At 40.5% G+C, this 288,358-nt stretch overlaps 1 protein-coding gene across 2 annotated transcripts; it reads right to left on the bottom strand.

Annotated features, from left to right (window-relative positions):
• Positions 1–92,066: 92,066 nt before the first annotated feature.
• On the bottom strand, positions 92,067–218,995 carry ACVR1 (activin A receptor type 1). 2 transcript variants are annotated; one of them, XM_060152848.1, is made up of 11 exons: positions 218,893–218,995; positions 167,159–167,341; positions 148,438–148,511; positions 129,230–129,493; positions 126,831–127,042; positions 123,212–123,311; positions 119,220–119,366; positions 108,727–109,002; positions 103,950–104,147; positions 94,018–94,148; positions 92,067–93,276 (listed from the first exon to the last, which is right to left on the bottom strand). In XM_060152848.1, exons 3-11 carry the CDS (start codon positions 148,502–148,504, stop codon positions 93,142–93,144), a joined length of 1,530 nt encoding a protein of 509 aa, XP_060008831.1. In that variant the 5' UTR covers positions 148,505–148,511; positions 167,159–167,341; positions 218,893–218,995; the 3' UTR covers positions 92,067–93,141. The 2 variants fall into 2 exon arrangements, with proteins under 2 accessions (XP_060008831.1, XP_060008832.1); XM_060152849.1 differs by lacking the exons at positions 167,159–167,341; positions 218,893–218,995 and adding an exon at positions 159,494–159,512.
• Between the last annotated feature and the right edge of the window lie 69,363 nt (positions 218,996–288,358).

The raw sequence follows: 288,358 nt of genomic DNA, 5'->3' as shown, positions 1-288,358 counted from the left end.
TCACGTGATCTTCAATCCTCTCTTATATTTTCCTTTGCTGTTGTGTTTTTCTCTTTCCTATAGATTCTTGCCTCTTTTCCATTTAGAGAAGACCCTTCAATATTTCTTTTAGGGTAGGTGTAGTGTTGCTGAATTCTTTCAGTTTTTGCTTGTATGAGAAGTTCTTTCTCTCCTAAGTGATAATCTTGCTGGGTAGAGTATGCTAGGTTGCAGGTTTTCTTTTTCAGAACTGTGCATATATCATGCCACTCCCTTCTGACCTGCAAGGTTTCTGCAGAGAAATCAGCTGATAATCTTATGGAAGTTCCCTTGTAACTGACTCTGTTTATCTCCTGCTGCCATTAGAATCCTTTGTCTTAAAATTTTTCCATTACAATTATGATATGACTTGGTATTGGTCTGTTTGGGTCCATCATGTTTGGGACCCTCTGTGCTTCCTGTATCTGGATATCTGTTTCCTTCTTTAGGTTTGGGAAGTTTTCAGCCATAATTTCTTGAAATACATTTTTTGATCCCCCTCCTCCTCCCTTCAGAAACCCTGTTATGGGCAGGTTGGTGCTTTTTATGTTATCCCATAGATCTTGTATGTTGCTTTCATTATTTTAATTTGTTCTTCTGTCTGCTGTTCTGATTAGATGATTTCCATTATCCTGTCTTCCAGATCACTTATTCTTCTGTGTCATTTATTCTGTTATAATTGAATTATCTATTTTTGAGTTCATCTTTATGGTTTCTAGTTCCTTGTTACAGTGATCTGCATTTATATTGATAATCATAATTCAGTTAGTGTTTTTAATACCTCCTTTTTGAACTCATGGTCTAATAGACTGGTGAGCTATGTTTCATTATTTTTTCTTTTAGGAGATTTCTCTTGTTCTCTTAATTGGGAGTAGGTCCTCTGCCTTTTCATTTCACTTAAGTTTCTCTGTCTCTGTAAACTTTAGGAGAAACAGTTATCTATTGTGGTTTTGAAGGGGTGTTTTTTATGTGGGAGTATACCTGTGTAGACTGTGCATGTCCAATGTTTTTGGTGCGAGGGCTGGTTTTGGCATGAATGCCAGCCACTGCTTTCCTCAGGGTGTGCTGGCTGTTATCCCCTTGATAGGGAGTGTAGTTTGTGTTGTACTATCTAGAGCCTGTGCAGGATGTGAGGTGGGGCTTCCTCTCCTCTGTTGCTATCACTGTCCTGTCATGGGTGGGATGTGCTCCCCAATTATTGGATTAGAAGCCCTCATGGTCAGATTCAATCATGCTCCATTGCCCTTGAGTGTGTGCCCTGGCCCAAAGGAGGTGATTGCTGAAGCAAGTGAGGCCCATGTGTTCACAGAGGACCTGTGTGCCACCTGTGTATACATGTGTGGTTCTGCTCAGAAGCAGCCCAAGGTCATGTCCTTTTCTCTGTGTGTGACCCATATCTAGGGCAAGGCTGCTGTGAAGTAGGCTGTGACTGGGGGTTAGGGCGTTGTGGGTGGAGGTATTGTTATAGCTGTGCTGCCACCTGAGTCTTCTCCCAGGATCTGCCTGCACCAGATCTAGCACTAAGCTGCTGTGTGTAATGGGCAGGGCCAGGGTGCTCTTGCTGGGAGAGTAACTGCTGTATACTTTTTGTTGTTGTTGTTGAATGTCTTTTTTTATTGAAGTGTAGTTGCTGTACAATATTATATAAGTTACAGGTATATAATATAGTGATCCATAATTTTTAAAGGTTGTATGCCATTTAGTTATTATAAAATATTGGCTATATTCCCTGTGTTGTACAATATATACTTGTAGCTTATAACTAGTAGTTTGTACCTCTCACTTTCCTACCCCTATATTTCCCCTCCCCCTATATTTCCCCTCCCCCTATATTTCCCCTCCCCCTATATTTCCCCTCCCCCTATATTTCCCCTCCCCCTTCCCTCTTCCCACTGGCAACCACTAGTTTGTTCTCTGTATCTGTGAGTCTGCTTCTTTTTTGTTATATTCACTAGTTTGTTGTATGTTTTAGATTCCACATATAAGTGATATTATATAGTATCCTGAATGGGAGAAAATATTTGTAAATGATTAGACAGGTAAGGGATTAATAGCCAACATATATGAACAGCTCATAAAACTCAAAAAATCAAACAACCAATTAAAAATGGTCAGAAGAACTGAATAGACAATTCCCCAGAAAGAAAATGCAGATAGCCAACAGGCACATGAGAAGATACTCAACATCACTAATCATCAGGGAAATGCAAATCAAAACCACAATGAGATATTACCTCACACGTGTCAGAATGGCTATCATCAAAAAACACAAATAACAAATGTTGGTGAGGTTGTGGAAAAAGGAAAAAAATCCTTGTACACTGCTGCTGAGAATGTAAACTGGTGCACAGCCACGGTAGAAAACAGTATGGAGATTGCTCAAAAAACTAAAAATAGAAGTACTGTGTGACCCAGCAATTCCACCCCTGGGTACATATCAAAAAAACACAAAAACACTATTCAAAAAGATACATGCACCCCAATGTTTATAGCAGCATAATTTACAGTTGCCAAGATATGGAAGCAACCTAAGTGTCTATCAACAGATGAGTAGATAAAGAAGATGTGGTATGTGTATATATACACAATGGAATGCTGGTCAGCTTTAAAGTGAAATTTTGCCATTTGCAGCAGCATGGATGGACTTGGAAGCGTTAAGTGAAATAAGTCTGACAGAGAAAGACCGCTGTGTACTTCTGAGTGCACTGACAATGGCCCCACCCAGACCACACCCCAGTCCCTCCCGGCTATCTCTGAATAGTTAGATGAGTCCTCCTCCAGGACCTGTCTGCTTGAGATTCGGTGCTTAGCTGCTGTGCACATTTTTGGTGCTGCCCATGCATGCGTTGACAGTGGTTGCTGTGGCCCCATCCATCACGTGGTTTGTGCTGACAGTGGCCTCAATGGCTCCACCTGGTTCACGTCCCAGGTGCCCCAGTCTGTCTCTGTGTTGCTAAACCAAGTCTTTGCCCATATATTACATTTCGCTCTGGTGTGGAGCGAGCAGGGCCAGGGTGTTTGCCCCTCTGGATTGGGAAGTGTGGCAAGGTGGCAGTTGCCAGTGCAAGGTGCTCTCTGCCCTGATTGTCAGGAAGCCAGCATGCATACACTCTTTGTGAGTAGAGTCCTGGCTTTTCCTGCCCTTCTTTCTGTCTCAGTGGGTTTCCCAGTAGGCAAGGGGGCTTGGCTCCTCCACACAGGACCTCAGGACTGGGATGCCCAGATTGTGGCTCAGTCTGCTCACTCCCCAGGGAAAGGGTCCACCAGTGAGGACCTTCTCTTCCTACAGATCACTCCCTGGAGTATAGGTTCTGACCTGATGCCCTTTTTTTCTGTCCTACTTGCAGAACTTTCTTGCAGCTTTAGTTGTATAGGATCTCTTCGGCCAATTTCCAATTTTCCATGAGAATTGTTCCATATGTAGATGTATTTCTGATGCTTTTTTTGGGGGAGGTGGGCTCCATGTCCTCCTACTCTGCCATCTTGATTATTGCCTTGCATCCCCAGAGCTTATTAATCTTATAACTGGAAGTTTGTACCTTTTGACCACCTTCATCCAATTTCCCCACCTCTGGCAACCACAAATCTGATACCTGTTCGTATGACTTTGGTTTTTTTAAGACTCAATATATCAGATCATACTATATTTGTTTTTCTTTCTCTGACTTATTTCACTTATCATAATGCCCTTGAGAACCATTCATGTTGTTGAAAATGGCAGGATTCCTTTCTTTTATGGCTGAATAGTACTCCATTGTCTATACATGCCGCATTTTCTGTACCTTTTCATCTGTTGATAGCCATTTATGTTGTTGCTGTATCTTGGCTATTGTAAGTAATGCTGCACTGAACATGGGGATGCAGATATCTCTCTGGGACGGTGATTTTGTTTCCTTCATATGTTTACCCAGAAGGGGAATTTCTGGATCATATGGTACCTCTATTTTTAATTTTTTGGGGAAATCTCTATACAGATTTTTATAGTGGCTGTACCAATTTACATTTCCACAAAGAGTGCACAAGTGTTCCCTTTTCACATCCTCACCAACACTTGTTGTTTCTTGTCTCTTTGATAATACCCATCCTAATAAGTGTGATGATTTCTCATTGTTTTGATTAGCATTTCTCTGATTAGTGATGTTGAACACCTTTTCAAGTACCAGTTAGCCATTCATATATCTTTGGGAAAATGTCTATTCAGATCCTCTGCCCTTTCTTTTTTTACTCAGATTGTTTCTTTGCTATTAAGTTGTGAGTTCTTTATATATTTGGGATATTAACCCCTCTTCAGCTTTCAAAATATTTTCTCCCATTTCATAGATCTTATTTTCATTTTGTTGATGATTTCCTTTGCTGTGCAGAAGATTTTAGTTTGATGTAGTCCCACTCACTTTTGCTTTTGTTGCCTTTGTTTTGGGTGTCAAACCAGATCATTACCAAGACTGATGTCAAAGAGCTGACTCCTGTTTTATCTTCTAGGAGTTTTATGGTTTCATTTGTTACATTCAGGTCTTTAATCTATTTAATGATTTTGTGTGTATGGTGTAAGATAAGGGTCCAGCTTTATTTATTTTTTGCATGTAGCTGTCCAGTGTTCCAAGAATCATTTATTGAAAAGATGATCCTGTCCTCATTGTATATTCTTGGCTCCTTTGTACATTAATTGACCATATATATATGTTTGGTTTTGAGCTCTCTGTTCCATTGCTGTGTCTGTTTTTGTACCAATACCATACTACTTTGATTATTATAGTTTGGTAATATACTTTGAGATCGGGAATTGTGATGCTTCCAGCTTTGGTATTCTTTCTGAATATTGATTTGTCTATTCGGGGTCTCTTGTGGTTCCATACAAATCTTAGAATTGTGTGTTCTGTTTCTGTGAGAAATACTATTGGAATTTTGATAGTGACTGATTAAATCTCTAGATGGTGTCAGGTAGTATGCACATTGGAAGAGTTATTATTGTTAAAATCTATGAGCACAGAATAAATATTCCATTTATTTCTATCTTCAATTTTATTCATCAGTGTCTTATAGTTATCAGTGTTCAGGTCTCGCACCTCCTTGGTTAAATTTATTCCTAGATATTTGCTTCCTTTTGATGCAACTGTAAATAGGTTTATTTCAGTTTCTTGCAGCTTATTGTTAGCATATAGAAAATCAGCTGACATTTGTACATCTTTTCTTGAACCCTCCAACTTTAGTGAATTCATTGATTAGCTATAGCAGTTTCTTTGTTTTTGTTTTTGCTTTTGGAATCTTTAGGGTTTTCTAAATATATCTTCTGCAAATAAAGATTATCTTTTTTTCAGTTTGGATGCCAATGATAAACCAAACCTGCATTCTTGGAATGTACCCCACTTTTTATATATAGCTTGATTCAAAATACGTTTTTCAAACCCATTTCTGTTATCACAAGTATTTTTATCTCCACAAAACATTTTGGTTTATAGTTTATTTGTAATGTCTTTGGTTATGGTAACAGGATAATGTTGGCATCACAAAATAGATGGACAATCTTCCTTTATTTTGAAACAGTTTGTGTAGGCATGGTATTTCTTCCTTAAATACCTGATAAAATTTACCAGTGATAACATCTGTGCCCAGATTTTCTTCACAGCAAGCTTTTTAAATGTACTTTCAACTTATTTAATTGATATAAGGTTGTTTAGGTTTTATGTCTTCTTGAGGCAGTTTTCATAATTAGTTTTTCAAATAATTTGTTCATTTCACCCACCCTGATCATCAATTTTATTGGCATAACTTTGTCCATAATATTTTCTTATTATCTTTTGAATGTATGTAGGGTATCTTGTGATATTTCCTTTTATGGTTTTTATACTGATAATTTGTTCCTTTCCCCTTTTTTCTTGACAAGTTGTTTTATACAATTTATTGACCTTTTCAAAGAACTCAAGAAGAGTGAATGAACACAGAAGTTTAACAAAGAATTAGAAAATATAGGGCTTCCCTGGTGGCGCAGTGGTTGGGGGTCCGCCTGCCGATGCAGGGGGCACGGGTTCGTGCCCCTGTCCAGGAGGGTCCCGCGTGCCGCGGAGCGGCTGGGGCCGTGGCCGCTGGGCCTGCGCGTCCGGAGCCTTTGCTCCGCGGCGGGAGAGGCCACAACGGTGAGAGGCCCGTGTACCGCAAAACAAAACAAAACAAAAGAATTAGAAAATATAAACAACTAAATAGAGCTGAAAAATATAATAACTGAAATAATACACTACAAGGAATCAGTAGTAGAATAGATGATACAGAGGAGCAAATCAATGAACTGAAAGACAGAGTAGTGGAAATCACTGAACAGAAAAAAGAAATAATGAGGACAGTTTGAGAGCTCTGGGAAAACATATAGCATATTAACTTTCACATTACAGGGATACAGGAATGAGAAGGTTGAGAGGAAGGGACAGTAAACTTACTGGAAGAAATAATAGCTGAAAACTTCCCTAACCTAGGAAAGAAAACAGACATCCAGGTCCAGGAAGCACAGAAAAACCCAAACAAGATCAACCCAAAGAGGTCTACAACAAAATACATTGTAATTAAAATGGCAAAAATTAAAGATAAAGAGAATCTTGAAAGCAGCAAGGGAAAAGCAACTAGTTATATATAAGGGAATGCCCATAAGAGTGTAAGCTAACTTTTCAGCAGAAACTGCAGGCCAGAGGTTAGTGACATTATATATTCTGAGTTACTAAAGGAAAAATACTTATAACAAAGAACACTCTACCTGACAAGTCTTTCATTCAGATTTGAGGGAGAGATAAAGAGTTCTACAGACAGGCAAAAGCTAAAAGAGTTAAGCAGCATTAAACATGCTCTACAAGTAATGTTAAAAGAACTTCTAAGTGTAAAAGAACAGACCGCAAGTAGAAATATGAAAATTATGAAAGAATATCATTGGTAAAGGCAAATATACATAAAAGGCAGTAGATCAACCATGTATAATGCTAGTAGGAAGGTTAAAAAACAAAAGTATATCAATAACGAGTAGTTAATGGATACACAAAACAAAAAGATGTAAAATATAATGTCAAAACCAGTAAATGTGGAGGAAGGAGTAAAACACAAGGTTTCTAGAATGCATTAGAATTTAAGAGATTATCAGCTTAAAATAATCATATATATGTTGCTGTGTATGAACCTGGTAAGCTCAAACCAAAAATCCATAATAGATACACAAAAAAGAGCAAGGAATCAAACATAACACTAAAGATTGTCATCAAATCATGACAGAAGAGAGCAAAGAAAGAAAGGGGGAAAAACTATTTAAAACAATGATAAAAAACAACCCCCTAAACATTTATCAAAATGGCAGTGTGTACTTACCTACCAATAACTATTCTAAATGTAATCATTTAGAATTAATTGTGTAATTTATCAGAATAAATGCTCCAATCAGAAGACAGTGGCTGACTGAATACAAAAACAAGACTCATACACTGCCTGCAACAAATAGATACACTTCAGATCTAAAGACACACACAAACTGAACTTGGGGAGATGGAAAAGGGTATTCCATGTAACTGGAAATGATAAGACACCTGGAGAAGTAATATTTTATTGGACAAAATTGACTCTAAAGCAAAGACTTAAAAAAAGACAAAGGACATTACATAATGATAAAGGGAATAATCCAAAGAGAAATAACAATTGTAAATGTACCCAACATAGGAGAACCTAAATACATAAAATAAACAAACATAAGAGGAGAAATTGATAGTAACATGATAATACTAGGGGACTTTGACACCCCACTTACATCAATGGACAGATCATCCAAACAGAAGATCAATAAGGAAACACTGGCTTTAAATGACATATTAGACTGCATGAATTTCTTAAAATTTTATATTAGAGTATATTTGATTTACAATGTTGTGTTAGTTTCAGGTGTACAGCAGAGTGATTTAGTTATGTAATACATATACATATATCTTTTTTTCAGATTCTTTTCCCACATAGGTTATTACAGAGTATTGAATAGAGTTCCTTGTGCTATACAGTAGGTTCTTATTGATTATCTGTTTTATATATAGTAGTGTGTATATGTTAATCCCAACCTTCTAATTTATCCCTCCCCAATCACCTTTCCCCTTTGGTAACCATAAGTTTGTTTTTTAAGTCTGTGAGTCTGTTTCTGTTTTGTAAATAAGTTCCTTTGTATCAGTTTTTTTAGAATCCACATATAAATGATATTTGTCTTTCTCTGTCTGGCTTACTTCACTTAGTATGATAATCTATAGATCTATTCATGTTGCTGCAAATGGCATGATTTCATTCTTTTTTATGGCTGAGTAATATTCCATTGAATATATATACCACTTCTTTTTTATCCATTCCCCTGTCGATGGACATTTAGGTTGCTTCCATATCTTGGCTATTGTAAATAGTGCTGCAGTGAACATTGTGGTGCATGTATCTTTTTGAAGTATGGTTTTCTCTGGATATATGCCCAGGAGGGGGATTGCTGGATCATATGGTAAAATAGTTCTATTTTTAGTTTTTTAGGGAACCGCCATACTGTTCTCCATAGTGGCTGTATCAATTTACATTCCCACCAACAGTGCAAGAGGGTTCCCTTTTCTCCACACCCTCTCCAGCATTTGTTGTTTGTAGATTTTCTGATGATGCCCATTCTAACTGGTGTGAGGTGATACCTCATTGTAGTTTTGATTTGCATTTCTCTAATAATTAGTGATGTTGAGCAGCTTTTCAATTGCTTCTTGGCCATCTGTATGTCGTCTTTGGAGAAATGTCAATTTAAGTCTTGTGCCCATTTTTTGATTGGGTTATAGTTTTTGATATTGAGCTGCATGAGCTGTTTGTATATTTTGGAGATTAATCCCTCATCGGTTGCCTCATTTCCCATTCTGTGTGTTGTCTTTTCATTTTGTTTATGGTTTCCTTTGGTGTGCAAAAGCTTTTAAGTTTAATCAGGTTCCTTTTTTTTTTTTTTTTAATTTTCACAACTCTTTGAGTTGAATCCAAAAAGATATTGCTGCAATTTTTGTCACAGTTCTGCTTATGTTTTCCTCTAAGAGTTTTATAGTATCCAGTCTTACATTTAGGTCTGTAATCCATTTTGAGTTTATTTTTGTGTATGGTGTTAATGCTCTAATTTCATTCTTTTACATGTATCTGTCCAGTTTTCCCAAAACCACTTATTGAAGAGACTGTCTTTTCTTCATTGTATATTCTTGCCTCCTTTGTCATAGATTAATTGACCATAGGTGCATGGGTGTATTTCTGGGCTTTCTATCCTGTTCCATTGACCCATAATTCTGTCTTTGTACCATACTGTTTTGATTACTGTGGCTTTTAGTATAGTCTGAAGTCAGGGAGCCTGATTCCTCCAGCTTTGTTTTAATTTCTCAAGATTGCTTTGGGCATTTTGTGTTTGGGGTCTTTTGTGTTTATATACAAATTTTAAGATTTTTTTGTCTTAGATCTGAAAAGAATGCCATTGGTAATTTGATAGGGATTGCATTGACTCTGTAGATTACCTTGGGTAGTATAGTCATTTTGACAATATTGATTCTTCCAATCCAAGAACATGGTATACCTTTCCATCTGTTTGTCATCTTCAATTTCTTTCATCAGCTAGACCACATGAACTTGATATATATATAAAACAATCCATCCAAAAGCAGCAAAACACTCATTCTTTTCAAGTGTGCATAGAACATTCTCCAGGATAGATCACATGATAGGCCACAAAAAGAATCTCATTACATTTTAAAAGATTGAAATCATATCAAGCATCATTTCTGACACCTTCCTTTCCATGAGACTGGAAACCAATAACAGGAAAAAAATGCAAAAAAATACAAACAAGGGGGTACTTAAAACTATGCTACTAAACAAGCAACAGACCACTAAGGACATTTTTAAAATACATCAGAAATAATGTAGAAAGAAAAGAAAGTGGAACACAACAATTCAAAATCTAAGGCACATAGCAAAAGCACTTCTAAGAGGGAAGTTTATAACCATCTAAGCCTACTGCAAGAAAAAAGAAAAATTCTCAAAAAACCTAACGTTATACCAAAAAGGAACTAGAAGAGAAACAAAAAAATCCCAAAGTTAGTAGAAGGAAAGAAATGATAAAAATCAGAGCAGAAACAAATGAAATAGAGAATTTAAAAAATAGACAAGATCAATTAAACTAAATATAAACAAAATAAATAAACCTATAACCAGACTTCTCAAGAAAAAGACCCAAATCAATAAAATCAGAAATTAAAAAGTAACCACACAAATACAGTAACCACATAAATACAAAGGATCTTAAGACATGACAACAAACAATTATATACCAATAAAATTGAAATCCTAGAAGAAATCCTCAAATTCCTAGAAATGTATTATCACCCAGGACTGGATCAGGAAGAAATACAAAATATGAACAGACCAATTACCAGTAATGAAATTGAATCAGTAATTTAAAAATTATCAAACAAAAATCCAAGACCAGATCCTTTCACAGGTGAATTCTACCAACATGTACAGAATAGGTAGTGCCTATTCTTCTCAAACTATTCCAAAAAAGTGAAGAGGAATGAATGAAAACTTCAAAACTTATTCAGCAAGGCATGATATCAAAACCAGACAAAGACAGCACAAAGAAAATTACCAAAATCACTGATTATAAATGCAAAAATCCATAACAAAGTAATAGCAAACCAAATTCAACAGTACAATAAAAGGATCTAATGCCATGATCAAGTAGGATTATCCTGGGGATGCGAGAATGGTTCAATTTCTGTAAATCAACATGATACACCCTACTAATAAACTGAAGAATAAAAATCATGATTATCTCAGCAGATGCATAGAAAGATTTTGACAAAATTCAACATCCATTTATGATAAACTGTCAACAAAAGAGATGTAGAGGAAATGTACCATGGAGGTCAACATGATAAAGGCCATATATGTCAAACCTACAGCCAACAGAATACTTGATGGTGAAAAGTTAAGCATTTTCTCTAAGATCAGGAAAGAGACAAGGATGCACAGCAGCGACACCCTTACTGTGCTCAAAAGCCACTGCAGGGCTTCCCTGGTGGCGCAGTGGTTGAGAGCCCGCCTGCCGATGAGGGGACACGGGTTCGTGCCCCGGTCCGGGAAGATCCCACATGCCGTGGAGCGGCTGGGCGCGTGAGCCATGGCCGCTGAGCCTGTGCGTCTGGAGCCTGTGCTCCGCAGCGGGAGAGGCCGCAGCAGTGAGAGGCCCATGTACTGCAAAAACAAAACAAAAAACAAAAAACAAAACAAAACAAACAAAAAAAAGCCACTGCAAACATAGCAATAAAAACATGTCATTTTCAAAAAAAAAACACACTTTTATTCAACATTATTTGAAGTCCTAGCCACAGCAATCACACAAGTAAAAGAAATAAAAGGAATCCAAATTGGAAAAGAAGAAGTAAAACCATCTGTGTTTGCAGATAAGATGCTATATATAGAAGATCCTAAAGACATCACCAAAACCTATTAGAGCTAATAATTCATTAAGTTGCAGGATATAAAATCAATATAGAAATTTGTATTTCTATACATAAATAACAAGTGTCCAAAAGGGAAATTAAGAAAACAATCCCATTTACAATTGAGTCAAAAATGAAACAACTAGAAATAAATATCTGAAGAGTGAAAGACCTCAACTAAGAAAACCATAAGACACTGATGAAAGAAAAGGTGATAGAAATAGATGGAAAGATGGTATTCATGGATTGGAATAATTAATGTTGTTAAAATGACCATACTACACATGGCAATCTACAGATTCACTGCAATCCCCATCAAAATGCCAATGGCAAATACCAGTGTTTTAGTCCTGTTTTTTCACAGGACTAAAATAATTCTAAAATTCGTATGGAAACAAAAACCCGAATATCCAAAACATTCTTGAGGAAGAACAAAGTTGGCAGTATGATGCTCCCTAACTTCAACCTATACTACAAAGCTATAGTCGTCAATTCAGTATGGTGCAGACACAGAAAACAGACACATAAGTGAATGGAACAGGATAGAGAGCCCAGAAATTAACCACTCATAAGCTCATAAGTGATCAGTCTTAAGCAAGGGATGAAAAAATATACAGTGGGAGAAAAGACAGCCTCTTCAAAAAGTGGTGTTGGGAAAACTGGACAGCTACATGCAAAAGAATCAAACTAGACTACTTTCTCCACCAGACACAAAAATAAACTCAAAATGAATTAAAGACTTAAATGTAAAAATTGAAACCTTAAAACTTCTATAAGAAAATACATGCAGTATGTCCTTTGACATCTGCCTTGGAAATATTTTTTCGATATGTCTCCTCAGTGAAGAGAAACAAAAGCAAAAATAAACAAATGGGTGTACATCAAACTAAATCTTTTTGCTTAGCAAAAGAAACTATCTAAAAAAACTAGAAGGCTGCCTACTGAATGGAAGAAGATATTTGCTAAAGATATATCTGATTGGGGGTCAATATTCAAAATATACGAAGAACTCATACAACTCAATGTCAAAAAACACACAACCAGATTAAAAAATGAGCAGAGGATCTGAATAGATGTTTGTCTGAAGAAGACATATAGATGGCCAACAGGCACATGGAAATATGCTCAACATCACTATCAGGGAAATGCAAATCAAAACCACAATGAGATATCACCTCACACCTCTCAGAATGGCTTTATCAAAAATACAACAAATAAGTGTAGGCAAGGATGTGGAGAATAAGGAACACTTGAGCACTGCTGGTGGAAATGTAAATTGGTGTAGCCACTATGGAAAACACGACAGAAGTTCCTTAAAAAATTAAAACTAACATATAATCCAGCAATTCCATTTCTGGGTATTTTTCTGAGGTAAACAAAAACTAATTAGAAAAGGTATCTGCACCTCCATGTTCACTGCAGCATTATTTACAATAGCCATTGCATAGAGGCAACCTAACTGTCCATTGATAGAATACTGGACAAAAAAGATACGGTATGTGTACACACACATTTATATACATACACAATGGAATATCACTCAGCCTTAAAAAATAATGAAATCTTGACATTGGCAACAACATGGTATTATCCTAAATGAAATAATTTTGACAGAGAAAGACAAATACCTTATGACTTCATGGGGAATCTAAAAAACAAATGCATAGAAAGAGATTGGGTTTCCAGTTGCCATATCTGGGGGTCAGGGCCGGGGTAATTGGATGAAGGTAGTCAAAAGGTATGAACTTCCAATTGTAAAATAAATAAGTACTAGGGATGTAATATACACATGATAAATATAATTAACACTTTTCTATGTTATATATCTGAAAAGAAGAGAGTAAATCCTGAGAGTTCTCATCACAAGAAAAAGTGTTTTTATTTTATTTTGTGTCTGTATGAGATGATGGATGTTCACTAAACTTACTGTGGTAATCACACCATGATGTAAGTCAAGTCATTATGCATATATATGCAATGTACACATTACATACATATATATATGTATAGAGTGCTGTATGTCAATCATCTCTCAATAAAACTAGAAAAATGTTTCTTGTAGTCAGTTTAGTTTGGTGTGTTATTTAATTGGGATATTTAGGTCATTTGTTTTAAAGTAGCTATTGATATGATTTGATTTAAATCTACTATATTACTACTTCCTATTTTTCTCCTCTATTTTGCATCTCCTTTTCGGACTGATATTTTTGTAGAGGGAATATTTTTTAAATTTCATGTTAGCTTTACAATTGACTTATAAGCTATATGTGTGTGTGTGTTCAGTGGTTACTCTAGAGTTTAGAGGCAAACGTTCAAACAATACTAATCTCTTCATGTATAGCAAGAACACCTGTAAAAGTTTACTTTTACTTCTCTCCTGGTGTTTGCATACATTTTATCTCTACATATTATAAGTTATGATGTACATTGGTTTAAATGGTCAATTGCTTTTATGTGTGTATTTCTACAAAACTTTATGGACCTGAAACTAACACAACATTGCTAACCAACTATACTCCAATATAAAATAAAAATTAAAAAAAAAAATCATGGGGGAATCTTCAAGATGGCAGAGGAGGAAGACGTGGAAAATCACCTTCCTCCCCACAAACACATCAAAAATACATCTACATGTGGAACAACTCCTACAGAACACCTACTGAACACTGGCAGAAGACCTCAGACTTCGCAAAAGGCAGAAAACACCCATGAACCTAGGTAGGGCAAAAGAAAAAACAGAGACAAAAGAGTAGGGACAAGACCTGCACCTCTCGGAGGGAGCCGTGAAGGAGGAAAAGTTTCTACACACTAGGAAGCCCCTTTGCTGGCAGAGACGGGGATTAGGCAGGGAGGAAGCTTCAGAGCCACAGAGGAGACCACAGCAACAGGGATTCATAAGGCAAAGCGGAGAGATTCCTGCACAGAGGATCAGTGCCAACCAGACTCACCAGCCTGAGAGGCTTGTGTGCCCAACCTCCAGGGCGGGTAGGGGTTGGGAGCTGAGGCTTGGGCTTTGGAGGTTAGATCCCAGAGAGAGGACTGGGGTTGGCTGCATGAGGACAACCTGAAGCGGGCTAGTGTGCCACAGTTAGCTGGGAGGGAGTCAGAGAAAAAGTCTGGAACTGCCTAAGAGGCAAGAGGCCATTGTTTTGGGGTGTGCGAGGAGAGGGGATTCCTTCCTGTCTGCCCACAGAAGGCAGAGCACTGCCTAAATGAACTTCAGAGACGAGCACAAGCCATGGCTTTCAGCTCAGACCACAGAGACAGGCATGAAATGCTAACGCTCCTATTGCAGCCACCAAGAATCCTGTGTGCAAGCACAGGTCACTCTCCACACCCCACTCACCTGGGAGCCTGTGCAGCCCGCCACTGCCAGGGTCCCATGATCCAGGGACAACTTCCCCAGGACAACACATGGTGCAACTCAGGCTATTGCAATGTCACATCAGCCCACTGCCGCAGGCTCGCCCCACATTCTAACCATGACTACTGTACCACTTCGTACCCCCGGCCTGAATGACCAAGAGCCCCCTAATCAGCCTCTGCTTTAACCCCCACCTGTCTGGGTGGGAAACAGATGCCTGAGGGCGACCTACACGAAGAAGTGGGGCCAAAACAAAAGCTGAACCCCAGGAGCTGTGTGAACAAAGAAGAAAAAGGGAAATTTTTCCCAGCAGCCTCAGGAGCAGTGGATTAAATCCCCACAATCAACTTAAGGTACCCTGCATCTGTAGAATACCTGAATACACAATGAGTTGTCCCAAAACTGAGGCAGTGGATTTGGGGATCAACTGTAGGCTTGGGGTTTGCTGTCTGTGACTGATTTATTTCTGATTTTTTTGTTTACCTTAGTTTAGTTTTTAGCATGTGTTATCATTAGTGGATTTGTTTATTGGTTTGGTTGCTCTCTTCTTTTTTTATTATTTTTCTTATCTTTTATTTTAATAATTGTTTTTTTCCTTTTCTTCTGAGCTGTGTGGCTGACAGGGTCTCAGTGCTCTGGCCTAGTGGCAGGCCTGAGTCTCTGAGGTGGGAGGGGCAAATTCAGGACACTGGACCACCAGAGAACTCCCAGCCCCAGGTAATATCAGTCAGCAAGAGCTCTCCCAGAGATCCCCATCTCAATGCTAAGACCCAGCTCCATCCAAAGGCCAGCAAACTCCAGTGCTGGATGCCCCATGACAAACAATTAGCAAGACAGGAACACAAACCCACCCATTAGCAGAGAGGCTGCCTAAAATCATAATAAGTTCAGACACCCCAAAACACACCACTGGACATGGTCCTGCCCACCAGAAAGAAATGCCCCATGCAGCAGAACATAGGCACCAGTCCCCTCCACCAGGAAGCCTACACAGCCACTAAACCAACCTTAGCCACTGGGAGCAGACACCAAAAACAATGGGAACTAAGAACCTGCAGCCTGCAAAAAAGGAGCCCCAAACACAGTAAGTTAAACAAAATGAGAAGACAGAAAAATATGCAGCTGATGAAAGAGCCAGGTAAAAACCCACCAGACCAAACAAAGGAAGAGGAAGTAGGCAGTCGACCTGAAAAAGATTCAGAGTAGTGATAGTTAAGATGATCCAAAATCTTGGAAATAGAATGGAGAAAAAACAAGAAATGTTTAACAAGAACCTAGAAAAATGAAAGAGTAAACAAACAATGATGAACAACACAAATGAAATTAAAAATTCTCTAGAAGAAATCAATAGCAGAATAACTGAGGCAGAAGAACGGATAAATGACCTGGAAGATAAAATAGTGGAAATAACTACTGCAGAGCAGAATAAAGAAAAAATAATGAAAAGAATTGAGGACACTCTCAGAGACCTCTGGGACAACATTAAATGCACCAACATTCGAATTATAGGGGTCTCAGAAGAAGAGAAAAAGAAAGTCTCTGAGAAAATATTTGAACAGATTATAGTTGAATACTTCCTTAACATGGGAAAGGAAATGGTCAATCAAGTCCAGGAAGCGCAGGGATTCCCACACAGGATAAATCTAAGGAGAAACACACCGAGACACATATTAATTAAACTATCAAAAATTAAATACAAAGAAAAAATATTAAAAGCAGCAGGGGAAAAACAACAAATAACATACAAGGGAACCCCCCTATAAGGTTAACAGCTGATCTTTCAGCAGAAACTCTGCAAGCCAGAAGGGAGTGGCAGGACATATTTAAAGTGATGAAAGGGAAAAACCTACAACCAAGATTACTCTACCCAGAAAGAATCTCATTCAGATTTGACGGAGAAATTAAAACCTTTACAGATAAGCAAAAGTTAAGGGAATTCAGCACCACCAAACCAGCTTCGACAAAAATGCTAAAGGAACTTCTCTAGGCAAAAAACACAAGAGAAGGAAAAGCCCTACAAAAACAAACCCAAACAATTAAGAAAATGGGAATAGGAACATACATATCGATAATTACCTTAAATGTAAATGGATTAACTGCTCCAACCAAAAGACATAGACTAGCTGAACGGATACAAAAACAAGACCCATATATATGCTGTCTACAAGAGATGCACTTCAGACCTAGGGACACATACAGACTGAAAGTGAGGGGATGGAAAAAGATATTCCATGCAAATGGAAATCAAAAGAAAACTGGAGTAGCAATTCTCATATCAGACAAAATAGACTTTAAACTAAAGATTATTAGAAGAGACAAAGAAGGACACTACATAATGATCAAGGGATCAATCCAAGAGCAAGATATAACAATTGTAAATATTTATGCACCCACAAAGGAGCACCTCAATGCATAAGGCAAATGCTAACAGCCATAAAAGTGGAAATCAACAGTAACACAGTCATAGTAGAGGACTTTAACACCCCACTTTCACCAATGGACAGATCATCAAAATTGAAAGTAAATAAGGAAACAAAACCTTTAAATGATACACTAAACAAGATGGACTTAATTGATATATATAGGACATTCTGTCCAAAAACAGCAGAATACACTTTCTTTTCAAGTGCTCATGGAACATTCTCCAGGATACATCATATCCTGGGACACAAATCAAGCCTTGGTAAAATTAAGAAAATTGAAATTGTATCAAGCATCTTTTTCCAACAGTAACGCCTATGAGACTAGATATCAATTACAGTAAGAAATCTGTATAAAATAGAAACACATGGAGGCTAATCAATACACTACTAAATAACCAAGAGATCGCTGAATAAATCAAAGAGGAAATCAAAAAAATACCTAGAAACAAATGACAATGAAAACACAACCCAAACAAAACCTACGCAGCGCAGCAAAAGCATTTCTAAGAGGGAAGTTTATAGCAATACAGTCCTACATCAAGAAACAAGAAACATCTCAAGTAAACATCCTAACCTTACACCTAAAGCAATTAGAGAAAGAAGAAGAAGAAAAAAAAAACCAAAATTACAGAAGGAAAGAAATCATAAAGATCAGATCAGAAATAAATGAACAAGAAATGAAGGAAACAATAGCAAAGATCAATAAAACTACAAGCTCGTTCTTTGTGAAGATAAACAAAATTGATAAACCATTAGCCAGACCATCAAGAAAAAAAGGGAGAAGACTCAAATCAATAGAATTAGAACTGAAAAAGGAGAAGTAACAGCTAGCACTGCAGAAATCCAAAGGATCATGAGAGATTACTATAAGCAAGTATATGTCAATAAAGTGGACAACCTGGAAGAAATGGACAAATTCTTAGAAATGCACAACCTTCCAAGACTGAACCAGGAAGAAATAGAAAATATGAACAGACCAATCACAAACACTGAAATTGAGACTGTGATTAAAAGTCTTCCAACAAACAGAAGCCCAGGACCAGATGGCTTCACAGACGAATTCTATCAAACATTTAGAGAAGAGCTAACACCTACTTTCTCAAACTCTTCCAAACTATAGCAGAGGGAAGAACACTCCCAAACTCATTTTACGAGACCACCGTCACCCTGATACCAAAACCAGACACAGATGTCACAAAGAAAGGAAACTACAGGCCAGTATCACTGATGAACATAGATGCAAAAATTCTCAACAAAATAATAGCAAACAGAATCCAACAGCACCTGAAAAGTATCATATAACATCATCACGTAGGGTTTATCCCAGAAATGCAAGCATTTTTCAATATATGCAAATCAGTCAATGTGATACACCATATTACCAAATTGAAGAATTGAAACCATATGATCATCTCAATAGATGCAGAAAAACTTTGGACAGAATTCAACACCCATTTAGGATAAAAACCCTCCAGAAAGTAGGCATAGACGGAACTTACCTCAACATAATAAAAGCCATATATGACAAACCCACAGCCCACATAGTTCTCAATGGTGAAAAACTGAAACCATTTTCACTAAGATCAGGAACAAGACAAGCTTGCCCACTCTCACCACTTTTATTCGATTTAGTTTTGGAAGTTTTAGCCATGCCAATCAGGGAAGAAAAAGAAATAAAAGGAATCCGAATTGGAAAAGAAAAAGTAAGGCTGTCACTGTTTGCAGATGACATGATACTATACATAGAGATTCCTACAGATGCTACCAGAAAACTACAAGAGTTAATCAATGAATTTGGTAAAGTAGCAGGATACAAAATTAATGCACAGAAATCTCTTGCATTCTTATACACTAATGAAAAACCTGAAAGGGAAATTAAGGAAACACTCCCATTTACCATTGCAACAAAAAGATAAAATACATAGGAATAAACGTACCTAAGGAGACAAAAGACCTGTAGACAAAATACTGTAAGACACTGATGAAAGAAATTAAAGACAATACAAGCAAATGGAGAGAGAAACCATGTTCTTGGATTGGAGGATTCAACATTGTGAAAATGACTATACTACCCAAAGCAATCTACAGATTCAGTGCAATCCCTATCAAACTACCAATGGCATTTTTCACAGAACTAGAACAGAAAATTTCACAATTTGTATTGAAATACAAAAGACCCCGAATAGCCAAAGCAATCTTGAGAAAGAAAAACACAGCTGGAGGAATCAGGCTCCCTGACTTCAGACTATACTACAGAGCTGCAGTAATCAAGACACTATGATACTGGCACAAAAACAGAAATATAGATCAATGGAGCAGGATAGAAAGCCCAGAGATAAACCCATGCGCATTTCATCACCTTATTTTTGATAAAGGAGGAAAGAATATACAATGGAGAAAAGACGGCTTCTTCAATAAGTGGAAAACTGGACAGCTACATATAAAAGAATGAAATTAGAACACTCCCTAACACCGAACGCAAAAATAAAATGGGTTAAAGACCTAAATGTAAGGCCAGACACTATAAAACTCTTAGAGGAAAACATAGGCAGAACACTCTGTGACATAAATCTTAGCAAGAACCTCTTCGACCCACCTCCTAGAGAAATGGAAATAAAAACAAAAATAAACAAATGGGACCTATTGAAACTTAAAAGCCTTTGCACAGCAAGGAAACCATAAACAGGATGAAAAGACAACACTCAGAATGAGAGAAAATGTTTACAAATGAAACAACTGACAAAGGATTAATCTCCAAAATTTACAAGTAGCTCAATATCAAAAAAACAAACAACCCAATCCAAAAATGGGCAGAAGACCTAAATAGACATTTCTCCAAAGAAGATATACAGACTGCCAACAAACACATGAAAGAATGCTCAACATCATAATCATTAGAGAAATGCAAATCAAAACTACAATGAAATATCACCTCACACCAGTCAGAATGGCCATCATCAAAAAATCTTCAAACAATAGATGCTGGAAAGGGTGTGGAGGAAAAGGAACCCTCTTGCACTGTTGGTGGGAATGTAAATTGATACAGCCACTATGGAGAACAGTATGGCCGTTCCTTAAAAAACTAAAAAAGAACTACCATACGACCCAGCAATCCCACTACTGGGCATATACCCTGAGAAAACCATAATTCCAAAAGAGTCATGTACCACAATGTTCATTGCAGCTCTATTTACAATAGCCAGGACATGGAAGCAACCTAAGTGTCCATTGACCGATGAATGGATAAAGAAGATGTGGCACATATATACAATGGAATATTACTCAGCCATAAATAGAAATGAAATTGAGTTATTTGTAGAGAGGTGGATGGACCTAGAGTCTGTCATGCAGAGTGAAGTAAGTCAGAAAGAGAAAAACAAATAGCGTATGCTAACATATATATATGGAATCTAGAAAAGAAAAAGGTTCTGATGAACCTAGGGGCAGGATGGGAATAAAGACAGCATTATAAACACACCATTGTAAAGCAATTATACTCCAAAAAAGATGTTAAAAAAAAAAAAGACACACACACAGATTGGGAGCACCATTGTAAAGACGGAAGTGGAGACTGTATGGTATAAATGCCAGTTAAGGGATGTCCAGAATTGCCAGCAACCACCAGAAGGCAGGAGAGAAGCATAGAACAGACCCTTCCTCAAAGCTCCCCAGAAGAAACCAACCTTACCGACATCTTGATTTCAGACTTCTGGCTTCCAGGTTTGTGAGAGAATAAATTTCTATTGTTTTGAGCCACCCCAAAAAAATAAAAAATAAATAAATTTAGCTGAATAGTAACCTTAATTCAATATGTGCCCTTTATTCCCCTTTGCCAGGTGTCCTAACGTATTCACAGTTTTGGAGACTAGGATGAGGACATAGTTAGGGGGCTATTAGTCAGCTTACCTCAAAGGACAAATAAACAATCTACAGTAACATCTTCCACTTTTGACAATGGATTTGGCTTAAAACCTAAATCAAAAACCTAAATCAAAAGTTGCATAACTTCTCATGCAACTTCAAAACCCTCTACCATTTACAGTCTTAAAAATGCCATTGACAGTAGACTTTAAAAAGTATTAATTTCCATTTATATTTTTGTGAACCAGAGTATAGATGTGAAAACAAAGAAAATTTTGATTTATAGATTTCTATATTTACTATATTATTTTTCTTATAGTCACACTATATTAACTACATAAATAGATGTAGAAATAATGTCACTATAGTACACCTCATATATAGCACTTGCAAATCTTATATAAAGCCCTGGGCTTATATCAAAGCACAGTTCCTTTTCCTAAGAATGGAATCTTTCTCTGTGTTTATTTCCTGTTTTTATTAATATATAATTTACATACAGCATTGTGTAAGTTTAAGGTGTACAACATAATGATTTGACTTACATACATTGTGAAAGGATTACAACAATAATTTTAGTGAACATCCATCATCTTATATAGATACAAAAAAAGAAAAAGTTGTTTTTCCTGTGATGAGAACTCTTGGGATCTACTCTCTTACCAACTTTCTAATATACCTATAGCAGTGTTAACTATAATCACTAAGGTTGTACAGTACTTAGAGTATCTTATAACTGGAAGTTTCTACCATTTGATCACCTTCATTCAGTTACCCCTCCCTCCACCCTCTGCCTCTTGTAACCATAAATCTGATCTCCTTTTCATGGATAGTGGTTGTGGTAGTGGTGGTGATGGTGCGGTTTTTTAGATTCCACACTGAAGTGAGATCATACTGTATTTGCCTTTCTCTGTCTGGCTAATTTCACTTAGCATAATGCTCTCAAGGTCCATTCATGTCACAAATGTCAACGTTTCATTCATTTTATGGGTGAATAGTAATTCGGTTTGTGTCTGTGTATCATATTTATTCATTCATTGTTCAATGGACACTTATACTGTTTCCATATTTTGGCTATTACAAATAATGCTGCAGTGAAAATGCAGGTACAGATATCTCTTCAATTTAGTGTTTTCATTTTCTTCAGATAAATGCACAGAAATAAAATTGCTGGATTCTATGGTAGTTCCTTTTTGAATTTTTTAAGGAAACTTCATACTCTTTTCCATAATTATTTTTCCAGTTGACATTCCTACCAACAGTATGCAAGGATCCCCTTTCTCCACATGCTCGCCAACACTTCTTTTTTTTTAAACATCTTTATTGGAGGATAATTGCTTTACAATGGTGTGTTTCTGCTTTATAACAAAGCGAATCAGTTATACATGTACATATGTCCTTCTATCTCTTCCCTCTTGCGTCTCCCTCCCTCCCACCCTCCCTATCCCACCCCTCTAGGTGGTCACAAAGTGCCGAGCTGATCTCCCTGTGCTATGCGGCTGCTTCCCACTAGCTATCGGTTTTACATTTGTTAGTGTATATATGTCCATGCCACTCTTTCTTTGTCCCAGGTTACCCTTCCCCCTCCCCGTATCCTCAAGTCCATTCTCTAGTAGGTCTGAGTCTTTATTCCTGTCTTGCCCCTAGGTTCTTCATGACCTTTTTTTTTTAATATTCCATATATATGTGTTAGCATACAGTATTTGTTTTTCTCTTCCTGACTTGCTTCACTTTGTATGCCAGACTCTAGGTCCATCCACCTCACTACAAATAACTCAATTTCGTTTCTTATTATGGCTGAGTAATATTCCATTGTATATATGTGCCATATCTTCTTTATCCATTCATCTGTTGACACTTAGGTTGCTTCCATGTCCTGGCTATTGTACATAGTGCTGCAATGAACATTGTGGCACATGACTCGTTTGGAATTATGGTTTTCTCAGGGTATATGCCCAGTAGTGGGATTGCTGAGTCGTATGGTAGATCTATTTTTTGTTTTTTAAGGAACCTCCACACTGTTCTCCATAGTGGCTGGATAAGTTTACATTCCCACCAACAGTGCAAGAGGGTTCCCTTTTCTCCACACCCTCTCCAGCATTTATTGTTTGTAGATTTTTTGATGATGGCCATTCTGACTGGTGTGAGGTGATATTTCATTGTAGTTTTGATTTGCATTTCTCTAATGATTAATGATGTTGAGCATTCTTTCATGTGTTTGTTGGCAGTCTGTATATCTTCTTTGGAGAAATGTCTATTTAGGTCTTCTGCCCATTTTTGGATTGGGTTGTTTGTTTTCCTGATATTGAGCTGCATGAGCTGCTTGTAAAGTTTGGAGATAAATCCTTTGTCAGTTGTTTCATTTGCAAATATTTTCTCCCATTCTGAGGGTTGTCTTTTGGTCTTGTTTATGGTTTCCTTTGCTGTGCAAAAGCTTTTAAGTTTCATTACGTCCCATTTGTTTATTTTTGTTTTTATTTCCATTACTCTAGAAGGTGGATCAAAAAAGATCTTGCTGTGATTTATATCAAAGAGTGTTCTTCCTATGTTTTCCTCTAAGAGTTTTATAGTGTCTGGTCTTACATTTAGATCTCTAATCCATTTCGAGTTTATTTTTGAGTATGGTGTTAGGGAGTGTTCTAATTTCATTCTTTTATGTGTAGCTGTCCAGTTTTCCCAGCACCACTTATTGAAGAAGCCGTCTTTTTTCCATTGTATATTCTTGCCTCCTTTATCAAAAATAAGGTGATGATATGCGCATTGGTTATCTCTGGGCTTTCTATCCTGTTCCATTGATCTATCTTTCTGTTTTTGTGCCAGTACCATACTGTCTTGATTACTGTAGCTTTGTAGTATAGTCTGAAGTCAGGGAGTCTGATTCCTCCAGCTCCATTTTTTTCCCTCAAGAATGCTTTGGCTATTTGGGGTCTTTTGTGTCTCCATACAAATTTTAAGATTTTTTTGTTCTAGTTCCATAAAAAATGGCATTGGTAATTTGATAGGGATTGCATTGAATGTGTAGATTGCTTTGGGTAATATAGTCATTTTCAGAATATTAATCCTTCCATTCCAAGAACATGGTATATCTGTCCATCTGTTGGTATCATCTTTAATTTTTTTCATCAGTGTCTTATATTTTTCTGCACACAGGTCTTTTTTCTCCCTTGGTAGCTTTATTCCTAGGTATTTTATTCTTTTTGTTGCAGTGGTAAATGGGAGTGTTTCCTTAATTTCTCTTTCAGATTTTTCATCATTAATATACAGGAATGCTGGAGATTTCTGTGCATTAATTTTGTATCCCGCAACTTTACCAAATTCATTGATTAGCTCTAGTAGTTTTCTGGTGGCATCTTTAGGATTCTCTATGTATAGTACCTTGTCATCTGCAAAGAGTGACAGTTTTACTTCTTCATTTCCAATTTGGATTCCTTTTATTTCCTTTTCTTCTCTGATTGCTGTGGCTAGGACTTCCAAAACTATGTTGAATAATGGTGGTGAGAGTGGACATCCTTGTCTTGTTCCTGATCTTAGAGGAGATGCTTTCAGTTTTTCACCATTGAGAATGATGTTTGCTGTGCGTTTGTCGTATATGGCCTTTATTATGTTGAGGTAGGTTCCCTCTATACCCACTTTCTGGAGAGTTTTTATCATAAATAGTGTTGAATTTTGTCAAAAGCTTTTTCTGCATCTATTGAGGTGATCAAATGGTTTTTATTCTTCGGTTTGTTAATATGGTGTATCACATTGATTGATTTGCGTATGTTGAAGAATCCTTGCATCCCTGGGATAAATCCCACTTGATCATGGTGTATGATCCTTTTAATGTGTTGTTGGATTCTGTTTGCTAGTATTTTGTTGACGATTTTTGCATCTATATTCATCAGTGGTATTGGTCTGTAATTTTCTTTTTTTGAGATATCTTTTTCTGGTTTTGGTATCAGGGTGATGGTGGCCTCGTAGAATGAGTTTGGGAGTGTTCCTTCCTCTGCAATTTTTTGGAAGTGTTTGAGGAGGATGGGTGTTAGCTCTTTTCTAAATGTTTGATAGAATTCACCTGTGAAGCCATCTGGTCCTGGACTTTTGTTGGAAGATTTTTAATGGCAGTTTCAATTTCATTACTTGTGATTGGTCTGTTCATATTTTCTATTTCTTCCTGGTTCAGTCTTGGAAGGTTATACCTGCCTAAGAATTTGTCCATTTCTTCCAGGTTGTCCATTTTATTGGCATTGAGTTGCTTGTAGTAGTCTCTTAGGATGCTTTGTATTTCTGCAGTGTATGTTGTAATTTCTCCTTTTTCATTTCTAATTTTATTGATTTGAGTACTCTTTCTCTTTTTCTTGATTAGTCTTGCTAATGGTTTTTCAACTTTGTTTATCTTCTCAAAGAACCAGCTTTTAGTTTTGTTGATCCTTGCTATTGTTTTCTTTCTTTCTATTTCACTTATTTCTGCTCTGATCTTTATGATTTCTTTCCTTCTGCTAGGTTTCGGTTTTGTTTGTTTGTCTTTCTCTAGTTCCTTTAGGTGTATGGTTAGATCGTTTGTTTGAAATTTTTCTAGTTTCTTGAGCTAGGGTTGTATGGCTATAAACTTCACTCTTAGAACTGCTTTTGCTGCATCCCATAAGTTTTGGATCATTATATTTTCATTTTCATCTGTCTGTAAGTAGTTTTTGATTTCTTCAGTGATCTCTTGGTTATTTAGTAATGTATTGTTTAGCCTCCATATGTTTGTGTTTTTCACGTTTTTCTTCCCTGTAATTGATTTCTAATCTCATAGCATTGTGGTCAGAATAGATGCTTGATATGATTTCAATTTTCTTAAATTTACTGAGGCTTGATTTGTGACCCAAGATGTGATCTATCCTGGAGAATGTTCTGTGCACACTTGAGAAGAAAGTGTAATCTGCTGTTTTCCAGTGGAATGTCCTGTAAATATCAATTAAAGCTATCTGGTCTATTGTGTCATTTAAAGCTTGTGTTTCCTTATCAGTTTTCTGTTTGGATGATCTGTCCATTGGTGTAAGTGAGGTGTTAATGTCCCCCACTATTGTGTTACTATTTTCTCTTTTATAGCTGTTAGCAGTTGCCTTATGTATTGAGGTGCTCCTGTGTTCGGTGCATATATAGTTATAATTGTTGTATCTTCTTCTTGGATTGATCCCTTGATCGTTATGTAGTGTCCATCCTTGTCTCTTGTAACATTCTTTATTTTAAAGTGTATTTTTTCTGATATGAGTATTGCTAGTCCAGCTTTCTTTTAATTTCCATTTTCATGGAATATCTTTTTTCCATCCCCTCACTTTCAGTCTGTATGTGTCCCTAGGTCTGAAGTGCATCTCTTGTCGACAGCATATATATGAGTCTTGTTTTTGTATCCATTTAGCAAGCCTGTGTCTGTTGGTTGGAGCATTTAATCCATTCACGTTTAAGGTAATTGTTGATATGTATGTTCCTATTACCATTTTCTTAATTGTTTTGGGTTTGTTTTTGTAGGACCGTCTCTTCTCTTGTGTTTCCCACTTAGAGAAGTTACTTTAGGGTTTGTTGTAAAGCTGGTTTGGTGGTGCTGAATTCTCTTAGCTTTTGCTTGTCTGTAAAACTTTTGATTTCTCCATCAAATCTGAATGAGATCCTTGCTGCGTAGAGTAGTCTTGGTTGTAGATTCTTTCCTTTCATCACTTTAAGTATATCATGCCACTCCGTTGTGCCTTCTAGAGTTTCTGGTGAGAAATCACCTGTTAACTTTATGGGAGTTCCCTTGTATGTTATTTGTCCTTTTTCCCTTGCTGCTTTCAATAATTTTTCTTTGCCTTTAATTTTTGCCAATTTGATTACTGTGTGCCTCAGCGTGTTTCTCCTTGGGTTTATTCTGTATGGGACACTGCACTTCCTCGACTTGGGTGGCTATTTTGTTTCCCATGTTAGGGAAGTTTTTGACTATAATCTCTTCAAATATTTTCTCAGGTCCTTTCTCTCGGTCTTCTCTTTCTGGGACCCCTATAAAGCTAATGTTGTTGTGTTCAGTGTTCCCAGAGTTCTCTTAGGCTGTCTTCATTTCTTTTCATTCTTTTTTCCTTATTCTGTTCTGCAACAGTGAATTCCACCATTCTGTCTTCCAGGTAACTTATCCGTTCTTCTGCCTCAGTTATTCTGCTATTGATTCCTTCTAGTGTATTTTTCATTTCAGTTATTGTATTGTTCATCTCTGTTTGTTTGTTCTTTAACTCTTCTAGGTCTCTGTTAAACATTTCTTGCATCTTCTTGATCTTTGCCTCTATTCTCTTTCCGAGGTCCTGGATCATCTTCGCTATCATTTTTCTGAATTCTTCTGGAAGGTTGCGTATCTCCACTTCATTTAGTTGTTTTTCTGGGGTTTTATCTTGTTCCTTCATCTGGTACACAGCCCTCTGCCTTTCGTCTTTTCTCTTTCTGTGAATGTGGTTTTTCTTCCACAGGTTGCAGGATTCTAGTTCTTCTTGCAAAAGATTTCTGTGCATTAATTTTGTATCCTGCTACTTTACCAAATTCATTGATTAGCTCTAGTAGTTTTCTGGTAAGAGTCTTTAGGATTCTCTATGTATAGTATCATGTCATCTGCAAACAGTGACAGCTTTACTTCTTCTTTTCCAATTTGGATTCCTTTTATTTCTTTTTCTTGTCTGATTGCTGTCGCTAAAACTTCCAAAACTATGTTGAATAATAGTGGTGAGAGTGGGTAGCCTTGTCTTGTTCCTGATCTTAGTGGAAATGGTTTCAGTTTTTCACCATTGAGAATGATGTTGGCTATGGGTTTGTCATATATGGCTTTTATTATGTTGAGGTAAGTTCCCTCTATGCCTACTTTCTGGAGGGTTTTTTTCGTAAATGGGTGTCGAATTTTGTTGAATGCTTTTTCTGCATCTATGGAGATGATCATATGGTTTGTTTCCTTCAATTTGTTAATATGGTGTATCACATTGATTGATTTGCATATATTGAAGAATCTTTGCATTCCTGGGATAAACCCCACTTGATCATGGTGTATGATTCTTTTAAAGTGCTGTTGGCTTCTGTTTGCTAGTATTTTGTTGAGGATTTTTGCATCTATGTTCATCGATGATATTGGCCTGTAGTTTTCTTTCTTTGCGACATCTCTGTCTGGTTTTGGTATCAGGGTGATGGTGACCTTGTAGAATGAGTTTGGGAATGTTCTTCCCTCTGCTATAGTTTGGAAGAGAGAAGGATAGATGTTAGCTCTTCTCTAAATGTTTGATAGAATTCGCCTGTGAAGACATCTGGTTCTGGGCTTTTGTTTGTTGGAAGACTTTTAATTATTGTCTCAATTTCAGTGTTTGTGATTGGTCTGTTTATATTTTCTATTTCTTCCTGGTTCAGTCTCAGAACGTTGTGGTTTTCTAAGAATTTGTCCGTTTCTTGTAGCTTGTCCATTTTATTGGCATATAGGTGCCTGTAGTAATGTCTCATGATTGTTTGTATTTCTGCAGTATCAGTTGTTACTTCTTTTTCATTTCTAATTCTATTGATTTGAGTCTTCTCCCTTTTCTTCTTGATGAGTCTGGCTAGTCGTTTATCAATTTTGTTTGTCTTCTCAAAGAAGCAGCTTTTAGTTTTATTGAGTTTTGCTATTGTTTCCTTCATTTCTTTTTCATTTATTACTGATGTGATCTTTATGATTTCTTTCCTTGTGCTAACTTTGGGTTTTTTTTTTCTTCTTTCTGTAATTACTTTAGTTGTAACGTTAGGTTTTTTATTTGAGATGTTTCTTGTTTCTTGAGGTAGGATTGTATTGCTATAAACTTCCCTCTTAGAACTGCTTTTGCTGCTTCCCATAGGTTTTGTGTCATCATGTTTTCATTGTCATTTGTTTCCAGGTATTTTTTTATTTTCTCTTTGATTTCTTCAGTGATCTCTTGGTTATTTAGTAGTGTACTGTTTAGCCTCCATGTGTTTGTGTTTTTTATAGATTTTTTCATGTAATTGGTATCAGTCTCATAGTGTTATGTTCGGAAAAGATACTTGATACAATTTCAATTTTCTTGAATTTACTAAGGTTTGATTTGTGACCCAAGATATGATCTATCCTGGAGAATGTTCCATGAGCACTTGAGAAGAATGTGTATTCTGTTGTTTTTGGATGGAATGTCCTATAAATATCAATTAAGTCCATCTTGTTTAATGTATCATTTAAAGCTTGTGTTTCCTTATTTATTTTCATTTTGGATGATCTGTCCATTGGTGAAAGTGGGGTGTTAAAGTCCCCTACTATGATTGTGTTACTGTCGATTTCCTATTTTATGGCTGTTAGCATTTGCCTTATGTATTGAGGTGCTCTTATGTTGGGTGCATAAATATTTACAATTGTTATATCTTCTTCTTGGATTGATACCTTGATCATTAGGTAGTGTCCTTCTTCGTCTCTTGTAATAGTCTTTATTTTAAAGTCTATTTTGTCTGATATGAGAATTGCTACTCCAGCTTGTTTTGATTTCAATTTGCATGGAATATATTTTTCCATCCCCTCACTTTCAGTCTGTATGTGTCCCTAGGTCTGAATATGTATATCGTTGCTCCTAATGTCCACCTCCTCAATTTTGGGATGATTCGTTGTGTATTCCGGTATTCCACAGATGCTGGGTACATCAAGGTGATTGTGCAGATTTAATCCGCTGCTCCTGAGGCTCCTGGGAGAGATTTCTCTTTCTCTTCTTTGTTCACACAGCTCCTGGGGTTCAACTTTGGATTTGGCCCTGCCTCTGCATGTAGGTTGCCTGAGGGCGTCTGTTCTTTGCCCAGACAAAGGACTGGCTGATTAGGGGGCCCTGGCTCACTCAGACCAGGGGGGAGGGAGGGGTATGGAATGCGGGGAGAGCCTGCGGTGCCTGAGGCTGGCATGGTGTTTCAACAGCCTGAGGCGTGCCATGTGTTCTCCCGGGCAAGTTGTCCCTGGATCGAGGGAGCCTGGCAGTGGCGGGCTGCACAGGCTCCCGGGAGTGGAGGCGTGGATAGTGACCTGTGCCCGCACACAGGCTTCTTGGTGGCGGCAGCAGCAGCCTTAGCGTCTCATGCCCGTCTCTGGGGTCTGCACTGATAGCCGCGGCTGGCACCCATCTCTGGAGCTCGTTTAAGCGGCGCTCTGAATCTCCTCTCCTCATGTACCCCAAAACAATGGTCTCTTGCCTCTTTGGAAGCTCCAGACCTTTTTCCCGACTCCCTCCCAGCTAGCTGTGGCGCACTAGCCCCTTCAGGCTTTCACGCAGCCAACCCCAGTCCTCTACCTGGGGTCTGACCTCCGAAGCCCGAGCCTCAGCTCCCAGCCCCGCCCGCCCCAGCGGGTGAGCAGACAAGCCTCTCGGGCTGGTGAGTGCTGGTGGGCACCGATCCTCTGTGCGAGAGTCTCTCTGCTCTGCCCTCTGCTCCCCTGTTGCTGTGCTCTCCTCTGTGGCTCCAAAGCTTCTCCTCCAGCCACCCCCCGTCTCCACCAGTGAAGGGGCTCCTAGTGTGTGCAAACTTTTCCTCCTTCACAGCTCCCTCACAGTGGTGCCGGTTCTGTCCCTATTCTTTTGTCTCTGTTTTTTCTTTTTTCTTTTGTCCTACCCAGGCACGTGCGGAGTTTCTTGCCTTTGGGGAAGTCTGAGGTCTTCTATCAGCATTCAGTAGGTGTTCTGTAGGAGCTGTTCCACATGTAGATGTATTTCTGATGTATTTGTTGGGAGGAAGGTGATCTCCACGTCTTAATCCTCTGCCCTCTTGAAGGTCTCTCCTAGTAATTGGCCTTCTTTCCAGTTTTCTATTTCTTCCTAATTAATCTTGGTTGGTTGTATGTTTATAAGAATTTTTCCATTTTTTTGTAGGTTGTCTAGTTTGTTTCCATATAGTTGTTCATAGTAGCTTCTTATCCTTTGTATTTTTGTGGTGGTGTAATATCCCCTAATTGACTTATAATTTGTTGGGTTTTGTCCTTTTCTTTATTCTTTCATTAGTATAGTTTGCCAATTTTATCTTTTCATAGAAGCAGCCCTTAGCTTTATTAATCTTTTCTATTTTCCTATTCTCTATTTCATTTATATCTGCTGTAATCTTTATTTCCTTTTTCCTGCTAACTTTGGGCTCAGTTTATTGTTCTTTTTCTGGGTCCTTGAGACAAGGTTATTTGAGATTTTGTTTTGTTTCTTACTGTAGGAGTGTATTGCTTCGTGTGTAAGGACAAATTGGCAAAGAGATTCTCAGTCAAAAGTCAGAATGCATGTTTCCTTCTCTGATTTTTCTCCTTTCCTCATTCTTATTTTGCAACTTCCTTGAACGTACTCCTCTACAGATGGCTCCATTTTCTTCCCACCCAAGCCAATTTGTACATTTCTGAAAAGATAGACATCACAGTTTTTATTTCTTGTTACCCACCATTGCTCAGTGAAAGTTGCTCACAACCATACGTGGTGCATAATAGGTGTTGAAGAAATATTCACAAAAATTAGCAAATGCTTCTCCATTTCCTGAAGATGGTACCATCTTTCAAGAAATTCTCAACACGTTCCATATGAATCTATGGTATTCTAAAATCATCTTTTTGTGAAAAAGTTATCCTCTCAAGCCCTGTTTCCCATGAGCAGGGCCCAAACACACACATTAATGAAGATTGTGGGTATGGTTGCAGGCAAAAGGAGTTTCTGGAAAACACTTCCATAAAGCAGGGGGTTCCCAAGTAAGCAACCCAGCAAAACATCCCCCCAAACTCCAAAACAGGTGAAGTTGCCACCCTGTCATTTTAACACCACAATAGCAAGGCATTACAACTCCTTAGCTATAGTCTATGAGCTATCACATTATTGAGAGAAGAGATTTAATAAATGCCCTATTAGAGCTAGCAGTTAGATTTTCTTCCCTTTCCCCTTTATCCCAGATCTGTTCTCATTGGTCTTTCCCCAACTTTATTCTCTCTCCTTTTGAAATCTTTGCTTCTATATACTAGCCTCATGATTGATTCATTTGCCCTGGCTCTGTTAGTTCATATTATCATAAACACTATTTTTTGAGTGTTCGTATGTGTGTCTATGTCTCTACGTCTAAACAAATCATCTAAAAAACAACTATTAGCTCTTTAAAAATATGTAGAATGCATATAGAAAATTTGGACTTTAGATTTCCTTGGTTTGGCAATGTTTTTAAGTTTGGAAGATTTTATGTAACAATCCATAGTTCTGAATTATCTTGAAAATTTGGCAGCATGGAGTCATCATTTTTGTAGGGCAGTAATCAGCTGGAAATGAGTAACAGCTGCCTCCTTAAATTGGACACTCTTCAGTATGCCTCATTCCCCACTACTGCCTCTTACACTACCCTCAGCCTAGCTGATTTATTTAAGTGTAAGAGCCCTAGATTAGATAAAGCTGCCAAGTAAGGCAGGTACTACAAGAAGGTCCAGCAGCATTTAAGATACATCCATTCAGCATCTACTACAAAGGGGGGAAAAAATATTTATTAGATATCAAGTATGTGCCAAGTGATCCCTGCTACCGAATAGTTCACAGTCTAGAAGGAGAGACAGCCAAGGAAACAAATAAGCCAAAATACAATAAGATGCACACTAAGACCCAGGTAAGAAACAGGTTCTTGTTTGCAACCAGAATTCCTCTAGGCAGGCACTGGCAGAGTGATTCCAGAATCAGATATAAACTCAGGCATGGGACTCTGTATTCAGGACAGAGCTCCAAAAACTAGATAAGATTGTCATTGCAAGGCAGGAATGAGGATTATTACCTCATTCCTCCATATCTCAATTTTTTCATCTGTAAGTGGGGATAATAGCCTAACAGCCTCTCATTAAGTTGCTCTAAAAATTAAATGAGGTGATGTATTAGATAATGTTAAGCCTTTAGAGAATGTTTGCATGTATTAAATGGCTTATAAATGCTAGTTATTATAACTAAATAAAGGCTCTAAAGTAGGAACTTGATTATGATGGCAGTGGTGAGGTGAGAGAGTGTGGGTATAGGAGACCAACATTTAGTTACAGGGAACATGCGCAGAGCTCAGTGACTGTATCCAGACAAAAGAGACTATATAAACCTTGCAGCAATAAAGAGCTCCTGGCCCAGGACTCCTATTACCCTGAGAGTACCCTTTGCAATTTTGTATGGCTCTATTCTGTAAAAGCAGGATGGCACTTCCTTTTTGATGTTTTCTAGCACCTGGTACAAGCTTGGCTTTTAGTAAATCACTAGTAAATGGTTATTGAGGAAAGTAATGAACATGTGAGGAAACTTGAAACTAGATTAAGATCAGAATTTTGGGAATGGCAGAGCTGAGCATAGAGATGGGGTTAAAGGGCCCCAGCTGGGTGACCTAACAGTTCTGTGGGCAAAGAATATGTAATACAATTCCTGAGTACTCAAAATTTGGGGGCACTTGTATCACCTGTGTGTATTGTCCAGCAATTAGCAAAGTCAACCCTGTCTTTCATACTGTCTAAGATGTTCCTCAGACTACCAATCTTTCCTTTTCAAATTAGGGTCTATTTAGGAAGAACCTGGTTATTTAAATATGAATAAATTTACTGTTTGGCAAGGAAGAAGCAAACCACTAAAATAAATAGAGCAGCAGCTTCTGTCTCTTCTCTGCCCTTCTTGCCCCATTTTTGACTGGCAGAGAGGAGAGGCAGGGCCATCATGTGGCCAAGAGAGACAGAGTAAGACCTTTTGGACAAACAAACCTTGCCTGCCTGGGAAATTGGCCCACTGCTCTTGAAAGGCCAATTTTTTCATGATAAGTGCTTTTACCCAACATTGTTGCAACCCTTGTCCAATGTACATTGCCCTATGGCATGAACTCCTGTCCCGTTTTTTGCTGCTGCCAGCTTCCCCTCTGGAGTCAACAGCCTGTTTACCAGACATGGGATTAGGGACTGAGAAATTCCAAAAGCTGGAGACATGGTCCCTGAGCACAGTCCCTTAGCTCATTTCCCTTGAAAGCCTTGGGTACATAATAAGATTAGTTGCTGCAGTGCCCAACTCTCTACAACCCTCTCATCTCCCAAACTCCCTATGCTATAAGAGAAGAGGAAATTTGGAAAGAATTGTTTTAACCAAGAAACTTTCCAAGAAGAAAAACTTTTCTGCTTCTTATATTCTCTTTATCTTGAGTAACTCCTGTCATCTTTAACTCTTTACCTGATTAAGGCCAAATTGTTTGCAAGTGAGACTGGCAGCTGCACAATTATGAGGATTCAGTGGCACTTGAAATATTACCTAAGACTCCTTCCCTCTTTTTTTTTTTTTTTTTTTTGCGGTACACGGGCCTCTCACTGTTGTGGCCTCTCCCGTTGCGGAGCACAGGCTCCGGACGCGCAGGCTCAGCGGCCATGGCTCACGGGCCCAGCCGCTCTGCGCATGTGGGATCTTCCCGAACCGGGGCACGAACCCGTGTCCCCTGCATCGGCAGGCGGACTCCCAACCACTGCACCACCAGGGAAGCCCACTCCTTCCCTCTTTACTCAAACTCTGGGTTCTAAGGCATTGGTTCTCAAATTTAGCACCAATCAGAATTGTATGGAGGGCTTGTTAAAACCCAGGTTGCTGGCTCCACAAAATACCTCCCCATCCAGAATTTCCAATTCTATATGTCTGAGATGCAACCTAATAATCTTCATTTTTGATAAGTTGCCAGGTGATACTGATTATCATTGATCTAGGGGCCACATGTTGAGAACCACTGCCCCAAGGTATGACTCAGTCTAAAAATTTAATCACTAAGCACCAGAGAAAATTCATGCTGTGTAAAAGAGTATAAAGATTCCAGATGAAATCTTCTGGAAGCAAAGACCTATGTTATATGAAGAGTATTCAGCTGGATACTGATCAGTGCATGTATGTGAGGAAACTACCCAAAGCTGGAGAAAGAACAACCTGAAAGGATGAGAGGCAGCTGCTCTTGGTCTTCATACAGGGCCAGAAATAATGCCTATTTCTAAGGTTGAAAACTGGTAATTCATGGGGCATTGGGTAAAGTACATAGAAGAGTCTTGCCTCAGTATTGGGGAATAATGATCCCCAGGCAGAGCATAGCTCCAGGCCCACCTAACAAATTTTAGCAAGAACCAAAAGGACTAAAGTGTTTCCATGTAACAACTGCAACCTAGAACCAAGTTTAGAAATATTTTAAAGAATACAACAATATCTGGCATTCACTAAGGTAAAATTCAGTGTGTGACATCCAATAAAAAAATTACCAGAATTATAAAGAAGCAAGAAAATATGACCTATAATGAGAAGAAAAATCAGTGAATTGAAACTATCCCAGAATTGACACATATATTTGAATTAGCAGACAATGACATTGAAGCAGTTATTTTAACTGTATTCCATATGGCCAAAACCTTGAGACATGGAAGATTTTTGTGAAAAAATATATATGTATACTGGTTTTGAACTAAAATTCTGGAGGTAAAGAAATCTACATGTGAGATGAAAAATACGTTAAATGGGGATAATGGCAGATTGGACATTGCAGAAGAAAAGATTAGTGAACATGAAATAGAAACCCTTGAAAATGTAGGATGAAAAGAGAATTATAAAAAAAAAATACACAGAGCATCAAGGAACTGTGGAACATCAGGTGGCCTAATATATGTGTAATTGAAATCTCCAAAGGAAAGGAGAAGAGCATAGAAAACTAAAAAATTGAAGAAGTAATAAAAAATATCCAAATTTGATGAAAATATTATATTCACAGATTCAAGAGCTCAGCAAATCCCAAGAAAAACAACAACAAAATACATCAAGGTGCATCATAATCAAATGCTTAAAAGCAGTGATAAAAACACAATCTTAAAACCAACCAGAAGGGTAAAAAAAAAGAATCATTCTAGACAGAACAAAGGTAAGGATGGCATCAGATTACTCACAGGAAAAATGCAAACAAGATAGTGGAGCAAGAAAAATGTCAACTTAGAATTCTATACTTGGTGAAAACATCTTTCAAAACTGAAGACAAAATACTTTTTCAGACATCGAAAAGCTGAGAGAATTTATCACCAGCAGACCCACAGTAAAAGAATTGTTAAAGAAAGGAAAAAATGTTAAAAGACAGAAGGAAAATAATATCAGATGAAAGTTTGGCTCTACATGATGGAAAGAAAAGCACTGGAAATGGTAACTGCATAGGTAAGTATATAATAGTTTTCAACTATTATTTTCAAATTATAAACTTACCAGCTAGGTTTCTTTGGGTAGCCAGGAATTACCTAGATCAGTTCTTTTTCCTCAATTTCTCACACCAACACGGAAGAAAATAAAGGAGAGGAAGAGGCTGGGGAAGACTCATATGGAACATGAAGCCAACTAGCCCTTATATTTTTACTGAGATATAATTGATATAAAATATTAATTTCAGGTATACAACAAAATGATTCCATATCTGTATAACTGGGAAATGATCACCACAGTAAGTCTAGTCAGCATCTATCATTGTACATATTTACAATTTTTTTCTTGAGATGAAAATTTTTAAGATCTACTTGCTTAGCAACTTTCAATTATACGACACAGTATTATTAACTATAGTCACCGTATTGTACCTACATCCCCAGGACTTGTTTGTCTTATAACTGGAATTTTGTACCTTTTGACCACTTTCACTGATTTTGCCCACCCACTGCCCCTTGCGACAACCAGTCTCTCTGTACATATGAATCTGAGCTTTTTTTGTTTGTTTGTTTTTTAGATTCCACATGTGAGGTCATATGGTATTTGTCTTTCTCTGACTTATGTCACCTAGCATCAATTCCCTCATCCATGTTGTCACAAATGGCAAAATTTCACTCTTTTTTATGGCTGAATAGAATTCCTGTGTGTTGGGTGCATGTGCCTATGTGTGTGTGTATAATCACATCTTCTATATATTACATTCATTGGTCAATGGATGCATTACATTATAAGTATATTAGTATAAGTAATGCTGCAATGAACGTGGAGTTGCAGAATGAACCTTTTTCAAATTAGTGTTTTCATTTTCTTCAGATAAATACCCAGAAGTGGATAAATACCAAGATAAGTACCAGAAGTGGAATAAATACCCCGAAGTGGAATTGCTGAATCCTATGGTAGTTCTATTTTTCATTTTTTGAGGAACCTCCATACTGTTCTCCATAGAGGCTGCACCAGTTTACATTCCCACCAACAGTCAACAAAGGCTCCCTTTTCTCCACATCCTCACCAACACTTATCTCTTGGCTTTTAATAATAGCCATTCTTAAAAGTGTAAGATGATTTCATTGTGGTTTTGATTTCATTTCCCTAATGATTAGTGATATTAAGCACCTGTGCCTGTTGGTCATCTGTATGACTTTTTTGGAAAAATGTCTATTCAGGTTCTCTGCCCATTTTTTACTCAGATTGCTTTTTTGCTATTGAGTTGTATGAGTTCTTTACACATTTTAGATTCCAACCTCTTATCAGATATACGATTTGCAAATATTTTCTCCCATTCATTTGGTTGCCTTTTCAGTTTGTTAATGGTTTCCTTTACTATGCAGAAGCTGTTTAGGTTGATATAGTCCCACTTGTTTATTTTTCTTTTATTGCCTTTTGCTTTTGGAGTCAGATCCAAAAAATCATTACCAAGACCTATGTCAGGTAGCTTACTGCCTATGTTTTCTTCTAGAGTTTTACAGTTTCTGGTCTTACATTCACAACTTTAATCCATTTTGAGTTTATTTTTGTGTATAGTGTAAGATAGGGGTCTAGACCCATTCTCATGCATGTAGCTGTCCAGTTTTCCCAGCCACATTTGTTGATGAGACTGTACTTTTTGTATATTCTGTCCCCATTATATATTCTTGACTCCTTTGTCATAGATTAATTCCCCATGAATGCATGGGTTTATTTCTGGGCTCTCTATTCTGTTGCATTGATCTATGTACCTGTGTTTATGCTAATACCATAATGTTTTGATTACTAAAGCTTTGTGATATACTTTGAAATTGAGAAGCATGATGTCTTTGTTCTTTTCCAAGATTTCATTGGCTATGCAGGGTTTTTGTGGTTTCATACAAATTTTAGGTTTGTATATTTATGTGAAAAATGCCATTGCAATTTTGATATGGATTGCATGGATTGAATTTGTAGATTGCTTTTGGTAGTATGGACATTTTTAAAAATAAGTCTTTCAACATATGAACACGATACCTTTCCATTTATTTGTGTTTTCAATTATTTTCATCAATGAATTATAGTTTTCAGTATAGGTCATTCACTTTCTTGTTAGATTTATTCCTAGGTACTTAATTCTTTTTGATTGTAAATGGGATTGTTTTCTTAATTTTTCCTTCTGATAGTTTGTTAATGTATATAAATGCAAATGAATTCAGTATTTTGGTGGAGTTCTTAGAGTTTTCTGTATATAATATGTTATCTGCAAATAGTGACAGTTTTGTTTCTTCCTCTCCAATTCAAATGCCTTTTTTAAAAATTGAAATATAGTTGATGTACAATATTATATGTTAGTGTACAGTAGTGATTCACAATTTTTAAAAGTTATACTCTATTTATAGTTATTATAAAATATTGGCTATATTCCTTGTACAATACATCCTTGTAGCTTATTTTATACTTAATAGTTTATACCTCATTATCCCCTAACCTATATTGCCCCTCACTTCTTCCCTCTCTCCACAGATAACCACTAGTTTGTTCTCTATATCTTTTGGTCTGTTACTTTTTTGTTATATCCACTAGTTGGTTGTATTTTTTAGATTCCGCGTATAAGTGATACCATAGAGTATTTGTCTTTCTCTGATTTATTTCACTTAGCATAATACCCTCCAAGTCCATCCTGTTGTTGCAAATGGCAATATTTCATTCTTTTCTATGGCTGAGTAGTATTCCATTGTATACATATACCACATCTTCTTTATCCATTCATCTGTTGACGGGAACTTAGGTTGCATCCATATATTGGCTATTGTAAATAATGCTGCTATGACATTGGGGCACATGTATTTTTTCAAATTAGTGTTTCTGTATTTTTGGACATATACCCAGGATTTGGATTGCTGGGTCGTATGGTAGTTCTATTTTTAGCTTTTTGAGAAACCTCCATACAGTTTTCCACAGTGGCTGCACCAATTTACATTCCCACCAACAGTGTACAAGGGTAATAGTTTCTCCCCAGGCTTACCAACATTTGTTATTTGTGTTCTTTTTGATGATATCCATTCTGACAGGTGTGAGATGATCTGTCATTGTGGTTTTTATTTCATTTCTCTGATTAGCGATGAGCATCTTTTCATGTGCCTGTTGGCCATCTGCATGTTCTCTTTGGAAAAAATGTCTCTTCAGATCTTCTGCCCATTTTTTAATCAAGTTTGTTTTTTACTGTTGAGCTCTATGAGCTGTTTATATATCTTGGATATTAACTCCTTATCAGCCATATCACTTGAGAACATTTTCTCCCATTAAGTAGGTTATCTTTTCATTTGGTCAATGATTTCCTTTGCTGTGTAAAAGTTTTTAAGTTTGATTAAGTCCCGTTTGTTTGTTTTCACTTTTATTTCCTTTGCTTTAGGAGACAGATCCAGAAAATATTGCTATGATTTATATCAAAGAGTGTTCTGTCTACATTTTCCTCTGGGAATTTTATGGTTTCTGGTCTTACAGTTAGGTCTTTATTTAATCAATGTTTAGTTTATTTCTGTAAATGGTGTTACAGAATGTTCTAATTTCATTTTTTTACATGTAGCTGTCCAGTTTTCCCAGCACCACTTATTGAAGAGACTGTCTTTTCTCCATTGTATATTCTTGCCTCCTTTGTCATAGATTAATTGACCATAAGTGTGTGAGTTTATTTCTGGGCTCTCTATTCTGTTCCATTGATCTATGTGTCTGTTTTTGTCCCAGTACCACACTATTTTGATTACTGTAGCTTTGTAGTGTAGTCTGAAGTCAGGGATCATGATTTCTCCAGCTCTGTTGTTTCTCAAGATTGTTTTTGCTATTTGGGGTCTCTTGTATTTCCATACAAACTTTAAAACTATTTTTTTCTAGTTCTGTGAAAAGTGCCATTGGTATGTTGATAGCGGTTGCACTAAACCTGTAGATTGTCTTGGGTAGCATGGTCATATTAACAATATTAATTTTTCCAATCAAAGAACACAGTATACTTTTCCATCTTTTTTTTACCATCTTCAATTTCTTTCGTCTTAGTTTTTCCAAGTACAGGTCATTTACCTCCTTAGGTGGGCTTATTCCAAGGTATATTATTGTTTTTGATGCAATGGTAAGTGGGATTGTTTCCTTAATTTCCCTTTCTCATATTTCATTGTTAGATTATAGAACTGAAACAGATTTCTATATATTTTGTATCCTGCAACTTTAACAAATTCATTGAGTTTTAGTAGTCTTTTGGTAACATCTTTAGGATTTTCAATGTATAGTATCATGTCATCTGCAAACAGTGACAGTTTTACTTATTCCTTCCTTTTATTTTTTTTTCTTCTATGATTGCTGTGGCTAGGACTTCCAGAACTACTTTGAATAAAAGTGGCAAGAGTGGGCATCCTTGTCTTGTTCCTGATCTGAGAGGACATGCTTTCAGCTTTTCACCATTGAGAATGATATTAGCTCTGGGTTTGTCATATATGGACTTCATCATGTTGAGGTATGTTCCCTCTATGCTGACTTTCTGGAGAGTTTTCATCATAAATGGATGTGGAATTTTGTCAAAAGTTTTTCTGCATACATTGAGATGATTGTATGGTTTTTGTTCTTCAATTTGTTAATGTGGTGTATCACACTGATCTGTGGATATTGAAAAATCCTTGCATCCCTGGGATAAATCCCACTTGATCCCTTTAATGTACTGTTGGATTTGATTTGTTAATATTTTGTTGAGGATTTTTGAATATATGTTTATCAGTGATGTTGGACTATAATTTTCTTTTTTGCATGATATCTTTGTCTGGTTTTGATATTAAGTTGATGCTGGCCTCATAGAATGAGTAGGGAAGCGTTCCTTCCTCTGCAGTGTTTTGTAATAGTTGGAGGACGATAGGTGTTAACTCTCCTCTAAATATTTGGTAAAATTCACCTGTGAAGCCATCTGGTCCTGGACTTTTGTTTGTTGGGAGTTTAATTACTGATTCAATTTCATTACTGGTAATTGGTCCAGTTATATTTTCTGTTTCTTCCTGGTTCACCCTTGGGAGATTGTATATTTATAGATATTTGTCTATTTCTTCTAGGTTGTCCATTTTATCGGCATATAGTTGTTCATAATAGTCTCTTATGAGTTTTTGTGTTTCTGTGGTGTTGGTTGTAACTTCTCTTTTTTTCATTTCTGATTTTATTGATTTGGGCCCTCTCTTTTTTTTCTCTTGATGAGTCTGGCTAAAGGTTTATTAATTTTATTTAATTTTTCCAAGAACCAGCTTTTAGTTTCATTCATTTTTTCTGGTTTGTTTTTAGTCTCTATTTCATTTATTTTGGCTCTGACATTTATGATTTCTTTCGTTCTACTATCTTTAGGATTTGAGTGTTCTTTTCCTAGCTCCTTTAGACATAAGATTAGATTGTTTATTTGAGATATTCCTTGTTTCCTGAGGCAAGCTTGTATCATTATAAACTTCCCTCATAGAAGTATTTTTGCTGCAGCCTATAGATTTTGGATCATTGTGTTCTCATTTTCATTTACATCTTGGTTTTTTTTAATATCTTTGGTTTCTTCAGTGGTCCATTGATTGTTTAGTAGCATATTGTTTAGCCTCCAGGTGTTTGTGTGTTTTTGCAATTTTTTCCAAGAGTTTATTTCTAGTCTCACAACATTATTGTCAGAAAATATGCTTGATATGATTTCAGTTTTCTTAAATTTACCAAGGCTTGTTTTGTGGCCTAGCATGTTATTTATCCTAGAGAATGTTCCATGTGCACTTGAAGAGAATGTGTATTCTTCTGCTTTCAGATGGCAATTAAGTCCATCTGGTCTAATGTGTTATTTAAGGCCAGTGTTTCCTTGTTGATTTTCTTTCTGGGTGATCTGTACATTGATGCAAGTGGGGTGTTAAATTCCCCTACTATTATTGTGTTACTATCAGTTTCTCCCTTTATGTCCATTAATATTTGCTTTATGTATTGAGGTGCTTCAATGTTGGATGCATATATATTTACAATTGAAATCTTTTTCTTGGATTGATCCCTTGATCATTATGTAATATCTTTTTGGCTCTTGTAACAGTATTTTAAAGTCTATTTTATCTAACATAGGTATTCATATCCTGGATTACTTGCGATTTCCTTTTGCATGGAATACTTTTTTCCATCCCCTCACTTTCAGTCTGTGTGTCTTTAGATCTGAAGTGAGTCTCTTATAGGCAGCACATATACGTGTCTTGTTTTTGTATGCATTCAGCCACTCTATGTCTTTTGATTGGGATATTTAGTCCATTTAAATTTAAGATAATTACTGATAGTATGTTTTTATTGCCATTTTGTTCATTGTTTGGGGGTTGTTTTGTAGGTCTGGTTTTTTTTTGCCTTCTTTTGTTCTCTTGTGATTTGATGACTATCTTTAGTGATATGTTTGGATTCCTTTTTCTTTTTTGTGTGTATATCTATCATAGATTTCTGGTTTGTGGTTATAATGAGGTTTTTATATAGCAATCTATATACATATGTGATAATTCTAAGTTGCTAATATCTTAATTTCAAATGCATTTTAACAGCACTGTATGTGTACTCTTCTCCCCTCATGATTACTGTTTTTGATGTTATATCTTACATCTAATTGTTTTATGTATCCCTTAACTGCTTATGTGGATATAGATGATTTTACTATTTGTCTTTTAACCTCCGTAATAGCTTTGTGTGAGGATGATTTCCTACCTTTACGGTATGTTTGCCTTTACTATTGGGTGTTTTCATTTTGTAATATTCATGTTACCTGTTGTGGAGTTTTCTTTTTCGCTTAGAGAAGATCCTTTAACATTTCTTGTTAAGCTGGTTTAGTGTTGCTAAACTGTTTAACTTTTGCTTGTCTGTAAACCTTTTTATCTCTCCATCAGGTCTAATTAGGACCCTTACTGGATAAAGTATCCTTGGTTGTAGACTTTTTCCTTTTATTACTTTAAATACATCATGCCACTCTCATCTGGCCTGCAGATTTTCTGCTGAAAAGTCAGCTGATAACCTTATGGGAGTGCCTTTGTATGTTATTTGTTGTGTTTCCCTTGCTGCTTTTAGTATCCTCTCTTTATCTTTAATTTTTGCCATGTTAATTAAAATCTGTCTTGGTGTGTTCTTCTTTGGGTTAATCTTGTATGGGACTATCTACACTTTCTGGGCTTGGATCACTGTTTCCTTTACTAGGTTAGGGGAGTTTTCAGCTATTATGTCTTCAAATATGTTCTCAGCCCCTTTCTTTCTCTCTCTTCTTCTGGGACCCCTATAATGCAAATACCAGTGTGCTTGATGTTGTCACAAAGGTCCCTTAAACTGTCCTCATTTCTTTTCATTCTTTTTTCTTTTCTCTGTTCAGCATCAGCGATTTCCACTACTCTGTCTTCTAGCTCACTGATCCATTCCTCCGTATCATTTAGTCTACTATTGATTCCTTCTAGTGTATTTTTCATTTCAGTTATTGTATGCTTCATTGCTGTTTGGTTTTTCTTTATATTTTTAACTCTTTGTTAAAAACTTCAAACTTTTCATTCTGTGCATCCAGTCTTCTCCTGAGTAGAATATGTATGCTAAATTGCTGTACTATGTGTATGAGAGGTTGGGTTCTTTTTTTTCCCCCCAACAAATGATCTTACATAGTTTCGACATTTTTAGATATGAATATAGGACACAAATGTACTTGCCAGATATGAACTCGCTTGTTGAAAAAATGCCTAAAAAAACTCAGATTATACTAAAATATTTAACTATTATCTTTGAGTGGTGCTACTCCAGGTTATTTCTTCATATTTGCTCTATTTTCCATCTTTCTATAATGAAAAATGTATTATAGAATGTTGGAATGGCAGTTTTCTGCTGGTTTGGGAAGTCAGGTCAGTCTGCTAATTACCAAGAGACTTAGTGGGCGACTAATAATTCTTTTAGTGAATTCATAATTTCATTTTTTCTAAATTACACATATCATTGTTTAAAAAGATTAATATAATAGTTCTACAAGGTTTATAGTAAAAAGTAGCAGTCCAGAGTACATCACCAAGATGGTGATATAAAACATTCCTGACTTTGCTCCCCTCCCCAGCCAAGAACAATAACTAACAGCTCTTCATGGACAAAACACCACTGAGAAAATCCTAGAACATGGGGTGAGGCTGACACACCCCTGCAACACAGAGACTGAGACAGATTGCATTAGAAGGGTAAGAGGAGTGGCTTATCCTGACTGCATTACCCATCCCCCAGGCTGATGCAGGATCACACAGAGAGGTCTCTCCTGAGCCTACAGTTGCAGCAGGGGGAAAAGAAAGCCCAAGATGGTTATCCAGTGCCCCCAGTGTTGTGGGTTCCTTTTTGGGAGCCCCCACTCTGGTCTCACCCCATGGGAACTGCAGGAGAATCTGAGGGATCTGAACACTGGGAATCTGATTATGATGGAGAAAGGGAAGGAGCTTGCAACAACCAGCAACTGGACCTTGGCAGACTGAATTCCTACCTGCAGCACCCAAGTAGTAGTCCCAACCAGAGGCTTTTTGCTCCTCTTCAGAACCAAGTCATTGGCACAGTCTGACCAGGGTACTTGATGAGGTGCAAGTCTGTTAGATTTGGGTCCTCAAACAAAGACTTGCCAGCCCTCAAGCCTGGTCTGCCTCCACTCAGGCAGGGAGGCTGAGTCATAGCCTGGCCCACTGCTGAATGTATCTCCTGACACTGTATCAACGGAAAGGCGGCCAGGAGCACCTGGAAGCTGTGTAGCTCAGCAATGTTTGAGCAGAGAGTACAGCAGACAGAGCTGATAGGCTGTAGAGCCAAGGCAGTGACCCTATTTGGCCAAGGAGCTTGGGGCATGGGTCAGCTTGAGTCAAGACCACAAAGAGCCTTACCAACCTTGGAGTTGGTTCTCTCACTCTGCCCAGGCAGGTAAATGATTCAGAGCCCTGTCCACTGTTGAATGCATCCTGCAGTCTGCCCAACCAGGAAACCTAACCAGATCACACAGAAAGCTGCATAGCTCATCTAACAGCCTTGCTTATAGGGGTACTTGTACAGGGAGCAAAGCCTGTGGCTTTTCCCATCAGCAAAGAAAAACCAGTGGTCCTATGTGGCCAGGATTCAGTGCATAGTCTTGCCTGATTTAGGTCCCCCAAACAAGCTGCGTAGGCCCTGGGACACATCTTGATGCTCTGTCAAGGCAGGGAAGTTAATACATAGCTCCAGTTACTGCTGAGGATAATCTAGGAAGTCTGATCAATGAACCCAGGCAATGATGGAGCCCACCCTAAAGCCTTTGCTTGGGCAGGGAACAAAGCCAGCAGTCCTATCCAACTGTTCTTAGTCAGTGGCAGTCCCCCAACCCCTGACCTCAGAGCCTAAGCAGTGGCCTCGCCCATAACAAAACCCTGATAGTGAGCCCTAGGACATTACCAGCAGTAATGTCCAGAAACCCATGTTGAGCTGTAGTGAATAACTGTCTCTGCCAAAGTGAACCTGTAAAGTCTGGAAGCAGAAATTGCTTACTCAAATGCACAGATACCAACATAAGGAATCAAGGATCATGGAAAATCAGGTAAACATGACACCAAAGAAATTAATAAAGCTCTAATAGCTGACCCTAAAGAAATGGAGATTTATGAACTGTCAGACAAAAAGTTCAGAATAATCATTTTAAAGTAGTGAAGTACAAGAACACACAGACAACTAAACAAAATAAGGAACACAATGCGTTAGCAAAACAAGAAGTTCAAAGAATAGAAACCATCAAAACAAATCTTAGAGCTGAAATACGCAATGACTAAACTGAAGAACTCAATAGAGAGCTTCAAGAGCAGACTCAACCATGCAGAAGAAAAAACTAGTGACCTAGAACATAGGACATCTGAAATTATATTGTAATAGAAGAAAAAAGTATGAAAAAGAATGAAGAAGGCTACAGGACTTATAAGACACAATCAAAAAATGTCCACATTATGAAAGTTCTAGAAAGAGAAAAGAGAAAGGACTAGAAAGCATATTTAAGATAATAATGGCTGAAAATTTCCCAAGCCTGAGGAGAGAAATAGACATCCAGATCCATAAAGCTGAAAGAATCCCAAATAGGTTAAACCTGAATAGAGCCCACCAAAACACATAATAGTTACATTGTCAAAAGTCAAAGACCAAAAAATTTAAGAACAGCAAGAGAAAAAATAGGAATTATACAAGAACCCCCATAAGACTGTCATCAGACTTTCTCAACATAAAGTTTTCAGGCCAGCAGAGAATGTTATGATTTATTTAAAAATATTGAAAGAATGAAAAAAATCAACCACAATTTACCAGTATTAAAATTCAATCAGTAACTTAAAAACTCCCAACAAACAAAAAGTCCAGGGCCAGAACATTTAGTGAAGAGTTTTGACACCTATCCTTTTCAACCTATGACAAAAAAAATTGCAGAGGAAGGAATGCATTTGAACTCATTCTATGAGCCCAGCATCACCCTCATAACAAAACCAAAGATATCACAATAAAATTACAGGCCAATATCACTGATGAACATAGATGCAAAAAATCCTCAATAAGATATTAGCAAATCAAGTCCAATAATACATCAAAAGATTTATAAACCATGATCAAGTGGCCTTTATCCGAGGGATGCAAAGATTTTTTTGTTAATATTTGCAGATCAATCAATGTGACACACCACATTTACAAATTGAAGAATAAAAACTGTATGATCATCTCAATAGATGCAGAAAAAGCTTTTGACAAAATTCAACATGAATTTATGATAAAAAAAAAAAATTCTCCAGAAAACGGGCAAAGAGGGAATATACTGGGTGGGCCAAAAAGTGCCTTCAGTTTTTTAAGTAAACATAAAAGATACATTTTTCATTTTCACCAAGAACTTTACTGAACAACATACCGCCCTTTTGTTCCACTAACTTCTGCCATTTTTCAGGCAACTTCATAATTCCATCTTCCCAAAACTTTTATCTTTTTGAGCAAAGAATTGTTCCAGGTGCCTTTTACAGTCTTCCAGAGAATTGAAAATTTTTCCATTAAGAGAATTTTGTAAAGACTGAAATAAATGGAAATCCGAAGGTGCAATATTTGATGGATACGGTGGATGAGTCAGAACTTCCCAGCCAAGATGTAACAGTTTTTGCCTGGTCATCAAAGAAACATTCTGTCTTGCGTTATCCTGATGGAAGGTTGTGCGTTTTCTGTTTACTAATTCTGGATGGTTTTTGTCGAGTGCTGCTTTCAATTGGTCTAATTGGGAGCAGTACTTGTTGGAATTAATTGTTTGGTTTTCCAGAAGGAGCTCATAATAGAGGACTCCCTTCCAATCACACCATATACACATCACCCTCTTTGGTTGAAGACCGGCGTTTGGTGTTGTTGGTGGTGTTTCATCTCACTTCCCCCATGATCTCTTCCATTCCACATTGTTGTACAGTATCTGCTTTTCATTACCATCAAAATTTGGTTTAAAAATAGAACATTTTCATTACATTTCAGTAGAGAATTACACGTGGAAACATGGTCAAGAAGAGTTTTTTCACTTAACTTATGTGGAACCCAAACATCAAAGCGATTCACATAACCAAGCTGGTGTAAATGATTTTCAGCACTTGATTTGGATATTTTGAGTATGTCAGCTACCTTCTGCATGTTATAACATTGATTGTTCTCAATTATTATTTTGATTTGATCGCTATCAACTTCAACTAGTCTACCCTACAGTGGAGCATTGTCCAGTGAGAAATCTCCAGCATGAAACTTTGCAAACCACTTTTGACACATTCGATCAGTGACAGCACCTTCTCCATACACTGTACAAAACTTTTTTTTTTTTTGCATTTCAGTTGCGTTTTAACCTTTCTTGAAATAATAAAGCATAATATGCTGAAAATGTTGCTTTTTCTCTTCCATCTTCAATATTAAAATGGCTACACAAAAACTCACCAATTTTGATGTCTTTTTTTAAATGCATGCTGATATGACAGCTGTCAAATACAAACTAACAAAATTGTTTCAAATGAAGTTAAAGACAACTAAGTGCTACTAGAGCCATCTTATGGAAAAAACCAAACTAACCTTTTGGCCTACCTAATACCTCAACATAATGAAAGTCATATATGACAGAACTACAGCTAACATCATAATTGTGAAAAGCTGAAAGCATTTCCTCTAAGATCAGGAACAAGACAAGGATACCCACTTTTGCCACTTTTATTCAAAGTAGTTTTGGAAGTCCTAGCCACAGCAATCAGAGAAGAAAAAGAAATAAAAGGAATCCAAATTGGGAGAGAAGAAGTAAAGCTGTCACTGTTTGCATATGATAATATACATTGAAAATCCTAAAGATGCCACCAGAAAACTGCTAGAGTTCATCCATGAATTTGATAAAACTTCAGGATACAAATTTAATGCACAGAAATCTGTTGCATTTCTATACACTAACAACAAAAGATCAGAAAGAGAAATTAAGGAAATAATCCCATTTACCACTGCATCAAAAAGAATAAAATACTCAGGAAAAAACCTACCTAAGGAGGCAAAAGATCTATACTCCAAAAACTATAAGACACTGATGAAAAAAATTCAAGACATCACAAATAGATGGAAAGATATAGACTGTGTTCTTGGATTGGAAGAATCAATATTGTTTAAAGGATCATACTACCCAAGGCAATCTACAGATTCAATGCCATCCCTATCAAAATACCAATGGCCTTTTCTCACAGAGCTAGACCAAATAATCTTAAAATTTGTATGGAAACACAAAAGACACCAAATAGCTAAAACACTTTTGAGAAAGAAGAATGAGGAATGATAGAGGAATGATGCTCCCTGACTTCAGACTATACGACAGACCTACAGTAATCAAAACAGTATGATACTGGGACAAAAACAGTCACATAGATCAATGGAACAGGATAGAGAGCCCAGCAATAAACCTATGCACTTATTGGCAATTAATCTACAACAAAGGAGGCAAGAATGTACACTGGAGAAAAGACAGTCTCTTCAACAAGTGGTGCTGGGAAAACTGGACAGCTACATGTAAAAGAATGAAGTAATGACATTCTGTAACACAATTTACAGAAACAAACTCAAAATAGATTAAAGACCTAAATGTAAGATGAGATACTATAAAACTCCTAGAGAAAAGCACAAGCATAACACTCTTTGATATAAATCACAGCAATATTTTTTGGATCCATCTCCTGAAGTAAAGGAAATAAAAACAAAAATAAACAAATAGACCTAATTAAAATTAAAAGCTTCTGCACAGTAAAGAAAGCCACTGACGATAAAAAGACAACCTACTGGATGGGAGAATACACTTTTAAATGATATGACTGATAAGGAATTAAAACCCAACATACATAAACAGCTCATACAACTCAACATCAAAAAAACAACCCAATCAAAAAAATGGACAGAAGACCTAATAGACATTTTTCCAAAGAAGACATACTGTACAAATGGCAAACAGACACAAGAAAAAATGTTCAACGTCATCAGTCATCAGGGAAATGCAAATAAAAACCACAGTGAGATATCACCTCACACCTGTCAGAATGGCTATCAAAAAGAACACAACAGATGTTGGCAAGGATGTGGAGAAAAGGGATCCTGTCTACACTCTTGGCTGGAATGTAAATTGGTGTAGCCACTGTGGAAAACAGTATGGAGATTCCTCAGAAAACTAGACGTAGAACTTCCATATGTTACAGCAATTCCATTCTTGGGTATATATCTGAAAAAATAAGAAGACACTAATTTGAAAAGATACATGTACCTCAATGTTCATAGCAGCATTATTTATAATTGCCAAGATATAGAAGCAACTTAAGTGTCCTTCGACAGATGAATGGATAAAGGTGTGGTATGTATATATATATATTATATATATATATATGCAATGGAATATTACTTAACCATGAAAAATGAAATCCTGCCATTTGTAACAACATGGATGGACTTGGAGGGTTTTATGTAAGTGAAATAAATCAGAGAGAGACAAATACAGTATGATATCACTTATATTTATGTGGAATCTAAGAAATACAACAAACTAGTGAATATAACAAAAAAGAAACAGACTCACAGTTATAGAGAATGACTTAGTGGTTACCAGTGGGGAAAGGGAAGTGGGGAGGGGCATGATAGGGGGAAGGTATTAAGAGGCACAAACTACCATGTATAAAATCAACAAGGACTCATTGTACAGCACAAAAAACATAGCCAATATTTTATAATAACTGTATGTGGAATATAGCCTTTAAAAATTGTGAACCATTATGTTGTATACATGAAACTAATATAATATTGTACATCAACTATACCTCAATTAAAAACATGGAAAAAAAATCAAGTTGGTTGCTCATTGACCCCCACACCCGCAAAAGAATAGGAAAAGTGTGATCTTTGCCATGTTTTTGTTCAGTTTTGCTTGCATTATTAGTATTACATTTTACCTGAAAGTTTCTTGTATGAATCCTTTCAAGTCAATTGTTATTTTATAACAGTTAATTTGCATAGAAGTAGATACATAATCAATAAATCCACTTAACTGAATAAACTTTAAGAACAAGTCATTTCGATACATTGAAAACAAGCAAATGCTTGAGGGAAGGGGTGCTCTGTCAGCCCTTCTACATGGGGGATCTTCCAGGCTTCTCTGTATTATTTGTAACACAAGTAATGCTGTCAGTGTCCACTCCTCGGTTAGTATTAGTAATGCTTAAAATCGATTTCTAGGTGTAAAATAAATATATATACATAGAAATTTCTTCCTACATTTCAGTGGATCATCTTATGCATCTCTGCAATATATGGACCCCATAGTCCGCTCTTTGGAAACCTCCTTTTCTCACCATCACTGGGCTAACTAACTCAGATCCCAAGCAGCAGGAGGCAGTAATTAGAAATCTAGCTGCATATCAGGCAGTAATTAGAAATCTAGCTGTATATCAGGCATCTTGGGTGCTAAAAATTAAAAACATGGAGTCTCTGATTATAACACCAGATATGTCATCCTGGCTAGACTCCAGGAGTTTGCATTTTTAACATCACCTTAGTGATTCAAAGACAGTTATTGTCATCCCCATTCACTATGGAACCACTGGTAGGGGAAACACGCTAGACAGGAAATCAGGAGTTCTAAGTTCAGGTATCTCCCTGCCAGGCTACTTATCTGGGTAAGGCACTTGACTTTTCCCCATGCCTATTCAGTAAAACTGAAAGATTGGATGAGAGATGACCTACTTTAAGGTCTTCCTTAGTGCTAACATTCTAATGTTAATCACCTGCAGGGCAGAAGTTTTTTCTTTTTCCCTCAAGCGTGGGTTGAAAATTCTTTCAGAATTAGCATTAACATTTCCATCGCCCAAGATGTTTGTAGGAGCAGCTTATCTCAATTCTTATAGAAACTTAAAAATTGAGGTCCAGAGAAAATAATCCTTAAGAGTTAACCATTGTATCAATCCATAGTCAGAAATTGAACCTAAATTAAGTGACATCAAACTTTTATCACCCCATGGTAGACTTAAAAAAAATTTTTTTTTAAATTTCAAACATATTTTACTGACTTTTGAACGGGGCGCTAAATGAGCCACCTATATAGCAGAACCCAAAAAGGGGAAAGCGCAAATAAATGTAGAGACTCAGAGTAACAGAAATGAGGGTGGTGGCTTTGGTGAGTTTGAAATGCATATGAGGTGGAGTTAGGAAGAGCCCAGTCTGCAATGGCAGGGAGTTTATGCCTAATGACTGGAAATAAGCTAATTCCTTCTGGGAGGAGGAACTGGGTATGCCCAACTGGGTATTGATATAGTTTTCTGAAGTTCATTTCCGGGCCTATCCTGCAGAAAAGGCTATTTGAGTCTTCATGTGTAGGAAGGGGTCTAAAAAATATAGACATCTAACACACAATCTTTGAGTCCAAAGGATTCTTAACTGCCATGCTTCCCAATGGTAGATTTTTAAATCAAACAGCCATGCAGCAAGATATAATGTCTCTGTAACTAATCCATCTGGTGACTACTGTGGTTGGCAAGAGCATCTAAAGAGAAGAACTGTACTCTTTGAGGACCATCACGACTCTCAAAATCCTATTCTTTCTACTCTCTACCTTGTATTTTTCTTATAGTGTGGCAGTTTTATGAATTTTTGGTTTGGTTCTTAGAAGAACAATGATTGCCCATGGATCTAGGACTCAGTGGTACTTGTTTGGGTCATCAGGGTCAGAGACACTCGGGGGCTATCTCTGCAGGCAACTGCCTTCAGGAAAGCGGCTCCCTTCTTGGGGTTTGCTGATCATTTTGACCATCTTTTAAATTTTTCTCAGGCTTTGACTTTTCAGCTGTTGCATCTACAGGGGATGAGATCTACTTAATTAACAGGAAAGAAGAGGTTCCATTTCAAGATGGCAGTATAGGAAGATCCTAAATTCACCTCCTCCCACAAGACAACAAATAGACAGCTACATATGGAACAAGTTCCTCTGAAAAAAAAACCTAAAAACTGGCCCAGCAACCCCTTCACATCAGGCAAGGAGAGAAAAACCACACTGAAGCAGGCAGGAAAACCTGAAACACAATCTTGCCATAAACTCCACGTCTTGCATGGTAACCCAGAATTGGGAGGAAACTCAAAACCCAGAGCTTCTCCCTGAGGAATGAATGTTTTGTAAGCCACATTGGGCACCCCAACTTTGAAGACCTCCACCTGAGAGATGAACTCCCAAAACATCTGGCTTTGAAGACCAAGTAGGCTCCCATTCATGAGACCCATGGGGCTGTGGAAAACTCTGAAACAGCTCTAAAATAGTTCATGGGCAAACTCACCCATCCCAGGGCCCAGACAGAAGCAGCTCTCTGAAAAATGCCCAGATTTTGTGAAAAAGACTCATTTACTCCTTTTAAAGTGTTGGTCTGAGGGGCCAGAACCTACTGGGATACTCTCTGGGGACAGAGGCTGGTGGGTGCCGTCTTCCTGCTCTCCCTCTACCTTCTAAAGCTGGCGGGTGCCATCCTTTTATTCCCCCTCTTATTTCTCTTTTGAAATTTCTTCCTGTTTTTTCCTTTTCTCCTATTCCATTTTTCTTTCTCAGTGGATGCCGTCTTTGTACTCCCCCTCTGCCTTGCTTCAGTTAATGCGTACCATCTTTGCACTCTCCCTCTGCTGTGCTCTAGAGTGCCAATATCTCCTAGGAGGAGCCCCATCTGGTGCCCTGGTTTTTATGTCTAAGGACCCTGTCTTTATGGCTGCCACCCAGGGGATCCCTCTTGGGGTCCCCCTTGTTGCCTGGAGGTCAGGGGGACTTGCATTCCTGGGTCTCAAGGGACTGTAGCAGTTGGAAAGACAGTTTTTGGTGGACTATTACTCCCAGGCACTGCACAGACAGTAGACTTAAACTTACCTTCAGTCTTTCTGAGAAAGAGGCCTATTTGCTTGTCCAGCAGCTTTGGGCAGAGGGACAGGCTTCTGGTTTGACTCACTTATAGAGGCCTACAGATGCTCTCAGGGAATAAAGGTAATTACAAATTTTGTACTCTACCTCTTCCTTGCTCGAGATCATTGATATATTCAAGAAAGGAGGTTATATCTTGCCTGGTGCCATGAATTTTTGTAGCTGCTTCCAAGAGGCACCTCTACATTGCCTGGCTCTGGTGACCAGTGAAGTGAGGCTTACGCTCATGAATCTCACAGGACTGTAACCAATGGAAAAAGTGTAATTTTTTAATTGAAGTACAGTTGATTTACAATACTATGTTAGTTTCAAGTCTACAGCATGGTGATTGAGTATTTTTGCAGATTATACTCCGTGATACATTATTACAAAATACTGAGTGTAATTCCCTGTGCTATACAGTATATCCTTGTTACTTATTTTATATGTAGATACATGTGCCTGTTAGCCAGCTGCTTATATCTTCTTCGAAAAAATGTCTTTTCAGGTCCTCTGCTCATTTTTTGATTGGGTTGTTTTTTTTGATATCGAGTTGTATGAGCTGTGTGTATATTTTGGATATTAACACCTTGTCAGCTGCATCCTTTGCAAATGTTGTCTCCCATTCAATAGGTTTTCTTTTCATTTTGTTGATGGTTTCCTTTGTTGTGCAAGAGCTTTTAAGTTTAGTTAGGTCCCATTTGCTTACTTTTGCTTTTATTTCTTTTGCATTAGAGTCTGATTTATGAAAATATTGTTACAATTTGTGTCAGAGTGTTTGCTTTGTGTTCTCTTCTAGGAGTTTCATGGTTTCAGGTCTTACATTTAGGCCTTTAAACTATTTTGAGTTTTTTTGTATATGGTGTGAAGGAATGTTCTAATCTCATTGTTTTACATGTGGCTGTTTCATTTATCCCAGCACCACTTGTTGAAGAGACTGTCTTTTCTCCACTGTATATTTTTGCTTCCTTTGTTGTAGATTGACCATAGGTGCGTGAGTTTATTTCTGGGCTCTTTATTATGTTCCATTGATCTATGTGTCTGTTTTTGTGCCAATACCTCACTGTTTTTTGATTACTGTAGTTTTGTAGTATAGTCTGAAGTTTGGGAGGGTTATACTTCCAGCTTTATTCTTTTTTCTCAGGATTGCTTTAGCAATTTGCAGTCTTTTGTGGTTCCATATGAATTTTAGGATTATTTGTTCTAGTTCTGTGAAAAATGGCATGGGTATTTTGACAGTGATTGCATTAAAATTGTAGATTGCTTTGAGTAGTGTGGCCATTTTAACTATTAATTCTTCCAAACCAAAACACAGGATATATTTCCATTTCTTTGAATCAATTTCCTTTATTAATGTTTTATAGTTTTTAGTGTACAGGTCTTTCACCTTCTTAGTTAAACTTATTCCTAGGTTTTTTTGGTTTTTTTTTTTTAAACTTTTCTCATTCTGATATTTCATTAGTGTATAGAAATGCAATAAATTTCTGTGTATTAATCTTGTATCCTGAAACCTTGATGAATTCATTTATTAGTTTTAATAGTTTTGGGGTGGTAACTTTAGGGTTCTCTATATAAAGTAACATGTCATCTGAAAATAGTAATAATTTTACCTCTTCCTTTCCAATTTGAATACATTTTATTTATTTTTTTCTGTTTGACTGCTGTGGCTAGGACTGCCAATACTATGTCAAATAGAAGTGGCAAAAGTGAGCCTCCTTGGGCTATTCCTGAATTTAGTGGGAACACTTTCAGCTTTTCACCATTGAGTGTTATGTTGGCTGTAAGTTTGTCATAAATTGCTTTTATTATGGTGAGATATGTTCCCTCAACACCCACTTTGGTGAGAGTTTTTGTTTTTTTAATCATGAATGGATGGTGAATTTTGTCAAATATTTTTTCTGTGTCAATTGATATTATCATGTGTTTTTTTTCATTACTTTTATGTGGCGGATAACATTGCTTGATTTGCGAATGTTGAACCATTCTTGTGACCCTGGAATGAATCCAAGTAGATCATGGTGTATGATCCTTTATATATACTGTTGGATTCAGTTTGCTAATATTTTGTTGAGGATTTTTGCATCTGTATTCAAAGATATTGGCCTGTAATTTTCTCATTTTTTGTGGTGTCCTTGGCTGGTTTTGGTATCAGGGTGAGGGTGGCCTCAGAGAATCAGTTTGGGAGTGTTCCCTCCTCTTCAATTTTTGGAATAGTTTGCAAAGTATAGGTATTAGTTCTTCTTCATATGTTTGGTAGAAATCCCCTGTGAAGCTGTCTGGTTTTGGACTTTTGTTTGCTAGGCATTTATGTTACTACAAATTCAATTTCACTTCTAGTGATCATTCTGTTCAAATTGTCTGTGTCTTCATCTTGACTCAGTCTTGGCAGGCTCTGTGTTTCTAGAAATTTGTCCATTTCTCCTGAGTTGTTGAATTTGTTGGCATGTAACTCCAGTATTCTCTGTTTATAGTGTGATTTTTTTGTATCTCTGTTGTATCAGTTTTTCTTTCTCCTCTTTCATTTCCTATTTTATTTGGGTCCTCTGTCTTTAATTCTTGGTGAGCATGGTTAAATGTTTATCAATTTTGTTATCTTTTCAAAAAACCAACTCAAGGCTTCATTGATCTTTTCTATTGATTTTTAAATCTCTATTTCATTTATTTCCTTTCCTATCTTTATTATTTCATTCCTTCTCACTTTGGGCTTTGTTTTTCTTTTTCTAATTCTTTTAGGTGATAGGTTAGTTTGAGGTTTTTCTTATTTTTTGAGGAAGGACTGTATCACTGTGAACTTCCACTCAGAACTGCTTTTGTTGAATCCCATAGATTTTGGAGAGTTGTGTTTATTTTCATTTGTCTAGAGATAATTTCTCATTTCCCCTTTGATTTCATTGTTGACCCATTTTTGTTTTTCTCTTTTTTAGTTTTTTATTTGGTAACATGTTATTTAGTCTCCATGTGTTTGTTCTTATTTTTCTTTCTGTGGTTGATTTCTAGTTTCTTATCATTGTGGGCAGAGAAAATGCTTGATGTAATTTCTGTTCTCTTAAATTTGTTAAGGCTTGATTTGTGATCTAGTATGTGATGGAGAAAATTCACGTGCACTTGAAATGAATGTGTATTCTGATGCTGTTTATAATGTCCTGTAGATATCAATTAAATCCACTGGTCTATTGTGTCATTTAAGACCACAGTTGCCTTACTGCCTATCTGGATGATCTGTCCATTGATGTCGGTGGAGTGTTAAAGTCTCCTACTGTTAATGTATATTGTCAATTTCTCCATTTATGTCTGTTAGTATTTGCTTTATATATTTAGCTGCTCCTGCACTGGATGCATGTATGTTAAGGAGTGTAATATTCTCTTCTTGTATTGATCCCTTTACCATTACATAATGCCCTTCTTTGTCATTTTGTTATAGCCTTTGTTTTAAAAATAAATTTTGTCTGATATTAATATTGCTATCCCTGCTTTCTTGTTGTTTCCACTTGCACAAAATATCTTTTTCCATTTTGTCACTTTAAGTCTGTGTGTGTTTTTGCTCCAAAGTGCATCTCTTGTAGGCAGCATTTTGAAGGGTCTTGTTTTTCAATCCAATCAGCCACTCTATCTTTTGACTGGAGCATTTAGTCCACTGACATTTAAAATAATTTCTAGTTATGTACTTAAGGCCATTTTTATTGTTTCCTGGTTGTTTTTGAAGTTTTCTGTTCATTTCTTCTTTTTATTTCTCTCATTGTGGTTTGATGATTTTCTTTTGTAGTATGTTTGGGTTCCTTTCTTTTTGGTTTTGGTGTATCTTTTGTAGGTTTTTGATTTGTGGTTACCATGGGGTTCATATGTTGACCCATAATTATATCTACTTGATTTAAACTGATACTCATTTAAGTTCTAAAAGATATACGCTTTTACACTCCTCCCCCACATTTTGTGTTTTTGATGTCATATTTTATATCTTCTTATGTCTTTACTGTTTATTGTAGTTATAGTTGCTTTTACAAATTTTTGTCTCTTAATCTATATACTCACTTATTTAAGTGATCTTCAATCCTTACTATATGTTTGCCTTTCCTACTGGAATCCCCTTTCCTACAGATTCTTACCTCTTTTCCATTTAGAGAAAGCTTTAACATTTCTTTTAGGGTAAGTGTAGTATTGCTAAATTCTTTTAATTTTTGCTTGTCTGAGTTCTTTATCTCTATTCTAAATGATAATCTTGCTGGGTAGAATATTCTAGGTTGCAGGTTTTTCCCTTTCATTACTTTGAATAAATTATGCCACTCCCTTCTGGCCTGCAGAATTTCTGCTGAGAAATTAGCTGATGGCCTTATGTGGGTTCCCTTGTATATGACTTTTTTCTCTTCCTGCCTTTAGAATTTTCTATTTAACTTTCACGTTGGCCATTTTAATTATGATATGTCTTGGTGTGCAAGTCTGTTTGGGTTCATCTCATTTGGAACCCTCTGTGCTTCCTGTATCTTGATATCTGTTTCCTTATTCAGGTTTGTGAAATTTTCAGCCATAATTTCTTCAGATACATTTTTGAGAGCCTGGAGAAGAGTTCTTAAACAGGTACCACCACCAGGATACAGCAAGAAGCTACAGACCCAGGAGTTCAGTCTCTGTAAAAAAAAAAAAAGGCCTATTAACTAGTAATCATAACTGCAGCCTGACAGTAGGCTTCTAATTAAAACACATATAAGGGATGACTATAAACCTTTCAAAACTTCAGAGGGCAGGCACTGTCTTCACACTCACTCCGCCATGCTTTAGAGTGCCAAATCTCCTGGAGGTGATTTTCTATATGTGTCCAGTGACCCAGTTTTACATCTGATGTCGTTTTTTGCGGCTGCCACTCAGGGATACTCCTTAATTGCCTGGCTCTGGTGGCCAGGGTAGGTTTGCATTCCAGGGTCCCACAGGATTATAACAATCAGAGAAACAGTTCTTGGCAGGTACTGCACAGACAGCAGACTGAAACACACAACCAGTCTTTCTGTGAAAGAGGCCTACTAGCTTGTCCTGGAACTTCAGCCTTGTGTGCCAAACTGAAGGCTGCCCCTAACTAGAGGCTATGGAAATTCTCTTAGGGAATATAGGCCAGGAGGCACCATCATTGCATTCTCCTTCTACCTTGCTACAGCTCACCAGAATCTCCCAGAAAGGAGCTTGTACACTCACTTGGACTCCAATTATTCTGACAGCTACTCAGGAGACATCTCCAGATCACCTGGCTCTGGTGGCCAGTGGGGCTTACACTTGGGTCCCACAAAACTGTATATATTTGCACACTTTATGAACCTCTGCCTGAGGACCTGAGTTCTAATCAGTCTGAATCTAGTGGCTGACTGAGATCCTCTCCTTTAAGACACTGACGGTTCTAAACATACCTGCAACTACTGGGAGCTATTGAAAGTAAAATAGGCTGCTTAAAGAATCACAAAGGTTTGAGAGATAGTCATGAGCTAGGGCAAGGTTGAACAATAAGTTTTATGTCATACACAGGACCAACCATTTAAGACTAGGAAAGGTGGCATTTTCATCTAATGCATAGAAAACAACACAGGGAGTCAAGCAAAATGAAGAAACAGAGGACTATGTTTCAAACAAAAGAACAAAACGAAACCTCAGAAAAAACAACTCAATGAGATGGAGATAAGTAACTTACCTAATAAAAGAGTTCTAAGTAATGGTCATAAAGATGCTCACTGGGTACTTCCTTGGTGGTCCGTGGTAAAGTATCCACCTTCCAATGCAGGGGACGCAGTTCAATTTTGGGTCAGGGGAACTAAGATCCCACATGCCACAGGGCAACTAAGCCTGCATGCCACAACTACTGAGCTCGCGCGCCTCAACGAGAGAGCCCACATGCCACAAAATACATAGCCCGCACACCCTGGAGCCCACATGCCAAAACTAGAGAGAGAAAACCAGCATGCCACAACTAGAGAGAAGCCTGCATGCCACAACTAGAAGCCCAAGCAGACTGTGCGCTGTAACAAAAAGATCTCACATGCCTCAAAGATCCCATGTGCCACAACTAAGACCCGAGGCAGCCAAAAAAAAAAGATAAGGAAAATAAATAAATATTTTTTAAAAAGATGTTCACTGAACTTGGGAGAAGAATGGATGAACACAGTGAGAACTTCAGAAAACAGAAAATATAAGGAAGGACCAAAGGGAAGTAACAGAGCTGAAGAATCATAACTGAACTAAAAGATACACAAAAGGGATTCAATAGCTCTTCCTAAAGAGATCCACACCAAGACATATTACAATTAAAATGTCAAAAGTTGAAGGATTAAATCCTAAAAGTGGCAAGAGGAAGCAACTTGTTACATGCAAGGGAGCTCCCAAAAGACTATCAGCTGATTTTTCATCAGAAACATTGCATACCAGAATGCAGTGGCACGATATATTCAAAATGCTGAAAGAAAAAAAATCTCCAACCAAAATTCTATGCCCAGCAAAATTATCATTCAGAAATGAAGGAGAAATAAAGAGATAAAGAGTTTTCTAGACAAGCAAAAGCTAAAGGGCTCATTACCATTAAACTGGTTTTGTAAGAAATGTTAAAAAGACATCTTTAAGTTGACAAAAAAGGGTGCTAATTAGTAACAAAAAATGAAAGCATACATCTCACTGGTAAAGGTAAATACACAGTAAAGGTAGTAGATTAATTACTTTTAAAGCTAGTATGAAGGTTAAAAGACAAAATAAAATAACTGAAACTGCAATAATTAGTTAAGTGATGCCCAAGATAAAAAGATGTAAAATGTGACATCAAAACCTGAATGTGGGTGGAAAAAGTTAAAATGCAGAGCTTTAGAATTCCTTCAAACTTAAGTTATCAACTTAAAATAGACAATTATACATGTAAGTTGCTATATGTAAGCCTCATGGTAACCACAAAGCAAAAACCTACAGGAGATATATTCCTTTCTAATTATCTTTTGTCTAAGTATGTCACTAAAGAAAGTAAAAAATCAGGGAGAAAAAGAGCAGCAGCAGAAGAAAGAACAGAGGAACTATAAAACAGCCAGAAAACAATTAACAAAATGGCAATAAATACATACCTATCAAAATTTACTGTAATGTAAATGGATTAAATTCTCCAATCAAAAGACAGAGTGGCTGAGTGGATTAAAAACAAAAAGACCCATCTATATGCTACCTACAAGAGATTCACTTCAGATGTAAGGACACACACACTGAAAATGAAGTGATGGAAAAAGATATTCTAGGCAAATGGAAACCAAAAGTAAGCTGTGGTAGCTATATTTAATCCCACAAAATACACTTTATTTTTTAAAAAATTTTAAATTATTTACTTATTTTTGGCTGCATTGGGTCTTCATTGCTGCCCGTGGGCTTTCTCTAGTTGCAGCAAGTGGGGGCTACTCTTCATTGTGGTGCACAGGCTTCTCATTGCAGTAGCTTCTTTTGTTGTGGAGCATGGGCTCTAGGCATGTGGGCTTCAGTAGTTGTGGCATGCAGGCTCAGTAGTTGTGGCTCGTGGGCTCTAGAGCACAGGCTCAGTAGTTGTGGCGCATGGGCTTAATTGCTCCTTGGCATGTGGGATCTTCCTGGACCAGGGCTCGAACCCGTGTCCCCTGCATTGGCAGGCGGATTCTTAACCACTGCACCACCAGGGAAGCCCCCAAAATACACTTTAAAACAAAGACTATAATAAGAGACAAGGAAGGATATTACATAATAAAAAAGGAGTCAATCAACCAGAGGATATAACATTTGTAAATACTTTATGCATCCCAACATAGGAGCACTTAAATATACAAAGAAACTATTAACAGACCTAAAGGGAGAAGTAGATAGCAGTTCAATAATAGTAGAGAACTTTAACACCCCACTTACATCAATGGATAGATCATCCAATCAGAAAATCAGTAAGGAAATATCAGCCTTAAAAGACATGTTAGGCCAAATGGCTTTAAAGATACAGACAGAATATTTCATCCAAAAGCAAGAAAATACACATTCTTCTCAAGTACGCATAGAACATTCTCCAGGATTGCATCACATGTTAAGCCACAAAACAAGTCTTAACAAATTTAAGAAGACTGAAATTATATCAAGCATCTTTTCTGATCAAAATGCTACAAAACTAGAAAAACAGAAAATTCACAAATATGTAAAGATTAAACAACATACTACTGAACAACCAATGGATCAAAGACACCAAAAAGAAATTTTAAAAAAGACCTAGAGACAAATGAAAATAGAAATACAACATATCAAAACTTATGGGATGCAGTAAAAATAATTTTAAGAGGGAAGGTTTTAGTCTTAAATGCTTACCTCAAGAAACAAGGAAAATATCAGATGAACAATCTAAAATTACACCTCAAGGAACTAGAAAAAGAACAAATAAAGCCCAGAGCAAAAGGAGGGAAAAAAAGATCAGAGCAGAAACAAATGAAATAGAGAATAAAAACATAATTGAAAAGATCATTGAAACAAAGAGGTGGTTCTTTGACCAAGATGAAATTGACAAACCTTTAGCTAGACTCACTAAGAAAAACAGAGAATTCAAATTAGTAAAATCATAAATGAAAGAGGAGACATACCACAGAAATATGAAGGATCATAGGAGACTACTACAAACAATTGTATGCAAACAAATTGGACAAATTAGAAGAAATGGATAAACTCCTAGAAACATACAACCTTCTAAGACTGAATCATGAAGAAATAAAAAATCTGAATAGACCAATTACATGTAAGGAAATTGAATCAGTAATCAAAAACTTCCCAATGAAATAAAGTCCAGGACCAGATGGCTTCACTGATGAATTCTACCAACATACAAAGAAGTAATACCAATCCTTCTCAAACTGTTCCAAGAAATATAAGGGAGGGAAAACTTCCAAACTCATTTTAGGAGGCCAGCATTACCCTGATACCAAAATTAGATAAACACCACAAGGAAAGAAAATTACAGACCAATATACCTGATGAACGTAGTTGCAGAAATACTCATGAAACATTGACAAACCAAACTTAACAATACATTAAAGAGATCATACACCATGATCAAGTGGGATTTATTCCAGGGATGCAAGGATGATTCAACATCCTCTCCTCTCACAAGCACATCAAAATCTCAACTACTTGCAGAACAACCATTGATGAAAAAGACAGGAACCAATCAGAAAACATCTTCTATAACTAAAGATATAAAGAAGGAACCACAATGTGACAGGTAGGAGAGGTGGACTCATGACTTACTCAAGTTCCATACCCAAGGGTAGGTGACCCACAAACTAGAGAATAATTATATTGCAGAGGTTCTCCCACAGGAGTGATTTTTCGGAGCTCCATGTCTGTCTCCCCAGCCTGGGGGTCCTGCACTGGGGAAGTTGAGCCCCCAGAACATTTAGCTTCAAAGGCCAGCAGGGCTTACTTTTAGGAGTCCCAGAGGGATGGGGGAAATAGAGACTTCACTCTTAAAGGGTACACACAAAATCTCACACACTCCAGGACCTAGGGCAAAAGCAGTAATTTTATAGGAGCCTGGGCCAGACCTACCTGCTGGTCTTGGTGACTCTCCTGGGGAGGTGCAGGTGCAGCTATGGCTTACCATAGGGATGTGGACAATGGCAGCAGCTGTGTTGGGGTCTCCTTCTACTGTGTGGATGCTGGTGCTGGTGCTGGTGCTGGTGAGTGCCGTTGTGGAGTCGTCCCTTTAGCTGCTTAGTGCCAAGACCTGGCTCTACCCAACAGCCTGTAAGCACCAGTGCTGAGACACCTCAGGCCAAGGTACTAACTAGACAGGAACATAGCCCTGCCTATCAGCAGACAGGGTGCCTAAAGACCACCTGAGCCCACAGCCACCTCTAGAAATGGCCCTGCCTACCAAAGGGCCCAGGCAGGACCCAACTCTACCCCCCAGTGGGCATGCACTAGCCCCCAAATCCCCTGGGCCCCAGCCCTGCCCTGTAGGAAGTCCGCTCTAGTCCCTGGACCAACCTCATCCACCAGGGGGCAGACCAGATGCAAGAAAACTGCAGTCCCCAGCCTGCAGGCCAGCCTGCCCACAGTAGGCCAAACCCTGCCTGTGGACCAGCTGGGCCCCAGCCTTGCCCACTAGTAGGCCAACACAAGCTTTAGGACACCTCAAACTCCATACCCAACTGTGTCAGGGACTCTCCACCCCCCCCCCAGCCAGTGATCTGATGCCAGCTCTGTGATCCCTGGGCCCTGCAACCAGACTCCAGGAGAGGGCTCTGCCTCCCAGTAGTCCGGCACTAACCCCAGAACCTGGCTTCTCCCTCCAGGGGGCAGGCAACAGCCTTGGACTCTTCTGGATCCTGACTCTACCCACCAGTGACCAGCACTAGCCCTAGGGCCCCATGGGGTTCTGCAGTCAGCTGCCTCTTGACCCATTCCCACCAACCAGTGGCTGGTAGCCTCTGCACAAGGCAGGGCCTGGCAACTAATCACATCGGGGTCCAACCAAGCCTGCAAGATCACCCACATAGTCCACCACGACAGATGGATCCATGCAGCCCTCAGAGGGAGAATCCCTGAAGCATATAACTTGGATGATGAGAGGGGAGTACACTGTTGGTATGCATAGGACATCTGCTACAAAAGGCTAGTTCTCCCAGGTTGGGAAACATAATTAACCTACCAGATACATGAAAATACAAACAGCAACTTAGGCAAAATGAGGCAACAGAGGAACATGTTTCAGATGAAGGGAAAAGAATGCCAAAAGAAGAACTAAGTCAAGTGAAGATAGGCAGTCTACCTGAGAAAGAGTTCATTCAGGGTAGTGATTGTAAAGCTGATCAAAGTTGAGTATTATGTTGTCTGTGGGTTTGCTATAAATGGCTTTTATTATGTTGAGATATGTTCCCTCCAGACCCATTTTGGTGAGAGTTTTTATCATGAGTGAATGTTGAATTTTGTCAAATACTGTTTCTGTGTCGATTGAGATGATCATGTGGTTTTTGTCTTTCCTTTTGTTAATGTGGTGTATCATGCTGATTATGTTGAATCACCCTTCCAACCCTGGAATGAATCCGACGTGATCCTGATGTATGATTCTTTTTATGTATTGCTGGATTTGGTTTGCTAATATTTTATTGACGATTTTGCATCTATATTCATCATAGATATTGGCCTTTATTTTTTGTAGTGATTTTATCTGGTTTTGTTATCAGGGTGATGAATGCTCCATAGAATGACTTTGGGACTGTTCCCTCTTCTTCAGTCTTTTGGAATAGTTTGAGAAGATTAGGTATAAGTTCTTCTTGCATGTCTGTTAAAATCCCCCAGTGAAGCCATCAGTTCTGTACTGTTTATTTGCAGGGAACTTTATTATTACAAATTCTATTTCACTTCTAGTGATCAGTCTGTTCAAATTATCTGTTTCTTCTTGATTCTGTCTTGGCCGGCTGTATGTTTCTAGAAACTTGTCCATTGCTTCTAGGTTGTCCAATTCGTTGGCATATAACTGTTCATAGTATTCTCTTATGATTTTTTTGTATTTCTGTGTATCAGTTGTTATTTTTCCTCTTTCATTTCTTATTTTATTTGGGTCCTCTCTCTTTTCTTCTTGGTGAGCCTGGCTAGAGGTTTGTTGATATTGTTTTGCTTTTGAAAAAGCCAACTCTTGATTTTATTGATCTTTTCTATTTTTTTAATCTCTATTTTTTTTGTTTCCTCTGATAGTTATTATTTCTTTTTTTAACATCTTTATTGGAGTATAATTGCTTTACAATGTTGTGTTAGTTTCTGCTGTACAACAAAGTGAATCAGCTATATGTAGACATATATCCCCATATCCCTTCCCTCTTGCGTCTCCCTCCCACCCTCCCTATCCCACCCCTCTTGATCATCACAAAGCATCAAGCGGATCTCCCTGTGCTATGCAGCAGCTTCCCATTAGCCATCCATTTTACATTTGTTATGTATATATATCAATGCTATGCTCTCACTTCATCCCAGGTTCCCCTTCCCCCACCGTGTCCTCAAGTCAGATCTCTACATCTGCGTCTTTATTCCTGCCCTGCCACTAGGTTCATTAATACCATTTTTCTATATTCCATATATGTGCGTTAGCATACAGTATTTCTTTTTCTCTTTCTGACATACTTCACACTGTATGACAGACTCTAGTTCCACCTACCTCATTACAAATAACTCAGTTTTGTTCCTTTTATGACTGAGTAATATTCCATTGTATATGTGTGCCACATCTTCTTTATCCATTCATCTGCCAATAGACATTTAGGTTGCTTCCATGTCCTGGCTTTAGTAAATAGTGCTGCAATGAACATTGTGGTACATCTGTCCTTTTGAATTCATGGTTTTCTCTGGGTATATGCCCAGTAGTGGGATTGCTGGGTTATATGGTAGTTCTGTTTTTCGTTTTTTAAGTAATCTCCATACTGTTCTCCGTCGTGGCTGTATCAAGTTACATCCCACCAACAGTGCAGGAGGGTTCCCTTTTCTCTACACCCTCTCCAGCATTTATTATTTGTAGATTTTTTGATGATGGCCATGCTGACCGGTGAGAGGTGTTACCTCATTGTAGTTTTGATTTGTATTTCTCTAATGATTAGTGATGTTGAGCATCTTCTCATGTGTTTGTTGGCAATCTGTATGTCTACTTTGGAGAAACGTCTATTTAGGTGTTCCACCCATTTTTAGATTGGGTTGTTTGTTTTCTTGATGTTGAGCTGCATGACCTGCTTGTATGTTTTGGAGATCATCCCTTTGTCAGTTGCTTCATTTGCAAATATTTTCTCCCTTTCTGAGAGTTGTCTTTTCGTCTTCTTTATGGTTTCCTTTGCCGTGCAAAAGCTTGTTTCATTAGGTCCCATTTGTTTCTTTTTGTTTTTATTTCCATTTCTCTAGGGAGGTGGGTCAAAAAGGATCTTGCTGTGGTTTATGTCATAGAGTGATCTGCCTATGTTTTCCTCTAAGAGTTTTATAGTGTCTGGCCTTACATTTAGGTCTTTAATCCATTTTTGAGTTTATTTTTGTGTATGGTGTTAGGAAGTGTTCTAATTTCATTCTTTCATGTGTAGCTGTCCAGTTTTCCCAGCACCACTTATTGAAGAGGCTGTCTTTTCTGCATTGTATATTCTTGCCTCCTTTATCAAAAACAAGGTGACCATAAGTGCGTGGCTTTATCTCTGGGCTTTCTCTCCTGTTCCATTGATCTATCTTTCTGTTTTTGTGCCAGTACCATTGTCTTGACTACTGTAGCTTTGTAGTAGAGTCTGAAGTCAGGCAGCCTGATTCCCCAGCTCTGTTTTTCTTTCTCAAGATTGCTTTGGCTATTTGGGGTCTTTTGTGTTTCCATACAAATTGTAAAATCTTTTGTTCTAGTTCTGTGAAAAATGCCGTTGATAACTTGATAGGGATTGCATTGAATCAGTAGATTGCTTTGGGTAGTATAGTCATTTTCACAATGTTGATTCTTCCAATCCAAGAACATGGTATATCTCTCCATCAGTTTGTATCGTCTTTGATTTCTCTCATCAGTGTCTTATAGTTTTCTGCATATAGGTCTTTTGCCTCCTTAGGTAGGTTTATTCCTAGGTATTTTATTCTTTTTGTTGCATTGGGAAATGGAACTGTTTCCTTAATTTCTCTTTCTGATTTTTCATTGTTAGTGTATGAGAATGTAAGAGATTTCTGTGCATTAATTTTGTATCTTGCAACTTTACCAAATTCATTGATTAGCTCTAGTAGTTTTCTGGTGTCATCTTTAGGATTTTCTATGTATAGTATCATGTCGTCTGCAAACAATGACAGTTTTACTTCTTCTTCTCCAATTTGGATTCCTTTCATTTCTTTTTCTTCCCTGATTGGCGTGGCTAGGACTTCCAAAACTATGTTGAATAATAGTGATGAGAGTGGGTACCCTTGTCTTCTTCCTAATCTTAGATGAAATGATTACAGTTTTTCACCATTGAGAATGATGTTTGCTGTGGGTTTGTCATATATGGCTTTTATTATATTGAAGTAAGTTCCCTCTATGCCCACTTTCTGGAGAGTTTTTATCATAAATGGGTGTTGAATTTTGTCAAAAGCTTTTTCTGCGTCTATTTAAACAATCATATGGTTTTTATCCTTCAGTTTGTTAATGTGGTGTATCACATTGATTGATTTGTGTATAGGGAAGAATCCTTGCATTCCTGAGATAAACCCCACTTGATTGTGGTGTATTATTCTTTTAATGTGCTGTTGGATTCTGTTTGCTAGTATTTTGTTGAGGATTTTTACATCTATGTTCATCAGTGATATTGGCCTGTAATTTTCTTTTTTTGTGACATCTTTTGTCTATTTTTGATATCAGGGTGATGGTGGCCTCGTAGAATGAGTTTGGGAGTTTTCCTCCCTCTGCTATCTTTTGGAAGAATTTGAGAAGGATAGGTGTTAACTCTTCTCTACGTGTTTGATAGAATTCACCTGTGAAGCCATCTAGCCCTGGGCTTTTGTTTTTTGGAAGTTTTTTAATCACAGTTTCAATTCCAGTGCTTGTGATTGGTGTTTATATTTTCTGTTTCTTCCTGGTTCCGTTTTGGAAGGTTGTACTTTTCTAAGAATTGGTCCATTTCTTCCAGGTTGTCCATTTTATTGGCATATAGTTGCTGGTAGTAATCTCTCATGATCCTTTGTATTTCTGTAGCATCAGTTGTTACTTCTCCTTTTTCATTTCTAATTCTATTGATTTGAGTCTTCTCCCTTTTTCTCTGCTGGGTCTGGCTAATGGTTTATCAGTTTTGTTTATCTTCTCAAAGAATTAGCTTTTAGTTTTATTGATCTGTGCTATTGTTTTGTTCATTTCTTTTTCATTTATTTCTGGTCTGATCTTTATGGTTTCTTTCCTTCTGCTAACTTTGGGTTTTATTGTTCTTCTTTCTCTAATTGCTTTAGATATAAGGTTAGGTTGTTTATTTGAGATTTTTCTTGTTTCTTGAGGTAGGTTTGTATTGCTATAAACTTCCCTCTTAGAACTGCTTTTGCTGCTTCCCATAGGTTTTGGGTCGTTGTGTTTTCATTGTCATTTTTTTCTAGGTATTTTTTTTATTTCCTCTTTGATTTCTTCAGTGGTCTGTTGGATGTTTAGTCGTGCATTGTTTAGTCTCCACGTATTTGTATATTTACAGTTTTTTTCTCCAGTAATTGATATCTAGTCTCATAGCACTGTGGTTGGAAAAGATGCTTGATACGATTTCAGTTTTTTAAAATTTACCAAGTCTTGATTTGTGACACAAGATGTGATCTATCCTGGAGAATGTTCCATGTGCACTTGAGAAGAAAGTGTGTTCCGTTGGTTTTGGATGGAATGTCCTCTAAATATCAATTAAGTCAATCTTGTTTAATGTGTCATTTAAAGCTTGTGTTTCCTTATTTATTTTCTGTTTGGATGATCTGTCCATTTATGTAAGTGGGGTGTTAAAGTTGCCTAGTATTATTGTGTTACTGTCGATTTTCCCTTTTGTGGCTGTTAGCATTTCCCTTATATATTGAGGGGCTCCTATGTTGGGTACATAGATATTTATAATTGTTATATCTTCTTCTTGGATTGATCCCTTGATCCTTATATAGTGTCCTTCCTTGTCTTGTAATAGTCTTTATTTTATTTTATTTTTAATTAATTAATTTATTTTTTTGGCTGTGTCAAGTCTTCGTTGCTGTGCACAGGCTCCCTCCAGCCGCGGTGAGTGTTGCGGTGCACACGGGCTTCTCACTGCGGCGGCCCCTCCCGTTGCGGAACACGGGCTCCAGGCATGCAGGCCTCAGTAGTTGAGGCACGCAGGCTTCAGTAGTTGTGGAGCACGGGCTCAGTTTCTCCGTGGCATGTGAGATCCTCCTGGACCAGGGCCCAAACCCGTGTCTCCTGCATCAGCAGGTGGACCCTCAACCACCGTGCCACCAGGGAAGTCACTAGTCTTTATTTTAAAGTCTATTTTGTCTGATATGAGTATTGTTACTCCAGCTTTCTTTTGATTTCCATTTGCATGGAATATCTTTTTCCATTCCCTCACTTTCATTCTGTATGAGTCCCTAGGTCTGAAGTGGGTCTCTTGTAGACAGCATATATATGGGTCTTATTTTTGTATCCATTCAGCCAGTCTGTGTCTTTTGGTTGGGGCATTCAATCCATTTACATTTAAGGTGATTATTGATACGTATGTGCCTATTACCATTTTCTTAATTGTTTTGTGTTTGTTTTTGTAAGTCTCTTGTGTTCCTGCCTAGAGAAGTTTCTTTAGCATTTGTTGTAAAGCTGGTTTGATTTGCTGAGTTCTCTTAGCTTTTGCTTGTCTGTAAAGCTTTTGATTTCTCTGGCGAATCTGAATGAGAGCCTTCTGGGTAGAGTAATCTTGGTTGTAGGTTTTTCCGTTTCATCACTTTAAATATATTTTGCCACTCTCTTCTGGCTTGCAGAGTTTCTGCTGAAAGATGAGCTGTTAACCTTATGGGTATTCCCTTGTATATTATTTGTTGCTTTTCCCATGCTGCTTTTAATATTTTTTCTTTTTGTTAATTTGATTAATATGTGGTTCAGCGTGTTTTTCCTTGGGTTTATCCTGTATGGGACTCTCTGGGAATCCTGGACTTGATTGACTCTTTCCCATGTTGGGAAATTTTTGACTATAATCTCTTCAAATATTTTCTCAGACTCTTTCTTTTTTTCTTCTTCTGGGACGCCTATAATTTGAATGTTGGTGCACTTAATGTTGTCCCAGAGGTCTCTGAGACTGTCCTCCATTCTTTACCTTGTTTTTTCTTTATTCTGCTCCTCAGCAGTTTTTTCCACCATTTTATCTTCCAGCTCACTTATCCATTCTTCTGCCTCAGTTATTCTGCTATTGATTCCTTCTAGAGTATTTTTAATTCCAGTTATTGTGTTGTTCATTACTGTTTGTTTGCTCTTTAGTTCTTCTAGGTCCTTGTTAAACATTTCTTATATTTTCTCTAGTCTATTTCTAAGATTTTGGTTCATCTTTACTATCATTACTCTGAATTCTTTTTCAGGTCATTTGCCTATTTCCTCTTCATTTATTTGGTCCTGTGGGTTTTTATCCTTTGCCTGTAAGATATCTCTCCATCTTCTCATTCTGTCTTATTTACAGTATTTGAGGTCTCCTTTCCCTAGGCTGCAGGGTCGTAATTCCTCTTGCTTCTGTTCTCTGCCCCAGTGGTGAGGTTTGTCCAGTGGCTTGTGTCGGCTTCCTGATGGGAGTGACTGGGCCTGCATTCTGGTCAGTGGAGCTGTGTCTTTTCCCTCTGATGAGTAGGACCATGTCAGATGGTGTGTTTTGGGGTGTCTCTGAGCTTAGTATAACTTTAGGTAGTCTTTGTGCTGATGGGTGGGTTTCATTCCTGTCTTCTTTGTTGTTCAGTGTGAGGCGTCCAGTGCTGGGAGCTGCTGGAAGTTGGTTGGACCTGGGTCTTGGATTCAAATAGAGGCCTCCGTGAGAGCTCTCAGTGATTAATCTTCCCTGAGGCCAGGAATTCTCTAGTGATCCAGCACCCTGGACTTGGTATTCCCACCCCAGAGCCTCAGGCCCGACTTCTGGTCAAGTGACCAAGACCCCACAAGTCACTCATCCCAGCAATAAAGGGGATTTTTAAAAAAAGACTACCAAAACCCCACAGAAATGGAAAAAATAAAATCAAACAAAAGAATCAGAAAGAAGGAAACACGCACACACACAAAAGAAACAAAAACAGAACCAAATAAATCAAGAAGCAAGAGAACAACCAGACAAACAAAAGAACCCAAGAACAAAATCAAACATTTAAAAAGAAAGCTGACAAAAACGCAAAACCAAAGAAGAAAACCAGAGTGCCAACTGAAGAATGAAGTAAAGAAACAAAAGAAACTGACAAAAATGATAAAAAAAAATAAATTTTAAAAAAGAGAAAGAGGAAAGAAGACAGAACAACAGAAAAGCAACATAGAAATAAAAACGAAAAATAGAAAATAAAAGAAAAAAAGACAAAACCCCAGGGAAATGGTAAAAACAAATCAAACAAACAAAAGAAAAAAACAGAAACAAGGAAACACACACACACGTAAAAGAAACAAAAACAGAGCCAAATAAAACAACAAGCAAGAGAACAACAGACAAACAAAAGAACCCAAGAATGAAATCAGTTTTGATTAAAACTAGCAAAATAACCTAAAAACAAAACCAAAGCAGTGTGCCAACTGAAGAATAAAGCAAGGAAACAGAACAAACCGATAAAAATGATTTTAAAAATCATAAAGTAAAATAAAATAAAATGAAATAAAAAGGGAAAAAACACAGGACAACAGAAAAGCAAAGCAGAAATGGAGATATTAAGAAAAGTATAATAAAGAAAAAGGAGAAGAAAAATAAGGAAGAGAACACAGAACAACAGAAAAGCAAAGTAAACATAGAAACATATAAGAAAAAATTAAAAATATGTTATAAAACATGGAGATCCCAAAAGACTAAATAAAATAAAAACTAGGGGCTTCCCTGGTGGCACAGTGGTTGAGAGTCCACCTACCGATGCAGGGGACACGGGTTTGTGCCCCGGTCCGGGAAGATCCCACATGCTGCAGAGCCTGCGTGTCCGGAGCCTGTGCTCTGCAACGGGAGAGACCACAACAATGAGAGGCCCGCATACCACAAAAAACAAAACAACAACAACAACAAAAAACTAAAGCAACTACAAACGAACAACAAATAAAGGAAAAGAAACCAAAAAAAAAAAAAGCCAGAACCAACAACAGAATGAATCAAAACATGATAAAGTTAATAGTAATAATTATGTTTCCGTGGGGTCTCTGCTGTAAGTGTCCTTGCACACGCCATGAGCCACAGCCCACCTCTGCTTCCCCAAGAGGCTCTCCTCTGCCTCTGGGCTGGCCTCTGGACCTGCTGTGCGCCCTGTGGGAGGCACTCAGAATCTGATCTGGCCCAATTTCTGTGTGTGCTGCTCCCAAAGTCCACAGCTGCCTGAGCTAAACTGTTTTCATTTGTGGGAACACTCATTGTCTACTCAGATATTCCATAGACATAGGGTCTACCTAGCAGATCATGGGGGGTTAATCTGCAGCTTGTACAGCTGATGGAAAGATTTTCAATCTTCTTCCATTGTCACCCCGTCCCTGGGGTTCAGCTTTGGTTTTATCCCCACGTCTGCACGTTGTCCACTCACAGGAGTTTGGTCCTGAAGCTGCCTTGGATCTCTTGGGTCTCCCCCTGTGTGGACCAGGCACAGAGGTGGTATTACTGCTTGGATCATAGGAGCCCTGGCAGCACCAAATGCACAGGGAAGCCAGCGGCCATGGGCACAAAAGATATGGCCCTAGTGAGTGCCTTTTCTGGTACATGAGGGCCAGACCTGGCTGGGGTTTTTCTGGTGCCTGGCAGCAGGCGCGTGAGGGCCAGCCCTGAGAGGGCTTTTTTTTTTTTTTGCCCTGTAAGCAACGCATGAGGGCCACCTCTGAGGGGGCTTTTTTTTTATTGCTTGGCAGCGGCATGCAAGAGCCAGTCCTGAGTGGGCTTCTTTTATTGTCATCGGCAGGTGCCGGCATGTGGGGAGAGAGAGGCTACAATAGTGGCTCCTCCTCCTGCGTGTGACTCAGCAATAATGCCCTGCTTCCATAGCAGTCCCATCTTCCTCCAGAGGCATTCCCTGCTGTGGATTTCCTCCCTCCCATCCCCTCGGTCCATCTCCCCACAGCCAACAGCAGTTCTCGCTCTGGGCCTGTTCTCCAATCCCCACACACGAGCTCCCAGCCCCTTGCACACCTGTGAACACGTCCCAGTCCAGAGCACGTAGGGCCGAGGTACAGACTGTCTGTGTATTTCTCACTCTGTCCCGTCTGCCACAGATCAGCCGCTTCACCCTCTTCTGATAGCCTCAAATGCTTCTCTCTGTCCCAATCAATTTCTCTGTTGGAGAGGGGGTTTCCCTGAATTCGGGAATCTCTCTGCTTCAGCTCCCCCGGCCCAGGGTGCAGGTCCCATCCCTCTGTCCTACCCAGTTATGCAGGGATCTTTATAGCACTTTCCAGTGTCCAAGGTCTTCTGCTAGTTTTCAGCCTGTGTTCTGTGAGAATTGATTCATCTATAGATTTATTCCTGCTGCACTCTTGGAGAGAGATGAACTTCACCTCCACCTACTCCACTGCCATCTTCTGATCATTATTATTTCATTCCTTCTGTTGACTTTGGGGTTTTTCTGTGGAGGGGGATTCTTCTCTTTCTAGTTATTTTAGATGGTATGTTAACTTGTTTGAGATTGTTTTGTTTTTTGAGGAAGTCCTGTATCACTTAAGAACTTCCTCTTAGAATTACTTTTGCTGCATCACACAGAGTTTGTAAGGTTGTGTTTTCATCTTTGTTCGTCTCGGTATTTTCTGACTTCTTCTTTGACTTCACCATTGACCCTTTGGGGTTTTAATAGCATGTTGTTTAGTCTCCATGTGTTTGTTCTTTTCCCATTTTTCTTTTCGTTACTGACTTCTAGTTTCATACAGTTGTGATCAGAAAAGATGCTTGAAATAATTTCTATCCTCTTAAATTAGTTGAGGTGTGTTTTGTGACCTAGCATGTTGTCTATCCTAGAGAACATTCCATGTGCACTTGAAAAGAATGTGTATTCTGGTTTGGGGGAGATGTAGTGTCCTTTAGGTATCAGTTAATTCCAGCTGGTCTGTTGTGTCATTTAAGACCTCTGTTGCCTTACTGACTTTCTGTCTGGATGATCTGTCCACTGATGTCAGCAGAGGGTTAAAATCTCCTACTATTATTGTATTATTGTCAATTTCTCTCTTTATGCCTGGTAGTATTTGTTTTATATATTTATGTTCTCCTATATTGGATGCATATATATTGATGAGTGTAATATCCTCTTCTGTATTGATCCTTTTATTATTATATAATGCTCCTTCTTTTTCTTTGTGGCCTTTGTTTTATAGTCTATTTTGTTTGAGTATTGCTACCCGTTTTCTTGTTGTTTCCATTTGTATGAAATATCGTTTTCCATCACCTCCGTTCAGTCTCTTGTAGGCAGCATATAGTAGATTCTTGTATTTTTATCCAGTCTGCCATTCTGCATCTTTTGATTGGAGGATTTAGTCCATTGACATTTAAAGTAATTATTGAAAAGTATGTATTGCCATTTTAAACTTTGTTTTCCAGTTGTTTTTGTAGTTCTTTTTTTAAAATTTCTTTTTCTTTTTGTTCTTCCTTTTGTGGTTTGATGACTTTCTTTTGTATAATGCTTGAGCTCCTTTCTTTTTGGTTTTCGTGACCCTATTGTTCATTTTTGATTTATGGTTACCATGGAAATCAAGTATGTTGACCCATGACTACATCTGCTTGCTTTAAAGTGAGTCATTCAAATTCAAACACCTTCTAGAAGATCTACATTTTTATACTCTCCTCTCCCACATTTTGTGAGTTTTGATGTCCTATTTTCATCTTCATGCTTATCCTTTTACTGTTTATTGTAGTTATAATCACTTCTATAACTTTTTGATTGCTTTTAATCTATGTTCTGGCTTATTTAAGTGATCTTCAATCTCTTTATATAGTTGCCTTTCCTATTGTGATTTTTCCCTTTTCTATGGAGTCTTGCTTCTTTTCTATTTAGAGACCCTTCAGTATTTCTTTTAGGGTAGGTTTGGAATTGCTGAATTCATTTAGTTAACTTGACTGAAAAATTATTTATCTCCCCTTCTATTCTAAATGATAATCTTGATGGGTAGAGTATCCTAGGTTGTAGAGTTTTCCCTTTCAGTACTTTGAATATATTATGCCACTCTCTTCTGGCCTGCAAGGTTTCTGTAGAGAAGTCAGCTGATAGCTTGATGGGGGTTCCCTTGTAACTGACTCTTTGTTTTTCTCTTGCTGTCTTTAGACTCTTCTCTTTAACTTTTTTCATGTGTTTGGTGTGAGTCTGTTTGGAGTCACCTTTTTGGGACCCTCTGTTCTTCCTGTACCTGGATATCTGTTTCCTTCTGTAGGTTTGAGAAGTTTTCAGCCATAATTCCTTCAAATACATTTTCAATTCCCTTCACACTCTGTCTTCTCCTTCTGGGACCTCTATTATGCATTGATTGGTACGTTTTATATTATCTCATATGTTGTTATCTTTTTTTTCATTTGTCTTCCTATCAGCTATTCTGATTGGGTTATTTCCATTACTCTATCTTCCAGATCACTTATTTGTTCTTCTGTGTCATTTAGTCTGCTATTCATTGCTTCTAGATTGGTTTTTATCATGACAATTGAGTTACCTAATTTCGATTGGTTCCTCTTCATAGTTTCTAGTTCCTCATTACAGTGATCTGCATTTTTATCAATAATCTTTCTTAATTCCTTTAGCATTTTCATTACCTCCTTTTTGAACTCAGGGTCTAGTAGATTGGTGAGGTCTGTTTCATTACTCTTTTGGGAGATTTCACTTGTTCTTTTTTGATTGAAAATAGTTCCTCTGCTTTTTCATTTTACTTAACGTTCTCCTAAATTCATAGAGACAGAGATAGTTATCTACTGTGGTCTTGAAGGGGTGTTTTTATGTGGGAGAGTCCTTGTCTAGATTATATATGTCCAATATTTGTGATACAGGGCTGGTTTCGTTATGGATGCCAGCCACGTCTTTCCTCAGAGTGTGCTGGCCATTATCTCTTTGATAGGGGGTGTGATTTGTGTTGTAGTATCTAGAGCCTGTGCAGGATGTGACGTGGGGCTTACTCTTTGCTCTGTGGCTGTCACTGCCCTGTTGGGGGCGGGGTTTGCTCCCTAGTTGTTGGAGTAGAAGCACTGAGGCTCAGGTTCAGTCAGGCTCCATTGCCCTCGAGTGTGTGCCCTACCTCAAAGGAGGTTATTGCTGAAGCAAGTCAGGCCTGTTCGGTCACAGACGACCTATGCACCGCCTGTATAGATGTCCATAGTTCTGCTCAGAACAGCCCAGGGTTGCATCTCTTTCTCTGTTTGGTTTGTCCCAAATCTAGTGCAAGATTGTGGTGTGGAATAGGCTGTGGTTGGGAGTTGGGGCATTGTGGCTTCAGGAATTGTTGGGGTGCCACTGCTGCCTGAGATCTAGGCTGCCTCTGGCAGACTTCTCCCAATCGATCTGCCCCAGATCTACTGCTTAGCTGTGGTGTGGAGTGGGCGGAGCTGGGCATTCTCATGGGAAGCAAGCCACTGTGTACTCCTGCCCAGGACCTGTCTACCCAAGACTCAGCACTCAGTTGTTGCATGCTCTTGAGGAGCTGCCCACTGTGTGTGCTGTCAGTGTCCACTGCAGCCCCACCCACTACCCGATGTTTGCACTGACAGTGGGCTCTGGGCCTCGACGCAGATCACACCCCAGGCGCTCCAGTCTGTCTCTGCATAGCTAGACAAAATCGTTGCCCAGATCTTGTGCCAGGCTGTGGTGTGGAGTGAGCAGGGTTGGGGTGTTCACCCTTTCAGATTGGGATGTGCAGTGAGATTGCAGTTACCAGTGCAGGGCTTTTCTCTCCCTTGACTGTGCACTACTCGTGAGTAGAGTCTAGGCTTCTCCAGCCCTTCTATCTGCCTCAGCAGATTTCCCAGCAGGCAAGGGGGCTTATCTCCTCCATGCAGGACCCCAGGACTAGGATGCCCAGATTGTAGCTCACCCTGCTCATTCTTCAAGATGAGGGCCCACCTGTGTGGACCTTCTTTTTCTTATAGATCACTTCAATGCGTGCACATCCCAAGCTAATGCCATTTTTCCCCCCATCCTACCCAGGTATATGGAGATCTTTTTCACAGGTTTGGTTGTATAGGATTTCCTCTGCCACTATCCAATTAGTGTTCTGTGAGAATTGTTCCACATATAGATATATTTTTCATGTGTTTGTGGGGGGAGGTGAGTTCTACATCCTTCTACTCTGCCGTCTTGATATCCCCCTCATTTTTCCTTGGTAAATCTATTTTAATTTTTTTTTGAGGAATCTCCATATTGTTTTCTGTGGTGGTTGAACAAATTTACATTCTCACCAACAGTGTGCAAGGGTTCTCTCTCCTCCACATCATCACCAGCCCTTATTTCTTGTGTTCTTGTTGATAACCATTGTAACAGGTGTGAGGCGATAGCTCGTGGTTTTGACTTTCATTTTCCTGATTAGTGATATTAAGCATTTTTCATGTACCTGTTGGCCATTTGGATGTCTTCTTTGGAAAACTACTTAGGTCTTCCAAAGTATTTTTAATTGGATTTTATTCTGTTGTTGAGTTTTATGAGTTCTTTATATATTTTAGATATTAGCCTTTTGTCTAATGTATGGTTTGTAAAACTTTTCTCCCATTCTCTAGATTGCATTTTCATTTTTTTAATTGTTTCTTTTGCTGTGCAGAAGTTTTAAAGTTTGGTGTAGTCCCATTTGTTGATTTTTGCTTTAGTTGTTTGTGCTTTTTAGTGTCATATCCAAAAAATCATTGCTAAGATCAATGTTGAGGAGATTCTTCCTACATTTTTTCTAGGAGTTTTATAGTATCAGGTCTTAAGTTTAAGTCTTTGATCCATTTCAAGTTAATTTTTGTGAGTGGTATAAGAGAGGGGTCCACTTTTATTGTTCTGCATGTGTTTATCCAGTTTTCCCAACACCATTTGTTAAAGAGACTATCCTTTCCCCATTGGGTTTCTTGGCCTCTTTGTCAAGTTTTAATTGACCATATACCCAGGGGTTTAATTCTGGGCTTTCTGTTCTGTTCAATTGGTCTATGTCTATTTTTGTGCCAATACCATATTTTTATTACTATAGCTTTGTGGTACAGTTTGAAATTAGGAAGTGTGATACCTCTGCCTTTGTTATTCAGTATTGCTTTGGCTATTTAAAGTCTTTTGTGGTTTCATACAAATCTTAGGATTGCTTTTCCTACTTCTGTGAAGAATGCCATTGGTATTTTGATGGGCTTTGCATTAAATCTATAAATGGCTTTGGATAGTGTGGACATTAGAACAATAACTCTTCCGATCCATGAACATAGGATGTCTTGCCATCTGTTTGTGTCCTCTTTGATTTCTTTCAGCAAAGTCTTATAATTTTATTATATAGATCTTTCACTTCCTTAATTAAATTTATTTCTAAGTATTGATTTTGGTGCCAGTGTGAATGAAATCATTTTATTTTTCAGATGCTTCATCATTACTGTATAGAAAAGCAATTGATTTCTGTACGTTGATTTTGTATCCTGCAACTTTAATAAAATTTTTGGTTATTTCCAACACTTTTTTGGTTGAGTCTTTGGCATTTTTATGTACAAAATCAAATAGCATCTGCAAATAGCACCAATTCTACTTATTCCTTTCCAATTTGTATGTCATTTATTTGTCTTACCTAATTGCTCTAGCTAGGACTTCCACTACTATATTGAATAAAAGTGGTGAGAGTGAGCATCCTTCTGCTGTTCCTGATCTTAGAGGGAAACTTTCAACCTTTCACCATTGAGTATGATTTAGCTTCGGGTTTGTTGAATATGGCCTTTATTATGTTGAGGTATATTCCTTCTATACCTCGTTTTTTGAGGGTTTTTACCATGGAATGTTGTTGTATTTTGTCAGACACTTTTTCTCTGCATACTAGATGATCATGCGATTTTTATCTTTCATTATGTTAATGTGATGTATTACATTTATTGATTTGTGTATGGCAAACCATCCTTGTATCCCTGGGATAAATCCTACTTGGTCATTGTATACAAACTTTTTAATGTGTTCTTGAAATAAGTTTGCTAATATTGAGAATTTTTGCATTTATATTTATCAGAAATAGTCTAGTTTTCTTGTGGTGTCCTTATCTTGCTTTTGTATCAGGGTAACACTGGCCTTGTAGAATACATTTGAAAGTGTTCCGTCTTTCCGACTTTTTTGGAAGCTTGAGGAGAATGGGTCTTAATTCTTTTTTAAATGTTTGGTAGAATTCACTAGTGAAACCATCTGATCCTGGGGTTTTCCGTGTTGGGAGGTTTCTTATTCAATCTCTTTATTGTTATTGCTTTGTTCCAATGTTCTATTTCTTCCTGATTCAGTCTTGGTAGGTTGCGTGTTTCTAGAAATTTATCCATTTCTTCGAGTTTATCTAATTTTTTGGCACATAATTATTCATAATAGTCTTTTACGACCCTATTTATTTCTATAGTATCAGATGTAATGTCTCTTCTTTCAATTTTGATTTTACTTGAGTTTTCTCTTTTTTTTTAGTCTAGCTGAAAGTGTGTTTATTTTATCTTTTAGAAGAATTGGCTCTTAATTTCACTGATCTTTTGATTTTCTGGTCTCTATTTCATTTATTTCTGTTCTGATCCTTATTTCCTTCCTTCTGCTAAATTTGGGCTTAATTTGTTCTTCTTTTTCTACTCCCTTGTGTAAATTTAGGTTATTTATTTCAGATCTAACTTTTTAATATATGCATTTTTTCATTATAAACTTTCTCTTATGAACCATTTTTGCTGCATCCCATGAGTTTTGATATGTTGTATTTACATTTTCATTTGTTTTGAGATAATTTATTTCCCCTTTGATTTCTTCTTGACCCATTGGTTGTTCAGAAGTGTGTTGTTTGATTCACATATATGTAGATTTTCCACCTTTCCCCTGTTTTCTAGTTTTATACTGTCGTGGTCAGAAAAGATAGCTGGTTTGATTTCAATCTTCTTAAATTTGCTAAAATTTGTTTTGTGTCCTATTATATGATGTATTCTGGAGATTGTTTTGTGTGCATTCATGAAGAATGTGTATTCTGTTGCTGTTGGATGGAATATTCTATAAATGTCTGTTAAGCCCTTTTGTTCTAAAGTATGGTTCAATTCAAATGTTTCCTTGTTTTCTGTCTGGATGGCCTATACATTGCTAACAGTGCAGTATTGAAATCCCCTATTATTATATTGTTGTTTCTTTATCTGTTTAAATATGTTAATATTGATATTTGCTTAATATACTTCAGTACTCTTTTTTTTAATTTTTAAAAAACTTTTTGAAGTATAGTTGATTTCCAATGTTGTGTGTGTTTCAGGTGTACAGCAAAGCAATTCAGTTATATATATATATATTATATATATATATATACACACACACACACACACACACACATATGTATACACAAACACACATATACATTTAGGTTGCTGCCATGTCTTGGCTATTGTAAATAGCAATGCAATGAACATTGGGGTATCTTTTCGAGTTATGGTTTTCTCCAGATATATGCACAGGAGTGGGATTGCAGGATCATATGTTAACTCTACTTTTAGTTTTTTAAGGAACCTCCATACTGTTCTCCATAGTGGCTGTACCAATTTACATTCCCACCAAGAGTGGAGGGAGGAGGGTTCCCGTTTCTCCACATGCTGTCCAGCATTTATTATTTGTAGATTTTTTGATGATGGCCATTCTGACTGGTGTGAGGTGATACCTCATTGTAGTTTTGATTTGCATTTCTCTAAGAATTACTGATGACGAGCATCTCTTCATGTGCCTTTTGGCCATCTGTATGCCCTCTTTTGAGAAATGTCTATTTAGATCTGTCCATTTTTTGATTGGGTTGTTAGTTTTTTTGAAATGGAGCTGTATGAGCTGTTTGTGTATTTTGGAGATTGATCCCTTGTTGGTTGCATAGTTTGCAAATATTTCCTCCCATTCCATAGGTTGTCTTTTTGTTTATGGTTTTCTTTGCTGTACAAAAAACTTTAAGTTTAATTAGATCCCATTTGTTTATTTTTGTTTTTATTTCCATTACTCTAGGAGACAGATCCAAAAAGATACTGCTGCAATTTATGTCAAATTGTGTCCTGCCTATGTTTTCCTCGAGGAGTTCTATTATCCAGTACTACATTTAGGTCTTTAATCCACTTCGAGTTTGGTTCTGTGCATGGTGTTAGAGAATGTTCTAATTTCCTTCTTTTAGATGTAGCTGTCCAGTTTTCCAGCATCACTTATTGAAGAGACTGTCTTTTCTCCATTGTATATTCTTGCCTCCTTTGTTGTAGATTAATTGACCATAGGTGCGTGGGTTTATTACTGTGCTCTCTATCCTATTCCATTGATCTATATTTGTTTCTGTGCCAGTACCATACTGTTTTGATGATTGTAGCTTTGTAGTATAGTGTGAACTCAGAGAGCCTGATTCCACCAGCTCCTTTTTTTTTTTTTTTTCCCTCAAGATTGCTTTGGCTATTGGGAGTCTTTTGTGTTTCTATACAAATTTTTAAAAATTTTGTTCTAATTCTGTGAAAAATGCCATCGGTAATTTGATAAGGATTGCGTTGAATCTGTAGATTGCTTTGGCAGTATAGTCATTTTGACAATATTGATTCTTCAAATCCCAGATCATGGTATATCTTTCCATGTATTTGTATCATCTTTGATTTCTTACATCAGTGTCTTATAGTTTTCTGAGTATAGGTCTTTACCTTCTTGGGTAGGTTTATTCCTAGGTATTTTATTCTTTTTAATGCAATGGTAAATGGGATTGTTTCCTTAATTTCCCTTTCTGATCTTTTGTTGTAGTGCATAGAAATCTAACAGATTTCTGTGTGTTAATTTTGTATCCTGAAACTTTACCAAATTCAATGATGAGCTCTCGTAGTTTTCTGGTGGCATCTTTAGGATTTTCTATGTATACTATCATGTCATCTGCAAACAGTGACAGTTTTACATCTTCTCTTCCAATTTGGATTCCTTTTATTTCTTTTTCTTCTGATTATTGACTTTGAATAAAAGTGGCATGAGTGGACATCCTTGTCTTGTTCCTGATCTTAGAGGAAATGCTTTCAGCTTTTCACTGTTGAGTATGATGGTAGCTGTCGGTTTGTCATATATGGCCTTTATTATATTGAGGTATGTTCCCTCTGTGCCCACTTTCTGGAGAGTTTTTTTCATAAATGGATGCTCAATTTTATCCAAAGCTTTTTCTTCATTTATTGAGATGATCATGTTTTTTATTCTTCAATTTGTTAATATGGTGTATCACACTGATTGATTTGCAGATATTGAAAAATCCTTGCATCCCTGGGATAAATCCCACTTGATCATGGTGTATGATTCTTTGAATGTATAGTTGGATTTGCTTTGCTAGTATTTTGATGAAAATTTTTACATCTATGCTCATCAGTGATACTGGCCTGTAATTTTCTTTTTTTGTGTGGTATGTTTGCCTGGTTTTAGTATCATTGTGATTCTGGCTTAATAGAATGAGTCTGGAAGTATTCCTTCCTCTGTAATTTTTTGGAATAGTTTCAGAAGGATAGTTGTTAACTCTTCTCTAAATGTTTGGTAGAATTTGCCTGTGAAGCCATCTGATCCTGGACTTTTGTTTTTTGAAAGGTTTTTAATCACAGATTCAATTTCAGTACTTGAAATTGGTCTGTTCATATTTTATATTTCTTCCTGGTTCAGACTTGGGAGGCTGTACCTTTCTAAGAATTTGTCCATTTCTTCTACGTTGTCCATTTTATTGACGTATAGTTGCTCATAGTAGTCTCTTACAATCCTTTGTACAGTAAGTCCCCTACATACGAACCTTCAAGTTGTGAACTTTCAAAGATGCAAATATGAGGAGTCCAAAGAGGTCTTCAGCAACTTAGTGACCCTCAGTGAGAAGCTGGAGATAGATGTGCAAGAGAACAACTTCATTGAACTCCTTGCTGTGCAACATAAGGAGCTTACTTACGAAGACCTGATGGAATTGGAGGCCCAAAGAAGGGATGAAGGAGAGACAAGAGGAAGAAGAAATAACTGAAGAACAAAGAGATTCATGAGGCAGGAAATGGCAAGGGGATTTTCTTTATTTGAGGAGGCACTGTTAGTTTTTGAGGCATAGAACCGTGATGTAGAACGGTACACGAAGGTTGCAGCAGCCATTCAGAATGCAATCCAGTGCTACCATGTCATCTATGACAAGAAAAAAAGAGCTACTACCCTGACATCACTGGATTGTTTTTTTCAAGAGGGTAGAGTTAAATCCAGCAAAGAATGAGAACCTGTGCCATCAACGTCAGGCATGAGTGTAACTGCAGCTTGCCCTCTGTCTCCTATTGCTGACGATCCTTCAGCTCTACCATCTCCCACTTCCTCTCCCTCCTCCAGTCAGTAACTCTTCTTGCCTGTTCACTTGATGCCAGCCCCTGTATGCCAGCTGTTGTACTGTGCTACTGTACTTTTCAAGGTACTGTACTGTAAGATTTAAAATGTTTTATTTTTGTTTGTTTTTTATGTATTATTTGTGTGAAAAGTATTATAAACCTATTACATTACAGTACTCTATAGCCAATTGTGTTAGTTGGGTACCTAGGCTAGCTTTGTTGGACTTATGAACAAATTGGACTTACGGACACGCTCTCGGAACAGCACTCGTTCACATATAGGGGACTTACTGTATTTCTTTGATGTCAATTATAATTTTTCCTTTTTCACTTCTGATTTTATTGATTTGGGCCCTCTCCCTTTTTTTCTTGATGAGTCTGGCTAAACGTTTATCAATTTTGTTTATCTTTTCAAAGAACCAGGTTTTAATTTCATTGATCTTTTCTATTGTTTTCTTAGTCTCTGTTTCATTTATCTCTGCTCTGATCTTTATGATTTCTTTCCTTCTACTAACTTTGGGTTTTGTTTGTTTTTCTCTCTCTAGTTGCTTTAGTTGTAAGATTGAGTTGTTTGAGATTTTTCTTCTTTTTTAAGGTAAGCCTGTATCATTATAAATTTCCCTCTTAGAACTGCTTTTGCTGCATCCCATAGGTTTTGGATCATCGTGTTTTCATTTTCACTTGCCTCTAGGTATATTTTTTTTAATTTCCTCTTTGATTTCTTTAGTGATCCATTGGTTGTTTAGTAGAATATTGTTTAGCCTCCACATGTTTGCGTTTTTGCAGTTATTTTCTGGTAGGTGATTTCTAATCTCATAGTATTATGGCTGGAAAAGATGCTTGATATGATTTGAATTTTCTTAAATTTACCGAGGCTTTCTTTGTAGCCTGGCATTTGATCTATCCTGGAGAATGTTCCATGGGCACTTGAGAAGAATGCATATTCTGCTGCTTTAGGATGGAATGCTCTATAGATACCAATTAAGTCCATCTGGTCTAATATGTTACTTAAGGCCTGTGTTTCCTTATTGATTTTCTGTCTGGATGATCTGCCCATTGATGTAAGTGGGTTGTTAAAGTCCCCCACCATTATTGTGTTACTGTCAATTTCTCCTTTTACATCTGTTAACATTTGCCTTATAAATTGAGGTGCTCCTGTGTTGAGGCATATATTGATATATTTATAATTGTTGTGTCTTCTTCTTGGATTGGTCCCTTGATCATTATATAGTGTCCTTCTTTGTCTCTTGTAACAGTCTTTATGTTAAAGTCTATTTTGTCTGATATGAGTATTGCTACTCCAGGTTTCTTTTGATTTCCGTTTTCCATTTCAGTGTGTATATGTCCCTAGATCTGAAGTGGGTCTCTTGAGACAGCGTATGTGTCTTATTTCTGTATCAATTCAGCCAGTTTGTGTCTTTTGGTTGGTGCATTTAATCCGTTTACATTTAAGATAATTATCAATATGTATGTTTTTATTGCCATTTTGTTAATTGTTTTGGATCTGATTTGTAGATCTTTTTTCTTCCCTTCCTCTTTTGTTCTCTTGTGATTTGATAACTATTTTTAGTGTTGTATTCAAATTCCTTTTTCTTTTTTTGTGTATATCTATTATAGATTTTTGGTTTGCAGTTACCATGAGGTTTTGATATAGCAGTCTATATAAATACATGATTGTTTTAAGTTGCTGATCTCTTAATTTCAAATGCATTTCAAATATCCTCCATTTGTATTCTCTTCTTCTCACGATTACTGGTTTTGATATATTTGTGGATGATTTCCCACCTTTACTATATGCCTTTAATGGTGAGCTTTTCCATTATGTAATTTTCTTGTTTCTAGTTGTGGCCTTTTCTTTTCCACCTAGAGAAGGTCCTTTAACATTTGTTATAAAGCTAGTTTGGTGGTGCTGAATTCTTTTAACTTTTGCTTGTCTGTAAAGCTTTTGATTTCTCCACTGAATCTGAACGACAGTCTTGCTGGGTTGAGTATTCTTGGTTGTAGGTTGTTTCTTCTCATCACTTTAAATATATTGTGCCAGTCCCTTCTGGCCTGCAGAGTTTCTGCTGAAAACTCAGCTGATAACTTTATGGGGATTCCCTTGTATATTATTTGTTGCTTTTCCCTTGTTGCTTTTAATATTTTCTATTTTTCTTTAGTTTTTGTCAGTTTGATTAATATGTGTCTCAGTGTGTTCCTCCTTGGGTTAATCCTGCCTGGGACTCTGCTCTTCCTGGACTTGGGTGACTGTTTCCTTTCCCATGTTAGGAACGTTTTCAGCTATTATCTCTTCAAATATTTTCTCAGGCACTCTCTCTTCTCCTTCTCAGGTCCCTATAATGCGAATGTTTGTGTGTTTAATGTTGTCCCAGAGGTCTCTTAAACTGTTTTCATTTTTCATTCTTTTTTCTTTATTCTGTTCCGTGGTATTGATTTCTCCCATTCTGTCTTCCAGCTCACTTATCTGTTCTTCTGACTCATTTATTCTGCTACTATTGATTCCTTCTGGTGTATTTTTCATTTCAGTTATTGTATTCTTCAACACTGTTTGGTTGTTCTTTATATTTTCTAAATCTTTGTTAAAACTTTCTTGTAACTTCTCACACTGTGCATCCATTCTTTTTCCAAGATCCTGGATCATCTTTATGATCATTATTCCGAAGTTTTTCTCTGGTAGATTGCCTGTTTCCACTTCACTTAGTTGTTCTTCTGGGGTTTTATCTTGTTCCTTTGTCTTGAACATATTCCTCTCCCATCTCATTTTGTCTAAATTTCTGTGTTTGTGGACTCAGTTCTGCAGACTGCTCGACTGTAGTATTCTTGCTTCTGGGTCTGCCCCCCTGGTGGGTGATGCTGGGCAGGAATATATTCTTCCCACTGATGGGCAGGACTGTGTCAAGAGGTGGCCATGGGCTCAGGAAGTTTTCAGGCAGCCTGTCTGCTGATGGGTGGGACAGTGTTCCCACCCTCTTGGTTGTTTGGCTTGAGGTATCCCAGCACTGGAGCCTACAGGCTGTTGGGTGGGGCCAGGTCTTGGTGCTAATGACCCAAGCAAGATGTCTGGCTCCTCGAGAGTTCACATAGCTGAGCACTCCCCAAAATCTCCACCACCAGTGTCCATGTCCCCAGGAAAAGCCACAGCCACACCTCCGCTTCCCCAGGAGACCCTCCAAGACCAGCATGTAGGTCCAGCTAAGGCTCCTATGAAGTCACTGCCTTTGCCTTGGGTCCCAGTATGGGTGAGACCTGTGTGCACCCTCCTAGAGTGGAGTCTCCAGTTCCCCCAGTCCTGTGGAGCTCCTGCAATCAAGCCCCGCTGGCAATCAAAGCCAAATACTTTGGGGGCTCCTCCCCCCAATGCCAGACCCCATGCTGGGGAGCCTGACATGGGGCTCAGAACTTTCACTCCTGTGGGAGAACTTCTGTGATATAATTATTCTCCAGTTTGTGGATCGCTTATCCAGGAGGTATGGGATTTGATTATAATGCAAGTTCACCCCTCCTACTGTTTTGTGGTTTCTTCTTTACATCCTTGGATGTAGAATATCTTTTTTGGCAGGTTCCAGTCTTTTTTATCAATGGCTGTTCAGCAGTTAGTTGTGTTTCTGGTGTGCTCAAGAGAGGAGGTGAGCCCAAGGTCCTTCTACTTTGCCATCTTTTTCATCATCTGTTTATTTCAGCGTTCTGATGTTGGGTGCATGTATATTTGGTTGTTGTATCTTCTTGATGTATTATTGTCCCTTTTATCATTATATAATGATCTTTGTTTCTTGTTACCACTTTTGGCTTAAAGTGTGTTTTGTCTGACATAAGTATGGCTGCTTACTTTCTCTTGGTTTCCATTTACATGAACTATCCTCTTCCATCCTTTCACTTTGAGCCTTGTGTGTCTTCAGGGCTGAAATGAGTCTCCTTAGGCAGCATATTGTTGGGTCTTGGTTTTTTTTATCCACCCAGCCACTCTCTGCCTTTCAACTGGTGAATTCAGTCCATTTACATTTAGAGTGATTATGTAAGGACTTATCATTTGCCTTCTGGTTGTTTACTATCTCCCTTGTTTTTTTCCCTCTTCTTCTGCATACCTTAGCAAATTGGTGGTTTTCACTGGTGATTTGCTCAGTCTCCCCCCACCTTTTTTTTTTAATGTTTTATGACTCTATAATAGATTTTTGCTTTGTGGTTACCAGAAACAGAAAAGATCTTATAGATAAAACAGTCCTTTTTATTCTGATAGCAGCTTATCTTTGTTTACCTATAGAGGTTCCACTCTTTTATTCTTCCCCTATTATATTTTTGATATCACAGTTTACTTTTTTATGCCATAAATTCATTAATGTTATAGTAGCTATAGTTATTTTTTGTTTTATATAAACTTCATACTATAAGTGGTTAACTAACCATTCTAACGTAAAGTTACAGTTTTCTCATTCTAATTTTCACCTTTACCAGAGTATTTATGTACTTCTATATGTTTTTGTGTGACTAACTGGCATCTTTTCATTTCAGCTTGAAGAACTCTTTTAGCATTTCTTGCAAGGCAAGTCTATTTATGAACTCCCTCAGTTTTCATTTGGGAAAGTTTTTATTTCTCCTCATAACTGAAGGATAGCTTTGCTGTATATTTTTGGTTGGCAATTTTTATCCTTCAACACTGAATATGTCATTCCTCTCTCTTCTGGCCTGTAGAGTTTATGCAGAGAAGTCCACTGATAGCTTATTTGGGGGTTCCTTTGTAGGTTACTTTTTTCCCCGGTTGCTTTTAAGATATTTTTTTTAATTAAATGATGCTTTTACATCTTTATTTGCTCCATTCTTTTTAATTGCCTTATTCTTCTCTTTTCTTTCTTTTTTTTTTAATTGGGGTATAGTTGTTTTACAGTGTTGTGTCAGTTTCTACTATACAGTGAAGTGGAGTTCTCTGTGCTATACAGCAGGTTCTTATTAGTTATATACATTAATATGTATAAAATAGATATGTCCAATCCCAATCTCCCCATTCATCCCACCCCCCCGACCCTAAGATTCTTTATCATTTATTTTTGACAGTTTCATTAGACTGTGTCTTGGAGACAGTCTTTTTGCAGTGGGATAAGAGAGTGTTTTATTAGCTTCGTGGACCTGTATGTCCAATTCCTTCCCCAAGTTTGGGAAGTTCTCAGCTATTATTTCTTTAAATAAACTCTACCCCCTTCCCTCTCTCTTCTCTTTCAAATACCATTCATCTTGTATTTGCTTTTCTGATAGAATCTGATAGCTCTCAGAGTTTCTTCACTTTCTAAAAATCTTAGTTCTCTCTAACTGAATCATTTCTAAACTCCTATCCTTCAAGTCACTTATTCCTTCTTCCATCAGATCTATTACTTATGCTTGCTAATGCATTCTTCATCTCATTCACTGAATTCTTCTGCTATAGAATTTGATTCTTTTACAAAATTTCAGTCTCTTTGATAAAGAACTTATGGTCATTAAATTCATTCCTGCGTTCATTTATAGCATGTTGAATTTCTTCATAATAACTATTTTGCATTCTTTATCAGTTAGATCACAATATTTTATGCCTTTGAGTTCAGTTGCTGGAGAATTACCATTTTCTTTTTGTGATACCATATTTGCTTGATTTTTCATAGTGTTTGAGGTTATGCACCTCTCCTTTTGCTTTTGAAATTGCAGACACTTTTCTTAGTGAAGGATTTGTTTACTTTGGCTGTTACAGGTCAGCAGGCTGGCATTTAAAAATCTTCTTTTGTGTTCCAGAAGATGATGCTATAGCTCAAGTTTTTGATTTTTTCTTACCAGGGTTAGTTCTCAAGGCTGCACTCAGGAGTGCACAAAAAAAGCTGGGAAGTGTGGGCTTAGCACTTGGGGCTTTGGGGGGTGCCCATGACCTGACAGGGAGATCCACAAGTGGGATACTCTCAGAGATCCATGAGTGGACCTCTAAATGAAACCCCAAAGCAGACAGCAGGAAACACATTATTTCAATGCCCTTTGACATTCTTGTCTGCTTCCTTCCCCTTCCCCTCCTACCTTCCAGTCACAGAAATCCCTCCTCAGAAATGCAAGTGCTGCTGGAGACAAACAGGTACCTCCAGCTACTACCCATGCAGCCAGGCAGTCTGTCACTCACCATTTGTGCTTTCCACTTCCTCTGGCAAAGAGGTAGACACTGACCCCAACAAGAGTGTAGAGCACTGCAGTGTCACCCTGGGGGAAACAGGTGCCTCAGTGGGTTCCTTTCTCTCCTCTGCCTTCAAACTCATCTCTGTCCAGCTCTGATGGTGTCCTGGGATCTCCTGTCAGGTTGGCTGGACCTCCACAAATTCTCCATCTCCCATGAGCATCCACTCAGTTTTGTACTCTCCAGGTTCCCCTTTTCCCGATCATGGCAAGTGGGGGTGGGGCAGGCTCACTGACTCTCTTGTATCCACAGCCCCCTCTGAGGTCCTCTCCACCTACTTTCAGATGCAGAGGAGCATAGTAATCACCTGCTGTCCTGGTATAATGTGCAGAAGCACTTTTGTTCAGTTATGGACGTGTAATTAGTTATACACCAAAGAGGAGAGAAAAAAGGAACAACTCATGTTGCCATGGTCCTGACATCACTCCAGAGAAGTCAGTGTTCTGCTTCTTGATCTAGGTGCTGCTTCCATGGGTACAACCAATGTATAAAAATTTATAAGGGACTTCCCTGGTGGTGCAGTGGTTAAGAATCTGCCTGCCGATGCAGGGGACATGGGTTCGAGCCCTGGTCCAGGAAGATCCCACATGCCGCAGAGCAACTAAGCCTGTGTGCCACAACTACTGGGCCTGCGCTCTAGAGCCCATGATCCACAACTACTGAGCCTGCGCACCACAACAACTACTGAAGCCTGCACGCCTAGAGCCCATGCTCTGCAACAAGAGAAGCCACCGCAACGAGAAGCCCTTGCACCGCAATGAAGAGTAGATCCTGCTACCCACAACTAGAGAAAGCCCGTGCGCAGCAACGAAGACCCAATGTAGCCATAAATAAATAAATAAATAAATTTATAAAAAGAATTTTTTTATAAAAATGTTATCAAGCTGTACAATTTTATATATGTATATAATACTTCAACAAACTTTAAATGTGACTCCACTCCACTTTTGGTGGGTATATAGCCAAAATAATTGAAAGGAAGGACAAAGAGAAATTTATACACCCAAGTTCATGGCAGCATTACTCACAATAGCCAAAAAGGGGAAGCAACCCAAGTGTCCATCAGCAGATGAATGGATAAACAGAATGTTGTATACACATACAGTGGAGTATTATCAACTATAAAAAGGAAGTAAATTCTGATATATGCTATAACAAAGATGAACCTTGAGGACATTATGCTAAGTGAAATAAGACAGTCTCACAAAAGGACAAATATGAGTGATTCCACGCCTATGAGGTACTTAGAGTAGACAAACTAAAAGGCCTAGAATGATGGTTGCCAGGGATTGAAAATAGTGAGAAATGAAGAGCTATTGTTTGATGGAGTTTCAGTTTTGCAAGATGAAAAGAGTTCTGTGGATGGATGGTGGCAATGGCAGCGTAACAGTGTGAATGTACTTGATAGAACTGAACTGTATACCTAAAAATGGGTAAGATGGTAAAATTTATGTGCATTTTACCACAATTTTTTAAAAGTTAAATGTGACTTTAATATATATTAGTAAATATACTAATGAAGTTATTAACTTACCTCTGGTGAAAATTCCAGAATTTTAACACCTCTACTCTTACTGAGATACTTGAAACTCTACATTTTCAATCCCGCTGAACACTTCAAGAAGTGAAAAAAGCCAACAGTGGACTCTCCCAAAGCAGCAAGGTGAGATGCATAAGACCACTTTCCTCTCACACAGGACCTTATACTAAACAAAATGCTCTGACCTCCTTCCTCCACTTATCCCTTGTGAAGGAGGCAGCTCAGACAAGTCTGTTACCCTCACTTCAAAGCTGGGGAAACTGAACAAGAAAAAAATAAAATCACAGCCACCCCCCCCCAAAAAAAAACCCAAAATCTAAATTTTCTGATACCAAATTCAAACTGGAAGACATCGCCCTAGAACCCTCAGGCTCATTAATAGACTTAAAAAGCAAATTCGACTTACAAGTTAATTTTGTGCTTCTATTGTTCCCACAAGAAAATGCTTTATAATATGTAGATCTTTTTTACATGTTGAAAAAATTCACTTTGACTTGAAAACATTTTATTTAATTTATACAAATAACTACTAAATACAAAAAGTAGATTAAAACAAAATAGTTATTTTTTTCTGGCAGAGTTTAAATGCACATAATGGATAATTCTGAAGAAAATGCATTTTCCCCACAGCGTTCAGGACTAAAATTCTACTGAAATCTTTGCTTCTAAATCAGTAATATATTCGGTGGTGTCACATGGGTAATGGCTAAATACGTTCTGCATATGAACTGAAAAAAAAAGTTACAGTCTACACACATAAATGTGAAGCACTTAAAATGTGAATTTAACGGATAATAAAAGAAAATGTCCATTTCAGAGTATAGTGTTAAAAACATTTCAGTAATAAAATCATAAGACCACATAAAAATAAGCTTTAACATATGCATGAAGCAGTTTTGTAAAAACTGCTACTGCACAAGTAATAAATAATTTGCAAAGTTGTGTATAAACAATTCCTAATGTTCAGCGTCATTGTAAACATCAGCACATGTGTAAAATGCAGCAAAGTCTGACATTATATTTTGTTTTGCCAAATTGAATTCCTATTATCCAAAGACAGACCAGTGGAGTACGGAGCCAATGTTTCCGCAAGTTGGGTCTTTAAAATTAAGAGTAACAGTGCAAGTAAGGAATGCAAAGAATTCCTAGTGCAATAAAGAAGAGAAGCACAGGCAATATTGCTGATTAAAAATTCACCACCTCCTTGAGTTTCCCGTGGGGAGTGTCTAGGAGACCTGTGAAGATATGCAAAGCCACTGTCTTAATGCCCAGATCTCTTTTAGGATTTCTCTGTGTTCCTCCAGTTCCCTACCTTTGCAACAGTGTCTGTCCAACATGAGTCTCTGCAGCGTGAACAGTTTGTGAAATGCCCAGTTCACAGTCATTGAGCGAGGTTAGGGTGGTTTTGGTGTCTCCCCAGCACACAGCCGGGTAAGATGTCGGCCTTGTCAAAGCAGTCATTTGGGGAGGGAGACAGATGGATTCTGTTCTGACAACCAGTCAGGTCAGCATTAGGTCCCAGCTGGACAACGTCAGACCTTCCTTCTTGACACCGTGAAAATGTCAACAGTCAGTTTTCAATTTGTCTAGGGAATTATCAATTTTGGTCAAAGTCTTTTTGATACGCAGGGCTGTGAGTCTGGCAGATGGATTTTGATACCAGCATTCTTTCATCAGCTTGGCCAGGGAGGTTAATGTCTGAGGAGAGAAAGAACCAACACCACAGTGAAAAAGTAGCTGGGCAGATGTTACGTCAACTGTTTCGCAGGGCTCTACAGGTCTTGTGAAGTTCAAGTGATGTTATTACCATTTTCCTTACACAAATAATCAAGGCCTTAGCCACTGATAAACCACTCTTGAGTTTCTTAAACTCTGCCCTTTGGACTCCTAATGCTACCAACTGACCATCAAGTCAGTTACACAACACAGGTTGATGGTTTGATGGCGCTAAAAGCCATAACAGTAACCCAGAGTTAAAACTGAAATATGCAAATAGGGTCATTTCTCAATGCCTTAGATTTGCTACTTACTACTTAGCAGCAGCAATAAGGATTGTCAGCATTAAACAGCCTATGTTTGGAAGAGAGGCAGAGATAGAAAAGAGGTTAAAAAGCATCACTCAGGTCTCTTGGTTTACATGTGAAATTGCAGTCCTAGGGCCAGTGGCATAGTAATGCGTCTCCCAATTCCTGGAGCTAATCAAGGGTAGAAAATCTTGTGAATGTTGTCATTCATTGGCAAGATCTATCAGAAATGGCTCTTTCAAGAGTGAGACCATTTTGTGAACCTGCTCAACTAGGTCTAAAGCTCTTCTACATAAAATAGGGAGAGAAAGAAACAGGGCAGATCACTCAAGAACTCTACCAGCTGAAAAATCAAGAGAATGCAAATAGCAAACAGCTAAGTATAGCTCTAAAACTAAGAAAGCATTGCTCTTACCGGGTCTGAGAACCATCTGTTGGGTATGTTGGGCCTCTGTTGATCTACACAGACCACCTTCCTCATATCTTCAAAACTTGGGTCATTGGGAACCACATCATAGAACGGTGGCTTGTAATCCTCCACAATACCTACACACATGGACAAGAATTGTGTTGGGTTAGCAAAAGAGTAGAGGTTCCCAGGGTTGTACTGAGGGTTGCCGCAGGTTACAGCGTTGACAGAAAAAGTACTGATCACCTTCCTCAAACTTCAGGGTGATTCTGAAAGGTACAGGTAGGTCTTAAAATAAGTGGAAAACAAAGCAATAAATAGAAGCCCTGCAGAGAACTGGAGGAACAATAATTGTTAGAAGAAAACATGACTACCTCTCATGTAATTATAACAAAACGCTCCAAGAGTGCATACAAACAGCTCTGCGGTGCCCAACAGGGCACAGGAGACAGAACAAGAGTCCCTTCAGTGATTAAAAAGAAGGTACACGAATCTAGTGTTTTCAAACCATAAACTGAAATAAAAAGTTGGCCATAACTAGAGCTGGAGGCAAACAAACAATCCAAGGCCATCATCAAAATACCCCTTTTTTTATGATTAGGGGTAAATGCATTGCTATAAAATAATCCCTCCAACCGGGAGGATGCAAGTAATGTAATATGAAATACTATTTCCTCACTCATTCATTCTGTATGTTCTGAGTACCCTCTGTCATTCACAGCTGTCTGTTTGATGGCTCTATTAATTCCTCTCAGATCAAAGGCACAAAATAAAATGCAGAGGACAGTCTTTTGGAAAGGCAGAAGAATGGCTGAAAAGAATGAACTTTTCCCTTACTCCCAAGCAAATGTGAAAGTCGCTAATTTCAGCTTCTGCCCCTGCATGGTTTCCAATGCCTTAGAAACCTTTTTTCCCAGTAAAATTTCATCAGTTCCTTACTTTTCACAAAGAAAGTAGTTCCACAAAGAGAAAAATTTAAAGCAATAATTTAGAATTAGAAAGTTGATTCTTTCCTTTATAGAAATGAGACCCAGAAAATCCCTTATTTTTCTCTCATCATCAAAGGCCTCAACAGTGAGGACAGTGGATTAGTTTACTGCCCTCTCTCCTTCCTCCATGTAACTTTCTTCTGTTCCTAAATACCTACCAGAGTGATTGTTGGCACAGGTGGGAGGAGGCTGTCTTAATAATTTTTAAGTTTTTCTAGCTCCTATAAGCTACCTGAAAAGCTGCAATCGCCTTTTCATTTATCAAAGAAATTAACAGTGAGAAGTTGTTCTCACAAATCCCACTTAAAGACAAACCATTTATGAAAAAGATTAGTCATGATAAGGAACATCTGTTAAATACTACAGTTTTGTTAAACTACATAGATTCAAGAGTTTATTTTAAAAATGGAATGTAGTCTAAATTTAAAAATTCTAGTTGATATTAAGATTTACCATTAACTTACCCACATTGCTTGACTGTGTTTGTAATGTGTATTAGTCAGTGGAGTAAAACCTTTCCTGACAAACGGTAAACAGTTCAGATTGGGCATAAACCGCTGCTTTCAGAAGTCTTGAGATACCTCATCTCAGAGACCTCACCTACTTCTCTTGTAAGGACCCCAGGAAGCATTCAACAATATTTTAATTCTTTTCAGTACCTGTATTACTAGGAGACATCACATAAAATACAGCTGGACACAGACCAGCAAGATAATTTATACCTTTATCAGGGCCACATGCACTTATAAGAAACAGTAGGACTGTGCCCATCACCACCTCTCAACTTTTCTGAAGGAGAATACATTTAATAGCCTGGCTTCAGTCTTTAAAAATCTAGCATAACAGCCAGCTATTTGAAGTAATTTGCCTGGCTAGCTTGGGAAGGGTTATGGGAACATCAATTTTTCTATAAATGCAAAAGAAAAAAAGCATGGCTGGATTTTTAAAACATAGGATCTGGGGATACTCAACAATAAAATTCACTATACAAAGATGAAGTTTTCCCTTGGGTTTATATTTCCCATATTTTAATCTTATGAAATACTGCCATGTTTTAACAAAAGGAATCAAGTTTAAAAAGACCATTTAATGATCATGCCTGGAACTTAGTCATGCCTTTTTTGTCAACCATTGGTCAAATTGTTGACTGTTTCCATCTGATGTTGGTCGTGCTTTCCCAGCATAAAATAAACCTGGTATTAAACTCCAGCAGTTATATGGGACACCCTCTGGTCAAGGAAAGCAATTATTTCAATCAATATAAAGTATATTACATACTGACCATGTGTGGAACACCATTCTAAATGTTGAGGATGATAAAAGTATAAGACATACTCTCAGTTTTCAAGGAACTCAAAGTCTAGTGGAAGATGAGAACAAGTCCCTCTCTTTTCTACTTTAGATAATGGAAATCTTGTTTAAAAAAAAAAAAAAAAACCTCAAAAATGTTTTTTACCCCTTTGTATACTTTATATCTTGAAAGGCAAAGATAGATTGGAAATTCTCACTAAGTTTTACTTGCGAGTTCCTAAATTGGCTCATAAACCATTTTGGTCCCTTAAACTGTATGAGCCAGAGGTTGTCCTTGGCACTAGGGATATAAAAATAAAGATGTGATGTTGGTGATGAGACTAATGGGAAAGGAAGACACGAAAAAAAATTACAAAGTAGGACCAGGGAGAAGAGGTTGGGGGGGGGGCATGGTGTTCAATGGGTTTCAGAGAACTAAACACCTGTGTGGTTTAAATACCAGATATAAACCAGGTGCCATGGAAGCACAAGTAAGCTTTCTGGGAGCTAGGGCCTGGCTGAACACAGAAAGATGAGTTTTCAAGAAAGAGGAGAGGATGGGACAAGAATACGCCAAGGAGGGGGGCAATCCAGGTTGGGGGCCAGTGATATGGGACAAAGACAAGGGGTTACAAATGATCCTCCCGTGTTGGAGAGGAGGGAAATTCCCTGTAGCTGAAATCAGTGCACACGGTGGTGGAGAGGGTGAGCGGTCAGGGTCGGACTGTGAAATTACCTGTGTTGTCAAGGTAGGAAGTTACTTACAACTGTTCCTCACCCTGCCAGAGAAAAAGTGGACTCTCAGTCCTTTTACAACAGCACCCAACAACTGCCAAATCGTGAGCCAGCGAACAGAACAGCGTGAATTCAGGAAAAGCGCCTAAAAATACAAAGGACTTCGAGTGCCAAAGGAGTGGTACAAGCAACAGAGGATCCAGGAATGCAGTGGAAGAGGAGCTCTTAAACAGTGGTCAGGAAGGACGAACCGTGCCAGCCCTCGCTTTTCCACGGTAGGGGCTGCGACTCGAAGGGCCGCAGAAAGAATCAGAGAAACTATTCATAACCTCCTCCCCACAGCTTTGGGCATGTGTATCTGATTTATACAATTTTTTTTTTCCTGGACATGTGTCTAACTGAAAGTTTTCTCTTCTCTGGGGCAAATATATCTTTACCAGCAATATCCCTATCATTAATTTGCTGCATGGTTCTGAGTAAACCCCTTAATTGCCAGGCCTTAGTTCCAACACCTTTAAAGTACACATCACAAAGCGAATGTGCAGATTAATAAGAACAACCTAGAAACAACCTTCAAACCCCATGAAATGCCAGAGGGGTCTTTCTAAAAATGCAAGTCTCTGGAAACAAGGCCTTCCTCATGACCCTCCCTACCCAAACCAGTAGCTTTGGGCTCTCAAAGCTTTGGGGATTTCTCAATTGCAGATAAGGGGCTGTGGACTTGGCCATCATTTGAATAATCTGAAGGTGAGGCAAAGACAGATGCAGGGGATGTCAGAATGATGCAGATCACAGCCTGCCTTTCCTTCAGAAAAAGAAGCTGAGGACCACCCAGGGGAAACGTACTTGTCCAAGATCACAGCTACCTAATGACAAACATTAACCTGAATCCAATTCCCTGTTTGTATTCTAGAATTCTTCCCAACAAGCCCACAATGGGATAATGCATTGATCTCGTCACAAGGGCCTGCTCACTTCATGTCCGCGGTCTCTCTTCACTGCACTGCAGCTTGGGTGGACACCCAGGTAACAGGCAAGGGGGGCAGGATCCCCAGCATCCGCATCCCTGCAGAGAGCTGCTGTTAACAGTGAACTCCTACAGGAACTATGAAGCCCTTCAGACATTGGAACATTACGACTAAAGCCATTTTACAGAGAATGAGAGTGGTTCATGTTGGGCTTCTGATCGTACTCTAAGTTAATACAGTGTTTCCCTCAGGGGTGGCCTGTGAGAAAATTAGATATGGTTCAAGGACAAAACTTTTTTGTCTTATTAAATAACTGCGTATGTATTATTAACGTTACCTTCCATTTAATGCCATGGGATAACTGGTTTTCCCACTTCCAGTAGTGACGTTAATTTCCTTTTAAAAAGAAATGTTTGAAAAAGTTAGCTGACTTAAATGATTAAGAAAATAATGGTACAAGGGACATTTGGATATGAAAAGAAATCATAAAGGTAGTACGTGTATGAGAGAATCTTGGGAAACACTGTTTTCAGAGAGGCATTTTTTTCCTGGTAGGAAGAGGATTCAAAAAGGTATATCAACTATTTGTGTCACTTTGCTTATTAACATTCCTCACAGAAGGATTTCAAACACAGTTTTCAAGCCATGGCCAACATCAAAAACGACTAATATATAAACGGATGGAGCTGTTCACAGCAGAGGGGACGACAGCCCAGGGGGTTCTGGTGGCCCTTGGTGCTGCCTTGCTGCTGGAGGTTTCAGAGAACCAGTACCTCAGGCACTCCTGTAACCAACAAGGCGCACTAGCTGGGAAGCCCTGCCTCTCCCCAAGGCAGGTACTCCTTTCAGAAACAGGAACAGAGCTGGCAGGACAGCTCTGTTCCCTGCTAAGTGAAGTATCTGTGTGGCAGTGATGACCTCATCCTGCTATCCCCCCTACAATTCATGGGCATATGGAACCGTGCACATTATTCAAATCAAGACTAAATGCATTATCTGAAATCTGTTAAAAGTAATTTCTGTTACTGGGATTCTCAGCAGTGTGGCATAGCCAAAATAAATGGTTCACAGATTGCTTCACAGGCCCTACTAAAAATATTTATGAATGTGACAGTTGTCAGAAAGGTCAAAGGGCCTAGGAGAGATGCACAGCCATGCTCTGAGTTAAGCTTTGACAAGACGCCTTACATCTCACACACCCTCAGACCTAGAGGGAGAAGCTCCAGAAGACTTCCAAGCGTTTGCTATCTGTAGAGGTCTCATGAGAAGACGAAGGTATCATTCACCGGATGCTGGGGCTGTTCCAAGGTTGGCACCACAGATACTTGTCCTGGTGGGGACACCTGCTGTTAAAGATGTGTCAGGGAAGAGAGACCAGTAAGCAGTGAACAATACCCAGTAAAGTTCTGCTAGCCTCTGGTTATTTTGTCGTGACGTCAGTTGACTGGTCTAGATCTTTAAACCAGGGACACGAAATTCCAGGAATCAGTGAGAGAAAAATCCCACCTCCATATTCCTGCCCCCAACCACTCACCTAAAAGCTCAAACGAAATAAAACAAACCTGAAAGAAATTACTTGAATGAATACTAAAAATTTTCCCTAATATGAGTCTTCCCTTTGTTCAAACCTTAATATACACTAAGGTAGTGAAATGAAATCGTGAAACACACTGGCTATTAAGTTGCTGAAGAAAATCAGAGTTGTCATGGTTTCCATATACAAGCCCATTGTGCTCAGGAACTTGAAGCACACGCCATTCCTTATTTAGCAAGCCCAAGGGCTTATTAGAAGAGGTTTTCCAAAGTATGTGCGCCAAACATAAGCTTATTCTAACAAGTATTCCCTAGTCCCCACCCCATTAAGAGATGCAGCTCAGCCAGCAGGGTGTTTTCAACGAGATACAAGTGCTTTTTGACACATTTCAACACTGGATTCCATCACAAAATGGAATAACCAAAGCCAGTCACTGAAACAAAAGTGTGTCCACATAGCCCTCCTGTGGGCAGCGAAGAGGAGACACGTGAAGGGTATAGCAGAGGCTCATGCTGCCTGCATGATGCCGCAGTCAAAGATGTGCTACAGGAGGATCAGGGAAGGTCATTTTAGTTAGCTTTTAAGTCCCTGAGCAGCTGTGACCACAGTACTAGTGCAAAACAACTCTGGCGTTTCTGCATACAGGGATCCAACCAAGGTGTGACACCGAAGGCTGAGGTTCCAGAGAGAGGACTTCTAATCTCAAGAGGGAACTGCTGCAGGATGCTTGGATGGGGCTACTAGAAGTTTCTGATCAGACCAAAGCTAAATGGCACACGTGAAGAGCCATGATGCACCCATTTATCTGTGGAATCCACGTGTCAATTTCTGTCTTCACACCACACTGAACCCAGGTAACCAGAAATCAGTGTGTCTGCAGAACTATAAAAGTATTTTTGCCAGAGAAGTAGCAAAAATCTTGAAAGAAAGGCCAAGGCCTAGCTACAAGACTCAAAGGAGAAAGGGACCCCTCTTCAGCTTGGAAGAGAGAGGAAGCTTCACCTGAAGCATAAGAACACAAATCAGGAAATCCTGCTCAGATGGGCTGTGTCAGCATCCCAGGGACAGTCTTTATTTCCTGGCCTGGGTGAGACTGATATATTCCATTTTAACCTGAGATCCCAAGAGTACGGTCGCTGACCTAGCAGCACAGCATCACCTGGGGCCCTGCTAGAAAGGGAGATCCTGGGTCCAAACCTAGACCTACTAAGTCAGAAACTCTTGGGGACGGTTCAGTACTCTGTGTTTCTAGGTGATTCTGCTGCACACTCTCTGGCTTAAGAACTAGTGATTCAAGCAAACCCCTGCCTTAGATTCATATAGAAAACTCACCCGGAAATGGTGAGAAAATGGCTTTCCTTCTGACCAATTCCAAATTCAGTGTCAAACTAAACACAAACAGTAAATTCCAAAAGACACTACTGAGAAATTTTCAGATGTGAAAATGGACTTAACTCTCATTTCCTGTACAGACACAGCAGGAAGTTTATTATTATTAGCAAAGAAATGTAAAATTCCTATGAAAACACAAAATGCGACATATTTTTATACTCATGGTTCACTTGAGGACTGTATTACTCCAAGAGAACTATCTGGTCATCAATTTTTATAATGGACTCAGAAACTCAAAGATGCATAATTATAATGACCTCCCTAAGATATTCATATATTTAAATGAGGTACATTTAGTATGCAATAATTTCAAATATATATATCCTTTAATGTCAGTTCTTAAAGCTAGTAAGAAAGTGAAATAGGTACATCACACCCTGGGGTGAGCGGGATATTATAAATTAGAACAACTCATATGGAAAGCAACTTGGCAGTTATGTGTGAAGCCATAAAAACATCCAAATTCTTTGACCAAATAGGTCTACTTTCCTTCAGATTAAGAATTCCCCAAATGAAAAAGTTGTATGAACAAAGATGTCTACATGGAGGAAAGAGGATGTCTGACAACATAGAAATGGTTAAATTAATGAAATATCATGAGACCATCTAAAATAAAAACAGACTAACATTTAAAAAACAGAAATGAAAAAGATGATACAGAATTATATTTACACTATGATTACAACTAAGTAAAAAAATATGTACATGGTTGCATAGAGAAGAAGGGGAAAGAAACATGAATACTGGAAGGTAAAGGCAAATTTTTCTTTCTACTCATTTTTCTGTTTGGGGGTATAGTAATAACGAAAATATTAACAGGTATGCAAGCAGCACTGAACACTTTGAAGTTTGAGTTTGGATAAACTGATTTGTGTGTGTGTGCATGTGAATATTCATGGAAGAAGGAGGACTAGAGAAAGAGAAGGGGAAATATCAAATTAGTCATTGCCAAGGGACAGTAGCTGATTTAAAATGAGACATGACATACCCTTACCTCCCCCTAAAAATCAAACCACACCATAGAACAGAAGCTCAACCCACAAAATTTTAGGAACAATCTAAACCATGACGTAAGGGGGAGATCAGTAAATCAGAAAGCAACCAAAATAGTCTCTCTTCCTCTACCCTTCACGATATTTTTTCCAAAAATAATGTTAAACACAGGATAGATCAAGAAAACTATTTGTTGAGCTATATTTTAAACTGACGGCTCTATTCTCCAACTGACTCCTATTAATCACAGCTGATCTTTGAAAGCCATTTGGGTTTAAGCCTGCGACACAGGGAACAAATTTGCAACATGAGTTCTTACAAAGCCCAAAGCCCAAGTTTCTGCCAAGTTTGCCTTTCATCACGCAGGCTTGCCTGGCATGGCTCCAGCACCCATAGCTGGACTGGACTATCCTGGCCTTGGAATATTAACTTCCTCTTCGTCTGGGGCAAGTTCCCCCCCAACACAGTTTATAATGACACCAGTCCTTCTCTAAAGTGTTTAAAATAAACTAATTAGAATTTGATTTTCAACTCTAAGGTACTCAAGAATTATTAGGGATGGGGATGGGGAAATGAAGTCGCTGTGCAATTTCAGGCAAAGTTCAGAACTTGATAAATCAGCAAAACAATCACTCTGTTGCAAACAATTCTCAAGGCACTTGAGTGGCACAAAATGCAAGTCAGTAGCTCTCAACAATTGAGAAACAGTTACCAAGAAAATGTTCATGACTCCTTCCAAAAAAAAAAAAACAAAAAAAAACTTTAAAAGCACTGTCTGGTTACAATGCATGTATGTTAATGTTTAATTTAAAACATTGTCTTTGATAACCTTAAGAGTGTTAAAAGCAAACACACTCTGCTGCTGTTAGGGAGGAAAAAAAACCACCACAAAGGCTTGCCAATTTAAATTATTGCACACTAAAACTATGTTACATTACCCCAATTTCACTTAGCTCACAGAACCAGAACTTCCTACTCTCTGGCTATTATTCTTAAAAATTGTAAGTTACCCCCAAAATTTCAATCCTTACAAGAAACTATGAGTGGAAGGTGGGATGGAGCACATATGTCAGTGACTTCATGCACTATTTAATACTTCAAATCTAGGATTCCAGTGGGTCCCAGGAGGGTAAAATATCTCCTGAAAATTAATATTAATTTAAATATATAGCATTTTCTTCTGTTTTCCTGGAACAATTTCAGACACATTCTTTTTGAAATAGGACTTCCAGTTGTGAAGGTATGAAGAGGTCGATTTAGTCGATTCGAGAGATTCTGCTATAATAACCACTTTGTGGGTAGACGGGGCATGTGCTATTTGAATGAGGATATGTAGTGCTTTCAGAATACAGTGAACTTAAAGTTCAACAATGTATTTGTGGCTGATTTGAAAGATGGAGGTGAAAGTTCACTGTAGGGAATATGGGTAAAAAATTATCGATAGACATATGCTTCCCTAGCTGCTAAGGCAACACCATTTCATAAAGCTTATTTATAAGAGGACCAGCACGAGCCTCCTATTCAGGGCTTCCTGAATGTAAACTTCACTTACTTTGCAGGTACAGTCTGCTTCTTACAAACGAGTGAATTCTGAGTGTGCAACCTGAATCTTTTCTCAGTAATCCAAACTTAAGAAGTAAAAATATCTATAATAGCAGAATTCACCCTTAGATTTCCTTGAGGCTCTCACGATAAAACTCACTTGGGAAAAGAGCAAAGAAGGAGGAAGGGTGGGAAAAAAAGGCAGAATAAAGACGGAGGAAGGAAAAATAAAATATGGACTGATAAAAACAAACCAAGGAATAAGTAGTCTCTTGCAGAAATACTTTCTCCACCACGGTTTCCCCTCCTGCAGTTAAAACAGACTGCCATTAGGCGCCTTCTACCTACCAGCCATAAAGCAAGTATAAATGCCAACAGCTTCACAAGCATGATTCACGCAACAATGTGTACTTAAATATTCCCTTTGCCCTTTTAAAGGTAGCAGCATCAAGAGGACTCGGACAAGGGCAATATTATCTGAGATCAGATACCTACCATTGCTCACCATCCGCCTGGCCACTTCCCACAAGACAAGTCCAAAGGCCCAAATATCGACTCTCTTATAAGAATCGAAACAATCCACCTGGATGGTTTCATCTAGAACTTCGGGGGCCATGTAGCGTTTGGTGCCCACACGGGGGTTGTTCCCCACGTCGAGCTGATTGGTGCTCTGGGAATGCATGACTGCCAGGCCTGAAAGGAAGAAGACAACATTGTCAATCTGCTCCCTTCCTTTCTCACAGACGACTGCTGAAGGATTTTAAACCAAACCCAACGAACGGCGCCCTCTTGTGGCATCCACGGTGACTGCCGCATTACACCCAGAGTCATCTCTGGAGTACCCGTGTGATGACTTCCGTTGAGAGCAGGAAATAGGGCTGATGCCAGAAACATTCTGAGGCTCTTAGGTTAATAGATGAACCTCAGAGACAAAAAGTTTGGGGTAAATAATAAACTAATACACCAAACCAATATGAGGCCAGTGTTCGAAATCCACAGGAAAACAGACTCACTTGTAAAATGGGAGCCTCCAAGTGGCTTAAGCTCTCAGGCTCCAGCACAGCTCCCACTAGACTGCAAACGCAAACTTCAAACCATGTGAGGCAGGGACTTTGAGGTAATTTATCATTACATAAAGGGCCGACTGCCCCGGGCCCTGCTCCATCCCTGAAAAAGGGCCGCTCATCTGAACAGTAACGTGGACCAAACCCACAGGGCTTTCTGTGCAGCCACGTGTACAGAGAACATTAAGCTGGCCCTCAATTCAAAGCACAACTATCACGTTAAATGATTTTGAAGCACTATCTTAAACCATGACTCATTTCGAATTCCTCAGCCAATTAGAGAGACCCAGCATTCCTCACAGACCAAGGGTAATAGATTCATGCATGGTTTATTTGAGAATGGAATTACTTTTTGATGCATGTGCAGACCAACTTAAAGTGATTCCTGTAACACTCAAAATAATGAAAATTGCCAAACTGGAGCAAGCAGACCATGTACACCTTTGTAACCCAGCGGGGATCCCTCAAGTCATCTATGGAGAATGCTTCTCCTCCCACTCCGTGGCTTTGCGTGGGTGAGATGATGACTCCATATAAAGCAAGGGAGATAGCACGTATGTTATCTCAGCCTCAATACCAAAGATACTGGCAACTGCGTTTGACTAAATCAGACTGGTTCCTCTTCTCATTTTTATAATCAACCCTAAGATTCTATGGCCATTACGAACATTTTGCAAACCATAACGCCCCTCCACCATTTCCAGAACCACAGAGTAAAGATAACAGAATACAAAAAAGGTGACGTTTAAATAGAGAATAGAAATACTAGCTGTGGTGGTTTAAAAATACATCCACAGGTGTTTTGAAACTTCTCCCTTCACGAGGGGAAACTCAGTTCCTCATGCCTTGAGCGTGGGCTGGACTACCAAACAGAATATGGCAGAAGAGTGTGTGTATCTTTAAGATTAGGGCATAGAAGGCATATGGCTTCCTGTTTGCTCTCTCTGGGCTCATTCATAGTGTTATGAGGACACTCAAGCAGCCCAGTGGACAGGACCACATGACAAGGAACTGAGGCTTCCCATCAACAGCCATGTGAGTGAGCCATCCTAGAAGTTCCTCCAGGCCCGACCAAGCCTTCAGATGCCTGCAGCCCTGACTGATGGTATGACTGTTACCCCTGTCAGATCCTGAGCCAGAACCACAGACCTGAGTTGTTCCAAGACTGCTGACCGACTGTATGAGATAATAAATTTGTGTTATTTTAAGCTGCTAAGTTTTAGAGGTAATTTGTTTCCCAGTAATCCATAATTATTATACTAACTAAAGAGACAAACCAACCAAATGCAACGTGCCTCAATTCTTGTTTGAAAAAACTGGAAAAATTTGAAAATGGCTATTAAATGATATTAAAGCATAATCAATAACTTTAGGTGTGATAAACTGTGATTATGCAAGAGAAGTATATTTAGGGGATGCACTTTGAAGTATTTAGTAGTAAAGAGTTGTGACTTTGCAACTTCTTTTCTTTTTTTTTTTTTTTTTTTTTTTTTTGCGGTACACGGGCCTCTCACTGCTGTGGCCTCTCCCGTTGCGGAGCACAGGCTCCGGACGCGCAGGCTCAGCGGCCATGGCTCACGGGCCCAGCTGCTCTGCGGTATGTGGGATCTTCCCGGACCAGGGCACGAACCTGTGTCCCCTGCATCGGCAGGCGGACTCTCAACCACTATGCCACCAGGGGAGCCCTGCAACTTATTTTCAAATGAATTTGCAAACATACACACTCAGCCACATACAAATAAAGCAAATTTGGCAACATTTTAATAACTGTTGAATCTAGGTGTTGTGGATATGAATGACCATCATACTACTTTTTCAATCTTTCTTAATGCTTGAATTTTTCTGTGATCAAAAGTGAGGAAAATACAATACTGGTATTTTTGCTGAAATACTGGAAGTTTTACAGTATTAATAATAGAACATAATTTCTAACAAGTGATCCTTAATTTCTAGGTATAAAGTAAAAAATTAATATAAATTGCAGTCTTACAGGAGCTGTCTCCTGTACTACCAATCTACTTCCATGAATAATGACCCCTTAACACAGATTTCTGTATGAAACCGTGAATACAGCTGGAAAGCTATAGGTCAAAATAAATGTAATTAAATAATTAGTTGGATTTGCTAATTCCCCCCAAGTCCCATAAACCAAAACCAACAGCTGCCTCAATGTGTCTATCTTCCCTTGGCCTCAGGACTAGAACAGCAGCTACCATTTGAATGACTATTTGCCAAGCATTTATAAAATTTCTGAATCTCACAAGAATTGTGTGAGGTGGGCATAATTGACTTTTAGTAACATGAATAATACATAAACACACTATTATAAAAGTTTCAAACAATAGAGACGTTCAAGGCACGGTGTCAAACACTGAAGTCCCCTTGCTAAGCCCCCCACCCTTGCCCTGAGTGTAAGCAGGTCAGCACTTAGGGCAGGTAAATAGATAGATGAAAAAACCTCTGGTGGCGCAGTGGTTAAGAATCCGCCTGCCAATGCAGGGGACGTGGGTTCGAGCCCTGGTCTGGGAAGATCCCACATGCCGTGGAGCAACTAAGCCCATGCGCCACAACTACTGAGCCCACACGCCTAAAGCCCGTGCTCTGCAACAAGAGAAGCCACCACAATGAGAAGCCCGCGCACCGCAACGAAGAGTAGCCCCCGCTCGCCGCAACTAGAGAAAGCCCGCGTGCAGCAACGAAGACCCAATGCAGCCAAACATAAATTTATTAATTAAAAAAATACTGGGTCGGGCTTCCCTGGTGGCACAGTGGTTGAGAGTCCGCCTGCCGATGCAGGGCACACGGGTTCGTGCCCCGGTCCGGGAAGATCCCACATGCCGCGGAGCGGCTGGGCCCGTGAGCCATGGCCGCTGGGCCTGCGCGTCCGGAGCCTGTGCTCCGCAACTGGAGAGGCCACAACAGTGAGAGGCCCGCATACCGCAAAAAAAAAAAAAAAAAAAAAAAAAAATACTGAGTCAATAATTGGGAAACTCAAATCCTTAGCTCCATAAGCCATGGCACAGCCATAAAAGTCTTCTCCACCACAACAAAAATGTTAGGGTCATGCCTCCTTATACTTGGAAAACACCGTAAAATAATTTCTCAACATGAACACAAGGACTTTTAAGGGATAAAGAAAAATTTTATTGGAAAAAAATTTATTTGAAAGAAATTTTCCTGATATGTCAAATCCCTTGTGTTTAAAAACAATTTTATCATCTATGTAATTAGAGCTAACACTGCCTAAACGTTTATCAATGTAACAATAACTATAATGATACGAAAATAAGAGCAACCATTTTTTATTCAAGGAGAGTGAGTATCCTCAGTAGTCCACTGAAATGAATAACCAAAATTACAATTCAGTTCTCGTTAGCATAATTATTCAGCCAGTATTCTAGGGGTCTAGGATGAATAGGCTTTATAGAGAATGCCACTATAAATGAAAATAATCTTATTTATAATGCAGTTAAAGCTACACTGAGCATCACCCTAACACCATAAGGATGAGATATGCCAGCAGGGCAAATGGTAAATTAGTTTGGGGATTTTTTTTTTCCCTCCTTCTTTGATTGATAATTTTGCCTTGGTTACAGAACAACTTTATAAACCATTTTTAAGACAAATTCATTCCATAGGTTATTTCATTGTGTACCTACTTTGTGTAAGCCTTGTGAAATCAGAATGCAACAGTACTGGTTGCCTCTCAGGGTGGGCTGGGGCAGGAACGGACTGAACCAGCACGAGGTGACTTTCTAGAGTAATGGGAAGGTCTGTATCTTGACAGCGATTTGGATTTTAAAGCATCTGTCAAAAATCTGAGAGTGTGTACTTAAGATCTGTGCATTTCATGTGAAATATAAATTTTACCTGAAAAGAGAAAAAAAGTAAAGAACTCCAGTGAATGACATATTGGTGTGTATGCTGAAGCCACTGGAGGGAAGGGCTCTTTTGTCTGCAATTTACTTTGAAATGTATCAAAGATTAAGCTGTATTGATAAATGGAGGCTGGATATGTGATAACAGTAAAATGTTCATGGGAGAATCTAGGTGGTAAATATACAGGTGTTCACCGTGAAGCCCTTTCAATTTGCATGCTTGAAATTTTTCATAACAAAGTGTTTGGAGGGAAAAAGATGCAACCTGGCTAAACAAGAGAAGACAACAAAAGTTAAAACAGTAATTTAAAAATATTTTTAAAAATTTACCCAAATCTGCTATGCAACACTGTCCATTCTTCTTAACCAGGATGTTTTTGCTTTTTAAATCTCGGTGAGCAATGGCTGGTTTCCCTTGGGTCCCAAAGATCTCTATGTGTAAATGTGCGAGACCACTAGCTATGGACAGCACTATTCGCAGGCAGCTCACTGTATCCAGAGTAGTAAGCTGAAGGTAGTCATACAGCGATCCCATTTCATGGTAATGTGTGATTAACCACAACTGTGTACTGGAGTGTCTTGATGTCATGTCTGAAGCAATGAAACCTGGAGACAGCAAGAACAAAATTAATAGACATGTGAGAATTTCACATTACAGCTTAATTTACCATACAGAAATAGTGACCCATACAGTAGAGATCACCTATAACAAAAAATAATTAAACTTACCAACTGCCATTAAAGGTTTACAGAGGCATCGAGAAAAATAATGTATTTATACCTTAAGAAGACACTGCTAGTGAATAGGAAATTTTCATATTCATTTCCATTGTAAATAATCCTTTGAAATTTTTTTTACATTGCACTAAGATTCAGATAGAAGGGGCTTCCCTGGTGGCACAGTGGTTGAGAGTCCGCCTGCCGATGCAGGGGACATGGGTTCGTGCCCCGGTCCGGGAAGATCCCACATGCTGCGGAGCGGCTGGGCCCGTGAGCCATGGCCGCTGAGCCTGCGTGTCCGGAGCCTGTGCTCCGCCACGGGAGAGGCCGCAACAGTGAGAGGCCCGCGTACCGCAAAAAAAAAAAAAAAAAAAAGATTCAGATAGAAATAATGTCTTTGTGTTTACCCATAATGAGAGTGTTAAACCCTTTATCATGTTGACATTCCAGGCATAGATCATTCATCAACCACCCAGAAAGAACACAAAGCCTAGAACCTAGACACCTGTGTTCTAGTCTTGATCTGCCTGTGATCTGCTTTATAACATCAGGCAACTCATTTGGGCTCTTTGGATTGTCTCTGCTATAAAATCAAGGAGTGAGTTTATATTAAATGTGACTGATTCATCGATTTAAAAAAGGAACCTATCAAATATAACAGGCACCTAGGATGCTCTTTGTCAGTCACACAGGAAAACCAAGATGATGGTGTTTGCTGGCTAGAAAAGAAGACAGAGTTAAAACGGAAAAAGTATGATATAATGTGAAAAGTCCTGTAATATATATGTGCAAAGGATAACAGGAGCCCAGAGCAGGGAATCATAATAATTCAGACTAGATGTTACAGTAGGCTTCCATCATGAAGTGACAACTGAAGTCATCTTGAAAAGAAGTGAGATACTGATCCTGTGATAAACTGTAAACATGAAAAAGAATATATATGTATAACTGAGTCACTTTGCTGTACAGCAGAAATTAACACAACATTGTAAATCAACTATACTTCAATAAAATGTTTTTAAAAAGTGAGATATTGAAAGATGTAGATAAAGAGGAAGGAAGAAATTTTTCTAGACATTCTAAGGGGACTTTTCAGCACACTGAAAGAACTCGCAGTCGGAGGTACTTCCTAACCTATGAAATAAATGGTGACGTGTGTGCCTGTCTTTCCTGCTACAGAGGTGCTTTCCTAGCGTTACAGATCTATACCTTATAGACACCCATATGGACAGTGAAATTTGGAACTTAGAAATACAAGGGGATTTTTATTTTAAAGACAGATATGGCTTGAAGAATTAAATGACTTGTGAAAGTGTAAAGGAAAAGGAGAATACATAAACATGCCGTACTTTATATAAAATTTATATCGCTTGCACAAATATTTTCTCATGGAATTTTTCTCAGTAGACCAGAAAGATAAATATTATACTCATTTTACACATGATGAAGTTGTGCTGGGAGGTGCCAAGGATCACACAGCTAATGATCATACAGCTATTAAGTTGCTACCAACTCCAAATTTGGTGCCCCTGCTCTGATACACCATACCTTGCATAGGAAAGTTCTGGGAACAAAGAAACATTTCCCTATTTGATCATCATCATCATCGACAACAGAAGCAGCTAATAATTAGTGAGAATCAGCAATGTGCCAGGCACAGTTCTAAAGATCCTACATGCAATCCTCCAACAACCACATGAAGAGGGTAGATTACATCACTGACATTAAGGTCACTAACCGTCCCCAGCAATCTGGCACCAGAACCCATACTCTTACCCACCATATCATCCTGCCCTCAAACAAGCTGGCTTCTACTCGAGAAAGACAATCTGACATTTGTACCTGTGGGATATCTGTAAAGTGAACCGAATAACACTTCCACACCTTGATCCCCATCTCTTTCTCCCTCTTCCTCTAAGCTGGTCCCCACAGCCAGACTTAGTCTCTCACTCTTCCCTGTTATCCCACCTGCCTCTGTCTCCCCATAGCTGATTCTCTTAGAACCCTTAGCTGGCCATAATATCAAACAAAATGTGCACTTAGACATTTATTTATTCTTGCTAAAGAAACTGTTTCTGCTACAACAAGGTCCTACTGTATAGCACGGGGAATTACATTCAATATACTGAGATAAACCATAATGGAAAAGAATATAAAAAAGAAGGTCTGTATGTATATAACTGAGTCACTTTGCTGTACAGCAGAGATGGGCACAACACTGTAAATCAACTGTACTTCAGTTAAAAAAAATGTTTCCGGGCTTCCCTGGTGGCGCAGTGGTTGAGAGTCCGCCTGCCGATGCAGGGGACACGGGTTCGTGCCCCGGTCCGGGAGGATCCCACATGCCGCGGACCGGCTGGGCCCATGAGCCATGGCCACTGAGCCTGCGCGTCCGGAGCCTGTGCTCCGCAACGGGAGAGGCCACAACAGTGAGAGGCCCGCGTACCACACACACACAAAAAATGTTTCCACTTTATCACTTTAAACCACATGATATTCATCTTTATTTTATTTTTATTTTTTTAACATCTTTATTGGAGTATAATTGCTTCACAGTGTTGTGTTAGTTTCTGCTGTATAACAAAGTGAATCAGCTATACATATACATATATCCCCATATCTCCTCCCTCGTGCATCTCTCTCCCACCCTCCCTATCCCACCCCTCTAGGTGGTCACAAAGCACCGAGCTGATCTCCCTGTGCTATGCGGCTGCTTCCCACTAGCTATCTATTTTACATTTGGTAGTGTATATATATCAATGCTACTCTCTCACTTCGTCCCAGCTTACCTTTCACCCTCCCCGTGTCCTCAAGTCCATTCTCTACATCTATGTAGGTCTTTATTCCTGTCCTGCCCCTAGGTTCATCAGAACCATTTTTTTTAGATTCCATATATATGTGTTAGCATACGGTATTTATTTTTCTCTTTCTGACTTTCTGTATAACAGACTCTAGGTCCATCCACCTCACTATAAATAACTCAATTTCGTTTCTTTTTATGGCTGCATAATATTCCATTGTATATATGTGCCACATCTTCTTTATCCATTCATCTGTCGATGGACACTTAGGTTGCTTCCATGTCCTGGCTATTGTAAATAGTGCTGCAATGAACATTGTGGTACATGGCTCTTTTGGAATTATGGTTTTCTCAGGGTATATGCCCAGTAGTGGGATTGCTGGGTCATAGGGTAGTTCTATTTTTAGTTTCTTAAGGAACCACCATACTGTTCTCCATAGTGACAGTATCAATTTACATTCCCACCAATAGTGCAAGAGGGTCCCCTTTTCTCCACACCCTCTCCAGCATTTACCGTTTGCACTTTTTTTTTTTTTTTTTTTTTTTTTGCGGTACGTGAGCCTCTCACTGTTGTGGCCTCTCCCGTTGCGGAGCACAGGCTCCAGACGTGCAGGCTCAGCGGCCATGGCTCACGGGCCCAGCCACTCCGTGGCATGTTGGATCTTCCCAGACTAGGGCACGAACCCGTGTCCCCTGCATCAGCAGGTGGACTCTCAACCACTGCGCCACCAGGGAAGCCCTGTTTGCACATTTTTTGATGGCCATTCTAACTGGTGTGAGGTGATACCTCATTGTAGTCTTGATTTGCATTTCTCTAATAATCAGTGATGTTGAGCATCCTTTCATGTGTTTGTTGGCAATCTGTATATCTTCTTGGGAGAAATGTCTATTTAGGTCTTCTGCCCAATTTTGGATTGGGTTGTTTGTTTTCTTGATATTGAGCTGCATAAGCTGCTTGTATATTTTGGAGATTAATCCTTTGTCAGTTGCTTCGTTTGCAAATATTTTCTCCCATTCTGAGTGTTGTCTTTTCGTCTTGTTTACGGTTTCCTTTGCTTTTTATGGTGCAAAAGCTTGTTTCATTAGGTCCCATTTGTTTCTTTTTGTTTTTATTTCCATTCCTCTAGGAGGTGGGTCAAAAAGGATCTTGCTGTGGTTTATGTCATAGAGTGTTCTGCCTATGTTTTCCTCTAAGAGTTTGATAGTGTCTGGCCTTACATTTAGGTCTTTAATCCATTTTGAGTTTTTGTATATGGTGTTAGGGAGTGTTCTAATTTCATTCTTTGACATGTAGCTGTCCAGTTTTCCCAGCACCACTTACTGAACAGGCTGTCTTTTCTCCACTGTATATTCTTGCCTCCTTTATCAAAAATAAGGTGACCATATGTGCATGGGTTTATCTCTGGGCTTTCTATCCTGTTCCATTGATCTGTATTTCTGTTTTTGTGCCAGAACCACACTGTTTTGATTACTGTACCTTTATAGTAGAGTCTGAAGTCAGGGAGCCTGATTCCTCCAGCTCCATTTTTCTTTCTCAAGATTGCTTTGGCTATTCGGGGTCTTTGGTGTTTCCATACAAATTGTGACATTTTTTTGTTCTAGTTCTGTGAAAAATGCCAGTGGTAGTTTGATAGGGATTGCGCTGAATCTGTAGGTTGCTTTGTGTAGTAGAGTCATTTTCACAATGTTGATTCTTCCAATCCAAGAACATGGTATATCTCTCCATCTGCTTGTATCATCTTTAATTTCTTTCATCAGTGTCTTATGGTTTTCTGCATACAGGTCTTTTGTGTGTCCTTAGGTAGGTTTATACCTAGGTATTTTACTCTTTTTGTTGCAGTGGTAAATGGGAGTGTTTCCTTAACTTCTCTTTCAGATTTTTCATCATTAGTGTATAGGAATGCAAGAGATTTCTGTGCATTAATTTTGTATCCTGCTACTTTACCAAATTCATTGATTAGCTCTAGTAGTTTTCTCGTAGCATCTTTAGGATTCTGTTTTGTACAGTATCATGTTATCTGCAAACAGTGACAGTTTTACTTCTTCTTTTCCGATCTGGATTCCTTTTACTTCTTTTTCTTCTCTCATGGCTGTGGCTAAAACTTCCAATACTATTTTGAATAATAGTGGTGAGAGTGGGCAACCTTGTCTTGTTCCTGACCTTAGAGGAAATGGCTTCAGTTTTTCACCACTGAGAACGATGTTGGCTGTGGGTTTGTCATATATGGCCTTTACTATGTTGAGGTAGGTTCCCTTTGTGCCTACTTTCTTGAGAGTTTTTATCACAAATTGGTGTTGAATTTTGTCGAAAGCTTTTTCTGCATCTATTGAGATGATCATATGTAAACCACATGATATTCATCTTTAATAACTTTCTCCAAAATGAATATCCCAAACTATAGAAGCACCATTCAAAAGAAACTAAATTACTGCTATGTATTTGCGTAGCCTTCACTGATTCCTCTGGCCAAGGGAGAGCAGCATCTGATTGACTGAGTGATTGATTAAATAAATAAATAACTACAATTTATTCTCTCACCTTCTCTAAGTCCCCAAGTTCTTAGAGAAGGATTTTTGTCTGTCCCATTAGTTAGGCTCTAGACCTTCAAGAAAACTGACTTTTAAATAAGTAAGATTTTTTTATAAAACTATTTACCACTCAAGTGTGAATTGTACAACTACATTTGCTTCAACATGGTAGACCATTTTTATGGGACTTTTGTATTTTGAGTCAAAGCAGTCTACTGTTAGTGGAGACTGAACAGGTGCCCATACACTGGAAGCCTGGCCCAGCCATTGGACGTGTTCATAACACTGAGAGAACGTGATAAGGGCAAAAGCCTCTTACATAACAGCCAAAGTCATCCTCCCAGGTGCCTCATAAACTAAAATAAAACCCCAAATCTTAAGTGAGGTAAGCAGTGCCCTTGTAAGCCTCTCACTGGTAGCTCTCATGGGAACCAGGTGCTGGGCAGCTCTGATACCTGAGAAGTGAGGCCACCATGCTGGGGAGCACAGGGCTTGAGAGTGTTGGACCCCAGAGCCAGACTATTGGGCATCCACATGGCTCACCATCCTGAGCTGGGTGATTCCACATGTGCCACATAAAATCGTCACCTTGGTTTCCTCATTTATAAGATATGGATAACACCGTCCTGTATCTCAAAGTTACTGTGAAAATAAAGAGTTATTGTAGGTAGAATGTTTCATACGATGCCTACCACACAGTAAGTGTTCAAGAGTAGCTGGTTACTATTATAGTTCAAAATAGTCCTGGGTTCAATTACAGCCCCAAAGTTTGTAATTTAATATCTTTTTCAGGTAGTTTCCTTCACTTCCAATTGGTCTCAAGGAATTCTGACTGATTAAATGGTTAAGCAGTACCTTTTAAGAGTATGTGGCAGTTCTGGAGATGGAGGGTCGTGACGGTTGCACAATATGACTGTACTTAAATCTCGCTTATATGATTAAAATGGTCAACTTAATGGATATTGTACCATTTCTTTTAGTGCTATAATCGCTCTTAAAAATTTATTTCATTGAAGTAGAGTTGATTTACAATGTGTTCATTTCTGCTGTACAGCACAGTGATTCAGTTATACATATATATATATATTCTTTTTCATATTCTTTTCCATTACGGTTTATCACAGGATCTTGAATATTCCTGTGCAATACAGTAGGACCTTGTTTATCCATCCTATATATATTAGTTTGCCTCTGCTAATTCTGAACTCCCCTACTCCCCTCTCCCTTGGCAACCACAAGTCTGTTCTCTATGTCTGTGAGTCTGCTCCTGTTTCACAGATAAGTTCATTTATGTCATATTTTAGATATAAGTGATATCATATGTACCATATTTTTTTTTAAGAGTGTAAGATGAGACTTTGGAGTGAAATTGTCATATTAACTGAAACTCCCTGGTTTCAGTCATGAGGAAAAGGATGCTCAGAAACATACAACTTTGGCCCAAAGTCACAGAGTGGGCCTGTAATGATGCTGAGAATAGAAACTGGCTTCCCAACCTCCCAGACACTGTTCCAACCGCCAAACACAGCCTCCCGTCATTCACTTATCTGCTGACTTCTACACCAGACACAGCAGAAGGAACAGCTGAAATCCAAACTAGTCATTGGAAAGATATCATTTTGGGGGGGGATAAACAACGAGGGCCCATAATTTTATACGTGTGTGTAATTTAATTATGTATTTCAAGGGGGCTAGAGTTAGCAATACTCAAGGGTGGGGGAAATCATGATCTGATATTCAAAACAATCTTTTGATAGAAAAGAAAATGTCACAGAAAACCTTAAAGTCTCTACATCCAAAAAAACTGCTAAGGCAGGGAAAGAAGTTTAACCAAAAAAAAGGTGGTACATTTCTACGAGCTGTCTCAACTAAGAGGACCGACTACACAGTAAAATTAATCCATACAGCTGTAATTATGATGAGAGTAACAAGATCTCATGAATTCACAGTTTCCATGGATCACACTAAGGGAACCTAACTTCTCTCACATGAATCATACTGCAAAGGTGACTTTCAAATTTCCTGCGTGATTAAATCCAATTTAATCAATATTTACTAAGCACCTACCACGTGCAGGGAACTGTCCTCAGGACTGGGTGTGAAAGCAAAAACAATGGAAATCATTCTTGTACTGGGTGTATAGTGGAGTGGTATCACAGGTCATTTAACTCAAGAGCATGGATAAAGTGACTACTTGCATAGCACAGCAACATCTAGAGCGTTTTGATCAATGAGCCCATAAGCCCATGAGCCCATGAGAAGAGAGGGGCTGCCTGAACATGCCCTTCCTTCAGTGAGTCTCAGACCCCACGTGCTTCTCAGAGTACGTGCACCTGCCCGTTAAGAGTACTTCTACTAAGATGTGACACATATATACAATAGAATATTACTCAGTCGTAAAAAGAAATGAAATTGAGCTATTTGTAATGAGGTGGATAGACCTAGAGTCTGTCATACAGAGTGAAGTAAGTCAGAAAGAGAAAGACAAATACCGTATGCTAACACATATACATGGAATTTAAGAAAAAAAATGTCATGAAGAACCTAGGGGTAAGACAGGAATAAAGACACAGACCTACTAGAGAACGGACTTGAGGATATGGGGAGGGGGAAGGGTAAGCTGTGACAAAGCGAGAGAGAAGCATGGACATATATACACTACCAAACGTAAGGTAGATAGCTAGTGGGAAGCAGCCGCATGGCACAGGGAGATCGGCTCCGTGCTTTGTGACTGCCTGGAGGGGTGGGATAGGGAGGGTGGGAGGGAGGGAGACGCAGGAGGGAAGAGATATGGGAACATATGTATATGTATAACTGATTCACTTTGTTATAAAGCAGAAACTAACACACCATTGTAAAGCAATTATACCCCAATAAAGATGTTAAAAAAAAAAAGAGTACTTCTATTGTTTAAAGATAAGTACTTCTTGTACATCATGACTTTTTTTTTTTTTTTCCCATCATGACTTTTAACACAGCCAGTGGTTTATCTGTTACCCAACCTCAGTCTGTTCCAGTGTCAGAGGAAATATTAGGACATTTAAAGGTAATTTTGACTGTAGATGAATTTTCACCTCACACTACGACTCTAGAATCTAAGAAGCAATTCCATGAGCTAACTACCATGTGGTTAAGAGTTAGACCATCCGGTGTGATTCTCAGCTCCATTATTTAACCCGCTGGGTGATGTTAACCTCTCTGTACCTCCGTTACCTTATCAGTTACAACCAGGAAAATAAGAATATCTGCCCTCTTACGGTCATGGTGAAGATTAAATGAGAAAATGTGCATGACACAAAGCAGTGCTTACTGCATAGTAACTATAGTCATTGTTGTTGTTAACACACATGCATCTAACTGCAATACAAGGCGGTCACGATAAGAGTTATATAGGAGGTAAAAAGTGCAGGAGTGCAGAAAAGCCCAAGTAAATCCCTTGGGAGAGTCTGGAAGGGAACTAAGAAGTTTTGATGAAGGAAGGAGTGGGTAGAGGGTGGAATGGGGATAGTGGGTGACCAAGAGCAACATGAATGAGACATAGACAGCTGAATGTTCAAGGGCAATCCCAAGGGGTGACAAATATTGGAACTGACTGCACGTGGGCATATTTGTACAGGAAGTAGCAGAGTCCTCTTCGGACCCCAAAATAGGGAGTCTGGAATGCCAGGCTCAGAAGTCATAAATGTTGCAAGCGATGTGGGAGTCATCAAAGACACTGAGCAGAAGTGTCTCAGCTCCCCAGTGGAAGATAATTCAGTGTGGCAAGATGGACTGGAGAGGGGAGACCCATAGCAATGATACAAGTGAGGAGGCCTAGGTGACGGTGAGGGCCCAAGGGGGAAGGGCAGGGGAGAAAATGACAACAGCAACCGAGACAAGTCTGAGATGGAACATACCACCAAACTGCTAAAGCAAACCTTTGGACAACTGTCAAGCCATGATTTGTAGACAACCTGACTCAGGCTTAATACTAACCTGGCAATACTGGAATAGAAATAAATTCTGACAGTGGCCTTCCTATAAGCCAGACCTGATCCCGTAGCCATGCAGTGGCCAACACTATCCTATAAAGAGTCCAGTTCTATAGAAACTTTATAGCCACTCTTAAAGAAGCACCCCAGGCAGCATTCATCATATATGTACTAGTATAAACACATGTAGAAAAACTTTTCAAAAACAAAGAAGTCAACAGGCTAAAGGAATATTCTAACCCTTTATACTTCCATAGCAGTATTTCAATGGGCTCTTCACATATTTCACAAATGTTTCCAAGCTTTAGTTTCCAAATTAAAATGTATGCTAAATCCTTCTCTAAATCTGGGCTTTAAAAACGATGCCTTGTTTGAAGGAATGTGCATTTAATTACGATATCCCTGGGAGCTATGAATCTCTAGGAAATCGTCCAAAGATCTTTCTTAGTTTGATTCAAGTAATAAATATTCAAAAAGGGTGGGGTAAGCAGAACTACAGAGGAAGCCTTGAAGTGAACAATATGGGGCAAGTTTTTGTTATTTAAGTAACAACCTGCAGAGGAAGACTTAGCAATAACAATTTCCTTTTCATCATCCAGAGAATCTTCAAACTTAGCTTCTTCGCAGACTTACACAAGCAATTCATGTGGAAAGAAAATTAAACAGCGTATAAATGCTAATGGTCCCTATGTCACCATTTAGGAGAGACTTGCGAATTCAGACACACCAAATCTGAGAGGGCAAAGGCAGGCAATTATTTCTTCCTAGAAGAAAATTAATGAGGGGATAATTTTTGTACTTACCTAAAATATTTTCATGCCTCAGCATCACAGTGTTGTACAACTCTGTTTCCCTGAACCACGACTTCTCATCCCGGGAGGAGAAGATCTTCACAGCGACATTCTCCCCCTGCCAACTGCCCCTCCACACCTCACCATACCTGCCTTTCCCTGTGGAAAGCAACACAGAGGTGACATTGGACAGCAGAACAGGACAGGTAGCCAACGAACTTCATGCTAGCAACTCTTAACCCCTCCCATGGAAAAACACAACTCAGGGGTATAAATACCACTACTTTTTGCCTGTAAAGACATCCAAAAATAAGGTGGAAACTGCCCCTCCCGGCCACCCTACTGTGCTATCAAATGAAACTCTCTCAGAATCTGCATCTGTACAATGAGCTGCTAATTACAAAGTTTACCTTTACATTCCTCTGTGAAAAGGTATGAAATGCATATGGTTTGTAAAAGCACATGAAAGTTAGTAAAACTTAGAAATTTCAATGTTGATGAAAGCCAAAAAGCGTGTATGGGGCTTAACTGAGTGACTTACTTGATTCCTTCCCTTAATAAAGGATCAACATCGGCATTTTCTAAGAGTCCACATTTGTGAATTTACATATGCATTTATATTTTTCACCAAAGAGATCACTGAGTTTGAGATGTGTGTTCTGAAGGATTAACACACACACGCACGCACACACAAAGCAATGCTGTGTAGGAGATCGACAGACAGCCACTGCCGTCCTTAAAGGATTTCTTGGCGGAGGATATATTTCAAAAGAGGATTTGCAAAGTCTTAAACACATAATCCCAGAACAGTCCCGATTTCTGACACTGGTCATGGGTGTTCGCCTGCAAGACAGTCCCTGTGATGCCACAAGTGGGTGACACTGAAAAGGCCACTTGGAGAAAACATTTTCAAAAAACGGTGACGAGTTGTGATCTGACCTGAGGAGTTCGTGCCCCCTCCTGCAGCCCCAGCACAACTGTCAGCTTGTCAACTACATGCTCTTTTGCATTAGTCACTGGTATTTAGTAGGGACATTGCTTATCGTAAGGGAATCTAGATTGAGCAGTTTTGATTATGTTTTTTTTTTTTTTTTTTTTTGCAGTACGCGGGACTCTCACTGTTGTGGCCTCTCCCGTTGCGGAGCACAGGCTCCGGACTCGCAGGCCCAGCGGCCATGGCTCACGGGCCCAGCCGCTCCGCGGCATGTGGGATCTTCCCGGACCAGGGCACAAACCCGTGTGCCCTGCATCGGCAGGCGGACTCTCAACCACTGAGCCACCAGGGAAGCCCTTGATTATGTTTTGATTATGTCTGCTCCCGTTTTTCTCCTTAATGACAGGTAGGTGATCAGGGAGGTTGGGAGGAGGAGGGAATTACCGCGAGACTGGGGGGATCGACACAGGGTATGATCAAGGTGAAGGCAGACGTGGCACCTGGAAAACGATGCAGCAGGAGATACGAGTTGCAGGGCAGCGGGGCTTTCTACCAAGGCAAGTGGCTGCTGGGAATCCCAGCTGGTAATAAGCTGCTGCAGCACCACCTACATATACAGGAATGCAGCTCTTTGCTGGAAAACTAAGTCGCTGAGAACCCAAACATGGAGAGAGAAAGCATGTCTGTCCAGGAGATTATGTCTGGACATAATCAAAACATAATCAAAACTGCTCAATCTAGATTCCCTTACGATAAGCAATGTCCCTACTAAATACCAGTGACTAATCCAAAAGAGCGTTAAATGAAGCCAGTAAGTGGTCTTTTGTGGGCCACTGTCAAGTCACAAAAATAGTATTTAGTGCAGGATTAACTGGAATAAAGTCATGGTAATTGCCCAGCATTTGTAGTTTAAGATGAAGGCTAGTGCTAAGATCTACAAAATCGACTGCTACAAAAGAGAAGGCTCATCTATTCCTGCCTTTGGTTCCATTCTGTATCTTTATTTGCCCTTTGTCCTCATATTCTCATTAGGAAGGAGAGAAAAATATCCCAGAGCATTGTGGACATTACTATACAGTTGCCTTAAATCCTTTGTTTTAGAGCAAACAGAGATAGATGTCAGCATAAGTAGACAGAATTGAAACAGAAACCTACTTAAATGGTTTTCAAAGGCTGTTAAGTTGTCAAATGCTTTTTGCAAATGCAACCTTATGCAGAAGTCCCTGAAAACAGAAGCAGAGCTGCCCAAAAGTCCTGGCCATGGAGACCCAAAAGAGGGGGGGTCCCCTAAAGCACCTAAAATTTGGAGATTCATTGATCACCATCTGTAACAACGGATCTAGTCCAACTTCTCATGTTTTTCAACCAAAAATGGTAACATCCGAACAGTTCATTACATACATTTTTATGCAAGCCTGTACTACATGAACACCAACTAGATGCTACTGAAAGGCATGGCTCTTTAGCACTGAACCAATAAAATACTGTAACTGAACATAAGCTATTTCAAAATATGCTGAAGAATATCTATACAACCGGAAACAATATGCATTTTTAAAGGTGCAGTATTATTTTGCCCTTTGGACTCTGGGGTCCATCTCTGAGGACCGGTCATGAGAGCTGCTGCTCTGTGAATGGTGAGTGGCCATGGGACAGGAGGATGGGGGATAATGTCCCCCTTCACTTCTTACCCCTACCCAGGTACCCTTGTTCAGAATCAAATAGGATGTTAGCTGGTACAAGAGGACAACTCTGGTTGTCAGCAGTGAGCACACTGGGGGCTTTTCCATTTTTAGTTTCTCTACACACAGTCCACCGTGGAGGAGAAGCATGAAGCTGGAGTTCAGAAACAGTTGCAGTAGCTACAGACGTAGAGAAAAGGCAACAGGCTCCTGCTGGCCACCTGTGTGCCTGAAGGTGGCAGTCACTTCTACTACCTCTGCCCGCCACCCCCTTCCACTACTGCATTTGGGGGTGTCCTGGTTTCCATGAAAACAGGAAGAAAAGTCAGAGGATAGTAGCCAAGTGGTGAAGGCAGCCTATGTTGGCCCGTCACCTCCCAAAAGCAAAAGATGATACGGCAAGAGCTGCAAAGCCAGCCCCCCAAAACTGGGAGAACCAGGAGAGTATGGAGATGTTTCTAATCCATCATTGCTCCTGTGGCCATCCCTGCATGCCATCTAAAGGAGAAATTAATGAAAACTGTCATGTGACTTGCAAATGCCCACCTCATAAAACTAAAACTAATAAAAATCAGGACTTTAAAGAAAAAAGCATTTGCACCACCTTCCTAGAGGGCAATCCGGCAATATATAAGACAAGCCATAAAAAGTCACGAATTTTGACCCAGGAACCCCAATTCCTAGAAGTTTATTCTGCGTACTCAAAAGAAGCAACACGTGCAAAACATTTTTCAAACAGTATTGTTAAAGTTATCACGCAATAGACAATCACATAAACTTTAAAATACCTGTGATGTGTACAAATACATGAAAATGTGTGTGAGCTTAAAACTGAAAACAGGGACAAATTATACACACACTATGATTATATCTCTATACAGATATGTTCCAATATGGGAAAAAATGTGAGAGGCCACAGAGAAATGTATACAGCTCTTATTTAAATAAAGCAGTTATGAGGGATAGCTTTGGTACATTTATTTCATTTTTTTTTAAGGCAGGGGAAGAGTGAGGAAGTATAAAATTACAATTATCAAGTTTACTGTCCAAAAGCCGACTTACCTCAGATTCCCCAATGCCTATGGTCTGGAGCAGCCGTGTTAGTTCATTTTCAAGCATTCCCATCATCCAGAAGGGTCTACTTAAAACTGAAATCTTTTGACTGGGCACTCTGTATCCTGCCTAGTGGATACTAGTTCTTTGACAAGAACTTCACCAAGTTCAAGTGCTCCAACACAAGTCACAGATTAGAGGCATACTACCACATAGCTACCTCACATCTCCTGACGTTTAACAAGCAAGAGGCAACACGAAGCAGATTTTCCAAGGTCCATCCTACTTCTAGAACCACAGCACATAACCCGCAAAGAAAGGGAAAAAAGAATTACCAACACACTCCAGCAGTGTGATCTGACGGGCTACTGTTCTTTGTACCAGAAAAGGAAGACCAGAGCCGCTTCCCGACGTACACGAATGATCCAATAAATCCTGCGGTTCAAAACAAGGAGAAAGAGAAAGTATTGAGGAACTGCTCCCAGGTTAGAGTATGAGCGTGCACGTGGGTGTAACTGGCATGGAGGCAGTGGTCTTGGACACATGGCCCGTTCGTGTGCATGGAAAGCCCCACTGGAGGAAGAACTGGTTTCACTTCTTAGGAAAACCAGAAGCTAGCCCTTTCCCTAATATGGGATAGGTTTTTCTGAGGGATGAGTAGTCCTTTCTTGTATCCAGAGTCTTAGAAGAAAATATATAAAGAAAGAAGCTGAGTGGACAAAGTCAAAGATGTAAATTAAAAAGTCCAACATGCGGGGCTGAGCCCAAGGGGAAACAGTAGCTAGAAGAGAAAATGGAGCAAAAATCAAAGGCCTTCAAGTCCAAGAGTTGAGCAAAATTGACCATATTCGGCCCTGCTCAGAATACCTATCAAAGGATGCACTTTAGTTGACATGCCAAGGAACTCTAATAAGGAACAAACAAATTAGGAATAAGAACCAAATGACTCTAATGCTGTTTATCTTGTAAAGACCCCAGTGGCCATCTGAGTCCTCAGACTGGTACACTCAAGCAGAGAGGGCTACCTGGATGGAGGTTACTAGGTAGGTGGGGAACAAGAATCACAAAATTAACACCTCTATGTCATTTCTCTTTTTTTTGTTAACAGTTGTTTACTTTTAAAAAAAAAATTTTTTTATTGAAAGACTCTTAAATTCTATAGTGCTTTACAATTTTCAAGTTTCTCACACGTGATTTCATATACTGTACGTCATTCTCAATGTCAGTTACCCACAAAGCAGAGAGAAAAAATACGACTTTCATTGAAACATAAAACCATGCCCCAAATCTACTTCTAAAAATGAACACACTGCAAAAAAGATTCCCAATTAGTTCATTCATAAATTTTCCCTTCTTACTCTCAGTGCAAGCCAAGAAGCAGAAGCATTTTTGAATCAGGAATGGATTATCTATAATAAACAATATTGTGCCCATGGTGATCGTGGGAAGGTTGCAGTAATGTTGATCTAACACTCCCCAAAGCTGTCCTTTCCCAAACATTTTAGCTGGCCTGTTACATGAATACATTGCCTTGTTTGAGTTTCATTGTCTTTTACTTACTCTGGGCACCACTGTGAAGCACTGTTGATCAGCAAAATTACCAAAACCTGAACATCTAAAGGAAGAAATTTAGAATCCTTAAAAGCCGCAAAATGGATATTCAACAAGAAACTGAATGTAGATGAAGTAGGGTTTCACATCTCCCTATCTCTTTTGCTGTTCGTTTTTCTCTTTATTCATTCAATTTTTTTGAGAGAATAATTCTGAAATTACTATAGAACTAATGTGTTGTTTTTTCATAATGTACAATCCTGGTTCTAAACCTAGTTCATAGACTTCAGGGCGGGCGGAATCGACCAAAGACTAACAAACATCTACTTCAACTCTTGGATCCCAAGACTTCTTTTTCAGTGTAGGAGAGCTGTTTAGGAAGGTATGCATTGCTGAGTCATATAAATGAGAATATCACTTAAATAAGCAAGTATGTAGACCAATAATGACAACTTGTTTTTAAACAGTGTTGTTTACTGTGTCATTATATCGTGATATACTGTCATCTAAAACGGTTGAGTTGAGAAGACTATTTTAGCATATTTGAAAGCATTCTGCTTTCAAAATTATAGAAGCCATTTAAATAATAATTTACACTAGAGATTCCTATCAGTGCCCAATGTGATTAGCTATGTTAGCAGTTCTGAGGAACAAAGTTCTGACTACTGCTAAAGTTTTGTCAAGATTCAGCATTGTATCGTCCTTGCTCCAAACTCAATGAATTCATTTAATTTGCCTTAAAACTTGAAACAAACTTCTAAATACACTTCTAAAGAAAAACTATATTTTTCTACTTTTTGAATGAAATGTCCTTTTCTCCTCTTTTCCCAGTTTCACTGTAGCACAATTAAATAGGTAGGTAAAAGGAAGCTAAACAAGGTTCCTTCCCCTTTTTTTTCATACAAAAAAAGTACACTTGACTGTGGTCCAGTCATGGGGAAGGCAGTAGGATGGGATATTTCCCAGCCTGTATCAGCCACCATCAAATGTTTTAATAACTCGCCAAGGGTAGTAGTCCAGGTGTAGCACCTGAGCTACAATGACTGGTGAGGGCAAGTCTTCTCCAGCAAAAAGGCTTAACTGCAGAACTCCCGGACACTTTTAAGTCTGTCGTCTAGCAGAACAAAGACTTAACACAGATGATCTTACGTGATGGCATTAAATAACACTGAATCACATTAAAAGCTACCACCTTGACCGTCTTTCAATTCATCAGCCAATGACAAGGAGAGTCTCGATTTAGTACTGGCATGACTTTAACATCTTTCTAACACAAATCTTCACCTTTTTTTAAAGGGGGCATCCTACTCAGCACAGTACCCCTGTAGAATGTTATTACTTCTCCTTTCGGCACTCGATGGTAACCTATTCGATAGCACGCAATCCCTTTTCTCACTTAAAGTTTAAAGGTGCTTTAAAATTAACACTTGACAAACAATTTTAAAGAGTGAAAAAAGGAAGACAGTTGCTTTCAATGTGATTTCATCATTTTAAAATGTGCAAAAGAGTAACTTTAAAACATACAAGTACAATGGTTCCAAACCCTGTGCTAGGGTAGCTGCTAGCCACACGTTGACACTGAGACAGTGAAATGTGGCTGATCTGAACCGATATGTGCTGTGCATATAAAATACAGATTTTTAAAATTTAGTTTAAAAAAAAAGATGCAAAATATCTCATTAATAATTCTTTAATTATATGTTGAAATGATAATAATTATATATGTTAGGTTAAGTATATTCTTAAAATTAATATCACCTGTGAGGTTTTTTTTGAACTTTTTTTAAGATGGCTACTAGAACATTTTAAATTAACAGATGTGCCGCTATTGGACAGCACTGGTTGCTATTGGACAGCACTGGTTTAACCAAATGAGTGCAGTCCACAAGGGGGCGGCACAGGAGCACGAAAAATTTCATAGCTGCTTTTTTGGATGTCAGGTTTTAAAAGTCTTAAATTACAGGGCGCTGAAATAATCTAGAAGGGAAAGTGATTTTTAATATTAAGCAAAAGGTGCTTTTTTTTGAAAGCACTTTTACTGCTAAAAATAGAGGAACTGAGTACCATAAATTCCAAGCCCTCCCCCACCATCAAAATTATAGGCAACCATTGTCTGTCCCTGTCCCCTTACTCCCCAAAGAAAAATAACTACCAAGGATCGACTAAAATAAATCCACTCCCTCCTTTAATGTAAATGTCTGTCTAAAATAAATGTTCTCAGGTAGAGGAGACTGAACTCACATAGGGGTGCCGGCATATACTTGCTGAAGACATAAGTGACCAGGAGCATGTGTGCACTCACTGTCCAGTCACCAGTTACTGGTCAGCATTTCGTGCTTGAAATAAGAAAGCATCTTCAGCCATCTGCGTTATGCTCGGGGTCCCCTGGGGCCACAAACTCACTGCTAACGTGCTGTCTCCGACATTGGTGGTGATGAGCCCTTCGATGGCGCCATACTCCACATCTCTGGGGTTGAGGCGTTCTTGGTTGCGCCTTTTAAATTTTCGGAGAGCAACTCCCAGCAGGCAGGCTAGAAGGCAGACTGCAAACACTACAGACAGAATGATGAGGCCAACCTCCAAGTGGAAATTCTGGGTTCCAGGAAAGGATTTCCCTGGAGATGGGAGAGAGAAGGGTAACTGGCCGTAAGGCTCATTGTTTACGTATTATTTAGCATAACCAATGCCTGACAAGTAGCTCGCTCCTGACCCTGACCACACAGTCTCACAAGCCACAGAGTGTTGAAACTGAAAGACTTCCTAATACCTGGCCAACGGCCCAGTCATTTAACCATGATTCATTTAGACACAATAGGAGTTTGAAAAAATTCCACTGAGAACCAATTTATTAACGCATCTATGTGAAAAGTGTTTTTAAAATAGAAAGTACTACACAAATCTCTGATACTAGCCTTATTAACCTGGATTTGATCTGTAAGGACGTTTTACCATCAAGCCCTTACGGACAGACACTGTGCTGTAATATTCCTATGAGAAAGTGCTATCTGAGTTAAGACCAAATGATCCAATCTGTGGTCTCTCTCTTCAATGTATCTCGGAGGTCTACTGCTGAATTCTCATTGCTATTACGTCATGATTTCTGCCTAGGAACCTATTCATTCACCTGTTCTCTAACTCGCTTATTCAACATTCATTCACTCACTCAAAACGTTCTATCCTTGATTCACTCACGCACCTAATCACTCATTCACTCTCTGGCTCAGACATTATTACATACCCATTCAAACATTTGTGCATTCACTCGAATACTCACATGTCACTCAAGCAAATATTCACTTTTGAGTTAAATCAAAGTTTCTCAGTTGCCTAGTGAAGGTCCATAATTAAAAGATCCCAAGGCGATAATCACCTCTGAATTTCAGACCCTTTCCTGACATCACGTCACCAAGCCCTGTTCCCCACGTATGCCTTACTCTTTCCACGTCCCTGGCCTCTTCAGCCATCCAATCTCAAGCCAAACTTCCTTTATAAATTTCTTTTAACTTTCCAAATCCAAATTAATCAACAACTTGGCACATGTCACTTGTATGATAAAGTGTAAAGCTAATTATGTACAGCATTAAGTTATGAATATTGCGCCTCCCTAATTAAATCAGAAATTCCTTAAGAAAATAAATTCTGTGTTACAACTCTAATCTGACAGACTGTTCTGCAGATTAGAAACTTTTCACCCTGCAGATATCATTTCTACATGAATGCAGACATTTCTTCATGGTCCATCCACTCTATTAATAACAAACTCACAAGGTTTAAGAATTTATCCCATCGAGTACCCTTTTAGGTTTAACCATTAAATACCTGACCTCGCTTATAAAAACATCTCTTTTTATTAAAAACTCTCTTTTATTATTGAACCCTATTTGCTTATCAGACTTTAACCTTTTCTATATGGCTTAAGGTCCTCACCATAACTTCAAAACTTATGAATTATGGAACATGATCTTGTATCAGTTTTTTACATTTTTCTGTCTCCTCCCTTTCTGGCTGACATTTCTTGCCGTGGATGCTCTTAGTAGCCTCTTCTACCGTTTATTTCTTCTTTTGTGAGTGCAAAATTGGTTAAGTATGTCTATTAAAAATGTACTATATATTAAGAGAGTAAATTTGGCTTGGAATGAGTCTACAAAGACCAAGGTACATTCATGTTTGTAGGGACTCTGAGAGAGCAATTTAGGGCTCATTTTATGAGGAAACAGTTTCAGAGGAGGACTGAAATCCATATTGACTATAATACGGAGAAGATTCCACATAAACTACAAGGTTGATGTGAAATCTCACCCAGCTTCAAGTTTCGGTGATAGATTGCTGGGCATCAGATGGGTGATAGATTGCAGGGCATAGAGGTTGTCTCCTTCCTCGTAAAGAAGGGAAGGTATTCCACTCAGACATCAGAGTCTTATGTTCCACTTTCCTCCCTACACACTCAACACAGAGATGAGCATTTACAAAGCAGAACTGTCTCAGAAATTATGACATCATAGCTCCTTTCAGAAAAGGATGTCAGGAGCTGTTCACCTGCTCATGACCACCAAGAGAGATCTGGTCAGCCAAGCCATCCTCAAGGCAGACATCACCGTGCTCACTTTCCCAAAAACATCCACCCTCCTTGTAGATTCCAAAAGGCCATGCCTTTCTCCTCCTCACCAGAGGGACTTCCCTTGTCACCCACTGTTGGAAGAGCAGGAGGAAAGCCTTCTGGCTACTTACATCTTTAACCCACACAGAATCAGGACAATACTAACAAAGACCCTTGATCTAGAAATAGAAAAGTCCATGGGAACCTTTAGTGGGCAGCTGGGCGGTGATGTTCCTGTTACACCAGTCCCCTTGGCAGCACTCCACAGCTTGGCCGGGTGACGGCGGGGTCTTACAGGTCATCTTTCCCTGCTCATAGACCTGGAAGCAGCCTTTCTGGTAGACGTGGAAGCCATCGTTTATGCTCAGCGAGGAAAAGCACTGCTGGCCTTCACAATGGTCCTCATTTCCACAGGAGAGGCCTTCACACACACACATGTAAAGTCTAGGGTTAACCTTGGGCTTCTCATCTGCAAAGGGAAGAGAGGAAGGAAAACAAAAAAAATCACTGCATGGGTTTAAACCCCACTGGGGGAACGATACAGTCTCTCCAAGACCATTACAAACACGTTAACCAAAGTCAGGTGAAGTATCACCACTGGCCATGATTTCCATATTTCTGCTGTCTTGTAACTCTCAGCTGACCAACCACCAAATAATAATCACGTCTCAAGATATGAATGTGTTGATATAAGCTATATAAGGTACTCTTTTATATCCTATACTAGGCCAAAGAATGATTATGATCTGTCCATAGGTTTCTGAAAATGAACTTCTCCCACTGTGGTTTTCATGGTATCTTTGGTCTGATGGGCTCTCACATCCCGATTCTTGAACCAAAATAAAATGTTTTACCAGAACGTAATGGCTCATCACCTTTATTTTGTGTTTTAAAACAAGGCTCCTAAATACATAGCGTCTGTCAATACCAGCTCCCGTTACCTCCATACGAGCCTCCATCAACTACTAATACAGGATTGCTGACATTGCTGCGGTCACCTGTCTGCTTCAGAAACACATCAGTACAGTAAGAGTTCCCAAGGATGCACGGTCTATACTTACCTATCCATATTATCAATATTTTCAGCTAAATGTCGAGTAATTTTTCAGTAGTACAACACTGAAGTTTTCACATTAATTACGAGGCTAAACACTGCTTAAACCTTTTCAACTGGCAGATAAAAGCTGGCACCAATTATTGAGGATGAGGGCACAAAAAGACAAAGGGAATAAAACAGTGTCTGAACAGTAAGGTAACAAGTGGGACCAAAGGCATAGCCCACACAGGTGGGTCCAAGGTGCAACATGGATCATCAGTGAATCACACCGAACCAGACCTCCTAATTGCCTCTTTCTGAAAACACTCATTTGCAGTTTCACCTTTCAAATCACTCTTTCTTTTCCCCTCTTTTGTTAGAATAATTAGTTCAGACTTGCGGGTCCCAACAGTTTCCACCAGTGGGGAAGGAAAGTGAAGGCAGAATGTAAACAGCCAAGTCCCAGAGGCCACTGATTAGCCTGATGAGACCACTTTCACCAAAGCACTGTTCATATAAAGAGAGTCAGCTCTCAAAACTCCCTCCGAAGGTCTACAGCACAGACAGGCTGCCTTCTAATCCCTGAACCCTCTGCAGCAGGTCTGTGAGAGAACTGCTGCTTTCTTAAAATATAACAGGTTGGATGGCTGTGCTTTCAAGAGGAGACCTTAAGGTAAGGTCTTTGAAAATGTCAAGTTCATTTACACAGATCTGTGTGGGTGTGTGTAGAGGTGTGTGGGTTATCTCAGAAAGAGAAAAGGCATTCTTCATCTTTCTTCTTCCCTCTTCAAAGGAGTGAAAAATAGTTCACTGCCCACTGTAATGTGGGTGCCTTGTCCCACAGAGTAAGGGCATGCAGACACACAGACACGAGCCTTCTATTTATAATTGACTTGCTAGGTCTTTTGAAAACCACAAGGGGCTCATCCAAGAGCAAAGACATGCCCGAAAGCAGAAAATCCAAAATAGCCGCTGACAGTATATGTGTGTCACCAGACCCACCCCCGAGGATCAAGAGCCCGCAGACATTTTTAATGAGCAATAACTTTAATGAGCCAAGGGATGGTCTTTCTTTCTCCCTGCCTAGAGAAATCCAAGAGAAATTCCAGCATCAAGCTATTTCTATGAGGATGAGAAACATATATATCTGTTGACATAATCCAGCAAAAAGTTTACACTTGCCAAAAGCAAGTTGAAAGATAATATTTCTAGGGAGTCTAGACATGCTTGCCACTCTCAAATGGCACAAAGCTGGGCTGAGAGTTGCCAGCTATGCTGCCCAACAGGTGATGATTCTTTGGAGGGAAATGGATGGGTGGGGTGAGGGGCAGAGTTAGTGGTGTCATATTGATTTGTGAGCACAGCAGAGAATTAAAAAGACTATATTCAAAAACTGGGCAATAAAGCAATTTAGGTAAATCTGACACACAAACATGTACTTCAAAACCCTAAATAATTGTTAAAGGTCACTGATATCCAAAAATACATACTTAACACATTAAGGAGGTTGTACCTATCGATGCTGGGTTGGGGAGGTGAGGTTAGTGTTAGGATGAAGGGGTAAAGTGAGAATAATATAGGAGAGGAGCTGATCACAGGCTGATAATGAATTGAGGAGTATGAATCATTCACTCGCTGCACCTACGGTCCCCCAGGAACAACAGCAAACAAGAACTGTAGACCATACAGGGTTCACTCATCACTGATCCTATGGGAATGGATGGTCCAGGGTACCAAAGAATTAATGACACTCTGTGGTTCAAATAAAAAACTGTCAATTAAAAAAAATAACAACAATAATAATTTCTCTGGTGTGCCCTCAGAGTGAACTCTGCTCTTAAAGTTCCAGCCCAAACTGAACTCTATGTGCACAGGTGCAAGAGGCCTACTGCCTTTCCAAGGTCTCTAGCTTTTGAAAGGATGTGGGGACTGTCTGACAGATGTTTAAACTGTAGCCTAGAGAATTTTGCCAGAATTGAGCAGCCTCGAGTAAATACCATCTTTAGTAAGATTCAACCCACTACAGGCAACTCTGCAGGGCATCCAGGCTTAATGAGGTATAGATCCTAATCAGATCTTATCCTGTGGGGTCATAAACGAAGTCGAAAACCAAGGTTTTCACATCTTCCCCACCACAATCAGGAAAAAGGGAAAAAGAGGAAGAAAGACAGCTCAGTAATATGTAATAATTAACTCAATCCCTGCTATGGAGGGACCATAAGCCCCGTTCAGCAGTTAGCAAATGGGAAAGTACAAAACCAACAACTTCGCTTCCTATTTTGCTTTTCACCAACATTTAATCTTCTTAATTTGTATATTCCCATGTAACTAATTAGCAGAGCCTTTCGTGAATCAATTCTTTTATATACAGCCAGATATAAATGAAGACCCTAAATTCACGAGAACGACCCCATACACCCATGCACATGTCTGCACGTACGCACACACTTCAGTTAAACGCCACTTTGGCAATTTCATCCGACAGAGTGGATTAGGCGAAGAGATGCCAAAAGGATTTTCTGAGCTAGGATTACTAATTCAACAAAGCAGGTTAAAAGCAAGGTAGAAACATTTTCAGATCTTAATATCCACAAGTCTAAGGAACACGGCAGGCCCCCCAAATGCCTATGACTCACTGTTTGGGTCTTGTTAAAATTTAGGAATAACCATAACATGTGTGGGCCTGTGATATCTTATTTGGGGTAGCAGTGGTGGGTCGGGGAGGTGTGAGAATTATCACAAAGCTTTTTTAGGGCCCCAAGCAAGGGTCTGTGGACCTCTAATCTCTCAGGCCAGGATATAAATACTCTGCACGTCAGGGAACGCCGAGGAAGGATAATCACCTTCTGTGACTGATTTTCAACAGTCCAGCCAGGAAGCACCACATTTGATATGAAGCATTTTACACCTGCCTGTGCTAATGACTAGGAGGTGCCCTGGCAGAAGGCAGCCAGTCTACGCTACCTAATTGACACTCATTTAAATAATGCAGTAATGGAAACGTCAAGCCAGAGGTATTCCCCGTGCGCGGTGCTCACCCACACTGTCTGTTCTAAAGGCACCTCCCGGCATTACTCAGTGTCATGGCTGGCACCCTGTGCCCTCTGTAGCCCCAGAACCAGGCCCGTGTGAACACACGCGCAGCCCGCGTCTGGCTGGGAGCAGCAGGGAGTCCTCGGCACCACCGAGAAGGAGCCAGGGCTGGCTCTGCCACCAGAGGTACAGGCTCGGAATCCCAGGGGTTCACCGCAGCCAAAACTTTTAAAAGATTTTTCTTGTTCTGGGCGATACGCTCACCATCTGGACACACCTACTCTCACAGCCTAATCCTAAACTGGCAGAGGAAGAGGCAGAGCAAAGAGCATCGAGGACCTTTTTAAGACTGTCCACAGTTTGGGATAATCTCGTGCCTCGTAGTAAGAGGACCCGCATGTATGTCTTAAGTGGGACTGGAGCAATCTGGGCACAAGCTACAAACGGCTCTCCAGGCTCGCCCGCCCACCTGCCCAGTCACGCACTCCAGAATACGCTAAGGCATTTAAACCGATGATCATTCTAAATGGTGAACAAAACCCCATGTTTCCCACGAAAGTCCTTGACAGAAAAGACAAATGAGAAAATGGTCCAAGTCAACCAGCCTGTAGCCGTGATCCCAGGAGTCAGCAAAAGAAACAGGCTGAATCTCTTGTAGGCTCATCTCAAAGCAGCACAAATAATAGGCAGTTATTAGACTACTGCTATAAAAGTCCAATAGCTCAGAACTTTATAGGCTAAAAAAGGAACCCCAAACATCCCTGGACTCTTTCCAACAGTATAAACGATTCATTCATTTGAAATGACAGCTTATATTAGGCTCATAGATATGGGAGTCCTTCCATCAGCTCCTAATCCGAGAGTGCAGCATGGCACCTCTCCAGAATCTGAAAGCATCTGAGATCTCTGGCATTAAACAAAGGCTTACGGAAGGATTTTGCAATGCCAGGTATCACTGCCAGCAAGCCTGCTCCTAAGACGGAAACACAAAGGTCTGTCCGGAATGCCTAGTGAGGGGCATTTGATGGCCTGGCAAGAAGGCAGGCTATATGCCCAGAAATAAAAGACACCCAAGTGCCTAAATGCTCTCATTATAATAAAACATCCACTTAGAGAAACCAAATCATATTTTTTTTTCCTGATCAGAAAAAATTGATACTTGGTAAAGCTGTAAAAGCCAAGAAGCAAATATGTTCCAGGAGTTGAGAGAGAGAATAGAGGCGTTTGAATAGGATCACATACAAATTAGAATAATGACAACCAAAAACGATGGTAGGGTTTCCACGGTTTTGAACTCATCATGCCTCCACTCCAAATGTGTTCTTCCTCCAGTGTTCCCTCACTGAGCTGACCAGACTCACCCCCACTCAGATGAACAAGCTTGATTCCACGACCCTAAAAAAGGAGATGCAGGGAACTTCCTGACAGTCCAGTGGTTAGGACTCGGTGCTTTCACTGCCGTGGCCCAGGTTCAATCCCTGGTCAGGGAAGTAAGATCCCTCAAGCTGCGCAAGCTGCCAAAAAAAAAAAAGGGAGACACAGTGGTCACCCCGGCCTACAAAAGCCCTGGTTGACCTGCTTTCTGCCTCAGATCCCCTCAGTATTGGGAAGGGCTCCTCCTGCTTCAGGAGCTCAGGTCCGTTAGGTGTGGAATTCCCTCCACGTGGGATGCTCGGCTCTCTCCCTGCCGACGCCCCCATCCACCCAGTGCGTGCCCATCTTCCCCCGAGATCTCACCTCACCTGTTACCTCCTCAGAGAAGCATTTGTTCACACACCCACACACCTGTCTACACTCACATACGTGTGTCTGCATGGCTGCCGACCGTCCAGGTCTTCCCTGCAGACTGTGAGCCCCATGAGGGAAGGAACGGAGCCTGCTTTGCTCACTGCTACGCTCTCCGCAGCTGCCTCAGCACTTGGCAGGAGGACAAGCCTGATGAATGTTTGTTTCAGAATGAATTTTCCCTTCACAGACAGGATTTAGAGGTGGGAAGAGACATGATGCTGGTTTTCAGAGAAGACGGAGCCTATAAAGTCTTTAAATGTCAGCAGAGATCTTCAGGCAAGGCTTAGTCACCAAGCCAGCGTGTCTGTGCAAACCCCTTCTCCCTACAGGAGCTCTCCACAGCGTCACACCTGCTCACCTCCTCGGGCTTACAAGTGTGGAAAATTAGTACTTTCTGTGGTGCGGTAGGTTTTGTGTTTGCTTGTTTGTGTGTTGGAGGTACAATGCAAGAGTTCCAAAAACAAGGCATAATTTAACACATCAATAGAACAGCAAGGCTTTTATGGGAGGTCCTTCCTTGGATGACTGATTTGAGGACCTTTGGCTACGATGATGCTACGGTGATGAGGATGACCAAAACACAACGAGTGCCTTGGCTTCAGCCAGTTTAGGGACGTCCTGCAGGACTTGCCTGCTCAGCAGGGAAAAAAGATGCCCCTGGTCTCTGCTGCCCTTTTTCTCCTATCAGTGAAAACAATGGCATTTTCAGCAGGGAGTGAGGAAGAGTGAATTACATCATTTTCCCCTTCTTGCTTTGCTGAAGGTGATAAGGATTTCTAAGTCACCCTGCATTTGAACTGCTGAAGCTGGGGGGGGGGGGCGGGAATAAAAAAGAATTCCATCTGTTTATTTTGTGGCTGGGCTGACTCCTGGTCTCTGAAATAATCCGTGTAAGTTAAGCCTATTGCAGCAGTCTCACCTTCTATTTCAAAGCCATAAACTCAGTCTGTGTTTAAATGACTAACAAGTTATAGAGCGCTGTGGGGTATGACCTAAGACGATACCGGTCTGTCTCTTCCATGCTTTTTATGACTCCCTGAACATAGAAAGGACTTAGCTTTAACACATATGCCATGTCTGTGAAGCGACTCCTTCACAAGGGGGGAAATAATGACCGCTTTCTTCATTTTGTCTTCAAACTTCTCGAATCGTCGCTTCAGAGAAACAGATGATCACGAGGCCTCATGAAAAGCACCCCCCCGCAGCCCACCCCACATAGTGTTGACAATGCTTGCATCTGAGTGAAGCTCTACTTGTTGGGAGAGTAACAGAGAGGACCACAGACTGAAGAAGGGGGAAAAAGCTGAGGAATTATAAACATTTCAGAGAAGTCATTCCTTGTTCAGATTCAGGAGAGCCAGTGATGTGGTACCATCTATAGCATGTCTTAGGCTAGAAGCTCCGATCACAGTGTGGGCAAAGGTGTTCCTGACTCTTTCTGGTTGTCTCCCCTTCCTCCCGGGATACCTGGGGAGTGCACGGCTGCTCCAGCAAGGTTTTCCTACCCAGGCTCTACACTGAAAATTCTGGTTTTACGGGACACCCTAAACGAGGGCTCTACACGGGAACGGACAGCAGAGAAGGCCCAGCTCCCACTTCTGTTTCTCCTCCACTGCCCTACGTGACCTTTTTCTCTGGGAATCAGGGACAGAGCCTCCAAGACTGCCAACCTTTGCTCTGCTTACCAGCCGCCAGCCGCCACCACATCCCCACACCCTTTCCGGAAGCTTTCAAATCACAGAGATAAACCCTTCAAAAGATGGGCACGGCTCCAATGTGTTAACAACAGTCTTAGAATGCCAGCCTCTAGGCATCGTGGCACCCAGAGCTAAAGGCGAAAATGTCTAGAATTAGTTAATTTCAGCTAAATTCTTCCTCTCTAGCTCCCTACCCTACCCCATCCCAGAGAAAAGCGCAGAGGGAACAAGGTAATTTCCAGACTATTTTCTTTCCAGCCCAAATGAAGCCAAAGAGATCAAGATATCCAAGGGTGAAAAACTGGGGCAGAGCCCAAGCCTCTGATATTGCTGCTTCCCTATCTCCCAATTTCCCAGTCATGTCCCAAGGCCCTACCAGGTCCAGATCTCCATGAAAGGTCAAAGAAAGAAGGAATCCCATGTCTTCAGTCCCATGAGTACATGCCCTGTGCATCTGTATTCCAGCCTTTATAACTTGATCTTTGTCTCGCCTATCTTCTTTACCCCATCAGTCTAACTAATATGGTTCACAAGAATTCATTAACTCCCAAGTTCAACACGCTTAAGATTGGCTTCCTCATCAGAGACGAAAGATCCTACAGTCACCATAAGACAGTTGAGTGTAGGTCATTTTGAGCTTATTCTTTTTCACCCCAGAACCCACAGAAAGGCCCCAGGTGCCGACACTCAAGGTAGAACCAGAAAGACTTTCTTCAGAATGCTGTGAACCAGAGCTGGCTTTTTAAACACACATGCCTTCCCCCCACACCCCAGCCTCTGTGGCACAGCACACCGTTCCCAGCTTCCACAATAATCTTGGACCTTGGCAGAAGAAAGGCAGCTAAATCTGAGATGTGTCACGAGGCCACTGGCTGAGGAGCAACGATATCTAAACACAAACCAAGGCGAGAGCAACAGGCCAGAGTTTCCACAGACTCCCTTTTGGCTCCTGTGGCTGGAAAGCACTGACGGCCTAAAGATAACCCAAGACTCTAAGAAGGGTCACTTTTAAATAGCAGCTTGAGTACCACCAGTCATTTCAGAAGTATTTCCTTCCAGAGCCTGCTTCCATCCACATCGGCGTGCCAAGCCTGCCCAACGATGGCAAGCCCGCGGCAGAGATGAAAGCCCGGAAGGACATGGAAAGAGTCCCAAAGGGAAACAGACAGCTCCCGACATGCTGATTCTACTCTGTGCCCACATTTGGACTGCTGAGAAAGAATCATCTCGCAGACAGCCACCTTGCAGAAGTGATCTACTGACAATCACTGGGGATTAAAGAGCACGCAGAAAGTCACACAAGATAGTTTTCACTCAGTGCCTCCCCTCTCTAAAACCGAGGCAGGGTTCTCCATGACGGCTACCGTCTAGGAGTGTTTGAGGAAAGCCTTTCCCTCCAGGAGAAAACATACACCTCTCAGTCTGTCTGTCGGACCCCAGTCTGGCTGAGCACGGAGAACTGGCATGGCATCCTCAGCACGTACTGCACGTATGCAAGCACTGCGGCCACCCACTAACCACACAAGCGCCCAGTGGAACTGCTCAGAGGAGCCTGCTGCTTTTTCGTTTCCTTTTAAGCCAGGGCCAGAGTTCCCAGGATCTTCCTAAGAACCCCTGAGATCCGCTCAGCCCCTCACCTATCCACCCAGGGAGCCCACACTGTCCTAAATGGCAGTCGGCCAGGGGCTGGTGTACAAGGGACAGGTGTGCAGTGGGCTATTTTCAGTTGCTATCTGCTCAAACGCGAGCTGCACATGCTCAGGAGGCAGGCAAGTTTGGGTTGCCTTTCAAACTCTGGGCAGCCAAGAGACATACACCTTTCACAGCTGCCCGGGCAACCAGCTGCTCGGTCCTCCTCCCAAGACGGGAGCAATGAAAACAGCGTAACCTGGCCAGCCACCGTGCCAGTGAGCAAGCTGCACCTCTCATGTCACTGCGCGGGTTATTCTGAGCTGGGCTTATTGACACTCCATGGCAACACAGGAACAAAGGACCAGCTAGAGGGATTTAAATGTCTTGCAAAAGTTGCTAAGAAAGTCAGCAGCTCAGCCTTCTGTTTTCATAACGGAAATTAGTGTTAGATTATTGTCGTTCGCTGCTGCTGTTATTATTTGTGAGCTACCTGCAACAGAGGTCTTCTCTTGGAACTAAGGGTTTTGTTTTTGTTTTGTTTTTGTTTTGTTGGCCACCGTCAAGTTGCTATAGTTGGGATGCCTTTGAAAAGGCAGCACGTGGGCCTGTCTGCCCCGATCCTGCAGGGGGAGTAGTTTTTCCCGTCCCTTCACCTCTAATCCTGCTGTGCCTGTGATCCACTTCTACCAGAAAATTCTTTCAAAGCACACAAAGCGCATCTAATGAATCTTTCAATAGTTCTCGCTGCCCTCAGGATCGAAGACAAACGCCTCATGCACAAGGCCCTGCCAGGCTAGTAGGGCCTCAAATCTCAACCCAAACGCCTTCTGGGAGGCTGCTCTGGCCATGCTGGACCACCCGGGTGGTGACCTGTATCCCCCCACTTCTCTGGGCCTGGCCCTTCCCCTGCCTAAAAAGTCCTTCTCAGTCCTTCCTTTGCTGGTCTAATGCCTGTTCATCCTCCCAAACCCTGCCTGTCCCCAATCCCAGCCTGGTGTGCCATGAAGGCCCTTCCGGCCAACACCCCTAGTGCTGTGCTGTAACCTTTGTCTCCTCCAACTAGACTGTGACTCTTTGACAGCAAAAACCCCTTCTCGGTATGTTGCCATCACCAGTGCCTACCCCGTGTGCTCATGGTAATTTATCAACTGCAAGAATGTAAGATTGTCTTATCACTGATTCTCTTTTCCCAAACTTGGAATACATTCTTTGAAAGGATGATGTCCTTTCTTACCCTGTCCCCAGCCCAGATCAGTTCCTGGGTCTCTTATTACCTTTTCTGTATTATGATAATTATTTATTCATTCATTTGTCAGATATTCACTGAGCACCAAATACATGCCAGGCGCTGTTTTAGACACTAGTGAGAAAACACCACCACCAAGTCCTGGCCTCTCTCACCCTAGGCCTCACTTTGCATGGCTGACTTCTCACCACCACTCTGCTACTGCTAAGCATGGCTCTGCGGTAACGGCTCTTGAGAGCTCAGGTAACCCACATACAGAAACACAGTAAGAAGGAAGAAGGAGGCTCACGATGGTGTCTGACTCTGCCTCTCTGCTGAGAAAGGCTTGACTCCTATGCATGGCCAAGAGCCTTCCCTTCAGAAGACACTCTGATTAGCAACACCACCGAATTATCAAAAATTACCCTAACCCTTTGCAAAACTGACAGCGTGAAGCATATGAACTAGGACATAATGTTAAAGATAAACACTGTGTAACTCTGCATGGCATCCTGCAGCATTACATACATCACAGGAGCCAAAGGTTAAACTGGACTGTCGGGTTTTTTTTCTTTTCTCTATCTCTTCCTTATAGCTTTACTGAATGGGTGTGATTTTTTTTCCATTTATATTGGCTTAGTGTAAATACCAGAATTCAGAAGGTAAACAAATGCAGCAAATAAATAAAAGAGGCTACTCCCTGCTCCAAATCACCGTTTGAATAAAAAATATAAGCAGAGTGGGCTTCCCTGGTGGTGCAGTGGTTGAGAGTCCGCCTGCCGATGCAGGGGACACGGGTTCATGTCCCAGTCCAGGAAGATCCCACATGCTGCAGAGCAGCTGGGCCCGTGAGCCATGGCCGCTGAGCCTGCGCGTCCGGAGCCTGTGCTCCGCAACGGGAGAGGCCACAGCAGTGAGAGGCCCGCGTACCGCAAAAAAATAAATAAATAAATAAATAAATAAATATATAAGCAGAGGTTTTTGTTCTTGCTTTAAGGTGAATTTTACCACCCCCTTCCAAGAGGAATTTCTCTTTCTGCCTCCTATTCCTTCTCTCCTTCCCACATGCCCCAAATATACATATCCTCAGAAAGTCCATGTTCCCCTCTAACCCATAACAAAGAATTAGATGCAGCATTACCGTGGATCTAGGAAACACCCAGCTCTGCAGAGCTCAGATTCAGCTGATTAGAATCAGGCAGCAGCTGTTCCAGTGTTATGACCACGGCTGAGAAGGCACATATGTAAACTTCCCTCTTCCTGTCAAATCACTGGCTTGCAGAGAGAGGATGGTCAGGCTACATGAAGTCGTAAAAATAAATAAATAAATAAATTTTAAAAAGGTCCGGGCCAGCTCTGCTGGAGACTATCTGGGTTAGCTGTCAGAGCTTTCACCTGAGGGCAGCCAGGACTTCCCGGCAGCGAGCTCTTGGGAGCAGACTGGAGGTGTCTTTCTTAAACTGTGGGTTATGACCCATTTGTGGGTAGCGAAATTGATTTAGTGGTTCAAGACAAGGTTTCTTTCTTTCTTTCTAAATGAAATAAAACTGAATAGAATAAAAAAGAGAAGAAGCAGGAGTACATTAGCATAGTAAGAGTAATCACTCTTTCATGAAATTTTCTTTTCAGATGCATGCGGGTCATACTCCAAAATGTTTCTAAATGTAGATGCACTGGGTCCAACTCTAAAATGTTTCTTACTGTGAGTCACAGCGAAAATTTTGAAGGCTTCCCTGCCCTGTGTCTTACGCTATCTTGGAATCGACATGAGCTCTGAGTAATTATGACTATTTCATATAACCATTATCTATGGAAGCTTGCCGGAGGTCATGCTGGGCTACAGAGGGAAGTTCTGGAGGACAGTTGGTAATGTTTGGGAATTACAAATTAATTTTTAAAAATTTTTATTGAAGTATAGTTGATTTACAACGTTGTGTTAGTTTTCAGTACCCAGCAAAGTGATTCAGTTATACATACATTATATTCTTTTTCATATTCTTTTCCATTATGGTTTATTATAGGATATTGAATATATTTCCCTGTGCTATACAGTAGGACCTTGTTGTTTATCTATTTTATATATAGTAATTTGTATCTGCTAATCCCACACTCCTAATTTATCCCTCCCTCACCCCCTTTCCCCTTTGGTAACCATAAGTTTGTTTTCTACGTCTCGAGTCTACAAATTAATTTTTAAATGTTTTGTTTTCCTTGGTGTTTACTTTTCAAGAGCAAAAGTAGCACACATTCCATCCCTACAAATCTCCTGCTTCACCAGTTTTTCCATAAAGAGGAGATGGCATCCACCCTTTCCCCCTTGAGACCCATCTTTATAAAACAGAAGCTTAGAAGCTATTGCACTGCCCACTCACTGTTGACCACAAGGAAACCATTTAATGAGCTAGGGCCTTGGATTTGTTTTCCCATCCATTCAATATGTGACTCTGATTGAATTTTTTTTTTTTTTTTTTTTTTTGCGGTACGCGGGCCTCTCACTGTTGTGGCCTCTCCCGCTGCGGAGCACAGGCTCCGGACGCGCAGGCTCAGCAGCCATGGCTCATGGGCCCAGCCGCTCCGCGGCATGTGGGATCTTCCCGGACCAGGGCACGAACCCGTGTCCCCTGCATCGGCAGGCGGACTCTCAACCACTGAGCCACCAGGGAAGCCCCTGATTGAATTTTCAGTGTCCTCTCCACACCCTACCACTAACTCCTCTCATATAAATGCATTGAATATGAACATTTTATAATGTTCACTGGGACAAAAAAAAATTGGATGTGGCTTTAGTTTAACTACCCACAGCTGAAACAAACATTCCCCAGAAAGGAAAAGCTGAAAGGAAGCTTTGTCACAGCTCACCTTGCATCAATAATATACTCATTCTGTTAGGTGAGAAAATGTGACAATAAAGAAGCAGTATCTTAAAAGTGTACAGCTTCACCTGATATTTACATTTTAGGTCCTCATAGTGGCCAATAGCTCAGTACATCTCATCTCTCTCCCCAACAAATCTCTCATATGATGATGTGTCAAAGAAAAAGATTTGATTCTGAACAAAAGGGATAAATTATAGTCATGAGAAATGAGGGCAACAAATTTAATACTGAGACATTTCTCTTACATTCATTCACCCCTTCACGAACTTCCTGAATTCTCAATAATGAGAAATTCAAAGAAAGGCTTATTCTATTCTTCACCCCCAGTGGCAAAGAGGGGCACCTTTGTGGACCCTAACAAAAAGTCTATTGAAGTGATCTCCTTCCTTCTCTCATTGGGTAATTGGGCTGGAAAGTCTGAGTAGTGATGGCTTTGGAAATACTAAAATCAAGTCAACCCAGAAAATAATTTAGTACTTAGCAATCTTCTCTAAGACAGGCCGAAATCTCTTGCAACAAAACTCTGCAAAAGTTCAGCCTTCCTTGCTGCAATAAAATCTAACTACGGCTTGCAAATTTAATAAAATGTGGGTCATCTTAGCTTTGAAATATTTTTGAAGGAGTAGTATTCCACTTTAAGTTATTTGTGTCATGGTCGTCCCTGCAAATGCTCACAGGGACAAAGGTAAAACCAAACAAGCAGGTTCTGGAACAAAAATGGACTTCTCCCGGGTGGCATAATAGCAGTATTAGAGCATGATTAGTCTTATTAATGGGAAGGAAAAGGAAGGATATATGGGTAATTAGGGCTCAAGTGCTCTTCTCTGTGAGAGCAAATAAAAATCTTCCTGCAGCTGGAGTTGTATATATAATGAACATGAAAAATGAATATTGGTATGAGAGAGAAATAAAAAACACAAACCCAGGTAAAAGGGATTCATCATTTGTTATTGGAAGCTCTCACCTCAGCCTCTCAAATGGACTGGATTGAGCTGTATTCTAGCATGTACCAGATGTAATATGAATGTGGATGTAGCTAATTTAGGGTACCAAAAAATACAAAATTCTGAAGACGACCGATAATGACTGAAACTCTTGAATACCAATCCTCAAAGTATAACACACCTTTTGTTGGCTGTCTAACCTTAAGCAAGAGTTTTAACCAATTCAAAAGCACATCCCCACTAACGTATCTCATTAGGGTAATGATGAGGATTATGGGAAATAACGAACATAAAACAACATTGGGCACATATTAACCACTCAATAAATATTACCTATAAATCATCAAAGAGATAGTTCTAGTATGCAGTATTTTCCAAACTTACTGGGTCTTTTTGGCCCCAGAGCATTTAGAATTCCACAGAAATTGAGAAATGTTCTAAAGTACATACATACTAGTCAAACTCTGCCAAAAGTACTCTTTGGGACTTCTTATTTGACATGTTGACACTGTATCTAATCAATATTTAAAAGACATCTGGGAGTAACTGGGGAGACGAAAGAAGCTTTCTGTTTTTTTGTTTGTTTTTAATAGACTAAGAGGAGTACAATACCCAACAAAATATATTAGAACAAAATCTCTATTACTTTCTTATTTATGCACCAAGAATGCCATTAGCTCCACTGAAGCCCAATTAATAAGGTGCCGTAGCTGCTCTGCAAACATCAAACCTGGGTCTGTTTCCTTTTAAACTTGGTAGTCTAGGGCTTCCCTGGTGGCGCAGTGGTTAAGAATCCATCTGCCAATGCAGGGAACACGGGTTCAAGCCCTGGTCCAGGAAGATCCCACATGCCGTGCAGCAACCAAATCCGTGCACCCCAACTACTGAGCCTGAGCTCTAGAGCCCACATACCACAACTACTGAAGCCCGTGTACCTAGAGCCCGTGCTCCGCAACAAGAGAAGCCACCACAATGAGAAGCCCGCACACCGCAAGGAAGAGTAGCCCCTGCTCGCCGCAACTAGAGAAAGCCTGTGCACAACGATGAAGACCCAATGCAGCCAAAATAATAAATTAATTAATTAAAACAAAAAAACAAACAAAAAACTTGGTAGTTTAAAGCCCTGCACTAGACAATCTATGAGGCTAATATAAAGTTTTTAGTTATTTGCCCTGTTATTTACCTCTTTCAGTTAAGTATTTTGTACTCGACATTTGCTTTATGACTAATGTTGAGTATATTACAATTAGTTCTCAGTGGTTTTTTTAAAAAAAAAATTTCTAGTAAATATGCAAAAACAAAGAGTCTTTTCATAGAATATGCTATTGATAGTTAACTAGGAGTTGAGTCATTGAGGGAAGACAAGACTAAGGCCACCGCTATTAAGATCTGAGTACTCTAGGTTGTAGCATTCACTGGATATTGTTTTAAAAAAAAAAAAGCTATCGCAACGAAAGGATGATGTGTTCTTTTCCATATCTGTAAACATCCTAGTGCTGGTGTTATATTCAATAGCAAAACCTTAGTGGCATCCATTTCCATTTCAGCCAGACTAACTTGTTTCATTACAGATCTTCACTCTGGCATTAAGAGGTCATTTGCTGGATCCTTTGGGCAGCTTAAGAGCTTAAAGCAGGAAAAAACAACCAATGGCTGGGTTGCTAACACTGTTCCATAAATGCCCTTTTCACCTCCTCTTTCCCCATTCTTTCCCACTTCCCCTTCTCTATCCGTATTACATTTCCACCTCAATTTCTCTTCTACTCTTTTTTTTTTTCTATCGTGCCCACACCAAGAGTCCACCAGGACAGCACATGAAACCTGAAGGATTGTCTGACCACACAGAACTGCTACTGTACCTAGGGGAGCACACAGAATTTGGAGTGACTTCATTTCACAACATTCTTTTTTTTTTTTTTTTTAACTGATCATATTATGTAGCAACTAAAAAGAGGAAAAATCCTAGCAACTTGCCTATTACGTCTCCAGACGTTGTCAAGTGTCCCTTGGGGGATAAAATTAACCCCTCAGATGAGAACTACTATTAACCCACCAAATATTCCCAGCCCACTTCTTCTTAGTAATTCTTTCAACCTAGGACCCAACCTCTCTTCTGGTTAAACACCTCCTACTCCTTTAAACTTGCCACGCAGGATCCTTATTTCATATCTTTTTGGCACTAATTAAAATGATTGCAATATTACTGGACTGTATCAATCAACACTGCTTAGAGAAGAATATAGACTATGGATACCTAAAGTGGTTGACGATAGCGTTTTTTAATAGAAACTTAATGGAAGCTGCTTTATATAATTGTAAATTTTCATAGTAGTAAAAAGGCACAGATAAAATTCACATTTTTTATTGTCTTCAAAACCCAGTGTGTACTTTACACTTAAGGCATATCTCGGCTTGTATCAGCTGCACTTTGAGTGCTCAACATGTGGCTAGTGGCTCCCTGACTATAATACATGTCAATGAACATGGGAAGGAGGGAGGAAGAGATCAAATATTATACACCTAATATATAACAAAATAGATTTCTAGTACATCAAGCACTGCTTTTAATGTAGCTTTTTTTTTTTGGCTACATTAATCTATATTATATGCCTCCGTGGAAACTTATCAAGTGTATAAAACTGATCACTATACCCCCAAGAGCCTGTAAGAGGGAGATCAGTCTTACTGGCCCATCTGATCACAGCAAGGCTGAGATTCACACCGTAAGCACCACTCCTCATGGAGCAACTCTTATAAAATAAAGTGCAAACTGCTCAATGCGCAATAAAATAAGAGTTTGTTTACACATCTAGAAAGATTTACACCAACATGCTAAAAGCAATCACATGTAAGTGCAGGAATTATAGGCAACTTTTATTTTCTTTTTCTCTTGATTATCTCTTGTGGACTCCACAGAGGCAGTGCCATCCCTAAGTAGCTTTTTGCAGATGGGGAGAAAGGAGGATAGTGACAATGAGTTAGGCCCTAAAATGCCTGTGTGATCCCACACAACTGAGAGTTACCCTGTGCCCCTTCAGGTTCTCACTGGCCCACCCACTAAGCATTCATTTACATGAAAACCGCTGTATAATTAATTGAACCTAATACCTAACTCTTTTATACATAAAAATACAAAGTATGTCTTATACTGTCTTAATGTATACGAAATTTTCTCAAAATATAACCACTGTGTAAATCAAGGGACAAACAGTTCTCTGTTTTGTTGGGATTCTACCAAAATTTGTTCACCAAGTCAGAAAATTCAAGCACTGCAGGCAAGATCCCTTGTGATAATTAAGTCACCGATACAATACACTAGTACCAATGTTTTCTGTTTTCTAAGACATCAAAGATTATTATGTGTGTGTGTGTGTGTGTGTGTGTGTGTGTGTATAGGTATATATTTTTATACACACATTTGTTACTTCATTACATCTTCTAGTGTACTCATGCCCAACTACACTAGATTATCTTACATTTGTCTATATGTACTATTTTAATTATATGACATATTTAATTACATATTATTTTCAGAGAATTTTCTCTTCATTTCAGATAGCAAATTATACTGAATTTTTTAAATTTATGTTTATAAGAAAGGTACGGTGTGTACAGGTTGCACTCCAAGAAAATCAAGGGACATTATCAAATATGTATAAAAAGGGGATGTTCACATGCAAAACAAAAAGAAGTCTAGACACAGACCTTATATTATACCCTTCATAAAAATTATTCAATTAACAGATCACAGACCTAAATGTACAACACAACACTATAAAACTCCTTTTAGATAACATAGGAGAAAACCTACATTACCTCACTGAGTATGACAATAACTTTTTTTTTTTGGCAATAACTTTTTAGAGGCATGATCCATGAAAAAAATAATAAGCTGGACTCCATTAAAATTAAAACTTCTGCTCTGTGAAAGATAATGTCAAAAGAATGACAAGACAAACCACAGACTGGGAGAAAATATATGCAAAAGACATATCTGATCAAGGACTGTTATCCAAAATATACCAAGAACTCTGAAAACTCAACAATAAGAAAACAAAGAGCCCAAATAAAAAATGGGCCAAAGACCTTAAAGACACCTCAGTAAAGATATACAGATGGCAAATAAGCACACGAAAAGATGCCCCACATCATCAGGGAAATGCAGATTAAAACGATGAGACACCACCACATACCTGTAAGAATGGCCAAAATCCAGAACACTGCTAACACCACATGCTAGTGAGGATGTGGAGCAACAGGAACTCTCAGACGTTGGTGGTGGGAATGCAAAACGGAACAGCCACTTTGGAAGACAGCTTAGCAGTTTCTAACAAAGCTAAACATACTCTACCATACAATCCAGCAATCACAATCCTTGGTGTTTACCCAAAGGAGCTGAAAACTTATATCTACACAAAAACCTGCACATGGATGTTTATAGCAGCTTTATTCATAATTACCAAAACTTGGAAGCAATCAAGATGGCCTGCGGTAGGTGAATGGATAAACTGTGGTCCATCCAGACAATGAAACATTACTCAGCACTAAAAAAAATGAACTACTAAGCCACGAAGAGACACGAAGGAACCTTAAATGTAAAATACCAAGTGAAAGAAGCCAATATGCAAAGGCTATATATACTGTATGAATCCAACTACATGACATTCTGGAAAAGGCAAAACTATGGAGGCAGTAAAAGAATCAGTGGTTGGCAGGGGTTGCAGAGGTGGAGAGAGAGGAATAGGTGGAGCTCAGGGGATTTTCAGGGCAGTCAAATACTCTGTATGATACTATAATGATGGATACATGTCATTATACATGTCATTATAACCCACAGAATGTACACCACCAAGAGTGAACCCTAATGTAAATTACGGACTGGGGTGATTATGACATGTCTATGTAGGTTCATCAATTATAATAAATGTACCACTTTGGTTGGGGGGATGTTGATAATGGGGGAGGCTTTACATGTGTCGGGGCAGGGGGTATATAAGAAATCTCTGTATCGTCCTCTCAATTTTGCTGTGAACCTAAAAAACAGCTTTAAAAAAATAAAGTCTTAAAAATGGGGGGAGGGGAGGATTGCTAAATCTGATAGGATTAAGAAGAAACTAGTTTACAGTAAGCGGAACAATACACAGTATACTGATCCTGCCCCAAGTAGTTGTGAGCCACTTACCTTCCATACTAGGGGAAGGGAAAGCAATCATCATTAGCACAGGAAGAATCATCACTCCATCTACCATTGTACAACTGTGGAGGGAAAAAAAGAGGTATCAGTAAAACAACAAAATCTAACTGTAGGATGACAAATTAAATTAAGCATACCATCTTCAAACTGCCGTTCAAGGCCTTTCTAACAAATCCCCCTCACATATGTTGCCTTATTTCTTAGTACATTTAAACATATACCCTTTACATGGATCTAAATAAATCATCTTAAAGAGTTAATCAGATTTACCTCCTCCTGGTGGCCACTCTGAGGCAACTTTCCCTGAGTCTACCCACTAACAAAGAACTCAAAAGGGACATGAAAAATTCTCAGCTGTAAGGCCAGGCATTCCTAAAGGACTTTAGGTTTGAATTTTATTTTATGCCACGGAATGCAAGGTTGGCACCAAGTTAAAAACTCTGAGAAGCACGAATAAACTGTTCTAACACGATGTTAAAGATTAAGTGACTGAATAATCCAAACCAAATTACCATGTTTGAGCCTTCGTTCAAAAGGATTAGAGGTGAAGCAACCTACATCATCATACAGCCCCGAAAAAGAAAACAAAACACAAAACTGTAACTTATCCCTCATCAATGGCAAAGCAATGTATTCTTACATTAACCTCAAATTTAACAAAGCACAGACACAATCAAGACATGAAGAAATCATATAAAATCTTAATATATGAAACTATAACAGAGAGAAAATAAGACACTTGATATAAATTTTAAGTTGATATTGCCCTAAAACTACACTGGCAGAAGCTCAATGTTCTGAGTCAGTCAAGGGGTTACAACAAAGAACTTTTCCATCTGAATAATTCCTATAAAATTTTGGAAATATGATGAGAGTTTGGCTATACTAATTCTTTATTACAAAAAATAATTTTAAAAAATTAAACCTTGAACTAGCTGCAATTTTCTGAGGGTAAAATAAAGAGAAAACCGGTGAAGTTCTTTAGTGAATAGGTTCATGTGCTATCTTACTCCTAAAGCTTCAAAGAAAAGAGCAAAAGCCCACTGCTATCTAAGCTGTTTGGAATGGACACCTTCTGACTCATCTTCTTAAAATCAGTTTTTTGGTTAGTAGTCTGACTGTTCATTCCCCACACCTCTATTCTATCTTACCATCCCTCACTTCAATTTGTCTACAACTGTATTTCAGACTAACCCTTCTCTAACAGCAAGGTGAGGGAAGGGAGTAAAGGAGAGTTTAATGGACCTTCCTTTTACATTTTTAAAAGCACGTGGACTCCCTTTCTACTGTTGACTCCCTTTCTACTGTTGCTGTTGTTATTATTGCTATTGCTATTGTTATTATTGCTATTGTTATTATTGCTATTATTTCCATGTTCACATAGATCTTTTCTAGAGCAAGCCCTTGTTTGATATAAATGCAAATGCCTCACTTCACCCTGGAACCCTCATAACCAGTACTGACCCCTCCATCACCATCTCATCTCTGTGCCTTTGAACAGAAACGCACTGTTGGTTCCCTCCACCCCAGATGCCTTGAGCCTCCCCCTCCACCTCTCTCCTACCCAACTCCTTCTTCCTGTCATCCACGATCTAGCTCAAAAGGCAAATGGTTGGTGCAACACCTCTCCATCAGCAGTGATTTCAACCCCCCAGCACTGGTCTAACACCACTCCAAATCAATCATTTGTCTATGTCAATCTCCAGCACTAGCTAGCCTACTTGCCCCCAAAAGGGGTGCATGCATCCAAGGGCCACACAAGACAATGCATTAAATTATGGGATGAAAATACTAAAACTTGTATCTTATAAAAACTGATTTAATCTAACAGAGTGATAAATAACTTGATCCTTTATTTGGTCTCTGTCTCAGTCCCTTAGGACAGTCCACTACAAGAGGTATCTTGCAGAAGAAGTGGGAGTTACACAATGTGAAAGAGTGGACATTGTTTGCTTATAGAATACAGCCATGTGCTATACTCTTGAGGGTTTACTGAAGTGGAATTACAGGTTGTGATGGCTAGATATAATGAAATGAGCCCTCCCCCAAATTGCAAGTGTTCTAAATCCATTAAAGAAACTACAGATTGAATATGTTATTAATGAAAGTACCAGAGAAGACTAAGAAAATGGTGGAACTTATACGGCTATTCCTAGTGGTTCTTTGTTAATCATTTTAAAGAAAATCAATTAACATTCCAGTTCACTGTGACACGAAGCAGGCTCACCAAATTCAGAATTTAAAAATGCATTAAAAACTGATTTGCATCCAGTATCATAAATAATAAACATTATCCTGAGTAGCCTGAGATTTTTGTCAATAATACAATGTGATTACCATTAGCCATACCTCAAATATTTCATCTTAAATCTTTTTAAAATTTCTATTTTATGTATGTCTTATAACACATAGTTTTACTTTATATAAAACTTATAAGCAACATATATATTGAGGGTACACACTCAAAAAACTTTTTTTTTTCCTTTTTTTGCGGTACGCGGGCCTGTCACTGTTGTGGCCTCTGCCGTTGCGGAGCACAGGCTCCAGATGCGCAGGCTCAGCGGCCATGGCTCACGGGCCCAGCCGCTCCGCGGCATGTGGGATCCTCCCGGACCGGGGCACGAACCCGTGTCCCCTGCATCGGCAGGCGGACTCTCAACCACTGCGCCACCAGGGAAGCCCTCAAAAAACTTTTTAACTGATGGGATATATCATTAAAAGCCTTTGAAAAGTATTGAACTATATCTCAGTCTTATCTTTGAATTCCCAGTCCGTCCTTCCTTCCTTCCATCCTTCCTTCCTTCCTTCCTTCCTTCCTTCCTTCCTTCCTCCCTCCCTCCCTCCCTTCCTTCCCTCAACAACTATTGAGAGCCTGCTATGTACTAGAAATTAGAAACTTAGAATGATAAAGATATACAAACATGGTCCTTACTACTACAGAACTTACACAATCTATCTATGGTGGTAGTCAAATAATCATCCAAAAGACTGCACAATTAAAAATTGATTTAAGTGTTAGAAAGAAACATGGTTAAATAAGACTGCTAACAAAACAATTTAAGATTTTTTGGAGGGTGGAGGAGATTATATATAAACAGGGTAGATTATATATAAACAGGAACCAGAAAGGTGAGTAGAAGGTACTACAAAAAGGATAAGAGTATGTGAGCTCTTGTGTATGTGTGTGTGTGTGTATGTGTGTGTGTGTGTGTGTGTGTGTGTGTGTGTGTGTGTGTGTGTGTGTGTGTGTGTGTGTGTGTGTGTGTTGGGGTGGGGAGCACTCTGAGGTGGAGACAGGAGGGCATTTAAGGAAAAAGGCACAGCTTCTCGGCTTCTACACGGGTCCTGTGGCCAGGGGAAGCTTGGTGTTTCCTGAGGACTTAAAACATATATCACATCTGAAAAAAAAACACCAGCCTAGGACATAGGGAGCCTAGAGAGAAGAGTGATAAGGAGAGAAAACCCAAGAAGGCTGGAGAGGTAGCCCCTGGCCAGAACCTGGGTAAAACATGGTAAGCCCTAGTAAGCCCCCTACTCACCTCCCTACATTCGTTGTTGTCAAGGCCCCTCTCCACCCCATTCTCCCAGGCACACCAACTAGCCATCTCCCTGCCTATCTCTGGACCTCTGTATATATGAAGCTCCCAGTGATTGAGCCCTTCTTTCAGGACCCAACCTGGCAAATTCCTATTCAACCTTCAAGCCTCAACTTAAATGTCACTTCCTTCTAGAAGCTTGCCTAAACCCTCATATGCTCTCATTACACTCTCATACACCACTGTGTTAATTTTTATTTATAGCACTTATCATAATTAATAATTACATATTCATATTTGAGTGTGTGCTTTTGAACATCTGTCTCCCTCACTGGACTGTAAACTTCATGGTAGTAAAATCTATAGTCTATTTTGTTCATCGCTACTAGAGCCAAGTAGGTGCACATTTAATACTCATTGAATTCAAATTCTCCCTGAACTAATCGGCTCAATTTAACTTTAATTTCCAAAGAATTAGAAATTACCCCTGCCCCGACCACCCGTTAACACAAAAGCACATACACACCTGCAAAGGAATAGCAGGATTAAGACATTTATCATCTCTGTTAACTCTAATCTCTAGAATTTAGTTCAGGTAATAATAAAAGTCAGCAGTTAACAAGTTTCAAGCTTCGAAATCAAGAATTCTTTCACTATTTTAAAAACGAATTCTAAAAGACCATCACCACTGACAATTTTTCCTTGTCACAAAGCCAACAAAAAAGCCCATGCCCCTAAACACCTTTTAACTGATTATTATTGTGCAAGCAAAATTAAAACAATAATTTAGGCTCCTAAATGGAAAACAGGGGAAAAAAGGAGGTATAAATTCAGTCTTCCAAACTAATCTGCTGTTTATAGATAGATAGCTCAAAATCTGCCAAAAATCTTTGGGAAAAAATGTCAGCAGCATCTACTGGTTGCCATTCTGTTCAGTGTCTGGAGTGTCTCTGCTGACCAGTTAATTCAGCTATTAAAAATGGAACTTTCAAAAGGAAAGGGAAAAGAAATGTAGGGAGGAGAATGTTCTGGAATAAATGTCCCGATATTTTACATATAAAGAACATCAATATGCTGAAGTCCCAACTTGAAGCCCCAAGGATCTACTTCGAATTTTTAAATATACTAAAAAGGAAACATTGTCTTTACAAGTAATTTTCAACTCCCTTGCACTCAAGTATTTTTGGCTAAGGAGTTTCAGATGTGGGCTGGCTGGTAGTGGGAAAAGAGAGTGGCAATAATTCAATAGTTCAGGGATGCTTTACTCCAATAGTTTTAAAATTTTTTGGTCTCAGAATCTCTTTATACTCTTGAAAATTATTGAGGATTCTAAGAAACTTGTCTATGTAAGTTATTTCTACCAATATTTACTCTATTAGAAATTAAAATGGAGAATGTTTTCAATGCTGTATTTGTTTTAAAATAACAATAAACATATTACTCTGTTTTTTCTAAATTAAAAAAAGAACTGTATTTTCCCCCACAGGAAGCTCTAATGAGGAAAAAGTGGCATTACTTTGCATTTTTGCAAATCTCTATAATGTCTGGCTTAGTAGAAGGCAACTGGATTCTCATGTATGATTCTGCATTCAATCTGGAATGACATGCTGTATCAGCTGAAGAAAAGAGAATCCAACTTCGTACATGAAGACGTATATGTGACTGGAAGAAGGAGGACCTTGTGGAACCCCTGAGGAAGTCTTGGAAACTCCAGAGGATCTCGGACCACGCTTTGAGAAGCACTGCCTTACTCTTAAATGATCAGTCCTTCTACCATACCAGGTAACCAGATGGCACCAGACATTTTAGGCTGGGCATTGGCTCGATACCTGACAAAAATGTTACTGCTCCACAGGTTTAGAAATCTCTTTAAACTCTCTAACCTCAAGGAAGTCAACAATAAGTCTAGTGGTCGAGGGAGAAGGCCTCAGATATCTATTTCAGGTAGGAATAATACTTTATGTGCACAACGAAATACTTTTTAAATGAGACATAAAACTGTGATCAGAAGGTACTCCAGCGTCCATCTCCTTTTGGTCCAACCAAATCCTTATGCAATATTCTAAGGCTAAAATCCCTGACTGCGAAAACTCATAGGCTCCTGGGGGTTACAGAATGTTATCTGAAGGGTTTGGAGTATAAATTTTTGCCCCAGTGTATACCACCTCCTTTCTGTTCCTGGATAAGGCCCTCTAGCCCTGGTAACCGATCTTAATATTTCAGACACATGGCAAAGAGCTATGCAGAAAAAGGTTAGGGACCTCGGGTCTTAAATCAGTGCCATCTCTTACAGTGTCTCAGGACTACTCCCTTGGGAGACAGGACAGTCCCATGATATTGTACTCAAAACAGGCAAACCACCAGGGCAAAACAGAGCTGCTTTCCAAATCCTATGGTACTTTTCGAACTCCATTTATAGATCAGACTGACATCCAGTTAGGGAGCTAGCGTTTAGCTCAATTTTTAACACATGTGGGCTTGAGACCAAGTTTGGTACTTCTTTCGCTCATCGCAATTTTACAGCTGGATAAAGCCACAGATATACTGCAGTACATCCCCCCAAAAATCACAAAGCATTCTGATGTCAATCACAGAATAACCAGGAGTATACTGCACTTCTCTATTCAACCTTTAGAACTCGTATTAAGCAATCTAGTTGATAATCTACTGTAAGAATAAAAGATATTTCTCAAACCTAAAGTTATGAACAGCAAACAACTTGTTATCTGTGTGCTGAGGATGAAAGCAAAGCTGTAAGATGAACCCTGAGATTCGTTCCCATCAGAAGATTCTACAAAATGTTCATTTGTCTGGCCTGGTGGCCTAGACTCATTTGGTTTGTCCATTTGTTCAACACATAATCTACTGAGCACCTACTCGTTCAATAGGGACTTCCTTGATGCTCTTCTCAATTCAATTTCTAACACTCTCCAAGTTAGAAAGAATCTTGAAAGATGGATTGTACCTTCACCCATCCCTATTTTGAATGACTTTTTCACCATCCACGTGAAGTCGCTCACTCACCGTCGGTGAGGGCTATCACAACTGTTCCATGACAGTTGTTTCTTTACGTCTCTTTTATGTGGCCTATGCTACGCCTTCCATAAGAAAAAACAAATCTTTCTCTTTAATATAAAAGGTAGAGGCAAAGCAGAAAAGAACTAGAGTGACTCTGCTTTCCCTTAGTCATCTGTCAACAGCACATCATTATTACAGTAACAGCAGTGCCACTCACTAAGCAGCCAGGCGCCGTGCTTAGGGACCCTATGCGTTATCTCTTTCAACCTCTCCCCAGAACACTCTAAAAGAAATACTCCTATTAATCCCAGCCTACAGATAAGAAAATGGGTAGCTAGAAGTACCTTGCTCGAGCACACAAAGTCAAACCCAAAGCCACGTGACCAGAGTCCAGGTCCTAATTAACAAACGCTCACAACCTTCATTAAACCAGCCAGCCATAGTTTAGCTTCCTAAACTGTGGAACTAACCACAGTCCTCCTTAACATTTTATCCAAGCTTCAACACGTTGTGCTCTTTACCCATCTTGATTTTCCTCTCAGAAAACAATCTTTACTCATGGTTATTTGGGCCACCTTTATCATGCCGTCTTTGCATTTCTCTAACCTCAAATTAATTTCATATACCCTGTAACCTCGGATTATCTCCCCTGCCCCTGAGGGGGGGGGAAAAATCTTGATGTGAAAGGAAAGACAAGCCACGTTGCTAGTACACAAGTGGTTGCTACCTGCTCCCTCCCATCCCCATTCTTCAGTTCTCTTGTGACGCATCATAAAATAAAAACAGGCATTAGCGTTAGGTCGGGCACATTTGGGGGGCAAATTAGATCCAGCAAGACAGACTCTAAATATACAATCTTGAGGGAAGGTATACTTACAACCACCACCTCCAAGGGGGACAAAAATCAGCCATTACGTGACAATAGTTATGTCTCTTCTATGGTCAACAAGCAGAGAGAGAACCCAAGGACAGCTTGCTCCAAACTACCTGGGACTTTGGAAAGGGTGGAGAGAGACATGGGCTGTCAGTTATAGCTGCAAAGAAAGGCTAAACCAAAGCATCATACCATATAAGTTAAGTCAGGGTCTTTTCTCCAGTTCACAAATGACCTGTGAAATATTTTTAACACCACACTCTGTCTGAACTGGCAATGTGCAAGTTGCCAGGGCTTGGTTTTATATAGACTTCACTGCTGCAGTGGGGGTTTCTGGTGGGGTGTTACTTTCAGAATATTAGCATGTAATTTGATCTTTCAAGATAGATGAATACAAATAGCTTCTTGGACAAGTCCTATAGTACTGAAATCCAGCCCCTGGATCAGTTCATCCCGTAGTTAGAGGAAATAATTACAGATTATTTCAGGAAAGGGTTTTGACTGAAAGAGTTACACTACAAACATTCCAGCTGTGACAGATGGACCCAAGATATGGTTTGGAAAGGCCAGGAAAAGAATAATATAATCTGGTTTAAAAAAAAAAAAGGCAAGGGTAGGTAAATGAGGCTTAACTGAATGAAAAATCAGTAAAAGGATAAGCTACCATGTTAGAACCGAAGAAACCCCAGTAGACTTACTTTCATTGTATACAGGACGACACTGACTTTGCTACACCCCTACCAAATATAAAGATAATAACTAAGCTAAGCTTCTGAGATTCCAACGTTTTGATCACCCACGGCATGCCTTACTGGTATCTCAAGTCTCGGTTTTATTTTGACGCGCTTGACTACATGGAAACTGTCCCTCGTCTTCCACTTCATTCCCTCTGTATCAAATAGCCACGGCTCTCCGCTTTGTTTCAACCGATAGTACCCATCATCTCCCAGCTGTTTTGTTCTATTCTCTTAGGTAGCTCAGGGCTCCTCTCCCTCCAGTTTACAAACTGGGACTTTCTTTTATTTTATTTATGTATTTTTTTTACCTACCGGTAGAAAGGACCCTGTTATTCCCCCTACCCTCACCCCCAACTCCACCAGTGAAACTCTTAGATGAGTAACTGGGAAGTCCATCTAAAATCCCACCTCCTCCCAAAGCCCTCAGTTAGATGCCTTCTCGGCCCTCTGCGGCATTTCTCACTGCCTGCAGTTTCCCCTTTAGCCTAAGAGTTCAGACCCTTCCTATCCCTCCTGTTACCAGACAAATGGTATCTCAGGCACTGCCATCTGACACAACTGTCCCAATTCTAAGGCTAACGTGACCAACGCGTAATAATTTGAAGGGTCGGGGGAAATTAAATAAAAAAGACATCAGCACCAAGGAGGTCTATTTCTCTCTCTCTCTTTTTAAAATGGGAAGCACTAGAGCAGATTTCTGTGGAGGTGAGAAAAACCACCCTTTATACACCAGCCTGACCAGACCCCTTCTCCTCCGTACCCCACACACACTCAAGCCCATTCCTGCCTCAGACCTCCCCACGCTCAGCCCACAGCGCCCTGCCGTCTTCTTCACAGCACTTAACGCTGCGTGACATCTGTCATTTATGTATTAGTTTATTGGTCTTTATTATGTCTCTCCCTCTCCCATCCGTCCTTACTCCACACACCAAAATTTAAGCAGCGTGAGAGTGAGGACTCTGCCTGGATCATGGCTACATCGCCATCCTGGCACATACGAGGCACTCAATGGAAATTAAAACACATTAATTCTAACATCTTAGTCTACGTTACACTTTGGTTTGGGTGGGGAGAGGAGAGTGAGGTTTAGGGAATGTTTTACAGGCTGGCCAGGAAATGACTGGGGGAGAGGGCTGCTCTTCATCCTCAATGTAATATAGCTGCAACCAGGTATTGGAGATAAATTAAAAGATATCATTTGTAACCTGGATTTCAGTTTTCAAGGGTGTCATCCAAGAGAAGCAGCCAAACAAAAAGACGGCTGGCAGACTCTGGGTATAGCAGACAACTCCCTGGTGGACAGTATCCCATTTGGATAGGACTGCTTGGATCTCTAGTTGCAGACACCAGCTGATCTGCCCAGAGCCATCCCCAGTGACCTCTGAGACAGCTTCTGTAGCTTGAAAATACACCTCCTCCGAGTCAGGAATTGACATATCATCTCCCCCCACTCTGCCCCCCACTAGTCTCCTAACAGTTATTGACGCTATTTGGAAAGCCATGCTTCCATGCCTATTAATAACCTTCAGAAAACCATGAGGAAGTGTCAAGAGAAAAATAGATCTGGATGATGGAAGCCAAAGACTCAATCAGAGGTTATAATTAGCAATTAATAGATTTGAAGAAAAAGAAAGTTGTAACATCTTCTGTATCATATGTTATCTGTTCAGGAAGCTTAAAACAAAATATTTAGCCAATGAATTCAAGGAATGCTGAGTCAAGAACACCAGTCTTTACAGAAAGAAACTCTTTTAAAGACCGCTTATCTATTTAAATAAACCAGCTACTAAGTTTATCCCCACATCAACAATTCCAGAGAATTTAGCCTGTCTGATATCATTAAACCTTTACAGTTATTTACATCGTTATAAAGTTCCTTCAGGTGACACCTTAAACAGCAACCAAATCAATCTATTCTAAAATAACTGAACAACTAATTAACATTCATCTTTAAAAAGACTTTTCTTAGTGGTCTTTCTCCTCTCCCCTCCCCCAGTTAGAATGTGATTAACGGAATTCTCTCACAACTTAGCTTGAAATATGCTTTTGCCCCTGGAGCAGCTAAGGCAGAATCAGATAATTGTGGTATGACTCAACAAATGCACAGCTGTTCATTTAAATATATCCATCAAAAGTATAAATATGATCATGAGAAAGAAAATGAGCCATGTACACAGGGTCAGTGTACAAGTGGAACAAGTTAGCATCGAAGTAACCACAACAGAAAACAAAAGAGGAGGGGAAATAAGACAGGGAGAGGCTCTGATACCACACAGAAAGAGACCAGAAAACTTTCATAACCAAAAAACCACCCACCCAAACCAAAACGCTCGGACTTCCCTGGTGGCGCGGTAGTTAAGAATCCGCCTGCCAATGCAGGGGACACGGGTTCAAGTCCTGGTCCGGGAAGATCCCACATGCCGCGGAGCAGCTAAGCCCATGTGCCACAACTACTGAGCCCGCGTGCCACAACTACTGAAGCCTGCGTGCCTAGAGCCCATGCTCCGCAACAAGAGAAGCCACCGCAGTGAGAAGCCCGCGCACCGCAACGAAGAGTAGTCCCCGCTCGCCACAACTAGAGAAAGCCCGCACGCAGCAACGAAGACCCAACACAGCCAAAAATATAAATAAGATCAATAAATTTATTTTTTTAAAAAAATCAAAATGCTCAATTGACCTAAATTAGAAATTAATGGCATGTTAAAAGTAAAAATAAATGCACTCTACTAAGTGGGGAGAAAGAAACGAAATCTAGGAGACAGAAGATGCTCCCAAGTACACAGAGGTAGAAAGTCTACAGGGTAGAAATGATGAATCCAACCTATTATGAAGAACAAAGACATGGAGGCAGAGAAAAACAGGAGGAACAGGGTACTCACCTCAGTCCTCTCCCCACAACCTTCGAAGTCAGACATTAGGAAATCCAGAAAACGTAGGGATCCCTCCAACAGTCAGTCCCAAAGCAAATAACTGGAAAGCACCACCCTGTACCAGGCAACCCCTCTTGGAGGTTCTACGCGTATAAGAGTGTCACCTGAACACGAAGAAAAGGAAACCAAAAAAGAGAAAACAGAATGTGAAGAAGAGCAGGAGTGCTGAATAAGAAAACCGGGCCAACGTCAGCCGTAAAAACCCCACTCCTTCCTTCTTCCTCGGGGAGGGGCCCAAAGGCCCAGTCAGAACTTGAGAAGCAGAGGTCCCTATGCAAAGACTTGAGTACCTCTCCTTTAATGTGTAATTCAAAATATTAACGAATAGAAAGAACATCTCATTCATGATGACCATTTGCAAGCTTTCCCCGAACCATGAAACTCACGTGCTTGGCAAAAAAATAACCTATCGGGCTTCCCTGGTGGCGCAGTGGTTGAGAGTCTGCCTGCCGATGCAGGGGACACGGGTTCGTGCCCCGGTCCGGGAAGATCCCACATGCCGCGGAGGGGCTGGGCCCGTGAGCCATGGCCGCTGAGCCTGCGCGTCCAGAGCCTGTGCTCCGCAACGGGAGAGGCCGCGGCAATGAGAGGCCCGCGTACCGCAAAAAAAATAAATAAATAAAAATAACCTATCTGGTACTGGGGTGGGGGGTGGGGGGGGGCGCCTAACCTCATGCTTGGCCTGACCACTCAGTCATCATCCTGCATAAGGAACCATTCACATCCTCCACATTTACAGGCAAACCTCTCTTACATTATTATAAGCAACAACTATTTCAGCAACCACCACCTCCCTCGGCCCCAAGTCCTCCCATATCTACCCTCTTCATACCCTCGCAGAAAACTTTCTAGAAAGAGCACTACACAAAGCTCCTTCCACATCTCCCCTCTCCACCCGGTCCATCACCAAAATGCCTCTGGCTAAGGTTCTAACTCTTTGTAACCTTACCTTATCCTTCAGATTCACAGGGGAGCTTCCTCAGAAGTCAGACTCTGAAGCCTCACCCATCGAGATCTGTATTTGATTGACCTGAGGCCTAGGAATCCCCCAGTCCCCCAGCAATTTGGGTGATGCTGAGAACGCTGAGGGTGGCATCAGCTGGTCCATTCCCTGGTTCTTCCCTAGCTGGGATTCAGAGGCTCCATCTCTCTGCTATCTTTACTTTTATGGGTTGGATCTGCTCAGTTTCCTTGGATGGGAGTTTCCTCTTCTGCCACTCGTACCTTAAACGCTGGTTTCCCTTGAGGCCTCACATCTCAGCCCTCCCTTCTTCTCATTCAAGATGTTACCCAGCTTCAAGGCCACTGAGTCAAACGGAACCACCAGGTTAGGATTCTTTACTCATTTTTCCACTTGCCTGAATATTCCTTCCTTATCACCTTCTTTCCCTATCGTAGGTCCTTGTCTTTTCACTGTTTATAAGATTAATTCTAAAAAATTTTGCATAACAGGCATTTCAAGTTACATTGAGAAAAAGGATAATAAACCCTACTTTTGACCTCCCAGTTTCAAAAATAAGCCACATCCTACCACTCAGTTCCAAAAATAAGAAATCTTATTTCCTCTATTCTGCCCATTTTCTTCCTGATGTATTTTAATGAGAATCCCAGAACTCACATCATTTCACCCACAAATTCTTTAACAGATAAGGACTTATTCTAAACATAACTATAAAACCAACATCTCATGTAACAAAATTAAAAGTATTCCTCCTCCAAATATCATCTAAAAGCTAATCAGTGTTTAAATTTGCCCAGTTTTCAACAATTATAAACATCCCCCACTCCTCCCCCTGAAAATTGCGAGGAGAATGGGGATAAGCACACAAAAAGAGAATTGTTTTTCTCGCCTTTCAGTTATCATCACTAGTGGTGCGGTTGGGATTGTGGTGGTGTGGAGAATACTGTGTGTAATGTGTGGAAGACAGCAGATGCCTAACTATGGCCTATTCAAATACTATTGTTCCCTGCTGTTCTGGAGAACCTAAATTTTCTGCGTGGAATAAGGGAGTTAGAGATGTAATTCAGCTAAGGTTAAGTAAGAACCATATAAACTGAATTTGAATTGGAAGCAACAGTATGAACTCACTGAGTATTTTATACATACATATTTCCTCTGTCCACTAAAAAGGCCTAGAAACGATGACCTACCCAGTAGCAGTGAGCATTCCGGATACCCAGACTGTGGGGTTAAACTACCATTTCCCACTAAAAGAAAGAGAACAAGTTGAACTGAACCATGAGGATGCAATCACCAAATCCAGCCAGTTGGAAATTAGAGGTCAAGTGGCTGAGTTCTTCAACAGATAAACTGTAAGAAAAGGAAAGGGCTGGAGGGGGAACCTGAGCTTTAGGAGACTTCAAAGACGTAAAAAGGTGTGCAAGACTAAACTACAGTGGCTAGACATGCACAGGCTGGTGATAAGACCATACAGAAAGGCAACGAAGCAATTACTATAGAAGTCAGGAAAGTGGTTACCTCTGGAGAGAGAGAGGGACCATGACAGTCATGGGACATGCCAAGGGGCTCTAGGGAGGCCGCTAATACTCTCTTGACCTGTGTGGTGGTCACAAAAAACATTTACCTTATAAAATTAACTAAGCTATGTATACTTTGTGTGATATCTGTATCTGTGTTTTACTTTATAATAAAAAGGTAAGAAGGAGAAGACTAAAGAGGAATGTGTGTTGTTCAAAAAAAGATGCAGACTAACACACACACACACACACTCGGAGGAAGTAACAGCACTGCATATCATACATATATGCAAAAAACCAGGTTTGTGTTACAAATAAGTTTATATAATAACCTTCTGAACTGTCAACTGTTTTTTACCTTCAGACAGGAAAATTGTTTTTTCAAGTTACAAGTTTATTAATTTTTAATAGAGAAATAGGCTTCACTTACCTAGTCATTATCAGAAATCAAGTATTAAACTAAAAAAGTAACACAGCATCTTATGATAAGTTGGTCCTTCCTCTCTCCCACTCCAATTACATAAATTTCATGGGTCAAGGATATCAAAAGACTGGAGAGTCCAGATCAATGTTTCCCAAACACTGCACAACATTATCACCAAATAAGAAAAATTGACACCATAAAATTGTGAAACCTCCCTCACAAAACTTATCTAGACATTTAACACAATCCCAATAATCATACTAACAGGTTTGCTTCTTAGCAGGGAGGGAGTGGTGACTACATATGATAATTTTAAAGTTCATATATTTTTTTACAAACCACACACACACAAATAAATATGAAAATTCTGTAAAATGAAACTTTAAAGTTCTGTAAAAGGGAACTTAAAATAAATATGAAAATTCAGTAAAATGGAATTACCCCTACAAAAGAAAAAAAAAGTATTAAGCTCCAAGAGTTTAAGAAAAACAGTGTGATCCTACTACACACACAGGCAAAGAGATCAATTAAACTAAATGGATATGTCAGAAATAGACCACAATGTACATGGGAATTTATAATACAAAAGAAATCAAAAGGGAAAATTGGGGACTATTCAGTAAAATTGGAATGACTAGCCAATGGGACAGAGACTGCTTACTTTCCACTAAAATTCCTTCTTCACTTCTTCTTGGCCACATGCTGACCAGCACGGACTGCATTCCCCACACTCCCTCACAGCCAGGTGTGCCCACAAGACTATGTTCTCACCAATGGAAGCAGGAAGTGACATGCGATCACTTGCCCTGAACTTTCTCCTTCGTCCTTCACGTGGAGGGAACCCAGCTATGGTAGCAACCCAGCTATGACCATGCAGATAACTACAGTGACAATTCCTAGAGCCACAGGACAGAAGGAACCTGACTCTCAACGACCAGTGGATACGGGCAGTTCTGCTGACTTGCTTTGCTCACACTGGAACTGTAAAGTGAAGAAAAAAGTCAACTCCTCTGTTCTTTGAACCATAGCATATTTCAGTCCCTTGGTTACAGCAACTCAGCCTTACCCTAATTAATAGAGCACCCAGAGAAAAATTAAGTTGGATTCATACCTAACATTCCAGATGGATCAAAGATTTAAGCCTAAAAAAAGAACCACAAGACACTACAAGGAAAGATAAGTTTTTAACTCTAAGAATGGAAAAGGTCTTTTAACTGTATTACAAAGTCCTGAAGCCACAAAAAGGCTAAATATATATTTATCTCTATAAATATTATGGGGAGGCGGTGGGAGCCGGTGGGCAGGGGGTGGGGGGGTTGCCGCATGGCTTGTGGGATCTCAGTTCCCCGACCAGGGACCGAACCCAGGCCCCGGCAGTGACAGCGCCGAATCCTAACCACTGGACCATCAGGGAATTCCCTCTATAACTAATATTTTTAAATGTCTTTTATCTACTGTCTCTTTCACTAGGACGTAAGCTCCATGGAGCAAGAACTGGGATCTATTTTCTTCACTATTGTATAACCTACTGCCTAGAATAAGTGCTTAATGCATAAGAGGCATTCAATAAATATTTGTTGAATGAATTGGTAAATTTAAGTATACAAAATTTTAAATAATCCACACTGCAAAATAATTATTTTTACACAGATTACCAAGTAAAATATCACATATCACAAGGAGAGAAGGGGGGGGTGGTGCTAATCTGTTAATGCATAGGAGCTCCTGTGAACTGATAATAAAAAGATCAATAACCCAATAGGAAAATAGACAAAGGACACTAACATAGAGGGAACAGAACAGGAAATACAAATGGCCTTTAAACTTATGAAAAGATGCTCAATGTCAATCAAAATAAGAAAAAATGCAAATTAAAGCTCCATTAAACTGTCATTTTTCACCTATAGATTTGGCAGAGAAGAAATGATCAGTTTGACAATTCTACTGTGATTGGCAAGGGTATGAGGAAGCAGAGTTTTCATCCATTGCTGGTGGAATCTAAAACTTTGCAAGCTCTATGAACAGAGCAATTTGGCAGTATTTCTACCAAAATTAAAATGTGCCTATCTTTGACCCAGCAATTCCACTATTAGAAATGGATCCTATAGATACGTTCACAAACATGTTTAAAATGATATATGTACAAGGTTATCCCCTAAAGCCTTGTTTATGATAATAAAACTGGAAATGATCTATATGGTCATCAATATAGTACTGGTTAAATAAATTCCAGCCCATCTCTAAGTGGAATGCTTTTTCACTTGGGTTAAAAAAAAAAAAAGAAAGAAATTGCAATAATCTTTAGATTATTGCTGGTATATGCCTGAAATCTCTGAAAGAATATAAAAGAAATTGGTAACAATGGTTGTCTCCAGGAAGGCTAACTGGGAGACAGAGGGAGGAGGGAGACTTATTTCTCACTCTTTTTGTACCTTTTAAACCTTATAAACATTGATTATATTATTACCTTCCTAGAAATAAATATTTTATAAAATAATAACAATACAAATATTCATATCGGCCCCAGATATCTAAAAACTTGTCTGGCGATTCTCGCTGTCAACCACACTAGGAAGCTACCGAGCTGAACAATTTTAACCCTGTTTCATAATTAAGAATCACAGGGTTAGCAATTAACTAACACCATCATCTCCTCCTCCTCCCTCAAATAAATATATGTGCAAAATAAAGTCAGTCTCTTAATTCCACCCCTGTTATTCATTACTTTCTCTTAGAACTCATTGAACCTCATGCCACCTTAAATGGGCATGAAAATATCTCATAGTGCTCCAAGGATGGTAGCCAGAACTAACAACTATGCTAATACATGAATACAGCCTAGTGCCAAGGATGTTCCTTCCAGGCAACCAGAAGATAAAAACCTGACATAACTGACACCTCGGCAACAGCCCAAAGCTGTGCATCATCTGCCTTGGAAAATAAAAACTCACATCCTCAGTGACTAAGAGTTCAAAGTCAACAGTCACGGCTTTTGTCTCTTCCCTAATGTGAAAGGTCTCCACCCCCCCCATATCCCCCTTTAAATTGTAGGCTAACCCCATCACTTGAGGACTGATTGTTATTATGTTACAGCCATATAAGGAACACTAAGAAGTCATTACTTATATTGAGATTCTGCTTAAAAGGGAAAATATCCAAAGCATATCAAGTGAAAGGAAAAAGCAAGTTGTAAAACCAAATGTGTAGCCACGTTCCATCAATTTTTAAACGTAATTAATACACATAATTTGTGTGTCTATGAAAAGTGTGTACGTGAAAAATTGTGTGTTCCAAATTATTACCTGTGGGTAAAAGAGAAAAGGAAGGGAGAAAATTTTATCTTTAGACTGTTTTGTACTACTTGAAATTAAATAATCAAAAATAAACTTTTACATAAAAGAATAAAATTTTTGAAAATAATAAATTAGACTTTCCTTAAAAAAGAGAGCACTTGGGCTTCCCTGGTGGTGCAGTGGTTGAGAGTCCGCCTGCCGATGCGTGGGGTTCGTGCCCCGGTCCGGGAGGATCCCACATGCTGCGGAGCGGCTGGGCCCGTGAGCCATGACCGCTGAGCCTGCGCATCCGGAGCCTGTGCTCCGCAAAGGGAGAGGCCACAACAGTGAGAGGCCCGCGTACCGCAAAAAAAAAGAGAGAGCACTTGACAGCTACTAGAGACCTTCCCCCAAAGTTCTGAACCTAAAGAGGCTACAGAGACCTCATGCTTCTGTCTCTATGTACAAGTTTCAAACCATATCCAGGCAATCCCGACTTTTAACTCAGAGACACTCCCACATACAGTTAGCACTTCAGGCCTCCCCTCATAGAAACATCTGACAGACTATTCTAAAGTTGGTATTTGTGTTACCTCCGTAGCTTAACACAACCTTAATAGCACTTCATCCTGAGAGCGAGACTTCTTTACAGAGATTTCAAAGTACTCCAAGGAAGCATACTATGAAAATGTAGTTCTGGGAAAGGTAAAAGTATGGAGACAATAAAAAGATCAGTGGTGGCCAAGGAGTGGGTAGGGGGCAGGGACTAATAGAGCACAGGATTTTTAGGGCGGTAAAACTCTTCTGTAGGGTACTATAATGGGGGATGCATATTACTATACATGTGTCCAGACCCACAGAATGCACAAGGGCAGATCCTCATGTAAATCGTGGGCTCGGGGTGATAATGACATGTTAGTGCGGATCAACTACTACAATAAATGGACCACTCTGCTGGGGAGACAGAGTCTGGGGAAGGCCGGGTGTGTGGGGGACAGGGGCGCCTATGAGAACTCTCTGTATTTTCTGCTCAGGTTTGCTGTGAACCTAAAACTGCTCTAAAACGTAGCCTATTTAGAAGGAAAGAAAAATTTTAAAAAGTGGTCCTATAAGGTGAAAAGAATGGCAGAAGCACTTTATATGTAGGGAAATGTTGGTGGTATTTGAACAACTTGGCCAGAGTTCAAAGATAACTGAGCAACTCCACCAAAAAAAGCTTACATTCAAGGTAATGCAAAAATAAAGAACCACTGGGTTTGGTCCTATCTCTTTTATGTTGGATTCATACAAAACAACGATATGATCATCGTGGCTAAGAATTGACCGTGTCAATTTGATCTCTGCCAAGGAACATTAAAAGAGGTGATTTGCTGAAATGTCTCTGCTGCTGGCCCTGGCAAGGCCACTGAGAGCTCCTAGGTAAAAAGATGGCTTGGCTACCTTAGAGCCGGCTCCGGGGCATCTCCTCCCGCAGTCCTTCCAGCAGTGGCTCTTCCTCAGAGCTCCGCTCACTTGCTCCTGGAGCCTTGGAGGTGGGAGAGGCGCTCCCAGAGTCTCCTGGAATAATGAGAATTCTCCAGTAGCTCTCGCGCTGGCAATGTGACGCTCACAAGCGGCTCGGGGCTGTGGAGGGGAAGAAGAAAGAAAACCAGCTAAGCAGAAGAAAAGTCTGTAGTTGTGAATGTGCAGGCTAAAGGAAGTGCACACTTGACAAGCCTTTCAATTGAGACCACAAAACCAAGGCCGATTTACAATTGCAGCAAGGATGGAAAGGGTTGGAAAACAGACACGCGGTTAAGTTGAGGCCATAGGTCCGTACCGATCTTAAATATTTTTCTAAATGACACAAAACCCAGTGGAACCTGCAGTTGGTAAACTTCAAAATCAAGCTCCTTTAAAGTCCATATACCACGTACTCTAGCCATTACAAAAACAAACAAAAAAACAAAGGCTTTGCATATATCAACTATGATATGTACCTGGGAAAAACAAAGTTCAAACCGTCCACAAGTATAGAATGAAAGTCCCTCTCCAGACCCCTGGCTGCTCCTAGAGACACCCCATGTACCACAGTAACCAGTTTCTCGTGTATCCACCCAAAAATAACCTGGTTTGGGTCCATTTTCAACCACCACTCTCAGCTGTAGACAGATCTAGTTCAAAGGCTCATAAAACAATGGTGGGGTTAGGATCACACAGAGGAAAGGAAGGGGGCTCTAGATAACTATCAAAAAAACCAAAAAGCCACCCAAGCTCCTTTTTCCTTTAGGAAGACTTTAAAAACATCAACATTTGTCAAAGGAAGAGGAAATTTTTATCAGAACCAAACTTTCCCATTCAAATAGCTGAGCAACACAAAACACTGAAAAACGTACTCCTTTTGGAAAAGAGCACCTTTTTATTTTTTAACCTCAAGGGACACTTTGCCAAGAAAACTTTCATGTAAATAAATCAAAGCAGAAAAGAAATCCAAAATACAGCACTCCTCAATAATTATTTGGAAGTAAAAATCACACAATAAAAAAAAAATTCACATCAACCTTGAAATTCAAGGGAAATGCTTTACAAATAATATCAAAACTTGCCTCGCTTCAGTTTAAATTGAGCCTCAGAATCAATTTGAAAAGAGAATCGCGAATGTAAAAATAAGACACACAAAAACTAAGACACTAAAATAAGACAGATAAAAATATCCCCCCGTAGAAAGGTCAACCAGAAGCTTGACATTTTCAGCAATCATTTAGTGAAGTTAAAGAGTAAAAAGCCGTTTCTAGAGTGGACATCCTTCAAAACAAACCCTTCAGCTAAGCGGCATCCACAACCCTTGAGTTTCAGAGCAAACCGTGGAAATCCTGGTGTTTTCCTAGATGCCGGGACAGGGGAATTTGGCAGATTCACGCGGAAGGTGCCTCCCCACCTGCCGAAGACCGACTGCAATTTAGAAGGGGCGAGTGCAAAGGGGCCTTGGCGGCCGCTCTGCCTAGGCCCGGCCACGTCTTCAAGTTACAGGTACTATTTGGAGAGGAGCTTTAGATAAGCAAGAAAAGAAGGAAATACTGGTGCGTATTTTTCTGATTCTTTTTAAAAATCAGAGATTTTTTTTTTTTAATTACAGAAGTACTTCTAATTTCCCTTCCAACTTCCCAGCTCTCTCACCTTCCTGCAGAGAATTCCTTCAAGAATGTGCTCAGGTTCTCCTGCCTCGCTCAGCCTTCCCTAATGATTCTCACGTTTTCCAAATCTTTCCATTCTAATTCCTCTTGTATTAATATTCTATAGGACTCAATTCTATATGACCTGGTACTTAATCCTCTTCCTTGAACTGGGTTTGTCTCAAAAAAAACCAAAAAATAGGCGAGGATCACATTTTCTTCTTCTTCGACTCGCATACAGTTGGTGCTCAAGAGTTACTGGATAAAAATCAAGTCTTCAAATTAAGCATAGTTGAATATTTGTCTTAAAATTATCAGCCTGTCAAATAACCCATGGATTGAAGTCAAAACTGTGGTGTAGGGCTTCCCTGGTGGCGCAGTGGTTGAGAGTCCACCTGCCGATGCAGGGGACACGGGCTCGTGCCCCAGTCCGGGAAGATCCCACATGCCGCGGAGTGGCTAGGCCCATGAGCCATGGCCACTGAGCCTGCGCGTCCGGAGCCTGTGCTCCGCAGCAGGAGGGGCCACAACAGCGAGAGGCCCACGTACAGCAAAGAAAAAAAAAAAAATCAGTAAGATAAAATAAATATCTATACAGATATCCTTCGACTTACGATGTGGTTACATTCCAATAAACCCATTGTAAGTTGAAAATGCATTCACTATTTCTTACCTACCAATCCTCATAGTTGAGCCCAGCCTAATTTAAACTTGCTCAACACTTACATCAGCCTACGGTTGGGCAAATTCACCTAACACAAAGCCTATTTTATAATAAAGTGTTGAATACCTCATGTACTTTACTGAATACCGTACAGAAAGTGAAGAACAGAATGCCTCTAAGTGTATCAATTGTTTACCCTCGTGCTCACGTGACTGAGTAGGAGCTGCGGCTGCCCTACCTCATAAGAGAGGGTCGTACTGCATGTCTCATGTCGTTGGCCCGGGAAAAGATCAAAATTCACAATTCAAAGTACACTTTCTACTGAATGCGTATCACTTTCGCACCATCTTAACACTGAAAAATTGTTAAGTCAAACCATCATAAGTCAGAGACCATGTGCATACAGCAAACTGCAGCAACTTGTCACAAAACTTTCATTGAGCTGAGTTTCTCCAAAACCTTGGCCAATTTATTTGTTTAGCTATGGAGGTTTAATTATTGGCAACTAACCATGCCACGTGAAAATCTGACCCATAAAGGTTAGAGGCACATTCCTGTGAAGTGGTGGAGGGTGGGAGTGAGGAAGGGGGAAAGGAGAAATACAAAAAAACATTCTAACTCCAGTTGCAGGCTTAACATAGTAGTACATTTTTCTTTCATCCAATTAAGATAACATGCATAGTTTCTTAAAAGTCATGGTGATATGATGGGACTGATAACAGGCAAGCATAAAAGGTACTTAAAATCTAACATGTTCTTGGCAGTCAATACAGCAGCTAAGCGACAGGGAAATCGGGGCAAGTTTTCTCAACTTTTTAATTATAACTATATCCTTGGCTTCTAGAAACTGTGGCTTTCAAATACTACAAATCCTTGCTCTTTCAAGACATCATCCCTTGTATGGTGATGGATGTTAATGAGACTTACTGTGGTGATCATTTTGCAATATACACAAGTATCGAATCACTGCAATGTATACCTGAAACTAACATAATGTTATATGTCAATTATGCCTCAATTTAAAAGAAAAAAAAAAGACAAAAGACGTCATCTCATACCTTCCCCGTCTATCCACCCAGCCTCATAAACCATGGTGTGTGTATCTTTGATATAGAATTACTGTTAACTGAAATTACTTTAAGCAGCGTATGGTAGCAAGAACATGGACTTAGGAAAGAGCCAAACCCAGTTTTCTAACCTAATAAATGTGATCTTATACAAATCATTTAACCCGTATGTTTCAGTTTCCTCTGCCACAAAACAAGGTTAATATCTCCCATCTTTAAGAGTTAGTAATAATGCCAATTATCATTTAGTTCTAGAACTGTGCTAACCACACAATTGCATTATCTGATTTAATCCTAACACCACAAAAATGGAGAGGAAGGTATTAGTATTCCTACTTGAAAGATAAGAAACCAGTGATAGAGAGGTTAAGTAAAACTGTCCCAAGATCACGCTTTTGAAATATGTGGTAAAACAAATCAACTCAAGTTATGCTGAGTCCAAAATCTGTGTTCTTAATTGCCTGTAAGTTAAACTGTATCTTGACTATTTGTAAGAACTGAAGTGAATTCTTGTAGTAAATATTCTTAGGTCCCTTTATTGTTTTCTACCTCTTAAAATAATAGAAGTGCTAAAGCAGCACAGTAGAAAAGCATAAAGTATACCAATTCCAAACAATAACACAAATCATCCACATGATACTACAAATGTCCTCTTGTTCTGGCTCTAAAATAACAATGCTACAACCAAGCATATAAACGTCAAGGATCCTTGAAGAATAATCTACTCCAGATACCTGAATAGGTGGGCAAGATAATACTGGGTATTATCTATCAGTAATTCTGAAGAAAGACAACAGAGATATCAACCAGTTCCCAAGATTCCCAATCTCCCAGTGGGGAAAAAAATAGGTCACATACCCTAGACAAGCTTGGGGGACACCACAGAGCTCAAAGAACAAGGAGAGCCACATAAGTTGAGGAAAGATAAATGCTGATTGAATCAGGAAGCAGAGAGGAGCACAAGGATACGGCAAATCTCCTTCTCCAGAAATTTTCAAATTCCCTGTAGACATTATGCTTTGGGATTTGGGAATGAGAAATGGGAATGTCCAGGAAGTTCCCCAGAATTCCCCAAGTTATAAGTTATTCAACAAACACTTCCAAACACCCTTTACTCATTATTATGGATATCTAAAAGAAAGGTTAAATAAATAAGAAATAAACTTAATAGTATTTCCAAAGAATCGTAGTCTGTAACAAATGTTCAAATGCTAGAGAATGTCAGTGAGCATTATTGGAGCATTAATAGCATTCCAATAGCAAGCCAAATCCAGCCCTCAGTTTGTTTTGGTAAATAAAAGTTTTACTGGAACACAGCCCCACTTGTTCATTTCACGTATAGTCTGTGGCTGCTTTCACACGAAACAGCAGAGTTGATAGTTGTGACAGAGTCCATATGGCTTGCAAAGCCTAAAATATTTATGATCTGGCCCTTTAGAGAAAAGGTTTGTTGATCCCTGAAATAACCTTCCTCGCAGATCCAAATGCAGGTTAACAGCACTACACAGAATCACATGTTGAAACTGCCATCTTAAAGGCTTATTTTGCTTTGGAAACGTATTTCTTGGAATACCACTCACAGGATTTGTAAACAACACGCTATGCATATAAATTTATATTTATTTTATTTGCAAGGATGACTCACCAGTAGCAGCAGACAGGGCCATGAATACCATTTATAACATAGCAACAGCTACAAGCAATCATGACCAATTCTCTCCTCTGCGCTCCTATCCTGACCTGGCTCTGGGAAATGTCAATCTTATCCTTCAGTTCCGTAGGCTAGCTTTCAACTTGACATCAGTGGATTCCTTTCATGTACTTATGTCTCTGTGTTGATTGTTTTAATTCTCACAGGAGAATGTCAACACTTTTTCCCATTTACCTTTTTTCTTAACTGATTTTTCTGGGGATTTGGAAAAATATAAATTTCCCAAGAAATCCTGGGAAGGAATTCTACCATGAAAGCACTATTCTCTTCAGGTGTATATTTAGATGCTGAGTAGGAATCCAACTCACCAGAAAAAGAGTTGGGGAGAGGAGGCAAGCATGAGGATGAACCAAGTCTCCAGGATGTTTCAAGGAAAAGATTAAGGTCTGTCTCAAAGCCTAGGAAGAAGACCAACCAAAGTGGAGACAGGAAGAAAGCAAGATTTCCTAATGCTTTGGCCCCTGGGATGGATTTAAGGTCCAAATTTCAGAGCACGTTTCTCCTCCAGAATTTAAATTACAATTTGGCTAAGATGAGAGGCATCTACTGTGGACCATGACAGGAGTGAGTGCAATTAAGTACCAGACTGTATTTCTGAAGATAACATGCTTATAAATTATGACTTCAAACATCCTCATCCAAAGTGGTTTGGAACCCTATCAAAATCCCATTTCTCTGTCCAGCCTTTTAAAGGCTTATTTATTTGTGCCAGAAATATAAAGCATGAGGATCATAATAAAACTCAAGGAAACAAAGGCAGTGGGATAGAGTAGCAGCAAGAGGGTTCCAGACTTGAACCACAGAGTCCTGGGCTGAATCCCAGCCCTGTCAGTCACTACACAGGTAGTCTTGGGCCAACTGAGCTGCCGTCTCTCCCAGGCAAAATGGGCATCAGGACGCCCTTGCAGAGTGGCCATATGTGAAGTACGCGGCATGCGGTGGGTGGTAATAGATGATAGCTATTAATAAAAATTTAATATTTAAGGAGCAGGTGTAAAGAAGAGGAAACAGTGAGGAAGAATGAGAATCACAAGGGTTGAATTAATAGGTTGAATCGTAGGAAACTGCCAAAATTTGACCATTTTGACTCATAAAACTAGTAATTTAAAAATAAATATTATAAAAGAAGCCTGAAAGGAGAGAACATGGAAGACTAATACCCCATACTCATTCCTCCACTGGTGGCACCTTAGAAGAAATCCAGACACCAGATGGGAAGGCTACAGACTAAAATAGAAAACACCTTCGTCAACTCCTCACCAGATAGGAGGTGTGACTTCAGGGAAGAGAAGATTCAACAGAGACAGACAGAAAGACAGAAACACACACACACACCCTCGCTCACACGTAGCCCATGTAATTCACTTGTTCTCTCTCTTCCTTCTCCATTCCTGCTCTCTCCTTTTCTTTCCTTATTTCTTTCCCCACACAAGGCCCAAAGGTGACTGTTGTTAACCATTTTGGGAAGGAAACACAGCATTTCTGGTCAGCTGATGTTACCAGCTGCATGGCAAGCCTTTCTGCAGGCCTTGTAGAGCAGCTGGTAGCTCGATAAAGAAATCCAATGGGGCTTCCCTGGTGGTGCAGTGGTTGAGAGTCCGCCTGCCGATGCAGGGGACACGGGTTCGTGCCCCGGTCTGGGAAGATCCCACATGCCGCGGAGCGGCTGGGCCCGTGAGCCATGGCCGCTGAGCCTGCGCGTCCAGAGCCTGTGCCGCAACGGGAGAGGCCACGATGGTGAGAGGCCCACTTACCACACACACACAAAAAAAAAAACATATAAAGAATTATAGAAGTTACTATTTCATAAAAGCAGTCTTCATTTTAGAATGGCTGTAAGTTTTCCTAGTACATGTATTCACCAAACAACTACTACACATTAAGGTTAAGTTTTTCAGAACCATAGCTACAGAAATTTCCAGAAACACTGAAGGGGGTTATTACAAAAGAGGGGCACCAAAATAAAGAACAGAGAACTAATGCTTTTAAAAACCATTCTTCCAATGCCCTCTTGCAAATATTTATGTCAATTACCAGCCTAAATAAAATTTTCACCAGATCATTCTCCCTAATTAAGATTCAATGAGAATTAAAAAAAAAAAGGCAATCAACATTCTTTTTCTAATTGTTTGGTTTAATTTTCATTTACCCATAGGCACTTCCAAGGCTAGGCAGGAAACCGCTTGCCCCCTGTTCTGTCTTGCGGACAGAACAAGGTAACAAACAGAAAAAGATCCAGTAAAGTTTAAAAAAATTAAGAGTGAACAATATCTTGTATGGCTGTGTTTTCTTGTTGTGTGCTACGTGTGTGTACTAATATCCATAATTATGTCAGACAAGCTATGCATTTTACAAGCAGTTGCCAGACCTGCAGTGAGTTATCTGAAAAACTAACATGCAAGCTTCTTGAAGAGGAAAATAGCTTCTTATTTACTGTTTAGCTTTATAATAATTGGGTACCATCCCTTCAATACTAGACAATCAACAAATACTTGCTGACTGAAGAACAATGATGAGATTAATTTAAAATAAGATTAAAGTCAGGAATCCAGGGGACTCTGGGTCTATCACTCCCCGAGCAGCCTTGAACATTAGGTTTCTTCAAAGCCTGCTCTATCATCTCGATAGGACTATTGCAGGGGGTCATCAGGCACAGTGGAGAAAACATTACATTAATGAGCTAGACACACCCCTGCACCACAGCTGTGTGACACTGGTAAGTCACCTGTGTTCTCCGGCATCCATTTTTCCTACCTAGAAATTGAGAGTGGTGGCCCAAGTTGCTAAGTTTCCTCCTACCTAAAAGATTCTCTGTTTAGATATTTCTTTTACAATTGCTAGCAGGATTCCGTAAGAATTATGCTAACAGGAAAGGCTACCTCTTTAATTAAAGATGGTTTTCCAATCTACTCCTGTATTGAAATGCGAACCAACCCGCTCATTAAAAAATAATAACATTTTTCATTTAATTTAGCAATTTAGTTCTTAACTCACCGAGGTTTGCTTTTAATTTAATTTGCCTACCAATAATTTGTTTGCCAACTGAAGAATAACTGAGTAAGAAAATGCACAAAAGGGTGCAGAATAACAGTGGCGGGGTGCGGGGAGGGAGGCGGTGTCTATCACGGCCAGTCTCTCAAGGGGTATGGGAATATGTCCAGTTCCCAAGACAAGGAATCTGGATTAACAAAACTCAAGTCAGCGTGTCTACATCACCCACCACCCAAAGCTGCTAACCTTCGTTTATGTCCTATCTCATGCAATGGAACCACCCAGCCCTTCCTGTCTCACACCAGCAGCACTCCAATTCTTTCTCAGTGATTTCTTCTAAGAACCTGCCAACAGTGCCAACAATGGCTCTTCTGAGCATGTGCAAATTCCTGATTGCTAGGACCTGGCCTGAGACTTCTCCCACCTCATCCAGTTACCACTCCCCAGGCACTCTGACCCTAACTGCACCTTACAGCTCCCTGAGGACGCCTCCTTCTTGTTCGCCTTCTGCCTTTGTACTTGTCCGCCTGAAATGTTTTTTCCGTCTGTCAATTCGTATACTTCAGGATCAGCTCAAGAATCACCTCCCTATGGAAATCTTCCCTGAAGCCCCCATGACCAACCACACCCTGTCTAAGATACATGCACCCTCATCTGTTGTTATCACGGCACCTAAAAAGTGCACTTCAATTTTTTTTTTTTATTTCACTGCCTAATGAGCCTGTGAATTCCTCAAAGATAAGTAGTATTTTTTCATTTCTGAATCATCAGGGATAGTCTTATAAACAAAAGGTCCTTAATAAATGTTTATGAATGAATGGGTGAACCCTGATAATGGATTCAAAGCAGAAGAGGAACACTCTAAGGGAAATATGAACAGTAAAAATTGAGAAATAATTATGCTAATGGAAAAAAGGAGGTAGGCCTACCAGAATACACGTTTAGGGTTGTCATGGCTTTTCATTCAAAGCAAAACAACTCCCCCAGATCCTAGGTTAAAGAGACTAAGAGAGAACTAAAGTGTTTATTTCATACAAAAAGACAGTACGTAAACTAAACGTATACACTAAACCATAGCTTCCTACTGACTTACATATGAAAGCAAGGAAGTATTCCCTACTCCAACAGTTTAGACCATAATCATTTTCTAAATTACATATATACAGAAAAATAGCTTGAGAGCTACACTCAAATACCATGCTAACCCTGTAACGTTACTGGAAATTAAGATGTCAATAAAATGTAAGAAGGGAAATGATTCATCTTACAAGAATAATGTTAATTTTTTTTCCGAGAAAATTATTCCCAAGGTGGTCATGTGGAGCCAGGCCTCCACACAATTCCCAAAGCTAGGCTCTCACTCACTGGCCTCCCTCCAGATGTCTTCAGTCAAGGTGCTGGGGGCCAGAGTGGGAAAAAGATGAGTCCTTCTTCCCATGACAATGCTACCTTCTTAATGGTTCTCCCCAGCCAACCCATTTCCCCAACCTCAACCTTTTTACACCGCACAGTGGGAAGAAAAGAATAAATACATGAATTGCTATATAATGCAACTGAACTCAGTAAGCATAAAGAAGGTAAGAGAAAGGAGCCCATGGCCAAAGCTGAATGCTACGGAAAAGAGAAGGAAGATGCCGAGAACAAGCTTGCCTGTTATTAGCACTGGCTGCCTGGGATCACTTGAAGTTTACACATAAAATTGCTTAAGGCATGAGTCATTTCAAATCATGATGTATTGATTCATTTAATGTGTTCAAGCAAACCTGCGATGAAGGTGACCTAGAAGCCCTGAGACGCAGATGATTATCCAATCAAAATAAGGGGGGTGGCAGACATATTTTGAAAATCAAAACCATAAATAAATGTTCAGAAAATTTTTACATAAAAGAGAATGAAATAATGCCATTTGCAGCAACATGGATGCAACTAGAGATTATCATACTGAGTGAAGTCAGAAAGACAAATACCATATGATATCACTTACATGTGGAACCTAAAGTATGGCACAAATGAACCTATCTACAAAACAGAAACAGACTCACAGACATAGAGAACAGACTTGTGGTTGCCAAGAGGGAAGGGGGAGGGGGAGGGATGGATTGGGAATTTGGGGTTGGTAGATGCAAACTATTACATTTAGAATGGATAAACAACAAGGTATACCACACGGGAACTATATTCAATATCCTGTGATAAACCATAATGGAAAAGAATGTCTATATGTGTGTAACTGAGTCACTTTCCTATACAGCAGAGATTGGCACTACACTGTAAATCAACTATAGGTCAATAAAAAAATTTGAATTAAAAAAAAATTTTTTTTAATCTTGTTGCTTTCTCATTACAAACGGGCAGAAGAATTTGAGATTTCTTAGTTTATCAAAATTGACATAGGTTTAAAAAACAAAAGATTGAGAATTTACTGTTCTAGAGGATTCTGTCAACAAAAACTGGTGTCAACCGGGGGTTGGTCCAGGAACTTGGCTTCTACTCTCACTTAGTTCACAGGACGATTGGGAGCCCAAACTTCAACTTCTACTTCAATGATCTTAGCTTCAAAATCAGTCTTACATGCTGATGGTTTCTTTTGGGGGATGATGAATATGTTCTAATATTAGATAGTGTTGACAGTTGCACAACTGAATACTAAAAGCCACTGAACTGTACATCACAAAAGAGTGAATGTTTTGGTATATGAACTAAGTCAATAAAACTGTTATTTTAAAAAATCACTCTTAAAGCTCTTACGCCTTTTTCTATACAACTTAGACCTTGCGTGTATGCTGTGCAGTGCCTGCTAACTGCATGGGCATACGTTGTCTCCCGATTCATTTTGTGGAAAGAGCCGAAACATTGGAATCACACAGCTTGGGAACTGAACCTAGCTCTGTCACTTCCCAGGCTCTGGGATCTTGAGCACATTACTGTCTGAGCCCCAGTCCCCAGCTATAAAACAAGCAGACACTACCTACCTATCAGATGAGGAGACTGTGAATCTGCAAATCACCACCAAGCTCAGACTGATGGTAACTGGCAGAAAATAAAATGGGATGGGCTCTAAGAAAAGATGTATGGCGGGGATGAGACAAAAGGGTAGATGCAAAAGTCGGAAGGATGTGGCAAATGCAGAGTCAGGACCAAAGCCAGCCTGCCTAGAATTAGGGCAAACCCTTCTGGAATCTTCCTTTTGGTTCCAATGATGCTATGGGGTGGTGGTGATGTGAAGTGGGAGGGTGAGGATAGGGCTGTTCCCAGAGCAAGCGCTATTATCAAGACTACCTTATCTATGGATACTTAAATCTCAGGATTCTTACTCAAGTAATTTTATATGAGTAACCACAAAGCAGAGACATTTTCTATACTTTTCATCTCCTCACGTGTCATTAAGCATTCAGTCCACTAATGGAATTATAGCCTCTTGATTTGGGTTGCTATTAATTAGAACACATAGCTCTCCACCAGGATTCATTTTTTATAGATTAATTCTATACAATAAAACATGCCTGAAGTTGAGTGTATTCGCAGCCTTTCATCGCAAGCCTCAAGATTCCACACCTGTGATTAACTTACATCAGCACAAGTTGAAACTTCAGCTTTTCCATCATTTGTGGTATTGCAACTCTTAAGAAGCAACTTACCTGACAATTAATACAAACAATCTATATTTACCATCAATAACACAAATTCCCAACTGCGCCAGAATTTCTAATGTGAAAGTCTTTAGAGTGGTTTTAATAACATCATTCTCATTTAAAATGTGCACTATTTGCCAAGCAGCAATTAAAAGAAAAAATTATATGTATACATATATATAGTGTGTATATATGTCCACGTGTATGTACACACATACACATATATATATATTTTAAAAACACATAAACTTTATGCCACACGTTTCTACCATCGAAAAGCAATTCCAGAAGAGGTAAAAAGATGAGCAAGTTGTCCTGTCCTCCCCGCAAGTAGCGCCTACACCACAGCCAACTAAATTCTCTCACTCCAAGTTGCTCGAGAGACCAACAGGTTAACAAACTAGTCTTCCTCAGCAGCACTTTAAGGTGCCAGGAGATTAGTATGAAAAAAAAACAACCAAACATTAGCAATTGTCTCTGTTTACCATCCACACTGTCAACAATTCTGAGAAACATTCCACTGAGCTTTTTCAGGTCACTAAACCCTTGTCCATTTCATAAATATTTGTCTCCTGATTTTGCTTTTTTACTTTTTAAATCCCAGAGGGAAATGACAATGTTCTATAAGTGTTAGAATGGCTTCGTTTCTAAAATTGGAAGGAAGAAAAGGCTAGCTTCTGTTAGTTCTAATTTTGAAAGTGTTAAGTATTAGGGGAGGAACCTCTCAGATAATAACCTTTTTTTTTTTTTTTACATTTTAGTTGTCTCAGGTGCATTTTTGTTGCTTCTACTAGCATTGCTGTGCAGTCAGGTTTATCTTAAGACAACACATTCTAGCATACATTCAACTGAGTCTCCTAGATTTATAGCCAAATTTAGACTGGCTTAACACAACCGGAAGGTGTCCTTCCACAGTTTTTCACGTTGGACATATGAAGAGTGGGTCAGATAAATGTCTAGAAGTTATTTTATTTCAAACATAATTTTGTATGGTGAACTTTCCTACACACACACATACACATACACACACACACACACACACACACACACACACACACCATGCTTTAACTGCTACTTCAGAGTTGCAGTCAGCTCCTCATGCCATTAGCAAAGACAAGATCCAATATGTAAGATAATTTAGGGGGAAAAAAGGCAAATAAATATAAATATTCCATAGAAATAGGGGCTGTCAGGTGGGGAAAGGCTTCCATAGCTTCTATATGTGAATATATTCTCTCTCTAAAGAGAGGTAAGTGGTTCCCAACTCTGAGGTTTATTGTACATCAAACAACAAGAATGTTAAGGAGGGATTCCCTGGTGGCGCAGTGGTTGAGAGTCCGCCTGCCGGATGCAGGGGACACGGGTTCGTGCCCCGGTCCGGGAGGATCCCACATGCCACGGAGCGGCTGGGCCCGTGAGCCATGGCTGCTGAGCCTGCGCGTCTGGAGCCTGTGCTCCGCAATGGGAGAGGCCACAACAGTGAGAGGCCCGCATACGGTGTAAAAAAATAAAATAAAATAAAAATAAAAAAGACTGTTAAGGAAACTTAGTATCTCATACGCATTTACTGTCATTTCTCAAATAACTATGAATTCATGGATATGTATATATATCCACATTTAATACATACTCTATGAATATATAATCAATCCATATATAATAAAAATGCAACAACCTTTAGTGATGGCTCTAATTTTTTTTTTTTTTAAGGAAATTACCAGCACTCCATGCCCTACCCCATTCTCAGGTGTCCTCCATCATAATGTTTTTTTCTCTCCTACACTGTGGGTAAAACCTGGAACGGAGGCCGCACTGCCTGAGCTAGATTTCAGGCCCTGCCATTTGCTACGTTTAGCACCTTAGGCACATAACTCATTTCCTTCATCTGTAAAATTAAGATAAAAAGAATTGGACCTGCTTCACAGAGTGATAATCGTTAAGGGCTAAATGAATGAATATATGCAAAGCACTCAGGGCAGAACCTCAACCAGGAGCACGGTGAAAGGGTAAGCCATCACTATTATTGATGCTGTTCTTATTATTAGAACCAGAATCTTGACTTTTGTGATATTCACTTCCTTGTTTTTCTCAATAGTTCTTGCCTTTTAAGGACTAAAAAATAGTGTTACTCTGACTTGGCCTGTAAAGACGTTGACTTGTCTTTGAATTCCCGTCTTCTCTCACTCTGCAAGACATTAATAGAATGCACGGGAAAGGGTGGTACTGAAAGGGCTCTAACGGACAGCAGAACTTCTTGACCTCAAGAACAATCCTGCAATACGCACAATGAACTGCAGTGTAGCTCTGCTGCAAGGCAGGACTGAAAACGAATGGTAAGTCCAAGGATCCCTCAAACTCTAAAAATAGAGTTTCTTGGTAGACTAAAGGGAAACCTTCACACTGATAATGAGTATGCAGATTCCATCCCCCAAGGGTTATCTAGTGAGGAGGTCACTAAAAGCAAGTCACCACCAACCAACTAGCCAACTGACATCTTTAATTTAGTACACGTACTACTCAATAGGGGTGCATAGGTGAACATCTATCAAGAACACTATGGAGCCATTTATACTATAAAATCTAAACATGAAAACAAAAGTGTCACATCTGGAACTCACCCAAGTCCTTCAAACATATAAAATTAACACAGTGATGCCCCGACATTTAGAAAAACACAAGCTGGCTCAGTAGTGGAAGCATGACATGTTAAATAAAGGCCATTCAATATCTAGCATTAATCACTGAGGAATCATATTTCCTCAAAATGGTCTCTCTAGTTTGCCAGCTAAATAAAAACTATACTAGGAAAGACCACACACTTTTTTTTTTTTAAAAAATGCCTAACATGAAGGTTTACCTAAAAGAACATAGTCTGCCCGTGGATCTTACTTTAGTCACAGGAGAAGAAACCATACTTGAGATACGATGGCCACCGCCACTTGGTGTGGCCTGGAAGTGGCCTGGACGGAAAGGTCTACAGCCAGGAACCTTGAGACCACTCACAGTCCACATGGAGTTTCCAAAAGGGGAACACCGGTGGCACCTAAAGCCATGACTTACTGCTCTTCCCTTTACATTTTACCCAACATCTTCACTCTGCGATCAAAGCCCTCCATTTCAGGAGGGTAACCTGGGCAAGCTTCACTCCCAGCCAAGCCACCACCAGGTATTTCTGTCAAGGTTCACTCCCCCCAGGGTGCTTGGACACACGTGCCCTGCCCTGGCTTTGCCCACCAGGAAGCGACAGCCACCCTCTGCCAGCAGGACTTTGCCTTCTTCAGCTCTGAGTCCCCAGGCCCTGGCATGGTGCCTGGCACAGGGCATGCACTCAAGGAAGTGTGCTAAAAAATAACTGACTGTCTCTCCTCCTCCACGGAGCTTTCCTGGATTTAAAAGCACTGTATACCCCTACCCTCCCCCATTCTGACAGGTCTAGATAAAGAACACCCCAGCTCCTCTTCTGGATGCCCACTGCAATACACAATAAATACCAAATCACTGGTTCTTTATAATTTGTTTCATTCCAGCTGCACCAAAGAACAGGAGCAGCCTTAAGGAAGTTAATTCCTCAAGCTTTATGTTTCTTTCACCTGTAAAATGAGGCTACAGGGCTTCCCTGGTGGCGCAGTGGTTGAGAGTCCGCCTGCCGATGCAGGGGACACGGGTTCGTGCCCCGGTCCGGGAAGATCCCACATGCTGCGGAGCGGCTGGGCCCGTGAGCCATGGCCGCTGAGCCTGCGCGTCCGGAGCCTGTGTTCCGCAACGGGAGAGGCCACAACAGTGAGAGGCCCGCGTACCGCAAAAAAAAAAAAAAAAAAAAAATGAGGCTACAGATACCAACTTCCTAACATATGTAAAGTCTGTGGCATAAGACTTGGCACAAAAGTAAACACCCAAATATCTGTTCCCTAACCATCATACACCATACATTAAAGAGTCAGAGTAACTTAGATTTCAAACTCACAGGAAACAGAGACAGGACTAGGGCATCGGAACCTTTCTTTTGAATTTTCAGAGCTGCTCTCTACACCACTCACATAGCACTTCTTTCCTTCGCTTCTCTGGAGACCCCAGGGCTTACATGGCTGCGGGATAGTAAGTGCCCAAAGTCAGGTCTCCCGCTCGCAGCCTTGCCTGGCCCAGGGTCCAAGCAGAGGGCGTGACTCAGAGAATGGGCTCAGAAAGTACACAGAGAATGAATGTAAGTAAACCAAGCCTTTGCCACTCTCCAAAATGAGATTTTTTTTTTTACTTTAATTTTTTGCTAAGTTTGAACATGGAAATTCAAAGATACTTGTGGGGAAACTAGAGCATTACATCTGTGACCAAGGACTTCTCCTGGTTCTTAAGTAGAACTCTCAAACTTTAAGGATCATAACACTTAGATGCATTTTATATAAATTAACAAGTTTCTATTGTCACAAACCCAAACTAGCCCAGACAAACAGGCCTGGAAACTACCAGCCAACTTCATTCTGTGAGTAACCATTAAGTTTTAATCAGGTTGCAGTTCAATTTCTGCAACAGCAAGCATTAAGAAGGGCTCCTCAAAGAAAGCGGGCAAAAGTGGGAAGAAAAGGAGGAGGGGTGGGGGGATGGGGGAGGAGGAGGAGGGGGGAGGAAGAGGAGGGAGAGGAGGAGGGGAAGGGGGAGGGGGAGGGGAGGGGAGGGGAGGGAGGGGGAGGGGAGGGAGGGGGAAGGGAGGGAGGGGAGGGGAGGGGAGGGAGGGGAGGGAGGGGAGAGGGAGGGGAGGGAGGGGGAGGGGAGGGGAGGGAGGGGAGGGGAGGGAGGGAGGGGGAGGGGAGGGAGGGGGAGGGGAGGGAGGGGGAGGGGAGGGGGAGGGGAGGGGGAGGAGGAGGGAGAGGGAGGAGGGGGAGGGGGAGGAGGGGGAGGAGGGGAGGAGGGTGGAGGAGGGGGAGGAGGAGGGGGGAGGAGGAGGAGGGGGAGGAGGAGGGGGAGGAGGAGGGGGAGGAGGAGGGGGAGGAGGAGGAGGGGAGGAGGAGGGGGAGGAGGAGGAGGGGGAGAGGAGGGGGAGGAGGAGGGGGAGGAGGAGGGGGAGGAGGAGGGGGAGGAGGAGGGGGGAGGAGGAGGGGGAGGAGGAGGGGGGAGGAGGAGGGGGGAGGAAACAGAACAAAAGAACTGCCCCCAAGCCAGCCCTGTTACACAGACTCCTGACTGAACACTTCTGCCCCTCTTTGCAGCTGTTGTCTCCCGCAGTTGGCATGAAGTGCTGCCAGTCTGGGACCAGCTTCCAGTGAGGACAGCATTGTTTTATTGGCTACTTAGGCAGTGCACACACCATTAATGGAGTTTTTATCTCTCCATTTTCCTGTCAGTACAGTACCAGCCAGTCTGACTCTGTTATTATCATTAAGAAAGCTTTTTTTTTTTTCCTTCTCCACACACACTCTTTAATCCAAACAACATCTGGGAACTCTAGTTCTCTATCACATAAAAGGGAAACAGATTTAGAGGGAAAGGGCGGGGGGGGGGGCAGTACAGTTCCAGCCACACTGAACAACAACCAAATTCCAACAGCCAAGCTTATCTGGAGACACCTATTATCACTGAAACACTGTTCACTTCAAAAGGGAAGGTACTTTCCACCACATTGCTTTAAACCTCCTCTTGACCTGCACTATATGGAAAATATCCCATTTTGACATGTAGCTTTTTAAATTAAAAAAAAATTTTTTTGCCTGCACCTCAAGGCTTGCAGGATCTTAGTTCCCCGACCGGGGATTGAACCCGGACCAAGGCAGTGAAAGTGTCGAGTCCTAACCACTGGACCACCAGGGAATTCCCAACATGTAGCTTTGGGAAAAAAAAGGAAAAAGAACATTTTATTGCTGCTTTCCTCAAGTTCACTTGTGAAATAAAGAATCACATTTAGAACATAATTTTTTAAAGAATGAACTTTTTTCCAAAAAGGAAGCAAAAATAAAGACCCTTTTTGAGACATTACTGGTGAGTACATCTCTAGTATACAAACTAATAGGAAAAAACTGGCGCCACTAAAGCCAGAAAACATGTCCTCCTGTAACAGACAGCTGTCTCCTCTGTCCTTTAAGTGCGTTTTTTGCTTAGATCATGCTCCGTGCGTCGTGGAATCAATACAGGAAAATGCACAGAGCCAGCCACACTGCAGATTCACACAATAGAGCAGGTTCAAGCCCCCGCAGCTCCTCTGTCCCTTTCCTGTCCCTGGCACATGCATCTGGGGAAAATGCACCCCACTTTCTACCTCACGCTTGAACATGCCTCGTGGGGTCTCCAGTGGTGGTCCTTCCAGCATTGCTTCTACATAACCACAACCTAAAAGTTACGAACCTAAATATGCAGATGTCTAGCAACCCGTCATGCACCTCACCCCTACTCCTTTCTGAGTTTTCTAGAATGCACCAAGAACAACTCTACTTAGGTTAGAAGGGATTTACTTCCCCAGACTTGCTTATCGCCAAGGAGAAGACACAATCAGAACAGAACATTTAAGGAAAACCAAAATCTGAGTGTCAGCGAAGGTTAATAGTTTATTTTTAATTTATCTTTTCATTCCATTCAGCAAAAAGAGGAGGAAATCACTAAACTGTCTGAGCCGCAGGCTCCCGCTCACTGGAAGCTTTGCCTTAGAGCCCCTGGCAGTCTGCTGTTAATGACAGTCTCAGTAACCTGATCCTCTCACAGTGGGAGACTTGAGTAAGCACTGGCCTCTCTGGGGTCTCGCCTTTCCATTGTCCCACCCTGCAGGGCCAGCTGTTTCTGACAGCCAAATTGCTGCGTGCTAAGCAGTGAATGCTGTCAGAGAAGGAATTTTCATTTCTGTAATGCATAGGCCTCTGTGGACAAATTATCCAGCTTATGGTGCTGGCTGCAGGACGCTGCTCCGGGCTTGAAGCACTGCCAAAACGCAGCCTCTCCTCACTTCTCCCCAGCTCTGAGCTGACAAGGCCGTCACCCAAAATGAATGGGAATGGCCAGAGAGAAACAGGACACGTGCTTTCAGGGACAAACAAAACGTATGTCAAGACTGGCTGTCCAGCTACAATCTTTGATGTAATGGCATACAGGGAAAGCTAATTGTGCTAATGTCACACCATAGAGCTACCAAGTGTGGCATCCATTAAGACCTACTGTAATTCGATACCCTGCAGTGAGCATCCCTGGGGCATCAGCAAAATTACTGGCCCTGTGCTTCCAGGGGATGTCAGAGACTTACCTAGAAAACACACCCAGAACTTAGAAGGTGGTAACCATCAAGTAACAATCCAGGAGATGGAAAAACAATACTCTTCCGTGAGGCCCCCAATATGTGATTTACAGAAGCATTTTGTAGGAACCGTTTGCCTCCCCAGTTTCTGTCCACACCAGCTCCCGCCTTCTGGCAACAACCCCTGACTTTGGGCTGGGGATATAGCTCCTCCTATTTTGAGAGGATGGTTGAGTAGGGCGACTAGACCAGCACACTGCATTCTACTGAGGTGTGGGATGTGGCTTATGCTGGTCCAATCAGAGTGACTCTTGGGATTTTACGGGAACTGCTAGAAAAGAAAATTTGATTTTCCCATTACACTTGAACCTCGGAGAATATGCCATAGTCATTTTGCTACCAAGAAGGGAGAGCCTGCCTGAGAATGGAACTGACGAAGAAGAATTAGGGGGGAAATAACAGCATCCCAGGGACACTGCTGGAGTCCTGGGTCAACCCAGATCTAAAACCTGCCCTACCCTAGACTCCCCAGGGTGGCCACCATTAGATTTTCATCTTACTAAGGCTAAACCTCGGTTGCTTTCTGCCCCTTGCAAATGCAAACTAATAGATGAACCACAATGCCATCCTAAGAACACCCACGAGTGAACACAAAAGCTTATGCTATACCTTACCACATAAACAAGAAAAAAATTTGCATTTTTGGTCATTTCCTATGAGAACTTACTCTTTCACGTCTCCCTTCTAGTCCTTATACCTTAATGTGAGCTAACACATGCAAAGCATCACCTGATTTTGGCCTCCTCTGCAAGGCAAGTCTAAATATCTGACCTGAATTCAAGGAGAGATAAGGAAGATAAAATCACGATCCGCAATTTCTTTTGGTGTCATAAACCTTTACACAACCTGGCCCGTGTGGCATAGAGAAAGTGGACTCTAGTTAGTGAATGGTCGCATCAGTGCCACGTCAATGAAGCCAACTCAGGGAAAGGCCAGGAACCCCTCGCAGCCCTGACCAGAAGGGGGAGGGGGACACCAGCTCTGCCGCTAAGGGTTCAGGTCGGTCAAAGCACCAGCACCTGCAGGCTGTAAGCCGCCCAGGTCATCCTGCGTGCCACATCCTGCAGCCGTCCGTTTTATCATTAACCACTGTCTGGACAACAAGGGCAGGGTTCAGCTCAAGAACACCGGGAACTTTAAGGCAGGAGGCGTATCCAGAACCATGGTGGGTCCACAGCCACTCACTGTGACTATAAATATCCTCCTGGCTGTCCGCCCAACAGCAACCACAATGCCTGCTCCCTGTTGGTAAAAGAACTGCAGGCCTTTTCCCCCAAGAAATTCAGCACAACCAACCAGGTATGGCAAAAACGATGAAACGTGCATACGAGTTTACTCAGTGCCCTGGGCAAGCCTTGTTTCCCATCCTGCTCTTGTCCATACTTGGCTTCTGATCCCCAGAGATCAAAAAAGGAGACTTTAAAGCTGAAAATCATGTAAGATCTCAGCCTGGTGCTTAGAAAAAACTGTAGAACACACAGGCTCAAAATTGTGGTGGCAGGGAGGGAGGGAGGGAGGGCGGGCATAAGAAGGCCAACTCACTCTCAATCCCTTTTCATCGTAAGCTCATTAAGGAATTCCAGACCCTTACATTCATTCTTTTATCTGAGGATCTAAGGGGGCGGGATAGGGGTGAGGGATGAACCTGCTCTGATTCCCCACCTGGGGCAGGCAGGAGACGGGGGGGGGGGGGGGGGGGGGGGGTGGGCAGAAAGAAGCACAGAAGGCCACTAAGACAGGGAAATCATGTAAATAAATGACCACAATTACCCAGCTGCTTCTCAGGGACCAAAATTCTCAGGACTGACTTACGCTCAATGGTTAAAGATCTGTCCAATCTTCTGAACCCAGACATCACCCCAGTGCTTTAGGGGCGGTCATTCTAGGGAAATATCTCTTGTTACCTCCACTGCTGTGAAACAGAAACCATAACTATGATGCAAATCCTGAAGAAGATCCTGATAAGGTCTTCTGAACCATTTCCTCCCCAGCTCTGGAACACAGGTGGTGTCCCAACACATAACTGCCCCCAGCATGGAGGGATTTCTCTTCCAAACAACTTCTTGACCCCTAGGAAAGGCCAATTTAGAAATAAACTGCATAGAGTAAAAAGGGCATTCTGCATCCTACCAAGTTCACTGCCTTTCCTCCCCGCAGCCACTCGTCTACTTAACCAGCAGGTACTGAGCACCTACAAGGAGCCAGGCACGGTTTTAGGCACTGGAGGTATGACAGCAAATGTAACCAAGTTCCTACCCTTGTGCAGTTTACATTCAGGCAGAAAACTCCACATAGAAGTTCTTTCATGCATGTAACCATGTATCTCCTGCTATAAGGCCCTAAATCCAAGAAGATTCCCTCCATTATAGGAACACATGCCCCCGGCTTCCCTGGTGGCGCAGTGGTTGAGAGTCCGCCTGCCAATGAAGGGGACACGGGTTCATGCCCCGGTCCGGGAAGATCCCACATGCCATGGAGCGGCTGGGCCCGTGAGCCATGGCCGCTGAGCCTGCGCGTCTGGAGCCTGTGCTCTGCAACGGAAGAGGCCACAGCAGTGAGAGGCCCGCATACCGCAAAAAAAAAAAAAAAAAAAAAAAGAACACATGCCCCTATATAAGGAGTACTTTAACTCATGAGCCAAATAACTCTGGCAAAAGTCTTTGACCTCTAGTCACAAAACCAATATTCAATGTCAGCTGATGGCCCAATTTACTCTATTTGTAGCACTCTGTGCCCTATCCCCCCCCCACCACCACCCACCAGCCCTGAAATTATCTGATACACTGAAGGGCTTAGAGGAAGGAATTTTAATCCAAAATATTGCCTCTGGGCAGGAAAGTGTTCTAAGGCTCATCTGCTATGATTTCTTTTCTTCAGTCTGGAAACCAGCAAGGCAGCAGATGAATTCAAGGTTTCCTAGTACAAAGAACAATGTATTGTAATCTCTATGATAAAGTGATACCGAATAAACTTCTCAGACCTTAACAGTCACAAAATTATTGCTAAAAATACAAATTTAATACTAATTAAACCATACTCTAAACTCTATCCTCCCATTGAGTTTGGAGGCAGGAGCCTTAAACTAATGAGAGGTGTAGCTTTACAGAGCAAACATGATCAAAGTGTCAGCTCAGGAATAGTCACTAAGTGTGTTTTTATTCCTGTCATTTTTCTTTCCACAAACCAGCCAAATCAATACCATACAGACTGCAATGACTGACGTATTCAATGCTACACTACCCCCCACTACATGCTGGACTGTTTACTAAACCCTGTGAGTTAGACTCTGACTGTGGGTAACATGGAAACATTCCTCAATACCACTAGTGTCCTGATTTTCCTTGCAAAGTAAATAATAACAGCAGCCACAATTTTCTGAACACTTCTCGGGTACCAGACACTGCTCTGCTAGACATCTGCATGCATATTACCACACTTAATCCTCCCAGCATGCATAACCATACAAAGAGGAACTACCATCTCCATTTTGCAGAGGATAAGACTGAAGCTCAGAGAGGTTAAGTAACTTCCTGAATGTCACAAAGCTGGGAAAGTGGCAGAATGAAATTGAAACCCACACCAGCCATTCTTAACCATTACCTAGTTAGTGAATGGTCGCATCAGTCTCTGCGTTCCTTTCCAGCCAGGATATCATGGGAGAAGATTAACATGCACCTTATGAGCAATCCTGCTATGTAACGCTATCACTAAAAGCCATGGCTACATTTCACAGACTCAAGCAGTTTTATTAGGATTCGTGGATATAATAAAACTCCAGATGAAGGTATCACCAGCTTGAAAATACCAAAAAGGCCGAAAAGCAGTCACCTTCAAATGTTTAGTACAAAAAACATCAGAGCGCCACTCAAACTTTAATAGGGTTAGACTGCCAGCATCCATTCAAGGTAAGACTGAGACTAAAGAGAAAGAAAAAAGAAGATTATTATCAGATAACCTTGAAATTAAGCCAAATGAAGAAAACAGTTGGGAAAACAGCCTAAGACCTGTGCTCACTGCTAAGCTTTAAAACGCAGCTATGCTTACAGGGCAAGGCCAGGGAGGAATGAGCCTGTAGGGCCGATGACCCTGTGAAGGCATCTCCTCAGGGAAAGCAAGGCTGGGGGCTGCCCTCGGCATGGCCCTCCACTGTGCCGAGGAAGATCAAGTTCAGGTGCCTATAAGAACTGTCTTCTAGGTTTATAAAATCCACTGGACAGGATTCCGGTGGAGAGCAACACTTCCAAGAGACCAGGCAGACCCAACCAACAGAGACATATCTGCCACCATCAGCCTCAAAGCTTTCCCTGGCTGACCTCCAAACCCACTGTTGCCCACTAGGTTTGCCCTTGCGTTTCTCTGTTCTGTTTCAGCTCTGCAATTCCACTATCAGCTCTGCTCTCTCCCAGCTACTCACTTAAGGTTCCTGAGAAATAAAAAGCTCCCCCAAAAAGAGTACCAGAAATTAAGAAAAAACTTGAGGTGAGAAAGCACTTTCAAAACAGCATCCCGATAATCACTATGCCAACATTTTTACATGCCGCTTTTTATTTAAAAAAAAAAATCTTTATATCAGTTTCTTAAGCACCCTGCCAGTACCTAAGGGTTGCAGAGCAAAAGAGCATTCTTGCCCTCAAGCGCTTAGAGTCTGGCTGTGCAAAATAAGAGAACAGAGATGAGGGGTTCCAAATTATGTAATTATGACAGTGATGTCACAAGGTCAAAGACATAAACCATGACTGATGACTGAGGTGCTGTACTGGGTTGAATGATACTCCCTCCCCACCCACGAGAGATACTTCCACATCCTAACTCCTAGAACCTGTGAATGTGACTTTATTTGGGAAAAGGATCTCTGCAGATATAATTAAATTAAGGATCTCGAGATGCCGCTGTCCTAGATTATGCCGGTAGTCCCTAAATACAATGACAGGTGTCCCTATAGGAGACACACAAAGGAATCACAGAAAGAAGAGGGAAAGACCATGTGAAGATGGAGGCAGAGACTGGAGTAATACAGGCACAAGCCGGGAAATGCCTGCAGCCAGCAGACTCTGGACCAGAGAGGTAAGGCAGGGCCCTCCCCCAGAGCGCTCAGAGAGGGCCTGGCCAGGCCCGACATCTTGATTTCAGACTCTGGTCCTCACAACCATGAAAGAACACATTTCTGTTGGTTTAAGCCACCATGTTTGTGGTGATTTGTTATGGAAGCCGTAGGAATATAATACAGATGGTGAGGGGAATGCCGCTGGGAAGGCCTTAAAGGGCAGGGGCAAGGAACTACAGGCAGGCAGGCAGGAGGGAGAGACCATACACGGCAAGAGAGACAAGCTGCGGGTGGAGGAACAATGTGAGAGAGGAGCCTGAAACGTACTTGGATGAAACAGCAACTTGAATGTCTATCTAGGTCATATTAATTTTATTAGCTAATAGCGGAGTCACCGAAGACGTCTGAGCAAGGGAATAAAATGTACAACGTGGTGTTTTAGGAAAATTAATCTAATATTGAAAAGCAGGCCGAACTAGAAACAAATATCCAGCAGAGTATCCTTTTGTGAAGAAAGATTCCTGAAGAACAGAAACCAAATACCCACGTTCTAATCCTCAGAATCTATGAATGCTACCTTATATGACAAAGGAACTTCCGCAGATGTGATTAAATTAAAGCTCTTGAGATGGGGAGATTATCCCGGATTATCGGGGGGGGGGGGGGGGCGGCGGCGGCGCGGGTAGGATGTAATCACGAGGGTCCTTTTAAGAAGAGGGCAAAGGGAGGTTTACTGCAGAAAGAAGACCGTGTGAGACAAGGCAATGAAGCCATGTGCTTTGAATCTGGAGGAAGGAGCTACAAGCCAAAGGAAACAGATTCTCCTCAGTGCCTCCAGAACTATGAGGATAAATTTACGTTGTTTCAAGATATTAAAAGTGTATCATGCCTCGTCACAGTGGCAACAGCAAACTAAGCTTTATGTTCCCTCCCATGAAATTCAGATAAACCTTTCTTCCCCTGAGCTCTTCCCCTTTCTTGCTTCTCCCCCCGGCTCACCCAAGCTGGTTCCATTTTATTCTTCCGAAGTTCACGTTCAGCATCCTCTGTTTTAACACCTCCTGAGCTGCTTTAGACTTCTGTGTACTTCAAAGCTCAACATTATTACCAGTATATGCCCTACAAGGGAGGAAGAGAGAACCTAGTAATTTACTTACCCACCCATCTTGTTCCAGAAGGAATTTAAGAATAAGCTGGTTCCTTCTGGGGCAATGAAAATGCTTTCTATCTTCATCCGCGTGATGCTAATATGGATGAACACAGATGAAAAAATGCATTGAGTTGTAGGCTTAGATTTGTGTATTTTACTGTATGTGTGCTATACCTCAGTAAAAACATAAAAGAGAAAAAAAAAAAAAAAGCTGATTCCACCTCTTCTCCTCTTGAGGGCAGGAGAGTAAGCTTAAAGTCTCCAAATAAGAAGAGGGAAAGTAACATTTATCACACAGAGCCACTGAGGTTTATTTTAAAAAGAGGCTGGATGGGTGAAGAAAAAGTTGAGCATAAAAGAAAGTGTATATATGGTCCCCAGAAGGGACCTACAGATTAGCCCTTAGAAAGGACATCAAAAGGAATAAACTAAAAATATAGAAACAAAAGAAATGAACTAGAAATACAAGCATTTAGAAAGAATCTACACAGAAGTACCTTCCAAAAATTTTTGACCCCCAACTGTAGTAAAAAATGTTACATTTCAACTCATTGCACCCATACATATATAAAACTGAAATTAAAATTTCATGAAGTACTTCTTACCATTGCAACGCATGAGTTTTTATTTAAAACTTTTATTTCTAACGCTGAGTCTCACTCATTAAATTGATCCAGTAACAGACTGCAACCCAGTTTGCAAAAACAATAAGGCCCAGGTAGCAGGAGTTCAACTGGACAGGAAGATGATAACATCAAAAGGCAACTCTCCTCTAATTTTATGGCTACAGGGGAGAAAAGTTTAAAAGTTTTACTTTACAACAGAGAGCCAATTTTAAAAATAAAGCTTTGAAACAATTTGTATTAAAAGGAAACAACCTGGGAGTTCCCTGGTGGTCCAGTGGTTAGGATTCGGCACTTCCACTGCTGTGGCCCAGGTTCAATTCCTAGTCAAGGAACTGAGATCCCACAAGCTGCATGGTGTGGCCAAATATAAATAAATAAATAGGGTTGATCAGGTAAAGAAAAGGGAGGTCAGCTTTAAAAAAAAAAAAAGGAAACAATCTGTATTAAAAGGAAAGTTTTTAATACGCTCATTAAAATTTTCTTCTTGGGCTTCCCTGGTGGCGCAGTGGTTAAGAATCTGCCTGCCAATGCAGGCGACATGGGTTCAAGCCCTGGTCCGGGAAGATCCCACATGCCGTGGAGCAACTAAGCCTGTGTGCCACAACTACTGAAGCCCACGTGCCTAGAGCCCTTGCTCCACTACAAGAGAAGCCACCGCAATGAGAAGCCCGAGTACCACAACGAAGACAACAGCAACTAGAGAAAAGTCCACGCACAGCAATGAAGACCCAATGCAGCCAAAAAAATAAAATTAAAAAAAATAATAATTTTCTTCTTAACCACTGCCAAGTCCCAGCCATAAGCATCCCAATTTTGAGACAATTCGATATTGAATCTTCAATTCAATGAACCTATATGTTATGAGATATGAAAAGGTAAACAAGATATAATCCTTACCTTCAAAGAGTTTATAATCTACCAATAAAGAAAAAAAGTGAAAAATACAGAGCAATTACAAACAGTAATGTTGTGGGAACACTAAGGAAGGAGAAACAGCTTTTAGCCAGAAGATGAGATATGACAAAGGTTGTACGGAGAAAGAAATGGCATTTGAACTGGGGAGAGGGTAGAGAGTAGAGGGGGAAAGCGGTTGACATATTGAGGCATTTAGACACAAAAATGTACAGAGGAAGCTGGCAAATAAATCGTTGGCTGTGGCAGATTCAAAACATGGCCCCCAAATTCTTTGGCTCTCTTGCCATTAAGAGGTGGAATCTATGCTAGTCATTAGAGAAATGCAAATCAAAACTACAATGAGGTATCACCTCACACCGGTCAGAATGGCCATCATCAAAAAGTCTACAAATAATAAATGCTGGAGAGGGTGTGGAAAAAAGGGAACCCTCCTACACTGTTGGTGGGAATGCAAACTGGTGCAGCCACATGGAGTTCAGTATGGAGGTTCCTTAAAAAACTAAAAATAGTTACCATATGATCCAGCAATCCTACTCCTGGGCATATATCCAGAAAAGATAAAAACTCTAATTCGGTAAGATACATGCACCCCAATGTTCATAGCAGCATTATTTACAATAGCCAAGACATGGAAGGAACCTAAGTGTCCACTGACAGATGAATGAATGGATAAAGAAGATGTGGCGCGCGCACACACACACACACACACAAGCACATGCACTCACAATGGAATATTACTCAGCCCTAAAAAAGAAGGAAATAATGCCATTTGCAGCAAGATGGATGGACCTAGAGATTATCATACAAAGTGAAGTAAGAGAAAGACAAATATCATAGGATATCACTTAAATGTGGAATCTAAAAAAATGATACAAATCAACTTACTTACAAAACAAACAGACCCACAGACGTAGAAAACAAACTTATGGTTACCAAAGGGGAAAGTAGGGGAATGATAAATGAGAAGTTTGGGATTAACAGATACATACTACTATATATAAAATAGAGAAACAACAAGGACCTACTGTATAGCACAAGGAACTATATTCAATATCTAGTAATAACCTATAATGGAAAAGAATCTGAAAAAGAATACACACACACACACACATACACACACACACACACACACACACACACATATACTGAATCACTTTGCTGTACATCTGAAACTGACACAACACTGTAAATCAATTGTACTTCCATTTAAAAAGAAAAGAGGTGGGATCTGTGTGCCCCTTCCCCCCCACCCTTGAATCTGGGCTCTGTGACCGCTTGACCAACAGACTGCAGTAGAAGTGGCACCGTACCAGTCTCCAGGACCAAGCCTTAAGCAACTAGCAACTTCCATTTCCTGTCTCTTGCAACACTTGCTCTTGGAACTCAGCCGCCATGCTCTAAGGAAGCTCAGAATAGCCCATGTAGAGAGACCACATGTAGGTGTTTTAGCTGACAGCCAGCATCACAAGCCAGACATGTGACTGAATGAGCCTCCAGACGATTCCAGCCCCCAACCTTCAAGCATTCCCAGCTGAGGCCCCAGACATTGTGGAACAGAGACAAGCTGTCCTTGCTGTGCACTTTCCAAATCCCTGCTTTGCTAAACTGTGAGTAGAGTAAAATGGGTTTTGTTTTATGCCACTACATTTGAGGCGGTTTACCGTGCAGCAATAGATCGACTGGAACAGTACAGTCAAGGGTATAAGAGGACGTGGTCGAAGATAACCATGGAAAAGAGTCTGAAGGAAGATGCCACATATCTTAAAGTCAATCTAAACAGTTTAAAATTTCTTCTATATGCCTTGGTGAGCAGCTGAAGGGCTGAAGGTCAAGGGAATTATATGACTGGATTAGGAAGTTATATTAGCAGCAGTTTCTCCAGCAAGCTCAGAGAAACGCTTGACATAGATATGATAATCTTAAGTGTAGATCTCCTAATTGTCCCCATTTTACAAATGAAGTGCTTGAGAGGTGAAGATCATCTAGAATAATCTGACATCTAATTCAGTAGCAAAACCCACTGGCTCTGTCTTCAAAATATATCCTGATTCCAACCAACTTCCTCTCATAACTCAAAGCCTGGTCCAAGCCATCACTATCTCTCACCTAGACCAGTGATTATCCAACTAAATTTACCATCCACAGTCAAAGAATAATTCTGTAAAACACCCTGTCCAGTGAGTTGGATCCACTGATCACATGTTAAATCATGGCAATGTCAAAGTGCCCTAACAGTTTCTGAACACATAAACCCAATTTCTGTACCTATCACATAATAAATCAGATACAAATACCTCTTGGGATAAGCACTATGGGCTATCATTTCCAAATTCCCTACAGATATCAATCTTTGGGATGTGGGAACGAGAAAATAAAATTCCTGAGAATTCTTGAAATCACAAATCATTTTTAAAATATTACCAACATTCTTCACTCTTTACTATTGTGAGTATCTTTTTAATATTGTTTAACTAAGAATGCTTAGTAGTATTTACAAAAACTGAAGCATACAGAAAACATTCAGACACTGGATAACGGCGGCAAACATTATTGTATAGTATTTGAATAACCTAGCAAGGTTAGCAGCACTATGGAGAATCACATGTCAACATAGCCAATTTAAGGACTTATTTTGCTTCCAAAACGTGTTATCTCTTGGCACAGTACACATAGGATTTTATTTTAAAAAATACTCTACACAAAAATTTATTAACGTTTATTCGCAAAATAAATCTTTGTTTGCAGTCGTCGGGCCACGAACACACTATACAAGTGTAACCTGGCAATAGCAACACACATGTCCGACTGGTTAAATCGTGACCTCTTCTCTCCGTGTGCTCTTCCCTGGATTCCCAGAATAGTCAACCTTAACCTTCTACTCCATGTGTCAGCGTTTCCTGCTCTGGCTTTCAACTTGAAGTCAGTAGTTTTCTGAGAGCCAATAAAGTCTCTATGTAGATTGTGGCTAGTGGCTGCCTCCTGGGCAACGCAAGTATCAAGAACCTTAGAGGATGGAAATTGAAAAAGAGATAAACAAGCTGTCTCAGAAAATTCCAAAACTGGGAGGAAAAGGAAAGGAAGTCAGCAAAAACCAAGTCAGAAAGGATTAAGTGATCAATAGATGTTTTGGAAAAATAAAAGTGAGGGGAAAATGTCAAGGTCTACAGACAGAGACCAAAGTCCCAGGCAAATTTGAGAATGCATTTCAAACACTTAGCAAGAGATAATTCCTGGGGATCTCAATACTAAGAGCAAGTCATGCAAGATGAACCTAACTTCCTTTTTCAATAAGATTCCCAAACTAGAAGTGCAAGGAAACACAGATTTTAGCAAGGCAGCTGACAAAGTATCTCATGAAATATCTGTGGTCAAGATGGTCAAAAAGATAAGCAGATGTACCCATGAGTTACTGCATTCAAAGGGTACAGAAGGAGAACTCATCTCTTCCCAATGTGATAGAAATGGAATCCAACATATTCAACAGGCTAGTGCTATGGGCGAGACCTGACAAACTAGAGATTAATCAGGTAAATTTAAGGTCCTACATATAGTAAAGGAAATAAAAGACAAGGACACAAGTAGACAAGGAGAATGTGAGGAAAACAGCAGCATCTATGATATGAGATAGATATGACATGAGAAAGTTTGAGATTTCTGTGGGCAGTCAACTCAGTAAGTAGGACAATGTGGTTCTCTGAAATACAGCAGTTTCCATGCGTACAAGCATGGAAGTCAAAAAAAAAATTAAGAGGAGAGAAAACCCACTCAAGAATACTGCAATCAGTTCTAAAAACCAATTTTTAAAGGCTTTCAACCAAACAGAAGCATGAGCAAAAAGGTGGGCAGGATGGCGGTGACCACTGGAAAGCTCTGGAGAGATTTTGCTCAGATAAAAGAATATCAGGATGAACGTGATAGGTCTAATCATGTAAATATAGTATTGTACTCTCTTACTTATAGCTGGAAAAAGAACTATGACCAAAGGATAAACAGACGCTGCACTTATTATAGACCAAAAAACCCAACCTTCTGATAGTCAGCGTTGTCCAAAGGTAGAATGAGCTCGTAGTAGAAACTGCATGCCTCAACTTTGCAGAATTTCTGCGAAGCCTGGGGGTTCACTCAGAGGGTACGATGCAGAGCACTGCAGACCCTGGATGGTTGGATTAAATAACTCCTCCCAACCTTGTGACTCTACCACTAAGAAGAGGCCACTGAGGAAAAGGATTAACACTCCTGAGACACTCACATCTCTTCAGAAACATCTAATGAATGGGAGCAACCTGAGAAGAATACAGGGAGAGAAAGGACATTATATTTCGGAGAAGACAGCCAGGGGCTGAAGAGGGAGCAGCAGCAATGAATGCAGACTCGTTTTCTAAAATGCTTCCTCAGGAAACAGCTTATGAAAGTCATAGGGTTCAAAACATTTTGTTTAATGACAGGAAAGACGTAAGCCTATTTCTAAGCTCAAGGGAAAAAGCCAACAAAGAGGATAAATTGAAGGAGCTTGGGGGAAAAGGGCAGAGAAAAAATAAAGAGCAAGACCTTGGGAAAGGAGACTAGACTCAACCTGAAAATATCTGGCACAGAGTTAAGTGCTGGATAACATGTTTAAGACACATCCTCACACGTACAAACAAAAGTATTTAAAATTATTCTCTTTTAAATAGTTATGCAAACACACCCAAGATTGGTACCAGTTTTACAACAAATATCACAGTCTGCCATAGTTCCATGATCTTCTAAATGATAGAAGATCATGGAATCTTGCATGGAATTCCTAAAACCATACAAACATCAAGATTCCTTTAAAACAGTCTAAATGTCATAGTATCAAAATTAGCTGAAGCAGGGGAGGACTGTCCAACAGACTTAACCCTGAGGCATTAGGTACTGATAACTGGGCTGTACCAATATGCAAAATAAAAGACAATTTTAAAAAAATTCGAGGCATGAGTGGATTACTTTAATAAAAGGTAGTATGTTGAGATGTTTAAGAAAATTCTCCCATAAGACTTATCACAGAAGTGATGTTCTAACAATAATATCTCAAAACTAGATTTTTTAAGTTTAACATGAATAGTTCCACAGTCAAATATTTTCCAAAACAGACTAAGCCAAATGACTGTTACTTACTTGAATTATTGTAATATCCTTCCTGTTCCTAGTTTCACAATTACCCAAATACATAAAATAGATTGTATTAGTCTGCTCAGAATGTCATAACAAAATACCATATGCTGGCTGGTTCAGACAACAGAAATATATTTTCTCACAATTCTGGAGGCTCGGAAGTCCAAGACCAAGGTGCTGGCCAATTCAGTTCCTGAGGAGGACTCTCTTTCTGGCTTGCAGATGGTTGCCTTCTTGCTGTGTCCTCATGTGGCAAAGAGACAGCAAGCTCTCTGGTGTGCCTTCTTATAAGGGCACTAATCCCATCAGGAAGGCCCCACCCTCATAATCTTATCTAACCCTACTTATCTCCCAAAGACTCCATCTTCAAATACTATCACATTGGGAGTTGGAGCTTCAACATATGAATTCGGGGGAAACACACGTAATTCAGTCCAGAGCACAGATAGATAACATTTTTCAAGATCATCCTCAAAAACTGCTACCAGTGATTGCTCCAAAATCCAAATCTAACCAGATCCTTTCCTCCCTAAAATTCCCTAATACTTAGCATAGTTTGGGAGTAGGATCTGAATTGTTCAGCACAGAATAAGGAGTCCTCACGATGTAGTCTTCACCCACCTCTCCAACCTTATATCATATCAATTCCCACATGTACCCTAAGCTATGGTTAAACTAAACTACCTGCCACTCCCAGCATGCACCACACTCTCCTTTTGCCTTCTACCTTTAGACTGAATGTCCCCTACACTAGAATATTCTGCCTCTATATTGCCGGGCTTAGTTGCACTTATTCTTAAAGTGTGCACTTAATAACCTCCTTGAGTCAGAACCTTCCCTACACCCTTCCCCCCAAAGCGGGTTAGGTGTTCCTCCTCTGGACTCACTGCTGGATCTTCTGCCCACCTCTGTGATAGACAGCACTTGCCAAGCTGTACTTGAACCGCTGATTCGTGTGTCTCCCTTACTAAGCTGTGAATTCTCCTGAGGCCAGGAATAGCACCTTTGGTCCCTGTGTCATCAGCACAAGGCCTAACACACAGTCAGTATTCCAAAAAAAAAAAAAAAAAAAAAAAAGAACAGATTAAAAACATGAATCAAATAGACCATAAAAGAGTTTGAAAAAAGAAAATGAAAGAAGATGGAAGCAATTTTTATTCCCAACATTTCACATTCATCTCCCATAGACATATTTCTAGTTAGTTAGAAATTTGCACGAAGTTTTGGTGATTATCTCAGTCACCAGCAAAATGGAACACAACATAGCAATCACTACAGAGTCAAGAGCAAAGAGACAGGAAGGGAATGAATAGAATAGGCAAACACAGAACACACAGCAGAGTGTTTATCCGTAAACCAAACTTTACACTCTCCCACTGTCACGGGTTAGTTTACTACCTTTTAACATTTTTCATAAATGCCAATGAACAACCGGTGGACCCCTCACCAGACAAAACATCTCATTCAGACTTGCAGAGGGCACTTTTAGGTATAAATTGATTAAAGCATCTTCCCTAGAAAAACAACTCACTTGAGCCTCCCTCATCAGAAATGCCAACTTTATATACAGGAGTCAGAGCAAAACTGTGCTTTATAAACTGTAAAGTCCACTACAAAGGCCAGCGGTTGTTACCGTCTGAATTACCCTTGCGGGGTGATGGTCCTTCGGCAGGAGGGTGGCTTAATTAAGAGGAGGGAAATGACTTGATGCTGCATCTGACTCATATTTTGCCTTTTTCTCCTCTCAAGAGAAACAAGCTCTAATGATACATTTTCCGATGACCAAACATTAACTCATCCGCTGAAATCTGCTCAATGACTAAAAAGTTCCTTGCTTCATAATAAACCAGTAGCTTGAAATTGTAGTGTAAATACAAGAAAGGGAGTCAAATTTTTATGCTTCTTCCTCAACCCACAACACCCTAAAAAATAATAAACTTTAATGTAATCCGAAGAGCAGATTTTTAGACATGACTCTACAAAAGAGATTATCCACTACTAGCCCTTAGAAGAGGTAAAAAAAAAAAGTGCTCTAATATGCTTTTGTCCTGTGGCTACAATTAAGGTTGAAAAGGCCTTCGGTTTTCCCCTCTAGGACATTATCAGATTCGAATGGCTCCTGGCTCCTGTCTCGTTCTCATCTCCCCTGGGTGTGCTCTTTCAAAAGAGCCTCCACATCTGTCCAGTTGCCCCTGAGCGACTCCTTCCTGCTTTCAACTTTCACCACTCACTCAAAGCCTCTCCTCTCTTGTCCTAAAGCTTGCTGATTCTATTTCTTTACTCTCTTTCATCATTCCCCTTCCCCAAATCCTAACACCGGATCTTTAATGATTCATGGAAAAGATCATAAAAAAAAAAAAAAAAATTGACAGTGGTCCACTGTGATACAGTAGAGAATGCATAACACAAAATAACAGCTCCCTTGATTCAAAATAACAAGTATTTATTGAGGGCCCACTGTGTGCCCTGTAAGGGCTACCAAACAAGATCAGCTTTCAACAAAGCTGTGAGCTTTGTGAGAGGAGCTGATTCATCCCCACGTCCCTCCACTCAGCTCATCAGAGCATCTCATACATAAAGGAGGGCCCCTCTGAAGTCCACAGAGGTTTGGGCCTCTTCCACTGTGATGACTTCTGGTATTATGTAAAGAAATGTCAAGACAGAGTGACAAAAACTGTGTATGTTTTAAATATTTACAAAACATGCCAGGCAATATTACTGGGCTGGTCTCAAGATAATTACACGGTCCAGTAATGAGACACAAGTCCAAAGTTGTATGATCCAGGATGCCTCCTTTCAATCCTGTTGGTATATTTCTGGGGCTCTATCATTCAAAAGTAATGTCAAGACCAATGTGAAGGCCCTTGAGAGTGGACGCTTGGACCAATGGGCGCTCGTGTCCACCACCGCCTCCCAAGGTCCCTGCAAAGCAGTGAGTGGAAGAGTCAGTAAACAACTCAACAGTGAACATAAGGTCTCTGTCCTCAAGGAATTTACAAACTAGTTGGAAAAAAAAAAAGAAGACACACTCTCTACTCCCATCCCTCTCCAAATATAATGGAAGAAGTATTGCACCAGGAGACCAGGATTCCATACAGCATCCATCACTGACTGATCCCTCACCAAGCCTTTAATCTTGGGCAAGTCCTCTTCAATACATTTAAACTTCAGGGTTTCCTCTTTCTTTTTCCTGTAAAATGGAAAAATACTAATCTTGGCCCTGCCTTCTGTGCAAAGGTTATTTAGAGGCTCACATAAGATGTGGTGGTGTTTTGGTAAACTGCAAAGCCCTCCACAAATGTGAGCTACGTAGGAACGAAGGTTGAATACTTCATCATATGCTGCCTTATCATCAACCATAAAAAAAAGTTAGTAACATTTATAAACATATAAATCCAGAACCTGATATTGTTGTGTCCAGGGAATAATAAGAAAAGGAGGGGAGAAAAGGTTTACGGCTATGACTTGAAAGTAAAGCAGTTTCATGGGGCTCCAGAGAGTTCTGGCAATTTTCCTGTGACTATCTGAATATTCCTTGTAATTGTTATTCCTTGTTGAAGTCACGTCCATGAGTAACCACAAAGATGACTACTCCCCAAACAAACCCAGATTTACTCCCTAAGGCCCCATGCTATGCCAGGCTTTTTCTGCAGTTAGAACTTCTAGAGTCATTTGCTCTAGCAAGTCTTCTCCCTCTCAACCCACTCTAATCTCATTTCTTCCCTCATGCTAAACTTACACAAACAGGACTAATGCCACCCTAGATTACCAAAACCAACTGCCCTGGAGAACCCTTATCCGTCTGGGTCACAAGACTCCCTGGGAGAACAGAACCTCCCCTTCCTCCAGGTGGATGAAGAAGACACTCCCCTTGACGTCCCTCCGGCTCCAATTCCCAGACTCAGCCCTTCTCCCTGCACTCACCCCATGGACCCGGGGGCAGATCACCCCCTCAGCCCTTCTCCCCAGGCAGGTTGATCCCCACCTTGAACTTCATGCCCGGACCTGGAGAAGCTCTCCGTGGTCTCCAGCCCAGCCCTTTCTCCTGAGCTATGACCACTTTTCTTCTGACAGCTCCCCCTGGATGTCCCAGAGCCGCTCAAGCAGGACTTATCAAATTGAACCTGTCCCCTTATAGAATCCCCTGCGCCTCCCTATTCTGTTCTGTGATCGCTGCCCACCCCCGCCGCAAGCTGAGATTCTCCTCCTTCTACCTCACCACAAAGAGCAGATCAGTCAGCTCAACTCCCTCAACAGCCCTGAAATCTCTACCGTCCTCTCCAGCCACATTTGTCACTGTTTCTCGACCAGACTGCTGTTCCCCTGCCTCCACATGAGTGTCCCCGAAGTGTGGGACATGTTCTACTGGTGGTCCCCCAACATGACGCTCCATGGTTCTTAATTTATTTTTCTTTCCAATGGTTAATGTTTTTCCTATTACATATTAAAATAAATTCTTAAGGTGCACATCGAGACCACATTTCCACAAGGATAGTTGCTTTGAACAGACTTTCGTGCACATTGGAATAACCTGGGGACCTTTAAAAATACATCCCAGACCAATTAAATCCCCCTGGGCAGGGGGATGGGCATCAGGTTTGGAAATTCCCACATGCTTCCAATGTGCAGACGAATTTGGGAATGACTCCATTAGAATGAGCCTGAAACAGGTATTTACGGAAAAAGGCTGCGCCCATTTAAAGAAAAATGAAGTAATTAGTCAAAGGTATGGTAAACAAATAGGAAGGGTGCCCAAGGGCACCCTTGTTTGCCCAGGATTCCAGCACTGAAAATCCTAGGATAGCTCTCTGTCCCAGGCAAACTAGGATAGTTGGTCACGCTACTCAGATGAAGCAGCCTCTGAAGTTTGGGAATGAGTGCTAGCATTTCCCAAAACATGTTCAGCAAAATACCATCCACTCTCCCTGGGGTGTGAACAGCTGTGTGGCTATAAAGGGTTCCACTGTGGAATAAACTTGAAAGACCCCAGGGATATCCCAGGATAGATGATTAAATTAATGGTTTTCCTCAACGCCAGCTTCTCGGAACTTCCAGTGCGCTCTGGTCATTTACAGTGTCTGAGAGAAGGACATATCCTGCATTTCTCAAGCTCATATGAGGACCTTTTTTGTGGAGCACTATACGATTGAGGTTTCAAGAAACTTTTTGTTAAATGTTGCCTCACTTGAACTTCCAGGCAATTCTGGGAAAAAGTGAATCTGATAATGTCACTTCCTCATTATCAAGTTCATGCTTAAAAAAAAAAAAAAAAAAGGCCAAACTCCTTGGCAGTGGTCTACTTTCCCAGCTCTCCCATCTTTTCCCTTCCTGTGTTCTAATGTTTTTCAAATTTTTAGAAGCACCCAAATCACTTGGAGATAGTGTTGCAGTGCTGATTCTGATTCAGTAGTACTGGGGTGGGCCTAAGACTCTGCATTTCTAGTGAGGCTAACTCCCAAATGATGCCATTACTGCTGATCCAAGGACCACATTTAAGTAGCATGGCTCTGGTCACACTCAGTTCTAAAGGATGCTATCTTTCCTACAAGCCTCTGTGCCTCGAAGGCCCTTTTCCCACCCGATGCCTTCCTACTCATCCCTCAAGATGCTTGAGAACATCATTATCCTGAGATGACGACCTTGCTGCCCTCTCAAACAGAACTGCACATTCCAACTTTATGTTTACAGCTCCATTCTGGTGCTTCACGCTGGTGTAGCTTTACTATTTTTCTGTCTCTCCCAAACTGAGCTCTCTCACAGCCTTTCTGTCTTTATATTCCCAGGGCCTGGCACACGGTAGCTAGTCAACAAATCTATACAGAAGGAAGGAGTGGCTACACGAAAGAAATGCATGAACTTGGTCTAGGGAAGACTTTTAGAAAATGAGGTTATTACACAGAATCCAATTTTCAGCTTGGAGTTTTGTGGTTGAGGATCTCCAGCAAGAGAAACAAGCAGAATTTTTATGCTATCATTGCACAGAGTCAAACCACAAAGGACTATCATCGCCTAATTTTTTATAGGATACAAAACAATAAAATTCCCAATTTTCTCAAAGTGAAAACGAAACCCAGATAATCTTCTGATTAACATTTAACAGACTAAAATCACCAGGCACAGTGGAAAATGCAACACCATCGACCTCTAAATCTGCGTTCATCTACTTTACAGAGAATCCTTCTGACAATTCTAAGTTTAAACAAACCTTTGTGAAAAGAGTACTCGAGCAGGTTTAATGTAGTCACAGCTGTCAAAATCACGGGCAATGTATCACACTTAAGAAAGAGAGCATTTGAAAATGTGTCAATAATTATAATTAGACACTTGTACCAGATCTAATATACTTTCACTGCCCTTTACCTTCAACTGATGTGAAATTAAAACCAGTTTCTTAAAAGTCCAACTCTCAGAACATAATTTAATTCTAAAGTAGATATAAAACCTGTCACACTACTGAGATAAAGTACATTTTACTCAAGAGGAGAAAAGGCCGCAGTATTGTAATACATCATTTTAGGTAAGGTGACCACCTTTAATGCTGAAAGGGTAAAATATATTACCAAGGTGACAAAAATCTTCCAATATTTACTTCACCTCTTTGTATTTAAAGATTTTCTCTTCAAAATTATGCATGACCCGCACAGCCCAGAAATAATAACTATTAACATTCCAGTTTATTTCCTACTAGTCTTTTTTTCTCTATATCCATATAGTACATAACTACAAACCTGAATTGTACTGTGGTTTATGTTTATGGAATTGTACATAATTTATGTATATGGAATTATACTGTTTTAGTGTCCTGCTTTTTCTACTTAATGTTGTTTTATATAACCTCCATGGTCATTCTATTCATTCCAAAATTTTCTTTGTGCCTACAATGGATAAGGCAGTAAACTAGGGACAGGATACACACACAGGGAGTAATAGATAGACATAGTCCCTGTTCTCAATATTTACCCCACAGATATACTAACAGTGTACATACACACACACACACACACACACACACACACACACACACACACAGTCTTTGTGTATACATACTTAACCTTTACAGGTTATTGTAGAACATTTAAGTCATTTCCATTTTTTTCTTTTTCGCTACTCTACAGAGACTTGAATAAATTTGTATACTTAAAGAGCTGTAGTGATCTTTTTTTTTTGATGAGTAACCAAGGGCTCAAAATCTTTTCCAGAAAAATTACATTTATATTAGCAGCCCAAAATTTCCAAGTCTTTCAAATGAAAAAATCCAAGCATGTTGCTTAATTTTAGGGGAACCAATTCCAAAGAAAAAATGCAGTACAGGGAATAAACATGAATTTTATATTACATTTTATTTACTTGGTTTTGAATTTTTAAATACATCTAATTTGGTAACCACCAGGAAATCCAATCATCTTATTAATCTATACCAGTTAAATACCTTAAAATATTAAATAATCCTCTATTTTACCTTCTTCATATTATAAAATACTTTGAAAGAGCTAAAGCAGTCTGCTCTGGTCTGTTCCAAAGTCATAAATAAAATGTTGCTGTTTCTTAAAGACTGTCTATTATAGGCCTATTGCTTTTTTAAGAAAGCTATTATAAAAATAAAATATTTTTCCCTAAGTCTAAAAATCCATTGCCTCTATTCTTGATCAATAATAGAAAGCTGACTATATGGGTTTCTTGGTCACTAATGCCTACTTACCACTCACCGTATTTAAAAAAAAGAAAAGAAAGAAAAAGAGAGAGAGAGACACAACCAACCGTATAAGCTCTGCTTTTAACATAAAGCACAAACCAGACCCAGTGCTTTAAAACAATCAAAGTAAAGCTGTGGTTATTAGCAAGGCTCCCAAAGCCCAGGGTTCTTCATAGACTCAAACTTACACAGGAAAAAAAAAAAAAAATCATCAAGCTCCACTTACTGGAAGGACCAAAACGGAGGAAGACTGAGAGAATCAACAAATTATCAAACTTTAGAAAGAGCTGAGTCTATGCCCTTCTTCACAGATGAGGAAAGAAAAGTACCACAAAGAAAAAGGTTGATAAAGTGACTTTCTTGGGCCACAAAATTGGTTTACACCAGAGGACAGACTAGTGCTTGAGTCTTATGGGTTACTTCCTCATTTCCACCATGCCATTTTGCTTCACTGACACAACCCAATATCCAATTCATGATACAACCTATACCGTAATTTCAAATGTAAATACCCTTTAATTCAGCAATTCCAATCCTAGATATTTACCCCCAGATATACAGGAGATAGACAGAAAGACAGATCCATCTACATATACTCTATATCTAAATCAATATGTATATATAGTAGTAAATGTAAAGACAGTCACTGAAACATTGTAACACATAATGTTACCTAAAATAACAAGCGAAAGACTGGCTGAATACATTATGATACATCCACAAAACGAAATACCTTTCAAAAGAATGAGGAAATTCCACGGTAGTGATAGCAAAACATTTCCAAAATAAATTAAATTTAAAAAGTCAGGTATAGAATTGAAATGTGCACATTATGATACAACGTATAGGAAAAACACATTAGTATGTGTTTGTAAATGTAAAAGATATCACTGGAAGGATACACAATTAGTTTTAATCATGGTTTTTCTCCAGGAAGGTAAAGTAGAAGGCTGGAGGACAAAAGTTACCTTTCACTATATACCCTTCCTATACTTCAAGTCTTGCCTTGAGCATACGTAACATAATATAAATTTCGTTTCTAGAACAGAAAATATTTTAATGAATAAAAATATATGGGGTTTCCCTGGTGGCGCAGTGGTTGAGAGTCCGCCTGCCGATGCAGGGGACACGGGTTCATGCCCCGATCCGGGAAGATCTCACATGCCACAGAGCGGCTGGGCCCGTGAGCCATGGCCACTGAGCCTGCGCGTCCGGAGCCTGTGCTCTGCAACGGGAGAGGCCACAACAGTGAGAGGCCCACGTACCACAAAAAAAAAAAAATATATATATATATATATATATATATATATTTATATGATTTTTAAGAAAAAACTTATAAGCACCCATATTACCATATATATGTAATGAAATAAAGCTATGTGTGTATTAGAAATAAAAACACCAATTTGAAAAAAAAAATTTTTAAGAGTAAGATGGGCCAAAAAGGAGACTGAAATATCCAAGATAAAAGTCTTTATGAGAACAAAAGAAAAGCCCTCCTGGAAGATTTCCATGTTCAATATCCACATCTGAAAAAGATTCACTCCACCAGTGCTTAGAATGTCCTAAAACAATAAGACCCTTAGGGATTAAAAGGGAACAAGGGGAGAAGGAGAGTAGCTGAGGTGGACCTAAACTGATTAAGTAACAATGAGTTGGAGGGAATCCTAAACAAACAAGCCAAGAGAAGGAAAAAAAAAAAAAAACACCTCATCTGAATTTGAAAAGGACATTCCATTCTAAACTGAACCATTCTCTGACATTTTCCCCCCATCTCAGGAACATTTTCTATCACCTGTGTACCAAAAAGAAAAGAAAAAAAGAAAAGAAAAAGTCATTGCTTGAATCCTTTTCACCTAAATAAGGCTTAGTAAAATAGGCATAAACATAAGTTACAGGTGTCACTCATCAAAAAGCATATCTGCCTTTGATTCTATGAGCAGATGTTCATTAGTTCCCAAGTTTAAAAGTTGAAGATTGTTATTGTACTCCTTTGTCAGGATAAACATTTGGTTTATTTGCAAGACAGGGAACTTGACCCAAAAAAGTCAATAAGAGACTTTGAGCTGTTTGTACCTGGTTCATTTTATCATTCAGACCTTAGCCCACTTCTTCCCATTTCCAAAAGGCATTTCCATCCTCTTCCACAGCTCCAAGCCCTTATCTCCAGGGTTCCAGTATCATATTTGACAGGGCTCCTGTCAACTCACTAGACTCAGCTAAGCCCTCTTCTATGTCTGTGTCCCACCAGAACCTCAATGCTAGTGCCATGCCCCATCTCAAACCAGCCCCTCTTACCAAACCTTCTGCTTTCTTTTAAGATCAACACCATTCTCCTAGTCACCCAGGTTCCAAAAGTCAGATACGTTTGTCCACCACCCATCCCTCCCTCTCTTCACAAAAAATGATTCATTCACTCTACAGCTTCTCCAGCCCAAAACCCAATTCTACCTACTTTCATTTCCTCTTAGGTGCTGGCCATCTACCTTCACCACTAAACTAATCATTAGTTGCCAACAGAAGGCTATATAACAGGGGTCTCACACTCATATGCCTATAAGGGACAATGCAGTTAGCACACAGTAGTGAGGCAGGCAGGCTAGGAGTCTAAAGAAATAAAGAATAAACAGCAACTGATGCTGGGCCTCAGTACCCAGAGGAAAACAGGATGAGCCAGGACTGTGGTAAACACAGCACACACGTCCCCTCAGACAGACACAATCACAATCACAGGTTTCCTGCAGGAATATGGGCCTGCTGCTGCCAGAGCTTTCAATTTTACAGGAGTAGGTGGAAATTTGGACTTTTTGTGGGAAATTTCCCCATATTTAAATGTTGGCAACCATTTAAAAAAATGTTTTGAATGCAGTATCAAACAGGACACAACTCTGAGGTGTATTCAGCCCATGGGCCATCTAGTTTTCAACCTCTGCTATAAAGCATGGTGACTTGGGGATGGGTTAAAGCTCAGGCGTGGGACCTTAGACATCCTCCATCACCCCTCTGAGTCTCAGTCTCTCCTGCTGTAGAATGGGGATAATAAGATGAAGTATCTCACAGAGTTGTATGAGCCTTAAATGAGAGAATGCAAGTAGGGGCCTGATCAGGTCCTCCTTCACAGGTATTATTATCTTATTGCTGCTCTTTAAAAATCAAGTCTAAAACCTCTAGTCTGACATTCAAAGGAAACCATAATTTGGCTCTGAATCTCCCTAAGTTTTCTTCTAAAGTGCTCTCACCTTAAGGTACGCCAATCACATCACAAAGAGCTTTTAACTTTTATAACTTCCAGGAACTACCATATATGCTTGGCAAAAAATAAAAATAAATAAAAGTGAGACAGGGTATGCAATGTAACCATTTAAACAGCACTGGCCATTCTGCTCAGGACACTTTGGCCTGGAAATTAGTGCAAACTCAGAGACATGAATCTGCTGTTCCTTTGAGATGTCTCAGGTCTTAATGCCTCTCCAAGAAGCTACACCTCAAGGCACTGAGTCTGATTCTGGTGATTAAAAATATGTACAACTCTGGGACTTCCCTGGTGGCACAGTGGTTAGGAGTCCGCCTGCCAATGCAGGCGACACAGGTTCAAGCCCTGGTCCGGGAAGATCCCACATGCTGTGGAGCAACTAAGCCCGTGCACCACAACTACTGAGCCTGTGCTCTAAAGCAGGAGCCACAACTACTGAGCCTGCATGCCACAACTCCTGAAGCCCGCGCACCTAGAGCCCGTGCTCCGCAACAAGAGAAGCCACCGCAATGAAAAGCCCACGCACCACAACGAAGAGTAGCCCCCCGCTCACCACAACTAGAGAAAACCTGTGCTCAGCAACGAAGACCCAACACAGCCAAAAATAAAATAAATAAATAAATTTATTTTAAAAAATATATGTACAACTCTATTTTTTACAACTTGACTCAAACAAAAGCCAACTATCTTGTATTTACTTGCCCCATTCCCTGGTTTTGGAATGTTGCCTATTCCACAGTCTACACACATATAGATACCTCTCCAAATGATAACACCAAAATGGTACCTCTTTCCAAGGCCAGCCAAACAGCTACTTCCTCAAAGGTGTTGGCTGATCCTTATCCCCCTGTATCTTGTGACCAGGATACTCAGAGTTCTGCCCTTTATAGTTACATGCGTGATTCTTCAACCCCTTACTCAAGTGCACCTTAAGATCAACTTGGTTTTACTGAACTTGACAAATGCTTAATAAATGAAGGACAAAGAGGGGGAAAAGATGAAGCAGAAGCAGCAGCAGGGCAGGGAAATGTTAATGATAAGGACAATGACAACAGTGATGGTCGCCGCCATGGGACTGTGCTCTTACTTACATCATTGAATGCAAAGAGCTGTACCCTACTAACCACGTGTTGCGTTTCTGAACAATAAATGTACAGGGGTATCTTCCCCATCTCTCTCTCTCTCTCTCTCTCTCTCTTCATAGGCACTCCTGCTGTCCCCATATTATGTGAAAAGTCACCCTCCCATTCAAACATAATCTAAATAAACAGGGAGCTAAGTGGCTCCTGCCACCAGTTTAAATTAATTAGTCCCAACTTCGATGCTGATTGGGATCAAGATAATGATGCACGCTTGAAGCTGGTCCAAAACACATATTAGTCACTTTAATCTGATTTGGAGAAACAAGCAAAGACCCCTACACAGAGAGAAGAACACCAGGATTGGGGGGATGATGGGGGAGCAGCAGAGGGGCACGGACCATCTGCAAAGTGACTGAGACTCATACAAGAAGAAAACCAGAATTCTCACCCAGATTAGAATAAACAAATTAAGGCTGATTTTCACAATACCTAGAATAGGTTTTTCTAAACAGCTGCTTACAACCCATTAGCAAGTTGTGAAATCAATTTGGTAGATAGAGACCAGAATTTTTTGTAACAAAAATTGAACAGAAATTAGAAAGCATTGCAATAGTGTTTTGTAAAATGTGTAATCCAGCTTTATCTTTAATATGCATGCGTATGTGTGTATGTGCACTCAGTCATGATATAAACTCAACTGCTGAGAGTCAAAAATGTTTTTAAAATACTCAAATAGAACGTTTGCGTTTATATAATCTCTGGGGACTAAGATTTTCCATTTTTTACTATGCCACACTCATAAAATAGGAGAATGTTTGTTCTTGCCACCTGTTGTGCACAATAGTTCAGTTCTTCAAGCTCAAAAAAGCCTATAAAAAATATCATTTGGGGCTTCCCTGGTGGCGCAGTGGTTGAGAGTCCGCCTGCCGATGCAGGGGACACGGGTTCGTGCTCCGGTCCGGGAAGATCCCACATGCCGCGGAGCGGCTGGGCCCGTGAGCCATGGCCGCTGAGCCTGCACATCCGGAGCCTGTGCTCCGCAACGGGAGAGGCCACAACAGTGAGAGGCCCACACACCGCAAAATATATATATATATATATATATGTATCATTCGGCACACTTTTCCCTTACCACTTTCCTATTCCCATAGAGGAAGGTGAGAGTCACTCTAGAAAACCACCTACACTTTTTCTTGCTACTGGTTGTCCCTCCATATATTTCTCTCTCTTGTCAGTCCCTGACCTCAAGTTACAAGTCCAAAAGCTCTGGCTCTCTTGGTGGTTATTTGCTTATAAGCACTGAACTATCACTTAAGGAGAGTGAACAAGCACACTGGATTTTCACCCAGAGTGTAACATCACTTATCAATCACAGCAAAAGTGAAGATTCAGAACTTGGTTTAAAATAGCTCCTCAACCTATCCCCTCTAGACCAGAAATGCTTTTCCTCAAGTTCTTTTTACGGCACATTTTTCTCAGTACCTGCTCTCCAAACGCCAAGTATCATCCCACATCTAATATCTAGCTTTGTCTGAGATTACCCCTACCTTCCTTTATCCCCTCTGCACATTTCTCTTCAAACTCAAGGTTATTTTTTAGTTCAGTCAATAATTCTTCCATAAATGCCTAAAAAAGAAACAAAAACTAGAGCAATCTTATTTTCAATGGCATCCATGCTGCATGGTAGCCACAAAGGCCCATCCGGCTTTCATAGATGAGCAAGGCACCCAGCTGTCACACGTTCGAGTGGAAAAGGTCTACGTGGGACACCCACTCAAATCAGCCCTTAAAAACCTACCGAAAGAGGACTTTACTTTGGATTCTGTCCATTTTCCCAAGAGGTCATCCACCTCTCACATCAGCACTGTCTACCACACTATTTTCACGGTCAACTGTTTGAGAACATATGCAACAGGAGAAAGTTAGTGTCGAGGAGTCAATTCACCAGTGTTTGAGTCCCAGCCACACACATGGTACTGCAGGAGTCCTGGCTCTGCAGGCTAGGAAAAATTAGTTGAGATATTTTTCCCCAAAAAAAGAGGTGGCATCCTGAACTCCAAAAACAATCAAAAAAAGGAACCAGGGCTTCCCTGGTGGCGCAGTGGTTGAGAGTCCGCCTGCCGATGCAGGGGACACGGGTTCGTGCTCCGGTCCGGGAAGATCCCACATGCCGCGGAGCGGCTGGGCCCGTGAGCCATGGCCGCTGAGCCTGCGTGTCCGGAGCCTGTGCTCCGCAACGGGAGAGGCCACAACAGTGAGAGGCCCGCACACCGCTAAAAAAAAAAAAAAAAAAAAAACAGTTCGTTCAACCTAGAGTGTCTTTTGTCCCTGGTTCCCAAACACACTTAAGGACTTGTGTCTGGCATCATCTTCTCTTGCGACCACCTCCCTGACTGTCTACAGTACTGGCTTCCTTTGCTCCTTTCACGTGCAACCATCCAATCATTCTCTCAGCAATTAAAAAACAATTTACTGACTGTGTGGTCCGGGCCAGGTATTATATTAGGTGCAACAGATACATGGAAGACGAATACGACACAGTCCTTGCCCTCAAGGAGCCCAGTAAGAGAATTTGAAAAGTTTTAAATTGGTGAAGAGAAAAGAATTGTGTAGAACTTTAAAAATGGAGGAATGAATAACTTGAAGTCCTTGCCCTCAAAGAGATCAATCAAGTCCCAGAATGAGTAGTGAAGATGACCAAACCCTAAAAGAATGTCAAAAGGCAAAATCCAGGAAGCATTCTTGCTTGCAGTGACCAACCATTCTGAGCCCTGAAGGATCTGACTGTCCTCAAAAGTGGGAGAAAGAGGGATAGGGCAGCCAAGGTTTAGCCTTATGATGAGAGAGCTGAACTCCTGCAAATCCATCAGGGCACCTGTGCTAAATCGGACCCTCTGACCTAGCCCATCCTCCAAAAACAAACTTCACCTGCTGCATGACCCTCCACAAAATTTGGAAAGGCTAAAATGTAAAGTCACTTTCCCAGTCACAGAAATAAAGGTCAAATACCCAGAGCAAACAATGAAGCAATTCCAATGGGCAAAGTGGAATGTTGGTCAAAGACTGAAACCCAAAAATCAAACAACTGAGTGGCGGTGGCTCCGGAGAAAAAAGCTCTCCTGGATCACAGGAGAGTCTTTTAGACATATAAACAAGCTCAGATTTCCAGAAACACATACAAGAGCACAAGAATATTATTCAACTGTGCAGTCGGTTTGAATACTGGGGGTAGGGGGAAATATTTGTTTCAACTTCAAAAAGGAAGCTGCTGGGTCTCCTATTAATTTTGAGAGCATAAGTTCAAGTAAAACTACCTTCTATCTGAACCAAAGGCTGTGATGTGCCGACCACACCAACTCTTGACGAAGCTCTTTCACAAGGGGTCTTTAATTTGGGTCTCTATTTGTCCCAATAGACAAATCCTGGTTTGTAATTTCTGATTCTTAAACTAGCATGGCAAGCAAGAGCAGTCTACGGCCAAGTAGTAAAAAAGAAGAGGTAAGTATTCCATTTGGTTCTTTTAAGAGCTGGAGTTGGCCACAGAAAGTAACACAAAGTTTTCACTCCAAGAGATCAAAGAAAGCATTTTGTACCAGGAAACCCAATTCAAATCCTCATTTCCAGGAATAAAGCCGCAGTGCCCAATATTTGCTTGGGAAAATAAAACAGGAGACTATGTGGACTCCAATTAAAATCTCTGATGGTTTCATTTCAGAGCCTCGCCAGTTTAATGCCGCGAACGTTTTAGCCAGGCACTGCTTTAACGTAAATAGCGGCTTCCCAGTCTGAACGGTCACACTTACACTGGGTAAAACCGAAAGCGTTTTAACACTTCATGACAGCGTTCTTTGCCCCATCCTGAGCACTAGATATATAAGACAAGGTGATGCTGAGAAATGCCAGCTTCAGCCCAGCCCATGTCTCCCATAACCGCAGTCAGGAGAGACCACGCAACAGTCCATGCTATTATTCTAGTCACGATATTGGAAATGAGAGTGGAAGCAGGAGAAAATGGGTAGGGGGCAGGGGAGACATACCGCAATCTTATTCAGGTATGACAACAATCAGCTTACTTTAAAATTATCACCTGGGGTCTTGTCAATCAGCCAACAGTTCTTGCGTGCCTACTTCACACAGGCACCAAGCTAAGTCTACATAGTGCAGTGACATACTCCCCAAGTAATCATTATGTTAATGGTTATGTGTTTAATTTCCTTTATCTTTTTATAAAAAAGTATGCATCGTGTATGTAGGTTATAAAGTCTAAAAATAAAATCAGCACCCATGAACACATCACTTAATCCAAAAACCAGAATATCACCCAATACTGTATCATCTACCTACCTCCCCCACCCCACCCAAATCCCCAGGTCCCCGCAACACACACACACACACACACACACACACACACACACACACACACACACACACACACACACACACACACGGAATTCATTGTCCTGAACTTGGGTTTCAATCTAAGTACGAATGCATTGGGCTTCCCTGGTGGCGCAGTGGTTAAGAATCCACCTGCTAACGCAGGAGACACGGGTTCGAGCCCTGGTCCAGGAAGATCCCACGTGCCGCGAAGCAACTAAGCCCATGCACCACAACTACCGAGCCTGCAATCTAGAGCCCGCGAGCCACAACTACTGAGCCCGCACGCCACAACTAATGAAGCCCACGCGCCTAGAGCCCGTGCTCCGCAACAAGAGAAGCCACCGCAATGAGAGGCCTGCGCACTGCAAGGAAGAGTAGCCCCCGCTCGCCGCAACTAGAAAAAAGAAAGCCCGCGGGCAGCAACAAAGACCCAACGCAGCCAAAAATAACTAACTAAATAAATAATTTTTTAAGAAAAAGTATGAATGCATCTTTAGGATTATTTCCTAATCATAACCAGTGAGTTGGCTTTCCAAATACAGCAGTGTTATATTGTTTCTTCTTAAAAGATGATGTCTTTAAGGGTTTTTTTTTTAAGGTGAATCGTTGCTTTAAAGACAAATACTAACTAATTAATAGACTGAGACAGACTTATCTATGGTAAACTCATGAAGACAGTGTACAAACGAATGACCTTTGGCAAACACTGGCAAGAATGGCCGAGAACATGGGTTCCACAGTCCCACAAACTCCTGGTTCAAATCCCCCACTCCACCACTGACTAGCTCTACAGCTTAGGGCAACTTAATTTTGCCAAGCCTCTATTTCTTGTTGTAAAGGAATGAAATGATAATAAACCATATGGTTGTTGTGAAAATATAATGAAAAAGTGCGTGTAAAGAGCTGAGCACAGTGCCTGGCATGTTGTATCCAGTCCACCTCCTCCCCAAATCAACGTATCTCTCATTAAATTCACTCAAAACATATCAGAGGATTGTCCCACCATCAGTAGTTTACTTCTCTCTAATTTCTAACATGTAAAAATAAATCAAGAGTCAGGGATCCAACAGCAGAGCAAGCACAGAGGAGAGGTTCCAGTCCCAGCTCCTGTTTGCCTAAAGTACACTATTTACGCATCGATTCCATCTTCATCTCGTGACCTTGAATAGCAGGATCATTTTTCAAATCCATTTCTACCCCATCCCTCCCTCCCCCAGAAAGCTGGACTACTCAATCCAACCTTACCTAGAAGCCTATCACGATCATCACGGGACTAGTTCTGTGCAATCTAGGGTAAGATAGAGGCATAGTCTCTATTTACTGATTCAATCACTATTATCCGTTCTGTCGACAAATGCACAAAATTTGGTAAATCACTACTTTGGAAACAAAACATTACAGTACTATTAACGGAATTAAGTTCCTCACTTCTGAAATTAATTCGCCACATTCCTGAATATGGCATACTCCTCCATCTTTACTCTGCATCCTTAGTATCCTTTTAAATTACTTAGAGGTAACAAGAAACTTATTCGGATTCAAATGATCACTCTCTTCCAAGGTACGAAAGTTGTAAAACTACTACCTATATCAAGTTTTATTTAAAACCACTCTCTCCATTTCAAGTAAAACTTACCCATACTTCTAAAAAAGGAGAGAATGAACCCATCCCAGCCCTTGACTTTTTTTTTTGCCATCTATGCAGAATTTATTGCAACATCATTCACCACCTTTGAGTATTTTCAGAAGGGGTGACGGTAGAAATGCGATTATCCAACACACAATGCAATCAGTCTAAGGCCTACACATCTCAGCCTCAAAAGACTTTTTTTAATCCCAGGACAGAAAACAAAAACAACTGAATCACAAGAAAGGAGACTTGGTCTTAGAAGCCAGGTGATCCAAGTCCTGACCAGGCCTAAGATAACCTCCCAACCCCTGTGTCCCCATCAGTGACATGGTGCAGATCCATAATTCATACTCAAGCACACTGTAAAACTGGGTGGTGAGGCCAGTGTCTGAGGTCAGCACAAGTCTAGTGTCTGCTGGCTGCCCGAGCCCGGGCCCCCTGCCAGCCACCCACCTCCAGAGACAAGTGCCAGGACATACTATAGTGTTTCCATTTAAGGCTCGCCACTTGGATCAGCCCAGCTCTTGAAATTTCTTACCACCACCTTTCCAGGAAGAATTTTTTGGGGGGAAAAGGGAGGTGGTGTCTATTTTTTGCCACCGCCTTTCCTTGGGCTGTCAGAGCAGTCTGCATCTGTGGGACAGGATTCTTTAAAACCACTGGGTTAAGTCCGTGTCTAAATGCCAGGGCCTCTTTTCAAAAATATACAAAGTACGTATGAGATCAGTCCCTTTTCTCATCATCATCGAACTCCCACCTCACACACTTCAAAAAAGAAAGAAAGCCCAATAAAATTTACAAACCCATTGTATTACTTTGCTACCTCTCTCCCAAAGCCACATTAAGCACAACTTTTTAACCAAGACTTTTCTTTTCCTACTAAGTGGAACGTTTTCTTCGCTAAGTAGCTTCTTCTACAGTTTCTCTCCCATGCAAGGAGCGTTCAAAACTCCCGGGGAAAAGAAGGGGAGTCTGGGGAGAGTGGGAGACTTACGTGGCACAAACTGGACAGAGCTGAGGCAGTCTAGAACCCGACGGAAGTTAGGGAGTCCGGCAGCCCCAGAGGCCCACATCTCTCCCCAGCGCACCCAAGGGTCTAGCCTCGCTGTTTTGGTGACCGTGTTGAAGGAAGGGTTTTAAACTTGGCAAAGTACCGTGCAACATCTGTAACCACATTTGCCTTCTGGGGATCGGAAGATGAATCCCACATTCCTGGCTTTCAAGCTTTTTGAAACTGCAGCTAGGAAGAACGGAGGGAGGGAGGGCGTTGAGCAGAGTTTATTGGCTGTCTTTCCAGCAGAAAATTCCTCTTGGAAGAGACGGATATTTTGAGGGTGGGGGTGATTCGCCCATCCCTTTACTCTCTACCAAGCTCAGCTAGGAAGGTGAGCCCCGTGGCCAGGCGGTCAGATCGATTTACAAGTCAGAGGCGCGCACCCTGAAGGAGTTCACTACATGCACACACGCGCGCACACACACACGCGCGCGCACACACACACACACACACACACACACACTGCAAACCAGAGACCACCGCACTCCGCGCCTCTGCCCTCTGCCACATCCCACCGGCAGTTCAGGCCCACAACAAGACAGTTTTGTTCCGCGGCGGCTTCCCCCACCGAGAGTGAATCGGCTTGGGGGAGAAAGGAATGAAAGCGAGGGGGAGGCACCTCAGACGCCCACCCTCCCACCCCCAATTCCTGCCCCTTCTCCCGCTAGGCTCCCTCTTCCCTCGGTCCTCCCGGTTCCGGCAGACGCGGCCGACGACCTGCACTAACCTCTGGTCCCGCGGCGGCGGGGGGCCGAGCCGGGGGAGGCGGAGTGCGAGCCAGCCGGGCGCTGCAGGTCGGCCCGGCGCGGCGCGGGGCGGGGCGGTGCAGCCGGCGAGGGAGCCCGGAACTCTGCGGGGCCGAGGGCCGGCGGCCGGCCCAGAGCGGCAGCGGCGGCGGCTGCGGCGGGCGGCTGCGGCGAGCCGGTGCGGGGCGCCGGGGGCTTTCCAGCCCTGGGGCCGGCGCGGCTGGCCGAGGAGCAGCCTGGCAGCGGCGGCGGCGGCGGCAGCGGCAGCCACCCCGGGGAAAGAGCCGGAGGAGGGAGGGGAGGCGGGGTGAAGAGGAGGCGGAGAAGGAAGGGGAGGAGGGCGGGCGGAATAAACTTCCCGAGGCGCTGCGGCACGGGCTGGAAAGACGGCCGCGGGCGGGCCGGGTGGGGGCTGGCCCGGGGGGCGGCGGGGGCGGGGGGGGAGGACGGTCACTGGAGAGTAGAAAAGTTCCCCCAGCGCCGAGGGGGAGGCTGCGGCGGCGGCGGCTGCAAAGAGCAGGAGCCGGAGCGGGAGGAGCGGGAGGAGGAGGAGAAGGAAGTGGCTGCGGAGCGCTCGGCCAATGAGTGTCTGGAGCTGTGATTAACCAGGCAGCAACACATCATTTCCTCCCGGCGCGGATCCAGGGAGCCGGGAGGGAGAGGGAAGGCGGCGGGGCGGGGCAGTCCCCGCGCCCCCTGCAGGCGCCTAGCCGGGGGCGAGCCCGCCGAGCCCCGCCGAGCCTGGCCGAGCCGCCCCCGGCGCGCCTGGCGCTGTCTGGCCGGCAAGGAGGAGGCTGCGAGCGCGCCGCCCGCGGGGCTCCTCAGAGGCGGGGAGGCGGCGGGGCAGGCCCGAGCCAGGCTCCCGCGGCCAGGGTGGGAGGTGGAGAGGCTGCGCAGCGGGGTGAGTGCCCAGGTAGGCGCGGGCGGGGCCGTCTGGACAGCTCCCGGGGGCGCGCGGGGCGGGCGGGCCGGCGGGCCGGCGGGCTGCCTCCCGGGCCCGGGACTTCGGGCGGCGTGCGGCTGGAGTCCAGCTTGACAGACTTAGGCTGGATTCTCGGAGAGAAGCCTCGGGATTCTCATCCAGGCCATTTCTGACCTGTCTTCAGATCCCCTTCCACTTGGCTCATTTCCTCGTAAGGTCTGGGGTTATGCAAGAGCTTGCCATTTTTGCAGTCCGCCTCCTTAGTAATAAAAATATGCATTTGGGGCGGGGGGAGGGGGTTCTGCGGTAATCTGGCCCTGTCCTAGGCGCCATGAGAGCTTACAGTGGATAGGAAGGGACATTCCCCGCCACAGGGAGGCTGACAACCTCGGTCCTTAGATACACAAAACACACCAGTGTGCTAATATTATCCAGAGCATCAAAAAGGCATGTGAGGATCAAATTTTGCATGGTGCCTGCTGAGTGTAAGGAAAGCACCAAGCCATTTTCTCTGCCCTCTAGAAGTTTAGAATGCACAGTTCTATCACAAAGCCAAATAAAAGCGTGAAGCTAATAAATGGGAATACCATAAAGTATTTTTATCTCTACAGGTTCATTCATGCAGCAGGCATTTACAGGGTGACTGTCTGCAGTACTGCAAAAGGCTGCAAAGAAAATGGAAGATCTGGTCCCTGCAGGTCAGGAGTTTACAATCTAATTAGAAACACAAGGCAAATATACGTGAAACCCCTAGAAAAGAATCCCCAGGTACTATACAAGCAAGAAGATGTAGAAGGCTGGGGGCATTTTTCCATAAGGGGAAGGGCTTTGTACCTGTATGACTGGTGGGAATCAGGAGAGGAAATTACAAGTCAGTCCAGCAAGAGTGCCTGTATGTATTCTGGCTCTGTAGAACAATGTGGCATGTACCTCAGTGTCACTTGGCTGAAGCATCAGCCCTGCCACTTACAAACTGTGTGACTTTGGGTCCATTTTGACCCTCTTTAAGAGGGAATATAGCCTGTCTCATGAAGTTTGTTGTGCGGTTCAAATGAGATTACACACATGTGGGAGCTTCTCAAGCTGCTGTGTGGAATATTCCTCAGTCGGGTCCATTTACAGCGTTCTCATGTTACTGACCTCTTCTTGGTAAGCTGCTTTGTAGTATCCTCTAGGCTGTAAGCTCCAGGAGGGCAGGAACCAAGTTTGGTTGTATCCACCATGTATCTTCATGCCTAGCGGAGTAGCACATGTGAGTACTCAATGAAGGTTTGCTGAGTAAGTCAATAAATGAACTAATGAATCCTGTTAAGCTTTTGACTGTTCCTTTTATCTGTAACTTCACAGTGGTCTTATTGTGTGGCTGGCTCAATGCAGAACCCTCTAACTCAACCCTCATGTAAACTAAGTTGTATTCCGGGAGACTCTCTGGGAGGATTCTGGGTACTTCTTGCAGCCTTGTAACATAGATAAATTGATAGAGAGAGAGAGAGAGAGAGAGAGAGAGAGAGAGAGAGAGAGTGTGTGTGTGTGTGTGTGTGTGTGTGTGTGTGTGTGTGTGTGTGTGTGTGTGTGTGTAAAACAGGAGGATACACAAGGATACAGCCCTTCACACAAGGCCCACCAAGGATACAGCCCAAATACAGACCTTTGGCTTGGATACCTTAATCCAGGGTTTCTCAACCTTGGTGCTATAGACATCTTTGGTTGGATAATTATTGTGGGGTGCTGTCCTGTGCAGTGTAAGAGGTTTTGCAGCATCCTTGACCTCTATCCATTACATGTAAATAGGACTCCCTCCACAGTCATGACAACCAAAAATGTCTCCAGACATTGCCAAATGCCGAGGGAGGTGGGAGGAAGCAAAATCACTGCCCATTGAGAACCACGACTTACCCCAACATCTAACCCACTGATTTAACTCTGGTGGAAAATCACACTAGTAAAGTAACTTGGAGGAAATACATCTTCTGTTATTCTCAGATTCCCAGATCTCTTCCATCGTATGTTTCAAGGAGCAGGACTCTTGTTAATTAATTGCCGGCTGCATTGTGAATTGGCAACTCTTCTGTTTTCTGCATATCCTCCTCCTTTACACCCAGATCAACATGTTCATTTCTAAAAGTCAACAGCTTTCAAAAACTATTAGGAAACAGAGTCTTGAGCAACCTAAGAGTCCTGTACAATATTTTCCTATAAAATCAGGGAAATTTATTCCATAAAATTTTGCAGATTGTGATACAGAATATAAATTATAATTTTTAGAAATGATTTCATTTAAAATATCTAAGCAACTACAGTGAGTGATTTTCTCTCATCTTAAAGCCATTTCTTTTTGGCTCCCAGAGTGTTTTCCTTTCATAATCGTATAAAGGAACATGGCTTATTAAAACCTATAAAGCAAAATTCAGCTTAGTTATATATATCAACTTTTACAAGCAAATTCTTTAGAAGAATATTGGTGGGATGTTTGAGAGCTGGTGTTGATGAGAATCATGATGGATTGATGTGCTGCAGTTCAATTGCTAGAGGTTTCTGGAAGAAAAATAAAGATTAGTGGTTGATTTGGGCATGTAGAACCAAAAAAAATCCCTGCTCCCAGCAGGCAACAGTACCATGTTTACCATGCGAGCAGACATTTGTGTTCAGCAAGACAATATCATCTGTCTTATTAAATAGTTATTTGAAGCATTGGTTTTATAGTTTTGTTCATATTTAGTTTTGGTTGTAAAGTTGTGTAATGGTTACAGGCATATGGAGATTAGTTTACATCTAGCTGAGTGGTCATTCACATTTAAGTTGAGCGTTGAAGGCTGGGTAGGCATCCAAACTGCTTAGAAAAAGCACACGGTTTGAGGGCTGGATGTGGTTTATGGTAAAGCAATTCTCCCATTTCTGTCTTGTTAGACTGGAACTAGGACACATACTCTTAGGGGATCTCCAAGTTCTCTGTGAAATTTGTTCTTTTGCTTCAGTTACAATATTTTTAAAAGGAATTAATACCATATTTTTTTTTTAAATGTTGAGCCTTCTTTTAATTTATTTATTTATTTTTAAATTTTTGACTGTGTTGGGTCTTCGTTTCTGTGCGAGGGCTTTCTCTAGTTGTGGCAAGCGGGGGTCACTCTTCATCGCGGTGCGCGGGCCTCTCACTGTCGCGGCCTCTCCTGTTGCGGAGCACAGGCTCCAGACGCGCAGGCTCAGTAGTTGTGGCTCACGGGCCTAGTTGCTCCACGGCATGTGGGATCTTCCCAGACCAGGGCTCAAACCCGTGTCCCCTGCATTAGCAGGCAGATTCTCAACCACTGCGCCACCAGGGAAGCCCAATACCATATTAAAGTAATTAATATGATGCATATTCTGGATCATATAAATGTTTACCATGCAACCATGATTCCACTACCCTTTTTTTGCTATGTACCTATAAAGAACATGAAGTTTATTTAAATGAAATTTTATAAAAATTATTTAAGGCATCACTGAAGGTCCATGGAATTTTTTTCCTTTTGAAGGTGTCCATACATTACTCAAGTGTGAGAAATACTGACCAAGCTGCATCATAACTATTCCTGGCGAATGATGAATTAAAAGACCCTGAGATCTAGAATTTAGTCCTAATACTGAGGCCCATAAGAAACCAATATTATGTTCCAAAGATTGAAATGACTGGATCAGAACAGTAAGAGGTGGAAGGGAAATCATAACCTGAAAGGGTCACTAAAAATCCTATCAGGACTGGCACCCTTTTCCTCAAAAGGTAAACATTTAACCAGGTAGGACAGACACTTGTTTATCTTCCAGTTAAACTTTCCCAGGTGTGTGAATGACTCGTTAATTGTTCATTTCATACAAGACTTTATTGGACATCCACCGTATTCAAAGAACTGTGGGAGCTACAGCCACTTCCCACTTGGGAAAGTTCATCCAGTGATTCCTGGCACAGCGGGTTACATGCAAACCAGTGTGCGGCTATGAGCCAACCATGTGATAAAAGAGGCATTACAAAACCATTGCAGAAAGGAAAGATTATTCATTAAACAATGTTGAGGCACTTGGATAAAATCCTGTTATTGCATCTTCTCACACCATTCCTGAAAATATTTCCAGAAGGAATAAAGAGTTAAACATATTTTTTAAATTATAAATTAACTCAAAGCAAATATAGGTAGATACCTTTGGATGAGGAAAGGACTTTTTTTTTTTTGGTTCCACCACAGGGCTTGCAGGATCCCAGACCAGGAATCGAATCCAGGCCCACAGCAGTGAAAATGCCAATTCTTAACCACTGGACTGCCAGGGAATTCCCAGAAAGGACTTTCTAAATAAAAGCTATGGAAGAAATAAAAAAGATTGGTTGGCTTGACTATGTAAATTTTTTTCCTTAAAATGTCTTAGGGAACAAGCAAACAGATAAAACGGGGTGGGGGGAGCCAAGGAGTGAAGCTCCTTACAACATATACTCAAAAGGGTTAAAATCTTTAATATATTAAAAAAAAACTTACCAATCAACAAAATGGACCTTTTAATAGAAAGTTGGGTAGACGTCATAACAGACAAGGAAAAATAAATTTTACATATGAACATTAGGAAAAAGTTTACTCTAAAAATTAAAAGGGTAGTGCAAACAAAACTGAGATAAAATGTTTTACACAATTTGCCAGCAAGTGAGCATCTTATCTGTTGGTAAGATTGACTTTTAAAGGACATTCAGTTGCTGTGGAGAGTGTAAACTGGAAAGCAGTTTCTTGAAGATAATTAAATGATATGTATCAAATACCTTAAAAATATTTATAACCTGATACTTTAATCCCATTTCAGGAATTTATTCTATGAAAATAATAATCACACAAAGATTTATATAAAAGAATGACCATCATCTAATAATTTTGGAAATGCCAACAATAAAGCATAAGTTGAAAAAATAGGATACCAAGATAATATTCCAATTCCATGACCCTTATAAACACACGAATCCCTCACACTCACATATACACAAAGATGAAAGACTAGAAGGAAATTATTTCAGATGTGTGGTAATTATCTTTGAATCATGGATAGGGTTAACGTATTTTCTTCTTTACACATGTCTGTGTGTTGTAAGTTTTCTATATTACTTTCATAAGCAGAAATAATCATTATAAAAATAGAAATGTATATATTTTTAAAGGGTCTGACGATCATGGAACAAACCTAACTGGTGAGGAATGTATATGGACTTATATGTGTGAAGCGGGAGTTAGGAATTAGAGAATAGAATTCAAATTAGGCATTTTTGTGCTCTGCTGGTAGGTCCATATCTTTCAGAAGAAAATTTCCCAGAGACCTCAGAGCCTTGTCTCATTCTTTGCCTGCATCTCGGTCTCTTTGTGACTCATTTCCTTGCAACCTTGAGGGCTAGATGCCCATCAGCCCTGTCCTCGGTCTTGCACACATTCTGAAGCTGCTTGAGTCTCTAATTCGCTTAACTATGGTTAATTTTGCTACATTGTAGAGATGTGGATTTTTAAAAGCTACTCCCTGTTGGTGAATGCCCTCAGGACAACCAAATTAATTCCTTCCTCAAATTAAACAAATATATTTTGAATATAACTGTGTAGTTCTTGGTAGAATCCAGCCTTACAGTGGCTTTTTGTTTTTAAGGAACATTCCTTTGCCTGACTGGTCCCTCCGAACACTGGCATCATGAAGACATTTTCATGGATAAGAAATCAAATTAATTTTCCAAGTCCTAGTGTAGCCCTACTCTACCAATATCTAAAATCCAAAGGCTTCCTCTTTATTAACCTACTTTTGTTTAATGAAACTCCAGAGATCAGCTGCTAAGTAAGGTTAATTACATATAGCGGAGGACTAGCTATGTGACCTTAGGCAGGTTACTTCAGATTGCAGAGCCTAGCTTCAGCCTAGCTTCTCCTCAGGTGGAAAGTGAGGGGTGAATTGCATTTCAGAGGTCTCTTAGTTTCAAAATTCCACGACTCAAGTTAGAATTACTAAGAAGCTTATTATCTGCAATTGTTGATGCTGTGTTTGACATTTTGGGGGACGAAGAGCTTAAGATTCTCTAGGAACTAACAGAAGGCCAGTGGGACTGGAGTGAAAGGAGCATATGGTGAAGTGACCAGAGAAGACTGCGGTGGCCCAGCCCATTCATGCAGGTCTCACAAGAACAGAGCCAGGGAAGTGATTAAAGGGGTTTAAGCAAAGGAGTGAGTGACAATTTGCTCGATGTCATTTATCATTACACCCAAGACATCTGTACTCCTTTGTTAACAAGATTTTTCCCCTAATAATTATTTTGTTTAGGGCTTCCCTGGTGGCGCAGTGGTTGAGAGTCCGCCTGCCGATGCAGGGGACACGGATCCGTGCCCCGGTCCGGAAAGATCCCACATGCCGTGGAGCGGCTGGGCCCGTGAGCCATGGCCGCTGAGCCTGCGCGTCCGGAGCCTGTGCTCCGCAACGGGAGAGGCCACAACAGTGAGAGGCCCGCGGTACCAAAAAAAAAAAAAAAAAATTATTTTGTTTTAAAAAAAAAAGATACAAATTATGCAAATACAAAAGGATATATTGTAAACAAAAAGTAAATTCCAGAATCACCATTTTCCCAGCCACCCACCCTCTTAATGCTTCCTTACAGAAACATTGTAGACGTATGAAACTATACATGTGCACTCTTCTGTCCTTTGCTTCCTTTATCACCATATCAATAATACTAGGCCCTATTGTTAAATAGTCTTTGCTATCACAACGAAGTAATTACAAGTTTTACTACTATTATTGTTCCCCCCTTCAAGTAAGCATAGATTCACAGAAGTCTAAGACTGGAAGGGACCAAAATCTCATCTAGTCCCAGCTCTGTCTTTTACAAGGAAAAAGTTTATTGCTGAAAAGTCATGTGATTCCTCAAGGTCTCACAGCTCCTTAAGGTAAGGCTGGATTCGGAACTCTCGGCTGTCCTAATCACCTTTAGGTCCCTTTATACTTTCTGATTAGAAAGTTACACATGTTGTAATTAAAAATGCTTTTTAAATGATATGCATGGTATGATCTGATTTTTAATTTTTAAACAGATATGTGTGATGCACAGAAATGAGTTTGGAAGATATGGAATAAGATGCTGTCAGTGGTAATCTTGGCAATGTGGGTGATCTTTATACTTTTTTGGTTTTTATAGCAAGTTTATTGAGGTTAAAGTCACATACCGTATAATTGACCCATCTGAGTGTACAATTCAATGGTTTTTAGTATATTCACGGAGTTTTACAGCCATCACTACAATCAATTTTAAAACATTTTCATTACCTCCAAAAGATACCCTGTACACATTAGCTCACCATATTTACGCTTTTTATTCTTATGTTGTATTTCCTAAAAATTTTTAAGTAATTGGTACTGTTATAATAAAAACAAACAAATCTATTAGAAAGAAAATTAAAATAATGCAATATTCACTATGAAAATATACAGAGGAAATAGAGAAAAGTATTTCAAAGGAGATAAAATCACTTAATTTTACTATTTCTGATATAAATAGATATAAATTTGGGGAAATTTTCTCTTGGTCTTTTCTGTGCATATTTATATATTACAAGGAAATAAGCATAGTTTTCTCCTACTTGTCTTAGTTATATTATTAGCATTTTCCCAAGTCATTAGATATTCTCTGAGTATGATTTTTTTGCCTGATTTAAGCCTATGGATAGACCACAACCTTTTATAGCTTCTCATTATTTCCTTAGGATAGGTTCCTCAAAGTAGAAACCTAGATCATATTTCCAATTGCTAAGTAATTTGAACTGCTTCCAGTGGCTTGTCCATCTCACCATACCCTTTGCTGTCTTTGTCACCACACCCTCTATTATCCTTGCCAATTTGGAAATTTAAAAACTTCTATGTTTTAATTTGCATCCTCTTGATTGCTAATGAGGTTGTACCTTGCTCATAAATATATCAACTGTTTGTATTTTTCTAATTTTCTTTTCAGTTAATGCCCTTTACCTATTATTCCATTGGAATGTTAGTGTTATTTTTATTGATAAGAGTATGAAGAGCTTTCTATTTTTCTCTCCTGCTGAGCATCGACCAGGTAGAAATTCCAATCTATCAACAACTTTTAAAGATTGACTTGGTCCCTATCAAACTACCACTGGCATTTTTCACAGAACTAGAACAAAAAATTTCACAATTTGTATGGAAACACAAAAGACCCCGAATAGCCAAAGCAATCTTGAGAACGAAAGAAGGAACTGGAGGAATCAGGCTCCCAGACTTCAGACTATACTACAAAGCTACAGTTATCAAGACGGTATGGTACTGGCACAAAAACAGAAAGATAGATCAATGGAACAGAATAGAAAGCCCAGAGATAAACCCACGCACATATGGTCACCTTATCTTTGACAAAGGAGGCAGGAATGTACAGTGGAGAAAGGACAGCCTATTCAATAAGTGGTGCTGGGAAAACTGGACAGCTACATGTAAAAGTATGAGATTAGATCACTCCCTAACACCATACACAAAAATAAGCTCAAAATGGATTAAAGACCTAAATGTAAGGCCAGAAACTATCAAACTCTTAGAGGAAAACATAGGCAGAACACTCTATGACATAAATCACAGCAAGGTCCTTTTTGACCCACCTCCTAGAGAAATGGAAATAAAAACAAAAGTAAACAAATGGGACCTAATGAAACTTAAAAGCTTTTGCACAGCAAAGGAAACCATAAAGAAGACCAAAAGACAACCCTCAGAATGGGAGAAAATATTTGCAAATGAAGCAACGGACAAAGGATTAATCTCCAAAATTTATAAGCAGCTCATGCAGCTTAATAACAAAAAAACAAACAACCCAATCCAAAAATGGGCAGAAGACCTAAATAGACATTTCTCCAAAGAAGATATACAGACTGCCAACAAACACATGAAAGAATGCTCAACATCACTAATCATTAGAGAAATGCAAATCAAAACGACAATGAGATATCATCTCACACCAGTCAGAATGGCCATCATCAAAAAATCTAGAAACAATAAATGCTGGAGAGGGTGTGGAGAAAAGGGAACCCTCTTACACTGTTGGTGGGAATGTAAATTGATACAGCCACTGTGGAGAACAGTATGGAGGTTCCTTAAAAAGCTACAAATAGAACTACCATATGACCCAGCAATCCCACTACTGGGCATATACCCTGAGAAAACCATAATTCAAAAAGAGTCATGTACCAAAATGTTCATTGCAGCTCTATTTACAATAGCCCAGAGATGGAAACAACCTAAGTGTCCATCATCGGATGAATGGATAAAGAAGATGTGGCACATATATACAATGGAATATTACTCAGCCATAAAAAGAGACGAAATTGAGCTATTTGTAATGAGGTGGATAGACCTAGAATCTGTCATACAGAGTGAAGTAAGTCAGAAAGAGAGAGACAAATACCGTATGCTAACACATATATATGGAATTTAAAAAAAAAATGTCATGAAAAACCTAGGGGTGAAACAGGAATAAAGACACAGACTTACTAGAGAATGGACTTGAGGCTATGGGGAGGGGGAAGGGTAAACGGTGACAAAGCGATAAAGAGGCATGGACATATATACACTACCAAAAGTAAGGTAGTTAGCTAGTGGGAAGCAGCCGCATAGCACAGGGAGATCAGCTCGGTGCTTTGTGACCGCCTGGAGGGGTGGGATAGGCAGGGTGGGAGGGAGGGAGACGCAAGCGAGAAGAGATATGGGAATATATGTATATATATAACTGATTCATTTTGTTGTGAAGCTGAAACTAACATACCATTGTAAAGCAATTATACTCTAATAAAGATGTTAAAAAAAAAAAGATTGACTTGGTTTCCTCTTATTATTTCTCACATTTTTGCAATGGGACTGGCTGCCTTTCTTTACGGGGACTCTTTCCTATTTTACTTAAGAAATTGCTAACTTCTTTGAAGTTCCTTGCAGTTTGATAAAACAGTTCAACAATTTCATTCTAAAGCTCCCAAAATCATACTGTATTTACTACCAATAATATAAAAAACTGTTTCAATAAGCTTTGATTTTCCTAAGTTGTCAGGTAACTTGTGTTCAGTCAAGTTCACCCACCCCTGTAAAAGGTAACATCAACACTGGGCCACATATACTAGGATATATAAAATGCACTCAAGTCGCACTCCATTTTTCTTTTTGAGAAACATGAGTTTTTAAGCCAATGAACAGTGTGAATTTGTGTGTGTGTGATATTAACTTTCTTTTACTGTAGTAGAGTTGATTCACAGTGTTGTGTTCATTAACAGCCTGAAGATTAACTCTGACTCAGTTCCTCCCAGTGCTTCACCACAGAATACAAAAGGTTCCCAAATCCTCCAGTTTCTAACACAGAGATCCAGTGTGGAATGAAGAAAGCAAACGTATCATTCTTTAGCAGCTAAAGATGTTATACTGATCACAGCTAAGAAACTGGAGTTTCAACATGTGGGATGTGAAAACATTTGAATCTCTTCAGGACCTTGGAAGGGAAAAGAAATACACAAACAGCAAGGAAAAAGTATGGATGACAGCGATTATTCCTGGATAGAAAATGGCCACGTAACCCATTTGGTGAAGAGAGAGGAAAAAGGCAATTTATTGATCTGAGTGAACACACAGCAAAGGCCATTCCATGCAACCTCTCAAAGAGCTGAGATGAGCTTTCAATTTAGAAAAGCTTACTCTACTGCTGCTAAAGGTCGGGGTTCCCTGTTGACAAATCAAGCAAAGATCTGTTGACAAATCAAACGTTCATCAGAAGTTCTTCTACTGTGAATTGTCTGCTTCTACTTGATTTTCAGTTAATTGTGTATTAGGTGTCAGTGAAACGTAATAATCAGAACACAGCCTTAATTAGATACTATTTGATTTTGAAAATCAAAACAAAAATTGCTTTATATTTTTACAGTGATCATCGTTCAGACTTTGAAATAGAATGACGGGGTTTTCTATTTTGAAAAGAATTTAGAAAAATTTAGTACAACTCCACTTTTCTTGTTCTTTTTCCTCTTTTTTTTGAGGATTTCATGATGTTATGGTTACTTTCAAACATAAACATAAAAGAAAAAAACAGAATAATGAGCCCCATATACCTATCACCAGGTCGAACAATGATCAAGATTAGGCCAGACTTGATTCATCTATTTCCCATGCCCCCTTTCACACCCCCTTTTTTTGGGGGGGGGATGGGGTCTTATTTAGAAGTAAACTTCAGCCGTCATGTCATTCCATTCCTACAGATTTCAGCAAGCATCTCTAAAACATATGGACATTTTCTTACCCAACCGTAATGCCACTAACATACCTAACAAAATTAATGATTACTTGGTACATCCCCAGTTCAGATTCTAATTGCCTAGATTTTCTCAGAAAGGTCTTTCATCAGATCAGGACCCAGACAATACCTGCTTGTATCATGTAGTTGTTTGGCCTTTTATTAAGTCTCTTTTCATTCTGAGAATATTTAGTCCTCCCTCCCTACCCCAACCCCACCCATTTTTGTTCTTGGTGGTGGTGGCGGTGGTGATGCTGATGCCATTGATCTGTTGAGGAGACCAGGTCAATGGGCTCCACCTCCATTTTAACTTTTTAACTGTAGAGGAAATAGAGGCTTAAAGAACTTGAGTGAATTCCCCCCAAAGAGGTAGTTAATCAATATACAGTAGATTCAGAGCTCCTAACCCCATTCTACCATGCCCTTTCCCATGTATCATGTTGTCACGCTGTTTTACAGTATCTATGATTTCAGTGTTCTAGTGGTTCAGAAAATATTAGAAACATTTCAAACTTTATTTCTTCTATGTTTATTCACATTTAAAATTCCTACTATTTTCTAAAAGTTAGTCAGGATTTAGAATTTGCAGCTCGCATTTCCCCAATGCCTGGCCCATTGAAGTTGCTCTATAAATGTTACTTTCTGAAAATATACCAAAACTAATTGAAAGACTTAAGTTATCAAAAATCAAAATAAAATAAAAACTCATAGCAGATTAATAAAAAGTACTAGTGCTTTGAATTTGAAGCAAAACTAGTCAAACAAAAATGCACCAAAAATTAAGATCAGGCATTAAAAACTCAGAAAACCTCCAAAACAAATTGATTTACAAAAACCTATTTTAGTTAAGCAGGGCTTGTAATTTTCTACTGGTGATACAATTAGTACATGAGATAAAATGTGATCATTAGTAGTTCGTATGTTCCCAGGAAGCACGAAGGTAGAGAGAACAGAAGGGAAATGAGGGCCAAAAACATATCTTCCCTCATCCCTTTCTTGCAGTCTCCAGAGAAGATGGAGTGAAGAAACCAAAACTTAAATCCATTTTAATGGCTCCAGCTTTGTCCTTTTTAATAAGTCAACCAACAAATCATTTTTTAAAAACTAGTTTTAGCTAATAAAGACTTTTATTTGCATATGCTGTATGCAATCTTCCTGAGTTCAAGAACTCTGATTAGGAATTGTTACTTTCAAACACCACAGCTTCCTCACATAAAAACGAAAAATTCTTGGCCACATTTTCCCCTCAGTCCTTATAAGGCTGTTAAACCAGGGGTCACCTACCACTCACTGGAGTTTGTTTATTTCAGTCCTTAAATATATCTGAAGCAATTTAAAAATATGTGTTACAGTGGAATAGATTCTGCATGGCTGCTGCTGAATCTGTTTTTCTTTCTTCCATTTTTTTTTTTTTTTGAGAAGGAAGGAGCAAAACACATTGTTTTGAAAAACATGTTTTTAAAATAATTTTATACATTGCAGATTTTGTAAATGATCATGTTAATTGTTGGGAAGGGGTTCCCAACCTTGTTAATGTCCCCTTCGCATTAGGCTTTTGTTCCCCAGCATTGAATATGTCATTTTCTCCCACAGACTGCATTTCTAGGGGTATAATTGCTGTCTCCATGTAAAAGACAACTCATGTGCATAAATTTCCACTCACTGAAACAAGACTGCCTCCCCTAATTTTAATGCAGATGTGATCCAGGGGGTAGAGTTACACTTACTTCCCCAAGCAAAATGAAACAGATTACACATTAAATATTGTCTTTGGAACCAGGTGCATAGAAACAACCAATTACCTAGACAGCTCATCAAGTCCTGATATGTTTACCACATTGTTTTTTGTTTTCTCTTTAAACATTTGGCAAATTACTCTGAGGCTTTCATTTCTTTATAATGAACAGAATATGCTTATTAATAAAGGCCCCTTTTGTGTGATTCACTAACAGTTGACTCACAAAAGCCTTTCAAGCCACGTTTGAAAGTTTCTGAACTGAACTTGAGTTCCTGTGAAGACAAAGCCTTATTACTAAGAAGAGGAGCAGTTCTGGCTCTTCTGCTTCTGGTTCTTCTTCTTTGCTACATAATTGATATCTAAAAATAATTTAAAGGAAGACAAGGGATGTGAATTTGTGAAGAAGAGAGATGCAGGAAGGTGCTTCTGCTTGTCCTTTAGATTTTTTTTTTTATTGTTCATACTTAAAGGTTACAGTATCCATATTAATTTACCAGGTTTTGGTCACTGCTCATTCTACCATCTTGAATTTTTATGCATATCATTACTTCTCTAAGGTTTTTAATTAATTGAAAATGCTGATGAATTCAGGAGCTCTTTCAAGGCTGGTTTCTATTATTCCAAGAGACTTTACCACTTCCTGAAGAGGGGCTGTTTTAGATTTCCACAGCCATTAACCTCCCAAAGAAATGTGAAGAAGAAATAGAGTGGCATGGCAGCAAAGACGGAATTGGTCCACTAGGAAGGGGGCTTTGTGGTGGGCGTGCCTGACAGTGGACTGAGGGGAGGGATGGTTGGGGACATAGGGAGGAAGAAGATGTTACTGGAAACTCCCGGAAAGGCTTAGTGGTAAGTTGGGTGGTCCACCAGGACTAACTTGCTGAGAGTCACTCCTTAAACCGTGTAACCTCTGAGCTTCCTTCGGAAGTTAGGGGGAGCTCTAAGCACAGTAGGTGAAAATGTGCAACAGGAAAAATTCTGTATATGTGTGTATGTGACCAGGGAGCAGAAACCAAGTGTAAGCCTTATGTTTTTCTTTTTACTGAAGTAATTTGAGACATTTTACAGAAGATGAAACTTACATAATGTGGGAGTAGAAAAAGAACGTGAAATTATCAAGAATACTATTACTTACCCTCATGCATTATGGTCAAATTGGAAGTTGGTACAAGGTCTGTGAAGGGCAATTTGACATTGTATTGCAAAATTACAAATGCCCACACCCTTTGACCCTGCAATTCCATTCTAGGACTATTTCCTGCACATATCCTCACCCAACTGTGAAGTGATGTATGTGCAAGGTTTTCGTTGCAGTGCTATATGTAAAAATGCAAGGTTGAAAACCACCTAAATATCTATCAATAGGATAGTGAGTCCCTAAATTATGATACATACTTATAATAAGCCACTATGAAGCTTTAAAAATAATAAGGAAATTCTTGATGTACTGCTATGAACTGAGCTCCTCAGTATAGTGATAACTGGGGTGGGGGGGAGCAAACTTCAGGAAATTGGATCATATGCTACCATTTGAGTTTAAAAAGGAGAGATATACATCTATCTTGGCTAGTATAATTGGACAAAAATTCTTGGAGATGGCAGGATGGGGGAGGATGGAAACAATAGAAAGACAGGGACAGGATAAGATGTTTCACTACTTTGAAAAGGAAAAAGTTCAGAGTTTAGAAGAAAAAACTGCTAGGTCTGGAGGGAGGCAGTCCTGGTTCTGATTACTGGTTCTAGCACTTTCTGACTCTATAACCTCAGTTTCCTCATCTGTGAAATGGAGAAGATAATACCACCTGCCTCACGAGGGAGCTGAGGATATTAAATGAGGGATACATATAACCTGCTGTGCAGGAGGTACAGTGCCTGGGATATGTTCATGAAGTGCAGGTGGTCACCATTACTCTTCTCAGTAATATTACCACCGGCTTTCTCACAAATAATTGGATATTTGGAGAAGAGGGTGGAAAATAGGTTATGGAAGTAATTTACTAAAACAGAGCATTTTCCGCTCCAAAGGAGTTTGCTGAAGGGATCAATATCATCAAAAGCATTTACAGATCACCTCTCTGATACCTGGCATGCTTCTCTGCAGAATTAACAAATAAGGACCCTTTCCTGAGTTTCATATCATGCACCTCTCTTTCCAAGTTCTGATGGAAAATGGAAAGACACTGATTGGTCTGGCTTGGGGCAAACAACATGTCTCAACTATGGAACTTTCTGTATTATTTCTGATTTTTTTTAAAGTGGGGCGAGAGAGGCTATTTTCTGTACTATCTACACGACTGTAGGCAGCAGGCTGGCTGGCTTTGCCCTGGGCAGGCAGTGAAGGAAGATGGTGTTCCTTGCAGAAATATAGAAGGTGTGGCTTAAAGGCTCAACTGACCTGTGAACTTAAGAAAGCAGAGAATGAGGTTGTCAAGCAAGTGGACACAACCTTGAATTTATGTGCCCCCAATCTCCAAGAGTCCAAAGATGGACTCCAAGTGGTCTTGAAAACGGAGAAATTACATGCAGAAGTGTGTTTGTATATGGTAATACGCATGTTCAGGGGAAAGCCATAACTTTACTCAGATTCTCAAAGAGGGCTGATCTCAAAAGGATTAGAAGCCCCTGCTAGAGTGATGATGATAGTGCGATTCATCCAACATTGGGAACCCGAGGCCCACACAATAAAGGTTTTCCTAAAATAAACGTAAAGGATAAAAGAACGACTGCTCTTCTATAGTTGCTTCCTAAGCCGCTAAGCTTGTACTTTTGTTTTTGTTTTGCCATATTCACTTTTATTATTATTTGCTGAATATTCTTCTTTAAATTTGTTCACTTTGAAAACTTAAATGCCTAGTTTAGCCTCATCCTATGCAAAAATATCTGTGAAATCATGGGTATATCGTGCCATGTGCAGTTTTTTTCCTAGTGTATGTCAGAAGAAATTTATTACTTTTAAAATTTAATGATGTTTGTATCATTTCCAAAATCATTTATTGCATGCACAGAGGTGGGCTTACAGCACTTTAGAAAACCCTGTCTCTAAGTATTCTAAAATTCACATCACGCATTCAATTTTATAGGGGAGGAACCTGAGGCATGAGGCAATTAACGCAAATTAGAGATTCTAAGCAAATGGGGGAAAACTTTAAGTCAGGTACTGGGCAATGCTGTATCTGCTAATGACCCGGCCATGCTGTCTATCTCATTGCTATGCAGACAGTTTAAAGAGATTTTTAAATGCTCTCACATTTCTCCACTACCACATAAAGAGAATCGACTAGAGGAAAACCTTGATCAATTTAATACTCTGGTAATGATCCCAGTAACTGAGGAGGGGGAGGGAGGAGCCAGTGAGTTTCTTTCTACTCAAATTCCATCTCATTTTTATTTTCTCTTAATGTTTTTTGAATCCCAAGTTCCAAAACCTGTCCCCTATTATGCAGTGCAAACGAGAACAGATGGGGAAAAGTTATGTTGGAAAGGGCTTTGGAGGGCCACAGAGAAGAGAAATATGACTACTCAATGTGTCACACACCAACTTGCAGCTGCCACCAGCCCTTCGACAAGACATGCTGCGTGTGCAACCAGCCCGTGGCACTTGGAGAAGCAGGCTGACTATGGGAAGGGAGCGCAGTGAAAGAACAGTCGCTTTACTTGTGTTTCCTTGAAAATATGAATAAAGAGCGTAGCAGCAGCACAGCCAACAAAGGAGAAATAAATCCAGAGGCCAGCCTGGTAAACAGTGAGATGTACCCCCAAGCTTCCCAAATGTTGACTGAGAACCGGCTTTATCCTGCCTTTTTATATCAAAGCGTTGCCTCAGCATTTTTCAGAGTCACCATTCAAGTGTTTACTCTGTCTAGGAATTCTTCTTGCAGCAGATCATGCTAGCTCACATGCATGATGGGGCCTTTCAACAAGTATTTTTCAGTGCTCACATGGTGCTTTTGAGTTCACTAAATATTTCAAGGGTGAGGCAGCTGATCTGGTATCAATTGGCAGGTCTGCCAGGTACTAGCTGCCTGTCACCTTCTCCGAGGCAAGTCACCTTCTCCGAGCCAGGGGTCCATCATCTATAAAACAGCTAACACGACGTACTTCTGAGGGTGTTGGTATTCGAGGTAATGTAGATAAATGCCTGGCACAAGAGCATTGCTCAATAAATGGCAACAATTATTATAGTGATTATCAGAAAACATGGAACATGTTCTCTCTCTTCTTTGAATTCAGTATAAAGATAATGAGAATATATATATATGTATATGTATATACACATATATGGCTGAGAATCTCTGAGAATCTCTGTTGAAAGTAATTATAAGGTTAACATAGTTTAAATTATTTGATCCAAATGGTGATCCAGGTCAAACAGACGTTACCTGTGAACAAATCTTCATGTTGTAAATACCTGTGTTATTAAGTCCTGCAGGGAATTCCTCTGCCACCGTGCCCATCTTTGTAGAGTTAGTATGCAGAGACTTTATATCATAGAACACTGTTTTCCTCCCCAGGGTAGTTCATAAATTACCTAGATCAAAATCTCTATGGGGGCGGGGGGGGGGGTGTTAAAATGCAGTTTCCTGGGCCCACCTCAGACTACAGTTTCAACATCTCTAAGTTATGGAGTTCAGGGATCCCAATTTTAAGTAAAAACGATGGTGATTCTTTTTTTTTTTTTTTTTTGCGGTACGCGGGCCTCTCACAGTTGTGGCCTCTCCCGTTGCAGAGCACAGGCTCCAGACGCGCAGGCTCAGCGGCCATGGCTCACGGGCCCAGCCGCTCCGTGGCACGTGGGATCCTCCCGGACCGGGGCACGAACCCGTGTCCCCTGCATCGGCAGGCGGACTCTCGACCACTGAGCCACCAGGGAAGCCCGATGGTGATTCTTAAGTACACTGGAATTGTAGAACCTCTTCCTAAAGCAACAGGAACAATGATCATTCTAATTTTGAGTCATTTCCAGCTACCTTCCCTCTCCCACCACACACAGCCAGGCCCAGAAGTGCAGTAACTGCTTGTGAGACAGAGCTTTGGGTCTGGTTGTTCCAGCTTCTCTTCCCCATGCCTCTGTTCTCTTGCTTTGCATAGCGTTTAGTTAAGGCTGGACCATCATCAATACTCTCTTTGTCCACGAGAGACACTCGCTTGGTTATAGTTTGTTGTAAGAGGGTGGCCATTCATTCCAGTTTGCCTGTGGCAGCCCCAGAGTGCCCAGCATAGTTATTAAAGCACATCTTTTCATTTTTAAAAGTGTCCCAGTTTGAATGATTAATTATATTATTATCTTAGGTCTAGAGGAACTTTGACTAGCACCTGTAGGACACGAAAGAGGACTGGCAAAATATCTTAGACATGTTATTCTCCCGTAAGAAGGATAACCTTAAATACCATCAGCAACAATGAGGAGGTGCTTTGGGCTGAACTGACATAGGAATGATCAAAGAAAATTGTTTTCTTTCAAGTTATTCTATAAATTAGCATCAAGAAAAGAAAGGCTTGGAAAAGCTAGCACTCTAGACTGGTTAATATCTCCCCTCTCAATGAAGCAGCTGAGCAAAAACTCACAGATCCTGGCACCATATACAGTTAGATATTATTTACCTTTCTGCTTACTGGCTGTGACCCTGGGCAAGTTATTCAATCTCTCCGAACCTCACTTTAATCATGTGTGTGAAAGATAATAAGGCTACTTCAATTGTGAGGATTTCATGAAATATGTGTATAAAGTACCTGGCACCATGATTAGGTGCTCAATAGGGGTAGCCCTGCGATTATTCTTTCCATCATGGCCACTCCACACTGTAATTCCACCAAAGAGACATGACTTTTAAAGTAACGAGTCCTTGCAAGAGGAGTCATGAGGGTGCTGTGGAAATGGGAATAGATTCTAGGATATGAAAACTTTCTTTCTTCCTCCTTCCGTCTTTCTTTCTTCCTTCCTTCCTTCCTTTCTTTCTTTCCTGACAAACTCAAAGTCACAAATTTTTTTTTGGATGGAAAGAAAGTAAAGGGATAAAGGAATGAGTAGTGACAGAAGACTGATCAAGAAAGGCATATTTGGGTTTCCCTGGTGGCGCAGTGGTTGGGGGTCCTCCTGCCAATGCGGGGGACACGGGTTCGTGCCCCGATCCGGGAGGATCCCACGTGCCGCGGAGCGGCTGGGCCCGTGAACCATGGCCACTGAGCCTGTGCTCCGCCACGGGAGAGGTCACAGCGGTGAGAGGCCCGCATACCGCAAAAAAAAAAAAAAAAAAAAAAAAAAAGAAAGGCATATTTATAATCCTGGGTGAGGTGAAAACAAAGGAAGAAAGAAGAAAAGGAAGGAAGGGAGGGAGGGAGGGAGGGAGGGAAGAGAGGGAGGAGAGAAAGAAAAAGAAAAGAGGGTGATGAGATGCAATCACTAGTCAGCCAAAACCTGACTAGGATTTGGCCTGAGAACTTCTGTAAGGGGTGCTGCTAGATTTTTGCGGGGGCGTGGGTGGGGTGGGACATAGTCCATCCTATGGAAATGATGCTACTGTTCATCTAACTGTTGCCTCTCAGCTATCCAGACTGCTGTTTGGGTGGGCGGGTGGAGAAATACTATTCTGTTAAAACTAAGAGCTTTGAAGTGGAGACAAACACAATCTGGTAGTATTACAGAGGCATTATTCACCCTGATGACTCACTCTCTTTGGCTCCTGCACAGCAGAGAGAAGAAGTAAAATCAGTGACCTTGAAGATGTTGGCCAAGTATAGATCCAGCCTTAAGGCCTGATTTTTCAAATGATCACCTGTGTGCGTGTGTGTGTGTGTGTGTGTGTGTGTGTGTGTGTATGTGTGTGGAGAGAGAGAGAGGGAGTGAGAGTAGGGAATACATGTTAAAGAGTAAGAATGTATCGTGAGCAATTCTAAAAAGCTAATATAAAAACTCTTAATATTTAAACAGCTAACACAAGTAAATAACAAGTACTTACAAGGAAATAACCATTGTGTGAGTAGGTCTCAGCTCAAAGCATTGAAATGGTAGTTCAGTGTAAGAACATTTAAAATAATCTTTCTTAGCTAGGAGTTGAATATGGAATCCAGTCCCAGTCCTGGATTCAAATCTCTCTCATCATTTCCATTCATCATGACTCCATGAATCCAGTTTGCTGAAGGTAATGTTTTCTGTTTTCCAAGCCACACACTGCTCAATGCTCAGAGCCCTACAGACAAAATTCAAACAGATTCAGTCCCCAGGCCTTTGACAACATGCAATGGAAAGCAGAAAATAATAAAAGGATTCATCAGAACATAGAGATGTGCAGGCAGCTGCACAAATGGCAAACAGAGTCAGGGCATTAGACCAGACGGTCCCTGTGGGCTAGTGAAAAATTATTGACATGGAACCCAGCAATAGTTTCAGGTTGATAAAGGTAGGTAGTCTTGGAACGGTACATTGAATCCTCAAAGAAAAATAAAAGGAAAACCATGAAGTTATTTGAAGCTAATCCAAAAAAGGAGAACTGCAGGAGTTAAGTACTGAACAGCTAGAATAGAAAGGGTTTCAGTTACAGAGTGTGCTACATGGGAAAACCAGGGCATGTAGTGGATCACAGCATTGTAAATAAACCTTGAAGAATCTCAGACTGGTCACCATGTCTGTATAGACAAAGAGAGTTGGAATGAGAGGGTTACAAAAGATGGCTTAAAGGTAGACTTGAGACAACTAGCCTCATATAGCTCGTTCTTGGTGTAAGTTTCCCAAAGTTTACAGTTATGTTTTGGGTTATATTTGTCCTTCAGTGTTTCTACTTTATATAACATTTTTACTTCTCTTGGGTGCATATAAGTTATAGGAAGTAAGGTGCTGTTTGCTCAGAATTCATAACTATACTTAAATAAAACACTCTTAGGGTTTCTTCTCTGCAATTAGCAGGAACCCAACTCAAAACAGCCCAACGAAAAGGGAGACTTTATTAAGAGAAAATTCATGTTTTTCCCAGATCCCAAGAACTGAAATGTAGGTGGGTCTCAAAAACAACTGGAACTACACAAATACCATGAGTGTTCTCTATCTTCTGTCTTTGTTTTTCCATCAATCTGCTTCACTCCATCCTCTTGCTGACTGCTAACCTGCTGATAGCGCTCACCATTGAGTTAACTCAGGAAATACAATTGCCAACACCTTTCTTTCATTTTAAAAAGCAGCAAGACTGAACTTGAATCTCTCAGTCTAATTCCAAACTCCTGGGGAAGGACTATGATTGGCCCATTTTGGGTTTTAAGTACCCCCCCACCCCAAATGAACTAACTGTGCCCAGGGAGTCACATTATATTAACTTAGCAATCATCATTAACAATCTTTGTTTAGGTATAAGGGACAGTCATACCTAGAAAAGAATGTTGTTGTCTAGACAAATGATATCTGTATATCAAGATGCTTTCAGCTAGAAGTAAGAGGATATTTACTATCTTACATAACAAAACAACTTGTCTGAAATTTGGTGAGTCTGAGATTCAAGTCAATTCAATTCAACCAATATTTATTGATCATCTTCTATGTGCCAGTATTTCTTTATGTGCTGGAGATGTTTGAGTGAATACAGCAGACAAAAATCCCTGTGGTTGGTTAATTCAGGGACTCAACAACATTAACAAGTTACCAGGGTTTTTGTTTTTTGGGTTTTTTTGCTTCTTTTTTTTTTTGGTTCTCAGGCCTCTCACTGTTGTGGCCTCTCCCATTGCGGAGCACAGGCTCCGGATGCGCAGGCTCAGCGGCCATGGCTTACGGGCCCAGCCGCTCCGCGGCATGTGGGATCTTCCCGGACCGGGGCACGAACCCGTGTCCCCTGCATCGGCAGGCGGACTCCCAACCACTGCGCCACCAGGGAAGCCCCTGTTTTTTTGGTTTTTTAACTCTGCCAAACCCAGCATGTCAGCTATAACAATCTCTGACAAGAGAAGTAGAACTGAGACACACAAGTTGTAGTCATTTACCTAGAGCCACACAATTACTAATGGAGGAATCATGAGCCTAGATTCTTAGCTGGTGTGTAGTGCCGCTTCTTGCCCTAGGGCTGGAGGGGTCCAACCTCCCTGATGCATGTGGTTGCCTGATACCCAAACAAAATCAGGGGTCTATAAGCCAGAAGTAGGTGGGGGATGCTTCTAGAGAGGAACTACCGTGACTTCTACAGCCTGTTGCATTGAGATTTCTTGGGACAAATGTATCTCTGGGTCTTAAAATTGACACTCTAATTATTATCCAATTATTTATTGGTTAGACGCTCTCCTAGAGGTCATGGTTAGGAGATCAGGAGAGAACCTGGGGTAGCACACACAGAATCAAGGCGTCCGTAATCAAGGTTTCTATTTGCAAAGGCACTGACCAACACGGAAGGGGTGATGGCCAAGTCAACAGGCAGTTTTCCTAAAAAACAGAAGTTTGATATGGCAGAAAGCATGCAAAGGCTGGAATTTAGAGGCTCTGGGTATAAGTCCCTACGATGGAACTGTCAGAAAGTTCTTCAGGTATGTTGGGGCACCATTTTGGCAGAGATTGAGGAAAACTGTCTTCATTCGTCTTTAACCAAGAAAGGTGCTTTTGAGTCTCAAGTTCCCAACCTTGATTTAGGTGACTATTATTCAGGGGTGGAACCTAGGAACTTCTGGGAAAAACATAAATTTAAACAGAATTTAGATAAACTTTAATAATGTAGGAGGAAGAGGAATCATAGGTAATTACTTCTATGAAATACAAACTGGAGGCATAGCATCCTATATAAAGAACAATAATAACCTTTGTATTAAGAGACAAGGAAGTCATCACAAAAGCTGATAAATACACAGAGAAGACTCAATCATATTTGCAATGTTTTATTTAATACACTGAGTAGTGGGCACATGAGTATGTGTTGTATTATTCTCTATGCCTTCTTTTATTATTTTCTGAAAGATTTCATTAACAAAAATAAGTTTGGTATCATTTTGCTTGTTTGGAATCTGTTGTTTGTAATTTGTTGAGTTATCATTAGTGAGCAGAGAGGTGGAGAAGAGGATTTGAGGTCTGATGCCTCCCTTCTGCAAGAAGAAAGGACAAGGGCTTCCCGGGTGGCACAGTGGTTGAGAATCTGCCTGCCGATGCAGGGGACATGGGTTCGAGCCCTGGTCTGGGAAGATCCCACATGCCGCGGAGCAACTGGGTCCATGAGCCACAACTACTGAGCCTGCGCATCTGGAGCCTGTGCTCCGCAACAGGAGCGGCCGCGACAGTGAGAGGCCCGCGCACCGCGATGAAGAGTGGCCCCTGCTCGCCGCAACCAGAGAAAGCCCTCGCACGGAAACGAAGACCCAACGCAGCCAAATAAATAAATAAAACGAATTTATTAAAAAAAAAAAAAAGAAGAAGAAGAAAGGACAAGATCTTGGGTCCCTGATCTTATATCATCATCGATATTCCTCATATCTTTGCAGTCATGGTGGCAGTCATGGTGCTGCCTTCCTCTCCCCTGTCCCCTACTCCCTTGCCATTTTTTTCCCTTTATATTTGGGAATTCGGTTGCATCCTACAATTTGCCACTGCCCAAACTGCACCAAGGAGTGGGTGTAGCAGAAATTCAATATCCACTGGTATGTGTCATTGTTCCTGAGTCAACTTTGCTTTTCAAAAACACAATATGTTATTAAACAAAATCTTTCTTCTGTTCTGAACAACAGACTAGTGGTTGGGTTTTTTTTAATACAGATTTAAGCAAATAGTATACATGCCTAGTCCACTCAAAGGCTAATCACCTGCCAGAGTGTATTGAGAGTTGTTAGGGTGGGTTCCCCCCTACTCCCAATACCAGTTTTTGAGTCATATAATGGCAACGTTTTGCTATAAAAATGCTAACTTCTCTTCTGTTGTGCTTCTGCTGTTATTCAAAAACAGCCAAATGGATGTTATTGAAATCCGGTCCCAAAAAAGGTTGAAATTGCTCCCCAGCTGGGCCTGAGACCCTGTGTGCCAAATTTCAGCCTAAAGAGAATTCTTATATTTGAGTCACTGTGAGCAGCTGAAAATATGAGGTTTGGGGTGGAAATGCTAACAGATTCTTAACTATCATTTTGCAAACCATGTGATTATAACACAATGCAAGCCTCCTCTGGAGCAACTCTCTGGCAAAAGCAACAGAAACAAGACGTCTGGGCCCCAAAGTTCTGCCTTTACAAGCTTCTGCCAGGCTAGCAGCAGGCGGGGAAGGCCTGACGATGACATTGCCAACATTTCCGTTCTTGCTGAGGTTAGAAGATGGGCCCCCTGGTGAATTTCTGTTAAATAACAGAAGTGTGTGCAGCTCATTCCTTTACAGTGCTCCTTGGAACAGGGGTTTATGGTCACCCTTGCTTGTTCTGGAAGTGTTATCGCCAACACCACGGTACTTGGTTCCAACCAGACACGAATTGTTTGCCACCTCTAGTCCCATTGGCTTAGTCACACTTGCTCCCATTCCAACTTGGCAAAAATGCCTGCATGGCCTGGCCACTGGCTTCTATCATCTGGCATTTAAACGTGGGCTGAATCTCTCCTTAGTAACCTCCGGGGCCACAAAGATGCTTTAGCTCCAGGCTTCAAACACATGTTCCAGGTGATGAATGCCCAAATGTAGGTAGAGTCTCCAAAGGCTGATCCATTCATGGACGCGTCACATGATGGAGAGGCGATCAAAGCTTCTCAAGGGCAGCCCCCCAGAGTGCTGTTTCCAGAAGAGTCCCTCATCACACCTCCCATAAACACTCAGCTCTCTCTAGGGAACGTGACAGAAAACTTTGCTCCCAAAGCCCAGTTAGAAGGTGGCTAATCTGTTTCTGCCACTTACCAGCCAGTCTACTTTGGGCAAGACATTTAACCACGCTGAGCCCCAGTTTCTTCACTATAGAATGGGAATAGCACCTGCCTTCTATCCAGTTGTAAGGATCAAAGAATGTGAGAGTATTTCCTAAATTGCAATGCACTGTACACACTTTTGGTAGTGTTACTATCTCCAGAATCTCATTATAATGTCAAAGTTCTAATCTGAGTTAAAACTATGTTTGAAGTCAATAGGACTGGATTGAAAAGATCTGCTCCCATTAGAAATAGCAGGCCACAGGTTCTAAGAATCAGTATTTATCAGATGCCTCATATAAGCTCAGTTCTCTGTTAGGGGCTACAGAGGATACACAGAAGTGAAGACATAATCACTCACTTTAAGAAGAATATAATTTAGCAGGAAACATAACATATTTGATAAGTAGAGACAGATACTCTAGATATAGTATCAGTTCAGAAGTAGAGAGGAGTGAGGAGGGCTAGAGAAGTAGGGGTGGCTTCACCGGAAATTCTATTTGTATTTATCAAGATCCCTTCTTTAGTGGATTTGATCTTCTACCCTCCATGTAGTTTTAGCAGGTTTGCCAGTCACAATACCATTGTGGGATTATAACACAATGCAAACCTCAACTGGAGCAACTCCCTGGCTACAGATGAGGGCTTAGGCCCCAGGCTTGGCTACCACAGTAGCCCACCCTTCTAGCTGGAATGATTGAACGTGGGAATGGCACGTGATCCAAATCAAGCCGATGAAAAATCCTTCCCAAGATATTATAGTCTATAGTGGAAGATGGTATTTAAGGTGAGGGCTTCAGCCATTTCAGCGAGTTACTCAGTTTTCCTGGGTCTCTCCTATGTATAAATGTTATTAACCTTCTGTTCGATTTCTCCTGTTTAAAAAAATCAGGTGGGCTTCCCTGGTGGCACAGTGGTTGAGAGTCCGCCTGCCAATGCAGGGGACACGGGTTCGTGCCCCGGTCCGGGAAGATCCCACACGCCGCAGAGCAGCTGGGTCTGTGAGCCACGGCCGCTGAGCCTGCGCGTCCGGAGCCTGTGCTCCGCAGCGGGAGAGGCCACAGCGGTGAGAGGCCCGCGTACCGCAAAAAAATAAAAAATCAGGTGACTGAAGGACACATAGAGCAGGATAACAAGTCAGTGGGGTGCTGGGACTGGCTCACATTTAGTGGGCTCATCTCCTCCCACTTCCTCATGCACTGACATCATGCAGTAGCTTGAAGTTGGCCAGCGTGGTAATGTTTACACCACGGAAATTGGCAGATGCTTTAAATCAGGTCTTTTTTTTTTTTTTTCCTCCTTGGAGAACCTCCCTAGTAAATGTTATTAAATATTTACCAGGATACTACTGGATAACATTCTTATAAATATTAAAATATTTAAAACACAATATACCATAGTAACCATATAAAGACAAGTATTTGGTGTGATAAACACATTCAGGATAATGAATACTTCTTGAGAGGTAGGAAAGGAATGTGACTAGGGAGGGATACACAAAGGCTTCAATTGATCTTAAAATGTTTATTTCTGGAGCAGGTATGTGAGTGTTAGTTATTTTATACTCTATGCTTTGCGCGTTTTTCTGAAACATTTAGTAAATCAGTGAGATATGGAAGCCAGTATTCCCATACGATACAGTTACATGGGTAAGGCAGGGGGAGGCACTACACTTAGTCTCTATCCTTGTGCCATCCCGCTAGCTTGGCAGTGATGGGCTCTGTGGCTCTCAGGTTTGGTGACTGGGTGGACCAAATGAATCTGCAGTATCTCTGGGGCTGCATGCAGGTGCCACATTTGATTTTGAGGTTTCAAAAGAAAGGAGGAGTAAATAACACAACAAAGAGATGGGATGATCTGAGGGGACTCTCTCAGGTGGTTAGCATGATCATTTCTGGATGACCCTTTAGCTCTTTCTAACTGACCGCTACAGGCCACGCAGCAGGCTGAGGGGTATATTTGGTTACAGGCAGCAGACAGAACTTACATTGTTTAGGTGCCTGTTTCTAGTCAACTTGGGTCATAAAAGAACTCAGGTTCTTCTAGCAAGAGGCACGTATAGAGAAGGTTAAGGGCAGATTTACAGCAAACGTAAGTCAGGAGAAGCTAGGAGGGGATGACTGTCACTGGGGGAAGATGTCTTATTGGATTTCTATTTGGATTTCTGGCATGTTTTCATTCCTAGGTGAGGTGGACGAAAGTGCCTATTTTAGTTCCATTCCCTTTGCTCTAGAAAGCAAGTTAATAAAGCATTTATAGGCTGATCTGGATTTTGTACTTCACCCTGACCTCCCTCCTCTCCTTCCCATTTAGTGACACTTACAGTTTGCTAAACACACCATGCTGTTTCTGCACACACTGTTCTGCCTGAAATCCACTACCCCACCCACAGTCCTTCTCTTTCTTTAAGCTCCTCCTGTGTGAAAACTTTCCTCCCACCCCTCCACATGAGTAGAGTCTGTCTCCTCTGGCCCTGCGCTTCCTAAGACGTGCCTTCATCATTGTTCTTTTCACACAGCATGGTAGTTACTGTTCATAGGTCCAGATCCCCTACTGTAGTATGGAGCTCCTTTGTGACAAGGATCCTGTGTTATTTAACTTTCTATCCCCAGGGCCTGGCATCATCTCTTTTACTCGATCTTTTCTCTCTAAAATGTCTGCTTACACCCATGCAGAATTCAGTTGTAGGCAAAGAAGCAAGTCAAGGGGGGTGAAATGTGCCAAAGACAAGGAAATGGACACTAGTCAGCACAGAATCCTAATTCCATTCATTTGCGGAACTTCACTTGACCTAGTGCAGTTTGTGGAAAATACACCACCCAAGACACAAAGGCCTGAGGCACAAAGAAGGCAGGGGTGCAGGGATAATAACAAAGCTCCTGGTACCTCTCTTTCCCCTTCCTCTGTGAACTTCTGCTTCTTTTCTATGTCTCCTGACCTGGTCTGGAATCTCCTGAATTTTGTCAACAGCTAACTATTTCATGTGTGTTATGCTCTGAATTCTGTTCTTAACACAACACTAGTAGGTTCCACTAATTAATTAAATTGTACTTCACAGACTTGGAGTCAGGTCGCTTGAATACAAGATGCAAATTTATGCAACATATGCAAATCACTCATGTTCTCAAATTCCATGAACAAAATCTGGTAGCCTTGAGATAAAAAAGCCCCTGCCAAGCATCATCTCTTCTAATTATTGCTTAATTCCACCCCCCACCCCACCCCCCTTTAACATTGAACTAACACTTTCAGGCTTGGCAGAAACTGGTAGACATACAATGAGAGTCAGTTATAAACACGACGTTCCTTAAGGGCAAAGACCCTGTCATCTATTTATTTTATGTTCTCCAGTGGCTCCTAATGTACTATCGAGCACACATAGTCTTGCACGTTACCACCAGTCCTGACTACTAAATTAGTGATGATGCAGATAAACAAAAGTCAGGAGCCCTGTAAGCTCTGCCATGCATGGCAGTTAAGTCTAGGAATAAGGAGACGGTGACCTGCCCTGTTGAATACATGTGGCTATAGAAATTCAAGTTAATTAAACTTAAATAAAATGTTCAAGTTCCATTCTCAGAATAGCCACATTTCGAGGGTCTGGTAGCTACGTGTGGCCAGTGACTTTCTTATTGGGCAGCACAGAGAGAGATCATTTCCATCATCACAGAAAGTTCTGTTAGACAAAACTGATGAAGATCCTTGCTCCTCAAAGTGTGGTCCTCTGGCCAGCGGTATGGTATTGCCTGGAAGCTTATTGGAAATGCAGAGCCTCAGGCCCTACCCTAGGTTCACTGCATCAGAATCTGCATTTAAACAAAATCCCCAATTCATTCACATGCATGTTTGAGTGCAAGGCATTGGTGTACATCTAGAATAGATATCAGGGGTTCTCACATTTTAGTGTGCATCAGAATCATCTAGAGGGCTGATTAAACACAGATTGCTGGGCATCAATATGAGAGTTTCTGAATCACTTGGTGTATTAGTTTCCTAGGGAGGCCATAATAAATTACTATAAATCAGATGGTTTAAAACAAGAGAAATGTATTCTCTTAGTTCTGGAGGCTAGAAGCCTGAAATTAGTGTTGGCAGGGCTATGCTCCCTCTGAAGCCTTCCTTGGGTAGGAAAGAATCCTTCCTTGCCTCTTCCTAGCTTCCAGTGGTTTGCTGGCCATCTTTGACGATTCTCGGCTTGAAGCTGCATAACTCCAATCCCCACCTCCATCATCATATGGCATTCTCCTCTCACATATCTGTGCCTCTGTGTCTGTCTCTTCTTTTAAGGACACCAGTCATATTGCATTAAGGGCCCATCCTACTCCAGTATGACCTCATCTTAACTTAGCTAATTTACATCTGCAGTGACCCTATTTTACATTCTGATGTACTAGGGGGTTAAAACTTCAACATATCTTTTTTGGGGGACACAATCCAACCCGTAACAGGGGTCTAGGGTGAAACCTGATAGTGTGCATTTCTAACAACTTCCCAGGTCATGCTGACGCTGCTCAGGGACCACACTTTGAAAACCACAGGTCTAAAATATCCACAGAGCAGAACTACACAGAACTAAAAGTTGGATTCTATTATAGAAACAACTGTGTTCAACTTCCCAAATGTGCAGAATTCCATTTTAAAGCACACTTGAAAGATTGCCATCCAGCCTGTGTGTGAATACTTCCAATGACAGGGTTCTCATTACTAGCAGAACAGCCTTCTCCACAGCTATGCCTGTGAAAATTCACACCCTTTGAACTTTCTGAATATCTGATATATCTAGATATATCTAGATATCTGATGGCAGCTGAATGTCTCAATATTGAACTCTACATTTCCTCTGTGTGACAGAGTTCTCAGAATCCTCTAGATTCTGGCTTGCTCCTGAGGGCGCACTTGTTGAAGTTTTTAGGGGTGATAATCATACCTCCTATTGGTTATGAATTCATTAGAAATAGACACAGGAATCCAACAGATGAAGATCAAATGGTCAGCTTTACTTCCAGTAAATACACAGTGAGAGTAGAACCTAGACCTTGACCATAATCAGCCTTCCTACTAAGCGCCACCTAATTGAATTAATCTGACACAGTCAGATGCAGAGAAGCAGGACAACAGAATCTACACTATTGGGCAGGGCTTTAAGGGTAAGAGTTATAGCTGTTACCACATAAAGAAAGGTATCACCGTCAGGAGAGGACAGGTTTTCCTGAAAGAGAAGAAAGGAAAGCTACGTAGCTTCTCTTCCCCCAAACCCACACATCCAATAAGACTTTCCTTCTCCTCTGACCAGATTTAGTATCTGTTTAGCATTCATCTCCACTATTTTCCTCCTTTCAAAAAGAACCCCGATGTTACTTACATAAGCCCTTCTCTTTCACGTTGCCTAAATGTCTCAGGAAGCTGATCCTATTCTCAACTCAAGCCAGTAAGAGTAACTCTAATGCCCTTGGCAAGTGATTGGTTCCAGAACGTAAGCTTAAGCCAATCAGTTCATGGCATTATCCTAGAGCCTGCTGTTGGACCAGGGATGGGTGCATGATACAAACTAGCTTAATTAGACTGAGGGTGAGAACTTTTATTCGCTGGTTGGAAGAGAGATTTTCTAATGAGGAAGCATTCTGTCCCAGGACTGATGGTAGCCATCTTCTAAGCACAAGAGGAGACGGTCTGAAGAAAAAGCCTCTACCCAGAGGCTGGAAGAGTTCAAAGTAGAGCAGAGATATAGATCTCTGGCTCCAATTATAACATGTTTGCGCTACCTTTGAATTTATTATTATTATTATTCTGAAAGACACTAATTTCCTTATCGTTTAAGCTAGTTATGTCAGTGTTTCTGTCATCTCCAGGTAAAATATTTCTTTACAATAAAATACTCAAGCGTTATTCCCACGGGTTAGAAGTTGCCTCATGGAAACCTAAAGCAATAGAATTAAGTCTCCACCTACCAATGCTCCACTTTAATTCATTAATGCTGCTCTTAAAGTTATGTGCCCTTCACTGGACAGATTACTCCAGACACTGTGCTACATCAGCTCCTAGGACCCAGCATGGTACCTGCCACAGAATACACTCTAAGCAATCATTTATTGAACATATGCAGCTGGAGACTGCATTACCATTTTTAGCAGACACATAATAGTTGTCATATTAAGTTCAGATGAAATAAAACTCCAGAACATTTTTTATATAAATTTATGTCAAAGCTGTCTGTCTCTACCCTGTATCTGAGCAGCTGCATTGTGTATGGAGTTTTTTTGGAAAAATTTTTAACCTAAATAAAAACCTTGATATTTATTGCTATTCAAATGTTTCTAAGAGAGTCCAGCCTGGGTCACACGCAGTTGAGATGATTTTTAATTGGGGCTCCATCGTTTATCATGTCAGCTACTCTCCCTATTTTGGTAACAACTTCAAAAGACATATGCATTCCTTCTGCATCTGCATATGAATCAAATAGCAAAATGTGGACTGAAACAGCAGCAAGAAGAGAGGACGGACTCGAAGTTCCTCATTGTTTGCCAGAAGTAACCACTCTATTTCTCTCCTTGCATTCCTAACTTGGCTGGTAAAATAAGAACTTCTGCCCTTCCAGAAATGTCAGGATCATAACAGCTACCACTTCTAGTCCACTCCATCTACCTCCAACCACCCTTGCTGAATTTTGGAGAAGGCAATGAAATGCCTGCCCAAGGCCTCTGAGTTCTTTGCAGTCTCTCTCAGTCTCTCCGCTCAGGACTCATAAAATCTCCTCCTCCACCAAGCTCTGAGCTGCCCCCTAGGGGGAAGCCCGCAGTGGTCCAGCTAAGCCTATGACTGGACAGGGATATTTAACTGTGTGAGCACTGGAATATTAGGAATGATTAGGGGATAACTTGTGGGCACATAACCAGCCATATTCTCCCATCAGTTTTACCGAAAACATAGCTGAGGGTTTTTTCTCTATCAGGTTGATATCTGCATTTATTTATCTGTTGCTTCAGAATTTATACAGGTAAGAACAACTTATTATTAATAAACTGTTTCCAAAGCTCAATCTTAAACAATGCTCTACGTTTGATTGTTCAACGGATTCAAATCCACCAAAATATATAGCTATTGAGGTCTTCAACCTAATCAAGATTAAAGCAGGTCTATGATACTCCCCTAATCTGACAATAGTCCACCTCAAAAGGGAAAAGATATGAATTTGGTATGACTTATTTTGAGTAAACTCATCATAATTTGAAATGATTACTTTCTTAGTTCGGACTGCTATAACAAATTACCATAGGCCGGCTGGCTTAAACAACAGAAATTTATTCCTCGTAGTTCTAGAGGCTGGGAAGTCTAAGATTACAGTGCCAGCATGGTCAGGTTCTGGTGACAGCTCTCCTCCTGGTTTGCTATCTTCTCCTTATGACTTCACATGGTGGGGGGAGGGGGGAGGGAAGAGAGAGAGAGGAAGATCTCTGATGTCTCTTCTTACAAGGGCATTAATCCCATCATGATGGCTGCACTGTCATGACCTAATTACCACCCAAAGGCCCCATCTCCAAATACTATCTCATTGGAGATTAGGGTTTCAACATATGAATTTGGGGGGGGGACACATTCAGTGTATAGCAATTATTATGTTCTTTTAAAAAGTTATGAATCACCTGTTGATTAGTAAAATCTAAATGAGTATTAAAACAAATCAGCCTCCAAGTTACACATTCGTAGTTGCCATGATTCCCACTTTTCCCCCTTTCTGAAAAATCAGACTCCTTCTCCCATACCTTGTCTTTTAAAGCCACTCCCATGAAGCACAATTCCTCTGTGATTTCTGTGGCTGTGGAATAGCACTTGAATTTCCTTCAGTCCCATGGAACGGAATTCTCAAGGAGACACAGACTGGGACTCATAAAACCACCAGATGAACTCCTACCAAGTCTTGTCTCTTAGGAAAATTAAAACAAACTATGGCAGTTATCACTCCGCATTTTCAACTCTCTATGAGAGACTCAGAGATCCATGGTCAGGAATTTGCTACTCTGCTGAGGCCCCTGGCTCTGGCTCACTCTCATGATGGTGAGTGGCGTCGGCGTGCCTAGCTAGTGACGGCCTCACCAACTGCCGCATATCCCCATCTCGTTTGTGTGTTTTGTGTTCTTACTCTTTACCCCATCACGGTGATTATAACTTCTCCATCTTTATGAAAATGATGCTGAACAAAAAGCTATCACCTATTGTTGTGATGGAAGTAAAAAAGGCTAAAAAAAGAAAAAAAAAAGATGACATTCTTGAACTTGAAGGTCTTGAGTCAGATGCCTCATGAATGCCAGGGGCTCACGCACTTTGTGGCATGATGATTTATGGAGATACAGATCTGTGTTGTGCTCTCTGTATTTTTCTCCTCCCTTCATTCTAAAAAGGTGGTTCGGTTACTGGGTCTTTCGTTGGCTGAACCTAAAGCTGTTTCAGGATAATTTTCCTTCTTATCTTCCGTGAAAGGCTGAGCATGTTGAAGAGGTGGTACTAGGAGTTCTACAGGAAGATCAGAGAGAAGGAGAAATAGATTTCCTTAGAGAGAGAAGGGTTATTAGAATTGGATGGGTCCATGATGCCCCTTACCAGGAGAAGTGGCAAGACCACGGAGGGTATGGCTTCCAGCCTCATTAAATCCCACTGCTGCGACTTTATTGAAATAAAAATATTATAAAAATACATGTTTGTTGTAAAGATAATTCAAACAATCCACAAACATAGAAGTAAATATGAAAAAACCCCAGGGGGTCCCTGGCGGTCCAGTGGTTAGGACTCCACTGCAGGGGGTGAGGGTCTGATCCCTGGTTGGGGAACAAAGATCCCCCATGCTGCATGGCCAAAAAAAGAAAATTTCTTGAACTGAATAAAAATGAAAATACAACATATCAACTTTAAAAAATTATATGGGAAAAGTAGCAAAAAAACAAAAAACAAAAAAATCCCACTGCAACAGAGAGCACCAGCCTTCTTTGGACCACGTGGGGGTAAACAGAGAGAACAACAGAAAGAACCATGTGGCTTGAAAATTAGATATTTTGGTTGAGATTCCTAAGTTTCATCAGAATCTACTTTGCCCCTCCTTCCCAGGCACACGGGTCAACTCTATTTCTCTGCCAGCCCCCTTGCATCTAATAGGAGCCAAGTGACAAAGTCTGGCTAATGCAATGGGGACTGAAGTAATGTACACCGCTTTTAGGCCTGGCCCTTAAAGACGTCCTTATGATCTCTCCATTGCCACCTCCAACGCCCTTCTGGTCTGAGTGGCAGAAAACAAAGGACTGTGAAGCCTAGACAATGACTGGAAGAGCCCATGATGGAAGGGAGCCCAGATCCCTGAGGTACCGCCTAAGGAGAGCTGCCCAAGATGGCTTCCTGACCGAGAAACATCCACGTTAGACTGGGTAAGAAATAAACTTCTTATCGTAAGACAGTGTGACTTGAAGTCTTTTGCCTAATGACTAGCTTTAATTACACCGCCTGATTCAGATGTCTTACCCCTCTTGCTCATGCAACACATATGCCTCCCAGATGCTTATAATTGAAGTTACAGATAATAGCTGAGATTGAATTTCTCACCGGCTCAATGGGATCCTGAAAGCTGCATTTCATTTGACTTAAAGAAAATACATTACTTAGAAACAAGACTTGACATTGTAGACTAAGAGTTTTACCTCATTTCTCCATCTGAACTCCTTTTTCTTTCTGGAAAAGACATAATTGAGGAATCTGGCCTTTCTGGCCAACAAGATTCCCCATCACACACCTAACAGTAGTTCTTCCCACCAAGGTAGGCATCAGCTTCCTCAACTCCCATTCCCATCCTTTTATTTTCAGCCCTTCTCACTCCTTCCAGGGTATGGACACGAACCTTAGAGGCTTGGGTAGCAAAGAGTTAAACCTTGCCTTCAGGTCTTTTGCTTCTTCAGCCAATTAATTAGATTGAAATTTCAGCTTCAGGCTGCTTGGCTGGTCTCTAGCTAGTGCTGTCACCTAAAATACTGCCCACCACACACGGGCTTTTGACAGCAAGAGCTGCTCGAAAGCCTCTCTACGCCTCTATTCCAGGAATAATCCAAGGAAAGGGTTGATACCTGTGAAAGCTGAGTGCTGAGGTCCTCCTCTCTGTCCACCACTTCAAAAGAATAACTACCCTCAGCCTGCCTTTATTTTGTGCTATAGCTCTTCTTCTTCAATGAAAAGTCCCTGCTCTCTATTCATTATAAAGAATAAAGAGCTTTTCAAGTGTGAGTTGCTAAACCCAGAAGGGAACAGCTATTTTTAAGAGGGTTTCAACTCTGAGCTGTTACACCAGGCCAGCCTGCCAGCGCGGAGGTCTTCCAGGGAGGCCGAAGGCAATCACAGCCTCTCTTCAGGAGGGGATAATCAGGAAGGAAGCTCCTGGGGCAGAAACATTCTAGCTCTCTGGCCCACAGACAGCCTGGTGCCTTCATACCTGGCTCCTCCAGGCAAAACCTCGCAAGGGGGTCATGGGAGTATTTTTTATTCTCACTCGTCTGAGGTTTGCCTGCTGCCTTAGGTTTCTCACATCCACTTCCTCCAAATAGGAAACAATCTGCTCGATTCTCATCCGGGAGCACAGGGAGGAGGGGGGCCGCCTTTATGTCCTCTCCTATCTTCGTCAAGCCATATGCAACTGGCAGCCACCACGCTTCTCTCTGTGGGAAGAGGATAATCAGAGCTGGATTCCGAATAAAAGGAGGAACACGCAGAGCCGCCTGCCTCCCGTCCAACAGTAGTGGAATCCTTGTGGTCCGGGCCAGGCCAGAGCTCTTCTGAAGTCAGTGTGCTTCAGGGGCGGCGCTGGGCTCTCAGATTCAGAGTTAGAGGACCTGGGTTCAAGTCTCACCTCTGGGAGCCTCTATTCCCTTAGGGTAAGATGAGGACAATACTACCATCCTCTCAGAGGTGCTGCAGAGAGGATTATCCATCCTCTTGTGGGTATGGAAAGGTTTGTCAACCCTGCCGTGGCATACGCATGTTAATCACTGCTCTGAAGGCTGGTGAGATATGCATTCTAAGCTCTTTCAAGAGCAGAAAATGGTGCTGGATGACAGAGGAGATAGTGTGAATTTGATAGAAGCTATTAATGATTCAGTAGGATTGAGATTATGTTTTCTATCTTCCCATTCCATTAAGCTTCTCCACCAGAGAAAAGGGGCAGGGAATTGAAACTATTCCATTATTCTGGTAGCTTTTGGGAGTAAAAGACTTGAATGTATATTAAATGGCGAGAGGGAACAAAAGTGATCAACTAATTTCATACAAAGAATGGCTAAAGGAAATAGAGAAACTTATTTGATTATGATACACCTTGTACCGTAGAGGTACAGAGGTTACAGAGATATATACTTCAGTTAAAAAAAATTTTTTTAAGGAAAAATAACAGCCAGGAAAAATACAGGCAAAATAGGATGATTAGACCAAAGGGAAAAGAGCGCACATATATGGAGGTGATAAGGTCATACTGTTACAAAGATGGGACAACCAATAAGGCTCTGAGCTTCCAGGAGGCCACAGCAAGAAGGGAAATATGATGTTACCAAATTTATATCCTATATGAGGAACCCCCTACTGCTACCAATTCCTTATCCTTTTTTATCATAAGACTCATAAGCATGGATATTTATCTTCAGGAAGAGAATACTTACGGAGTTTCATTATGGTCTTCTTCGTGTATTTGATGGGCTGCCAAGTACAAAAAGGAAAGATTGCTTTGGGTAATTCCAGACCACAAAACTAGAATCAATGAGTGTAAGTTAAGGAGAACAGATTTTGGTTAAAAATAAAGAACTTTCTAACAATTAGAGTTGTCCATAAATGGAATGAGCTGTCTGGCAAAGAAGTGAGCTCCCTGTTACTGGAAGTGATCAAACAGAGGCTGGCTAACCATCTGTTAAGGATAAAAAGGATTTGTGCATAATGAGAGAATTATGCAACAACATAATACAAGATTCTTCATGACAGTTTTATTTATAATAGTAGGAAAGAAAATAGGATCAACCTACATGTCCAACAATAGGGGATTAGTTAGATTATTTATGGTACTCTCCCATGATTTATTTTTTACAGATTTTACAGATCAATAAAATAATGATGTTAGAAATGCTTATAATCTATCACTAAGTGAAAAAAACAGGCTACTAAAATAGCATATATATTGTGTTACCATTTTGTAAAGAAAATTTATGTACAGAAAAATAACACTAAAGAGTACATATAAGAAAACATTAATAGTGATTACCATGAGTGTTTGAATTATGGGTAATTTCCTCTGCTGGGCTTCTCAGGGTTTTCCAAGTTTTCTACTTCAAACATTTACCACTTATGTTATTAGGGAAAAAAATGTAAAAAGAAAAAAAAAAACTCCCAAAGAGTCTCTTATTAGCTAGTAGTTTGAAATAGATGATCCCTATAGTTTTTCAAACCTAATATTTTATAATCTTAAACTTAGGTTGATTTTTTTCTTATAAAATAACTTCTCTTTTAAAAAGGTTTTAATCAAATATAAACACCTCCCTACCAAAAAGTATCAGCTTAAATTATGAGGTTTTGGTATAAAATCGAATGCATTTCTGATTGCTATGGCCATTTTCATCTGAACTCTCTTTTGGAAATTTGTGGGATACAAATTTAAAAGTCTGCACATTAGAGTAGAAAGAGGTTAAGAATTGGAGTCAGACACCCCAGGGCCTCAGATTTTGACTCTGCTGCATACCAACTCAGTTTCTTCAATTTTAGTCTGGGATAATAACAGCCAAGATTTGTAGAAGATTCTCTATGTGTCAGGGACTATTTAAGTGCTTTATGTGCAATGGAATCCTCAAAACAATCCTCTGAGGTGAATTCTATTCTTATTTTTCAGAGGATAAAACTAAAGCACAGAAAATTTCAATATCTTATCAAGTCAGGGCTTCCCTGGTGGCGCAGTGGTTGAGAGTCCGCCTGCCGATGCAGGGGACACGGGTTCATGCCCCGGTCCAGGAAGATCCCACATGCCACGGAGCGGCTGGGCCCGTGAGCCATGGCCGCTGAGCCTGCGCGTCCGGAGCCTGTGCTCCACAAGGGGAGAGGCCACAACAGTGAGAGGCCCGCGTACCGCAAAAAAAAAAATCTTACCAAGTCAGAAAGCTAGAAACTGATGGAGTGAAAATGCAACATCAGGCAGTTCAACCTTAGAATCCATGGTGTTAACCACTACCCTTTACTGCCTTACAGAGTTGTGAAAGGATTGATTAAATTAATATACGTAAAGTACCTAGCAGAAAAGTGGGCAGTCAGTATGTTAAGTTTCTCCCTAAACTTCTCCATAGCTCTTTGGCCCCAGAAAGACTTAGTTATCTTCCCCAAGACTGCATTCAATCAACACATTGGGGGAAGTGTGGCTCTGTGGTAGGTAGTCTTACGAGCTCGCTATCAATGGCACTCACGTCAAACTCAGGGATATTAGAAACCATATCCCACAGGACCCTATTCTGGGACTGATTCTTTAATATTTCATCAATGATTTACATGGATAGAACAGAAAATAAGCTCCTAGAGCTGACAGATGATACATGCTGTTAGCAGATGACACCCATCGTCAGTTAGGAAGGCGGGCATCCAGGACAGGATTAGAATTCCAAATGGTCTGGCAAGATGGAGAAGAGGTGGAGTCAGAGAGAATGAACGTCATTAGCAACTAGCACAGAGTAATATGTTTATTAAGAGGGAAAACATTATATACCAGCATAACAAGGGCAGTGGCTAACAATGAATGATTGTTGCTGGAAAGAGTTAATGGTTAAAGTTACTCATAAGCTGCTGGAAATGGGACAGAAAATCGAGTATGTTTCTGGAAATATATGAAAAAATAAGACTAGGTTGGGGTAAATCATTTTTCCCATTATATGCCATATTTTAAAAAACTCTTTTTTCAAGTGCTCTTTTTTTTTTCTTCAATATTGTTCTGGACATCTTAGAAAAGGTACAGGAAAAGCAAAATAAAATTTTATGATTGCAAAATACAACCTGAGGGGGATAGTGAAGGAACGGAGACCTTTTCAATGAAGAAGACAAGAATTGCTGACAATTCATGTAAGAATTCTTGACAGAGCAGCATCTATGTGTCAGTCTTTGTGCTGGGTGCTGGGAGACAAAGAAAATCAGACCTGGTTTCTGCCCTTGAGAAGCTCAGAGACAAGAGGATAATCACTTTTAAGTTTATGAAGACTGTTATTTTGCACTCTGATATTTGTGCCATTCCTGGCTAACTCCTACACCTCTCTTTCCTGTATATCCTCTTCCTTCCCTTCTTTTCTCATTTCCTCTTCTTTTCTCTTTTCCTTCCCTTCCCTAGACTTTAGGTCTGTAATTGGAGCCCACCAGCATGCCAGCATAGCTGGGTGTATTCAGTGGAGCCCCATTTGAGACTCTGCCAGAATACCAAGCCCCTCTCTTCTTACACTTCAAGGTATTTCTATAAATTTATCTTTCACTCTCTGTGAACTCCAATAAAACTGCAAGCAATAAAGCAAGGCTGGGAGAGAGAAAAATAGGTTCCCAGATGGTAAATAGATCGGTTTGGCTGGAGAGAATGCTAGAGTAGATATATTATGAATTTTATAATATTAAGGAATTTGAACTTTCTCTTGTTGATGACAGAAAGTCAATCAAAAGTTGTGAGAAAGGGAGTGAAAAGATCAGTTTAGGGTTTCTGGAAGAGTAACCTTATTGTGGTAGACAGAATGGGCTGTTAGGAAACATTCTGGAGGCAAGGGTCTCATCAAAAAGTGGGTATTATGCTATAAAAAATAAGGACCAGGCAATTAGGCAATTTAAAGAGTTAGAAGAGGCAGAAGACATGTGGACATGAGAGACACTGTAAAAGAAAAATCAGTACAATTTGGTGCCTAAATAAACATGAGCATCAAAGGAGACAGGAATTGAAAACAACCCACAGGTAGTAGACAAGGGAGTCTAGGAACTGAAAACATCATTAACCAACATGGGGCAGTGGGAAGGTGAAAGTGGCTTGTGGCGAATGAATCATGATGGGTTCAGCACTATACAGGTTGTCTCTGTGTTGATGGAACATATAAATAAAAGCCATATATCCAACAGGGAGCCAGGAATAGATTTCCTAGGCGATCCTCCTCACAGAGGTAATAGGGTGTTTCGGACACCTCCACCTGTATATCTCACCGACACATCACACTCTACATGGCTAAAACTGAGCTTGACTGTCATTCACAAGCCCAAAGCTTAATTTGCATTTCTCCTCAAGGCAAGGCATGCTTCTAAACACCCAGGCTACTAAACTCAGTCATCTCTGGCACCTTCATCTCCCACCCTTTCTGCTCCCACGAGCAACTAGTCACTCAAACAATCGATTCTAAGAGTTCAATATGTTGTGTATCAATTCCTATTGCCATAATCAATGCTTGCATGATTTGTCCCCTTAACTATCACACAGTTTTATAACAGGTTTTCTTGCCACATAAATCTGTATTTTTCCACTACTTACAGATTGAAATTCAAAGTCTTCCAGGAATGAACATACGTAACCAGCCTGATCCCTGAGAATATCTATACATACCCATCCTGAAAGCCCCACCATCTTCCTTGCCTTTCTTTAATGATGCCAGGCATTTCTGTGCCTGGGGTGACTCTATTGATGCTGTTCCATTATTCTGGAATAACTTTTTCCACTTAAGGAGAAAACCTTTCAAGTTCTGAGTCACATGCTAGTCCCATTGTGAGGGCTTCCTGACCTCCCGTTGCTCGTCTCTCTTCACTCACATTGCTTTTTGCGAAAGCAAAAGCCTGAACCAGGAGCTGGGAGTAGACATGGGAAAAAGCAAAGGATGTCATAAAAATCTAAGCAAAGCATTGTGGGGAAGAGGGGCACAGAGAAGGAAGAAGTTAAAGATAAATGACAGTCTTGGCCAGCCCTGGTTTACTGGGGAGAATTATGGTGTGGGAAAAAAAAAAAAAGATTAATTTGGCTTTCAGTTTGTTTGGGTTGAGATACCAGCAATGAACCCAAATTGACCCGATAATTTTAAAACCCTTATAGAAACAAAAAAGGGTGGTTTGGCTAGAGAAAAATATTTGGAATTTATATGCAAAGAGATAGTACTAGATACATGGGGAATCGAGGAATGGAGGAGATCTCTAGAGAAAAGTCCGTTAGAGAGTCGGTTGGTCTGAAGACAGAGCTATAAACATGTTACCATTTCTAAAATGAGAGGAAGAAGTCTGACTAGCAAAAGAGCCAGACAAAGACTGGCCACTGAGGTGAAATTACATATTTCAGTTTTCCTAAAAGGTAAATTTTGTCTTAACCTTTTATGGGAAACTTTTTTTTTTTTTTTTTTTTTGACCCTGCTGCGCTGCTTGCAGGGATCGTAGTTCCCAGACCAGGGACAGAACCCAGGCCACACCAGTGAAAGCACCAAATCCCAACCACTAGACCACCAGGGAACTCTATGGGAAACTTTTAATTTAAGAGATGTTGTGCTTCCGATTTGAGGAAATTGCTGATTCTCTGCTCTAATTGGATCCCTTTGGATTATAAATGTTGGTATTCAGTGGTATGAAAATCAGTATTACAATCTTACATGAGGGTATCTAACTAAATATCTATCTATAGATATTTAGATATCTAATAAAACCAACAACAACCAAATATCAGGCTGTAGAATTTAAAGAGAAGCAGGTGAGTAGGGGCTGGTTTTCACATGGTCTGATAACATATTGGGGGTGGGGTAGGGGTCTAGAATAAGATGTGTTAAAATGGATTCAATTTGTCCAAATCATAGCTTTTGAAAGAACTTCTGTTTAGCACAGGGGTTCTTTGTTGCTTTTGAGGAATTTATTGAAATAGAAGTGTTATAAAAATACACGTTTGTTGTAAAAATCATTCAAACAATCCACAAACATAGAAGTGAATATGAAAACCCTCCCTGGGGAATTCCCTGGCAGTCCAGGGGTTAGGATTCTGCACTCTCACTGCCGAGGGCCCAGGTTCGATTCCTAGTGGGGAAACTAAGATCCCACAAGCTGCATGGCCAAAAAAAAAAAAAAAAGAAAACCCCATCACAATAAACAATTTGACATATGCCCTTCTAGGCTTTTCAGAATACACACACAATCATATATGCATGTACCTTTTCTACATGTAACTTGTCCAACTTCCACCATCTCATTTCCCCTAAAAATAACAAGCTATAGCAATGAAAAATTACATTAAAAAAGGTTACATCTGTATCACACATCCACACACATTATGTTTCACATGCATTATCTCTTGGATCCTCACTCTGATGTTCAGAAGTAGGCAGGGTGGGATTATTGGTGTCATTTTATAGACAATGTCATTTGTCTGAAGTCTCAAAGCTGTTGTGCTAAAGAATTTGCAGGTGGACTTGGTTCCTCCATCCCAAACAACATGTTTATTTCTTACATCATGTGTTTCCCACAGGGTGATTTCCACATCCAGGTCTCTCCAGCCTCAGCCAAAGTGCCCTACAGAGTTTATCAGTTTAAAAGTTGGATTGGGATACACTTTTGTACATCACCACAAAGTTGCCTAGTAGTTTTCCTGAGATAGGAAAAATGTGGCCTTGCCAGCCTGATCTGCCATGTGTCTGGATCACATCTTAAAAGTGATAACAATGGGGCTTCCCTGGTGGCGCAGTGGTTGGGAGTCCGCCTGCCGATGCAGGGGACGCGGATTCGTGCCCCGGTCCGGGAGGATCCCACATGCCACGGAGCGGCTGGGCCCGTGGGCCATGGCCGCTGAGCCTGCGCATCCAGAGCCTGTGCTCTGCAACGGGAGAGGCCACAACAGTGAGAGGCCCGCATACCGGAAAAAAAAAAAAGTGATAACAATGGAGGGTACAATGAGAACTCTACAGGACCCCACACTGATGTCCCTATATGTAACACTGATGTCTCTGTATGCAATCCAGCTAATAAATAATGCCGGAAATGGGCGCATATACTATTGAACAATGTGCTATTTAAAAAAAGAACAAGACTAATGGCCCAAAATGGAGTCACTTAGGCTAAGCCCCACGTCACCAAACTGAGACTTAACTGAATTACAGTTTCCGCTCTACCAGAAATGGAATTTTAAACCAATCAGGAATCTCTGATCATCGCTAGTTAGGTAATCTGCTTTATAGATCCCTGCCGTCCCCTAAAGAAAGTAACCTTGCGATAACCAACCCACTTTTCTGCCTAATAAAAAAGGCCCGCTCCTTTCTGCCTATAAAAGTCTTTTTCATTTGGTACAGCTCCTGGGAGCTCCTTTCTATCTGCTCGATTGGATGCTGCCAGATGCAAATCAATTTTTGCTCAAATAAACTCTTAAAAATTTTAATATATCTCAGCTTAACTTTTAACAGTTTTAATGGAGAGAAATTGGGGGGAGAGACGCAAGATGTAGTGTGGTGGAAAGAGCACTACTATATTTCATTTCTGAGAAACATATTTTTCCCCACATTTTAATACTTGGAAATAGGCATTCATCTTACAAACCCATGGGTCTTTGATTTGGTAAAGAGCAGTAAATGGAGACTTGTTAAAACTAGGTTCTTGTCTAAACTGCATTTCCCCATCTTGGGCAGGTCATTTAACCTCCCAGTGTTGTGAACATGAGGTGACGTATATAAGGCACAATATAGGCTATACAGGACGTGCTCTTAATGATAACTACCATTTATTGAGGGTTTACCCTATTCCAATTACTATTCTTTGCACATTGAGAGGATTTTCTCATTTAATCCTCACAGTGAACCTCTAAGGAAAGTCCTATAAATATCCCAGTTTTACAGATGAGCAAAGTGAAATTTTAAAAGTTCAAATGAATATAGTTATAGGTTAAAAACTGGTAAGTGGCAAGGCTGGGGGTTGAACAAGGTAGTACAAGGCCAGGGACTCCCCAACTAACCCCAGTACTATTGACCTACTTGTGACCTATGATTTCACATCAGTGTCCTTTTATTTTCCTTCTTCCTTTTCCATTTCTCTGAAGATTTACTAGCTGATTTTGACTTATGATAAACTCAGATGTCTTCAGGATTATAAACATGGAGCTGGTGAGGGATGGCAGACGTTAGGGATGGTAAACAATATGATTCACAGCCTGTACACACACACACACACACACACACACACACACACACACACACACGCACGCACACACATACCACACCACATACCACACACCAGACTGACCTTTGGATTACCTTTTGCACAGTGGCAAAAAAATTAAACAACACATGAAATTAAACAAGCCCCAACAGAAAACAATAGCAACAACTACCTTGGACTGGCTCTTTAAAAAGTAAAACAAATTAAACTTGTTAGAAATCCTTGCGATCTCCAAAAAAATGTATTGACTTCAGCTACCAGTTTGGGAACTTCTGCTAAGTCTCAAACTAATAATATATATTCTAGGTGGATTACAATAATACCTGAAAAAACTTCAATAAAGCTAAAGGAGACAAGGAAGAGGAGAAGCTAGCCCAGAACAGATCCATAACTTCCCAGAGAGGAGGTCTCCAAAATGGCATTTTAATTAAGTACCTCCAATCAAACACTAGGTATACTTTCTTTTCTCTCATGTGTCTTTCCCGCCCGTCAATTCTATATATAGAGGGTCCCATTTTACAGATTACCCAATTAAGGCTCTAGGGAGGGAATAACTTGTCCAAGGGCTTGCAAGCCTCAGCTTTTCTAGTATACTTTGCTAGGGGGCAGAAGCAGAGGTCCTGTAAGCAGAAAGAGTAGAGAGGGTCCCTGGAGAAAGAGAACCAGGCAGTTTTCTTGACATAAGAGAAGCCATTTTTGGCCTAAGCCATTTTGTTTTCCAAGCCTGACCACAATGCTTGCCTTTGAACAGGTCTCAGCAATTAATGATGGGAAGGGAAGTGAGGGAATACAGGAACAAAGGAAAAGCAGTCAGGAAACAATAGTTCAGCAATAAAAGAGTCCTAGTTACTCCTCAAGGGATATACATCACAATCTGATGCATAGTTTTGAGTTCTGCAGGAACTAAGGCTCCCACCCAGGTGGAGGATGGTAACTACATGCTGAGACCCCAGGCTGGTCAGAACCTAAGACATGATGACGCTGACCTTTTCTGACCCTTGTGACTTCAATCAACTAAAGCCTGGATTCTGCCGACCTTTGCCCCAATTCTAAGCTGAATTCTCAAGCCCTTTATGAATATACCTAAACCTCCCCAACCCTCTTCATGGATACGCACGTACCCTTAGCTTAAAACTCCCCCAACTTTGCAGTTGAGCGAGACATTGCTTTGGGAAATGTCTCCAGTGTCCTCCTTACTTGCTGCAAGAAATAAGTCCTTCCTTCTGATCTTTGGCTTCGCTGTGTCTTTTGGCTCGACACCCAACAGGAGGCGAACCCTGTTTTGGGGTAACGGTATCACGAAGCCAATGATGACCCTCAGTTGTTCGTTTCAAAGCCTCAAATCTAACTGTATTCATAGTTTTGTGTTCTTTCTTAAAGAGAGCCCTCCAAGTTGTATAAACACTATGCTCCCCCAAGCCCCAGATCCACACCTGTATGGGAGTTAAAAGGCTGTGATAACAGCCAACCTCTGATTCCAGCTCCCTCTGGAAGAGAATGCCACGGATGCCAGGATCTCTAGCCAGATCCAGGACAGTGGGACTGTATATATCCTGCATTTCTCCTGGAGGCCTTCCCCGTCAGTTTAGTGATTAACTCGCCTGCTCACCACACAGAGATGCTTGGAGGGCAATATTGACTATTACAGCTTTCGTTTTTCTATTAATTGTGAAGTTGTCCCTAGCCTGGAGGAAATAAGATGCCAAAAGGAAGGGGGGTGGATCCCTTCCAGACCTCTACAAGGCTCAGATTATACTAAACCAGGAGCAAAAACCCTTTTTAGCATTTGAAAGGGACGGCAATTGTATTACTAAGCCTCACTCAACCGCCTCCAGACTTTTCTTAGCCAGAGAACAAAGGGAAAAAAGCAAACACCACTTCACACCCTTATTCACTGGAGGTTAAAAGAGACTTCCCACTATACAAAAGTCCTTCCAAAGGTCAGCTTCGGAGTGTATTGAGGAGGAGGGTACTGGCCAGGGAACAAACTGTTTACCATCACTCTGAGGCGAGCTGCTTCTGTTTTCTTTTCAGCACGTGCACAGGGTACCTCTGTCAGAATTGGACATTTTCATCCTAATTTGCTTGCTGGTGGCCAAATTATACTCCCTTGGCCCTCCTCAGTCTTTTTCAGATTCTTGATTCCTGTTGAACTAAGAAAGCAAGGCCACCCTGAGCCAGGACAGCTCCCTGGGGATGATTATTCATTCATATTCATCAAGTCAACAGCTACTCATTGATGTGTAACATGTATCAAGCACTGTGCTAGGCGCTGGAAGGATGTAACAATGCAAGAGCTGTGGCAGTCCCTGAGCGCTTCAATTCAATGGAGGCAGACTGCTATTAAACAATGAAACACACACGCTCCATTATTTAAGTACAACTGTGATAAACTTTTGAAGGAGCACAGTGTGCAAAGAGAGCTTAGCACGAGAGTGGCTGACCTCACACGGGCTGTAAGAGAGGGGGCTTCTCTGAGGAGGCGAAGGGGTAGGAGTTAGCTATGCACCAAGGAGCAGGTAAAAAGTCCCTGAGGGGAAAAACGAGGCCTGGCACAGGAACTGGAAGAATACAAACGTGGCTGAAGCCCAGAGAGCAAACCAGAACTAGGCAGGAGGGGAACTTTGGTAGGGCTTTGTATTCTATGAGCTTTTGTCTTCTATCTGCAAAGCAATGGGGAGCTAGTTATGGAATTCAATGAGGGAAGTGACTTATGCAGTTTGCAGTACAGAGAGAGAATTTTAGGGGGCAAGAGACTGATGCAGCGAGACCAGATATTGTCTTGTCAAAAGTCAAGATGAGAATTTCTCAAATTGGAATGAATTCCCTGGGGACCTTGATAACAAGCAGATTCTGATTCAGGAGGTCTAGGGTAGGGCTTAAGATCGTCATTTACAAGGCAGGTGCCCACGCTTCTGGTCCGTACAACACTGTAGCAACAGAGTTTCAGATCAAGGTGTTTGCAGTGGAGATGCAGAAAAGCAGACAAATTTGAGAGCTCTCGTGTGGGAAGTCTCAAAGAGCTCTGACTTGAGCAACCTGGTGAAAGGGGGTGGTATTCACTTAGATAGGATGCACCAGAAGAAAGAGCGAGTTTGGGTGGGAGATGAAAAGCTCAGTTTTGGACATGTTGAGTTTGATGAGTCTTAGGAATATCTAAGTAGGTACATATGGATCTGAAGCTCAGGAATGAGGAGGAAGATACAAATTTAGGAGTTATCAATATGTAACTGGTAATTGAAGCTATGAAGATGGATGCTCTCAGCATAGGGAGAAAGTATACGGTTGGGGTCACAAACTCAAATTTGGCCTGCTGGCCATCTGTTGGTCTTCTTGTAAGTATGTTGGGAAGAGAAAAGATCCAAGACAAAGCAAGGATTTAACATCTGAGTGATCAGGAGAAGCCAGCAAAGAAGTCTGAAGGAAGAAAAAGGCCAGAGAGATGGAAGAAAAACCAAGTTGCTACCTAACAGTCACTGCCTTTCTTTCTTGCTGACAGAACAGATTTTAGACATGGAGATGATTTGAAATCTAGGAAGGTAAACGCTCCCTGTAGCCTCAGTGGCTGAGTCATGGTTGATCTAAACTACACATAATAATCTCATTCCATTTTGCCTGAAGGTTGGTCCAACAGTAGGCTCTGATCAATGAGACAAAAAAGGAAGTAGATTGGGGTGAGTGGGGATTCAAGGAAGGCATTTTTCTTTCTTAGAAAAAGGATAAGAACAAGAACAGAGCTTCATAGTGCCATTGTTTCCCTCTTTTTCCTGCTCTGAACTCAGCAGTGATGTCAGCAATGTCAGCCATCCTAGGGCTGAGAGGAGACAGAATAAGGGTGAAAATTCAACAGCTAAGAATGGTGAAATTAAAAAAGTGTCCATCTTGCTGATGATACAGCTGAGCTGCTCTGGAACTACCTCCCTCTAATATCTTTGTTAAGTGAGATGATAAATGCCCATGTTACTTAAGGCACTGTTAGGGGGTTCTGTCACTTGCATTTCCAACTGTTATTTAGTATATATTGTATAGTGTAGTTCTGGAACTAGACAGACATAGTTCAGATAGATACAGTGCTTAACTTTGGACATTTTGTATGTTTCCTCATCTGCAAAATGGAGATAATAATAGTATCTATTCCAAGTACTTTCATATACTGTTGGTGGGAGTGTAAATTAGTAAAGCTATTTTGTAAAGTAATTTGGCAGGATTTACTAAAACTGAAAATACATGAAGCTTAAAGTGCAGCAATTCCACTTCTAGGTAAATCCTAGAGAGACTCCTGCACAATGCATTGAGAGATGTGTACAAGCTTATTCATTGAGGCACTTTGTACAACAGGAATTAGCAACAGTCTAGATATCCATTAGGAAAAAATTCATAGGTAAGGTATAGTATATCATTATGATAGTATACAATGGAGCAGTTTAAACAGATGAACTAGCTCTATCTATATATATATCAACATGGATGGATCTCAGAAACTTAATGCTGTATAAAAAAAGCAAATTGCAGAGTGAGACGTGCAGTATGATCCATTTATATACATTTTAAAACCAGACACTACGCTACATATTTTTGTGGATCTGTAAGTCTATGGAAAATAGATTGGAAGGACACACATGAGATACACTCAAGGATGAGGGATAAAAAAGATAAGAAAAAAGAGGGGTCATGTCTAGACAGATGATTATATCACGTCAGTAACGGAAGAGCGACTGATTGAATCAATTCAATTCTGGGCATTTGCAGCTCAACCTTAGAAACAAAACAAAACAAAACAGTATCAGTCTCCTAGGATTAAATGACATAAAACCCAGTGTCTAGCACATAGTACGGACTTAACAAATGGTGGCCATCATCGTAATTATGATGTTCACCTGTTGTGCTCTGCCTTTTTGCTTTCCATAGGCTCTTTCTAGTAATCTTAGAAAGATGGGGAGTTTGGTTGGGTACTTCTCTCTGTACCTACATTTCTGTTCTCATTTATTGGTTTGGGGGCTATAAAAGCAAAATGCTTGGTTTGGGCCAGGGCTTGCTGTGCACAGAGCCTACTCTAATGGGTTAAAAAAAAGTGCTACCAGGCATACCCAGTGGCAGCCCCAGCCCTCCAATCCCCCAAATAATGACAAAGAAGAACATCTTACTAGTGTAACTCCTTGCATCTCGAATAAGTAGTTTATATTAATCAGAACTAGATTGAGCAAAAGGAAAAATTATTGGTGCATGTGACAGCTGGGAATTTCAAGAAAAAGAACTGGCTCAACCTTCTCAACTGAATCGGGGAATTCCTACTGCCTTGCACCTACCTACTTCTGCTATTTCCACAGCTAAAAGCCTGTTCTTGCTGTGTCCACTTCCCGGTACCAATTTTTGAGCCACTTATGCAAGCAACTGAAAGAAGGTCTGACTCACCAAGTGGAAAATAGAATTTGTTGGAAGCAGACTTTATAGTTCATATAATTAAAGGAAATGCTGAGAGCCAGGGCTTGGGAAGAAAGGAAAGCAGGGAGCAACATGATCTTAGTAAGGAGCACATGCTGTTTCTTTAGGTTGCGCCACGGGAACAATCCAACCCACCAATCTAGATTCCCACTGTCATTCTCCCTGAAGAAAGAGTCTGATTGGCTTAGTTTGGGTCATGGGGGGGGCCCTGTGGTTGACAGTCCTAGTAAGACTCCATAGAATTGAGAAGTTGTAATCCCCCCAAAAGACAAGCTTCTTCCAAAACAAGGGTAGGGATGCTGGCCCAGCAAAAACAAGAGACTTCTACTACACAGCTAAAAGTAGTTTGCATCTTACTAGAGGGTTCCAAAGGTCACAGACAGAAAGATATGATATTATAACTTCACTATCAGCTCACTTATGACATGGGAGTTTACCTTCACAATTCTATCCCTTCCCTCTCCCGTACCTGTAAAATGAGGTTCATGACACATTCCATTCTTGTATCACCAGATGTAAGTCTCCATAAATTAATAATAACTCAGAGCTGGAAAGGGTCTCAGATCTCTAAAGGGAGTAATTCTCAACCTTGCCTTGGTTGAACAGTAAAATCACCTGGGACACTATCTAAAAATGCACACACCTAGAGATCCTGATTTAATTGGCCTGGGAGGGAGAGCTTGGGCATCAGTATTGTTTTTAAAGTTCCCCAGGTGATTCTAATGTGCAGCCACGGTTGAGAAGCCCTGGGATAGGCTTTTAGGGATCGTTTGCTCTCATGCACTGTCCTCCTGCAGAAAGTTCCTGTCTATCTCTGAGAGGTGACTGTCAGCTTGTTTTAATGATTCCAGTGAGGGGAGAATCTTAGTTTGCTTCAGCTGCAATAATAAAATACCATAGGCCGAGTGGCTTAAACAACAGCAATTTATTTTCTCATAGCTGTGGAAGCTGGAAAGTCCAAGATCAAGGTTCCGGCAGGAATCAGTTCCTGGTGACGGCTCTCTTTGCTGCGTCCTCACATGGTGGAGAGAGAACGAGTTCTCTGGTATCTGTTCTTTTAAGGTCACTAATCCTATTGGATCAGGGTTCCAGCTTTATAACCTCATTTCACCTTAATTACCTCCATGAGGGCCATATCTGCAAATACAGTCACATTGGGGGTCGGGGTTCCAACATATGAACTCTTTCTCATATTTGTTAGGCCAACTGGCCCAAGGCAGGGGAACACAATCAGATTCACAGGTTGCATCAGAACGAAATTCTCCCAACCACCCAGTTCCAGAAACTGCCCTGGGGACTTTGAAACCAGCCCAGCCTTCCGGCCTTTCGAGGGGCGGAACTAACGGTCCCCCAGGATACCCGAAAAGACCACCAAATAAGGAATACCCTGCGCCCTCCCAGATTCACCACACCCCTTTCCCTTCTTCCCGTATAAAATCTTGCCCAACCCTCGCCCAGGCGCGACTTCTCTGGCCCCCTTTCTCTCGGACCAGTGAACCTGGCCCGGGAGCGCTCCCTAATAAAGCTCACTTGAAGCTTTCCTCTGTTTCACGGTGCCGTTTGTTAAGATCCGACCTTACAATATTGAGTCCCAATCTGTCTCTTTCCAAATTCTTTCCACCTCTTAGTCTTAGTTCTGCAGAGAGGGTTAAGAGAAACAGGAGGCAACTAACACAATAAACAACCATTTTGCTGGGTATTTTTTTACATACATTTTCTCTCTCAAGCCTCTGGGAGGATACTGTGAGGAAAGTATTATGCTCAATTTACAGATCAGAAGATTGATATCAGAGAGGATGAGTAATCTGCCTAAATTCATAAGGCTGATCAGTGGTAAAATGAGAATTCACACCCAGGCCTCCTTTCTGCCTCCTAAGCCCATGCTCTTTCCACTCTTGTGCTGCAGAGTCCTCACTTCTACACAAAACCCTCAGATACCTGAGGGTAAAGTAGCCCATAGGCTTGAAAGCTATGTCTGACTCCTGAGAACATGCCTTGTCCATCCAAATGCTGCTTCTACTTCTGTGGATGTCTTTGCTTTTCTTCCTCTCCCTTTCTCCCCTTTATTTCATACTTTTATTTTTTGTGTTTCATCCTAGTTTTGATTTACTTCTCTCCCACATGATCTTATTTTTCCCCAGTGTCTTCTGGAACCTTCATTTTGCAGACTCCAGTATAGACCAGGCATTAGTGTAAGAATCATATAGAAGTAATTCCGATTGATGAGGTGAGGTAGGGATGAAGGACCTGCATTTCAAACAAGTTCTCAGGTGATGGTGTTGCCACTGGTTGGTAGATTCCACTTTGAACGCACTGGTATAGGTTTGTTTTTCAGCCTTTCTAACTAGCTGATCTGCAGAAAGGGTTTCATATACTTTTTTACTTTCCCCTGCAGAGGGAAGATCAGCTTGTACTTCCAGTGCCTATGATTATGACGGGCAGAGACAGAAAAAGCTTTGAGAAGGTAGAGTTTCTAGGTCACGAGAGCAGGGAGTCATGGTTTGTACATAATGTGATATTTTTTCTGCCTGCCATCCCTTCCCCCCTTTTCTACAACGGCACCTCCCTTTTATTTGGGCGGAGTGCTTTTATCCTACTCTGCGTGATCCTGGTGAGTCTGTCAATCATGTGGTCCCACAAATTCCACCGTGGAAATGGACCCAGGAGTCAGAAGAGCAGGTCAGAATGTGTCCACCATTTACCTGGTCAGAGTGATTGCAATCTAAGTTGTTGTTCAGCACATGATCCACGAGGGGCCAGTCAGATTTTTTTTCAGAATTGCCATAAATGCTGGGAGAAAAGCGGTTTTCTTCCCTTGCTTTTGCTGGCGGTCGGGATGGTGCAGACCTGCTGATGCTGGTGGCTATCTTTGCCTTCAATGGAGAGGGAGAGAGAAGCCCCGATGGCACTGCATCTAGCTTTGCTGAAGCCTGTTTCTCCCTTAGATTGCCCATTCCCTTGAGTCAATAAATACTGTTTGGATTAATTTTGTTTGAGTTGAGTTTTTGCTTTTTGCAACCAGACTTAAGCTATGAAATGTGCCCACCTTGTTTAACATTGCATTCCCAATGCTTAGCAATCAACATGTGCTCACACAGTACTCGCCAAATGAATGAACAGAGAGAGATCTCACTGTACAAAACACCTTCCTGGGTCTCAACATTCACAAAAGTACCACAAATCTTCCAGGTAACGTCACATGGAAACTGCTTCAGAATCTGTTTTGATTCCTGGGCTGTGGCAGATTTGGGGATGAGAATAGTGGTTAAGAAACGAGACTCTGGATTGGGCAGAATTGGGTTCAGATTACGGCTTTACAACTTGCTACTAAATTTAAAGTCTCTGAGGCGTGGTTTTTCCCCATCTGTAAAATGAAGGTAACATTATTTATGAAGCAATTATCACTTTGGTCTGGTCCATTCTTCCTCTTAACTCTTTTTTCATAACTGAACCCGCTCTTCTGGCAAGGTGGGCTTTGTCCCAGACAGGGGCCAATGACAGTGGCTTTGTCCCAGCAACGTCAGATTAACTCTGCTTGGAATTCAAATTGCAAGTGAAAACCCACAGAAGTGGAAGGCAGCTTAGTTAGTTATCTGACGACAGCACCATAGACTGAGGAAAGCACTAAGGGCTGAGACTGAGTTCCTCAGAGCTGCTGTCACTTCTCTTTCCTAACCCTACTTGTGCAGCTCTTCTGGTTGTGAGCCAGTCCAGAGGCCTTCCGATAAATCTTTTTTCTTGGTTTACCTAGGATACAACCCAGGAGCCTTAGCAAAATCAATCTACCTCCCAAGTCAGCTCTGAGAATTAAACAAGATACACGTGAGGTAATTTGCTCAGTACTAGGGATATAATAAATGCTTAATAAATGTTAGCTACACTTTCTACTTCAGTTTGACTTATTTGGTGGATCCTACATGGTAAACAAATTAATCTCTGCTAATTATCCAGAAGTCAGCTATATGGAGTTGCCCATGTGAGACACAGTTTGACTGTGAACTGGAGCCTATACACTAGTGTCTACTGTTATGTCTTTAGTGAGGGTGAGAATCAGATGGAGAGATTCTGATTCAGTACGTCAGGGGTGGGGAGGGGGTGTTTAGAGCTCAAGTTTGAAACCACTGATTACTTTCTCTATCCATGATGTCTTAACCCCTTCTGATTGGCAGATACATGAAACTCACATTTTCTCAGTCTGAGGCTCTAGAAGCAGATTGCTCTTCAAAAAGCCAGAGTCCCCAAAGCTGATTTCACATGTATTATGTATTTTAAATCAGTCTATCTGTAGTAGGCTGAATAATGACCCCCATAGATGCTAGGTCCTAATCCTTGAAACCTGTAAATGTTAACTTGTAAGGAAACCAGGGTTTTGCAGATGTGATTAAGTGAAGGATCTTGAGATGAGGAGATTATCCTGGGTGGGCCCTAATTATTATCATCTGGGTGGGCCCCAAATGCCTCACATGTCCTCATAAGAGAAAGGCAGAGAGAGATTATACCCACACACAGAGGAGAAGGCAATGTAAAGACAGAGGGGGATCAGCGTGATGTAGCCACAAGCCGAGAAATATTGACAGCCACCTGAAACCGGAAGAGTCAAGGAAAGGATTCTCCCCTGGAGCCTCCAGAGGGAGCTTGGCCCTACCAATGCCTTGATTTCTGCTTAGTGAAACTAACTTTTGATGTCTGGCCTGCAGAACTGTGAGAGAATAAATTTCTGTTGTGAGAAGCCACCAAGTTTGTGGTAATTTGTTACAGCAGCTGCAGGAAACTAATACACCACCTTAAATACATTTGTCAAATGTATTGAAAATCTGTCTAACCAAAAGTTGTAAGAAACAGAAACTTCGTTCTATTTATATAGATTTTTTTGGCCCTTTTCTATCCTGCTAACTTGCCAAAAAGCTCAGAAGAGTTGTTAATGCACAGATTCAACCGCTCCTGTGGTATCACTCACAGACCACCCCCAGCTGAATCACCCTTCTGTAACAGGCACCCAGGTTGATCTACTTCTGATGCAGCTTCTGTGCCCCTGGATCTGAGTTGCCACTTGAAAGCCCTTAGGCCCCTTCTGAAGGAGGAATGAGAGTGTGGCTGATCACAGATAATAACCTTCTCCAGGAGCAGGAGACTGGTTCACTGCACGTGGCCTTTACCCATACCTTCCTTCTCCTTGGGATGGGGTCAAGTGAGGTCAAATCTCTTGGGGGGAATTCAGGAACATTGCTAAAGCCTTCTTTCAGTTCTCTCCCCCAAAGGCAATGATCACTTAAATTTTTCTAATACAAATGTCTGTAAAAAAAATTCAGACAACACGAAAGACTATGTAGTAAATAGTTCAAGTTCCTCTCTCCACATCTCCCCATTTTACTCCCTTCCATATGTTTAACCACTGTTAAAAGTTTGATATTTTCCTCCAGAAATTTCTTTAAATGGTCGCAAAGTCCATTGGCATGTACATGTCTGTGTGTCCAGTTGTACATGTATAGACACAGAGGCTTTTTGTTTTAAATTGACAGCAATAATGGGAAAAGGTTAAATGCTGACTCAAAGCAACTCTGTTATGCTAAGATCAGGGCCATGATTAGGAAAAAAAAGAAAACTACACTCGAGCTGGGGACATGTGGGTAAATGTTATTTAAAATTTTGAACCCCAGACCTCTCTGAATCCTCCTGGCCTACAGAAGTGACCACCCCTCTCCATTAAGAGCTAGCACTTATTCTTTGTTTGAAAACCAGGAAGGAAGGCATGATACACCTTCTCTATGATCTGCCCCCATTTCCCTTCCTGGCCACTAGGCCTATAAGTAGGATTAAGTTCCAACATAACATAGCTGGAGACATGCTGGGACTGATAAGGAATGAAAGGGACCCTACCCAAAGGAGTTGCAAGACCTACCTAGAATGTATCTGTAGGAGCTGGGACTGGATCCCGAGGCTGCTCCACCAAGCAGCTGGAACAATATATTGGATAGGGGAGAGTTTATTGATTTGTGGGCACTCTCTCTAAATATAAGATTTAGCACCCTGTCAAGGACCTGAGGAGATGGTGTGAACTCACCATTAGCATGGGTCTTAGAAGCATGGAAAAAATGATGTCTCATGCTAAATGAAGCTGAAATGCCAGAATTACTATGGTAGACAGTGGAGAAAGGGATTAAAAGGTGAAGGGAAATGGGCATGTGAAGTAGGTATCTCCGTAAGGCTGGAAGAGACACCGGATGATATGTACCATGGGAAGGACTATCGTATTCATCATTGCCAAGGCCATAGGTAATGCACTGGTGAGAGGAGTACCAGCCTCATTCAGAAGTTTATAAGACAGGGTTAACAGTAGAAGAGGCCATTACAGAATTAGGCTCAATGATAGCAATGGGGACATTAGGACTCCAAAACAATAGAGAGTAAGTAGTGGCACTTAACTGCCAAAAGCAACGTGGATGTAATTTTCTTAATAAGTGGCAGAGTCACAGGGTAGCCAATGGGGGCTGACATGCAGAGGGTAATGGAAATGGTTAAGAGAAGACAGTATTCCTTGGGGCAAAATAGATGGGCACCCAACAAGGGTACAATGCAGCTTGTACTGTCAGAATAAATAAAAGAAGGATGCCCACTAGACTGAGGACAATTAAATGTTATGATCGCTTGCTCAGCTCCTGGATCTGAGTTACTTTTTAGGTACAAAACCCATTGACTGAGTAGTCATTTATAGTTAGGTATCCCAATCATTCTGGAGACTGTGGGAAACAAAGGACTAAATTGTTATTGATATTCGGAGACCCAAAGTATCATCACCGTCTCCCTGTTAGAATGGAGGCTTATGGAGTCTTGACCAAGGTCCTGCTTACAGTGACTCTACAGGATCTGCTGATCCACCCAGCAGTCATTTTCATGATCCCCAAATGTACATTTGGGATCGACCTATGTAGTAGTTGATAGAGCTCCAACTTTGGGTTCTTTGCCTTTTGGGGATAAGAACTCTCAGAATAGGGAATTCCAAGTAGAAGCCTCTGAAAATACTCAATCATCCCCCCAATCACATCCAAGGACCCAAACCAATATCACAACCCCAGGGTAGGGGGATAGCAAAAATCAGTGCTATCTTTAAGGATATAAAAAAAAATGCAGGGATGGTGGACACTAGCATATATCCATTGAATTTGCCAATCTGGCTCCCAGAAGAAACCAGATGGATCTTGGAAAATGATCGTTAACTATAAATTTAAACAAATTATTCCCCTAATTGCAGTCGCAGTACTAAATATGATTAACATCTTTACTAGAGCAGATTAACATGGGTTCAGGTATGTATTATGTGGCCACTGGCTTGGCAAATGCATTCTTTTACATTTTGATCAAAAAATAGCATCAGGAATAGTCTTCATTTACATAGAGTGGATAATAATACATATTTACACTTTATTCCCAAAGCTATGTTAATTCTCTGCTTTCTATAAGAATACAGTCCAAAGAGATCTGGACCAACTGGACATCCTATAGAACTTCACGTTGATCCATTACATCAATGATATTACGCTAAGTGGGGCTAAGGAATAAGACATGGTCAGCACACTGGAGGACTTGGTAAGACATACATGCTCCACGTGAGATAAACCCTGTAAAGAATCGTATCCGTGATGCATGAGTAAAATTTTGTAGTCTTGGAGTCAGGGGTGTGCCAGGGCATACCTTCCAAAGTTAAAGACAAATCATTACATATTGTACCTCCCATACAAAGAAGGAACTCCTATGCCTGATAGGTTGATCTCAGTTCTAGGGAGAGCATATTCCACACCAGAGAATAATTCTCCACCCCACATACCAGGTGACAAGAAACGTTGCCAGCTTTGAGTAGGTCCTAGTCAAAAAAGAATTCTGCAGCAAATCCAAGCAGCAGGGCAAGCAGCCCTTCTGCTTGGGCCACAAAACCCTGCAGGTCCTGTAGTATTAGATATATCAGTGGCAGGAAAAGATGCATTGTGGCAGCAGGGCTTATGGCAAGCTCCAGTGGGAAAAATAACAGTGCGACTCCTGAGATTCTGGCGCAAGGAGAATTATATACTTAAAAAAAAATCCTAACTTCTGCATGCTATTGGGCATTGATGCAGATGGAATGCCCGATCATGAGACACCAAATGGCTATGCCTCCAGAACTGCCCATTAAGAGCTGGGTTGACCTAGAGCCCTCAAGTCAAAGCCAGGTTCGCTTAAGGGTCCATAAGTCAAACCACTTGAGCCCTGTAGCAGTTTGTTGGAAAATGAGCATGAGTCCCAAGCATGAGAAGGACTAGAGAGCAAAAACAAGCTGCATAAGCATGTAGCCCAGACCCCCATGGCCTTCACCACTGTGCACCAGCACCTCTCCCTCACCTCACTCTGATCATATCAGGAATCCCTTATCACCTGCTGATGGGAGAGCAAAAACTCCAAGCTTGGTTTACAAATAGAACAGCTTAGTATGTGGGTGCTTAAAAATGGGAGCAGCTGCACTGCAGCCTCATTCTGAAGTGGCTTTGAAAGACAGTAGTGAGGGAAAATTCTGCTAATGGGCAGAGTTTTGGGTAATGCACCTGTTTATCCACTTTATGTGAAAGAGGTGGCCTGAGATTACACTATATTCAGACTCATGGGCAGGTGCCCATGAAAGACGAAGATTGAAAGAATGGAACAAAGAGGCGGATGAACATATGGGAGTGGGAACAAAGTGTGAAAATCTTTGTATTGTATGTTAAAGCCCACGAGAGAGCATCAGAGAGAGCATCAACTATGGAGGAGGGTCTAAATAGCTAAATAGACAAGATTATTCCACCAGGCCTGTTATCAGCTACTTCAGTGCTAGCTCAGCGGATACATGAATATCGTGGCCATGGTAAGGAGAGAGGAACGCTGTGCGTGGGTCCAACAGCGTGGGCTCCCACTTAGCAAGGCTGGTTTAATTGCAGCCGCCGTCAAATGCCCAACGTGCCAGCGGCAGACACCAAGGCTGAGTCCCTGATATAATGCTCTCCTCAAGAAGGCCACGGGTGTCAAGATAACTACACTGAGTCTCTTCTATCCTGGAAAGGCCAGAGGCTTGTTCAAACAAGAAGAAACACATATTCTGGGAATGGGTTTGCTTTTCCCGCCTACAAGTCTTCAGCCACCGTAACCATCCAAGAACTTTTAGGATATTTTTTCTCTGGGGAAATATCCTATATAACATTGTGTCAGAGAGGGGAGCCCACTTGACTGCAAAGGAGGTATGGGAGTGGGTCTATGACTACTGGATCCACTGGTCATATCACATACCATACCGCTCAGAAGCTACCTGCCTGATAGAGCATTGAAAAGACCTGCTGAGGACACAGTTAAAATGCTAGCTTAGAGGCAACCCTTCACAGGAAAAGCCATCCATCTTCCAGAAGACTGAATCAAAAAATTTATATAACACTGTATCCCTAAGTAAGATTAATACATAGGTCTAGGAATCAAGGGGTGGAAGCAGGAATGATTCCAATTATCACCTCACCCAAGGACCCACTGAGGACTTTGTCCTTTCTGTCCCCACAATTCTAGACTCTGTAGGGTTAGAGTTTCTGGTTTCCAAAGGAGGCACACTTTTCCTGGGGGACCCAGCAAGTGTCCCATTGAAATACAGACTACCACCACCACCTAGGCACTCCAGGGTCCTTGTGTCCAGGGACTGGCAGACAAGGAGAGGAGCTACCATCTTGGCAGGGACCCTGCCAGGACCCTGGACCCTGATTATCAGGAGGCAGTAGAGCTGCTCTTACACTACGGGGGCAGTGATAAGTATGTATGACATCCAGATAATATACTTGAGTGCTTCATTCTATCCCTTTGCTCAACTGTAATGATAAAGGGACATGTCAGCAACCCTGGCCTCAGGAAAGCATGGTGTCCAGGGGCTCATACCCCTCAGATATGAGGTTCTGGGTAATTCCATCAGATAAGTCACCACAACCAGCAGAAGTTGTGCTGAGGCAGCAGTAATCTAGAATGGATATTAGAGGAGAAAGATGGTAAGTATCAGTTATGGTCCTAAGACCAGCTCTAGTGGTAGGGGCTGTAATTTGTCCCACTGACTTTTCCCTTCTAAGTTTCTTTTGGGAAGAGAGGTACATCAGAATCCTGGAAGAACAGCTCTCCAAATCTATATGTATATACCTGAAGAAATGTATCTGAGTAGCACATAGCGTGGACTGTAATGGATATGGACATGAGCTACAAGGATCCCTCAGCTCCTTCAGAGTTAATCCCAGCTGCAGACAATTGCCTTGCTCAAGAACACATCCTGTTCAGCGTACCTACATCCAATGATTTGTCATGTGGTGGTATAAAAGCCTAGCCATTTGGGGTTACTGTGGGACAACTGTGATTGTCTATATTCCAGAGCACCCAGTGAGGCTGTTAAGATTCTGCCAGAATTATACTGTAGTTCAACTTCTTCCTCTGACAATCATACTTCCTTTGCCTTCTTTCCATGAGTGTTGATTTCTAATAGCTGATTCACATTAAACTCTATCTCAAGGTGTGCTTCTGGAGAACTCAACCTATAATATCTATAATACCACCCTTACCCCCCTGCTCTGAAAATGTGAGGAGGGTATCCATCCAGTGTGGAATGGAGAGTAAGAGCTAATCAGGGTGACGAAACCGTATATGTGGAAGAAAGAATGACAGCAGAGTTGGGAGATTTACTATACAGGAAAATTAATCAAACAAGTAAATATTCCAAAGATAGTGGAAGCCAGTTTTTCCCTTGTTGGAAAAGGGAAGTATAAACACAGAAAAAGACAAAATTAGAATAAACTCTTGATCTTAGGTTATTGGAAGCGTTGGTGTGAACTCTTGGTTTTTAATAGATTTAGACAGAGATAGAAATAAAAAATAGATGCACCTCTGTGTGTCCACTGAAAGGGACTGGGAACAGTGGCATGCAAATAGTAAGGAGCACATTTAGCACTCACATGTGGCTTTTAAACACCATTTTCCACTCAAAGAGAACTAGGATTCATTGAAGCAGTGGCTGATTCCAGAGCTGGGGCAGGAAAAGTACAGGATGATCATAAAACATCTTGTTTTTCTGGAAAGCATGTGTTTGTTAAGAATTGTGAAGGGTCAGAGAGTTGATCCTGCTTGCAAACTAACAAGTTAGCCTGCCATGGTTTCATCAATGCTCACAGAAAGTTCTTTATATCTAACAGCAAGCAGCATGAACTTCATACTTGTGCCAGTGCCCCTGACCTCCCAACCCCTGTGGGACCTGGCACAGGCAATGAATCTGTGTCACAGCTGAGGAACCCTGAGTTTAGGGAACCTGAACTTTTATAACAGGCCGTATGCAACCTGACTGACCTTCGTGCTGAAGGGAGACATTATTTTGATAACATTAGATGGTAAGCAAGCTGACCTCTGCTCTGGAGGAAGTTACTGTATCTACCTTCCAAGGTCTTTGCTATATAAACATCCTTGAAAAGATGATCCACAACAAAAGCACAGTTAGAGTTTCTGCTCACAAGATGTACAGAAATATGAAAGACCCATGGAAGATTATCTTCCAACTATGCTCAAAGAATGGTAAAGACATATCAAAAGGAGGTTTCTCAATAAACTAAAAATAGAACTACCATATGACCCAGCAATTCCACTCCTGGGTATATATCCACAAAAAAACAAAAACACTAATTTGAAAAGATACATGCACCCCAATGTTCATAGCAGTGCTTTTTACAAGAGTCAAGACATGGAAGAAACCTAAGTGTCCCTCAACAGTTAAATGGATATAAAATAAATAAGTGAATAAATTTTTTTATATATAAAAAAGAATGAAAATTTGCCATTGGCAGCATCGTGGATGGACTTGGAGGGCATTATACTAAGTGAAATAAGGCAGACAGAAAAAGACAAATACTGTACAGTATCACTTATATGTGGAATCTAAAAACTACAACAGACTAGTGAATATAACAAAAAAGAAGCAGACTCACAGATATAGAAAACAAACCAGTGCTTACCAGTGGAGAAGGGTGGGAGGGGCAAGATAGGGGTGGGGGAGTGGGAGGTACAAACTATTGGCTGTAAGATAGGCTCAAGGATGTCCTTTTTTTTTTTTTAATTTATTTTTTATTTTTATTTTTGGCTGCGTTGGGTCTCTGTTGCTGTGCGCGGGCTTTCTCTGGTTGCGGCGAGCGTGGGCTACTCTTTGTTGTGGTGTGCGGGCTTCTCATTGCAGTGGCTTCTCTTGTTGTGGAGCACGGGCTCTAGGGTGCGCAGGCTTCAGTAGTTGTGGCACGCAGGCTCAGTAGTTGTGGCTCATGGGCTCTAGAGGGCAGGCTCAGTAGTTGTGGCGCACGGGCTTAGCTGCTCCGTGGCATGTGCAATCTTCCCAGGCCAGGGCTCAAAACCGTGTCCCGTGCATTGGCAGGCGGATTCTTAACCACTGTGCCACCAGGGAAGCCCCTCAAGGATGTCGTGTACAACATGGGGAATGTAATCAATATTTTGTAGTAACTGTAAATGGAAAGTAACCTTTCAAAATTGTATAAAAAAATAAAGAGCAGACCAAAAAAAAAAAAAAAACAGGGAAACAGAAACCAGCTTGAAGGGATGTTCACTGGCTAAATTAGGAAAAAATCTGAGCATGAGAATAATTTATGCGTGTAAAGGACTCTAATCCATTGAATAAAATAGAAAACTATGACTCTACATATGTGTAAATAAATAGCCTCTCTTTCTCTCCCTCTATTTTTTTCTTTACTTGCCCTTCCCTCATTCCTGTTCTGTGGGATTGAACTCCTTAATAATAGAGTAGCACATAAACCTTGGCCTCAGACTCTGTTCTGGGGGAAACCCATGCTATAACGATACCCATTGTCCCATTTTCCCCTGAGCTTGCTGTATTTTCATTTTGATTTGTAGCTGATCTTTTTTTTTTTCTTTAACATCTTTATGGGGTATAATTGCTTTACAATGGTGTGTTAGTTTCTGCTTTATAACAAAGTGAATCAGTGATACATATACATATGTTCCCATATCTCTTCCCTCTTGCGTCTCCCTCCCTCCCACCCTCCCTATCCCACCCCTCCAGGCGGTCATAAAGCACCGAGCTGATCTCCCTGTGCTATGCGGCTGCTTCCCACTAGCTATCTACCTTACGTTTGGTAGTGTATATATGTCCATGCCTCTTTCTCGCTTTGTCACAGCTCACCCTGTAGTTGATCTTTATCTACTAGATATACTAGATATTAATTTCTTATAATCTTTAGACTTTCTACTTGGTCATCTATGTACTAACTTGTCCAAGGTATTCTTTGTTCAATAGAAAGCCTCAAATTAAATATAATCAAAATCCTTTCCTTTTTTTTTTTTGCTTTATGATTTGTGCTTCTGAAGTTTTGTATAAGCAATCTGTCCTCATACCTAAGCCACAAAGATGCTCTCTTATGTTTTATTCTATTAATTTATAGTTATACCTTTCATATTTATTCTTAAATCTACCTGGACTCCATCCTTTTTGTTGTGTTACATAAAGATCCAGTTTTATTTGTGTGCCTATTGCCATTGTTCTTTAGTGTCTACTGAGTTCCTTCATCAATATGTCCCTGGCACTCACTTCTGCTCCTTTTTGTCTCTGTTTGTTCTTGAACCAAACCACCATTACTGTGGTGGTGGCTTTGTACTGTGTCACATTAGCTATGCTTGAAGTACATTTCCTATAATTCTCTTTTCTGTATGGTTCTGACTTAGTGTTGGCCACGAGAGACATTTTGTGTAATATTTGAAAAGTAAAAAATGAAAGGGCAGGGTTTCCCTGGTGGCACACAGGTTGAGAGTCCGCCTGCTGATGCACGGGACACGGGTTTGTGCCCCGGTCCGGGAAGATCCCACATGCCGCGGAGGGGCTGGGTCCGTAAGCCATGGCTGCTGAGCCTGCGTGTCCGGAGTCTGTGCTCCGCAGCGGGAGAGGCCATAACAGTGAGAGGCCCATGTACCACAAAAAAAAAAAAAAAGGAAGGGCAGCTTTTCTTTTTTTTTTCTTTCTTTTTAATGCTCTGAAGGTCAATGGTACAGTGACATCTTACACATGCTGTCACTCATCTGCTAGCTCACCTTGTTAAATCAACCCAGACATCAGCTCCTCCAGCTCCTGTCACATCTTCTCCAAGTTCTGCCCCAAGTGCATGGTCAACTCCATGGTGAAATGTGCTACCTTCTTTTGCTGATCACTCACAGCATTGAGATTGAAGGTGATGAGAGACAGATGCTGGTTCTCCTTTGTCCTGTGGGTCTCAGTGTGTCCTCACCGGTTCCAGTTTGTCTGCTCTCATCCACATCTAGCTTTCTTTTTCAGATGCTGGTTGATCTGACCAGTAAAGACTTCAGGCTCAACACCAGATGCAGATGCAACAGCTGTACAGAGTCTTCTAGCAGCTCCCATAACTGCATGGAGTCTAACACTATGATAAATCATTATTGTATACCACTAGCAGAGTTTCTGCATTTCTTTTCCATTCCTCATTCATGTAAATATCATCCTGTTCTTTATTGTTTTAAAATTATAAAGTTTTATTGTATTTTTATAAAGGCAATATAGGTATCTGAGGACATTACTTGTCCATATAAACTTAAGAGTATAAATTTTCTCACAAAATCTAACTGGAGTTTTGACGAACTGCATTAAATCTGTTGATTAATTGGGGGAGACATTGCATCTTTAAAATATAAAGGTTGAGAGCATGAAGTCTTTTCATGTATTAAAGTCATATCTATGCCCTTTATTAAGATTTTAAAATTTCTTCCATGGATGTCTTGTGTATTCTTGGTCAACTGGTTAATTTTAACAAAATATCTTGATTTCTTTTAAGATAATTTCCTTATGTTGCAAAAAAAAATGGAATTATTTTAAAATTTTTTTTAATTTAGTTACTGAGAGTAAAGGTAATCGATTTTTAGTACAGTCATGTTTCTGTCAACCTTGTTAAAATTCCTTATTAGTTCTGATACTTTGTTGAATCTGTGTTGTGAGTATGTGTGTGTGTATGTGTATGTGTGTTTTAAATAGATGATCACATCATCTACAAAAATGACAGATACTTTTTTCTTCTTTGAAATCCTTTATCTCTTACCTTTTTGTTATTATTGTTCTTTATAGAGCTAGCTAGTACCTGCAGTACAATATGAAAGAATAATGGCGATAGCCTGTCTTATATTATGTACCTTTGGGAACTGTTTTGTAAGACAGGTATTACTAGAGTTTCAGTGAAGTTGGTATGACTAGGGCCCAACCTGCAAAGCAGGCTCTCACCACTACTGTTTAACATAACCGTATGCTATGCTCTTTCAAGTCTCACATCTTTGAACACACTGTGTTTTCTGTCTAGAATTCCTGTTCACTTTTCTTGATTTGACAGATATGGACTCACCTTCAAGACACAGCTGAGATGTAAATTCCCAGTTTGGACTAAATGCCCATAATATCATGTACCTCTATCTTAGTACTTGGTTATTTAAGGATACGTCTTCCCTCCTAGACTGTAAGCTATTTAATGTCAGGGATTTATATTACTAATCTTTGTACTCCTCATGTTAAGTCCCGTACCTGGAACAGAGTAGTTACTCATTTAATGTATCTTGAATACAGATGAATTGAAATGAATCAAATAAAAGAATCACAGTTGGTATGAAACATCTTTAAATTACCCAGCTTATCCTGGAGTCCGGACCAGGGGAGGGAGGTTTAAAAAGGACATGGTAACACAAATGTCCACCATTTAGAGAATGACTACATAAGTAATGGCACATTCATACTATGGAATACTCTGCAGTAGTTTTAAAAAGAGATGACTCTATATGTACTAAGATAGAAACAAAAATCTATGAAGTATATTAAGATTTTTTAAAAAGAACATTGAGATTGAGGCTAATATATAAAATAAGTATTAGTATACCTTTATTGGCAAGTCTGTGCATGTGTATACTTGTATTTGTATATGTATGCACGTATGTGTGTTTAATTATGTGACAGACTCTGATGTTTGCCTACCCATTGGCTCTTTTACCTTCTCTTTTGCAGTAATATGTCTAATCCCAGGACAAGAATTATGATTGGTTTATCTAGAGATTTAAAGCAATCCCTATCAAATTACCCATGACATTTTTCACAGAACTAGAACAAATAATCCTAAAATTTATATGAAACCATAAAAGACCCAGAATTGCCAAAGCAATCCTGAGGAAAAAGAACAAAGCTGGAGGTAGAACCTCCCAGACTTCAGACAATACTACAAAGCTACAGTAATCAAAACAGCATGGTACTGGCACAACAACAGATATATGGATCAAAGGAACAGAATAGGGAACCCAGAAATAAACCCACACACCTATGGTCAATTAATCTTTGACAAAGGAAGCAAGAATATACAAAGGAGAAAAGACAATCTCTTCAGCAAGTGGTGTTGGTAAACTTGGACAGCTGCATGTAAACCAGTGAAGTTAGAACACTCCCTCACACCTGACACAAGATAAACTGAAAATGGCTTAAGGACTTAAATATGAGACATGACACCATAAAACTCCTAGAAGAGAACATAGGCAAAACATTCTCTGACATAAATCATAGTAACATTTTCTTAGATTAGTCTCCCAAGGCAATAGAAATAAAAGCAAAAATAAACAAATGGGACCTAATCAAACTTATAAGCTTTTGCACAGCAAAGGAAACCATAAACAAAATGAAAAGACAACCTACATACAGGAGAAAATATTTGCAAATGATGCAACTGACAAGGGCTTAATTTCTGAAACATACAAACAGCTTATACAACTCAATAACAAAAAAAACCAAACAACCCAATCAAAAAATGGGCAGAAGACCTAAATAGACATTTCTCCAAAGAAGACATACAGATGGCCAATAGGCACATGACAAGATGCTCAACATTGTTAATTATAGAGAAATGCAAATCAAAACTACAATGATGTATCACCACACAGAGGTCAGAATGGCCACCATTAAAAAGTCTACAGGTAATAAATGCTGGAGAGGGTGTGGAGAAATAGGAACCCTCCTACATTGTTAGTGGGAATGTAAATCAGTGCAGCTACTATGGAAAATTGTATGGAGGTTTCTTAAAAAACTAAAAATAGAATTACCATATGACCCAGCAATCCCACTCCTGGGCATATACCCTGAGAAAACCATAATTCAAAAAGACACATGCACCCCCACATTCACAGACGCACTGTTCACAATAGCCAGGACATGGAAGCAACCTAAGTGTCCATCAACAGACGAATAGATAAAGAAGATGTGGTGTATATACACAATGGAATATTACTCAGCCATAAAAAAGAATGAAATAATGCCATTTGTAGTAACATGGATGGACCTAGAGATTATCATACTAAATGAAGTCTGAAAGAGGAAGACAAATATCATATGATACCACTTACATGTGGAATCTAAACTATGATACAAATGAACTTATTTACAAAACAGCAACAGACTCAGACATAGAAAACAAACTTATGGTTACCAAAGGGGTAGGGTGGGGGGAGGGATAAATTAGGAGTTTGGGATTAACAGATACAAACTACTATATATAACATAGATAAACAAGGTCCTACTGTATAGCACAGGGAACCATATTCAATATCCTATAATAAACCATAATGGAAAAGAATATGCAAAAGAAAAAAAAATATATATATATCTGAATCACTTTGCTGTACACCAGAAACTAACACAACATTGTAAATTAACTATACTTCAATTTAAAAAAAAGAATTATGATTGGTTTAAGCCATTATGGCAATCCCATTTCTCTCTCTCTGATTGGTCTAGGGGCATGTCACTAAGTTCTGCTCTGCTGAGAACTTTAGGAAAAGACTATTCTCTCAGATAAGAGAAAGGCATGAAAAGAAAGTCTCCTTTTGCTCACTCCTACTTCCTTCCTGTTTAGGCATTGATCAAAGCTGTTATATGAGATTTTGTGCTTGGTGTTCCAGCAGTCTCTATATGACCACAATGGGGGACTTCGTCAACATGCTGAGGATGGCCCAGAAGAAAGATTGGGAAAGCCTGGACCCCTGACTACACCATAAGCTTTCAGACCAACTGGGGATCACCTGCCTCCAGATTGCTGTCAGTTGAGGAATAGTCTTAATGGTTAAGTCACCATTGGTTGAGTTTTCTGTATTTACAGCCAAAATGATCCCATTTGCTAAAGTGTCAGTATAGTTTCATAGCGATACTATTTGAGCACTCGTCTTTACATTCTTAATTACAAAATGTAAAAAATATCTTTTTTTTTTTTTTTCTTTTTGGCTACACCATGCCCAGCATGCAGGATCTTAGTACGCTGACCAGGGATCGAACCAGTGCCCCTTGCAGTGGAAGCTTGGAGTCTTAACCACGGGACCACCAGGAAAGTCCAAAATATATATTCTTCTTCTTTTCCATTCTATACTTTTCTGCCTTGTATTTCACCCCTATACCCTTCACGAGTTTTTGTACTTTAGTTTTGGACTATTTTCAGAGGCAAAACAGGAAAGAGTCCACAATGCCAAAACCCTGTTAGATTCCCAGTAGAACCAGATACATCTCATTTCCCTTTATCTTCCACCTAAAATAGCTTTATGGGCTCCATTAATACCTGGGATATTATAATCTTCTAGTGGGTATTTATAAAGCACAAATAATCACAGATATGAAGCTATGATGAACTGGAGTCTGGGGAGTTTCAGACACTTGCCCAAGACTTAGGCTAGTCCAAGTGTCACACTGTGTTTCAAATTTCTCATCTGATTTTGCTAATTCTCTTAAACAAAATGTGGCTGGTAGCGCCAAGTGGAAAGATTCCAGTAAAAGAGGGAAGAAACCTTCATGTGCCCAGTAAGAGAGATGAGAGTGAACTAGTGGGGGCTGGTGATGAAGGAACGGGGGACTGGTGTAATTGGCTAATGACAGCATTTTAAAGCCCTGATAAGAGGTGAATATCAACTTCCCTTACTGTTTTAAAGAAGTCTGCCTAGAATGTCAGGGAGCT

Source organism: Lagenorhynchus albirostris, chromosome 6, assembly GCF_949774975.1.
Source record: "Lagenorhynchus albirostris chromosome 6, mLagAlb1.1, whole genome shotgun sequence".
Lineage (NCBI taxonomy): Eukaryota > Metazoa > Chordata > Mammalia > Artiodactyla > Delphinidae > Lagenorhynchus > Lagenorhynchus albirostris.
Note: the sequence above shows the minus strand (reverse complement) of the source record. Positions and strands in the feature narration are given on the sequence as shown.

Bases quoted from the DNA above. Each gene is read 5' to 3' on its own strand.
- ACVR1 (XM_060152848.1), bottom strand. From the start codon at position 148,504: ATGGTAGATGGAGTGATGATTCTTCCTGTGCTAATGATGATTGCTTTC. The intron at 109,003-119,219 runs GTAAGTACAAAA...TGCTGTCTCCAG, and splicing joins GAGGCATGAAAATATTTTAG to GTTTCATTGCTTCAGACATG. The intron at 93,277-94,017 runs GTAAGAGCAATG...TTCTCTCCTCAG, and splicing joins ACAGATGGTTCTCAGACCCG to ACATTAACCTCCCTGGCCAA.